This window comes from Colletotrichum chrysophilum (genome assembly GCF_026319265.1).
Source record: "Colletotrichum chrysophilum strain AFK26 chromosome Unknown scaffold_14, whole genome shotgun sequence".
NCBI classification, from domain to species: Eukaryota; Fungi; Ascomycota; class Sordariomycetes; order Glomerellales; family Glomerellaceae; genus Colletotrichum; species Colletotrichum chrysophilum.
Window position 1 is genome coordinate 216,195 of NW_026517301.1, and position 273,821 is coordinate 490,015.

The 273,821-nt window shown below is 53.9% G+C and overlaps 65 protein-coding genes and 2 non-coding genes across 67 annotated transcripts in view; 34 read left to right on the forward strand and 33 right to left on the reverse strand.

Moving 5' to 3' along the window:
• Window positions 1–13,919: 13,919 nt before the first annotated feature.
• Window positions 13,920–17,469, reverse strand: COL26b_002750 (uncharacterized protein; the record flags this gene model as incomplete). The annotated part of the gene is made up of 2 exons (XM_053175659.1): window positions 13,920–15,634; window positions 15,684–17,469. The coding sequence occupies 2 exons, from the start codon at window positions 17,467–17,469 to the stop codon at window positions 13,920–13,922; spliced, it is 3,501 nt and encodes a 1,166-aa protein (XP_053040368.1).
• Window positions 17,470–19,682: 2,213 nt separating this feature from the next.
• COL26b_002751 (uncharacterized protein) lies at window positions 19,683–20,561 on the forward strand (the record flags this gene model as incomplete). The annotated part of the gene is made up of 1 exon (XM_053175660.1): window positions 19,683–20,561. The coding sequence occupies one exon, from the start codon at window positions 19,683–19,685 to the stop codon at window positions 20,559–20,561; it is 879 nt and encodes a 292-aa protein (XP_053040369.1).
• Window positions 20,562–21,037: 476 nt separating this feature from the next.
• RPS17 (40S ribosomal protein S17) lies at window positions 21,038–21,695 on the reverse strand (the record flags this gene model as incomplete). The annotated part of the gene is made up of 3 exons (XM_053175661.1): window positions 21,038–21,136; window positions 21,228–21,428; window positions 21,549–21,695. 3 exons carry the CDS (start codon window positions 21,693–21,695, stop codon window positions 21,038–21,040), a joined length of 447 nt encoding a protein of 148 aa, XP_053040370.1.
• A 468-nt stretch (window positions 21,696–22,163) lies between these two features.
• Window positions 22,164–23,320, reverse strand: COL26b_002753 (uncharacterized protein; the record flags this gene model as incomplete). Its single annotated transcript, XM_053175662.1, has 2 exons — window positions 22,164–23,073; window positions 23,127–23,320. The coding sequence occupies 2 exons, from the start codon at window positions 23,318–23,320 to the stop codon at window positions 22,164–22,166; spliced, it is 1,104 nt and encodes a 367-aa protein (XP_053040371.1).
• A 757-nt stretch (window positions 23,321–24,077) lies between these two features.
• COL26b_002754 (uncharacterized protein) lies at window positions 24,078–25,490 on the forward strand (the record flags this gene model as incomplete). Its single annotated transcript, XM_053175663.1, has 1 exon — window positions 24,078–25,490. One exon carries the CDS (start codon window positions 24,078–24,080, stop codon window positions 25,488–25,490), a length of 1,413 nt encoding a protein of 470 aa, XP_053040372.1.
• A 276-nt stretch (window positions 25,491–25,766) lies between these two features.
• Window positions 25,767–26,458, reverse strand: COL26b_002755 (uncharacterized protein; the record flags this gene model as incomplete). Its single annotated transcript, XM_053175664.1, has 3 exons — window positions 25,767–25,916; window positions 25,978–26,277; window positions 26,354–26,458. 3 exons carry the CDS (start codon window positions 26,456–26,458, stop codon window positions 25,767–25,769), a joined length of 555 nt encoding a protein of 184 aa, XP_053040373.1.
• A 3,192-nt stretch (window positions 26,459–29,650) lies between these two features.
• On the forward strand, window positions 29,651–33,691 carry COL26b_002756 (uncharacterized protein; the record flags this gene model as incomplete). The annotated part of the gene is made up of 2 exons (XM_053175665.1): window positions 29,651–32,053; window positions 32,111–33,691. The coding sequence occupies 2 exons, from the start codon at window positions 29,651–29,653 to the stop codon at window positions 33,689–33,691; spliced, it is 3,984 nt and encodes a 1,327-aa protein (XP_053040374.1).
• A 967-nt stretch (window positions 33,692–34,658) lies between these two features.
• On the forward strand, window positions 34,659–35,651 carry COL26b_002757 (uncharacterized protein; the record flags this gene model as incomplete). The annotated part of the gene is made up of 2 exons (XM_053175666.1): window positions 34,659–35,366; window positions 35,427–35,651. 2 exons carry the CDS (start codon window positions 34,659–34,661, stop codon window positions 35,649–35,651), a joined length of 933 nt encoding a protein of 310 aa, XP_053040375.1.
• A 613-nt stretch (window positions 35,652–36,264) lies between these two features.
• On the reverse strand, window positions 36,265–36,336 carry COL26b_002758. Its single transcript has one exon. It is a non-coding gene; the product is annotated as a tRNA-Trp (tRNA).
• Window positions 36,337–37,738: 1,402 nt separating this feature from the next.
• On the forward strand, window positions 37,739–39,977 carry COL26b_002759 (uncharacterized protein; the record flags this gene model as incomplete). The annotated part of the gene is made up of 4 exons (XM_053175667.1): window positions 37,739–37,888; window positions 37,936–38,258; window positions 38,312–39,104; window positions 39,162–39,977. The coding sequence occupies 4 exons, from the start codon at window positions 37,739–37,741 to the stop codon at window positions 39,975–39,977; spliced, it is 2,082 nt and encodes a 693-aa protein (XP_053040376.1).
• Window positions 39,978–40,307: 330 nt separating this feature from the next.
• Window positions 40,308–43,570, reverse strand: COL26b_002760 (uncharacterized protein; the record flags this gene model as incomplete). The annotated part of the gene is made up of 3 exons (XM_053175668.1): window positions 40,308–40,633; window positions 40,690–43,375; window positions 43,457–43,570. 3 exons carry the CDS (start codon window positions 43,568–43,570, stop codon window positions 40,308–40,310), a joined length of 3,126 nt encoding a protein of 1,041 aa, XP_053040377.1.
• Window positions 43,571–45,556: 1,986 nt separating this feature from the next.
• Window positions 45,557–50,653, forward strand: COL26b_002761 (uncharacterized protein; the record flags this gene model as incomplete). Its single annotated transcript, XM_053175669.1, has 3 exons — window positions 45,557–46,487; window positions 46,813–50,212; window positions 50,302–50,653. 3 exons carry the CDS (start codon window positions 45,557–45,559, stop codon window positions 50,651–50,653), a joined length of 4,683 nt encoding a protein of 1,560 aa, XP_053040378.1.
• A 13,322-nt stretch (window positions 50,654–63,975) lies between these two features.
• Window positions 63,976–65,121, reverse strand: COL26b_002762 (uncharacterized protein; the record flags this gene model as incomplete). Its single annotated transcript, XM_053175670.1, has 1 exon — window positions 63,976–65,121. The coding sequence occupies one exon, from the start codon at window positions 65,119–65,121 to the stop codon at window positions 63,976–63,978; it is 1,146 nt and encodes a 381-aa protein (XP_053040379.1).
• Window positions 65,122–67,554: 2,433 nt separating this feature from the next.
• Window positions 67,555–68,524, reverse strand: COL26b_002763 (uncharacterized protein; the record flags this gene model as incomplete). The annotated part of the gene is made up of 2 exons (XM_053175671.1): window positions 67,555–68,430; window positions 68,492–68,524. The coding sequence occupies 2 exons, from the start codon at window positions 68,522–68,524 to the stop codon at window positions 67,555–67,557; spliced, it is 909 nt and encodes a 302-aa protein (XP_053040380.1).
• A 1,284-nt stretch (window positions 68,525–69,808) lies between these two features.
• Window positions 69,809–71,583, forward strand: COL26b_002764 (uncharacterized protein; the record flags this gene model as incomplete). The annotated part of the gene is made up of 3 exons (XM_053175672.1): window positions 69,809–70,959; window positions 71,026–71,299; window positions 71,380–71,583. 3 exons carry the CDS (start codon window positions 69,809–69,811, stop codon window positions 71,581–71,583), a joined length of 1,629 nt encoding a protein of 542 aa, XP_053040381.1.
• A 1,825-nt stretch (window positions 71,584–73,408) lies between these two features.
• COL26b_002765 (uncharacterized protein) lies at window positions 73,409–75,424 on the forward strand (the record flags this gene model as incomplete). Its single annotated transcript, XM_053175673.1, has 1 exon — window positions 73,409–75,424. One exon carries the CDS (start codon window positions 73,409–73,411, stop codon window positions 75,422–75,424), a length of 2,016 nt encoding a protein of 671 aa, XP_053040382.1.
• Window positions 75,425–79,783: 4,359 nt separating this feature from the next.
• Window positions 79,784–80,965, forward strand: COL26b_002766 (uncharacterized protein; the record flags this gene model as incomplete). The annotated part of the gene is made up of 1 exon (XM_053175674.1): window positions 79,784–80,965. The coding sequence occupies one exon, from the start codon at window positions 79,784–79,786 to the stop codon at window positions 80,963–80,965; it is 1,182 nt and encodes a 393-aa protein (XP_053040383.1).
• Window positions 80,966–82,977: 2,012 nt separating this feature from the next.
• On the forward strand, window positions 82,978–84,609 carry COL26b_002767 (uncharacterized protein; the record flags this gene model as incomplete). Its single annotated transcript, XM_053175675.1, has 1 exon — window positions 82,978–84,609. The coding sequence occupies one exon, from the start codon at window positions 82,978–82,980 to the stop codon at window positions 84,607–84,609; it is 1,632 nt and encodes a 543-aa protein (XP_053040384.1).
• A 1,529-nt stretch (window positions 84,610–86,138) lies between these two features.
• Window positions 86,139–87,709, forward strand: COL26b_002768 (uncharacterized protein; the record flags this gene model as incomplete). The annotated part of the gene is made up of 2 exons (XM_053175676.1): window positions 86,139–86,187; window positions 86,265–87,709. 2 exons carry the CDS (start codon window positions 86,139–86,141, stop codon window positions 87,707–87,709), a joined length of 1,494 nt encoding a protein of 497 aa, XP_053040385.1.
• A 258-nt stretch (window positions 87,710–87,967) lies between these two features.
• COL26b_002769 (uncharacterized protein) lies at window positions 87,968–88,600 on the reverse strand (the record flags this gene model as incomplete). Its single annotated transcript, XM_053175677.1, has 1 exon — window positions 87,968–88,600. One exon carries the CDS (start codon window positions 88,598–88,600, stop codon window positions 87,968–87,970), a length of 633 nt encoding a protein of 210 aa, XP_053040386.1.
• Window positions 88,601–89,549: 949 nt separating this feature from the next.
• Window positions 89,550–94,371, reverse strand: NTE1 (phosphatidylcholine and lysophosphatidylcholine phospholipase; the record flags this gene model as incomplete). The annotated part of the gene is made up of 3 exons (XM_053175678.1): window positions 89,550–90,913; window positions 91,093–94,034; window positions 94,088–94,371. 3 exons carry the CDS (start codon window positions 94,369–94,371, stop codon window positions 89,550–89,552), a joined length of 4,590 nt encoding a protein of 1,529 aa, XP_053040387.1.
• Window positions 94,372–95,000: 629 nt separating this feature from the next.
• On the forward strand, window positions 95,001–96,172 carry COL26b_002771 (uncharacterized protein; the record flags this gene model as incomplete). The annotated part of the gene is made up of 3 exons (XM_053175679.1): window positions 95,001–95,064; window positions 95,127–95,455; window positions 95,510–96,172. 3 exons carry the CDS (start codon window positions 95,001–95,003, stop codon window positions 96,170–96,172), a joined length of 1,056 nt encoding a protein of 351 aa, XP_053040388.1.
• A 6-nt stretch (window positions 96,173–96,178) lies between these two features.
• COL26b_002772 (uncharacterized protein) lies at window positions 96,179–96,790 on the reverse strand (the record flags this gene model as incomplete). Its single annotated transcript, XM_053175680.1, has 2 exons — window positions 96,179–96,528; window positions 96,577–96,790. 2 exons carry the CDS (start codon window positions 96,788–96,790, stop codon window positions 96,179–96,181), a joined length of 564 nt encoding a protein of 187 aa, XP_053040389.1.
• A 369-nt stretch (window positions 96,791–97,159) lies between these two features.
• Window positions 97,160–99,330, forward strand: COL26b_002773 (uncharacterized protein; the record flags this gene model as incomplete). The annotated part of the gene is made up of 3 exons (XM_053175681.1): window positions 97,160–97,432; window positions 97,484–97,562; window positions 97,610–99,330. 3 exons carry the CDS (start codon window positions 97,160–97,162, stop codon window positions 99,328–99,330), a joined length of 2,073 nt encoding a protein of 690 aa, XP_053040390.1.
• Window positions 99,331–99,629: 299 nt separating this feature from the next.
• Window positions 99,630–100,366, reverse strand: VMA16 (H(+)-transporting V0 sector ATPase subunit c''; the record flags this gene model as incomplete). The annotated part of the gene is made up of 4 exons (XM_053175682.1): window positions 99,630–99,738; window positions 99,799–100,107; window positions 100,189–100,315; window positions 100,354–100,366. The coding sequence occupies 4 exons, from the start codon at window positions 100,364–100,366 to the stop codon at window positions 99,630–99,632; spliced, it is 558 nt and encodes a 185-aa protein (XP_053040391.1).
• A 529-nt stretch (window positions 100,367–100,895) lies between these two features.
• Window positions 100,896–101,458, forward strand: TOA2 (Transcription initiation factor IIA small chain (TFIIA 13.5 kDa subunit); the record flags this gene model as incomplete). Its single annotated transcript, XM_053175683.1, has 3 exons — window positions 100,896–100,942; window positions 101,022–101,169; window positions 101,306–101,458. 3 exons carry the CDS (start codon window positions 100,896–100,898, stop codon window positions 101,456–101,458), a joined length of 348 nt encoding a protein of 115 aa, XP_053040392.1.
• A 4,255-nt stretch (window positions 101,459–105,713) lies between these two features.
• On the forward strand, window positions 105,714–107,467 carry COL26b_002776 (uncharacterized protein; the record flags this gene model as incomplete). Its single annotated transcript, XM_053175684.1, has 3 exons — window positions 105,714–105,716; window positions 105,789–107,306; window positions 107,411–107,467. 3 exons carry the CDS (start codon window positions 105,714–105,716, stop codon window positions 107,465–107,467), a joined length of 1,578 nt encoding a protein of 525 aa, XP_053040393.1.
• Window positions 107,468–109,200: 1,733 nt separating this feature from the next.
• Window positions 109,201–109,972, forward strand: COL26b_002777 (uncharacterized protein; the record flags this gene model as incomplete). The annotated part of the gene is made up of 2 exons (XM_053175685.1): window positions 109,201–109,566; window positions 109,640–109,972. The coding sequence occupies 2 exons, from the start codon at window positions 109,201–109,203 to the stop codon at window positions 109,970–109,972; spliced, it is 699 nt and encodes a 232-aa protein (XP_053040394.1).
• A 143-nt stretch (window positions 109,973–110,115) lies between these two features.
• On the reverse strand, window positions 110,116–110,871 carry COL26b_002778 (uncharacterized protein; the record flags this gene model as incomplete). Its single annotated transcript, XM_053175686.1, is given in 2 exon segments — window positions 110,116–110,563; window positions 110,579–110,871. The coding sequence occupies 2 exon segments, from the start codon at window positions 110,869–110,871 to the stop codon at window positions 110,116–110,118; spliced, it is 741 nt and encodes a 246-aa protein (XP_053040395.1).
• Window positions 110,872–111,714: 843 nt separating this feature from the next.
• COL26b_002779 (uncharacterized protein) lies at window positions 111,715–112,841 on the forward strand (the record flags this gene model as incomplete). The annotated part of the gene is made up of 4 exons (XM_053175687.1): window positions 111,715–112,004; window positions 112,262–112,358; window positions 112,409–112,444; window positions 112,497–112,841. 4 exons carry the CDS (start codon window positions 111,715–111,717, stop codon window positions 112,839–112,841), a joined length of 768 nt encoding a protein of 255 aa, XP_053040396.1.
• Window positions 112,842–114,060: 1,219 nt separating this feature from the next.
• On the reverse strand, window positions 114,061–116,595 carry COL26b_002780 (uncharacterized protein; the record flags this gene model as incomplete). Its single annotated transcript, XM_053175688.1, has 1 exon — window positions 114,061–116,595. One exon carries the CDS (start codon window positions 116,593–116,595, stop codon window positions 114,061–114,063), a length of 2,535 nt encoding a protein of 844 aa, XP_053040397.1.
• Window positions 116,596–117,549: 954 nt separating this feature from the next.
• On the forward strand, window positions 117,550–118,243 carry COL26b_002781 (uncharacterized protein; the record flags this gene model as incomplete). The annotated part of the gene is made up of 4 exons (XM_053175689.1): window positions 117,550–117,613; window positions 117,670–117,755; window positions 117,806–117,896; window positions 117,966–118,243. The coding sequence occupies 4 exons, from the start codon at window positions 117,550–117,552 to the stop codon at window positions 118,241–118,243; spliced, it is 519 nt and encodes a 172-aa protein (XP_053040398.1).
• Window positions 118,244–118,549: 306 nt separating this feature from the next.
• On the reverse strand, window positions 118,550–119,577 carry LEA1 (U2 snRNP complex subunit; the record flags this gene model as incomplete). The annotated part of the gene is made up of 3 exons (XM_053175690.1): window positions 118,550–118,777; window positions 118,856–119,226; window positions 119,499–119,577. 3 exons carry the CDS (start codon window positions 119,575–119,577, stop codon window positions 118,550–118,552), a joined length of 678 nt encoding a protein of 225 aa, XP_053040399.1.
• A 472-nt stretch (window positions 119,578–120,049) lies between these two features.
• Window positions 120,050–124,698, reverse strand: COL26b_002783 (uncharacterized protein; the record flags this gene model as incomplete). Its single annotated transcript, XM_053175691.1, has 2 exons — window positions 120,050–124,428; window positions 124,485–124,698. 2 exons carry the CDS (start codon window positions 124,696–124,698, stop codon window positions 120,050–120,052), a joined length of 4,593 nt encoding a protein of 1,530 aa, XP_053040400.1.
• A 2,724-nt stretch (window positions 124,699–127,422) lies between these two features.
• COL26b_002784 (uncharacterized protein) lies at window positions 127,423–129,359 on the reverse strand (the record flags this gene model as incomplete). Its single annotated transcript, XM_053175692.1, has 3 exons — window positions 127,423–128,742; window positions 128,810–128,930; window positions 129,280–129,359. 3 exons carry the CDS (start codon window positions 129,357–129,359, stop codon window positions 127,423–127,425), a joined length of 1,521 nt encoding a protein of 506 aa, XP_053040401.1.
• A 7,423-nt stretch (window positions 129,360–136,782) lies between these two features.
• Window positions 136,783–138,181, forward strand: COL26b_002785 (uncharacterized protein; the record flags this gene model as incomplete). The annotated part of the gene is made up of 2 exons (XM_053175693.1): window positions 136,783–136,809; window positions 136,877–138,181. 2 exons carry the CDS (start codon window positions 136,783–136,785, stop codon window positions 138,179–138,181), a joined length of 1,332 nt encoding a protein of 443 aa, XP_053040402.1.
• A 536-nt stretch (window positions 138,182–138,717) lies between these two features.
• PPH1 (Serine/threonine-protein phosphatase PP2A catalytic subunit) lies at window positions 138,718–140,069 on the reverse strand (the record flags this gene model as incomplete). The annotated part of the gene is made up of 6 exons (XM_053175694.1): window positions 138,718–138,790; window positions 138,844–138,916; window positions 138,968–139,501; window positions 139,563–139,668; window positions 139,724–139,765; window positions 139,923–140,069. The coding sequence occupies 6 exons, from the start codon at window positions 140,067–140,069 to the stop codon at window positions 138,718–138,720; spliced, it is 975 nt and encodes a 324-aa protein (XP_053040403.1).
• A 1,152-nt stretch (window positions 140,070–141,221) lies between these two features.
• On the reverse strand, window positions 141,222–143,493 carry EXO84 (exocyst complex component exo84; the record flags this gene model as incomplete). The annotated part of the gene is made up of 4 exons (XM_053175695.1): window positions 141,222–141,573; window positions 141,622–142,900; window positions 142,957–143,176; window positions 143,278–143,493. 4 exons carry the CDS (start codon window positions 143,491–143,493, stop codon window positions 141,222–141,224), a joined length of 2,067 nt encoding a protein of 688 aa, XP_053040404.1.
• A 656-nt stretch (window positions 143,494–144,149) lies between these two features.
• On the forward strand, window positions 144,150–144,945 carry COL26b_002788 (uncharacterized protein; the record flags this gene model as incomplete). Its single annotated transcript, XM_053175696.1, has 4 exons — window positions 144,150–144,210; window positions 144,329–144,574; window positions 144,674–144,774; window positions 144,829–144,945. 4 exons carry the CDS (start codon window positions 144,150–144,152, stop codon window positions 144,943–144,945), a joined length of 525 nt encoding a protein of 174 aa, XP_053040405.1.
• Window positions 144,946–145,511: 566 nt separating this feature from the next.
• Window positions 145,512–147,919, reverse strand: COL26b_002789 (uncharacterized protein; the record flags this gene model as incomplete). The annotated part of the gene is made up of 2 exons (XM_053175697.1): window positions 145,512–147,802; window positions 147,874–147,919. The coding sequence occupies 2 exons, from the start codon at window positions 147,917–147,919 to the stop codon at window positions 145,512–145,514; spliced, it is 2,337 nt and encodes a 778-aa protein (XP_053040406.1).
• Window positions 147,920–150,958: 3,039 nt separating this feature from the next.
• COL26b_002790 (uncharacterized protein) lies at window positions 150,959–151,715 on the forward strand (the record flags this gene model as incomplete). The annotated part of the gene is made up of 2 exons (XM_053175698.1): window positions 150,959–151,231; window positions 151,287–151,715. 2 exons carry the CDS (start codon window positions 150,959–150,961, stop codon window positions 151,713–151,715), a joined length of 702 nt encoding a protein of 233 aa, XP_053040407.1.
• A 783-nt stretch (window positions 151,716–152,498) lies between these two features.
• On the forward strand, window positions 152,499–155,589 carry COL26b_002791 (uncharacterized protein; the record flags this gene model as incomplete). Its single annotated transcript, XM_053175699.1, has 7 exons — window positions 152,499–152,793; window positions 152,848–152,933; window positions 152,982–153,074; window positions 153,122–153,550; window positions 153,613–154,196; window positions 154,247–154,519; window positions 154,722–155,589. 7 exons carry the CDS (start codon window positions 152,499–152,501, stop codon window positions 155,587–155,589), a joined length of 2,628 nt encoding a protein of 875 aa, XP_053040408.1.
• Window positions 155,590–156,104: 515 nt separating this feature from the next.
• Window positions 156,105–156,825, reverse strand: COL26b_002792 (uncharacterized protein; the record flags this gene model as incomplete). The annotated part of the gene is made up of 2 exons (XM_053175700.1): window positions 156,105–156,150; window positions 156,245–156,825. 2 exons carry the CDS (start codon window positions 156,823–156,825, stop codon window positions 156,105–156,107), a joined length of 627 nt encoding a protein of 208 aa, XP_053040409.1.
• Window positions 156,826–160,812: 3,987 nt separating this feature from the next.
• COL26b_002793 (uncharacterized protein) lies at window positions 160,813–164,528 on the reverse strand (the record flags this gene model as incomplete). Its single annotated transcript, XM_053175701.1, has 8 exons — window positions 160,813–161,059; window positions 161,088–161,652; window positions 161,702–161,758; window positions 161,813–161,848; window positions 161,905–161,952; window positions 163,052–163,395; window positions 163,490–163,502; window positions 164,204–164,528. 8 exons carry the CDS (start codon window positions 164,526–164,528, stop codon window positions 160,813–160,815), a joined length of 1,635 nt encoding a protein of 544 aa, XP_053040410.1.
• A 3,308-nt stretch (window positions 164,529–167,836) lies between these two features.
• Window positions 167,837–169,255, reverse strand: COL26b_002794 (uncharacterized protein; the record flags this gene model as incomplete). The annotated part of the gene is made up of 4 exons (XM_053175702.1): window positions 167,837–168,380; window positions 168,437–168,816; window positions 168,866–168,961; window positions 169,019–169,255. 4 exons carry the CDS (start codon window positions 169,253–169,255, stop codon window positions 167,837–167,839), a joined length of 1,257 nt encoding a protein of 418 aa, XP_053040411.1.
• Window positions 169,256–172,265: 3,010 nt separating this feature from the next.
• On the reverse strand, window positions 172,266–173,030 carry COL26b_002795 (uncharacterized protein; the record flags this gene model as incomplete). Its single annotated transcript, XM_053175703.1, has 1 exon — window positions 172,266–173,030. One exon carries the CDS (start codon window positions 173,028–173,030, stop codon window positions 172,266–172,268), a length of 765 nt encoding a protein of 254 aa, XP_053040412.1.
• A 1,598-nt stretch (window positions 173,031–174,628) lies between these two features.
• On the forward strand, window positions 174,629–175,390 carry COL26b_002796 (uncharacterized protein; the record flags this gene model as incomplete). Its single annotated transcript, XM_053175704.1, has 1 exon — window positions 174,629–175,390. One exon carries the CDS (start codon window positions 174,629–174,631, stop codon window positions 175,388–175,390), a length of 762 nt encoding a protein of 253 aa, XP_053040413.1.
• Window positions 175,391–175,893: 503 nt separating this feature from the next.
• On the forward strand, window positions 175,894–177,442 carry COL26b_002797 (uncharacterized protein; the record flags this gene model as incomplete). The annotated part of the gene is made up of 3 exons (XM_053175705.1): window positions 175,894–176,564; window positions 176,619–176,732; window positions 176,806–177,442. The coding sequence occupies 3 exons, from the start codon at window positions 175,894–175,896 to the stop codon at window positions 177,440–177,442; spliced, it is 1,422 nt and encodes a 473-aa protein (XP_053040414.1).
• Window positions 177,443–181,478: 4,036 nt separating this feature from the next.
• Window positions 181,479–182,496, reverse strand: COL26b_002798 (uncharacterized protein; the record flags this gene model as incomplete). The annotated part of the gene is given in 2 exon segments (XM_053175706.1): window positions 181,479–181,511; window positions 181,525–182,496. The coding sequence occupies 2 exon segments, from the start codon at window positions 182,494–182,496 to the stop codon at window positions 181,479–181,481; spliced, it is 1,005 nt and encodes a 334-aa protein (XP_053040415.1).
• Window positions 182,497–184,956: 2,460 nt separating this feature from the next.
• COL26b_002799 (uncharacterized protein) lies at window positions 184,957–186,781 on the forward strand (the record flags this gene model as incomplete). Its single annotated transcript, XM_053175707.1, has 2 exons — window positions 184,957–185,415; window positions 185,480–186,781. The coding sequence occupies 2 exons, from the start codon at window positions 184,957–184,959 to the stop codon at window positions 186,779–186,781; spliced, it is 1,761 nt and encodes a 586-aa protein (XP_053040416.1).
• Window positions 186,782–188,055: 1,274 nt separating this feature from the next.
• On the forward strand, window positions 188,056–189,424 carry COL26b_002800 (uncharacterized protein; the record flags this gene model as incomplete). Its single annotated transcript, XM_053175708.1, has 3 exons — window positions 188,056–188,097; window positions 188,153–188,742; window positions 188,806–189,424. The coding sequence occupies 3 exons, from the start codon at window positions 188,056–188,058 to the stop codon at window positions 189,422–189,424; spliced, it is 1,251 nt and encodes a 416-aa protein (XP_053040417.1).
• Window positions 189,425–190,399: 975 nt separating this feature from the next.
• On the reverse strand, window positions 190,400–193,314 carry COL26b_002801 (uncharacterized protein; the record flags this gene model as incomplete). Its single annotated transcript, XM_053175709.1, has 2 exons — window positions 190,400–190,786; window positions 190,837–193,314. 2 exons carry the CDS (start codon window positions 193,312–193,314, stop codon window positions 190,400–190,402), a joined length of 2,865 nt encoding a protein of 954 aa, XP_053040418.1.
• Window positions 193,315–194,647: 1,333 nt separating this feature from the next.
• COL26b_002802 (uncharacterized protein) lies at window positions 194,648–195,742 on the forward strand (the record flags this gene model as incomplete). The annotated part of the gene is made up of 1 exon (XM_053175710.1): window positions 194,648–195,742. One exon carries the CDS (start codon window positions 194,648–194,650, stop codon window positions 195,740–195,742), a length of 1,095 nt encoding a protein of 364 aa, XP_053040419.1.
• Window positions 195,743–196,938: 1,196 nt separating this feature from the next.
• DHC1 (Dynein heavy chain cytoplasmic) lies at window positions 196,939–210,099 on the reverse strand (the record flags this gene model as incomplete). Its single annotated transcript, XM_053175711.1, has 2 exons — window positions 196,939–197,388; window positions 197,440–210,099. 2 exons carry the CDS (start codon window positions 210,097–210,099, stop codon window positions 196,939–196,941), a joined length of 13,110 nt encoding a protein of 4,369 aa, XP_053040420.1.
• Window positions 210,100–216,751: 6,652 nt separating this feature from the next.
• Window positions 216,752–219,491, reverse strand: COL26b_002804 (uncharacterized protein; the record flags this gene model as incomplete). The annotated part of the gene is made up of 3 exons (XM_053175712.1): window positions 216,752–217,498; window positions 217,557–217,825; window positions 217,880–219,491. The coding sequence occupies 3 exons, from the start codon at window positions 219,489–219,491 to the stop codon at window positions 216,752–216,754; spliced, it is 2,628 nt and encodes an 875-aa protein (XP_053040421.1).
• Window positions 219,492–224,414: 4,923 nt separating this feature from the next.
• Window positions 224,415–225,337, forward strand: COL26b_002805 (uncharacterized protein; the record flags this gene model as incomplete). The annotated part of the gene is made up of 2 exons (XM_053175713.1): window positions 224,415–224,928; window positions 224,994–225,337. 2 exons carry the CDS (start codon window positions 224,415–224,417, stop codon window positions 225,335–225,337), a joined length of 858 nt encoding a protein of 285 aa, XP_053040422.1.
• A 7,222-nt stretch (window positions 225,338–232,559) lies between these two features.
• On the forward strand, window positions 232,560–234,020 carry COL26b_002806 (uncharacterized protein; the record flags this gene model as incomplete). The annotated part of the gene is made up of 2 exons (XM_053175714.1): window positions 232,560–232,653; window positions 233,122–234,020. 2 exons carry the CDS (start codon window positions 232,560–232,562, stop codon window positions 234,018–234,020), a joined length of 993 nt encoding a protein of 330 aa, XP_053040423.1.
• A 1,097-nt stretch (window positions 234,021–235,117) lies between these two features.
• Window positions 235,118–236,031, reverse strand: COL26b_002807 (uncharacterized protein; the record flags this gene model as incomplete). Its single annotated transcript, XM_053175715.1, has 6 exons — window positions 235,118–235,210; window positions 235,301–235,363; window positions 235,413–235,506; window positions 235,751–235,766; window positions 235,838–235,869; window positions 235,934–236,031. The coding sequence occupies 6 exons, from the start codon at window positions 236,029–236,031 to the stop codon at window positions 235,118–235,120; spliced, it is 396 nt and encodes a 131-aa protein (XP_053040424.1).
• Window positions 236,032–236,638: 607 nt separating this feature from the next.
• Window positions 236,639–237,983, reverse strand: SVF1 (putative cell survival pathways protein; the record flags this gene model as incomplete). Its single annotated transcript, XM_053175716.1, has 4 exons — window positions 236,639–236,743; window positions 236,795–237,596; window positions 237,677–237,892; window positions 237,961–237,983. The coding sequence occupies 4 exons, from the start codon at window positions 237,981–237,983 to the stop codon at window positions 236,639–236,641; spliced, it is 1,146 nt and encodes a 381-aa protein (XP_053040425.1).
• Window positions 237,984–238,450: 467 nt separating this feature from the next.
• On the forward strand, window positions 238,451–239,078 carry COL26b_002809 (uncharacterized protein; the record flags this gene model as incomplete). Its single annotated transcript, XM_053175717.1, has 2 exons — window positions 238,451–238,582; window positions 238,734–239,078. The coding sequence occupies 2 exons, from the start codon at window positions 238,451–238,453 to the stop codon at window positions 239,076–239,078; spliced, it is 477 nt and encodes a 158-aa protein (XP_053040426.1).
• Window positions 239,079–241,880: 2,802 nt separating this feature from the next.
• COL26b_002810 (uncharacterized protein) lies at window positions 241,881–244,959 on the forward strand (the record flags this gene model as incomplete). The annotated part of the gene is made up of 4 exons (XM_053175718.1): window positions 241,881–241,935; window positions 242,269–242,567; window positions 242,936–244,283; window positions 244,331–244,959. The coding sequence occupies 4 exons, from the start codon at window positions 241,881–241,883 to the stop codon at window positions 244,957–244,959; spliced, it is 2,331 nt and encodes a 776-aa protein (XP_053040427.1).
• Window positions 244,960–245,596: 637 nt separating this feature from the next.
• HSP10 (10 kDa heat shock protein) lies at window positions 245,597–246,293 on the forward strand (the record flags this gene model as incomplete). Its single annotated transcript, XM_053175719.1, has 4 exons — window positions 245,597–245,599; window positions 245,762–245,989; window positions 246,069–246,127; window positions 246,266–246,293. 4 exons carry the CDS (start codon window positions 245,597–245,599, stop codon window positions 246,291–246,293), a joined length of 318 nt encoding a protein of 105 aa, XP_053040428.1.
• Window positions 246,294–251,314: 5,021 nt separating this feature from the next.
• On the forward strand, window positions 251,315–252,976 carry COL26b_002812 (uncharacterized protein; the record flags this gene model as incomplete). Its single annotated transcript, XM_053175720.1, has 2 exons — window positions 251,315–251,492; window positions 251,610–252,976. 2 exons carry the CDS (start codon window positions 251,315–251,317, stop codon window positions 252,974–252,976), a joined length of 1,545 nt encoding a protein of 514 aa, XP_053040429.1.
• Window positions 252,977–257,456: 4,480 nt separating this feature from the next.
• On the reverse strand, window positions 257,457–257,561 carry COL26b_002813. Its single transcript has one exon. It is a non-coding gene; the product is annotated as a tRNA-Arg (tRNA).
• A 1,430-nt stretch (window positions 257,562–258,991) lies between these two features.
• On the reverse strand, window positions 258,992–260,027 carry COL26b_002814 (uncharacterized protein; the record flags this gene model as incomplete). The annotated part of the gene is made up of 4 exons (XM_053175721.1): window positions 258,992–259,225; window positions 259,277–259,679; window positions 259,728–259,944; window positions 259,997–260,027. 4 exons carry the CDS (start codon window positions 260,025–260,027, stop codon window positions 258,992–258,994), a joined length of 885 nt encoding a protein of 294 aa, XP_053040430.1.
• Window positions 260,028–264,546: 4,519 nt separating this feature from the next.
• On the forward strand, window positions 264,547–265,950 carry COL26b_002815 (uncharacterized protein; the record flags this gene model as incomplete). Its single annotated transcript, XM_053175722.1, has 1 exon — window positions 264,547–265,950. The coding sequence occupies one exon, from the start codon at window positions 264,547–264,549 to the stop codon at window positions 265,948–265,950; it is 1,404 nt and encodes a 467-aa protein (XP_053040431.1).
• Window positions 265,951–270,429: 4,479 nt separating this feature from the next.
• COL26b_002816 (uncharacterized protein) overlaps window positions 270,430–273,821 on the reverse strand; it is a gene marked incomplete at both ends in the record, with an annotated part of 4,829 nt that continues 1,437 nt past the window's right edge. Inside the window, 4 exons of the mRNA XM_053175723.1 lie at window positions 270,430–271,104; window positions 271,162–271,440; window positions 271,467–272,362; window positions 272,410–273,821. The exon at window positions 272,410–273,821 is cut by the window's right edge and continues 1,158 nt beyond it. Coding sequence (XP_053040432.1) covers window positions 270,430–271,104; window positions 271,162–271,440; window positions 271,467–272,362; window positions 272,410–273,821 — 3,262 coding nt within the window. The remainder of the gene's footprint in view (window positions 271,105–271,161; window positions 271,441–271,466; window positions 272,363–272,409) is intronic.

Genomic DNA, 273,821 nt, shown 5'->3' on the forward strand with positions numbered 1-273,821 from the left:
CCTCATCGGAGGCCGCATCCCTCTGGAGGGTCTCTTGCCGCTCGGGGCGCCTGTTAACAGAGGCCTCGGCTCATCGTCGTCAGGCGCGACAGAGGAATGGCTTAACCTGGACCCGGCCAAAGGTTGCCGATCCGGAGGGTCTCCTACGGCGGGGGGGACGGCTGACCCCTCCGATGGCGAAAACGTTTCTTGGAATCTCCTCTTCGGCGTGGTCTGGGTGGAAGAGACAGTCCGGGCGTCATCAGCGTTTTCGGGTGAGAGAATAGACTCGATGCGATAAATGGCGGAAATCGTGACGGTTCGGGCCTGTTATAGACCCGCGAAGCCGGTAAGGGTGGCGGACGATGGGAGAAGAGGACCGGTTAAAATGAGTCGGTGCACCAAGTACCACTGTCCCCTCCTGGTAATCCCACGCAGATCCAGGGTGACTGTGCTCGTGACAGAGTGACTTGGAGGGAAGGACGGCAGGAGATGATGAGTCGGACGACCAAGACCAAGATCTGTCGAGATGAGCTAAATAAGGCACCCCTCGAGTGTCACGGGCGCGCAGGGAGTGGCTGTTGACGACTTGCAACCTACGGGTGTTTGCTTCGGGTAACACACAAGAACCTGCAGCAAGCCGGGGAGCTGTTGGTCGGCGATAAGTAGATTGATAGAGCAAGGGCTGTCTACACCCAGTCGACGGTCGGGAGTAGCTACAGCTGGTATCCAAGAAAGTGCCGCCGTACGTCTCCGAAGCTGGGTAGTGAGCGGGCGACGAGATAGGTAGCTGAGGCTGGTGGTTGTTCGGATGAGAGATGAGGTAACGAAGCGGTTTCTGTCTGTGGTGCAGAGCGGTCTGAGTAGATGTGTTAGGCACGAAATGTGTTGGTTGCGAGATTGCGTCTCGTAGAACAGACGCTGACGAAGACGATTGGGAAACAGGCGCGCGCAAAAATAGGCGGAAGGATGCAATTCGTAAGGAATCAGGGAAGCAGGATTGCGAATTCAATCGGGGGTGGAAGGCCGGGACGAGCAATAAGCAATGAGAGGTGGTCAAAAGCTCGCGTTCCCACGGCGGCAGACAGGGAGGGTACAGCCCAATGAACCGGTGGAAATGTTGAACGGCGGCTTTGGCCGTGCTGTCGACTCAATTTGACTGTGTGCCGGGCGGCACCTACACAATGTTGGTCCGCCTCTCCCTTGCTTGTTGTCTCTCTCGGTATATTTGGCTTTGTTTCTCTGCCCCTCCCCGTCATGTGCTGTTCGCTAGCATCACCTGGATCGACAATGTCTGAAATAAGGCTGGATGCCTCGACGCTGCTCCGCCGTTCCCCAGGTCGGTGGTTTTGTTAGGGTAATCCCATCGAGACACAGTTGGAACAGCCCGACAGCACAGTCGAGTGAGCCGAGCTGCCCTCTCCCAAAAGCGGCGCGTCGTGCGGTGCGGGTGCTTGTGGTATATTTCGTAGGTATGCGCCCCCCTCGACCACTCAGGCCCCGTGTCTCTGATCAACCCCACGCGCAGAAGGAATAATGTAGCGGGCACTGGTGGGAGGGGTTGCTGCATGTGCACATAGGCAGACAGCAAGCAGCAGGAGTCTAGGTTGAACGCAAGCAAGGATGCTGGGAAGATATCCGGGTGGTGTCAACCGGAGATGTGACGAGCTTCCCCATCGACGATGGCATACCAGAGTTGGCACATGAATGTGATGCGTGTGTGTACATCGGTGGCCCTGTTCGACGGTGCACAGAACGAACCTCGCCGAATATCTCGCGTGCATTCGTGTTTGAGAGCAATCATCAGCCCCGCGTGACCAGATATACTCCCCGGCCAAAGCACTCTCTTTGAATTTTGACCAGGGCCACTTGCTCACATCTAGCCGTCATCCGCCGTTGCCTCACTCGCAGGCAGGTACGGTGCTCACACTGCTGGCCCCGACAGGCAAGATCGGCCAGACTTGGGATTCGGCCGGCCGGCCCCCGCTTGATGGATGGCTGGGAACTGCTGTGTGCGATCCTGGCATATCGATCTTTATTCAAACGGCTTTATCAGCGGGAACGGCTGCGGTGGAACACTCGGCGGAGGCAAGGCGGTGGATGCCAGAACATCGTCATTTGGTGGCGATGGGTGCGTCTGAATGCGATGCGGGAGTATCGTGAGACTAACAATTCCAATATTGGCTTGTCTGATATGGTCGCCCCGTCCGACGCCCTCTTAGGCTGCAATCGGTGTTTAGGCGTTTTCTAGACCTCTTCCATGTCGCATATTTTGGCGTCTTGTAGGAGAACCCAAAGGTCACTGACCTTGCAACCAGCGACACAACGTTTTGTTCGGTCACCCAAGTTGTTCATGCCGAGCGTACCTTATTTCCTCGGCTCGAGCTTTGCGTGTGAAAACACACAAATGCTAGTACGCCATCATACCCTGGTCGACCTTGCAGCAAGAACAGGCATGATGCCGCTGATGCTGATGCCTCAGCCCCAACGTTCTTGTAGCTGGTGTCGGTTTGGTAGTCGGGTACCGATCAGTCAGCGGTGATTTAGCGCCTGAAGACGCCTCGGGGGGCGCGGCAATGGGTCGCCAACTCAATGTCGGTTCGGATTATGGTTAGGTTATCCGTAAACGAGTGACAGGTCCGGGGCTTATTATGATAAGATGGAAATGGTGTGCAGCAGTGAACGGAACGTATTCCCTCCCTCTGGCCTTAAGCTATGAAGCCTATGCCGGTCATGGGCCGCGCCGCGTGGAACGCAGCCGAAGCATCCATGGCGGCTGGGGCTGACGTTGTGGGTGTGCGGTGGTGCAGTGCGGTACGGTAGGATGCCTGGTGCTTGATGCTGGGGCGACGGTAGTTCTCGAGACGACTGGCCGCACGTATCCATGGAACAGTGATTCTGTCTTGCTTGGCCCTGCTCTCTCACTTCGGTCCGTGTCCCAGAATGCCCTGGCTCCGGGCTGGTAATCGGCCGATCTCTGGTTGCTTGAGGGGTCGATTGGGCTTCTAGCTGCGCTATTCGCAGATGGGTAGCAAGAGACCAGGATGCGGAAGCAGGGCAGGGGCAGCAATGGCTGGCTGATTTGCAGGGTGGCATCGCCGCGTGAGCATCCAGCGCTTGAGTTGCAAAATTGCAACTGGGCTCCCGGGCTTGCTGGCAGGCCTTTTGACAAGTCGGAAAACGACAATGGCGCACCAGTTGGAGTGAAACCGAAAAGAAAGCAATGGGTAGACGCAATTCGGCACACGGTCCCCGGCAGTCCGCGCGAGCAGATTCCAGAGTACGAAGATCCAAATTTGCGAGGCATTTGTCGAGAGACGGACTGGTAAAGTTCGCACTCTGCGTGTACATTCGTATCATGTAAGGATTGGGTAGAAACTGGACTGGATCAGCCCGCAATGACAAGGTCGAGTGTAAGGGTGAACCCTGGCTGAGCTTCCATGTTTAGCTGGTGGCGGCGGATGTGCCCGCCGAGAAGAGACCAAGCTCCAAGCTGTCAGCTCCAGGGCCAGCTCCAGGTCCATCTCTATCCCATCCCCCCAGCTCCGTGCCCACTTCCTCCTCATGGCCGTCGATTCAGCGTGTCGGTTCGACGTCGGCATGATGAATCGTCGAGCTGCGGCTCAATGGTTTAGCCGATGCTTGAGCTTTCTCAGATGCTGGGGGCTTGCGGGCATCGTCCGGCGAGAAGTGGACGGGTCTTGCTGGATACGGAGCCGGAGGTGGAGGAAGTCTAGGGAGACGTCGATACCGTACGGGGTGTAGGCGAGTCGTCGGTGGCGTGGCTGGACGTCCCTTGTCTCAGTTGGCGGGCAGTGGTCAAATGACGAAGATGGCCGTGATGGGCAGCGAAAAGGCCGGGGTTTGAGTGGACGGAATGCGTCGGAGTTGCTGGCGAGCCAATCCACCTGCTGGAATTGGGGAGCTTGGGAACCTTGGGGGCCCTTGGCGGTCCAGAACAACAATGCTCCTTCTTCTCAGGATGTCTCGCGAGGAGAGACAACGAACGATGGTTACACGAAGCGAAGAGACAGAGAATGCCAACGCCCGCGGCTGACATTGGCGTGGCACTGGTAGGTGGCAGTTGGGGAGTTGGGCAGTTGGGGAGTTGGGGTGGTTGATGGAAAGTGCCTGTGGAGGTTAGCTTTCCCATTCAGTTTTCCGTGGCCATCGGACCCGACCTGAATGGAAATATCGATATTTCACCCTTCCTTCCCTCCTTCCTCCCCTCCTCTTCCTCGGCCGCCCAGGCGCCTGCGCTAACCTTTCCTCCTTATTTATGTAAGAGACCAATGACATTCCAACTGGCAGCTGCGACCAGCAGGCGGGCAATATGGCTCCTGCACTTGCCCGTGCTCAACAAGACGCACTTCAGAGGAAACAGCTTCGAGGTAATTAGACGTCGACGGTCTAGACTTCCACCCATCATCGTCATTCCTTCCTTCTCTCCACATCGACAGCCACTTCGGGCTGGCCATAGGCTCAACACCAGAGAATGTCATAACCTCCGTCCCGACCTCTGATTTACGCACCAACACATAGGTACTCAGCAAGGGCCAAGAAGCTTGTCTCTGTCCCCGGAACTGTCCGAGCACCTTTCAGACACCTTTTCGGACGAAGCCTTTGCCCTCCGGCTCGCTCGCTCGGATATCTCCCTCGCATCCCCACGGCGATACGATACTTGAACTCCCATGCCTTATCTCGAAGGACGGCCTGGGTGACTCTGGAAATTGGGCCGCCGTCGGTTATGCAGAGTACCCTTCATCATGAGCACGCACTGGATGCAGGTCATCACAAAGGCGGTGGGGATCATCATCGGACGATTTTCCGGCTCCGCGGGTGTCTCTGCTTCGACCTGACTTCCCCGTCACCGACCTTTGACTGAGGAATACAACACAACATCTGTGAAATGAGGCGAACCGCTGCGTCATGCATCGCCGCCTTTCGCGACCCGACATCGTGGGTTAGGGTGTCTGTCCCTGGGGCAAGCCTCTCCGAGGAACACTGTTATTGACAGGGAGAACCATTCGAGTCGTTCGGCCCCCAAGTCTCACGACATTCGTTTTCGTGCCTCGCAGGAATACCATTTTGTTTAGCCTACCCTGTTGTCTTGCCGCCACACTGCTGCTCGGGCAGAGCCCAGCCACTATTGTTCATAGGGAAAGACTCGCCTGGTCCTTGACCTTCCACCATCCACATATCCCATCGCACCCCGAGACACCCCGAATCGAATTCTGGCCTGCCATCTACGCAACGAAAGCTGTCTCGGCCCATGACGACATACAACTTTTCCCTGCAACCTCGACCAACTACAATCACTGTGATCGCGACATGCCGAGGCGGATTTATCGAGGCACCAAGACATGGCAACAGCCACTGGTTGTCATATTGCGGGAATCGCCCATTCATGTATTCAAACCAAAGCGCCGGTCTAATACCAGCATCAATATCCAAGGACATTCCATAGGGGAAACTCTCCCCGAGAACTTCATCGTCGCTGATAACCATCGATCACCATTCAACTTACTTCCCGCAGCTGATGACTAACATATCTGACGATTGCTATATTTCCGACTAATATCGTCTTTATCCTACAGTTTTCTGCTCGCCACAAGCCGGGAGGTATCCAGGTCGGACCGCAACAACGATGCATAACTGTATCCCAGCCTTCGAAAACTCTTTGCGAGGGAACGATCAGTGCCAAGCATTTCCGAATGGGTGGTAAAGGCGCTCTTAAGGTTAAGACATGCGGTGAGCGTTTGTCTGTCTCCTAACCTAGAAAAAGAAAAGCTGTGCTGCAGGGGGCTTCAGACTGCTGATTGCAAAGAATGGCAGCCATCTTCTTATGCGGTTATTCGTCAATGGGCACAAGACGCCCCGAACATATCGCAGCAACCCCAAATATCTCGCCTTTTCCGACAATGCTGGTGTGAATACTGATGGAGCTCGCTAAACTGTCCACATGCCAGAGACAACCCGCTTCGTCACCATCACGGGACACCCAAGTTACGCCCGTATTGCATTGCCATCTATCTGGAGACCAACAAGCAGCATGGCGAAAGGCAAGAGGCATTTTCCCCCAAACCCTGTGCTCGCGTAATTACCGTGAGGGCTGAACCCGAATTCGAAGGAATGCTCCTCATTGGAATCATTCATTGGATGGCACGACCTGAATGCAGTCTCGTAGGCTTGCTTGTTTGGGAGAAATTCTGCTCGAGCAGTAAGACTTTGTACGGCATTTGAGCCCCTTAATTGCTGGAAAGCGGCTGAATAGCCTGCGATTGTACCGACAGTGTCTCCAGAAGTGAAAGTTGCTGCTCTTGGAGGCTGGAAACAGGTGGCCCTCAAGCTGACTGGCAACACATGCCTGGATGATCGCCTATGCTCGCTCAGCCCAGATTCAGCTTGGCATAGCGTGCCATCAGGATGGACCATCTCACAACCAACGAAGCGAGCTCGCTACGAGCTAGCTTTGACTGTAGCCTCTGGGCGATTCACGCAGGTGACAGGTTGCCAAAGGTCTTCGTCTGCCTCCTGGTGCAATTTGATATCATCTCTCCAACTTCTAGACGCTTTCATAGTCTGGTCAGGTTTACCCGATTGGAACGTCCTGCGGCGCTATCCAGGGCAAAGCAGAAAGTTTCGGAAGCGTGTTATCCAGCCCCGCTCTTGTTGCTTTCATCTGGGCAACCCAAGATTGAGCCATGTCTGCGTTTTAACATTAGAATGTTCTCAGGACAGGGCAATGGGCATGGGTGCATAAGAAGCGAAATGCAGCTCCGCCCGACATCCGAAGGACTCGCACAATGCCATGCAACATCTCGAGTTGAGGGAAATCCATCCTCATCCCTCGCAAACCATCCACTTTGACGGAAGTGGGAACAAAAGTCGATACGCTAGGCGATGATCAACCTAATAGGATCGTTTCTCGATCTGATCACCGCCAAGCTTTTGCATTTCAGCAGTTGACCTTTCGGGATTTGGTCTGAGAGCTGTACAGGCCCAGCAAAATATTGTCATGAACACGATCCTTCTCGGCAGCGTTTTGAACCAAGCTGCAATGACACCAGCGTCGATGACTCCTCAGCGCTCCGGCCTTGTGTTTACTGATCTCCCTCGGCAGGGGACCTCGTACGGCGAACCCTGTGGACTTTACAGCCCTACTTCCCCGTGTCTTGCCTTGGTTTGGGCCACTGCCAACACGGCTTGAAGCTCTGATCCTTCCCTCGAGTAGATGATCAGGAGGTTACATTCACTGCCCCTTAGCTTGGGCCCGGCCGTGGCTACCCTGATGGGACTATACTCCCATGGGTAGAAGCCTATCTACGTACTTCGGTTGTGATTCCAGCTTAACTTGACCACAGATGAAGAGTCTAGGACATTGCTCTTAGACGTTACTTCAGGATGCTGGTGAGCTAGATTGCAACGATTCCCCATTATGCGGAACGGATTGCGCGGCCATGAATGAAGGCACGTCGACCTTCGCAGTTTTCTCGGTTGGTCGCTACGTAACCAGACCACTATCTGAAAGAACGGAGGTAAGATGGCTTGACCTTCGAATAAGCCATGCGGGAGATGACTCCTCGTGACTTGGGCGACGCTGGCCTTCCCAGGCTCAGTAGGCGTCGCGAACAGTCCATACCTGCTCATGTCCCGTTGTAACATCACTCCCGGGCTCCACAATAGATTCCTCAAAGATATCTGAAGCATATAACTCGCGAAAGGTTGATGGCAGTGGCTCTTCGATGCTGCTGCCTTGGAATATTTTGACCATCGGCGACCCGTGTGCCGCCTTTGGGTGGGTGATCGGCCCCCTTAGCAACAGCTGAGAGGAAGCCGCGCTGGTTCGTGTCCAAGGAAGCGGACTTTCATCCCGCCGGCATCGAGATCTTGCAAACACGGGAGGAGGAGGACCCCCTCACCGTGTCTGGATGTAGGACGATGGTCACATACATGCAGCCCTCCTGCGGCGCTTGCGTTCCCAACAAGACAGAGAAGCTTCGCCACCGACTTGAGTTTGTCCTAAATGACGGCCTATCACTCACGCAAAGCGATCCGCTTCATTTTCGTAACTTGGAGTCTCCATGGAGAAGTCCTGAATGCCGCCGCTCCTCCAACCTCCCGCAGAGCGGAGGGTCGGAAAAGGGCAAGCTAGAGAGGCACGCCAGCGCAAACATCGGGACAGCATTCAAGTAGAGAAACGAGACACGATCGGTCGTACGTTTCATGATTCATCATATCTCTGGCCTTTTAGATGCTCAGACTTGACGCTGCGCCTATCGTCGGAAGTGAGGACGGCTGGCCAAGCGTCGAGCATGCCGCTTCTCCCATGCCACTGGGAGGAAACCGGAAACAGAGAGGAATCCGGGTGATTCAAGGGCCCCAGTTACCGCTTGGTACCTTGTTTTCCCAATCACGCAACGCCCGCCGTCCGCCGTGGCGGAGCTGCGGGACAGCGGCGGCGTAGTCTACCCCCGACGGGTCCTACTTCTAGTGCCGTCACATCGCCCATGCTGTTGATACTGACGAGGACTCTGAATGCTTGTTTGAAATACCAAAGCCGGGAGAACATCATCATTCTGGTTTTTTGAATATGCTAGATTTTCGGTGGGAAACAAGTAATCTGCAAAATTGAGCGGTGCTGGCATGTCAAGCTATCAAGATCAAGACCAGCCTGCCGCGATGACAAGTGACAAGGCACCCTGAGATACGGTACACCAACCAGTTTCTGGAAATCATGTCCCCTTTCCCACGAAAAAGACACTCATTCTCGACCCAAAAGTTCCCTTGGCTACGAGTTCTCATAGCCCAGATCGTTCCGGAGACCCGCTGCCGTAGCGGGGTAAATATGTGTCCCTGTCGCCGACATCGCCGAGTTCGCCGGACACCTCATGATCCCTCTGCTGCTGAAACGAAGCTCTATGCTCGCTTATGATTCCGCTCATCTTGCATAGGGTGCTCTAGAAATGCCAATATCAGCCCTTTGTGGAGATACTGCAGATCTGTTGATATGGGCATCACCGAACATCATCTCAGGCGTATCTCCCTTGATGATAAGCTCAACTTGGAGACCGTAGTTTTCTCAGTTAGACCTCTTCATTATTTTCTGCATACTCTCCATCAAGTGCATGTCAGAACATCAGCCTGGCGTTACGAAAGATGTAGCTCAGGGGGTCGACGCAGGCAAACAGCGCTCGGTTCGACCAATCTTGACGGCCCAGCTTCTGGCAACTTCCCATAAATCCTGGCGTATTGAAAGGCTCTCTGAGTAGTTGGGGTTATTCGCTGCCTGGTATAAATCTCTAACATTATTGCTCTCCCAAAACGAAAAAGAAAAAGAAAGGGCATCTCGAATCACACGTCTGAATACTCAATGCCCAGACGTCGTGTTGTATGCGTCCAGGTCGAGACGTTTGTCGTGAGGCCGTCTATCCACAATTGAGATGCTTTCCCTCGTTCCCATCCTCAAGGGAATAGATTATCAAGGGGACGATACTGGCCTGACGCTCCATCACGAGCAAGCCTCCGCCATCCCCCCAACCCCCTCCTCCGAGCCGTGCCATAAACCAACCTTTCGCTGAGGAGAATCTGAAGATGATCCACTGGTTGAAAAAGTTTGAAAGCGCAAAAAGGAGGTCCCAATTTTGACTCGCCTGACGGAATCGAGGTTGGACCAGGCCCATTTTGGTCGCAGCTCCGCCTACGGATCTGATGTTTCCAGTGATCGCCAGACCGCACCAAGCCCTTTTCCCACATTCAATCTTGGAAGCTGGCCAGAAAATTAGCTCAGATACATGCCGACATACTGGGCAGTAGCAGTCATGATCAGGCTCGAAGCAATGAGTCTTTGCCTCAGGAGAGCAGCCGAACTGCGCCCCCTGAGTGCCGTGCCTACCGCGCCCGCGGCCACGACCGCAACGACTACGAAGTCGTATTGGCAGCAAAAACAGCCAGCCAATGGTACTCGCACAGCAAAAAGGAGGTCCTCAGCCCATTTTCGGGGTTTTCAGCCACTGACTTCGAACTGACCGCTTTGCGGCGAAGCACCGTCCCCCACTTCGGGGCATTCGCGCTGATAATCCAGACCATATGTACTTCGGAAGGATGACTTGTTGGAAGTTTTGGCAAGATAACGGCGTTAAATAGGTTACCTGAAGTTCCTCCCCTTGAAGGGGAGCAACGGGCTGTTGGCGGTAAGGGGCTAGTGGTTGATGGTTGGAAGGGAAGGCATGAAGGCCACTTTCTGCTGGACGGCCTGGCCGTGGTTCAAGACTCGGCGGGTAAGGGCCAAGGTGGCATTGCAGTCTCGTTGATGAAGATGACCAAGGTACCAGGCGAGGGAAACAAACAATTCAGCAGGATAAAGTCACTTTGACCACCGCTTTCTTTTTTTCTTTTTGGGACCATAATGGAAGCGTTTAATGCTCCTAATGTCTTGCCCGAGAGTGGCCTTCTTCACGAATTCAGAAGACTCAAAAGCCAACAAAATGAACCACTGAATGCATCAAGCAAAAAGGATGTCCTCAGATCATTTGGGGCTTTCGCTCACAGAATGGGTTTCCAGACTTCCAAAGTCCGAAATGAGCGCCTTGTGGCGAGCATAAACCCACGGAATCGGTGCCTACCAGCTAGACCATGCGGCCGTTGGACGAGATGAGTAACTCAAATCGAGCTGAATTGTTGGAAACTTGGGGAAGGTAACGGCCTTAGGTAGCCTACCTGGGGGGAGGAGCGGTTACGGATGGTGGTAAGAGGGTTTCCTGCTGGAAGGACCGACTGCGATATGAAACTCGTCAGGGAAGGAACTCAGCGGAACCTTGGACCTGCAAAGTCGATTGTGTAAAGGGGACTGGGATGAAACTGAAAACCGCAACAGAGTGCCATCAGCTCCTGCTCGGGTATGACGAGTGTGATTCCTGATCACTGGTGGCCGCAAGAGTTGTCTCCGTCGCGGCCCCAGGCAACTGCATATGAAGGCAGAATCAACCAAGCTGTTCGCTCTATTATTCGCCAAGTATTTCTCTCTGATTAAGCGAAGATGCGGGCATTACCATCAACAATAAAGCTGTAAGGGTAAGGAAGCCTGAAATACGTAGCAAATGGGCGAGCACCTCTTGTTCAGGAGTCTCCTGCGATGAACATTCATCATGCCGTCTCCAATTACAATAACATCTGAACTTTTATCTTAGAGCCTAAGCTATTGCACGATCTCCGAACAGGCCACATGTATTCGAAAGACTGAATTCATCACTTGTTCATTCTCAAGGTTTGAAAGTATAATAAGTGGTTGGCTAGCCGTAGCTTTCTCTGGATCAGGCGCAGACAGATAATCGTCAGGTCTTGCAATGTAAAGGAAAGGAGTACCAGAGTTTCCACCGATACGCCAACACCACTTCACTTCTCTTGGTTCTTCACGCGAAAGGGTCCGGTAGCACATCTGTCTCGGCGTACTCAGTCAAATCGGCGAGCATTGGCTGACGAAGACGCCATAAACTACTCGGAGCGTATTAAAAGCTCTTTAGATATAGCAAGATCTCCTTTGAATTCTGAGACTTGACTTAGCATAACTTATGCGATCACAATCCCAATTAAAAGCGAAATCTAAGAGACAGATTTGTAATGCCTTCGTTGAGGTTTCAATGACCTATGCATTTATATCTCCCATTAAAATTCGACCCAGTGCAATGAAAAGAAGCGTGGGACCAGGGCTCGTCTGCCAGAGACATCAGTGACTTGGGGGGTGCTGAAGATAGAGGCCCCGGAACCGCAATGTCCACCGCCGATATTTGGACATTCCCCGGCAAGATCTCCTTAATGAGGGTAACTACGAAGCCATGTTGGTGTCTTGCTGCCGTCTATAAAGTCCGAGATAGGCTTTAGCAACGGAAGGCAGGAAATTGGGTTGGCAGGGTGTTTTCGCAAATGGATTGGAATCTTCTTATCTTCCACCCCAGTGCCCGCAGTAATATGACAACAATTCGCCTACAATCGACGACTCGCACGCCCCATCGCTATCGTCCAGCGTGTATCATCATTCGAATATCTTGTCATGGCGAGATAACTTAGAGCCTTTTGAGCTTTGAGCTTCTGCGACTCATTTTCAACATCCAAAGAGATGGCATTCTAAACCACTAAACCAGAGAGCAGAACAAATCGAGCAAAGCCACAATATTCTTCGTTCTTTGGTTCCGAGAAAGGTTCTACCTCTCAAAGTCAGCACCAATTTAAGATCTCGGGATGCTACTCGTCGTAGTACCAAGCACGTCCGTCTAAGGTGCGCTCTCGGCAGGAATATATGTATAAGGCCACCGTTTACAAAGTACTCAACCTCAGAAAGCAAAATGTGAAAGGGTGTTCTCAACTTCACTCTTGTGGTTTTAACCAGTCGTCATTGGACTCATACTTCTACGGGAAGATGTGTTGTCACTCGAATTTCGCAAGGCTCCCTCACCAGCTCGCCAGATCTCTGCCCTTGAAAGTCTGGAGCTTAAGCACACATGAATAACCCAAAAACGGATTATAAGACCTAGGAATTGTATGGGGAATCGTTGGAATATCTAACCAAGACTTGCGCAACGAATGAAGATGAGGACAATACTGCCCGATGCGGAAATACGATCCAGAAGCTGCATTCGGCCTCCCTCCTTGGCAGCAAACAGAATTTGATCCCTATTCCACATCCCTCAGAATTACTCTTTATACTATCGGCGCACCATTTGCTTGAAGCTGTCGGAAGTCTGGCAGGTATTTCTGATTCACCCAGCGAGGTGTCGACAGCATTAGGGGCACGCTTTCTAACCTGGCTTGCGGAATATTTAAGTAGGTTCTCCGTCTATGAAGATACTCAGCAACCCGCTGCGCTAGGTGGAGACTCTTTCAAATTCGATATACCGGCGTCGCCTTTCTCTGGTACGGTTCTGTCACGGTATCTGCAGTTCCCTCTTGCGGGGTCGTGATAGGATTATGAGATCCATGTGGTTCGCGTTCATACTGTATTTTCGCCGTCCGTTAATTTTTGGTATGTATTCAGAGGCAAAATACTCCCAAACCTAATGAAGTGAAAAAGGCCCCTGGGGGAAAACCAAATAAAAGCAGCACCGGCACAATCATGATCTCGCAAAGAAGGTGTTATTGTGGACCATCCTAGTGGAACTATCACAACACCCTACAGACATTGTCTCTGACAAGGCTTATAAACACGTTACTCAAGACTTCCCCAAGCCGCCGTTGCTAAGCCTCGTGGGAAACACCATTCGAAGATGGACCAACCATCAAGCTCAGCTCTTCCAGCATTGCTGTTGCGGCAAACCAAGTCTATCTATGCACGGTTCATATAATTGCAAACCGTGGCTACGAACAAGTAAGGACTGAGGATACGAACGACTTGGACTGAGTCGCCTGACCTGCGAAACGCCGTTGATGATATCGTTGCACATGCCCCAGGGATATTGAGAGCCAGAGAAAACACGAGGACGCTGCTGAAGCATAAGACAGTTATCATGATCAAAAGTCCAATAAGCGTTTGATAATCACGCAACGTATAGCAAACTAGAAATCAATGAATCACCCGTGTGAGAGAAGAGCATGGAGTAACCACAATCAATGAGTTGCTGCTAGCTACCTAAAGCAAAGTTATGCAGCGGGCACAGAGCGAATGATCAACTAGGTAAAAAAAGAAAAACCCAAGAGATGAAGAAGGTTTTGTTTTGGGGTGTTCGCGCTCCCATTCTAATCTCTCTTCTTCTCCCTTTTGTTTAACAACGCGCGCACGAGAACAATGCATCTCACACCGATTCGTCGACCTCGTATTGACCCCTGATGAAATGCTGCTGGTGCCGCTGCTGCCTTCGCAACGACTTTCCGCTCTTCAGCGAGCTCGTGCTCGCCGTGCTCGCTGCACGTTCTCTCGCCCTTGGAGGAAGACGTGGCCTAGTCATCTCCTAAGACGCCGGGCTGTTCCATCCAACCCAGCTGCGGGGCATCACACGCCAGATCTTGACCTCGCCACTGCGCAGGTCGTCGAGCTTGAAGCTCTCCACCTTGACCTTTTTGCTCTCACGGCCCTGCTCCCAGGCGCGAACCTTCTTCTTGGTTCCGTCCCACTCGGAGACAATGGCAACGTGATCGGGCTTGCCGACCTCCATCGAATATTTGGCGTGCATTGGTCCATGCTTGCCCTGGAAGCGGGCGTTGCGGATTGAGATAATGTCTCCGGCACGAATTTGGTCATTTTGTTGCGTTGAGGCGTTGGCCATGTTGGAATAGACAAGAGCGCCGTATGCTCTGGTACCGATAGGGGCAAGAACATCGTTGAATGGCTTCAGGAGCTCGAGAATCAGGCCCTGCGGTGTTCCGTCGGCGACAACAGTCTCCTTCTTAGAGGCGACCGCGTCAGCGATCGGACGTCCAAAACGCTCGTAAGACTGCTCCAGCTCATCCTGACGAAGGGCTCTAGGAGGCGAGTCGTGTCTTTGGTCAATTATGACATCCGCGGCGTTATTTTGGTCATATTGAACCGTGATAATCGTCTGCGAGTAATCCTGGAAAAGAACGTAGACCGTACGCGTGACCTGAGAGCCCTGGGTCTGCTCGTCCGTCTCAAAGTAGAGGTCCTTTCTTCCCTGGAACACGGGCGGTACAGTCTTCTCCTGGCGCCACCATCCGCTTTGCTTCGCCAGGTCCACATCGTTAGCAATAAAGCCAGATTCGACAGAGACGGAAGGTCTGTAAGCATCCATAGATCGGCGCTGAGACATGGAAGCTCTCGAGACATCCAAGGACTGTCGAGCGCGACCTGTAGGGGGCGCCGGTGGGGGACCTCTTGACTGCGCAGGAGAAGGCAGAGGTGGTGACTCGGTTTGGAAGTAGCTCTCCTCCTCGATCTTTGGCGTGCGCTGGTACGGCAGCCTGGGTGCTGAATAGTTGTATGGGTCGTACTCATCGTCGTCCTGCTGGGGAACGGGCGGCTCCTTCCCAGGTGGCGGAGGCGGGGGAGCTCCGCGCGGAACATCCATAGATCGTCGCTTGTCGGCAGGCGGGGGTGGGGGCTGAGACGGAATAGGAGGCGGGACGGCGCGGGGAGCGGCACCAGTGGGGATTGGAGGTGGCATTGATGGTGGAGCATCAGACACGGGCGATCTGACGGATGTGTTATCCTCAATGCTCGAGTCTCGCGCATGAGCCTTGAGAGCATCCTTATGCGGAACCGACGAGGCAATGTCGGTGTCGTAGTCGCCCTCATATTCAGTAACCTCATCGTCTTCCTCTTCGCCCTGTTGGGGAGGGCGAATGGGAGGGGAAATCGGTGACGCGACATGCATGTCCTGTGTCGACTGGCGACTCAGCGACCCTCCCGGAGGAGGAGGCGGCGGCGGCCGAGACTGTGCTGGCGGAATAGCTGGCGCGGCTCCGGGAATAGGTGGTGGAGGTCTGCTCATGCGCTTGTTTGCAGCACCGGTAGGAGAAGTTGGCGAGAACTCGCTACCTGGGATAGGAGGCGGCGATCGAACCGAGGCACCTGTGGCGACCGGTGGCAGAGGAGGAGGGGCGCGTGTGCTCTCTTCGGGCCTTGGCGTATCTTGAGCACCACCCGACAGTTCGTCATCGGACACTGAACCTTCGCTGGGAGACTTAAGCCCAGCCGTGGGAGGTCGGCCTGTGATCGCGTCAGTGAAACCCAGAGTTGTAATTATCATACTACTCACCCTCAGCCGGCACTGCAGGTGGCGCAGGTCTGGATCCCGGTACAGGGGGTGCACCAGCGGGTTCGCGAGCGGGCACTGTTGGCTGGTTAAAGATGATTCTGTGAATTGTTCCTGGAAGCTCACGTGTGGGAGCAGGGCTCGTGACGGCCTCCTCCTGTGCCTCTTCGGCCGTTCGCGGAGGGGGTGGCGGAGCTCTGGAAGAAGTAGGGCGCTCGGGTTCATCGGCCTCAACAGGCTCCTCTTGTCTTTTCGGGACGCCCATTCCGGGCAATGCCATCATACCCGGCACCGGCACGCGTCCAACAGGAGACGTCGCCTCCTCACGCTCTTCCTCCGCAGGTGCCTCAGCAGGCTTCTCGACCTTCTTCTTCCTCGGCGGGGCCGGTGCACCCATTGGGATTCCGAACATGCCATGCATGCCCATGCCACCGCTCATCTTGGCCATTCTCGCACGAAGCTCCTCCTTCCTGCGGACCTCGGGGTCCATGTCGTCCTCTTCCTCTTCTTCCTCCTCCTGTGCGTCCTCTTGACGTGTCTCGGTAGGCGACGCAACTTGCGGTCGGGGGATGGGGCGCGGCGCCGCATCGCTGTCGTCCCGCTCAGTGAGGTCTTCCTGTCCTTCGGTGGTATCGCCGGCACCGCTCATATCGGCGTCGTTTCCATCGTCGGCAGCAGGGCCTCGGGAGGACTTGCGCCTGGGTGCGGGTGGTGGCATGCGAGGAGAGTCGATAGAGCTTCGTGCCGCCGCCTGATCAGCGTCCTGGCTCTCAGGCGCCGCAGCCGAAGCTCCTCCAGCTTCCTCAGTAGCCTCCTGGCTGTCGGTACGCTTCTTGGGCGGGGGTCGCTTCTTCTCCTTCTTTGCGGCGGCATCTGCGTGGCGCTGGGCCTGCTCCAACTGCTGCTTCTGAAGCAAGGCCATGCGCTCCTTCAAACTCAACGGCTTCGGGGCATCTTCGCCTTCCTCGGTCGCAGCGGCAGCCGGCGCCGCCTTCTCGGCAGTCTCTTGGTTTTCCGCCTCTCGCTCTTGTATCTCGGGGTCTTCGTCTCTCCGGTAGACCTTTGCAATTGGGGCCTGCTGGGGAGGCGGTACATATGCGTTTCGGCTAGGCGGCGGAGCAACAAAGGGCTTCTTGATGAAACCAGTTCCGCCAGGCAACCCGCTGGGCTTGAAAGGTGTGATGGGCGCAGCAGAAGCCTTGTTAAAAGCCGCAATGCGGTCCTTGAATGCATTGCTGGAAGGCTTCGGGGGCGGTCCCGGCTTCGAAGGAGCAGGAGATGCCTTGGCGATGGGGGGCGACTTTGCCGCAGGAGGCTCGCTAGGCTTCGGGGCCGGAGCAGCCGGGGTTGGCTCAGGGACAGGCTCGGGTGCCTTAACGGGCACGGGTTCGGGAGCTGCGGGAGCTTCGGGCGAGGCGGGGAGAGCAGCCGGGACGGACGGCGCAGATTGCTCTTCTTGAACCTCGGGTTCCTGGACGGGCAGGGGCTCTGGCTGAGCGGGAGGGGGAGCTGGCGCGCTCGGCTCGGAGGCGGGAGATGTGACCTCGGGCTCCTTCTTGCGCGTTCTCGTCGGGCGAGGCGGGGCCTGAGGCTCGAACTTCTCGACGAAATTGCGAGGGAAGATGCCTTCGTGCTTGAAGCCGGAGTCGTCGACGTATTCCCCGCCATACCAATCGGCATCCTCCTCATCGGTCACAGTGATGATGACGCCGGCGGGGAATTGCAAATCATCGTCGTGGGGCGAAGAGTATTCGAACAGGGCCTTGACCCTGAAGGGGACGGTCGACATGGCCGGCAATATTCAAATCGTCGTCGTCGGGGGTGTGCGGGTTGTCGTCGTTCGTGTTGGTTTGTAGGTAGTTGGAAGAGGAGTCGAGCAGGTCAGGGCGAGCTGCTGCTCTGGGGTGTGGGGCAACGGAATCGGAATCGTCGTCAGCAGCTTTGACCTGGGGCGCTGCGGTGCGCTGCACTGATGGGATGGATGGGCTGTTGGCTGCAGTAGCGGGCGGGAAACGAATAGCAGGGCGTTATTCGGGCAGCAGCGATTAGCAGCAGCCACACCTCACAAACGCGCTGGGTTGGCGATGGGTTGATGAGCAGATCGCGAGTTGTGGCCGGAGGGAGGGACGGATTTTCTCAAACCGATGGAGGGGGGTTGAGGTGACCTGGGGTTGGGAACCGACGGGGTCTTGTCGGAGGAAAGAGAGAGACAGAGAGAGGCTGTGACCTGTGACGAGGAAGACGGGGGTGGAGGGATCTACAGTTGGCGTGTCGACGTCAGCGCATGAACTTGTAACTCTCTTAGTTCAATGTGCCGGGGCAATTGGGGGCCCTTACCTGGGAGGGACACCTATGCGCACACAAGAGTCATGTATGCAACCCGGGGCGCAGAATGGAGAATTCCATGCAGTATTTTGGGCCACGGTGACAAATGATTTTTTGGTGTTCTGTCACTTGGTTGCAGCAGAGAGAGACCTGGCTGGCTGTCTGCCCAAGCTTCCGGGGGTGGGAGGTTGCGTGGTTGTGGTGCGTCTGCGTCGCTGCGCTGGGGGGGAGGATGAGAGGGACGGGAGCCGCAATACCTTATGCGAGCGGGAAGCTGGCCGATGGGAGGGGGGCGGTCTCGTCGAATATGTCAGCCTAAGGTAGGCGGGCCAGCGCCTCACTAAGGTGCGCTGTGCCTCTCAGTCAGTGTCCGTAGATAGCACCTAATTATCCGTATCTTAGGTTGGCCGGTATGTACGGTGACTGGCAGGCGGTGCTAAGAGCAGGGGTTCGTTCGTATAACGTCGTCCCAAGAATACGGGGGCAGAAAGAGTGTCACTGTCTGATATGTGGTGTTGTGTGTGTTGCCTTTTGCAAGCAGTTGGGGTTTCGGGGTGTGGAGTGGATTTTGGGTTGCTTCTCGAAGGAGGCGAAGGCGGAGGGAATATTATTAGGCGTGATGCTTCACTTCAGGATTCTCAAACAGTCTCGCCATACGCCGTCATGGACGGGAGCAACGGCAGGACTAAGATGGGCCAGCGCAGCACGAGGCACAGCCAGGCTCGACGGAGCTCGTGGTTGGCTGGCACGATGAGGTGGTGTACCTCACTTGCTCACCTATCTACTAAGGTAGGCACGGCAAGGTACTTTGCAAAGGTAGATCAACGCCAACAACTAGGTAGCAGTGGCAGATGTTGTTGGTCAGGCAGGTAGCCGGAGGTCGTCGGGCTGATGCTGCAAGGTAGGTATGCCTGTGGCCTGGCAGCTGAGGTGGCTCACGCCTTGAATTGGAGAGCGGGGGATCCTTTGGAGAGGCAACCACAGCCATCATCCCAGGTCACGACTCTGAGCATATCCATCCATCCATACAAACATTAGGTAACCGAACGGTGCTTGTGGCACAGGGCAACCCCGTCAGCGCCGGTCGAACCAGTGTTGGAGTTGAGGACCGGACGAGAACGCGCTTCCTTTCTTCAGCTACCTGCACCAATGAGATCATCCTACATGGTGGTCGAGAGACCGGACTGCGTGCCAGCCAAGCCACCCGCGAGCCCCGAGCCACCACGTCTGGTCAAATAATGCCATGTACCTAGGATTCAGCAAAGCTGTCTGGCTGTGTACCTTACCTAAGGGACCTGAATGTAGCGGCCCGGCTTGGCCCCTCATCGATACGTACCTTTTCTTACCAATTGTCATCGTCTGCACTGCTCCAGCACCACCTCGGAGCACCAGATTTGAATGTGGGGTCGCGAGCTCAAGCAGCATCGAATCTTCTCCAACGCGCCTTAACAATTTTCATTCTCACCAATCGCCGCCCTCGCTGTCGCAACTCTCGTCACACCCCTGGACCTCACTCTGTCTCACCAACCAATCTCTATAGTAACGGTCGTTGTCGGCTTTTGAACTCTCACAGCTCTCGCGTCAATCAAGTCTTGCATCTCCATAAACCAGCTCAGCCCACAACCGAACCTTCATCCACACTCCAACCTCCAATTCACCAAAACCTCGACTCCAAAAATGGCCACCGATGCCCGGCCTCTCAAGGGCATCCTCAAGAAGCCAGCTGCTCCCCCAGAACAACCCAGACCAGACCCCCGCGAGATCGCCATCCAGCACGCCCGCATCATCCACCAGCGCAAAGAGCTCGAGCTCCAGATCCTCGAATCCCTCGCCCTCCTCTCCGAGTACCCGACAGTCCGCGGCAGCCCACGCCACTCCTCCGCCAACCCTGCCCCGCGCGACGTCGCCGACTTCAAGGCCAACGTCCGCCTCTTCCAGCCCTCCGACTACGACGACCTCATCGAGGAGCGCAACGTCAACGGCCTGTGCGGCTACACCCTTTGCGCCCAGCCCAAGCCCGCCGCCTCCAAGGGCGGCCAATGGAAGCTCGTCAACGTCGGCCGCAGCGACTTTGACATTGTCAACCGCCGCGAGTCCGAGAAGTGGTGCTCCAAGGACTGCCAGCGCCGCGCGCTCTACGTCAAGGTCCAGCTTAACGAGACGGCCGCATGGGAGCGCGCGGGCATCCCGGACATTGAGATTGAGCTGCTGGGCGAGGAGAAGCCGGCGGAGAACCCGGCCGCAAAGGCAGCGCGGGACCTGGCCAATCTAAGGCTGGAGGAGGGCAGGAGGGCAGGAGACCAAACTGCGACTTTGGCCCTGGAGCGAGGAGAGGTGAAGAAGGAGGCTACGCCGGGCAAGCAGATGACGTTGGCTATCCGAGAAAGGGAGACGAAACCGCCCGTAGAGGAGGGCGTGTTTACGGCAGGACCTGACGATGCACATATGCTAGTTGAAGGTCACAGGCCGGGAGCTGGAAAGACGCAGGCTCAAGTTGAAATGGCCGAACTGGAAAAGTTGATGGATGCTCAGAAGGCCGACGCAGAAATGTCATGATGTAGCATTGCAGAAGAATTTGGGTCATTCGGAGCATGGATTTGGAGCGTGGACTGGCCCGATGGCTGGCAGCAAAACCAGTCATCGACCTTAGTAGATTTGATACCCCCCAAAAAGGCGAGCCAGCATTTTGACAGCACTTCAACCGCATTTGCACATTCTCGTGCCGTGAAGCCATGCCAGCGCCATCACATGGTACACAGGCAGAGGTTCGACAGGGCCAGAGCTTCACGGTTAGAGAGAATCGTCACAGTGAAAAGGGGGGTGGTATTGGCAATCAAGCGTCATCTCCGGAGTGCTCCAGGAGAATCGGCGACACCTTGTGTGGGAGAAGAAACTTTTTTCCAGTTTCCTAAAATGCAACTCACTACCGTCCTCGAGACGCCTGTAGCAATGTATCATGATATGCCGTTGCCGTTGCCGTGAGACCGTAAACTTTTCCACCCCGATTTTTCCTTCTTTCCTGAGCAAACAATTTAGTCGCGACGAGGGGGGCGGTCGCCGAAGCGGCGGCCACCGCGCTCCTGGACCTGGGTCTGGGCGACGGGGATGACGTTGACGGGGATGGCGTCGAACTGTGTCACGGCAAGTTAGCATCGCCATCATTATCTGTTGTCGCGGGGCTGCAGGTCCTGCGCCGTGGTGTCTGGGGGGAGAGCGACGTACGCCAAGGTGCTTCAGCAGGTCCTTGGTCTCGACATCGACGTCGAGCTGGCCGCTCTCGGAGTTCTGGGTGAAGTCGAGGGCGGAGATCTCGGGGACGTATTGGTCCTTGCGCTCACGCTCCTCCTCCTGGAGCTTGAAGGAGATACCGCGGACGGGGCCACGCTGGATACGCTTCATCAAGTGCGTGGTGTAACCAGCAATCTGCAATTCAATCCACCGTCAGCATGAAGTTCCCCCCTCTCATCATGAAATTTTTGCAGCACGCTCGCCGTGGCCCAAAAGGCGCCCCAGGAGCGCGCCTCTCTCGGATGGTATTCTGACCTTGTTGCGGAGGCGCTTGGAGGCGATGATGGCGATCTCATCGCAGATGCGCTTGTTGGTCTCGAAATCCAGGGTGAGCTTGGGGTAGTAACGCTCAATGATGACCTTGGCGGACTTCTTGACGGTCTTGGTACGAACGCGACCCATTTTGGCGGTATTGGCTCAGGTGGTTGCTGGGAACGGTGGACGGGGGTTAGTGAGTTGTCGAGATGGAGGCTGTCGTCGGTCGTCGCTGAGTTGAGAAAAAAAAGATGCGATAGTGTGCACACTCGTTAGGGCAGACCAGCCGAGAGTGGAGATAGTGGTGGTCCGTGCGCTGCAGCAGTTCACGTGAATTGATGGGGCTTCCGGGTCGGCACCCCGGTCGACTCGCCGGCATGCGGATTATGGGCACCGGACTTGGCGCCGCCGTCCTGGACAGCGCGCGCTCGCTGCAGTTGGCGCAAGTCCCTGAGATGGTACAGATTGAATTACTCTCGTACCCGGCCTTGCCGTGTCTTGATATTCTCATCGAGTTTCAGACGAGAGAAAAGCGACGGGTAAGACCATCGCAGATACTCTCTTTGGCAATTTAGCTTGCTCCAAAATCTCCTCGTGGGTATCAACATGTTTTTACTATTTTGTCAAATCTACATCAACCCCTTTTAGAGCATCTACTGCCCACTCGGGGTACTTTGCCTTGTCATCATACAAGCCACCAAAGAACTCCCTGATGTATGCAGGGAACCTATCCTCAATGATGGACTGCCTAATTTCCCTCATCAGGTTCAACTGATACCATACGTTGTGTATACTCAACAGGTGAGCAGCCACGGTCTCTTTGCCGGCGTTGTGGTTAATGAACGCCCGGGTGACATTCAAACTGCCCTCGCCCCTTCTACAGCACATGCATCCACAGCCCTCCTCGATAGGACCGTAGTCATGCTCGTACCTCCAGTTACGGATGTTCAGGACGCCAGCTTTCGTGATTGCATTACCAAAACGTGCTGTTCGCGTGGGCCAGACACAGTCGAACATGTCTGCGCCCAGCGCAACGCTCACTACCAAATCTTCCGGGTAGCCAATTCCCATTACATAGCGCGGCTTGAGATCAGGCAGCAGTTCGGTGCACGTTTCGACAACGCGACAGTAGTCGGCCTTAGCCTCACCGCCGCTTAGTCCACCAATAGCGATTCCAGGGGTATCACGGGCGAGCATCTCGCGGGTGCACTCGCGGCGCATTTCAAGGTCGAGACCACCCTGGATGATGCAGAAGAGATTCTGCGTGGTGGGGTTTTTGTGCGCAGCAATGCAGCGATCAAGCCAGCGTACGCTGCGCTCCATGGCCTCACGCATGCGGGCGGCATCCGGAGATGTTGTGACCAGGACATCGTCCAGTTGCATTATGATGTCGCTTCCAATCGAGTTCTGCAGAGACATCGAGTGCTCCGGCGTCAAAAGCATCGGCGAGCCGTCATGCGGACTAAGGAAGCGCACGCCCTCTTCCGTGATGTGGGCCAACTTGAGAAGACTGACCATCTGGAAGCTGTAGGACGTCAGTCGCAGTTCCGTTTGCACGCAGATCCTTCGTATTCTTACCCTCCGCTATCCGTCAAGATATTATGCTTCCATCCCTGGAGCTTGTGCGCCCCGCCCACGGCATCGAGAACCTCCTGTCCGGGCTTCAAGCCAAGATGGTAGGTGTTGTTCAAACATAACCGGCAACCGGTCTCTTCGAGCTGTTCGGGGGTCAAGCCTTTGAGCGAAGCCTGGGTTGCGACCGGCATGAACATGGGAAGCTGGACCGAACCATGAGGAAGCGTCAGGATGGATGCGCGAGCTCTTGTCGTCTAGCCTAGTTTGTTAGCACCGTCCAGCCAGGGCAGAGTCATGCGATGAATCGCATGGCTACCTACTGAACAGCGAGCAACGAGCTCGAAAGTGAGCGCGGGCGAGGACCCGACGGTGGTTGACGCCATCCTTTTCGCTGCCCACATGGACGATCGTGCAGTCCGCAAGCTGCCGGAGAGAGTCGAATGAGAGAGAGTCGTTGGAAAATGTCAGTTGCTAAATTCGATGCCCGCGCTAGAAGGAGCAGTTTCCTAACAAGGCACCTGTGATTCGTGGTGGGGTGTGCATGGGCTGGACGTCTTAGTGGGGGACCAACAGGTACTCGTCACTATCACTGCACTCGATTGGCGTCTCAAGGCATGTGATATATTAACCAGAAACTCTTAGTAAAACTGATGATGGCTCATTGAACCGAGTAAAAGTTTTCGTAGAAATCGTAGAGCAAGATTGACGACGTAGGAGACTTGGACCGACCCTGAGTACCCGACTTCGCAATCGTTGACCCTTCCCGTCCCGCGCCTGGACTCGACGACCCCCGGGCCCCAGCGCTTCACTGCCAGCAGGGGTGGCTGTTGTCCAATCAGACGGCTCCGGCATATTCCGGCCTACTCCAATTGAAATTTCTCCCGCAACGACGCCAGTTCTTGTGATACCTGCGATTGACGACCGAGCCTCCGACGACGTGCTCAGACTGCCGCAATGTCTGCCCGATTGACGCCCGGAGGAGCGCTTCTGCGCTCCTCGCGGATGTTCACCATTCCGAATCCGCTTCCGCAACCCGGCGGCGAGGCTGGTGCCGTCGCTCGCCGCCTCTCCCCCAGCGCGACGACCGATTATCCCACACATCAAGCCATCACTACCCCCGAGTCCTCGAGGAAACTCGGCGACTGGGGTTTCAAGCGCTCCCTTCCCATCCAGAAGACGATCAAGACCTCTACGCCAATTGTGCGAGTCAAACAGATCGATACCATCGAGGGAGTTACCGACTACAATTCCGCCGCCGACCACGCCATCACTCTCCAAAAGTTCCAGGAGATGAACCTCCCCGTCTCACTACCCACCTCGAACAGGGTTCGCCTTGGAACCCTGAATGCCGCCCCCAAATCCGTCTTCGAGGACGAGCATGACTTCACAACACTGGAGGATGGTGCCGCCGAGGACAACAGATGGAAATTCCAGGGTCCTTGGCTCGCTGGTCTGACCGAGGGCGAATTCGACCGATACCTGCGCAAGAGCGTCCGTAGCAAGCGCGAGGAGTTCCGAAACTATCTCAGGGAGGTTCTCGCTGAAGACATCAACAAAGACAGACGTCAAGCTGCTCTTGACAGAGGCAGCGAGGCCCCGGAGCCGGTCACAGCCAAGGACATCACCGAGGACCAGGTCCTTCAATACCAGCGCAAGATACGCGCCGACCGCGTACTTCTCTTCACCCACATCAGCAAATTTCTGGATCTTGCTCCTCTCCAACCACCCCCCACAGCGAAAAACTTCGTCGACGTGACCCAGAACACCCGGCCTAGCACATGGGCAGAAGTTGGCCCGCCAATGTCCCACCCTTCCGCCGGTATCTCCTACCTGCGTACTTCGGCCTTTGCCGAGAACCACCCCGTCTACGGACCGCAGGCGGAACACACGCCCGTGTTGGCGCGTATTATCGCGCCGCGACAGGGCACCCAACACGCCAAGCTTGGTGTGGCCGGTTTCGTCACCGACGTGCCCCTGGGCGACAACGCCTTTAACGAGAGGTCGTTCAGAGGCAACCACAAGAACCGCATTGCCGGCATCACCTCTTTCGATCCCGATGTGAAGGGTGGTGCAAAGGCCTACGTCAAGCCAGTGTCGGCATGGATGAGCTCTGTTGGCCGCATTCTGATTGGCCTTGATGCTGCCGAAGGGGAGTCGCAATCAGTCCTCAAGGAGATGACCGGCAAGGAGCAAATCTACAATGACAAGGACGTCTCCAAGATTCCGGTAGCTGAGCCGAGGGCGCCGTTCGCGGGGCTCAGGGGAGCCGCTGCCGCCGCCCCTACGCCGTACTTCCGCACACCTCAGCAGCCGTACAAGCCTGAGCAGACTGGAAGCAAGGAGACCTATGGCATTGACTTGTCTTGAGTCGTAGCCACGAAGGAGATGAAAAACATGCTCAGAATGATTGAAGATTAGAACCGTCTTCTCTGGCTGACGTGGGCAAGCGTGCCTTGTACTATGTATGGTTCTGTAAAATAACAAGAATAAAGCCCAAATTTCAAGACAACCAACAGCGGCGTATCCATGATCTGATGTGTCACCTAAACTCAAGTTGGCTATGAAGGATATCGTCTCTCACTAAACCTGTAAACCATGATTGCAGAACTACGCTTTTCTCCTGACCAAGTCCGGCATCTTACTTCAACTGGAATCTTCCGACTCGGAGTGGAATTCACGACTCTCCCCCGTCAAAATATAAGTAATGGCATCCAAAGCAGTCGGCAGCCACTTCTTCACCAGCCGGCACTCCATCAAGACCACATTGACACGGTCATAGGCCGCCATGACATCCTATCGGCAAAATCAGTACACTACCCCGCCAAAGAGATTGCCCAAGATCTGTCAAACATACATCGCCGCGTCTGTACGGCTTCTCCTCGAGCTCCCGGAACCGCTCCGCAAGCGCCGTGAACCTGTCAGCGAGACGGGGGATGTCGTTGATCAGAACATCGTCGCCAGGGGGTCCTCGCGCGTACGGGTCCCCCGGCGCCCGTCTCATGGACTGCGTCCACGCGGTGTAGTTGATGGTGGGCAGCTTCTTGCGCTCGGCGTCGGCGATCTCTCGGATGTAGTGGATGGTCGCCTTGATCTTTGGGATTGTACGGCTGGTTTCGGCGATGGCCCAGTCGGCGGGCCGCCACATTTCGTCTGTCTGTAGAAAGGGTGGAGCTTGTTAACAGGACTTGCTTCGAGATATCACGGGGAACACAAGAGGGGCTCGGCCTTACGACTCTGGGGTTCCTGTCTTTGTCGGCCAAAAACTTGTTGGTGCGAGCAAGGATCAGTTTGCAGGTATCCGCGATCTCGGGGACGTCGTCGAGACTGGCTGCCATTTTGCTGCTTGCGATTTTGGACCCCGGTGCTGACTGCTGCATATGTGACTCTGATTTGTGAACATGCTGTATCAGACAGCTTCCGCAACATCTTATACTACTGGTAGAAAGGGTGATCAATTCACTTAGTTGGTTAGTATGAGTGAAATGCCCACTTCATAGTCCATGAATCACAACACTGACTGGTCTTGTCGGGTGGATTGAAAGCCTTGATTCGATCCGAATGAACATTCCACCAAGAAAAAGCCTTCCACTGAGTGTTGGCGTTGCATTGTATCCAAAGTATCGTAGTAGAAGATGCTGAGACTGATGAAGTAACCTTGCTGTGTAGATTTAGTTCATGGACTGACAAGACTTGTAGGGATGACAGTAGTCTTGGAACCCCGAAGAGACAGTGAAGGAGCGAACCTGAGCTCCTGTCTTTGCGAATAATATGAGCAGCTTTCAATAAAACAATACTTCCGCGAAGCCACAAAATGTTGGTATTGCGCCCTGTTGTAACTACAATTTCCCGGAACCCCCTTTCCCCCAGACCTTCCTCAGATGGGTATGCCGTGATCATCCCGCGGACGCTTCACGCTCGACCAAATGGCAATGCCTCCCACCATCATGAACACGATTACAACTACAGCGATGACAACGACAATGCTTGTGTTCGGCTGTCCAGACGAGTTCGCGGCTTGGCTTACTACCGTGTTTGATGGTATTGCGGAGTTCATCGTAGAGGTGGGGACAGAGGGATTTGATGTCGATGGTAGGGACGTTGATGCAAAAGCGGTGCTGGATACCTCCTTAAAGGAGACAGAGCTCGTGGCCGTGGCCGAGTAAATCGTGGTGTCCAGATTCGAGTTACACCAATACGGAGCAATGGATTGCATAGCTGCGTTGCAAGCAAACAACGGGTCAGCCATAGACGCGAAGTATTCTAACCGGGATTCTGGGAACGAGGAGACTTACAGGAACCATACTCAGGGTTGTGAATCCAAGCCCAGTTGCCGCAAGCTTCGTGTGCGTTATTGAAGGCACCTGGAGCAGACGTGGGGCTTGCCATTTGTTAGTCAAGGATCTCAATGTTGCAGCCAAAGGCAATACATACCAAAGGCATTCTTCCATGCGCGAGAATGTCTCACTTGATGACATGGTCTCCGGCTTGACATGCGAAGAGCACTCCATGACCCAGTCGCTCATGCTGTGACAGGCCGCCGGAGTCGCAGTCTTTACCCGGCACTCCTCGAACCCTAGACAGTCTTCTAGGTTTTCGAGGAACTCTATATGTCTTTTGCATCAGCCCGATTGTCAGGCAAACCAAGAGGTGTTGACTCACGGTCTTTCTCTGGGCTTGCGGTCTCGATTTGCGCTGCACACGAGGACCAGACGGGCGTCAGAGGCGCCTCTTCCAGACAACAGAAACATCTGACGACGTCCACTCCGTCGTAAGTTATCACCGGGGGCGTTGTCCAGGTCGTATCAAGCCCGGTTTTAGCTCGGTCTATGCTGAATCTTGCGGTGCAAGAGTTGTCGACGGACCTCGCGATGGCACATGCGTCGCGAGTGATGGTTCTCTGGGCATCGATAAACGAGGCGAAGAAAAGGCCTAGGAGACTAAGAGAGCTAGAAGGAAAGGAAGTGATGAACATTTTGAAGTATGTTTCTCTTGATTGTTGTCGGCACGAAGAACTAATGCTAAGACAATCAATACTATTCACACATCAACGACATCCAAGATCGGCGCCGCTGCCATATATTAAAGGTATGATCGATTTTGGCTCTCGAAGACCTCGACGCCCGACTGTAATGCCACCCATTCGCTCAAGGCACCCGGGCAAAATGCACAGGTCGTATGCAATTTGGCCAAGTCATGGCAGACCAATGACTGTAAGGCAGATAATGCGGGTAGAGGCGATGCAGAAAGATGATCGGGTTGGAGTTGGTCACTCCATGACCAGAAACCTGCACGGCTAGCAGGCGGCACACCTTGAAAACCGACAGACCCAAGCGTAGAAAGAACAAGTCGTGCGATATGGGTCAGGCTTACCATCAGGTTGACCTGTACCAATGTCTCAAAGCATGGTTTTAGGAAACTGCCACGAAAGTGCAGAAATTCGACTGCGTAGAGGCAGATACCCGCGCCACCTTGGCGCATGTAAAACCATCGATGATGGGCGGCAGTGGCTATGCCGGGCGATTATGAAGGCGCAAGCAAGACTTACAGGTTGCCCAAATCTTAGGTATATGAAAAGGAGTGCGCCGCCCAGTCAACTCCTGGTCGGCCTCACCATTCCATTGCAGCTCTCAGAGTCATAAGGATCCCGCCTTGAGGTGCATGCACATCTCCGACCTTATGTAGGTTTGCACAGCTCAACCCCAGACTTATGGAAGAGCCACTCCTGTTGCATCGGTATCAACCCATGCCATTCATTGACCACAAATCGAGCCCCTTGCCGGCAACCGAGATCAAGTCGTTTTTGTCTCCCGATCGGAGCCGGAGCCATACAGGCGGCCCACACCAGCTCGTGGTCATTGCTCCAAGATGCAGTATGGTGAATCGGAACGTGCTCAGATCTTGTGTCACAAATATGGGGGCCGCGACGTGAAATGTGGGATGTTGAAGAAGTTGGGTCTCGTTGGTCTCACTTGAGTCGGTGTTGCAGAAGATCCAGAGTCGAGAGACTCCAGTGTGGGATGAGAGAAGCAGATGAAAGGAAACAGAATGAATGAAGAGAATAAAGCTGCACTGTCCCGGTGAAGATCATTCCCCCACATGGCGCCGTCGGAACTCCATCAAAATAAGTGGCTGCTCCCGGCAAGAGAGATTCGAGAAATGGGAGGGATTGCCCCGCCTCCCCTTCTGTTGTTGCTGGTGCCCCACGTGATGGATTTATGCAACGGGTTATGACGCGTGTTTGTACACAAAGTGGACGCGACTTTTTTTTGACGATGCGCTGGCGGGCTGGCGGGCGGTCAACAACCAAATGACACACCCACCTTCGCCTGACGTATTTGGACAGAGACCCTGCCACTCTACCCTGTCACTACGGTAAGCCGAAAGTCGACAATTCCAGCCCAAAACAACACCTTTCGGGTCTTCTATTCTCCCACGTCAACCCTTATTTTCACCATCTTCTTAGTCCGGCCTAGTCCTGCTGCACGACTGCGAGATTCTGCACGATCCATGGGACTCGCGCGTCAGCCATGGCCTCTCCTTACAATAGAGCGCCATCGCGGCGCCAATCGACGTTGAACACACCCCCCGATGCCGAAAAGGACTTGTCGCATTCGCTCCGGCAGCTTTCTCTTTCGACTGGCTCTCCTGTCGCCAACTCTCCCCGCACCCCGAGTGCCTTGTCGCCAATGAGACCGGCTGTCAACAGAGCCTCTCCGGCCCCGAGCCCGCGAATGCCCTCCCGGAGCCCCTCCCTCGCAAGAGAACTGTCCCGGTCCCGATCCTCCACCCCGACGCTGCCGCAGCGATCTGCGACGCCCACTCTCCAGCGCAAGTCCTCTACAAGCTCCTTGCACTCCGTGAGCGGGCGGCGGACGAGCATGGCACATGCCTCCTCGCCTGTTGCCAAATCCCCTTTACGAACGAGTCCCCCTGAGTACATCAAGCCTCCCCCTACGGCGAACACGATTGCCCGCGACTACTTCAAGACCGAACTTGCGACACGCCATTCCCCCCTTTCCACGCTTGGCACCGAGACCGTCGTCATTCTGCACGATGCCTGCTACGGACACCGCTTCTCCCGGCCCAAGACCTCCAAGGCAGCCCTGAGCACCATCGTCGAGCGACCAGAGAGAATCAAGGCCGGTGTGTTGGGAGTAGCAATGGCGTACGTGCGACTGGGTGAGCGACACTGCGACGGTTCCTACCCTCTCCATCCGAGTCTGGATCCCTCCACCATTCCGAACATTCCGTTTCGCATCTACAAAACCGAACGCAGGCTGTCTCTCAACTCACCAGCGGTGACCAACGTGCATGGGACCAAGTGGATGGAGGAGCTCAAGACGATGTGCGAGGTAGCAGAGGCCAAGCTGTCCATGGGAGGTAAAGAGCTCCAGCGACCGGAGATGAACCGAGGCGCGGATGGCCCGCCTGCCAAGTTCCACGAGGGCGATCTTTACCTCTGCGCGGAGTCCCAGGAAGCATTTGAAGGTGCGCTGGGCGCTGTATGCGAAGCCGTCGACAGGGTCTTTACTTCTGGTCCCCGAAGAGCATTCGTCGCAGTACGGCCGCCAGGGCACCATTGCTCGGCTTCTTATCCCTCGGGTTTCTGCTGGGTCAACAACGTCCATGTTGGAATCATGCATGCCATTTTGAACCACGGCTTGACGCACGCTGCCATCATCGACTTCGATCTCCACCATGGTGACGGCTCTCAAGCCATTGCCTGGGCGCACAACTCCCGAGGAGTGAACATGGCCAAGAACGCCGCTGCGTGGAAGAAGGCCTCCATCGGATACTTCAGTCTCCACGATATCAACTCGTATCCCTGTGAGATGGGCGATGAGGAGAAGGTGAAGAACGCAAGTTTGTGCATTGACAACGCTCATGGACAAAACATGTGGAACGTTCATTTGGGATCGTGGGACTCTCCGGACGAGTTCTGGGAATTGTATGAGACCAAGTACTCCGTCATTCTCGAAAAGACGCGCAAGTACTTGAAGACACAGTCTGCTCGTGTGCGTGCTCTCAACTTGCCGCCCAAGGCGGCTATTTTCTTTTCCGCAGGATTTGACGCCAGCGAGTGGGAAACCAAGGGTATGCAGCGTCATAATGTGAACGTGCCTACCGAATTCTACGCCCGTATTGCCCAAGATGTCGTCAAACTTGCTGCAGAGGAGGGGCTGAGTGTGGATGGTCGTGTCATCAGTGTCCTCGAGGGAGGTTACAGCGACCGCGCGCTGTACTCTGGCATCTTCAGCCACTTGAGCGGGCTCTCAGGGGACCAGACGGCGGGAGAGCAATCCAGGGGCCGCTCATCACTGGGCTATGAAATGGGACAGAGGATAGGGGCGATTCGTGAGGGCCAGCCCATGGCCACAGAGTCATCCTTCCCTTCGCTGCACCCTTACAACCCGTCATGGTGGGCGGCTTCAGAGCTTGACGAGCTCGAGGTGGCGATGGGAAACCGCCCAGCCAGCCCGAAGATGATACGCCAGGTTACGCCAGGAAATTACTCTACACCTACGGCGGCATCTATCGGTAAGGCCGTGGATCCCACGCGGTTGAGACGAATGGCCTCTGGTCACGGAATGGTATATTCCCGACCGCCAACGCCTCCTCCTCCCGACGTTCATTGGACCATCGCGGCTCATGAGCTGAGCAGATTGCTCATCCCCTCCGACCGCCAGGTCGATAGCTGCAAACCGGAGGACCTGAACGCGGAGGCAACGAGGGCGCGCAGAGATCGCCAGTCGATTCTCAACCCTGACCTCGTGCCGCCAGCGCCTCCCGCTCCTGTTCCTACGGAAAGCAGGCCGACTTCTCGCATGTCGCTGCGTGAGCGCAAACCCGTGACGTACGCAGAAGAGGATGATAAGGGCAAGAACAGGCGGAGGACGGTGGCCGGTTCTGCCGCAATTTCGTCGGATAAGGTATACTTTGTCACTTCTGAGATGCATCCAAGAACCCCTAGCTAACATGATTCCAAGGCCAACGCCCGAGGTATCCCCTCTGAGGCCAATGGAGCAGCCAAACGACCCGGTAGACGTCTTAGTGCTGCGTCATCTGTGGTTTCTACGGCGACTGCAGCGCCATACGAGAATAACGGAGGTCTTTACCGTCCTGACACCTCGATGAGTGTACGACCTGATACGTCAATGACCATGCGTCCCGAGACTTCTATGACGATGCGTCCTGAGACCTCGATGACGATGCGACCGGAGACGTCGATGACCATTCGCCCCGAATCCTCGATGAGTGTTAGGACCACCGCCGGGCCTTCTCTGAATGTGAAGAAAACAAGAGCTCCTGCAGCGAAGAAGGAAGCTCCCAAGACCACACGAACAGTGAAGAAGCCTGCTGTCCCAGCAAAGACCACACCTCCTCAACCCGGTCAACCGTCTCAGCCGCCTAAGCCCAAGGCAACACCAGCGGCCGCATCTGAGGACGACATGGACAAGCTCACTGCCGGTATGAAGAAGATCAAGATCAACTTGATCACCAAGACTCAAAAGGAAGAGCGGGCAAAGGCTGCTCAAGCAGCCCAGGCAGCCCAGACTGCGCAGGCGGCACGAGCAGCTGAGGCGCAGGCAACACAGCCTGGGCAGACGACGGCAGTGACGCCACCTGCTGTAGAGGTTCCTTCGATCGATGCGCCTTTCGTCGAGACTTCTGTTGAGGCTTCTTCTATCGAGACTCCCTCTGTCGAGGCTCCTTCTGCCGAGGCTCCTTTTGTCGAGGCACCATCTGTTGACGCGACTTCCTCCGAGACGCCCCCTATCACCGAAGAGCCGCTCGTTCTCAAAGAGCCACCCGTTGTTGAAGAACAGCAGCCCGTCACACCGCCACCGGTCAACACTCCCCCTTATGAGTTCCAAGAGCCCATCATTACTCCCCCTCAGGAAGAAGCTCCCGTGGTTCTTCCCGAGAACGAGCGCCTTGTTACGCCACCTGTGGGGCCGGTGCCATCGGAGCGGGATTACATGTCATCGCCGGATCCTCTGGCGCCGACTCCAAAGCCAAAGACCATCATTGAGCAGGCGTCTGCGAACATGGCGGATCCCCTTCAGGTCGAGCTGCCTGCCAGTTCGCCAGTCGTCTCGCCGGGAGTGCAGACGCCGTCGGGCTCTGATGTGTTTATCAACTACCAGCCGGAAGGTCCGGAACCAGTCACCATGACACCGCAAGAGCCACTGAAGTGGCTGCCGCCCAACACCAATACACCTGTCAAATCATCACCGGCAAAGTCACCATCAAAGGTGCCGCCGGCCAAGAAGTCGCCGACTAAGCCATCGCCCGCCAAGCTGTCACCGCCCAGAGCATCATCGTCCAAGGCACCGCTGGCTAAGATGAAGCGCGCAGACCTTCCTGTCTTCACGTCGAAGTCGACCATTCCCTTTGCGCAGCCGAAGAAGAACGGTCCTCCTGCCGCCAAATCTTCAGGTGTCAAACCTGCTGGCGTCAAACCTGGCATCAAATCTCCTGGTGTCAAGAAAGAGCCTGTTGTGAAGCCTGAGGCTGGAGAGTCTGCCAAATCCATCTGGGAAATCCCCGAGACACCGCAGAAGTAGAGCAGCGGCGAATTTCAAATGGGGATTATCCCAATTCCATTGGCGTTTAGAAAGAGGACTTTTGTCGAGAATTGATTGACTTGGATCCTCTCAAAAATTCCACACTTTGAGAACGCCTATTCGTTTTGTCTTATTTTCCCTTGATTCGATATAGAAGAGCCCTGCTTTTTGTTTTAAAGAATTTTCCTGGCCTGCGAGCCGGTCGCAGGCTTCGAGTCTGCCTGTCATGATACCCTCCCACCGTCCCGAGTTGGTCTTTTTTGTCCTGGTCTAGAGTTACCATTCTTGTACGCTACTTGTAATAAGCACCTCGACTTTTTCGCAAGGAGAGGAAATGAAATGTCACCAGATGCACCCAAGCACCTAAAGAGCCAGACAAAAGTGCCCATGCAGCAATCAGCGTGACATGCAACGATCCCCGCGGACACGCGAAGCTTGGCATGCGGGAGGGATCTGGGTGCTGGGAATTCCTGCACGTCAAACGTGGACGTGCCAGCGTCAGTGATTTGCTACGGCCACCCGTCGGGGCCCGAAAAGGTTCCAGTCCAGTGGGGAAAATATTTTCAGTGACCATGCAGCAAAGCGGCTTCGGGCTCTGGAGGGGCATGTTGCATCCCGCCGCAGTGACTCGTGGGAACGAAGGAAGTCCTGGCCTCTTGTCAACCATTGATTGGCGATTACACACGCCTTGCGCGCCACTTGTTCGACCTTTTCCAAGAGCCATCTCGGTACCTGGCAGTCGAGCTTGATAAACTTGTCCGCGGTTCTTCTCAGATGAAATCTTTCTCCCTTGAACTTCTTTTTACCCCAACTGTGTCTCGCAGACTTGCAGACGTCATACCCTTGACTCATTCACCTCGGCCGCCCTCCGGTTCATCTCATCTCACACCTACCTCAACGTCGCACCCGTCGTGGTCTTCACTTACACATAATACATAACACCAACACCCACTCCAGAGCCGACAACATGGCGTTCACGATGCATTCCCACTCGGGGCAGTTCTGCCCCGGCCACGCCAAGGACCAGCTCGAGTCCATCATCCAGCACGCCATCGGCATCGGCTACAAGACCATGGGGCTGACGGAGCACATGCCGCGCCTCGAGACGGCGGACCTCTACCCGGAGGAGCTCGAGGAGGGCGACCCGGCCGCGGCCCTCGCGGTCCTCGCCCCGCGCCACGACGCCTACCTTGCCGAGGCGCAGCGCCTGCGCGAGAAGTACGCGGGGCAGATCGACCTGCTCATCGGCTTCGAGGGCGAGTGGTACCGCCCCGCGTACGGGCCTTTTATCAGGTCGCTCGCGGCGCACCCGGCGGTGGATTATTTTATTGGCTCGCTGCACCACGTCAACGCGGTGCCGATCGACTACTCGCGCGAGATGTACGTCGACGCGATGAAGACGGCCGGCGGGTGCGAGGAGCGCATGTACGAGCGGTACTACGACCAGCAGCACGAGATGCTCACGGCGCTGGAGCCCAAGGTGGTGGGCCACTTTGACCTGATCCGCCTGATGAGCGAGGACCCCGCGCGGGATGTGAGGAAATGGAAGGGCGTGTGGGAGAGGGTCGTGAGGAACCTGGAGGTGGTGAAGGGGTATGGGGGCTTGTTGGAGTGTAACAGCAGCGCGTTGAGGAAGGGCCTTGCGGAGCCGTATCCTTGTCGGATCATTGCTGAGGTGAGTGCTGCTTATCCGGGGCGGTATCAGGGTTGAGGTTTACTGACTTGAATTTTGCAGAAATGGCTCGAGATGGGGGGTGAGTTCACGTTCTCTGACGACAGCCATGGCATCGCTCAGGTCGCGACGAATTACAAGCGCAACCTGGACTATCTCGAGAGTCTTGGTGTTAAGGAGGTGTTCACGTTTGAGAGGGGGCCGGTAGAGGGTGTCAACGGGCATGTGAAGTCGACGTTGCGAAGGAAAGCCGTGGCGTTGGGTGTGTTCCGGGAGAACTTCAACTAGGGAGGGAAAGACCAAAAGAGTGGCAAAATATGATACAGTAGACTTAAAGAGTAGACATTAGATGTTTCATGAACGAGACGTTGATGATGAATAGACGCGAGAATATCTGTAATTGCAATGGTTTCCCTGTCCTGCGGTTGCTGTTTATGGAGAAGGTCCCAAAGGCAGTGCCTTCCCCAAGTGGAAACCTGTCAGTCGACATACAACAAGACCATATCGTGCACAATTTCACCACGGTATCCGCAACAATATATCAACACACAAGAGTCCGCGAGAGCTCAGAGTGATTGTTCATGCTGGCAAGGCCATGCTTGAAAGCCTAGACCAGTGATGGCCCTTGCCACACGCAATTCACCGGCGAGGCAGCAGGCCTAACACCGCGTGATACACCAACAAGAATCAAGACTCTCGTCTCGAAAAAGAGAGCCAGCAACCTGATTTCAGACGGGTAGCATGTCTCGGTCATTATTTTACCCCGGCCGGCTTGTCCTACCACGTACTCACCCCGCACCCGCAAAAATCGCTCACCAAATCCTGTACGTCAACAACACCATCTCAACATACTTCCAGAGCAAAAAGAAACATCTACAGCCTCTGCAAAAGGCAAAAGAAATGACCCCGACCCGATTTGAACGGATAACCTTTCGATCTGGAGTCGAACGCGCTACCGTTGCGCCACGAGGCCCGAACCCTGATCTGGCAGTGACCAGGATGTGTTGTGACGATGCAGGGACGCAGAGCGTACATGAATGCGGTGGAAATGGCGTCAGTGGGGCCTTGTCATCGAAAGTGGGTCCGAAAGTACCTTGGCGGCAAAGGACGGGAAGGTGCCGTTGTTTCTGGGGTTAATTCACTCTTCCAAAGACACATGTCAAGCTACGACTCAGTACTGTTGGGGATGGACGATTTCGGGCGACAAACGAGTCGTAGGCTGGACTTTCATGTCTTGACAGGTCAATTAGACATCGGACGAAGCGGATACTAGTCATTGAGTTGCCTGTGCCACTAACACGTTCACGTTGGAGACGGACGGACATACGCAGTACACGGAACCCTGCTTCTGCATAACCACCAATGCGAACCGCGGGCCATGGTCGATTCTCAGCGAACGGAAAGCACAAATAGAAAATACAATTCTTCTCAATTTCTAGGACGGCATGGATCATTCTTGCTCGTCTGCATCAAAATAAGCCATATCAACCAGGCGCATTCCAAGAATTCAATGCGACCAAGCCACAGCAGCCATCGACGCATGCAACAGTACGCAACCCCGCAAGCATGGAAACAGAATCTCGCTGCAGCCGCAGCAACCCTCTAAAACTGCACCAAGCCACTCTTGAAAGCAATCCCCAACATAGTCGGGGTTTATGAGCTCTAGGTCCAGGAACAAGGTTCTTGTAGTGGTTGGCAGGAATGAACCGAGATCGTCGATCGGAGACTTAGTAGTAGCTCCCGGAAAGAACAGCAAGAGCTCAAAAGGCACGCTGTTGTCGAACCCAACCTGCATGTGTCAGCTTCTCCCGGTAATTCTCAGTCTTGCATGCCTTAACCTGCCAATTGCAACATCATCTCTCAGATGAAATCGACTGCAGCCGATCATCAACCAAGGTGCTTGTGATATGTTCCCAAGAAGTACCTGTCGTCCTATTCTAACAGCTACTTGCCCTGCAAAGGGTTCATGGGATTCCGTTCCAAATGACACGCGGTGGCTCTGTGCAACCTAGCTCGATCCGGCCAACGTCGACGGTCTCATTGGGCAGGCGCACTCGCGCGCTCAGCCCCAGATCTGACAGCTCGCAGGGGGCAAGCTTCAGCCCCCAAGTTCCACAAAGATCAAGGCTCCGGCGAGGGCTCCGAGAATGCGCCTCTCACCACCAGATCTCCGTCTAGCCGTCTTCGTCAGAGCTGTAGCAAGCTTCCCCGCATGCTGCTGGGCAGCGCTTCCGAGCAAGCTTTTGCAAGACACGAACGCAGCTGCAATTCTCAAGATGGAGGGATAAAACCAGAGGCCATCCCCAGAGAAGGGAGAAAAGCTGCCTCGTTCCATCTGTGTCTGTACTTTGACAGCTTGGGGAGGACTGCTCAGCATGCATCTCACATCGAACCGCTGTCTCCTCGCGAGCACCCTGCTCGGCGCAGCACTCGCCTGCGCTCAGGACGACGATTCCCAGCAGGATCCGTACGCGCCCGTCTACGGCCAATGCCCTGACGGCCTGCGAGTGAGAGCTGCTTCAGAAGTACGTTATCCGAACGTGACGGTGACACATGTTCTAATGTGGTCCAGGGACTTTCAAAGCCGGAGTCGTCATGGAAAGCGAGCCGCGGCGAAAAGGTCATCCCGGCGCTGAGCAGCTACCTGACGTTGGCCAACATCGACGGCTTCAACGTCCAGGACTACATCCAGAAGCTCAACACCACAAGTTACCCCGTTGTCGGCCTTTCCGTCTCGGGAGGAGGCACGCAGTCGGGTGTCGGCGGTCTCGGCATCTGGCAGGCCTTTGACGCTCGCAACCCAGCTGCGGTGCAGGCCAAAACGGGTGGTTTGACGCAGGTCTTGTCGTACATTACTGGTCTTAGTGGCGGAGGAGCTCTCACAGTCAGCACCCTGTGAGGCTTCCCTATCTCTCTCATTTCTGTGGTGACTGACGTATGACTACCAGTGCCGCCAACGACTTCGTTTCCATCGCAGAACTCAGAAAGGCGATCAACTTCACCGTCGACTACACCAAGGGCAAGGATGACAACCAGGACCAATACCTTCAGGACATCTTCGAGGATATGGGCGCAAAGGCGGAGCAAGGCCTCCCCGTCTCCGTTGCTGATGCCTTTGGAAAGTTCTGGGCCGTCTATCTGCCAGAGAACAAGACATACGGCAATTTCTCCGATCTCACGGCTCAGAACACCGTCTTCTCCCGCGGAGAGGCGCCAATGCCCATCCTTGCCCTCTCCGAGGTCATCCCAGGCCAGTCGCCTAGCATCCAGAACATCATGTGGCCCGGCCGCAACGCCACCAATGGCTTCAACCTCACTTCCTACGAAGTCACGCCGTTCGAGTTCGGAAGCTGGCGCGGTGGCAGAGTGCAGGCGTTCATGCCAACCATGTACCTCGGCACGTCCATGTCGAACGGGACGGCGCAGAACAGCAGCGAGTGTGTGATGGGCTTCGACAAGTACACCTTCCTGCAGGGGTCTACGGCTGATGCTTTTGATGCCTGGTTCATCGATGACTGGTATGGCGTCCCGACGTTTGCGAAGCGAGAGCTGGAGAGCAGACAGACGGCTTCGAACAACATCACAGTGCCTCCTGGAAAGGAGGGGAACGGTGAAGTTGAGCTTGTCATCAATACCGCCCAAAACTTCAACCAGTCGTTCAACGACTCGCTATGGGCTACGTACCCGAACCCCTTCGAGAACATGAACCCAGCCATGCAAAACGTTGATAACCTTCTTCTGGTATGTCAATATCAATCCCTGAGAGACTTAGCACCAGCAGCAATCTAACAACCACAGCTTGATGGAAGTATGGCGGGCGAGACCAACCCGATCCGACCCCTCATCATCCCCGAACGCCAAGTCGACCTCGTCATCGTCTACGAGGCCTCCTCCGACTCGCTCATGTACAACTGGGTCAACGGCACGAACCTCGTCAACTCCGCCCAGTCCGCCGCCCAGGGTAACATCCCCTTCCCCAAGGTCCCCGACGTCAACACCCTCATCACCATGAACATGACCAGACAGCCCACCTTCTTCGGCTGCAACGACACAGCCCCGACCCCGCTCGTCCTTTACCTGCCCAACTCCCCCTGGTCCGGCTACATCAACTACACGTACACCAAGTCCTCCTTCACGGACAACGAGTTCGACCTCACCGTCGACAACGCCTTCCAGCTCGCGACCTACGGTAACGGCACCATCGACGCCGCATGGCCCGCCTGCCTCGCCTGCGCGACCATCCGCGGCAGTCTCGCGCGGCTCGGGATGGCGCTGCCGCAGCAGTGCCAGGACTGCTTCGCGAAGCACTGCTGGAACGGGATGATGTCGACGGCGCAGGTGACGGCCGATGATACGGATCTGGTTCTGAGGCTGAACTCGAGCTTGTCTTACCAGGAGTGGAATCAGACGTACTGGTCGAGCCAGACGAGTACGGGAGGTGGGAGCGGCGGCGGCGCCAGTGGTGGAAGCGGCGGTGGTAGCGGCACTGGCACGACTGGAGCTACTCCCTCTGCCTCAGGTAACCCCAACGGAGCGTCGAGCACAGCGGAGATTAGCAGAGCTGCGTTTGCCGTCACTGTGGCTTCTCTCATTGCCTTGATAGCTTTGCTGTAGATTAGTTTGAAAGTATGGGTGAGGTAGGTGCTCAAAGTGTAACGTAATCGAAAATAGTTGGAATCGAAAAGACAATATGTTGAGCGCCCGTCAGCGTAGCCAAAGCAAATGATGCAAGGCCGAGTCAAATGTTTTGGCAAAGACAACTTTCACGAGGACGAAGACAATGCCCTTGGAACTCTCTGGGTATTCTATCAAAAAGCATGCCTATCTGCACACACGCTCTGCCCCCCCCGCGCCCCCCCCCCCCCGACTCCTCCTCTTCGATCCATTGCTGTCATGATTTCCGCCCCTCATCATCCCCCTAGCTCATATACACATCTGACCACCTCATGTCCGGGGACTCCTGAGGAAGGAAACGACACCGCTGCAGTATCCAACAAGGTCATCAAGGCGACCGGCCTCCTTCTCCTGCAGAGCCTTCCACTCGCCCAGTGCCTCGAGGAGCGCAGGGTCGGCCATGACCAAGTCGAAGTGCAGCCTCAAAAACACCGTCATCCACGCCTGCACAAGCTCGTAGTCGCGACGGGCCGCGAGGCGACTCGTCAGCGCGCGGATGAAGTTCAGGAGACCACCGTCCTCAGGGCTGAGGGAGCGGAGCTCGAGATCGGCTGTGGAAGGGGAGAGGGTCTTGAGGTGGGTGATGAAGTCGTCGACTGGGACAAAGTTAGTTGGATCCGTGTCCTGAAAGGTCAGAAAGGGGAAGTCTTACAGTCGCCTGAAGCGGCACCGTCGATCAGCTTGCTGGTAAACACTTCCTGCAGCCGGCCACGTTCCAGCTTGGTGATGCGTGATTTTGATTTCGCGCCCTCGGCGTCAGGGGCGGCGCCCTCGATCTGGTTGGCAGCCTGCTTGCCAGCGCCGACGGACGGCAAAAAGAACGGCGCCTTTTCCGGGGCCTTGGGCGCCTCTGTCGGCTTGTTGCGCTGCTTGATGAGGTCCAGATGGAGCAGGGTCTGCCAGCGGCTCTTGGGCACCAGACTGAGCGTCGTGAGGTCGGCGCTGAGCTGGTCGACGCTGGGCGCGACGACAGTCTCGTCCTCGGCGCCGGCGTCGTCCTCGAAGGCGGCCTCCAACAGGCCCTCGTTGCCTTCGCCGGACGTTGTGGGGCAGGAGAGCACCGCAGCCTCCTTGTCTGAGATCTGGCGCGTCGAGACGTGTGTGAAGAGGGACTTGTTGGTCCAGATGGCGACGCCGAGCTCGTTCTCGACCGTGGCAGCGAGGTACTCGCCGGAGGAGGACATGGCGAGCGCGGTGCAGGGTTTCTCGAGGCGGATGGCGTCGATGAGGTGGCTGGTCGGGAGGTCCCATATCCTAACGACGCAGTCCTGGGAGGCCGCGATGATCCAGCGGCCGTCGTTGGAGAAGCAGAAGTCGTTGATGGCGCCCTGGCAGCCCCAGAACTCTCTGATGGTTCTCTTGGTTTCGAGGTCAACGACGCGGACGGAGTTGTCATCACAGGCGAAGGCCATCAGATCGTTCGCGGCGTGGTACCTGCACCCCGTGATGGCGGCCATCGGGGCCCAGTTGATTTGGTGCAGCAGCTTGCCTGTGAGGAAGTCCCAGAACTTGACCTTGCCATCCAGCGAGCACGTGATGACGTTCTTGTTCAGGTTGTCGACGACGATGCCGGTTACGGCCTTCGTATGCCTGCCGGTGCCCGGGGCGAAACCGCTGTCCACCTCGGTCTGAAGCTGGACGATGTTGTCCGCCTGCTTCAGTTGCTGCAGCTTCATTTGCCTGGCCTGCGCAGGAGTGAGTTTGGAAGGGAACCGCTGGCGGTGAAGTCCGGACTGCAAGTTGTACATGTCGACACCACCCTCCACTGAACCAACCAAGGCAAAGGTACCACACGGGCTCATCGCGATAGTAGACACGTTGGAACCGTCGCCTGTGGGGAATGCCCAACGGCCAGCCTTCTTGCGACCCCAGAACCAGGTTCGCGCCCAGGCGTCGTCCTTGTGTGCGGTGACAACACTCTCCCAGCCGGTCATGCCACTGACCTCGGCATCCTGCTGCTTCTTGTTATCCCTGCGCTTCTGCCAGATCGGGTGGTTGCCGGGCAAAGCACCGATGCCACCGTCGCGGTTCAGAGAGCTGGCGATGGCCGTGATCTCGGGAGCCTTGAGGTCCTCGAGAGTCGTAGTGGGTCCTCGCGCAAGAGCCTTTGAAGACAGGATACCGGCCTTCTTCGCCTGCTTGCGGATGTTTCCTTGACTGAGCTCGGTGCTTTGACCGTCGCGACGCATACTCCATCCCCATAGACTGCGATCCTGACCACCGCTGAGAAGCCACTTGTTGCCGGCGTCGGCGCCGTCAAAGTCTGAGGGCAAGAACTGCAAACATTTGACGGGAGCGGCGTGTCCGCTGCGTTGGTGCAAGATGCGGGGGACGGCTGAGAAGGGGGTCTCATCGAAGATCCAGGTCTTCAAAGCGTTGTCGCGTCCGCTGGTGACAACGACCGGCTGGCCGGGCAGGAACTCGATCTTGCTGATGCCTCCACGAACAAGAGGTCCGTCCTCAGATGGCGGGTTGTGGGCGCTCCGCAAGACACCCATGACACGGCCTCCGTTGTTCAGATCCCAAAATGTGACGTCTCCAGTCGCGGCCGTCGCAGTAGCCATGACACCATCTTTCCTGCCGTCATGGCCTGCTCCCATGCCGTCGGTTCTGAAGGAGATTGACGTGACCGGCTCGTCTTCGTGACCAGCCTTGAGCTGAATGATGGGCTTGTCGGTCAGGATATTCTGGATGACCAACGTGCCATTGGCGTAGGCGATCGCAAGGAGAGAAAGCGCGGGAGAGGGCTCGAGGCAGGTGACGGCACCACATTCCGGGCTGGGGGGGAGAACGGTGTAGATCAGCTTGCCGGTGCTGACGTTCCAGATCTCGACCCAGCCGTCCTTTCGGCCGACGAAGACCTTGTTCAGATACGTGGGCATGTTGGTGACGCCGCCCGTGATTTCGTTGCCACCGTTGGCACTGGCCATGGTGTGGAGGGTAGTGTAGTGCTCCATGGTTTCCGACTTCCAAACCTCGAGCCTCGTCAAGGCGCATCCAACAATCCACGAGCCGAAGATCAGGATCTTCTGAATGGGCTCGTTCAGGTCGGCAGGAACCTCGAGCTCGTCGACCTTCTTGCCTCGCTTGTAGGCCCAAAGACCCTGCTTCTCACCGGTCCTTCCATCGCCCCAAGCTGCGAAAACCTTGTCCTTCCAAGCGAGCGTGGCGGTAATATCGGCGGGGGTCTGGGGGCGAGTGACGAAAATCAGGTTGAGACCTCTCTTGAGGTCGTATGTCTGCAAGGCTCGGCCGACAGAGGTAGTGATTTGGAAAGTCGTCTTTCCCATGGGGATCGATGTAAACGGCGTGTTTGTGGGAGACACCAGGCCGACGGTCTAGGACAATGAGAGTCAGCCGGAGAAGGAATTGATGGTACGGCGTTGGTCGCGACGGCGACGGCGACGAAGGGGGCTTACGCGAAAGGGAGCGAAGATGCGTGAGGACTGGCGCAAAGCCGAAGAGGCCTTGGGAGCGACATCGCGCTTTTGTCGCTTGACCAGAGGTCCTTCTGCTGGCTCCGAATGAGGCATTGCGGCTGTGGAACTACACGTTACTTGGACACGGAGCTCCAGGATGCGGTCGTCGAGCACGTCGAAAAAATCTCCAGTCGCGGCCGAGCAACTTTTTCGATCCTTATCTTATCAGATGCAAGGGGTGGTTTTGCCGACTTTCAGCCGGGCCACCCCGCCCCCGCCGGATTGCTGGGGCCGGATACCGGAGCGATTCCGCAGAACCGGGCCACTATTGCAGGATCAATTCTGATGGACTGATGCATAAGCTATCAACTTCGTTTGGTAGTCAATTATACAATTTCAAATCACCGTGTGTTATTGAGTGTTCGTCTCTTGAAAGGCTTACGAAGCATGGCTCTCAGAGTCCACGAAACTGAACACTGTGCTCTGTCGGGCCAGTCTGTATTCAGCGCCTGGCTGCAGTCAGGAGGCATTGGCAGCTTCACTGGCGGTGAAGACTCGGTGAACCTATCCTGGCACGGATTGATATTCCATGTGGTAATAGAAACGACTGCCCCTGATACTGACGACTTTCTCCAGCTCAATTGGTACTGGCCGTTGAATGCTAGCAACAATCTTCAGATGGTAACTAAGCAGCTGGGCCGTGGCCTCGACGGCATGCATTTCGCAAGGCATGGTGTCATTTCGTCCAGTCTTTGGGCAACCTTAGGCGACTAGGAGAAAGCGAATTGCAAAAAGCACCCGCACCGTCAATGGAAGTGCAGGTGTCAAACGCTGCGTTCGGCATTGCGATTCGCCGGAAAGCGTAGTTACTATGCATAAGGTACCTAGCAAGCAGTTCGTGTTGTCAGGCGCTGGCTGCCGGAAGCGCTAAGCAAGTGTCTTAGGTACAAGCGTCGTTTTGACCACACAACGTCATCCTTGGTCTTGCAGCGTGGTCTTTGCGACGTCTAGAACTTTTTGCCATTGCCCCTGCCCCTCCTTGCTGCATGTTTTTCAGTGTGCGTGTGTGCCCTCCCATCTTGGCAGCCAGCTTCTAGAATGGCCTCCACGTCTGCTGGCATTCGTGGGCGGCGGGTGCTGCCTTTTGTGTGCCGGCAATGTCTTAATCAGTGGGTGGGTGCATCACGTTCGCAGCAGGATATCGTCGTCGTCGCCTCTTGCAAAGATACCTACATGGGGTTTTACCTCGGCCTGATAATGATAAACCTGGGCAAGCTGAGCTGAGCTGAAGGACAAGGCAGGGTCCCTGTTGCAATTCCGTCTTCCCTTTGCTGCCCAATGAAAGGGGAATTCCGGGTGTCTGGTCGCTCCCTCTCCCTGCTGTCACGCTGTCACTCTGCACCTCCAACAACCTTTTTTGGTCTGGATGCGACGGCGACTGCGACTGCGACTGCAACTGCAACCGCACGCCCTCGAACCCCAATTGCTTACCTCTTTCTTCTCCAACTCCAACTTTTCCTACTGGCCAACGTCCTTGCAGGAAAACCTGCCAGTAGCCACTGACTTCATCACCCCACGAGGAACCTTCGTCGCGCTTTAAAACCTCCCCGGGTCATCGTCAGGTCAATTCGTCGCTCCAGCCCGGGTCGCCGCATTGCATCGCACTGAGCACCATTGGCCACGCGGGACAAAGAGTTCAAGCCCACGCACGCAAAATCAGCAAGGTTCTAGCGTCCAAAAATCGAGAACTCTCGAGTCAGCAACAACCCCCATCCTGCCTGTCCTGTCTGATCTTGTCGCTGCTCTTCTGGAAACATGGACCGACCAAATTTTAACACCCGGCGATCTGTAGATAGCGCTCGCTCCTTTGCTGCTCCTGCTTCTCCCGCTGCCACGCCTGCCTCTCCTCTCGGACAGCCGCCCTCTTCGCCTTCCCATTCCTCGGTAAACAACACGTCCACCTCTGCCGACCTACCTCTGCGATCCAGACCCGGCCGTTCTGTCTCCCACTCGCTCAATCTCCCCTCTTCCGCCAGCAGGAAGAGCAGACATGCTGAGCCAGGAACAAGCGACGCCCACTCCGCAACCGCCAGCCTCTCCATGCCCCCACCCTCTTCTGTTCCCTTGAAGAGTCCTCGATCCTGTCTCTGCCGCAGCCGTCGCGAATCCAATAACTCTCTCGAGGCCTGGAGCGACTCCGCTCTGCAGTTCGCCGACGCCGACGAACAAACCGATACCCCACGCCTCATGGCTGGACCCGGCCACCAGCAAGATCCCACCGCCCCATATCGTCCCCTCCCGGAGCCCGCCCTCACAACCCGCAATTCTTTTTCTTCCGAATCGGAGCCCAATAAGCGCGCTTCCGTCTCCAGCGTTTTCTCTGTATACTCGCTGGCCTCGGCTCGTGGCGTCGTTTCCTCGTCTGCACCTGGCCAAGTCCAGTCACAATCTTCGGCCGCCTCTACCAACGGCTCTGACGGCGGCGCTGCTCGTTCGGTTTCTGGAATCATGTCGTCCGGCAAGCCTGTCACGAACGCCTCTCAGCCAGGCGCCGAGGTCTCCAACGTCACCGTCACCACCTCGTCCACTGCACAGAATGGCACCACCGCAGCATCGGGCACCCACAACCTCACGGCGCGCGAAAACCACAACCACAACCACCACGAGCTGATTAAGCGTCCTCATCGTGACCACCACCGTCCCCAGCCTACCCGATCCCGTAGTAGAAACAAGCGGAGATTCAGTGGAAGCACGGGCGCCAGTAGCCACAGCCCCAGCAGCGACCGAGGACCCTATCACAACGGAAAGGAGAAAGAAGAGGGTCAGTCAAGAGAAACAAGCGCGCCACGTCAACGTGTTCCGACAAACTCTAATACACCTGCAGTCAAGCCAGCTCCCTGGGGTGTCATTGGAGTATGCGCGTTGGACGTGAAGGCTCGGAGCAAACCCAGCAGGAACATTCTTAACCGTCTTATTGCGAATCGCGAGTTCGATGTGGTGGTATTTGGCGATAAAGTCATCTTGGATGAAGGTAAGAGCAACACCCTGTGCTGGAAAATGTGTAGGTATGGGACGGAAGCAAGAAAATACACTGGACCAAAGAGAAGGGAAAACACCACCAGAAGAAATTGCGCAGAAAGGGAGACCCACGAAATTTAAACGAGGACTGTGCTGACATTGTTTTTCCTACCAGAGGTTGAAAATTGGCCCATTTGGTAAGTAATTCGTATGCCCTCCCGCACCGTAAGGCTCGGTGAGCCGAAACAGCATAGCTCCGTTCCAGACGACAACAGGCCCGTTCAAGCGGCCATGGCCATTCCGGTCGCGCCCAACCGCTTGGTAATCTTCTACGGTAGTTCTCTCACTAAACTTTCTCAGCGATTATTTGATCTCCTTCTACTCGGATGGCTTCCCACTGGATAAGGCTATCGCCTACGTCAAGACCAGAAAGCCGTTCTGCGTCAACGATGTTCCCATGCAAAAGATCCTTTGGGATCGTCGTCTCTGCCTGAACATCTTGGACCGCATCAATGTGCCAACCCCGAAGCGAATTGAGGTGAACCGCGATGGTGGGCCCGCGATTCTGACTCCAGACACGGCCAAGCACATCAAAGATATTACGGGTATCGCCTTGGACGCTGAGGAATTGGGTTACAACCGCTTGCCTCGAAAGGTTGAATTGCTGGACGACGGCGACATTCTCAGCGTCGACGGTGCTTTACTCAAGAAGCCATTTGTGGAGAAGCCTGTCAGTGGTGAGGACCACAACATCATCATCTACTTTCCCAAAGCGACAGGTGGTGGTGCGCGCAGGCTTTTCCGCAAGATTGGCAACAAGAGTTCTGAATACGACCCGGAGTTGAACGTTCCTCGTGCTATTCTAGAGCCAGAGAACAGCTACATCTACGAAAAGTTCATGCGAGTTGATAACGCCGAAGACGTCAAAGCCTACACTGTTGGGCCCAACTACTGCCACGCCGAAACGAGAAAATCCCCTGTTGTTGATGGCGTTGTGAGACGTAACACACATGGCAAGGAGCTTCGATATGTTACCGGTCTCAACGCCGAAGAGAAGGAAATCGCCAGCAAGATTTCCACCTCTTTTGGCCAGCGAGTTTGTGGGTTTGACTTCCTGAGAGCCGGAGGAAAGAGTTACGTGATCGACGTCAATGGCTGGAGTTTCGTCAAGGACAATGACGATTACTACGAACATTGTGCCAGCATTCTGAAGGAGGTCTTTGTCAAAGAGAGACTCAGAAGAGGCGGCGTCACTTCTCCTGCACCTTCCCCGTCTCCTTCGGAAATCACAGATCCATTGGCTTCGCGAGGCAAGGAGAAGGAATCGCAGCCAGCATCCGCACCGCCGACTCAGAACAAATCTCTGAGCAACATGTCGACTGCCTCCGAGAAGCCAACAGAGCCCAAACCTATACCCACGAGCACCCCTCAACCAAAAGCAGACAGTACTTTGGCATCGACAGTAACCAGCTCCTGCACCAGTCCAACACTTCCGCCTCCGCCTCCAATCGTAGACCCGGCTGTTGCAAGCGTCCCATCCGCCACAGCATGCGCAACACCCTCTGCGACACCCTCACTGCAAGGCGAGGTTCCCGCACCACCCGAGGAGGCGCCGGCTCCGCCACCGCCGAAGCACTCCTGGAAGCTTAAGGGTATTGTGTCGGTTATACGCCATGCTGACCGTACCCCGAAGCAAAAGTACAAGTTCACTTTCCACACAGAGCCTTTTATCGAGCTGCTGAAAGGACATCAGGAGGAAGTCCTTCTTATTGGCGAGGCGGCCTTGGCGAGCGTCTTGCAAGCTGTCGACGTTGCAATGAGGGCTGGTGTTGAGGATCGTCAAAAGCTAAAATCCCTCCGTAACGTTTTGGTCAAGAAGGGTGGCTGGGCGGGCACAAAAGTTCAGATCAAACCCATGTTCCGCAAGAAGAAGACTGAAGACGTCGCAGTTTCTTCTGGAGACGAGCTAAACCAGGTACTCAAAGAAGGCGTTGAGACCGACTTCGCAGAAAAGTCCGAAGTTGAGGACAGCGCTTCAAAGGCGGATAACTCTTCTCCGTCGCGGAAAGCGCCGAAAAGACATGATTCACTCTCTGGTGTTACCATGTCACGCATCACTGCGGCGGAAGAGAGTCTTGTTCTGGATAAACTCCAGCTCATCGTCAAATGGGGCGGCGAGCCGACTCACTCCGCACGGTACCAAGCACAGGAACTGGGTGAGAACATGCGCAATGACTTCAATCTGCTCAACAGAGATGTTCTCGACGAGGTTCATGTTTTCAGCAGTTCTGAGCGTCGTGTCACCACTAGTGCACAGATCTGGGCGTCTTCCTTCTTGGATCGCAAAGATCTTCCTGAGGACTTCATTACCATTCGCAAAGACCTTCTCGATGACTCCAACGCTGCCAAGGATGAGATGGACAAGGTGAAGAAGAAGCTGAAGGGTCTACTGCGCAAGGGCAACGAGAGACCGTCTCAATTTGCCTGGCCCGACAAGATGCCAGAGCCTTCAGAGGTACAGACCCGTGTGGTCCAGTTGATGAATTTCCATCGTCGGGTGATGCATCACAACTACGCAAAGCTGAACAACGGTAGCGCTGTTGCTTCGCTCAACACCCACATCACCAACCCTGGCTCTGAGAAGCACAATGGAGACGTATCGACATCCGTTAGCTCAACGTCGTCATCATTGTCCCAAGCCAATGCGATCAACACTATTCAAACGCGTTGGTGCTGTGGTGAAGACGCGGAGCTTTTCCGGGAGCGTTGGGAGAAGCTTTTCGCGGAGTTTTGTGACGGAGAAAAGGTCGATCCTAGCAAGATTTCCGAGCTTTACGATACGATGAAGTTCGATGCTCTGCATAATCGGCAGTTCCTGGAATGGGTCTTCACGCCGCCTAAGGCTATGCTAGAGGAAGAATACGGTGGCGTCAAGGACAAGGATACCAAGGCCACGGAAAAGACTTCGGAGGAAGGGAAGGCGTCCTTCGACTCCAGAGAGGACAAGCGGGAGGTTTCGGGATCTAGTGACAAGGCGGATAACAAGAGTGAGGCGAGCAAGAGCTCGACTTCCGTCAGACGCATCTTCCGCCGTCGTTCGTTCCTGAATGGCTTACGACACAACGGTGAGCAGGCCGCTCCCGAGCAATACTTTCATCTGTACAAGGGCACCACCCAGACCAAGGCCAAGACGGATGCCCGGTTCGAGCCGCTGCGGGAGCTCTATCAGCTCGCCAAAGTTCTTTTCGACTTTATCTGCCCACAGGAGTACGGCATTTCTGATAGCGAAAAGCTGGAGATTGGTCTCCTGACGTCGCTGCCGCTGCTCAAGGAGATTGTCCAGGATTTGGAGGAAATGCAGGCATCCAATGACGCAAAGTCATTCTTCTACTTCACCAAAGAGTCCCACATTTACACCCTCCTCAACTGCATTCTCGAAGGAGGCATCGAGACGAAGATCAAGCGCAGCACCATTCCCGAGCTTGACTATCTCTCGCAGATCTGCTTCGAGCTGTACGAGTCCGAGATCAAGACGCCCTCCAACGCCCCCGAAGGCGGGGAGGAGCAGACTTTTGCGTATAGCATCAGGATCACCATCAGTCCAGGATGCCACGTCTACGACCCCCTGGACGTGCAGCTCGACAGCAAGCACAGCATCAGCTGCGCGCCGCGTCGCAGCTTGACACCTCACGCAGACTGGATGCATGTGATCCGCACGCTGCGAGCCAAGTTTAACCAGTAAGTTACCACAAACTTCCCGCGGTGGCGAGCTGCTCCTATCCGCGTGCCCGCTTGAATGATCTTCCTTTGCTAACAACCGTGTGCAGAGTTAAGCTTCCCAAGACCTTCCTGGCCATCAACCTATCGGACCTCTTCTCGTTTGAAGATCATGAGAGAAGGGAAAGTGACAGCGAGGGCCTGGAAATGAAGTCACTGAGGGCCAAGCCAAAAGCTACGGATACCGCAACGGTTGCCGCGGAGGATACGGGAGCTGCACTGGCCGAAGAGATGGTTGCTGTTGGAGAGTGTCTCGGAACAGCGTCGATCCAGAAGGAGAAGCAGGAGGAGGAGGAACCCGTTAGTCCCGGAACCATAGTCGAGGTTCCGACTCCTTTGGTGGTTCCCGACACAGCATCTGAGTCGACTACGGAGGTGACTTCGCAGGAGACCACGCAGTAACGGGCGGCAAAACGTCCCGACTCTTCTTCGTGGTCCAGTATATAGACGGCATCACGCAAGATGGCAAAAGTAGATTATGACAGAACATGCCCAATACCAACAACAGCATTTGGATAACCGCTTTGACGCGCACTCTGAATTCCTTGGCAGAGAGCACGCGCGGCACGAATGAAGTTGGAAAAAAAAAGTGCAACGTCATCGGTGATTTTCGCCATCGTTACTTCGCAGGGAGTATGGCAAGGCGAGAGAGTGTGACGCGCCGAGCCGTCAAGCGTTAGTCGACCGGATGAAAGCTATCCATGGTATCATCACTTTTTCTTTCCCGGGGTGAGAGTCTAGACGAGGGTTTGGGTTGGGTTCAGCGCACATTGCACACCGCAATTCCGGGATTCAACCCTAGTGAAGTTTGGTTGAGATGGCAATGGCAACCTGGTAAACTTGGTTGTGCCGACGGTGACTAACCGCCCCGGGATCTATGTTGTTCTCGGCTCGAGAAGCCACGGTTCAGACAGGAGAAAGATGAGCCTCGGATCAGGACAGACTGCGTCGACGAAGAGCGAGTTGGTCCGAATGGGGATCGACTATGGCCTCTCGCCGACATCCGAATAAAGCCAAGCAGCGGCAAGGGTTTCAAAAGGGAGAGCGACACGGATAGGTGATGTGCCTAGGTAGTTCGCTTCGTGTCGAGCGCATGAAGAACTGTGTGTTCCCCTGGCGTTGCCGAATTTCCTGGCTCTGATTAAAGACGGGCGGCAGTTACGACGGCCATGACTTCAGACGTTTTCTCTGCTCCCCTGTGGATCCCCCATCATGCCAAAAATATTCGGTTGGATCAGGCAATGGCGAGATGTGCGCGCCGGACAGGGGGTGCGACCCGTGAGGCCACGGACAGGCTGAGGATCCCCGCAACATCGAAATTGCTGGGGGGCAAGGTGGTGGATCGGACAGTATCGTCATGGTGCACAAGTCCTTCGCCCATCGTCTCATTCAGGTCATTCAGGAGGAGTTTGCCGGATACGCCTGGTGTTCTATACCCCTTAGCTTCGCCGAGGTCATGCGGCCGTTGTCATTGTGGTTTTGTGTGTGAGCTTTGATGGTGGGGTTGGAGATGCCGTCCTCCTTATAGCGGAATAGTGCCCTTGCAGGGGCTGGCTTCGGATCCGCGAACATGGCCATGGAGGGATTTGGGATCCATTCTCGCCTGCATCTTCTCCGGCTTCGAGAAGCCTATTAACGCGAGGGCTTGGGCCTCTCTGAAGTAGGAGGCGGGTCTTGTCTGGAGCAGCCCCTGTGAAGGACAATTACCAACGGAACGGGGCCAGCCCCATCAGGGTGTTTCTCGCGCTCCGGGCGGGAACGAAGCCAGCTGAGATTCTGACGACGCCATCGTATTGTTGCTGCCAGGGTTCTCGATTTTGAAATGTCGAGCAAAAGTTGGCGTGGCAGGAAACGTGGCCTCGGCTGTCACCGGCATGATACTATGGCCATTACGCTCTGATTGTAGCGAAATAGCGTTGGTGTTTTCGGGTGACCAAAACCTATGTAGTAGTGAGTTTAGAGCCGTTCCGGTGACATCCGACAGCAACTCCGACAAGACGATTGCAAACTGCGGAGCACATGAGGAATGGTTGAGATGATTGGTCTCTCAGTATCATTCAACAAGCCGACGCTGTCATATGTGATAGTTGATGGCAGAGGCATATGTGTAGGTTTGCCGTTTGTGAAAGCCACGACCCTGTCCTTGTTGGTTGCAACTCCAATGGGAAAATTACAGGCAATATGATTGGCCCTCGTCGACTAGGTAGGTCTCATGTCGATATGAGAATCGGGAATGCTGAAAGCCAGCCTGGACGGAGCGGAGACTCCTGGTTTCGTTCGGCGTTGTACGGGTGTTCTGGAGAGCGAGTTGAATATCTCAGCAAGCCTTCGTGAGTGACGCCTTTGTTTGAGGAGGCCCGTCAGCATCAGGTGCAATATGGCGTGGTCTCGAGAATGGCTGTTGCTGTTGAGATGCTAGTGGTGGAGTCTATCTGCAAACGGGGAATGGCAGGCGGGCTTTAACACCACCAGGACTTCCTCTATGCCTATCTATGATAAGCAAGGTCCCCACAGCAGGTGTGAACTTTGGTGCGGAAGAGACCGCGTCATTGACAAGGCGGGACGGGTTGGCATCCCATTGTTGGAGAGATTGACCAAGGTGTTTGTAGAGGATTTTGCGACGTGCAAGTCGAATCCTGCGCGTGTGATGGCGCGAATGTGGAGTTTGCGAAGTGTGTTCTGGAAGAACAGCAAATGAACGTTGATCTTGGTGATGGGAGGGTCGCGAGAAGAGATTTCCACCCAGAGATGAAGGCGTTTGATTTGATGCTGCTCAATGGCGGCGGATAATTGCTTCTTGCAGCGAGGTGCAGCGTTGGAGGCTGTATCAAACGGTGAAGGTGCGTCTGCACCCGGACCAGTAAGTCACATCATCTGAAGGCCGGTCGCTGGTTGGGCAGTCAGCTGTGGTGCAGCAGGGCCTTCTGGCATTTGACCGGCACTGCTCTCGCTTGGTCAAGATGGTGTGAAGCTAATCATCCCAACTTCACCGAGTGTGGCTCTCGCCAGGGCGAACATCGAACCATGGCCAGGACCCCATGTCCGTTGTGGCCGGTAGGAAGGGAGGACCGCATCTTACCGCACTGCGGTGAGGGCAGTTGACCATCGGCGTAAAGGCATACACAACCAATCAACAGCTGTGCGTGGCCAGAAATTATTTCGTAGATGGGAGCAATTCAATCGATTCCGAGGCTCGAATGGCTAACCGGAGTGACGGATAGGGTGGGTAGCTCGGGGCATTGGGACCGAAGGGCGCCTGGAAACCGCCCGTAGAGCCAGGCGGGAGCAATTTAGCGGTTGTCCAATGATGTGCGCTCAGGGATGCTGAGGACTTTGGGTGCTGAGGTTCGAGATTAGAGGGTGTTGGATCATAATGATAGACGTAAGCTTGCTACTCTGCGAGATGAGGTCAACTGTGGCACCCGCCCATGGGATCTGCTTTGGTGTATCGGTTAAGACAGGGAATGCCGTTGTTGACAAAATGTGAGAAGCTTACTTCCACGTAGACCACCGGCGTTTTGGAGTCCGGTGAAGACGGAATTGCAAACAACGTAGTTGGTCGAATGCAAACGAGGGCGTGGATGCCCAGGGCTATCGTTGGGTGGAGAGTTCCAAGCCCGCCCGAGAGGAGGCAACAAAATGGGTTGGCGCCAGGCCAGGCCAGGCGTTGTCTCGATCCGTCGCGAGACGACGGCATGGAAGGCAGCCGCATTGCGGGCACTTAGGGCACCTACCTACCTTAGTGAGGTAGGTACTAAGCAGGTAGGTTGGGGTGGTGGAAGGGAAGGAGCGGCTCGCCCGCCCTGTATCACCCTCCATCAGCTTGTCCGGTCAACCCTGCGCTTTCCTATTCCAGACGAGATATGTAAGTCGGTACCAGGAAGGCAACTTCAAGCCGCGCCTGCCCTGCAACGACACTGACCGAGCTTACGAGAAAACAACCCAAGGCAGGCAGAGACGTCGGGCCCTCATCTCTTTCCTCTATTCGTACCTGCCTTACCTTACACATCAGACAGCCGAACAGTGTGTCTTCAAGGTTCTTTATCCGAAGGCACTGTAGGTCTTTGAGAAAGAACCAATTCCTACCATCGACGTGGACATGATGAGGCCAGCTGCCTGCCTGCCTGCCTCCTCTCTCTTCCCAGGTGCACCCCCTCGACTTCTGACGTTGAAGTAGGCGCTTTGCAGGAAGGCGGGTGGGCCTGCCGCGCTTCCAGTGTTACCTCAACCTAGGTAATGTAAGCAGACTCAGGTCCCTTTCAAACGACCTGCAGCACTCCAAGTCCCGCTCTGTCCATCCACATGACATCCACCGCACAACCGGCATCGTCAGCGGCCTCGCCAAGCCTCTTCTCCATACCCAAAACTGACCTGCCTCTTGCAACTGCATTACCGACAATTTCCTTTCTCGCTTCCATATCCAATACAAACCACGCGCTCGGGATAGATGCTACGAATCTCCCACTGCTTCTCGCCTCACTTGTCTCCTGGGGGCCGAAAAGAGACAACATCGGCAACGCCTGTGAGGTTCGAGTGCGCTTTCCGATGCCCAAGTCTCCGAAGCCCGCTTAAGGGATCCCAGATGCCAACACATCGGATGGGGATGTGCACATGGCTTGCTCCAAGGTCTCAAGCGACAACAATCAGATACCTGGCTTCCTGCAAACGCAATCGTGCCATTGCACTCTCGCACTCTGAGCACAACCACCTCCACCACCCGCCCACTTGCTTCCGTCCACAATTCCAGAAGCTCCAAGTGGGCCGTGGTGAACTGACTTTGGCATGGGCCAGGCTTTGATCCCAGTATCAAACGGCCGCCCCGGCCTTTGTTCGCCAGCTCGGAACGACAACCTATTTGTTTGCGCCAGTGCCGGATGGGGTTCCTGCAAGCCTTGACAGCTGTTTCAACAAGGGCTACCCACTGCCACCGGCTGTCTTCCCTTACGAATAGACTCCGGAGCCAGCTCCTGCTCCTGCTTCTGCTGCTGCCTGTTATCCGTACTTATCAATTCTTCGACAAAAGCAATGTGAGCTGTTGGCAAAAGCCAATCCCCCAATGACGAGACGAGGGGCTCCTACGAGGTTGATTTGAGGTTCCCACTACTACGCTCAGTATCCGAGGTTGTCGCAAAACGGAGGTTGTGCCCGCACCAGCCGTCACTGAGCTCCCGCCTATCCTCCCAGCTGTTGCAATGCCCGCGCGGCCGACCAGAAGCGCAGACAACCCCTGCTCTCCAACACCGTTCGCCCGACGGCAACTTGCCAATACCTTCCCGAGTGTTTGAATTCGCGCGCATCAACTCATCGACACATGGATCTCGACGAACGACGTGCCGGCCGTCGGCTGCGCTAAGGTCACAGATTTGCATCCATCGCAACCGTACTATCGCGTCGTCGCCTCAGACAATTGCTCACCTTGGAATATGGTGTCAATCAAATCGTCAACCAGACAACTTCCAATCAAAGCCCTCCGATCATTTCCCCGCCAAGCCTCACTCCGGGTACTGGATGCGCGCGATCTGGTCTGGCTCGTCAAGCAAAGGAGGGAGGGGAGGGATGGAGGTTGCGTAGGAAAGGGAAGGAAAAGGAAAAAGGAAAAGAGGATCTGCCACGCAATGGATGGGCGGCCCCATATCCCCTGCAAAAACCTGCGGCTTTACCTCGATGCGGTCAAGACTCAACGGCCATGCTCACGACCTCTTTTCCATGTCCTTAACTTGAGGATATTAAGTACCACCTCATGATACACATCGCACGAAGCAAGATTTTCGCTTGACAGCGATGTTGTCTTCTGGAAGAAAGTGAGCAACATGGGTAGACACGGCAAGCAGGCATCGTCGGCTGTACAGCCCTTCATCCGCTGCCTCTTTTTTTGCCAAAATATGCCAGCACTATGGCATCCTGGTACGGATACAGAAAAGTCGCTTCGCTTGCAACACACCTGTCTCTGGGTCTTGGCTGGGGTGCTCCCCGCACATGGATTGCGCAACTTGGGCGCTCTCCAGAGCGCCTTGAAGTACGAATACATGCAGCATCGCCGCATACGAGCGAGCTTCGGACTTAGAGAGCAAGATGGGAAACATACTCCATCGAGACCCCCAGGGCCGCTGGCATGAGCGGACAAGGGAATGATATTGTAGATATTCTGCCCATTTAGCGGCCTGTCGACGTTGCATCATGAGCCGCATCAGAGGTTCGCAACAGCCCAGACTCGTCGTCGGAAAGCTACACCGTTACACTGATGCTTGCGCAGCGGAAAACCAGGTTCGTTCGAGAATCCCGCGTGGACGGCCGCTTTCAGTGCCCGTTGCCCTCAGCGCACACTTGACTGGACAGACTTGGCACCATGACTGGGACGGTACATCCGGAGGCCCGGTCGTACTGTAAGGTACATGATCCACTTCCAACATCAGCGGGGCCATGGGTGATTTCTTCCATGGACAAATTACTCGAGCATCTGAGTGTTCTCTTGCCCCAGACTTTGATCAATGGTAGTTTGCGAAGGGGGAGCGTTTCGATTTACGACTCTATTTCCGTCGTTTGTTACTAAGAACTGACAGCTACCAGCAGCGTGGAGAAAAAGCATGGACTTCTGGGCCCTCTGTTACATGTCAGAACTTTGACCCGCGCCACGCAACCTTGCCGCCGGATCAGTTCCCCTTCCAAAGTCAAACAGACACTATTTGGACCAATCCCTACAACCATGGACAAATATAGCCTGGCAGGCTAGGTCTTGGGGAACGAGATGCCTGATAAACGTGGGCGTGAAGCGGGGCATGGCGATGGGCTTTGAGAGCAATCCGGATTAAAAGTTGTCCGCGTATGTCACGGCGGCATTAAAAGGCTTTCCCAAAAGTATTGCGTTGCGGCTCTCACGTAGATCGATACTGAACGACAATCAAAGCCACGAGGCCGCAAGCCAGATCACTTGCTGCTTGCAGAGAAACCTCCGGCGACCTGGGTGTTGGGATCTGGACAGAAAGCCTAGCGAGGTTGAGCCGAGCAGAAAAAACCAAGGCATGATCTGATACGAGAGTGCACTTGGTGGGCGGCAGCTGCCACGACTTGGAAGTTCACGATCTACATTGGTGCAAGAATGGAGGCAGACCCTTGCCGTGAGGGGCCAAAAGAGCGTAGCGGAAGAGGATGTGCATCCGCGAGGTGACTTACAACACGAGGGTCCATGCAACATGATGCGGTCTGTTAGCCAGCAAGAGCACATGGATGCAGGAGAGCATTATGGATCTGCCCTATCATTCGGTTTTGTCATTGAGGTCCCTTGCTGCCGCGCCGCGTGTGGACCGCGAGTTGTGGGCCGTAACACGGCATGGCATGGGAAGGGGGGCGTCGGCATTCGGCCGTCTAGCACTAGCAGGCATCATGAGCAATCTTCGTCATTACGGTTCAAGACCTTACCCAGGAGGAGGGCAAAGTAAGACAGGCGTGGACGGCGGAGTTGACCTGGGCCGTCCAAGACATGTGGCCACGAGCGAGCGGGCACCATCCATCCATCCCGTTGGCTTTCCATTTCAGGGCTGCCGGGAGATGTGGATGGAAATGGTCCAGGTACCTTGGACGACGCCAGGAACCCAACGTGCGGGCAAATTGGCTGAAGACAAGACGGACCGGGCTTGGACGGTTCGTCAAATAGGCATTGGGCATGAGATCCATGCCAGAGAAGGGCCATTGAAACGAGCGGAAGAGTGAAGTGGTGGAAGGGCCGAGATGACGGGTTTGTTGGGTCGGTTGACAGGTACATACATGTCGGCATGTTATGGCGCGGCGCAGTTGGAGAAGATCCAATGTGATAAGACGAGAAGGTGGTCTGGTCTCTCGCTGAGCACAAGCTACGATCCGAACACTGCTCACCTTTTCTTCCTATTAGCGCCCGGTACATTTGGCTTTTGTACTACGACGTCTGCCGATTGCCTCGCGGATCCTTTGAACTACCTTAGCTCACAACTGTCGACGGCAGGAACCTAGGGTGGAATCTAGAGCGGCCATCTTTTCCTGGTGTCGAATATATTTTTGTGGAGGGAGACACGGTTAGACCAAGCCACGCTTGGCTTCCGGGGGCGCCTCACACAGTTGTCCGTCCCGTCATAATTCATGGTCGACAAGCACGGTTTGACAGCCCGTCTTTTGCAGCCCTAAATCAACGAAACTGGACAATCGGCAACCCGACGTTCCCGCTCGAGGAGCTCCACAACGGGTGAAGGCAAACGGCACTACCCAGAGTCTTGAGAACAGAGTTTGAAGACCCCAGAAGCAATGCGGACGGGGACTTGTTGATACCTTGCAAACCAGATTTCGTCTGGTCTTCTGGACGAGCGAGGGCCGTCTGTTCTCGCAGACCATAAAAGGTGCTTCAGGACCATCCGAGGGAGTGTGGGCGTCGTCCGTGTTGCATTGCATCTCTCTATCTCTCTCTCACGCGCATCGTACATCGTCATTACACCTCACCTCACCTTGCCTCAGCCCATCGCACATTAAGCTCTCCCTCAACTCTGCTGCCCCCCAAATACCAATCTGCGTCTTGGTTGGTTCGGCCGTCACACCGCATCCACGACTGCCGTCCTCTTACATCCTGCACTTGTCCACCTTGCCTTGCCTTGCCTTGCATTGGTGGCTTGCAAGAAGCAAATACACCAGGGCTTGCAGTAGCAGCAACAGCAACAGTCACACCTTACATCATACTGTAACTGCGGTTCGATCTGAGGATTCGCATCTCATCACCAAGTACCTGAGCTGGCCTGAACTGGTCTGGCCTGACCTGAACTGATTTTCGGGCACATCACCGGACGACAGCTGGGAGTCTGAGGTCCATTACCTGAGGTAGGTAGAGGCTCTCTCGTTATGTGTTTTTACCCAGCCCAAACCCAACTCCCTCCTTCCCTGCCCGGCTCACCTTCCCTTGCCGTATCTGAGTTTTCGTGGTTCCTGCCTTCCTTGCCCACGTACCTACGTCCCTTCCTTCCTTCCTGTCTTCAAACCAGACATGCCTGCCTACCTTACCTAGGTACCTTGCCTTAGCCGCTCCTACCTTCTTGATACCCAGCACCTTCCATGAGTTAAGGTACCTCAACGAAGATGAAGCAAGTTCGACGGGTAACTACCCGGTTTGACACCTTCCTGCCCGTCTGAATTTTTACCGCAAGGCACGCTCGGGTTTTATGCCACCTTCACCAATGCGCAAGCTACCCAAACCTTACCTCTCCCGCAGCCAAACCCAAACTTTGCCGGTCGTCCCATACAAAGGAACTGCTGCTTCCACATCCACAATCAGCCACTTTTTCCACCTCCCTTTTTCTTTATCTCTGCAACAATTCCTCTGGAGGCCCTGTCAATAACTCGACCGTGTTCTTTCCAGACACTCGCGTGTGCTTTGAGCTCTTCCTTTCAACCTCGGTAAGTTGGGCTTGCAAGGTCCATAAACTTTATATACCCGCACCACCTATAATATCAGGAGATGCTTGACCGGGGCTGACTCGCTTTCCAGAACACGAAGGGGGAAACCACCACCTTTTCGAGACACTGCACTGCTGCTTTCCCATCGGCTTTTGCCATCGAGAAACCCATAGCTCCAGTAGCTCAGCTCCCCCGACAGCTGAAAACCGCCAACGGCCAACTGCACTGCCCGTCTCCAAACAAACGGCTTTCCAGACACCAACGCCGCCTACCACCTTCCGTTTCCCTCCTGCCGCACAGGACACCCTCGCCAACCGCACAGGGCACCGGCATCCACTACCATCAGCGCACGTCCAGTCTAGCCAGCACAAGCGCACCACTTTGAGAATCTCTCCGCCGTCCCAAGCACCGCACATCACCTCACTTCGGCTCAGTCTGCAGTACATCTGTACCACCTTACACCACCTCACCTCACCGAGTTCCGTCAACACACTCTCCTTCACCATGGCCGTTGCTAGCGCCTGCGCGCATTCTTTCAAGATGATCAAGTCCGACAGCACTCTGATCCAATGGACTTGCAACCTCTGCCACTCCGGTCCGCATTGGTGGATCTTCGAGTGTCGCTACTGCAAAATCCACACCTGTCGTGCGTGTACGCAGAGCGCTTGAGAATGCACGCTGCGCCAGTGCATCGACTGCCGGTGCAGCCACCGAACCGAGCCCCAAACCATACCAACACCGAATTCGAGGGCGCTCACCGTGAGGGGCAGATGCACGATGGCGACGTGGGGGTTTTGCATTAGATGCTCCAGAGGTATGTTCAAAGACATGCGCCCACCATGAAGCTCCCAGTCTCAGATGGAAGAGATTTTGGCTGCTTCTGATGACGCACACTCCCTCCCATCACCGTCCACCAGAGACAGGTCTCGCCCTACCCGATCCCGATCACAATCCCATCGCTCAGAAACAGACAGAATGCTTGTGGCTGGCTGGTTTTCTACTTTACACAGAAGCTGCCATTCCCGCCGCCCTCTGCTCTGATCTGCCTGCCCTCTCCTATCCTCCCTCCAGGTCGGCCCTGTCTGTGCCTCTGCTTTCCGCCTCCTCTCCTTTCCCTTCCATCTATCCGTCGACGTCCCTGTCGTTTCAAGGCCGAAGTCGAGCCGCTGGGATACAAACGGGATGCAGTGACGGCATTTGCTGGATACCACCTGCTAACACAGTCTAAGGTAGCAGCCCCGTTGATACGACTACTCATTTTCCTCATGACGGCGGTGCTATGCCCTCAAACAGGGCATGGCAATACGCATGCAACTAAGAAGCGCCCTGGATGGCGATCGATACCAATCAATGGCATGCAATGACAGGACCGCTTGGATCGGACGATATCGGCTGCTTCTTTCAAGTTTCTCCCCCTTTCACCACAGGGCGCCCGCGACGCCTTCCAGGAGGATGCAACTCTTTCCCTTTTCGAATTTTGACTTTTTTCGACCTCTCCGTTTGCAACCCTCCCCGGACCGTCTAGAAGCTCCCGTCAACTTGGATGTCCGTTGACCTCCGCCACCCCTGCCCCTTTGGCTCCCCTGGCAGGGTGTTCAGGGTGTTCTATCCTGGCGTGGTTTAGCGCAATGGTGCCAAATTTCGGTGCTGCATAGCGCACGTGGGACACTCTGGCTCAGGCACCTTTGCAGCTGGCTGCAGGCACAGGGCTCCGGCGGGGAGCGCATCCCGCCCACAGGGACCGCCTGTCAACGCCACGCCCCTGTGCCATGATGCCCTCGAATTCTGTGCCTGACTGGGCCGCCTCCACGGGATACGCATCAGTATTCCCCGATGCGACAACGCCGGACGGAGCCTAGAACCGACAGGCACAGATCAACAGGGAGTAGACCTCGTCCACAGCTCTCGTCTTTTCCCTCGGTCTTCTTACCGTCGCCGCCGCCGAATTCCTCTCGGCCAAGCGTCTTCTTTTTTTCCTTACGGAGTTTTATTCGGCCACGTAATACCCAATACCCCTTTTTTCTCTACGGCGCACAGTCGTTTGCCGGCAAGTTTTCATCAGTGGTTGGCGGGGTTAGGAGCGAGGAGGCGAGCGAAGGCGGGAAGGGTTTCTTCCTCTAACAATAGACTTTGGGTTTACAGGGAACGGTTTCACGGAGCATGGCAAACAGAAAAAATTGGGCTTTAGAACAAGTCACAACAGCACGCAAGGCTGATGGGCTGGAAGGGCGGTTACCTGTCAATTTTGAGCTTTCTTTTTCCCTCTCCCTCATTGCAGTATTCTTACCGTTCACCGTTTTGCGCGCGCATGTTGTCCTGGGTCATTTGTCACGTTGTCCGCCCCCCTTTCCACTGAAGGAAGCGTTCATATCACGGGCCCCTTCTCCTCGCGCCTCGGTTTGACGTTGAATCCGCGGTGACGAGGGCAGCACGGCATGGCGTCCGGTTGGTTGAGCATTTGTAGCATCGTGGGTCTGGACGGAACAGCGGTCCAAAATGAAACAGCGCAAAGGGCCAAACAATTTCCAATGCGCGATATCTTATGATTACTCACGTTCAACTATGCCATCCCGAGGCGCGGATGGCATCGCCGGTGAAGTTCGGTGTTACTCCTATCCCATGTCCCGGCGCCGGTGTCGCGTCGTTGACGTCCGGCGGTGTGCAACTGACCCGGGGGGCCTCGGCCCTTTTGCGAAACCGAACAGTTACTTTTGACAGGTGTAAAGGCCGGTCAAGGTGGACGTCGAGGGTCTATTTGAGGCTGCAAATGAACGAATTCTTTCTGTGCGTGTTTCTGTGTGTGTGTTCCGTGACACGAAGATCCGGGGTTTGGGTAGCACAAGAGCGTGGCATGACATCTGGCAGCGGCGGGAAGGAGCACCTCCCCGTTTTTCTTCTTCGATTCTCTCCGAGCGAGGATTTACGCGAGGGCGATGCCGTGTAACTCACGCCGTGTCTCGGTCTATTTTTCCCCTTCACTCCCTTCGCTGTCAGGTCCCGCGGAGGCGGTTTGGTGGTGGTGGTGGTGGTGGGCGTCTGTCTCTCAGCACGATCCGGCACAGAGGGGGGCGTCCGTTGCAGCTCGCCACGATCATGCGCCTCCTCTTGCTGCGGGCTGGCGAGAGGCTGGCGAATGGAAGAACGGAGCGGGAAGATGAGGCTTACACCGGGAGAGAGGCGTGTTGTATTCTGTGTGTCCAGACCGTTGGGAGAGAAGGCACAGAGAGGTCTTTGGCATCATGGAAAATAATGTGTGGCTTTTTTTTTTTTGCCCTTTCCTTTCGTTTGTGTCGCCTCGGGGAAGTAGTCATGGACGGGCCGCTGCATGAGAGAGTGTATGTACGCCCCCTCCCCGGCCGCCTATCACGCATCCGACGATCAGGGAAATCTGTTTGGTCGGGGAACATGGGTGGTCTGTTACGCGGCGCGACGTGGATGATGTACATGTTCCAGACGGTCTCACGGAGGAGCCTCTTTCTTGCTTCTTTTGGGGCTGCTTTTTTTTTTTTGGCTTTGGTGTTGGGAAATGAGGCAGAGAGATGTGTGTTTGATCTGTGTGCGTGGTTATGACGCGCACGGGGCCACACGTGAGATCTCGGAGGAGGATGTGCTGTGATGGGATGATGATGGTGATGCTGCAGGAGGTGGCGGGCGTAAGCTGCATCGTGGTTGTTGTTTCTTCTCAGCCAGTGGTACATCGTTTTCTTTCTAATGGGTCTTTCTCATGAAGAACGGGATTTGGAATGGCTCCACTTTTGAGAGTTGATGGAGGGTGTTGGTGAAGGGTGAAGGACTGGCAAGTATAATGGGTGGACCATGGCGATTGGGGGCGATGGAGCAGCCGGTGAAGAGAGCAGCGGCTGATGATGATCGCGGGAAGTGGTGGCGGACGGACTTTAGTCATCATGCGGCTGAAATGTGCATGTTCTTGGTCCTGCACTGCGTGGAATGATGATGGTGGTGGCTTCACCATGATCATGTAAATCAGGAGATGACACCATAGACACATGCTCGTGCCGTGGTTACACAAGAGAAAAACGACCGCTATATGCAATGGCAGAAAGGTTCTTTTTTCTTAGTCTGTTTTCATTTGCTAACTTTTTCTCATTGAAAGAAGCATACCCCCCCTCTAGGATGCTACTCTGTTCTGCATGGAGAGGAAGGAAATCTACCTATCATGTTCCGGCGATACAACGGCATCAAAGTGAAGGGTCTACTGAGAGCTTCTGAGTGACACACACGTACATGTGAAATGCAGCAAAGACGCATCGAGTGTGGGTGAGAAAGGGAAGAGGTACACAGCTACTTCTTTGATATCACGCAACCGCCACGGTGTTGTTGGCCTTCTTCGGCGCGGCGGAGCCAAGCGGCCAGTCGAAGACGGTGCGCTCGGCGTTGCGGCGGGTCACCGCGACTTCATCCCCGACCCGGACGCGGATCCCGGTGGCGGGCCCTGCGTCTGCTCCGCCGACGTCTAGGAAGGCATACCGGCCAAAGACGGGCGCGTACTTGTGGCCCGGGTCGACGCGGCGCTCCTTCATGAGCGCGTTGAGGAGCTTGCCCTCGGGCCCGGCGGCGGGGCTGCCGGTGGCGTAGTCGACGTTGAGGGAGGCGCAGCGGCCGCAGTTCGCGGTCAGGAGGAGCTTTGCGCCGCCGGAGGAGGGGAGGGAGAGCTCGGCCCAGAAGTCTTCGGCGAAGGGGGGCTCGGAGGGGTCGTGGACGACGATGTTGGGGCGCATTTTTGGCATTATTGACGGGGTGGTGGTGTTGGTGGTGGAGGAGAATGATGTGAGGGAGGGGTGGGTTAGAGAGGAGGAGGATGTGATTAGGTATGGGGCGCAGTCGGTGAATGTCAGCCACGGCTTTTGGGCGTTGGACGGGGAGGAGAAGGAGGGGAGGTACGATGTGATGGACGAGAAGAGGGACGACGACGGTGATGATGTTTGAGGAGAGGAGGCAGAGCCAGGGGCGAGGGTGCCGAGGACGGGGCGGCGTCCGGAGCCGATGTGGACCAGGATTGTGGGGAAGCCGAGACAGGCGGAGAAGAAGACGTCGTAGGGATCGCCCATGCGGAGGGCGTCGGCGGGGGAGCCGTGGAGGTCGATTTGGATCGGGGCGAGGGCCGCGGTGTCTGGGACGAGGGGCACGGAGAGGGTTGTTTCTTGGAGGGGGTCGTGGGGGACGAGGGGCGGCGAGGGGATGTGGTACTTCACGAGGATTGTGTCGCCGGTGCCGTCGTCGGTGTCTGAGGAGGCCTCGGCGCTGGACACGATCTCCTGGGAGAAGAGAGCTGTTTGGGGACAGGATGATAATTGGAGCTTCCGCAGAGAGGAGTCTTCGTTTACTTTGAAGAGCATATAGGTCCTGTCGTGGAGGATGCCTTGAGGGGTGAGGATCGCGGAGGTGAGGGGGACCGGGCGGAGGGCTTTGATTGGGTAGACGTTTAGGGCCTTGATCTCCATTGTGTAGACAGTATTGAGGAGGAGAGTGCCGCTGGCGTTAGGAGTTACAATTGAATTGATACGGAATGGTGTGTCATATGCGATTGGCAGCTAGTCACAGACAGATGGCACTTTGGGCGGTGATGTCGGTGTGAGGTTGGTTGAGAGTTTGGAGGGGCAGCATATGTCGTCAGTCGTCGATCGGGGTTTGGTTCACGCAGCGGGCAAAGCTTATCCAATGCCTGGGGTTTGGCTTTTTTGACGTGAGCAATGTGGAGCAGGGATGATCCTGAAGGTTCTCATGTTGGCTGGAGGAGGGGATCGGATACGGAACCCGATGATCAGCTACGGGAGGGCTTGATATGCTTTCTCTGCCAAATCATACACTGCACGTTAAAAATGTTGCATCCTGGAGGAATTCTGCCTCTGACGGATTGGTTTCCTGAGTTATATTCTGCCCGGGTAGAATATTCGGTTAAATCAAGCGATAGATGTGATTTCAGTTTTTGGTCGTCTTTTTCCCTCAAGGCGGGTTTAACGGGAACGCATCCCGGGAATAATGCATCGCAGGACGGGCAATCGGTATTTGAATACTGCAAGATAGGCTAGATAGCGAGCTGCAATTGCGTGACGGTGACGGCGATTGCGCCGGGCTTCGGGAGAGAAGACCCCGCATCGGGATCGGAGGTGCCGATTGCGGAGAATGGTGCTTGGTGGGCTGGTTTGCTGGCGTTGTCTGTTGATGGTAGCTGAGGATCAGAGGGCTGGTGGCGGGTCGTCCCGCGGCTAGCCGGCGACACGAGAAGCGAAGAAACGAGATTTGAAACCATTTTACCTGCGGCACGAGATAGATGCAGGTGCAGGTGTGTCTTGAAGGTTTGCGAAAGGAACGGTAAATGAGGACCGGCGCGGCCCCGCCTGCTCCGCCCCGAATAAACGCCCGTACCAGACACCCCCGGTCTGGCGGGTACCCCGGAGGAGCGAGCTGTTCCGAGAAGGGAAACTAGGTGGGATCCGATTGGTTCGCTCTCGCTGTCGCAAGCTGCTGCTGATCTCTAGCCCCTGAACGAGGGAGATGGTGTTGGTGCCTAACGGCCATGGATTCTTTATTTTTTTCTGATAGCTGTGGGAAATAATTGAAAAAGAATTGCGGATAAAATCACGAAAAACAGAGAGGCAAGTAAAACTCAAGATCCTCATGCAAAACGTGCTTGCATCATGGTCATGTTCGAGTTCCCCTGACTAGTGAACTGGTTACCTAAAATGGCAACTGTGCAGGTGCTCTAGCTTGGGATTCCGAATCTTGCTTTTCCTTCAAGATGTTAGCGCAGCTGTCAGGAGGAGACAAAGTGGTTCCTCGAGAGGGGTCTCGCGCGTTAGCTGGGCTCTCAGGAGGAGTCCAGGCCTGGTTGGATGCCATCGGTGACGCGTAGATCTTGAGGGGTTGGGTGTGATAAGACGCATCGGAAGGGCGTCCGCGATGCTGAAGATGAGTTGCCGAGGTAAACATGCCCGTCGCCGTCCTTGAAAGGGAGTATTCTTTTTCCATGCGTACGATTCTTCCCTTCCAACGGATGGTTCCTCCATGGGGATCCGCGCAGGGTGTGTATAGATTTGGCCGTGTCGGAGATGTGACGAGATGCGCCTGGAGCAGGAGGGGGACTCGGAGCGGGCGTTGGGGCCGGAGGAGGATGCTATAATGGGAATCATCTTCAAGTCTTGGATCGGTGAAATGCTCGGGGGCGAAAAAAACGGCATGGAGCGGTTGATGTTCTTGTATGTCAGGGCTAGCTTTCCTGATTCAGAGTCGTTCTGCAGGTGAACAGGGTGTCTTCGTGTATATCCAGATTACGCGGCTTGGTGCATCTCGTCATGGCCTTGGCATTCCCGTGGGAAGTGGAGGGTGTGATTCCGCATGTTCGTGAAACTTGCGGTCTAGACTTCCGCGCATGGGGTGGTGTTAGTGCACTCGGCATGCCGACGGGATCCTTGAGTTGCCGGTGCGGCCAGCGGGTGGTTTAGGCTGTTGGAGCGTCCTCGTGGACTGTGATGGATGGGCAGATGGCAATTTAGCAGTCTTGGCCTGTATGGGGTTAAAGCCAGGACCAGTCTGGCCTGGATTTGGACTTTGTTAGACGAGACATGAGGCCGGATGCGTTGCTCCGTGGTGTTCTCAAGTTATCGTGGCTCGCCCCCTATCTGCCCCTGGATGCGTCCGCAGAAGTGTAAACGGTGCTTTGGATCGGAAGGTAGTACTGCTTCTGTCGTTTAGCCGCAATGATCTGACTACCAAGAGTATTGTAAACGGTCAGAGACCTTGATACGGACAGGACCGGTTAATTGGTTTTTCAATAATATTCCTTGTCGAAGCACGTTGTTAACAGCATGCTAAAGTCTAACCCCGTGCCCTTTGAGCGCTACATAACCAAGAATAGGCCAATATCCAACGCCGGTTCAGGACTTGTAAACCGTTGCGAACCTGGCCTCCAGATCCGCCTCAGTCAGGACAGGCACGCCCACGAGTTCGTTGTCGACTTGCTCATACGCAGATTCGTAGCGGCCACTCAAGACCCCAGCCTTGATGGCACCCATGATTTTGCCCTCGTTGTAGGGGTCCTCCTTCACACCATTCAGGGCCTCAGCGAACGCGGCCTCTCCTTCCAGCTCAATCTCCTTCCACTCAGTGCCCGGCGGCGAGTACTTCTTGGCCAGTTCGTACAGCCGCCTCTGGGTCACCACCAGCTCGTGGACCTTGATGTTGCGGTTCCTGGTCGCCTTGGGGTTCTTCAGGGCACCCGCCACCGCCTTGCCGATGGAGGAGACGCTGGTGGTGCTCAGACGGTGGCGGCCGCCGTCCCAGAGCTCGACGGTCTTGTTCGCATAGTCGAACGCGACGGGGACCGTGGTCAGGAAGTCGAGGAACGCCCCGACGGAGAAGATGGTGTGCTCGATCTCACCGGTGCGGGCCTTGTCGGTGAGGTACCTCTGGACGTCGAGCATGGGGCCCAGTACGGGGACGAGCTCGCGCTGGGCCTTGGGGTCGGTGGTGAAGGTGCCCCAATCCGAGGGGATGTAGCGCTTCACGCCGGCCTTGATGCTGGCGTCGATGACTGTGTTCTGCGTGAGGAGACCGCCTTTGCTGACGGTGGAGACGACCGCGTCTTGGCCGCGGAGGGCGGCGGCGAGGTCGTCGACGGAAGAGTAGTCTACCGTCGCGAATTTGACGCCCGAGGGAAGACCTTCCTTGGCGGACTCGGAGCGGCCGAGAACGGTGACTGTGAGTCCGGCATTGGCGAGCTCTGTCAGAATGGCGGATCCAAGAAATCCTTTCTGTGTAGAGATGCATGTTAGGCGATTTGGGTGTACTTAGTTTTAGACCATGTGGACTTACACCGAGGAGGGCAACGTTCTGGTAGGTGCTCATCTTGACGGTTGACGATCACTGAAGTGATGAAAGTGTAGTTTGATGTTAGCTGCTGTGATGATGAACTGAGTGATGGCGATGATCCATTCGTTGTTGCCTGGGTTGACAGTCCCGTATTATACCATCCGAGTGATTCTGTAAGTACGCCTCCCACTCACGGAGTGGGACTTTGAGGGTTTCGACATTCTGGGATATTATTCAGCCCAGCTTCTACAAGTTCATGCTCAACCGTGGTGTTTAGTGCCATCCCAGGAAAGAGTTCGACTGACTTTTGCTCCCGCCCATCGCGCCATCGCAGCAAACCCGAGGAGGAGACATTCCTGCGCTGGAGGAGACAAGGGGGCCCATGTGAAGCTGGCGGGGATTTGATTCCGCCCGCCTGGCTTTTGATCCCGCCAACCAATGAACGTCAGAGATCTAAGCCGTTTCCGGCGTTGACATGGGCGGGACGGCGGGTTGGGGTAAGCTGAGCGGATGCAGATTGCTTACTAAATTTGCTCCCGCTCACCACTTACATAGCCGCTTGCCTTCCACGACTGACCTCAGCGGACTCTTTTCATCTAAACTCGCGGATCCTTTGCTGCAATCTTTGCGTCTGTGTCGATTCCACTGGCCGAACGAATATGGCTAGTGCCGCGGATGATGCCGCCGCCGTTGAGGATGCGGAGGAGCCCCCCAAGAAGCGGATCTACAGTGTAAGTGTAAGCCCGGGCGGATGCATTTGTTGGAGAGTCTCTAAACGCGGCCACAGGCATGCCTACACTGTCAATCACGCAAGAGAAGATGCGATGGCGGCGAGCCGACGTGCGGGCTCTGCACCAGGCTTGGTGTACAGTGTGTCTACACGCAACGAAGACGCCGTGGTCCTGGGAAGCAGTCCGTCACCATACCCTGCGTAAAGAGTCAGACGCTAACTTTCTGTGGAGAAATAAACCCGCTGTTGATGCGGAAGCAAAGCTGAGAGCCATAGAGACATCGCTGGAGCGGATGGCGCAACTGCACGTCACCGATGGAGGAGCATCAAGCAGTGGTCCCGGCCGGACTCAACTTCCTTCAGAAGGTTGGTCCACTTACACACGGGCTGGTCAGAAACATTCTGCTAATCCCCATGAAGCCACTCTGCCACCTGTGACAGCAAGTGTCGACGATACAGCCAAGGACGTAGACAGACCTGCCCATGATGACCTTGCCAACTCGTCCCGGGACCCTCTCCCGACGAGTAGCCTGCCTTCTCGCTTCCCGCCATTGCGAGATCTCTTCTCGGGACCCCAGCTGATATCCACGATGCGCGCCATCAGAAGCGACATGGAATCACGCATGGACCACTCCCCTTTCAAGAGGAGAGCGTTCACGAGCTTCCCTCCTCCAGAGTATCTCCTCGACCTGGAACAGGCCGTCATCGAGGACATCCAACTGTTCTGTCCGACCATCACCCGCAAGCAATTCCTGGAGCTCGCCGAACAGCAGTACACAGGCGGCGCCCGCGAGAAGACGGCCATCGACGATCCCGCCCGGTGGGCCATCATCAACGCCCTCTTCGCGACGGCGGTCCAGTGGAGGACGGCGAACGATTCCTTCGAGGACATGTCGCCCATGAGCTGGGGCTACTTCAAGAACGCCTTCTCCGTATTCCCGGAGCTGCTCATTTCCGGAGGGGGCGTATCGACGGTTGAAGCAATGCTAACTATGGCCACGTTCCTTTTGGGGACGACAGACGCCAGAACAACGTTGCAGGTGGCCTCTTCCGCTGCTAGGACGGCGCAGATGATGGGCCTGCATAGGAGGGAGGCGTATACCAAGCTAGACGCTGCACAGTCGAGGCAACATCGGCGCGCGTGCTGGGTCGCGTTCATCGTCGACACGGAAATGGCAGTCCGGTTCGGCATCTCGCCGTCCTTCAACCTGTCTCAGATGAACGCAGACCTCCCAGACGAGGGTCTGGCCTCTTTCAACCATGCAATAGGCATAACCTGCGCAGAGAAAACGCAGTGCTACGTCAGGAAGCTGGCAGAGCTGTCGCGAATAAGGTACAAGATCCACGATCAGCTTTCCATCGACAGTATCAAAACCCAGGCTGGACCACACCACCAGGCGGCCGTCCTGGCTTTAAGTGCCGAGCTGGAAGCGTGGAGGAACACGTTCCCGGAACACTTGAGACCTAAACTCACGGCAGTCGTGCATGACAGGGAACTCGAGACTCATGTTGTGCTCCTCCACGTTTACTATTTCGACGCCTTGATCAAGATCCACACGAACCTGGCCCGCCTCAAGAGCGTTTCAAGCCACAGCCTGACGCTCTGCCAGAACCCCAGCTGGGAGGCCAGCCAGAGTTCGTATCCCAATGTGCAAGACGCGTATGAAAAGTGCACAGCGGCTGCCCGTGCTACGGTTGAGATTCTACGGGTGACGCCTCCGCATTCATTCGTACATCTATGGTAAGTGTTGTTCTGGTCCATGACGGCCATTCTTTTATGCTGGTCAACTAACATCAATACCTCAAGGGCCATGATTTGCTACCCGGTTGCATCGTGCCTGATTCTCCTCTGGTCCGCCCTCGAAGACTCCACAGGCGCGGAAGCGCACGTCAACGTCAGGGTCCTCGGCCAATTTGTGCAGTTCCTCGCAGGGCTCCGGGAAGAAGGCTGCGACGTCCGGAACCTGTTGGACGGCTGCTCCAAGTTCTTCAAGATTGCAAAGTACGTCGTGCACACGCAACGCACGATCAGGCTCACGAGGCCTCTGGACGAAGACGAGAACGTGAGGGAGCAGCTTGAGGTGAGTTCCCCAAAGTTCTGTCTTGTAATTTGGGGTTTCTGTGTGTTTATAGCTGCTGACCTGGTTAACTGTTCTGGCAGACTCTGCGGCTCAAGCTCTCGGGTGTCGCGGATTGGACACATCTGGCCCAGGGGCTGTTGAGCAACATGCCATCATTGTGTGCCCAGGCGCGAGATGTTTTCTCGGATATTCTGGAGAGTGAGAAGCCGGGATCAGACGGGTATGGGCCGTTGGCGGCAGACATGTTGAAGCCGCATAATCACAATTTCTGCTTCGGTCCTTGACCTCGGCCTGCAAAACATATGCCAGTTCATGCGATGGGTCGTTTAATAGAAGATTCAACTTCCATGCTCTTTGACACTTTGCACCTCAGTCTTAGGACTCTTGAAGGCCGGAGTGAAGTGGTTTATGGAAGGAGTTGAGGATATATCTGCGTCCGTTGCCAGGCCAATTGACCTATTCTTTTCACCCGGCGCCGGCGCCGACCCCTCACAAACCGTCAGACGCATCTATAACTTCTCGTCTAGACAATGTGATGGGAAATATCTAGCATCGCTGTGTTCAACCTTGGGCATGTAATATTACTCCCACTGGGCTACACGCAGCGACTTAGATAGTTTGAAACGACAGAAGCTTCTTGGACGTGGATGAGCCTTAACTGCGATAACTCAGCCGATACAGCGTAGACGGAGGCTGAGATAGAAATTATGGATCAAATCTATTCACGTGCACAAACTTTTGCTCTCGCGATTCGGTTCAGGCACAGAACATCAGCTGAAGTTTCCATATTTTGGGGAAAGTGACATAAGGAAACGCCACCAACGACATTTGTTTACAATCGTATCGACGGGAAGATATACACACGTGTGGGACTACGTGTTTGGGTTTCATCTGACGGCTATGTCTTCGAATACCCAGTTTCTGTTTCCAGAATCGTGAAATTGGTCAACCGGTCAATCGGTCAACCATGTCAAAACCCATCTCTCGTAAACTTACCGAGCTTGCAACATTGTCGAGATACCCGCCTGGCAACAGCACTTATCCTCAAATTGTCTCAAGAGTAAGACGCAACTAAGAGGCCCTGCCTGCTCTTGCGCTCTTTTTCAATGTCATGGTCCACCACACCAAAACTTTCATCCCTCCACTCCCAATACCCGCTCACATCATCTAATGACATCAACAGCATCCCCGGCAATACAGTCAACCAAACCAACGCGTCATTACCAACGGAACCCCCCGGTCCCCATACGTGGGAAATTCTCCCGCAGCCCTTCGATACTATGTTACACCGACGCAACGCCAAAAGCCCAAAGACTCGGGCAAGACGGCAACGCACTGCAACGTACGTAGGTAGGTCACATTACGGATGCCCCCACACCGCAAAAAAAGATGCATGTCCCCCAAGAGACCGCTCTCTATCTGGCTTTTTTCCTTTACTCGCTAGCGCTTGGCTAAACGAGGAAAACCAAATGGCGGTGCCTGGATGGTGTGGCAGGCTCGGTGCGTGATGCCCCGAAGTGGCCCGGGGAAACCCCAGCTGCCCCCAAAACAAACAGCTCGTGTGCGTGCGGAGAAGCAGGTGTTCCCCGGACGCTCATCTCCAAAGAGGCGGGGTCCCCGCTTCGACAGTCCAAGAGATGGACCAACCCATGCCCCAATTGGCGAATGACCACCGTTGAATTTTCACAATCTGCCCGCCGTTCCGCGGGAGAGCAGAGCTCATTTCTCCACGCAGGCATGGCCGTCCCTGTCTGTCAACCCACGAGGACAACAAGCGGTGGTAGGTAGGTAGACCAGACGAACACCCCCCCATGTTTCTAACGCTTTCCCCAACCTCTCCCTCTCTCTGGGGTGCGGGGGAAATCTCTCCCCTGGGTCCCAGGAAATGACAACACGGAGATGAGTCGCCCGAGAGCCAAGAGACTTGTTGAACCCTCTCCCCAGACGCGGGTGATCTTCAGTATATAAACGAAACCCTCACGCTCGCCGCTCCCACCGGCTCTCGAAGTTCTGGTAGACACCCGACGTCCGACGAGTCGAGCCGTCCCCTTCCTTCTCTACCACCAGATCGTTGTGTGAACCCGGGAGAGAGATACACACTCTCACACAATGCGGCCTTCCACCTTCCGCCGCGCAGGCCTCGGCCTCGCCCTGTCCGCCCTCTCGGCGACGACGAACGCCCTCCTCAACGCAACCGAGACCTCCAACCGGCTCATCATCGCCAACGACCGCCTCCGCGCCGCCATCGCCAAGCCCGGCGGCTCCATCGTCGAGCTCACCCTCGACGGCGTCAACCTCCTCGGCACCCCCTCCGGCGCCACCGGCCAGGGGCCCTACCTCGACTGCTACTGCACCCCCGAGGGCTTCTGGACCCCCGGCTCCGTCGCCCCCGTCTTCGAGCTCTACAACGGCACCGACTCCGCCGGCGTCCCCTACGGCGGCGTCCGCATGTCCGACACCTACGCCTCCACCGGCCAGCTGCTCGAGCAGTACTGGTTCCTCCGCGAGGGCGAGACCGGCCTGCACATGTTCTCCCGCGTCGCCTACCACAACGAGACCGCCCCCTTCCTGCGCAACCTGCAGGAGCTGCGCACCCTCTTCCGCCCCAACGACCCCATGTGGACGCACCTCCTGACCAACCGCGAGCACTACGCGCCCCTGCCGTCCAAGGACGCCGTCGCCAAGCAGGTCGTCGTCCAGGACGCCACCTGGTACCTCGGCAACACCCCCAACGACCCCTACGTCCAGCAGGAGGCCGACTGGTTCACAAAGTACACCTTCCAGGACACCTGGCGCGACATCGACGCCTACGGCATGTTCGCCGACGGCTCCAAGACGGCCGACAACTCCACCTTCGGCGCCTGGATGGTCTTCAACACGCGCGACACCTACTTCGGCGGGCCCCTGCACTCGGACCTGACCGTCGACGGCATCGTCTACAACTACATCTCCTCCAACCACCACGGCGACCAGACCCCCAACATCACAAACGGCTTTGACCGCACCTTCGGCCCCCAGTACTACCACTTCAACCGCGCCCCCGCCGGCACCGACATCCTCGAGCTGCACGCCGAGGCCGCCAAGCTCGCCGACCCCGAGTGGAACGCCGCCTTCTACGACGACATCGCCCACCTCGTGCCCAACTACGTCCCCTCCGCCGGCCGCACCACCTGGAAGCTGCACGTCGACCTCCCGCAGGGCGCGTTCAAGCCCATCGCCGTGCTCGCGCAGAACGGCGTCGACTTCCAGGACAACGTCTTCGACACCAAGGCGTACCAGTACTGGGCCGACGTCGACGCCGACGGCTACGCGACGATCCCGCGCGTCAAGGAGGGCACCTACCGCCTGACCATCTACGCCGACGGCGTCTTCGGGCAGTACGTCAAGGACGACGTCGCCGTTGTCGCGGGCGAGGTGCACACCACGCACGCGCGCTGGCGCGAGGAGACGGCCGGCACGGAGGTCTTCCGCATCGGCACGCCGGACAAGAGCTCCGGCGAGTACCGTCATGGCTACGCACGCGACGCCACGAAGCCGCTGCACCCGGAGGAGTACCGCATCTACTGGGCGCGGTACGACTTCCCGACCGAGTTCCCCGAGGGCGTGCGGTTCAAGGTGGGCGAGGACGACGTCGCCACGGACCTCAACTACGTGCACTGGGCGGTGTTCGGCGGCAAGGGCAACTCGCTCCGGCCGGAGATGTATCTCGGCGACGGCAACGTGAACAACTGGACGCTCGCGTTCGACCTCGAGCAGGCGCAGGTGGAGCGCAAGCGGTACGCGACCTTCACGGTGCAGCTCGCGGGCGCAAAGACGGCGGCGGGCAACACGGACGTCTTCAACGCCAGCGAGCCGCACTCGAACCTCAAGTACACGGTCAACGTCAACGGCAAGGACCTGGAGCCGTGGGTGATCCCGTACTACCGGAGCAGCTCGTGCGCCGTGCGGTCGGCCGTCATCTGCTACAACGTCGCCAACAAGTTCGTCTTCGACTCGAAGCTGCTCAAGGCCGGCGAGAACGAGATCGTCCTGAGCCTGCCCTACGGCGCCACGGACTACGAGAGCGCCGTTCTCACGGAGGCCATCTACGTGCAGTACGATGCGCTGCGTCTCGAGATCATGTAAGGACTAAGCTAGGCATGGGAACGCGGGAGATCTATTAATTGTTAATGAAAAAAAAAAAAAAGTTCAATCAGAGAGGCATTTGCTTTTTCCGGGAAACGTTGTATGTGATGATGTTTCGCGCGTGCCGGGGACCCGGGACTTCTCCGGAGGTGTGACTAAGGTAAGAGACAAAATGACTTTTGATGTGCGATCGGATCGACGTCTGTTTCACGATTGTCAAAGACAATGAGTGATACGGCCAAGCCGCGTTACGCTGCGAGCTGCGTCTGCGATAAGCCCGACCGGAACACCAAAGACGCGTGGATGTGTTTCCAGGAGGTCCGGCCCAGGGGTCTGTTTTGGCTTGTGATCTGGTTCATACTTTGGCTGTCGCATACAAGTGGGATTTTTGCACATGGTGCTGATCGCATACCCAGAAAAAAAAAAGGAATCCAATGTTTCAACTTATCGACATTTCAATATGGATCTTTTCTGGGCGGTGGCGGTGGCTGCAATATTCGACATTGAAGCAATATTGCACGACGCCTCGCAAGCTATTGCGCGTTGGTATGGAGTAAATGTGGACGGGATGCGGCGTGTCACCTCGATTGACTTTTTTTTGCCAACAGTCTCTATGGTTTCGAGGTGTTTTGCTGGCGTCGGAATCACACAGAGACTGACTCTCGCTCGTCTCGGCCGGGTAAGAGGGCCGGCCTTGGGGGAGAGACCGTACGGTCGGTCACACTCGGAAACCCGGCTGAGTCCTTGAACGGCGATTGTTGCGCAAACCCGCCTCAGAAATGCGAGCCCGAACGTCAAAGAAGGTTTCGTCATATGGTTTAGCCGCTGCGTTGACAAGCAAGAGCTGAGGCTTGCGGTCGGAAGATTTTGTCTTGGCTGGGCGTATGGGAGCCACGCATTTTGCAGCGTCGAGCACCGCCCGTATGCATGTAAGTTGCTAGGTGCATGAGGACAGCAGGCAGTCGTAGGATTTACCGTGCTGTGTAGTCGTTTGCTGCTGCGTCTGCTCTGCCGTTGCTGCTGTGCCGCGACATGACATGCCGTGCTTTGCTGAGCTGGCTAGACATGCAGTTGCCAAGGTTTAGTGAGCAGTCAGCAGCAGCTAGGCCGCTCCCGGCAACGGATCGGCGTCCACGTCTGTCCCGGAAAGCCCAAGATGACGGCCAGTGTTCTGTAGGGCTGCCCCATCTGCAGACGATTGGATACGTGCCTGGCCCTGATGGACAAAAGATCAACGGCAACGACGGGTGAGGCTGGTGCGGCGCATCAATGTCTCTGTGCCTTGCTTGATCAATAGTGCTGGCCCGTGGAACCATCCCCGCGAAATCCTTCGCTCCGTGATGTAAGTATGTGTGCTGACCAGAATAGCATCAGATATCGTCATGGCGGACCAGCGGTGAACAAGGTTGGGCTGTTTGCTTCCTGGGACGCCTGGAGGAAGCTGAGCGGCAAATCCATCGAATAGATTCAATTTTTGCAGCCGTGGGAACCCAGATGAAGCCGAGTAGATGGTGGGTTTCCCCTTTGGAGTGGAGGTGCCATTGTCGCTTGAGATCGCCGGCCACAAGACAGGGTCACGGTTCCATTGAGGCTAATTCGTGATCTTCGACGCCGTAACATCGCATCGCCCGCCGTCCTTGTTGGGGTCACCAGGCTGCCTGTCTGTGCTGCAACCCCGCCACGTCCAGGCCGATGATTCGGAAAATAAGCTGAGCAGCTGCGATGCTGAGATGGACTGGAGTCGCCTGCGATGCAGTGACGATCAGGAGCGCAGACGAGCAAAAAAGCGCAGTCCTTTTTGAGATGACATGCTCACGGTGCGAGGAGATGCCGGGCAAGGCAAGGAGCGGCCCCTCCACCCCGCCGAGAGAGAGGGGAAAGACTGTCAGCCACCTCCCGGCGCCGGGATGGCACTGATGCTCCTGGTGTCTTTGCGGGCAGTATTTTGGCGTTCCGCATGTAGAGGTAATTTTGTTCTGCTACTCGAAACAAAGCGAGCCCTGGCAGTGTCTCGACCCCGACATTCAGGAGAAGAAGAAAGGAAAAATTCTTTCCTTCCCGAGCTCCAGAGGCTCCAGAGGCAGCTCCATCCAGCAAGGGAGGGGTCCACCGCATTGAGAACAGCCGCCTGCGCCGCTGCCGTGGGAAATAAGCTGCTGTCAAGCGTCGAATCGGAGACATGGACGCCGGGGCCATGGTTCTTGGAATGTTCTTGTGTTCTTGGTGTGTTCTTGGGGTAATGGCCTCGTCCTTGTCCTTGAGTGTTTGCCGAGTTTGCCCTGCAACATGGTATCGAGTGACTGGTATTGGTATGCATGTCAAAGGGACTTTGTTGAGTGACAGTGCAGTACAGTAGTCAGTCAGGTCGACGAGTCAAGCTGGCGGTCTGTTGAATCACGAACGTCATGCCCGATGCCAATAGTCGGTCTGCGGCTTGGGTTCAGCAACCAGTCGCTGGCCACAAGGTTGATGATCCCAGGACGATGCTACGTCAGGAACACGTCCATTAGGTGATGAGAGACGTGGGCGAGGCTGCGATGCTGTACGATGGCGGGAATAATGACCAGAAGGCCTGGATCATGGGAAGGGATCACGGCAGTCGGATTTGAGAGTGTGTGACCAGGCGCCCTCTTCCTAGGTAGTTTTGAAGGCATCTTGTCAGCCAGAGGCAAGGAAGGTTGCGAGTGTAACATTGGGGAAAAGAAGCAGAAGCAAAGATACGTCCCTTCTAACGAGAGCAGCCTCAGATGGCTGGACCAGATGAGGGACGAAGGACGGACCCGCACGTGGCAGTGCGTGCACTAAGGTACTTAGGTGCCTAGGTACACTAGGTAGGTGAGGTGCCTAGGTACCTCCTTGAGGAAGGCAGCCCCCCCTGTTAGGGGCTGGCCGCGGCACTCGTAGTGGACCCTCAGCCCAGAGCCCTTTAAGCCCCTGGCCATAGCATCCATATCCCGTGGATAAGCTCCGGATACCGATCTTTGGGTTCGTTCGGTTCGTCAGACCTCCTGGGGCACCCACCTCAGCTTATCGCCCCGATAAGCGGTCCACGGGTACGTATTCTTGGGGCAGGTACATACTAAGCACACCTCGGGCCAACACACAGCATAACGTACAATCTTGTCTGAAACACCATTCAACGCCCCAGGCCCAGCTTTCCAAGAACCCAAGCTCCTCTCCTCGCCAACCCTCGTCTCGTCGTCTTGTCTCCTTTGCTTGCCTCCTGTCTTCTGAGTCCTAGTCCTCCCAATGAACGACGGCGCTTACCGGAGCAGAGACCAGGACCAGCATCTCTCTCTCTCTCTTCTCTTGGTATCTGTGTTCCGTCGTATTCAGTGCTGACATTGTCACTGGTCCTGTTACACGCCCCTCTCTCTCCCTTCTACTGCTCTCTCGCAGCTCAGCTCTGACTGTCACTTGAGACTAAGGAACCCTTCTTGCCGCACAGAAGAGACGTTCCCGCCTTCGCGCTTTACCCTTCTCGCCATGATCTCATCCCATCCTCCTCTGGCTGCTCCAAGGACCCATGACCCAGACCCAGAACCAGGCCCAGGGACACCACCTTGACCAACCCCTGACTGTGATCTTCGGCCTGGCTCTCCAGGTGGCCCCTGTCAGGGCGCAGCCAGCGCCATGCGATGCGCTGGCTCGACGAGAAGCCAGCTCCTGATGCCGACTTCAGATGAAGCCTTGTTTTGTTTTGTGCTTGTTTCTAGGCTGCGAGAAAAGGCACCGCCAAAGACGACCATGGCGCTGTTGTCACCACAGCAGGACCTGGAGGATTCACAACCTGCCATGAGCTGCTGCGCCTGCGCCTGCTCCTGCTTATCCTCTGCCCTTCCCCATGCTCCTCATCCTCAACTCGACCTTGCTCCTGCTGACCTCTACTCTGCTTCTTCCTGCTGTCACTCCAACCAATCTTCCTGCTCCATCATCACTTCCAAATCCGGCTTCAGCTCCACGGCGTCCAGCTCTGCCCTCCCACCTCCTCGACCGACACCCTGCACCCAAAAGATTGGCGTCAAGGATCAGCATCGCTCGCCCTCCCCATCCTCGTCTTGTCCGTACCCGCCATCCTACCCGCACCCTCGTCCGCTCCATTGTTGCTGTGCCGGTCCACCTGTTCGGAGGGAAGCTGGACAAGGGGCACATGGACCGAAGACCTCGCCCGCTCCTGATATATTTAACATCCCGGCCATCCTCCCCCGGTGTTGGCGTCTCATTGTTCTCGCCATTGCAGCTAATACTTATATCCTCCTCCTCCTCCGCTCGCACTCTTCAAACACCAGACGAGAAGGAGAAATATCACAACACGGCTTCGACTCAGTGCTCGCTTCTATATACTTAATAATCGCCAACATGGTCGCCAACATCGGCAGCTTGGCTGCTCGCGTAGTCTTCCTCATGTCTACCCGCCCCATCGCCGAGAGGGCAGACGCCGCCTCTTACACCAGCAACGCCGTCTCCTCTATCAACGTCCTCCAGAATACATGGTACAGCGTCAGCACCGGTCTTTGGGATAATGCCTGGTGGAACAGCGCCAACGCCTTCACAACCCTGGCCGACTTCGCAGACCTCAACCGCGACGCTGCCAACCAGCTCAACATCGGCGGCATCCTCAGAAACACCTTCAACCAGGCCCAAAAGACCACGGCCTCCGTCTCCAAGTCCATGAACGCAGCCGGCCTCGTCACGTCCTCCTACGCCATCACCAAGCGTGACTACCCAACCATCAAGGGTCGCCAGATGAGCGCCCAGGGCTTCCCAAACTTCATCAACGACTTCTACGACGACGAGGGCTGGTGGGCGCTCGGCCTCATCCGAGCGTACGACATCACGACCGATCAGGACTACCTCGACATGGCCAAGCGCATCTTTGCCGATATGCAGGGCGGCGGAAACACCAACTGCAACGGCGGCATCTATTGGAGCAAGGACCGCAAGTACGTCAACGCCATCGCCAACGAGCTCTACCTCGCCGTCGCGGCCTCCCTCGCCAACCGCGTCCCCAGCAATGCCGACTACCTCAACATCGCAAAGTCCCAGTGGACGTGGTTCAAGGCCAGCGGCATGATCAACAGCGCGGGTACCATCAACGACGGCCTCGACGGCAACTGCAAGAACAACGGCGCCAACGTCTGGTCCTACAACCAGGGTGTCGTCCTTGGCGGCCTCGTCGAGCTCAGCCGCGCTACCGGCGACAAGTCCGTCTTGACAGATGCCACCAACATCGCCAAGGCCGCCATCAAGGCGCTGACCGACAGCAACGGCATCCTCCACGACACGTGCGAGCCCAACTGCGGTTCCGACGGAAACCAGTTCAAGGGCATCTTCAACCGCAACCTGCGGTACCTGCAGGCCGTCGCGCCCTCTGACGACTTCAAGACGTTCCTCATCAAGAACGCCGACAGCAACTGGTCCAAGAACCGCGACACCGCGGGCAAGCTCGGCGTCGTCTGGTCGGGCCCCGTCCAGGGAGTCTCCGGCCCGACTCACAGCTCGGCGTTGGACTCCATTGTTGCCGCTATTGCCGTCGTATAATCCCTTTTAGACGCTCTCGGACCGCGGATCATAGGACAGGAGTTTTAACCATTTTTTCTACTTTTATCTATTTGGGTTGTACAGGATCGCCAATGGGGTATTGGGATACACTCCTTTTTCTTTCAACGGCGCACGCAGGGACAGGGAAACGGCTTAGACTCGATCGAGATGGGATACCCTCTGACAGGACACTCCTTTTGGAGCCCGGGGAAACAAAAGACACACAAGAAGCCCGGGCGGCGCATGGGGGTTTATTGTTAATGACTCTAATGAGTAATGATACCATAGTTTAGCTGAGCGGTCGTTGGAAACGCGGGGTGGGACGCAAATAACATCTCAATAGTATTGAATACAGACACACTCACACACACACACACACACACACACACACACACAAACACAACATGATCGCCAACACCACCACGATGGCCACTCACACTGGGTCACAACCTGTGTGATACACTCCAAACTGTCAAAGTCCCGCCGCCACACCCTCCAAAACGTCAAATGAGCCCCACGGATTCAGGGGAACAATCGACGGTTGGCGCCATGGACGGCGTTGGCGGTCGAAGCGGCGCGCGCAAGGGTGTGGCTGGATTAGCTCGGCGTGGCTTCACAAAGCCCATATTGAGATTTTCCACGATGCACTGAGCCAAAAGGGAGATCTCCCGTGCCCCCCGATCAGGTTCCCTCCCTCGGGGGGGTTGAACCGGACGAACCTATTTCTGGCTCAATGCTGATCGCTGCCGCTTTAAATTGCCCGACCAAGATCCCTTAAGATTGGCGTGTGTTATGCGGGGGTGGGTGGGCAGAAAGAAGCATGCAGCAGTGCAGTGAAGACGGGAAATGAAATTTGGAGACTATGCATCATCGCCGGATGTTCCTCCCCATGCGAATACTATCAAGGAAAAGGGGCATGTCATGCTTAGAAGCAACAACAACCTTTTGGATCCCGCATGAAAGATGGGAGGACGGTTACGGTCATCGGTGAACCATGGCTTGGCGTGGGGTTCGGATCGAACTTTCAGAGGGGCTTGGGTTCACTCAATGTTCCCTGCAGTAAGTGAGTACATACCCGCCCCGACCTATTCTTCCCCAACTTCTTGCAAATATCAGCTTGCCTGAACCCCCTCACGAGCATCCATCTAATTATTGTGTCTAGCTGCATGTCCGATTTCGTGCAGGCGGAGAGAAGGAAAAGGCCGTTTGTCGGTCATACGCTACCTTGCCTACCACACCCGTATTCGCCTCACCACTAACACCCTCGCTCTCTTCGCGTTTCATTCAATCAAAATCGAAAGAAAACGAAAAAGCCTCTTGTCACCGCATCTCCAAATACCGAGAGAGAACAAAAGAACCCAGTCGTTTCGTATGCCAAACGCAGTGAGACCTTTCGTTTACGCGCCTCCCTTGAGTTGCACAGGAGGCATGCCGCGAGCTGAAGTCCATGACGTATACCTTTTCTGCCAATTCACCCAACCCAAGTGGGCTGGACGGAAATGTACCTCACCTTGTCTCGGGATCCTCGGGATGAACCCTCGCGGCGCGGTGAACATGCAATGATGAAATAGAGTGCGCGCCCATCGCGCCCGCGCAGCGCGCGTGTCTCTCTACCTTTGCACATTCCTCTCACACACCCTCAAAACACAGAGCGAGAGACGTTGTGTTTCCTGAGACGAAGCAGCTAGAAAAAGGTTGTTTCATCCCAACCCGCGCCCACACGTCTGTTGTCCAACCTCGAACTCCTATCATCCCTCCCACGGTGTGCGCCCCATGCTTTCGTAAACGACAAGCCACCCCAAATCCCGCGCGCGCCCATCTTTCCTCCGCACCCCCGTCTCATCTTCAGCTTCAGTTGAACTACCAACTTTGGTTCGAACATCGGCGTCTCGCCTGGTGAGACGTGTCGCGGGGCGGGCCTTGAGAGAGAAGAGAGAGCGGGTGCTCGAGCCTTTCACGGCACACACACATCCACATCCACACAAAACAACACAAGACACCACACTTCCACAATGACAGCCGCCGCATCCTCAGACCCCTTCGGCCAAGTCCTCAAGAACCTGTCCCTGATCGCCCTCAGCCTCATCTTCCTCCCGCTCGACACAGCCATCCTCCTCGCGTGCTATGCGTACCAGCGTCTCCTGGGGCGTCCCGCCCGGGACACCCTCCCTCCTCCTCCCACCGGAGACCAACACCAGCACACCCCACCACCCCGGCCCGCGCGGACGATCCTCGTCACAGGCGTCGGTATGACAAAAGGCCTCGCCCTGGCCCGTCTGTTCCACCGCCAAGGCCACCGCGTTCTGGGCGCCGACTTCTCCCCCCTCGCGGCGGGCAGCAGGTCCCGCGCCCTCGCCTCCTACCACGTCCTCGCCCGCCCGTCCGCCCGCCCCGGCGGCGCCGACCCGTACCTCGACTCCGTCCTGCGCATCGTCCGCTCCCAGAACGTGGACCTCTGGGTGAGCTGCTCCGGCGTCGGGTCCGCGGTCGAGGACGGCGTCGTCAAGGAGGTCGTCGAGGCCCGCACGGCGTGCCGGGCCGTGCAGTTCGACGTCGCCGCCACGCGCACCCTCCACGAGAAGGACGCCTTCATGAACCACACGCGCGACGTCGCCGGGCTGCCCGTGCCCGAGTCGTACCTCGTCACGAGCCGCAACGAGATGATTGCTGCGCTCGAGGACGCCGCGGGGCTGTCCCTGTCCCTGTCGTCGTCGTCCGTCCCGTCATCCGACGAAAACGACAAGACGATGACGTCGCAGAAGCCTAGCGACATCAGCAAGAAAAAGAAGAAGCGTTTCATCGCCAAGGCCGTGGGCCTCAACGACAGGGGCCGCGCCGACATGACCCTCCTCCCGCTGCCCACGGAGAAGCAGACGTACGACTTCGTCTACCGCCTCGAGTGGCTCGGCATGTCGGACAAGCAGCCCTGGCTGCTGCAGGAGTTCATCGACGGCGACGAGTTCTGCACGCAATCCCTCGTCGTGCGCGGGCAAGTGCGCGCCTTCGTGGCGTGCCGCTCCGCCGAGCTGCTGATGCACTACGCCGCGCTGCCGGCAGACTCGGCGCTGTCGCGGGCCATGCTGGAGTTCACGCGCGCGCAGGCCGCCAGCTTCGGGGACCGGTTCACGGGGCATCTGAGCTTTGATTTCATGGTTGATCGGGTTGATGTGAAGGCGGAGACGCCGGAGCAGATCACGCTGTATCCGATCGAGTGCAACCCGCGCGCACACACTGCTGTCGCGCTGTTCGGGGACACGCCGGAGCTGGTGGGGCAGTATCTTGCCGTGTTAGACGGAGGCGGGGACGGGGCCGGAGATGGGGCGGCGGACCCGGCGGTTGTGACCCCGCAGGAGCCGGGTAAAAAGTACTACTGGATTGGGCACGATTTGGTCACGCTCTTCCTCCTTCCCACCCTGCGTCTGCTGCTGCTCCGCACGTCTTTTAGAGAATACGTGCGCTCGGTTTGGGCGTTTGCGGAGCATGTGCTGTTCTGGAAGGATGGCACTTTTGAGGTGTGGGATCCTCTGCCGGCGTGGTGGTTGTACCACGTCTACTGGCCAATGACGTTCTGGGACTGCTTGGTCAACAGGAGGAGCTGGAGCAGGATGAACGTCAGCACGACCAAGATGTTTGAGTGTGACTGAGCAAATCCGCTGAAAACAACCTCTCGTGTAAGCCTAAGAGCCTTGTTGTAAGTAGATGGTTAGATGACGACAAGTTCAATGTTTTGTGGACCAACCCCCAACCACACGAACTTGCCTCTGAACGCAGCAAGAAAATCACCAACCCACATCTCGAAATTCTGGCAGTATTCCCTCGCCCACGCCTGCACGGTCCCCGATATTGATTTCATAACCTACCTGGCCCTCTCTTCCCGTAGAATAAGCGGAAGCTGACAGTCGGGGACATGTCACCAATGACCGCCTCCGGTCTTTCCTGTACAGCGAGACAACGCTGAGGTGTCCGTGCTTTGTGAGGAAGTCGCCAGTTTCCAATTGTCTAACCGTAGGTGGTTTGTACGGTGAAACAGACTGTCTTTGACCTTGTCCCATTCTTTCTTATAAGGTGCTAAGTTGTAGCAAACTCAGTCACTCGCCAAAGTTCTCTCGTTGCCCCTACTCGCACAGGCTCCACGTCAACGTTGACACCCATGATCATTCTCTAAGATGAGATATTGTCCCATTCTTCTTGAACGATATTGCAAGGCCCCAAAATATCAGGATGTGGCCGACTCCCTTCTTTTCTAGAATGGAATACAAATTTCAAACCAAAGGGCTGCGTCTGCTAACACCGTCCCAATCATCTGGACACTGGTGGTGTTATGCCACCTCTTGTTGCCATACGAGTTGCCCAACTGGGTAATTCTCACCACCCAAACCGAATGCCACGTGGAGAACGTGAGATGGACGAGGATAACAAATAAAGCACTCTGAATGGCGAATGAGAAGCTGATCGGTGAGTTGTTCCTTTCACGTAGACCTGGCGACATCGATACCCAGCTTGCATGTCGGTCACGACCGTGGTGGCTTGATGCGTGGACAGCTCGGAATTCTTGACGACAAATCCCGATGCATCGGAAAGCCTAGCTCGTCAAACAAGGGCGCAAAATTGATTTAAAGTCGACAATCCCACCAGGTTTTGATCTCCTTGTACGCCCTGCAACAGTCCACATACTCGATCTCCCGCACCCAATGGCGGGGCAGTCCGTCGACGTCGAAACCAACAACACCGATTCCGAGCCCCCTTCCGCGCATTCCGAAGGGTCTTCCGAGTCCACGCCAACACCACCTTGACGTCCTCCCGCGCGGCACTTTACCGTCTACCTATGGGAAAGCACATCTGATACCCACCATGTCGAACTTTTGGGGACCGTAAAGACTGGAAAGAGTGGGGTCGTGAGCAGAAGGATGGGAAACATGCAACTTGGCTAATCCCGGCCGTTTGGACTTTTGGAGGGGTAGAGGGGCACGCAACCAGGGGCAGCACAGAGCACAATTGACTTCATCTCATGTGAGCTTTTCTCTCACACTGGGGAAGAAAAAAAGGTGTCATTCACATAAATACCTTCATCCGCAAACTTCAACTTCAACTTCAACTGCGGTGTCCGCGCATTCCGGTCAACCAACTCGCGCAACTCATACACCAGCATCACCAAGAAGGCAAACTCCCCAAAATGGACTCATCTGAATTCCGCTCCGCGGCCCAGGAGGTCGTGGAAGACAGTAAGATCCTCACATACTTACGCCCCTCTCCCATCACCTCAAACACTCAAAACAGCACAACTAACACAGGACCGCAGTCACGAAATACTATGACACAATCACGTCCCAGCCCAAGGTGCTCCCGTCCGTAACGCCGGGCTACCTCCGCCCCCTCCTCCCGGCGTCCGCCCCCGAGGCCCCGGAGCCGTGGTCCGCCATCCACGCCGACCTCCAAGCCCACATCGTGCCGGGCATCACCCACTGGCAGTCCCCCTCCTTCCACGCCTTCTTCCCCTGCTCCTCCTCCTACCCAGCCATGCTCGCGGAGCTCTACTCCAACGCCTTCAACGGCGCCCACTTCAACTGGATCTGCTCCCCGGCCGTCACCGAGCTCGAGACCATCGTCCTCGACTGGCTCGCCCAGCTGCTCGCCCTGCCCCCCGCCTACCTCTCCACCGCGCCCACCCGCGGCGGCGGCGTCCTCCACGGCACCGCCTCCGAGGCCATCCTCACCGTCATGGTCGCCGCTCGCGACAAGTTCCTCCGCCAGGCCACCGCCCACCTGCCCGAGGACTCGGAGGAGAAGGAGGAGGAGACCTGGCGCCTGCGCTCCAAACTCGTCGCCCTCGGCTCCGAGGCCGCCCACTCTTCCACCAAGAAGGCCGCCCAGATCCTCGGCGTCCGCTTCGCCACCGTGCCCGCCCCCGCATCCGCCGGCTACGCCATGTCCGGCCCCGCCCTCCAATCCACCGTCGCCGCCCTCCGCGCAAAGGGCCTCGAGCCCTTCTACCTCACCGCCACCCTCGGCACCACCGACACCTGCGCCATCGACGACTTCCCCGGCATCAGCGAGGCCCTCTCCTCCGACAGCGACAAGATCTGGGTCCACGTCGACGCCGCCTACGCCGGCTCCGCCCTCATCCTGCCCGAGCACCAGCACCTCACCCCACCCCTGGCCTCCTTCCACTCCTTCAACATCAACCCGCACAAGTGGATGCTCACAAACTTTGACTGCTCCGCCCTCTGGGTCCGCGACCGCGCCTGGCTCGTCGAGAGCCTGAGCATCAAGCCCGCCTACCTGCGCAACCAGTTCTCCGAGGCCGGCCTCGTCACCGACTACCGTGACTGGCAGATCCCCCTCGGCCGCCGCTTCCGCTCCCTCAAGCTGTGGTTCGTCCTGCGCGCCTACGGCGCCAGCGGCATCCGCGCCCACCTGACGCGCGGCATCTCCATGGGCGAGCGCTTCGCCGAGATGCTCAAGGCCCGCGCCGACCTGTTCGAGATCGTCACCGGCCCGCGGTTCGCGCTGGTCGTGTTCACATGCGGCAAGCAGGGCGCGAGCACTGAAGAGAGAAACAAGGTCACCGAGGCGGTGCTGGAGGGCATCAACGGCAAGGGCGAGATTTACCTCACGCCCACGGTGCTGCACGGCACGTACGCTATCAGGATGTGCACCGGCAGCAGCCAGGTCATCGAGGAGGAGCATGTGAAGAAGGCGTTTGACATTTTGGTCGCTGCGACCGAGGCTGAGTTGGCAAAATAGATGATAAAATATTTTGGACATGTTTATATTCATAGATATGCTAGACCGTAATGATGCGGTAAAAAAAATCGACACCTTTCTACATCTAGCTTCCAATGCCTCTCTGTTCCTGTCTTTTGTTTCTGTAAATATCCAATTTCGTAATTTAAAAAAATGTGCTATGCTCCGTTGATGCTTCCCGTAATGTATTGGTCGTAATTTCGTGTAATGATATTGTGTGTTGTGACATCTCTGTGTCGAGCGTTTCTCCCGTCGTAATCACCAGTTCGAATAACCTCTCGACCTCGAACCGGGGTTGCTTCTGCTGCGTGTTTGATCATCGTACCGTCTGCCGTACCCATAATCGCGATCAAACTGATCGACCGCTCGCACATACTCCCTCTCATCCCTCATAACATTCAGCCCCTTGATCGACTCGGGCGCTCGGGCCGGTTCACGGCTGTAATCCCTCGCAGCCCGAATGGCCTCCCGCTCTTCATAGTACCGGTCCCAGTACTCGTCCTCGTCTTCGTCGCGGCGACTCCTGTCGTCCCTCCTCTCATCTCGATCATACCTCGAACCCCGCGTGGAGCCTCGAGCGGACTCCCTTGCAGATTCCCTCGCAGACCCAGCGACGCTCTGCGTGGCCCTCCTGGGCCTTGACCTCGACTCCCTGTCTCTCCGCCTCTCCTCGCGACGGCCCTCCTCCTCATGCCTTTCCTCGCACTTCTTCAGCGACTTGTCAATACCAAACATGACCGTGGCTCCAATCATGCCGAGAGCAATCGCCTGGCCCCAGTCGAAGCCAGGGCTCTCCTTTTCCATGGTCTTCCGCATCTTGCGATGCTCCGGGTCGGCGGTCCATGGTCGCGGATCGGGAGGTAGAAGCTTGCCCGGCTTGACCTTGACCATTTTCGTAATATTACTTTTTCAACGGTGTAGAGAAGGTTTTGTTTGATATGGGGTGGGCTTGGGTCGGGTCCGGTTTATGCTCTGCGTCTTAGCAAGACCATCAAGCTCAAACGGCGTCGATATCGGTTGGTTCTTAGTGCAAGAGACAAGTGCAGATCCGCTGTGACGCCGGAGCTGTACCTGTCATATATAAGAATCTGAAGGATTGCAGGTGGCTTGCTTTCGCCCAGGAACGGATCAAGACAAAATATGCAGGAGAAGCAAGTTGGTGTTGTCGATGGATGAAGGGGTGGGTTGCACTTTTGTTGCACTTTGGCCCCAACAACAATCCGAAGAATGAGGACAGCACCGGAAATTTATTTCTCAGTGACAGTTCACCGCTGGCATTCCCCCGCACCCTTAGCTGACATCCAATATGGCGACTGCCGGGGACTCGGGAGCTTCCCCATTGGGCTCCGGGCAGAAGCTTGTCGTCATGTTAGCTGCATGATGTCATGGGGTCGACCCAGAAGAATGCGCTCGCCCGCCCGCCCTTCGAAACCCGCCAAGCCGTTGACGTCAGGGCGTTGCTACATCTGGCCAAAGCTCCCGGGACGGTACCCACACTGCCCCCCGCTGCCTTTGAGCCGCCAGTAGTCTTTGCAGCTGCTTAGCACACAGCTCCAAAGCCAATTGTAAAAGATCATAAGACCAGCTGCTGCTACCAACACCACCGTTGGGCATCGCCTATTGTCTTAGCCACGCGGAACAGGGCAAGGATTCCCCTGATTCTCGATTGGACCCTGAAGCTGCCGGTCTGGCCCGACGACGGCAAATGCGGGAACAAATGAGGCCCTTCCGATGCCAGTCACGTATGTTAGGGCGAGACAATGTTGAGACAATTTCGAAAATGCAGAGGTGGTATCATTTCATGAACTTCGTGTCGGCGTCTAGGGTCTGTTCTGCTGATCTAAATGCTTGCTCTTCGCGGCGCCATCGTCCTCCGCATCGCCTTCTTGGCCTCCGTCTCCTCCATCAGAGGCAGAACGCCGTCTTCTCTAAGCTTCTGCAAAAAGTCTTGTCCGTACTTGTATCCCATCTGGTACAGCTCGTCGAACTTGCCAAAGTCGAGCGTCCCATAGTCATCAATCGGAGGCCGCATGTAAAAGCAGCCAGGCATCGTTTTGGCCCGTTCCAGAGCATCGACGCTAGACACGTAGGCCAGTCTAGCCTGGATCTCGGCCAACGTTGGCGGGTTGGGTGTACCCGAAAACGGGTTCCACCTGTTCCAAAACGCCCACACTCCCGACAGCGAATCACCGTACGCCTGTGGCGTGTCGTCGTCAAGGGCGCCTACGTCCACTGCAAAGATGGTGTCTACCCCCAGCCTCTTCATGTGCGAGACCGTCAGATTGTCAATGTAGCCACCGTCGAGAAGCATGCTCCCCTCGTCACACAGCGGTGGAAGCAGGCCAGCCAATGACATGGACGCACGGACGTACCTCCATGCGTAGCCGCTGGTGTGGTACTCTATTCTGCTCTTGCTAATGTTCGTGGTGTTGCAGTAGTATTCGAGCCAGAAGTCTTCGATCTGGGTCTTGCCGAATGTCTTGAAGATACCACGATTGAACTCGTGTCCTGTCGTGTACGACGCCGTGGGGTATGTCAGATCCAGCGCGAAACGCCACATACTGGCCATGCGGCCCGAGAACTTTTTGGCAAGGCCGAAGATGGGCACAACGTCGGCGTGGCGGGCATATAGGGCGCCGATGAAAGAGCCGATTGACGTGCCGCCGACAACGTCGATGGGAATGCCTGCTTCTTCCATAGCCTGGATGATGCCAATATGCGTGATGCCTCTGGCTCCGCCGCCTCCTAGGACGAGACCAACAGACTTTCCACACAGGCGCCTTGCCAGACGATGGAAGTCGCCCTTGTATGGCGCGTCTGGAGAGTAGAAGGGACTATTGCGGACCTTTCTGGACGTGTACTTTTGAATCTCTGCTTGGATGATCTGGACCCTCTCCTTCAAGGTGGTGCTCGTACGCTTGGAAGGTGGGTGCACCGGCATAATGTTCGCACCCAGTGGCATCTGGACGTGGTAGTGGCCACCATTGATCCACATGCGATTCCTCAACCACGCTCTGGTGAGACCTGAAGGAGAGTAGCGTTCGCCGTGGAGGAGAACGAGAAGCTTTCTCGCGGTGGACTTCATTCCCAACATGAACCGTTCGTACTCCCCGATTTCGGGTGAGCCATCGCCAAGGCCAACCAGTAGAATGCAATCGGCCTGAGTGATGCAGGTCTGGGTCCATGGGGAGTTGACGTTGGTATCTGAACATTGGTTAGCGACGTGTCCAGGTAGTCATCGCAACAAAATGGTAAATAGTGATTGTCCAATCAGGAAAAAATTAGAGTTAATGTTTGGCCTTCAGCGGTCTTGCCTCGGGAAACAGAGTTGTTCATCATAAAGGACGCGGAACGAAATGGGAGAGGGAAAGAAAAATGCCTACCTGCGACATAGACCACCAGGCCATGCTTCTCCTCCAGATCGGCCAGGTACTGAGAGAGCTTGAGTTTGCCCATCTTGTTGAAGGCATGCTTGCCTAGGTGGTTCAAGATAGCAGACTGGTTGAGAGAGGTCGCCCCATTTGCGGGGCCGACCTGAGCCAGAGCATTCATCAATCGGTTGCCGAACTCAACGACGGGGACGCCGTAAGTCACCGGTAAGACAGCAACGGTCCTCAAGTTGAGGGATGAGGAACCTTTGCTGATTGAGTTGACGCCACCTGCCTCCTTAGACAACAGTTGGGAGGGGTCATCAACAAGATTGCGCATGCGCGATGCGATAATCTTCGAGATCTTGATGGTGATGTTGGGATGCTCCTGAGCCAGACTGTTGAAGAGCGTGCGGGGAAACTTGACGAGCTCAGTCTGACGGATGGCATGCAGAGTTCCGGGCCGTACAGACTCTGTGAGGACCTCCAACTCTCCGACACTCTCGCCCTGACCGAACTCTGCCCGAACACTGACACCGCCATCCTTCTTCTCCTGAACAAGCCGAAGTCGTCCGTTGAGAACGATGTGGATGGCCTCGCTCTCGTCTCCCTCGTGGAAGATGACTTGACCGGCATCGACTTGTTCCCAGTCGAGAGCAAAGTCGATGTGCATGATCAGGCGAGGAAGAAGGCTCGTGAGTCGCTTGGCCATCGTAAGCAAAACGATAGGGTAGCGGTCGGCGATTCTCTCAATGGTTGACCGTGGCAGAAAGCCAACGTAGACATCAGTCTTCGCAACAACATCGATGAATGATCGATATGACGACACTGTACCCACGTAACCAGCGAGTCCACCGGGCTTGATCAGGGACACGCTGCGGCGAACAGGTTGCTTCTTCTTCGTGTCTCCAGCCTTTCCTGCCCCGAGCAGGTTGACAGAAGAGTAAGCTGGAGATCCATCCATGGCCAGGTAGTCAGCATGGAGAGAAGTCCTGCTGGATGAATGCAAAATGTCGGCGGACGAGTCTTCATTCGTGGTGCAAATGTCAAGGAATCCGTCAATGACATAGTACAGCCCAGGGTTACGCTCGCCCTGCTCAACCAGAACGGATCCCTTGGGGAAGAAAACGATCTCGACATCGTCCTTCATGTCATTAGCCAGCAGGTGCGCGTTCGGTGGAGTGTTTAAAGTGAACCCCCCGGAAGTCAACGATTCCGTGTCACCGTCTCCAGAGGATTCGAAAGGGCCCATCAGACCAAACGCGTTGTTGCCGAGGCCAACTCTCTGACGACGCTGGTCGTAGGAGAACAGTCTGGGAGATCCTTCGACCGACTCGGCCTCGCGCGAGACACTGCCACCGCTGCCTAAGCCGATCGCCTTGAACATGCACTCCAGTATTGACTGACGGAAAAGGTTGTCCTCGTCAAGTGAGTCGCGACCGTCGATCGAGATCCGCGGATGCTTCTGAGCATGGAACGGGTTGAAAGACCGTTGAGCAAGAGGACTTGTCCCCTCGTGACGAAGAGCGTCAGCAACCTGGTCGATGTCGGCAGTGGTGGAAGTGCCGGGCCTGTGACCACCCGTGCGAGCAAATTGGATGTTTGCCAGCAAATCGCCAGGGCTCGGAGTGTGCGTGGAGGAGCGCTCTCTGGGAGGCGCGATTGTCGTAGCAACTTGGGAGAACGACCTCTCCTTGGTGCTCATGGAATGGATCATTGCATCCTTCCGCAGAGTCGACGTTGACTTACGACGACGATGAGCGTTCGCGTTGTGTAGAGCAATGCCCTTGCTCTCAAGCTCACCACCAACGCGCTCACGCTCACGATTGAACTTTTCTTTCAGGCGCTCAAGCGCATCACCCCGAAGCATGTTGGGCAACTGGCAGGTGGTGAAGGAGAGCATGTTCTTCTCCGTCTGGAGCACCTCCCCGGTGAGTCCGAGATAGTTGTACGCAGTCGCGAGTGTTACTCTCTGAAAACGAGAAAGGATGACCTGGACGATGTGGGAAGTCGCCTTAGGGTAGACCTTGGTCAAGCGTCGGAAAGCGCTGGCCGGGATAATTGCAATGGTCGTGTCGACAGTCGCCCTCGCAATGATATCTGGATGGGCCGAGCCAGAAGTTGCGCGGCTCTGGAGCGGTGGGCGTTTTGGTGCACGCGCGCTGCCAGGAGCGCTACCGCTGCTTGGGTTGTCGAGAGAAATGGGAGGGATTCTCGCGCTGGCTGGCGTCGGGGTGACAGATCGCTTCGGCGGCTCCTCAATCCTCACGCCAGGCTTCTCATCGGCGGATTCCGCGAATTGAGGTGTCATCTGATACGGGCTTGCAGGGTCAGATGGCATACGCCGGAAACCAGCGTTGCGTGGAAACGGAGAAGTTCTCAGTCCAGCGCTCCCAGCACTAGGCTCAGGAGTATCGTCTTCCGTTGTTCGAAGCTTGACATCCTCAGTGAACAGAGACATAATGGAGAACAAGGACGACATGGGAGCGCCGTTGCGGACTTCAGTGAGCAGCTGGTATCGCTGATGTCCTGCAGGAGAGATGTCTTCCTCAGCAGGATAGCCAGACTCGAAGCTCTCGCAAGGATCAGGCTCCATGGTTCTGGCATTTCGGCCAGATTTGACAAAAATCTCCACGAGCCCGTCGACGACGATGCAAAAGCCCTTCTCGTCTTCCAGGTTGAAGGTCTCGCCGGCAATGAGCTTGCGAGTCTGCATGCTGCGGGTCAACTCATGGAAGACCTGTCGCTCCAAGTACCCGAAGATTTTGATAGCGCTCAAGAACTCATCCAGATAGCTGGATAAGCCGGCCTTTTTGCCCTCTTCGTGGGTGTCGGGGAATAGGTCAACGTCTGGCTCCTTCCTCTGAGGCTCCGGGGGAAGCCGAGAGTACATGTTCAGGATGCGATAGCGCACTACCCAACTGACTGCGGATATGATGGCGACCATGATAACCATTCTGCGGGGAGTCAGCAACAGGCTCCCATATAGCAAGGCAAGCAGGACGCGTACAATGTGGTGGCGTTCATCGTCACGGTCCAACTCGTCGAGAACAAAGTAAAGAGCAGAGTAGGTATCGTGATGGTCACGATGCGAATAGCCCAATACAGGATCGAGGAGATCAAGGACAGAATGGCGAGGATCAACCGCCCCAGGAGCCCCAACCAGCTGGACGATCCCTGGGCGGCGACGACCTCCTGCGCGCGCGTGAAGGCGGACGGGAGCACCTCCGGAGAGGTGCTCATTGTGGCCGACACGGCGTCAGAGATGGCGCTCGATATGTCGGCGGACGACATGACTGCTGCTGCGATTGGTGACTGCGGCTGCGGTTTTGCGACGAAACAACGACAAGAGGATGTTGTTGTTCAGCATAGCGCGCGCGAGAAAAGACCAGATCACATGGTTGAGCGCGTCCCTCGGGGCTAGCAGAGCCGGGCCGCGTGGGCAAGGGAGGCGAATGATTTTTAAGGGCCGGTTGTTGGTGGCTGAGACGAGACTCGAGCCAAAGAGGTGGTTGGAGAAAAAGTAGATGAGGGAAGAAAAAAAGCAGCTTATGGGGTGGGAGCTTTGAAGATGGAAGCTTGGAAAGCTGGGTCGGGTACGGGCGGTCAGGCGAATTGTGCCGCCCCACGCCCGCTGGAAGCTCAGCGCGGTTGGTGGTGCAGCATGTGACGCTAGGCCTCCCGGGAATGGACGGGCGTCAGTGTAGTGGAGTTGCCTGGCAGCTGCAGAACGCTGTGGATGTGCTGTGTAATGCTGCATGGAGGGGCACTGGTGGTAAGGCAGATAGCCTGAGAAACTTCACCCTCGAAAGAATTCGAGATCCCGTCCGGTGTGGCAGGCAATCTTCAACACTGCAAATTCCTCACAACAAACACCTTCTCCTGGCACGAATTCAAGGAACTCAGCCTCAGAATCAACCAGGATGCCTTTTGCGCAGCTCGTCCTTGGCAGTCCGGGCTCTGGAAAGAGTACCTACTGCGATGGCAGTAAGCTCCCCGACCCGACGATGCGTCCTCGACAGTCTCAAGAGCTAACACGCCACGTCAAGTGCACCAGTTCATGGGCGCCATAGGTCGCGCCTGCTCCGTCGTGAATCTTGATCCCGCAAACGACCACACAAACTACCCGAAAGCCCTCGACATTCGCGACCTCGTCAAGCTCGAGGATATCATGGCCGGTGACAGGCTAGGACCAAACGGCGGCATTCTGTACGCTTTGGAGGAGTTGGAGCACAACTTTGAATGGCTTGAAGAGGGACTCAAAGAGATTGGCGACGACGAATACTTTCTGTTTGACTGCCCAGGGCAAGTTGAGCTTTACACCCATCACAACTCGCTACGGAACATCTTCTTCAAGCTACAGAAGCTTGGGTTCAGGGTTGGTCCTCCTGGCTCTTCATCATAGAACCAACTCCCGCTAACTCCTTAATAGCTCGTCGTCGTGCACCTGTCCGACTCCTTCTGCCTAACGCAACCCTCACTCTACATCTCCAACCTTCTCCTCTCCCTCCGCGCCATGCTCCAGATGGACATGCCACACATCAATGTCCTTACCAAAATCGACAAGGTCGCTTCGTACGACTCTCTGCCTTTCAATCTCGATTACTACACCGATGTTGACGATCTTTCATATCTCATCCCCTACTTGGAGGAAGAGTCTCCCGTGATGCGCAACGAGAAGTTCGGCAGGCTGAACGAGGCGGTCGCAAACATGATTGAGAGTTACGGATTGGTCCGGTTCGAGGTGCTAGCGGTCGAAGACAAGAAGAGCATGATGCATCTGCTCAGGGTAATTGATAGAGCTGGAGGATACATCTTCGGCAGCGCAGAGGGCGCGAACGACACCGTGTGGCAGGTCGCCATGCGTAACGAGTCGTCCATGTTGGAGGTTCATGATATCCAGGAGCGTTGGGTCGACCGCAAGGCCGAGTATGACGAGCTCGAGAGGAAAGAGTGGGAGGAGCAGGCGAAGATGCAAGAGGAGGACCCCAGTGGCGGTCAGGCGGATCAGGCGATGGCAGACTCTGATCCGGACTTTGGCGACATGACAGTGCCGGCAGACAGCGGCGTAAAAGTAGTGCGCAAAAACAAATGATACCCTTCAGCCGTCTTCTTCATCCATTCCCTCTGCTTCTGAGACATCTGATGCGTCGACCATGATGGCGTCGCCGGCTTGTGCCTTGCTTTGAGCGAACATTGGCACGGTGCCGCTGGCTGCTGCTGCGACGGAGTCTTTGGCGGCGAGTACGAGTTGTCTTGCCTGTTTGATGGCTTCCTCCTCAGCCTTACGAATAGTGCCACTCACTCGGACTACTTTGAACAAGCAGCGTTTTCCGTCTCCGTGCTTAAGCGGGACGCGGTCCATGAAGGTAAGTGCGGCCCACACAAGACGGTAGTGCTCTCTCTTGATTTTGAGGATGAAAGTTGAAGTTGCTTGAGAGAGATATTTGACTAGGCTCGATTAGCGGGCGTCCGTGACAATGGTCTTTCTTTACTGACTTGATAGGTTTCCTTCAATGGCACCAGAGCCGTAATCGCCAAACAGCGTAGCAACTTCAGCTCGGAGCGCCTTCAGCAGTGACTGGGGAGTAAGCTGCCCCGTCGTGGGCTGATGCATGACTACGACATCCGGAACATTGGTCGCCTGTTGCTTTGACGCGTCAGGTGGGTAAAGAATGTTGACGAGGATATACCTCTCTTTGATTCGGACCATTTTGCTGTGCCGTTGCGCGCTCTTGGGGAAGTGAGTGACTGCTTGTCGAAGTCGATACTGAAAAAGTTCATGTCGCGGTACGTACTCGAGTCAAAGCTGGAAGTGCAGGAGAGGACATCGAGGAACAGCGGCTCGAAGTGGGGTCCATTGTCCATGCGGGAGGTCGCTGACTAAGGCGGGGGAGCTTCCCTCGAGCTCCGGTCCTCTGGAAGCTCCCGACGTCACCAGGCATGTTGTCAAGCTATTTGATGATTTGGGCGATTATTAGAGATTTCTCGGCTTGACAGGAAATACCGGAGTTTTTTCTCTCTACATTGGTGTTCTGGACACCATTATCTGTGACCAGGTCTCAGATCCGCCTCGTTCACCATGGATACCCCTCTGAAAGTGGCCATCTTGATCGTCTCGACGACCGCATCCAAGGATCCCTCGACGGATAAGTCAGAGCTCGTCTTGAAAGATGTTATAGAACAGGAGGGCGGTGGGAAATGGGTGGTCACCGACAGCAAAATCGTCCCGGATCTTGTTCCCCAGATTCAACGCCAGATCATGTTGTGGGCAGATGTTGGGCTTGAAGACGGTGCCAACCTGATTCTCACCACAGGAGGCACTGGATTTGCGGTATCGGATAGCACCCCCGAGGTATTTAATCTAACTCACTCCCCAGAATAACTATGCTAAAGTACGGTACAGGCTGTCAGTGCTCTCATTCACAGGCCAGCTCCCGGTCTGGTTCATGGAATGATTGCTGCGTCCTTGGCAGTGACCCCGTGTAAGTCACTATATCTTAGCAAGGGCTTAAATCACTAATGATTCCAGTTGCCATGATGTCCAGGCCCGTGGCAGGAGTCAGAAACAAGACTGTCATCATCACCCTCCCTGGATCCCCGAAGGGTGCCAAGGAAAACCTTCAGGCCGTTCTTAAGACGCTTCCCCATGCCTGTGTGCAAGCCGCCGGAGCTGATTCCAGAATCTTGCATCAAGGTGGTGTCAAGAAGCTCGAGGCAGAAGCCGGAATCGGCTCCCAAGATGCGGCGGCGCCAAAGGTCCAAAAAGATCACTCACATTCACACTCACATACCCACGACCATGGCCACAGCCACGGCCATAGCCACGGCCATGATCACAAACACGGCCATTCCCATGGTCATGGACACGGGAGCCTGGTCAGGCATACCAAACCAGGTGACAACCCACTGTCCAACGATCCAAGTCTTGGCCCGTCCCGGAGATACAGAGAATCGCCTTATCCAATGCTTGAAGTTGATGATGCCCTCCGCCTCATTCAAGACTTCACGCCTGAGGCGGAGATCGTCACATCACTCGTCGACGTCAATATCGTCAACTCAGTCCTGGCAGAGGATGTCACGGCTAGAGAGAACGTGCCTGCCTTCCGTGCAAGCATCGTAGATGGCTACGCCGTGGTTGTTCCCAAAGACGGCAATATGAAGGGCGTGTTCCCCGTCACATCAGTATCCCACGCGGCTCCCGGGGAAGCAAAGACACTGAAAGAGGGCGAGATTGCCAGAATCACCACAGGAGCGCCGCTGCCCCCTGGAGCTACCTCAGTGATCATGGTCGAGGACACCATCCTCAAGTCCAAGACCTCTGACGACAAGGAAGAGAAGGAGGTCGAGATCCTGGCGGAGGGCGTCAAGCCCGGCGAGAACATCCGGGAAATCGGCAGCGACGTCAAGGAAGGCGACCTCATCCTGAAGAAGGGCGAGCAAATCTCCGGCGTCGGCGGCGAGATCGGTCTACTGGCATCTGTCGGCGTCGCCGAGGCGAAGACCTACAAACGACCCGTCGTTGGCATCCTCTCCACCGGCGATGAGATCATCGAGCCCGACCGCCCGGGTGGCCTTCGCCTAGGTGAGGTCAGAGACACCAACCGCATCACCCTCATGTCCGCAGCACGGCAGTGGGGCTTCGATGTCGTCGATCTGGGCATCGCACGCGACAAGCCGGGATCCCTGGAGGAAAACCTACGTGAAGGCCTCCGCAGGTTCGACTTACTGATCACCACAGGCGGTGTCTCGATGGGCGAGCTAGATCTCTTGAAGCCGACCATCGAGCGCTCTCTTGGGGGAACCATTCATTTCGGTCGCGTCGCCATGAAACCCGGTAAGCCGACTACCTTCGCCACAGTTCCGGTCAAGAACAACGCCGGAGAGCGTGTCACCAAGACCATCTTCTCCCTGCCTGGCAACCCTGCCTCGGCACTGGTGACGTTCCACCTCTTCGTCATACCGGCTCTGCACAAGCTCTCCGGTATTGTGCCCACTGGTCTGCCCAAGGTCCCGGTGACGCTTTCTCATGACTTCACTCTGGATAAGCAGCGAGCAGAGTACCATCGGGCTGTTGTAACGGTCGGCAAGGATGGACTTCTATCGGCAAGTAGCACCGGTGGTCAGAGGAGCTCTAAAGTTGGAAGTCTGCGGTCTGCAAATGCCTTGCTCGCCTTGCCGAAGGGAACAGAGCTGAAGAAGGGCACCAAGGTGGGGGCTCTTTTGATGGGCGAAATTCGCGTGGAGTTGTGAGCACATCGCTATGCTTTCATGTGCAGTACACGATAAGGTAATGCAGCGACTTGATTTGACTTCCATAATCATCCTTAAAAAATACCACGCTCGCGCAGAAATCACTTCGATGAGGAGCTATAATACGTTGGTAGTATACAATACAAGATGTTCCTCGCCCTGCCTTTATGCCATTAACGCCAGCCCAAGTAGCCTTGGTGTAATGCAGTGCTCCACTGTACATCATTCAAGTTCGACGTTCATAATGCCGTCTGTGGTAGTCTCCCCTTATTTTACTTCCGTGCCGTTTGGAACATCCCTTACTCCGACTTGAATCCGTTCGTCTTGCCAGCCACCAGGAGGCCGACGATGAGACCGAAAAGACCGAGGACGGAGGAGAAAATCTCGACGACGAGGATCTTGACGAAGCTATGACACGGCGCGTTAGCAAGACTTGATTTCATTTGATGATGGAGGCTAAAGACGTACAGCGTAGGGTCCGCGGCATCAGCCAGCGCGGCTCCACTACCGTTGATGCCGACAGCGACACCGCAGATCAGGTTGCACATTCCGACGGTGATGCCGGACCAGAAGAGGGCGTATCCGGTGTAGTAGCTGTTGGCGTCGTGCAGGGTCTTGCCCTCGGCCGGCTCGAGCTGGGCCGAGAAGACGATGGCCATGATGACGCCGTAAATGGCGACGACTTCGCAGAAGATGATGGAGATCAAGTTCTTGGTTCTAACGCGCGGCGCCTTGACGCCCGCGCCGAGAATGGAGGAGCCGGTGATGAAAATACCCCTAGATATCAAAACCTGTTAGACACCGTGACCCCGCCTAGATGCGATGCGATGCTTCGCGAAAGCGTGTTGTTGTTCGTACCATGCTGCGCCGACGACGGAAAGACCAATGCACATGCCGATGCCCATGTCGGCCCATGTGTAAGGTGAGATCGATTCGAGGAATTCGCCAACGTTGAAGGCCTCTCCCGAACCGGTGAAGAGCATGTCTGTTGGGGAAACATTATGTTAGCTTCGCTTGATTGACTGTCGCGGGCCATCGTGTCGAAGGGGCATCATCGGGATCGGGGGTTCGTACAAGCTCCCACCACGGTAAGGGCGCCTCCAATGCCTCCCAGGCCATATGTGAGACTCATCGTGCTCGTTTCGGCGTTTGTGTCGTTCCCCGGGGGTCGGTCGTGGATGTTGGATTTGACGGCGGATGTCTGGGGGGTTGCAGCTACGTCGAGCTCTCGAGGCCAAGCAGTGAGGTAACTGAGGTAAGGCAAGGTAAGAGCCGACGAACCAGATTCGGTAAGGTCACATGACGCGTCTGTTGGACGCCGTTGCTCATTGGAAGTGTGCTTAGGTAATGCACCTCCCCTAGCTGCAGCCACTGGCTGGAAGTTGACGGCAACCTGGAACAGCAGGCAGCTGCACCGAGTACGTACCCACTTTCCAAAGCGTTAGTCAGCCGGATCCAAGGACATCCTCAAACAAGGCCACTATAAATATAACCTCGCCTCTTTCACACTCGCAACCACCCAGACCGCCGCCCGCCCCCAGGAGATCAGGAACCAAATCTCCACGATGGCAGCCGCACCTCAATCTTTCTACGAGCTTTACCGCCGTAGCAGGTACATGCGCCATCCATAAGTCTAGTAATACTAGCTGTTCCAATGCTACAAAGACTAACCCGTGTACCTCCTTCCTTAGCATCGGCCTTGCGCTGACGGACATGCTCGATGATCTGATCAGTGAAGAGCGCATTCACCCGCAGCTCGCGATGAAGATCCTCGCCAACTTTGATCAGGCGATCACCGAGGCTCTTCAGAAGAGCGTGAAGGCGCGCCTCACCTTCAAGGTACGCACCACCAACGCCTTCCTCGGCAGCTCTCCCCATAGACTGCGAATATTCCCAAGCAACATCATTGATACATACAGAGTGACTGCGCGACTGCTTTACAACAGATCAAATCACTGACACTCGCACACCACAGGGCTCCCTCAGCACCTACCGTTTCTGCGACGAAGTGTGGACCTTTCTTATCAAGAATGTCCAGTTCAAGCTCGATAGTGGCGGCCAGATGGTGTCTGCGGACAAGGTCAAGATCGTCAGCTGCAACTCGAAGAAGCCAGGAGAAGGCCCTTAGGAGACGACAAAATGAGCGCATTTCGAGTGTATACGAACGAAGACGTACGCATTGCTTGGGGAATGGACAGCGCCCAAGGAGGCCTGCATACAACGGCGTTTAGGTATTACATGGTTCCATTGATTCTTTTCACTAAACGAGGGATGGCAAACGGAACGGGGGACGAGGGCGTTCACCCAAATTGCGAACATTTGATACCACCCAAGGTTTTGCGCGCACCATCATAGACTTTTGATAAGCTCGGCTTGCCAATAGATTGGATGCCTACACTATGATACTCGTACTTTGTTCTTCGGGTTGGTTGTGTTATTCTCGTCATAAATTGCATTGATTCCTTACAATCTTCCCAATGGCTAAGGGGGATCATCAAGTCTTTGTGCGTCGAGTGCAGTCGAAATGTTATCGAAGTGTCTGAACAGGTGAACTTGTGCCACTGTCACCTGTAATTACCACAAAAAGTGAAATGATACGACGAAGATTGGAAGACCGGGGACAGAAATGCATTGAAAGTTACGCTACGGCACCATACGTCATGCCCGTCCCCACAACTCAATTGGCACAACTTCCGCCGAAGTTTAGCTGCCATTCTGCAATCTTGATCCTCCAACTGCTAATTCCTAAGTAATAAGGCAAGATCGCATCAAGATCACACATCAGAGTCGCATGCCAGCTTCCTGTCTCCCTGACGGACAATGCTGCGTCTCCAGCCATCTGAAAGAGGGGAGGCCGATGCCGGGTACCTGCAGAGCCGGGGCTAGCCACAACTGCCCCATCCGCCGGAAACAGGAAAGGCGTCCGAGTTGTTACATGGTTATCAATGAGTGGGAACTGAGGTGCATCAAAAGGCACCACACACCAAAAGAGAATGCCCCGATTGTTACCTAGCGCCAAGGGTCTCTGTCTCAACTGTCTGGGGTTTTATTCCATCAACACCAACGTCTCGACATCTCTGCACATCTTAACTGATAAAAACCTTTTGGCACTCGTCGTCGAACCCAACTTACTTACTGAGGCGCGGTTCACTTTCGATCAATTTCTACAGAATTACCGACGGTAAACTTTCAGACAGGTCTCATTTCAACAATGCTTGAAGTCTGGCTCTGCTGGTGTGAACCTGGCCAGGACAGTGTTACATTAAGACACCGCTGACCAATTTTCCTACCCAGGCGAATGACTACTTATATTGGGCCTACAGGCTATTAGTGAATTTCATTTAAATAAGAGACCGCCTAATTTTCCTGTGTCTGCGCGGCCAAATTTCCTGTGTATCTAAGTACTCCTGTCGGAGACGATAATAGTGACGACGACGACGACGACGACGATAGAACAGACAATTATTGAAGTGACGACGGTAAGGTAGAGTATAGTCAGAGGATAATCAGTCGGTATACCACAGGAGAAATAGGTGGTCTCTTAAATAGTGTTACTATTACTGTCGTCCCTACTGTCCCTATCATCCCCGTCGTCTCTATCCCGATCCCTCTCCCTATCCCGATCCCCCCCTGTGGCTATCGTCGTCGTCTATGCCCACTAGCCGCCCGGATAGCAAGACGCCCGTTAATATACCCAGAATCATACAATCAGTCCAGCTAGGCAGGCCAGTCTGGTGCGTTGCGCGGATGACCCGTTGCCCTAGTCATCTGCAACGACCATGGTTGGGATTGTGCTTTCAGGAGAGTCCCTCAATTCTGTCGTCGTTGATGACAAAACTGTATCAGTCGCCTCCTCATTCTGTACCATGCCAGTCAAGGTACGACTAGATGATTCTGAAGCAGAAGACTGAATAGATGGCGTGATTGACGCCGTCTGTAGCCGGTCACTTGTCTCAGCCGATGAGAGAGTCGTGACGTGGAATGTAGCGTTGGCTCTGAGCGTGGAGTTCGTGGGTACCTTGAACGACTTGCCCGACAGGACGGGAGGCCTTTCGAGAACACCACTTATATTAGCAAGCTGAAAGCGAAAGATTCCGAATTCTTGAGGTACTACTCACCCTACGCAGATGAAGCCAGATATGGTTTTGTTGAAGCCATCGCACTGGATGTATATCTTCGGATTCCACTCGGACAGGTTGTCTATGCTGACGCCATACTTAGCCGTGACAGAGTCACACGAATCATCCGGAGTTACCAGATGCAGATTGCACTGAGCCGGCAAGCACAGGTCTTGACCTACTTGGATTCCGCCGCACCAGTTGTCGAGGTGGTCGTTGGCTTCCAAGAGTTCTCTGCTCGGAACGCTGTGCGCCTCTGCGATGCTATCGCAAGTGTCGCCATCCTGGACGTGATAGGTCGCGGCGCATTCTGAGGACATGCGCTGTGCAGACCAGCTTTGTGCCACCGCCGTTGGTGACACAACTTCAGAAGAAGGGGCTGCTGGACTGAGGATGTACGGTGATGGGCTGGTGTAAGAATAGCCGGTCACGCCGCAGCTGGAGACGACCAACTCAAATTCGGCGGCGCGCGATTCACTGTGACCAATGGGCGAGTTAACCTCGATTTGCATGGGTCCGAGAACGCAGTCGTCGCATTCGCGAGGAGCTTCGTCAGTCTCATTACGCCACTCGCCTAGGATATAGTCATACGAGCTTCCCGTTTCCCTGCCGTACGTTAGACCTAGGTCATTGAACCAAAGCAGTTGATTCTACTTCCCTATGCTTGTAGCATGATATCTCATAAACATAGATATAACGATCCACGATGTACGTAGCTGAGATTTATATAAGCAACATGCGCAACCAAGAAAAACATTACAAATTGTTCAGACCTGGGTAGAGCGCCAGGTCATGATCAAAGACGTCTGTCGCTGGGTCGCAGTCGTTTTGAATCTTGGTGCGCAAATCTATCAAAGATTCCTTGCAGCTTGCCGTGCAGATCGCTTCGATGCCGTCCGCATCGAGGACGTCGACTCTGGGAGATCTATACAGAATGATCAGCATACAAAAACAATCATGGATAGGCCGTTTAAGCATACTCAGACTTAATGTGGCTAGCCAGTCGATGAGAGCAGCTCAAAGTGGTGTTCAGTGCCTCAAAGCAGCGCTGAGAAAGCCCGAAAGACTCGTAAGAAGTCGCTCGAAGTGGGAATTGTTGGGCTAGGGCGGGTGACAGCCAAGCCAGGCCGCCTACGCAAGCAAATATCTTCAACATTGTTCTCAATCGTAGCAGAGAAATACGAGAGAGTATGGAAGATTTGTTTCGACTCAAAGAGAGGTTGAAGGGGAGATTTCGGATGTTGTGAACAGTGACTGGGTAGAAGAAACAAGAACATCAGGATATCATGGCTCGGGGGGCTTGTCTCCTTTGCGAGTGAATGTCATCTACTTGACAAAACTGTCTTCCCCTTTCATCCAATACTTCACACCCGACGATTGATTCCGGGTACGCACCACGATGAAGTGTGGGCACAAATGTCACATCCGACCTGGCTGCGCGTGACTCGTCAAAATGTTGCGGACGGCATGCTGCCAAGTCGCCGAACTCAGGCCTGGAATATTTTGAGATCGTCAAATGCAGTCTGTTGGCGCTAGTGTTGGTGAAGAACTGCTGCGCCGCTCGTATTTACTTGCATATGCAAATCTGTCTATGGCAGTCTTCCGCGAGTGTGAAATCAAACTCCATCAACAACCCATGGCTCTGCGTCGTGGCGAGCCAGGCACCGGCCTGGCCCGGACGGCGTGGCGTCTTCGCGGAGAAACGATGTCCGCCTGCGGCACAAAGCCTACTCTCGCCTCGCACATGACAACCGTCTCTCGATTAGCGTAGTTGTCTTGAGGGTACCATGGTCTATACTCGAAGATTCTGTCACAGCAATACTGGCCCATGGATAGATCAACCAGACAGATCCTTCAAACAGTGATTAAGAAAGATACACCCAAGGAATTGTGGTGCGTTGAGGTTATCCGACCAAGTTAAAACATCGAAAGCGTGTTGGAAGTCCATGCGGATCCAGGGCTCATGTTCGCCCGGTCAAGGCAGGGATACTTGATGAAGAATATGAAGGAGAGAACCAAGAGATACTGATGTGGTAAAGTTAGGCAGAAGGGTGGATAGGATATGAAAATGAATATGAGTCTCGACATCTGCCGGCTTTTGATGAGTAGACTATGTCTTGCTTGTTGTATTACTGAAGTCACTGCTTTCTCTTGAGTTCTCTTCTGTCTCTGTTCCAACTGGCCGCAATGAGACTACTACTTTTCTTTCTTACGTCCTTGTCATGGGTGAATGAAGTCTTAGGACGGGCTGTGTTTGCTCACTTCATGGTAAGTAAAGCCCTGACTCATTTGCAGAAGTTGTTAACCTCACTGAGAAGCTAACAAATCTGTTTCTTACAGGTTGGCAATACGGAACACTACACGGCATCTGATTGGGTCGATGACATCAAACTGGCTCAAGAGGCTCATATCGACGCCTTTGCCCTGAATATGGCCAAGGGAGAGCCTATGAACACCAAGGCCATAGCCGATGCTTTCTCAAATGCGGAGGCTCTAGGATTCAAGCTGTTCTTCTCTTTCGATTATGCCGGCCGGGGTCCCTTTTCTAAGGACGAAGTGATCTCCTGGATTAATAAGTACGCTCCTAGTAGTGCCTACTTTAGACACCAAGGAAAGCCTTTCGTCTCGACATTCGAAGGACCCGACCAAGCTGAGGATTGGGTCGATATCAAAGCTACTACTGGATGCTTCTTTGTGCCTGACTGGTCCTCTTTGGGGGCCGGTCCTGCTGTTGAGAAAGCAGGTGGTGTTGTTGATGGGCTCTTCAGTTGGGCTGGCTGGCCATGGGGCGATCAGGACATGGACACTTACGTCGATGCCTCCTATAGGAGAGCTTTGGACGGCAAAGCCTACATGATGCCTGTCTCCCCATGGTTCTACACCAATCTCCCTGGGTATAGCAAAAATTGGCTGTGGCGCGGGGATCATCTTTGGTTCGATCGGTGGATCCAAGTCAATACTTTGATGCCCGAGTTCGTTCAGATCATTTCGTGGAACGACTACGGCGAGAGCCATCACATTGGGCCGATCCGAGATCACGCCCTTGTGGCTTTCGATACTGGGAAAGCACCTTACCGATACTCCCTCGACCACCATGGCTGGCGGGTGCTTCTCCCGTTCGCTATAGATCGATACAAGAACAATAAGGCAACAATCACTTCTGAGGGCGTCTCATTCTGGTATCGTACGACCCCAAAAGATGCTTACGGCACGGGGGGTACCACGGGCAACACAGTCTCACAGCTCCAGATGGAGTTTCAGCCCAATGACATTATCCAAGACTCGGTCTTCTTCACCGTTCTTTCGACTGATACCGTTTCTGTCACCGTCTCTATTGGGAGCATGTCCTCCAAGGGAATCTTGAGAGATTTGCCTGATGGTGGGGCCGGCCTCTATCATGGCAGCGCACCATTCAATGGGCGCACAGGAGACGTACGGATCACCGTCACGCGAAAGAGTGTGACCATCGCCGACGAGACTGGCCCCGCGATCAAGAACGACTGTCACAACAGCATAACAGGATTCGACGCCTGGGCTGGTGGCGGCCTTACCTCGAGAGCCCCTAGTGCCGTCGACACGCCTTCTTTGGAGAACGAAGTGTGTATTCGCGGCACTGGCGCGAACGACTTCGATGTCTTGTGTCGGACCACATGCTACTGGGGCTACTGTCCTGAGAGTGCTTGTGTTTGCAGAGCCACGGGCGCTCAGATTAAGCTGCCTCCAGAGACTCCCGGAGAGGTCCACCCGGCCGAGGGGTTGAACTCGAATTACATCGGTCTTTGCAACTATGCTTGCCTCTACGGAGCCTGCTTCTCAACCTACTGCGGCAAGGATGAGTACCCCCTGATCGAACCGACTGTATCTCCTTTCAACCCCCCATCCTGTACCTCGGGGACTGGTGACGGGGACTGGGCGGCGCTTTGTAGCTTCACCTGCCGCCATGGCTTTTGCCCCATTGCTAGGTGCAAGTGTACAGGGCAAGGTTCTCTCAACCTGATGAACCCGTCTCAGGCGACTAAAGCTATAAGCCGAATCGGTGAAGACCACGGCCTTTGCGCGTTCGCCTGCGCCAGAGGTCTCTGTCCTAAGGATACCTGTGACTCAAGTGGTGGCGACTCACAAGAGCAGACTGACCCTCCAGTGAACCAGGTTGAAATGCCTCACCTGGACCGGGACTGCTACAGATTCACCGAGTGCGTAGATCTGGACAATACCCAAGCATCTAGCTGTCGCGATGGCTACACACGCATGTCGTTTGATCGGGCTAGCTGCTCGGGTAATTCGGTAGGTTGGCCGGCCATACACATATTCCTAGCTAATTTGTCCTTCACAGGGGCTCCCTATTTGTTGTAAGAACAGCGCTCTTCCTATGGAGTGTACGTGGAGGGGAAGCGGCGGAGATTGCAACGGCCAGTGCCACAAGGGAGAGGTCACCCTTTTCGAGTCGGCGAAAGGAGGTGACCCTGGAGAGAGTGGCGATAGCAAATGCAGTCGTGGACACAAGGTCTTCTGCTGTGGACTTAGGACTTTCAGCGCCATGACCAGCCAATGTCGTTGGACAGAATGGTGAGTTTTCCATATTTCCTTCACGACCCGAGGGACTGCGCTCTTGTCCGTCTTATGTAGCGAGTGTGGTTGGAAACCATTTGATGTCACAGATGAGAACGTCCGATGTCGAAACCAGATCTTAACTTGACGCTGACATCTCAATAGCTCTGAGAAGTGTGCGGGAGATGAAACACAAGTAGCCCAGGCTTCGGAGCTAGAGGGCAAGTGTGGTCTGGGAACTTTGACTAATAGGTATTGTTGCAAGAACAATCCTCCTCCCTTTTCCAACTGCCATTGGGTTGGACAAGGTGACTGCGCAGACAACACCTGCAACAACAAGGAAGTCACCCTGATATTGGATCAGGGTGGCGGAGACGGCAACCTTTGCTCCTGTGAGTGTGCGGTCCAAAAACTGCTGTGTACCGAAGCTGACAATAAACGAGGGTGGAGGAAGAAGTCGCTCTGTTGCACACCGGAGGAGGCCGTATTTGGTAATGGAGTATGCCCCAACCCGTATTGCACTATACTCATCGGCGACTGTGCTCTGGATGAGTGGGCCGAGGATGATGATACCGACGAAGACACGTGCGGTGATCACGATGAACTTCGCCGAGACGAAGGAGCCTTGGCTGAGTATGATGCCTTGTCTCTTCTAACGCTCGAAGACGGATCCCTTCTCGAAAAGAGAGCGAAACGGAGAAGAACCTACCAAGCGGTTATCGAAGATATCATTCAAAATCTCATTGAGATCATCATCATAGCCAGGGCATATCCTGGGTCGGGCACACTCCATTCGAACACACGAGGCGACCCGGCGTCAGACGACATATTTGAGTAAGTGAACTTTCCGATTGGTCCATATTTGATTTCACAGGTCTTGTATTTTTGTTCTGATCTGATGGTCTACTCGGGTCTTTGGCATCGTTCTTGACTTTGCCTGCAACATCAATAGACATCAAAGCATGGCGCCATCAGAATGATTCAGATGCACTTTGGCACTATGAGCAAAACTGACATACGTAACTTCACAGGTTGGCACCTGGGTGTGGAAATGTGGATGTTATAGTAAAGGACCGAAAGACTTTCACAAAAAAAACAGATTTCGGCAGCATATGACACTGAACATAATCCCGATGTAAGTTGCTTCAATCTCGCAATGCTCTTTGTCAAAGAAAGTTGCTGACAGATGTTCCAGCTGCAATTCATGGCGGACTTTCTGCACACACTGGGCACTGGTGAGCTCCCAGACCTCTCGAGGACAGTCAACGGCTTCATCGACCCCAACGATATCGAGTATTGGTGGGACGCGCCGTTCCCTTTCGGAACTTTCCCTACTCAGGGTACTAGTAGATGCATAAACTCTATCAACGACTTCATCATGGACTTTTTCGGCTCGCAAGGGAACAGGAAGCCTCTACTCCTCTGCGAACGCCGACTGAACCAGATGAAAGGCAGAATCTTCAATAGAGAAATGAGGCCGGTCAACGACGTTGTAATGGCAGGACTGCGAGATGATGCGTTGAGTGGGGATACGCAGGCGGAAGAGACGATGTTCGACAACATTGCGAGAGTAAGTCAAATCGCGCCCAAGGCCCCCCAAACAAGTTTGGAGTGTGACACTAACGGTTACTTTCCCATTCAAGGCGATTGGAGTATGGAACTATTTGAACCATCCTGATGCGCTCCCAACTGTCAGCACCAACCGTAACAACTTGATCGACGGAAGCGGTCTCATCGGGCGACTCGTCCCAGCTTTTGCCAGAATGCGTGATATTCTCATGGAGTTTGACGAAAACTGGTACAACGATGCGGCAGAAAGAACTAGGGGCTGGGTGGACGAAATGCTGGACCTCATATTGCAAGACCTTGACGCTCTAAGTCAAGCCGGGAGAGCGCCTCCGAATGAGTTTTCTATCAGGGCTAGAGTGGCGCGCTTGCTGAACCGGAGAGGCGATATCAAGCCGCCGAAAAGGTGAAGTAATATTGCACGGCATTGAAAGAGCTTCACCCTCCTTCCCAAGACAGACATAGAATACATAGAGAAGCCTGGCTTGACTCAAACCTAATATGTTGGCCTCCAAACGGCTCCTTCCCATACTTCCCGACTGAGTGCCGTAGCTCAACTGGGCATCGACTTCTTGCCGAGAGGGTAGATGGCTGGCGGCCGCTGATAAGATTCATAGTCATCCAGCTCTCCATGCAGGTCGTTGTACACTGATGCGACGAATACTGTGTTGAAGTATTCCCATCCAACGTACTTGCGATCGCAACCGTCAATGGCGGGGTAGCCACCATCGTTCATAGTGACATTGCCCTGAGTGCGGTCCGAAGTCCAGCAGCGATCGATGACGGTGATGACCATGGGTGGTAGGCGACTTCTGAAAAACCGGTCGCCAGTGTCTGCCTCTTGGAACTGAATCACAGTTTCGAGGCACTGCCTGTCAACGTAGAGACAAAAGCGAAAGCCGGGAAGTCTGGTAACATCTGGCTGCTCAATAACACGAGGCGGGGGCTTAACAAGATCCTGTTCGGAGACCCAGCCATCAAAAAGGCGTCTGACGTCTGATCTCGAGGCATTCTACAATTTGTCGCGGTCTTCGATGATGACCCAGTCGAGGTACTTCTCCAGCAACTCAGCTCGACGGCCCTTGACAAGCTCCTCATGGCAGGACTGCTTGAGCTGCGCCAGATAGCGGTTCCAAAGCTCGCCATCGTCGTATGTGCAGCGGTAGATCACAAATCCCCACTTGTGATAGCCGGTTCTGATCATGTTGAGGCAGATTCGGGAAAAGATATCTCTTTGGTAGCCGCCCGGTTGACTTGGCAGCTCTTCGAGCGTCCGGGCGTCGAAGTTGTCACGGTTGCCTCGTGACATGGTGACTCAGGCGATTGAGAAGTTTAGAAATGTCTTTTTGGTCACGCTTTCGACGAACAGTTGAACAGATCCAGAATGAAGTTGGTTCTGCTGCAGGTCCAAGGTGATGTAGGTGCCTTAGTTCGAGGGACTGTGTTGGTTAAATAAGTGTGTAAGAGGTACGTACCTTGCGGTGGTGACAAGGGTATTTTCTAATCCCGGCTATTGGCATAAATCGAACCAGAGACGCAGTTGCCATTTCCTCGCAGCGGAAGCGAGAGCAGGGCGAGTAGTAGCGTAGTCGAAAGCAAGCCGGCGGTTAGCAGTCTTGTCATCACAAATACTCAAAGTCATTCACGAGGATGGATCATTTGGGCGTGGACATCGATGCTGACTAACCACAAACACCCATCGCACGTTTTCTCTTCAACGGGGATTCCCCTAGTCCGGAAGCTGGAGGCCACCAGAAGCAAGATCTCACCCCTATCTGCCACCACCACCGCCACCCATTGAGACACGCCGCGCCGCCTGTCACAGACTTCCCAAGCGCCCGCCCGCCGCCAGCTCTGTCCATCTCATCTCCATCTTACCGTCGGACTCTCTCACACACGGCTTGAAGTGCGCCGTTCACTCACTCGTCCTCGCTCACACAGTACCTCAGCTAGCGCACCTGCACCTCCGCAACACTGACCGCAGCACAGCCCGGCGCTCTGCTGTCCTTGCCTTACCTCATCCTTCTCCCACACACGGCACCGCCAAGCGCACCACCACCACCACCACCACCACCACCACGGCCACCACCCCAGCAACATCAGCAGGGGTCATCACCACCCAAACTTCCCTCCTTCCTTTCCTCTCCACATAATGCTCCGCCAAAGACAACCCGCCGCAGCATCCGCCGACCCCGACCGCGCTCAAAAGGACCAGATACCCACCATGGCCGCCGCAAAGACGACGTCCCTGGACAACGAGCGCCGCCCGCTGCTCCCGCGCCACGAGGACGACGAGCACAGCCAGCCGCCGACCGACGCAGAAGACGACGACAACGACCCAGGCGACGAGAGCAAGATGGCCTGGGCACGCCGGAACCAGTGGATCGTGCTCGCCGTTGCGAGCGGTGCTTGCGCGGCCTTCAACGGCGTCTTTGCGAAGCTGTGAGTTGCTCACCTTGTCATTTGCGCAACCCCTCCACGGCTCAATCGGGAATGTCATGCTAAGAATCCACGACACTCATTCTCATTCACGGGTTATCAATGATAATTGTTGTGGTCGCAAAAGTTCTTCATCAAATTTTGTCTTTACTTGTTTTCTCAAATTTTCGTCATGTCTGCATTGTTTCAATTAGCGTTTGAGCGTTTCAAAGAACAGGAACAAGCCTCTTTGTTGAATGTCTCACTCACAATCAAACTAGGACCACAACGGAACTCACAACGACAATTTCGCAAGCCATCTCCAACTTCCTCCACCTCTCGGATATCGAAGGTGCATTTGAGGTTGTCCTGCGAGCCGTACGACTGATCCCTAAATTCGTCTCATCGCAAGTACTGATTCGTCTCAGGTCTTCTTCGGCCTCAACCTCGTCTTCAATGGCATCGTGAGTCTCTCAACCCTCTCCAGCACGTAAGCAAGGGCCTAAATCGTCGCAGATGTGGACTCTCTTCACAAAGGCCCTCGCCAAGGGCAGCTCCACCACTCAGGTGTCCATCATGAACACCTCGTCAAACTTCGTCATCACCGCCCTCCTCGGCCTCGCCATCTTCTCCGAGTCCCTGCCACCGCTCTGGTGGCTCGGCGCGGCCCTCCTGGTCGCCGGAAACGTCATCATCGGCCGCAAGGACGAGACTGCCGCGGACAAGTCCGCCGACTACGCCCCTGTGCCCCAGCAGCCCGGTCTCGCCCCGGCAGACGGCGCCGAGGAGGATAAAGATGAGTCCGAGGACGAGGACATTGTTGATCTCGGAGACCTTTCGGCTCATGAACATCGCGCTTGACGGCCGTGTAAAGACAAAGAAGGGAGAGAAGTGCATTTGGAAAGTGTTCATGTTGGATGATATGTACAAGAAAACATCATATAGACGATACCCTTGAATATACAGGTCGATGCAAGGTAGCATCCCGTAAGATGTAACTTCAGCACTGGTCGGTGATCATGCTAGGCTAAAGTAGCATCAGTAAAAAGACCCTTGGCAGCCCAAGGTCACAATGCTCAATTCAAGGCCTATGATGTCGCTGCAAGAGCGGATAGTACTCAACCAATTTCACCACACGCAAGAGCAGGAAATGACGGCCCATACCCGAACTAACGTACTAGTTAGTCAGTGAGGTGGCATGTTAGAATTGTGCTTGCGCAGAAGAGATAACTGAACTAAGAGTTGTACTCAACCGAAAAGGGGTAGTATATATCTTGCCTCCCTTCTCCGTGGTGTATCGTGATACTAAACTGGGTCACCAGAAGAACACTACAATCGCTCGATCGGAAAAGAGAGGGCAGCATACTCTTAAAAATCCCTAAGCCATGGGTGGATGGATGTGTGCTAAATATCAATGGAGAACCAGATCCTGACAAAAAAGAAAACCAAAAAAGGGTCAAAAAGTTCAGATCGAACCCAGGGCCCTGGGTTTCGATCCTATGAAAATCCGAGGATTTTGCACTCCGAGTTTAACGTGTTCAGCCATGCACGCCCCAGAGGCACTGCGTGCTAGTTGTCTCTGGGGAACCGAAAGTGCGGGCGGCTCTGACGTCTATAACACTTTGTCTCGTGGGCGAGCCAGACAGGTATCATGGATGGGCAGGAGGTAGGTAGCAAAGGTGGGTGTGCTCCTTCCATTGTTCGGGACCGGAGGGGTCCACAAGGTGAAGTAGATAGAGTACCTACCTTCCTTCCTTCTACCACGATATTAGCAGTACGAAATCACACAAGTGACATCCACACCCGACCGCTGAGAGCATGTCTTGCCCTCTCCTAGGTGAGACTACAACGCCATCACCACAGAGGCTGCGGACAACGGAGCTGCGAATGTTAACATATCACATTCCAAGATATCCCTCGCAAGATATAACGATCAAAAAGTAAGAAAACACGTGACATTCGCAGCCGCCTGCCGCAATCTATCTATTCGTCTTAAGCCCGAAGCCGACCTTGTAAATGCCCATAACGCCATCCGTACATATTTCCCCATAACCCATCAACATCGTACATAACCACAAAATCACCGGTTCTCAAGCTCCAACGCGCCGTCATCAGCATCGTCTTCGTCCCCGTCGAGAATCTGCGCTCCGAGCGGCCGGGCCCCTGGTGACCTCCGCTCGTCAAACGACGACAACCTCACCCTGCCTCCCGAGGCCAGCGCCACCTTATCCGACACCCATCCGGCAGCGCGGCGCATCGCGCTCCACAGCTTCTCATGGCTCTCGGCGAGCGCCGAGTCGTCACGCGGGTTCTCGGCATGCTCGGCCGTGAACTGGTACTTGAGGCAGTCCTTGACCGTCACAAGGCCCGACAGGCGGCCGTGGTACTCGATGAGCACGACGCGCGGGCCGATCTTGCGGAAGAGCTCCATCACCGTCTCGAGAGGGAGGCGGGGGTGCGCCGTGACGGGCGTGGTGTCGATGTAGCGGCTGAAGTCGACGGACGAGGTGGACATGTAGCTGGGGAAGACGGCGACGGTTGGTGTTACCGGGGTCATTGACGCTGGAGGGGGCGAAAAGCTGCACATTGCGTCTTGGCTGATGGATCTCTCACGTCTGATACGATCGATGGCGTAGCGCAGCTCGGTGCGGCCAATGTAGCCGACCAGAATCTTGGAGGTTTCGTCCTCGACGATGGGGAAGCCTTGATATTTGTCGTCTTTCAGCAGACGTTCAAGCTGTGCGAAGGACATGCCATTGACCGGTAGAGACGTGACTTCGGTGCGCATGACCTCTGATACGGGGACGCCAAAGTTGTGTTCTTCCTTGTTGTCTAAAAAGGGGAAACCACTGAACCAGATCATCCTGTCGGCGATGCCGCCTTTGCCGAAGAGCTCGCTGACGATCTTTGTCACGCCGACAACGATCATGGTCGGGAGAATGTAGGTCAGGGCTCCTGTGAGCTCGAACATGATGACCACGACGGACACATATATGTGCATGATGCCACTGAGCGCTGCAGCTGCGCCGAGGAAAGCGTACGTGCCAGGGGTAATGCAAGGCTCGTCTGGCTTGCAAGCTGCGAAGAAGGCGCTCGTGGGGTTCGCTTCGTGGATCGCCTGGACAATAATGCCCACTGTTCGTCCAAATGAAGCGCCGACGGCCATTGACGGAACGAAAATTCCAGCAGGCACTTTGCAGCCATATGAGATGATGACGAGGAGAACCCTCAGAATCGTTGCCAGAGCCAGCGACAGGATGTTGGAAAGCTTCTTGTCCGGCTCGCATAAGCCGTGGTAGTCTTCGCCGCCTTCGCACTCTAGGAACAAGATCTCCATGCTTTCCGTCATGTCGATCCTGAGAAACACATTGGGGTAGCAAATAATTGCCGTCGCGGCAGCCAGAATCGTCGCCTCGGCGATGGCGTATTTGGTGAGGTACTTCTTTCTGAAAGCCTGAGCCCGCAGATTCCACTTGATGACAAAAGCGCCGTAGAGACCACCAAATATTCCCAAAATGATGTAGAACACCACCTCGAAGAAGTGCCAAGAGCGGTCATAGTGAACCTGGAACATGACAAGCTGTCCCGTCCTAAAAGGGTTCATGGCCGCAAGGACAGCTGTCGCTACCAAGGCACAAAAGTAACTGCGCCAGAGCGTCTTCAATGGAAAGTAGCTCGACATCTCCTCCAGAGAGAAGAGCACTCCACCAATGGGACTGCCGAATGCGACGGCGACACCCGCCGCGGCGCAAGCACTCAGGATCTCCCGGGTCTTGGCGGCGTTGCGGCGGTATTTGTCAAACAACCGCGAGATGACGTTTCCGGTGCACACGGCGTAGTGCACGCTGGGCCCTTCCTTTCCAACTGACAGCCCAGACGCAATGGCCAGGGGCAGACAGACAGACTTGATCAGGAGGGTCCAGAACCCCAAGAACCCCTTCATGACGAAGCCTGCGATGATGCACTTGATCTCCGATATACCCGATCCTGCCGCATACGGAGCAAATGACTTGACGAGTGTCGCCGACGTGAACGCAAAAACCGTGCCGAAGATGATGTAAAGAAGGTAGTTGACAGGGCCGAAGCCCGTCCACTTGTGCCACTCAGCGCAACCGTTGTCCTCGCCCCAGCAGCAGAAGTTCTCGTTCAGGTAGAAGGCCGTCGTGCAGTAGCCCATCTTGATATCGGAGAGCCACTCGGTGATGATGTTGAGGAAGGCAGCGTTGAGGCCGATCGTGATGCCTATCAGAGTAACCACGAGCCAGCCCTGCGCAGCGTCGTAGCTCTCGCGCAGCCGGTACCTCCACCCAGCCTGGCCGGTGTCGAGCATGCCGGCGCGCCGCCGACGTCGCAGTTTCCTCCTCGCCTGCTCTCGGGCGGCGTCCTGGACCCAATCTATGGTGGTGAAGTCCTCGTAGCGCTTGATCTCGGCGATCTCCTCCTCGATCTGCTGCTGCTGCTGCCGCGGGCCGGGGGCGGCCTCGCCTGCCTCGTTCTGCTCTTCGTCATCGTCGCTCTGCTCCGCGTTCGACACGGCAAACGAGAGCCTCGATGTGATGGAAGGGCGCGGGAGCCGGTGCGGGCTGTGGGAGAAGGATGTGGTTCGTGAAGTCATTGTCGGCTGGGCAGCGGCGGCGGCGCACTGCTCATGTTCGCGACAGCGAGGCAAATTGGGCGCAAGGTGGTGATTCTTCTGGGCGACCTGTGCCCTCGTTCGAACGTCGCCCGTGGGAATGCTTCTTCGGTTCGGTAATGATTCGACAGGGAAGGGGGTCTGGTGTAGGTAGTTTGCGATCGGTATCTGTAGTCTGTCCTGAGCTTGCTGATCTCTGGGGAATCCCCAATGCAGGTTGCGGGCGATGCTGCTGGTGGTTGCGCTGGAACCGGCGCCGGGGATGGGGGGGGGTTCCAATGATGGTATGCTGGGGTCGACTGGGTCGACTGGGTCCCCCCTGCAATTGGTGCTTAAGCTTTGCGGCTTGGCTGCGGGCAGCGGTTCAAACCAGCGCGTTGTCAGTGGTCGCGTCTCACTGGCCTTTTTTTGGCGCGACTCTATCAAAAGTGAGCCTCTCCTTGACGACCACCTTGGCGAAGACATCTCACTCAACAACGAACTCGACGACTCTACCACAACGGCTACCTCGAACACAGAGAAATCGGACACTTGAGGGTACAATATCATCATTGATTGACTGCTCAAGAGATCTCAAGCCCGATCAAGCCCCCTTTTGCCTTCGCCATCCTCGGCAGGCATAGACACCGAGTCTTGGAACAGGTTGGTAATTTCTATTCAATTTCTCCCCATCCGGCCTCTGCAGCTCCGAAAATACCAATGTTGAGCCGATGCCCTCACGAGCAACTTTTTTGAGGCGTTTTCACTTAAAACAGCCGTCTGGGGTCTACTTATAAAAGCTTCGGGAAGTGTGGCTTGAGATCTCACTTCCAGCTTGAGGCATTGTCACTCAGATCATCGCTTCTATACCACGGCTAAGAGTCTCTCACTGACTCTCATACAGACTCAAGTCTTTCAACCTCTCACCCAATCAGTCTCCCCACCCAACTATCAAAGATGCCTTACAACACCAACGCCATTCCTCCAAGGAAGGAGGTAACAGGCCAGCCGGCTCTGCCTCGTATGCTGCCCTCTCACGACGCTCTCCTCGAACCAGTCCACCTGACAATCTCACAGTGGCCCGCGTGAAGAAGATCATCGCCACAGACCCAGACATTGGCATCTGCTCTAACAATGCTGCATTCGTCATCACACTCGCAACAGTAAATTCCCCCTTTTCTCCAGAGCGAACCCTCACTCACAAGTCTCACAGGAGATGTTCATCCAATACCTCGCCAACGAGGGCCAGAACATGGCCAAGATGGACCGCAAACCCCGCCGCAACGTCCAGTACAAGGATCTCGGTAAGCTTCTTCTCTTCCTGTCCCCTTTTCTCACGGAGAAAGACGAAACTAAAACCGCCGCCCCTGTAGCAAACGCCGTCAACCATCACGACAACCTCGAATTCCTCGAGGACGTCATCCCAAAGACTATCCCCTACAAGAAGATCAAAGACCAAGCCGCAATCTCCCGCGCGAACCCCAGAAAGGCCGACTCGGAACCTAAGAAGCGCCAGTCCACCACCAACGGCGTCAACGGCACCGCTGCTGGCCCCGCTGCCGCTGCCGCTGCTATGCAGGATGACGACCCCAACGCCCAGCTTGAGGCAGAGGCTCGCCAGGCTGACGGCGACGTCGATATGACGGGTTGAAACCGTTTCTTACCTGCCTCAAAGACATGGACCCCCTGATCATCCGCCGAACTAATGGCCAACGGGGTTTTTAGGATTAATCAGACCAAAATCACACATAACCACACATCCCCAGCACCATCAAATTAGGTAGCACATAGCCTCTTAACGAAGTGTACGAATACCAAATCGAACCTTTTTTCTCTTTTTCTGCATCCATAGCACGGATCCGCATCAAGGTGAAACTGAAACCTCTCTTTTTGTTCGTAATAACGCCAGTCCATGAGAAAAAAAAAGCATCATCTCGCCTGTGACCTTTCCTCCAGCTCAACCCTCCATGGTAGCATCTCCGTCGAGGTGTACTCCCGCAGGGATGGTCCCCTCCGTCAACATCTTCTCCAGACGGATAATCTCCTGCAAACTGTCCGCCTTCTTGATCATCTCCTTCAGCCGCTCCTTCTCCTTGTCCGTGAGCTTTATCCTTGAGAGCTTCGACGGGGCCGCAGCGCCGTTCGCCGCGGAAACCTCGAGCGTCTTGGACTTGATGCCCATGATCTGCCGCATAGTGAATCGCACCATTAGCCTTCCTGTGCTTTGAATGTTCGAGAGACAGAGATAGAAGAAGAAACATACCTTGGAAGCCAAAGCAGAAGGCTCCTCTGCCGTGCCAAACAGCTCCCTCGCCTTCTCCCTCTCCGCCTCCTTGACCTTGCCGTAGTCCAGGAACCGCACCGTCGGACACCGCCACACGACCCAGTACCGGTAGTTCTCCCTCTTCGTGACCGGGTTGTCCGCCAGCACCAGGTGCGTCAGCCGCTTGAAGCCGGCCAGCGCGTCCAGGTCCGCAAGCTCCGCCAGGTTGTTCGCCGCGAGCACCAGCTGCTGCAGGTTCGGGATCGCGTTGGGCAGCGTCGGCTGTATGCTCGACACGCGGTTGCGCGCCAGCAGCAGCGTAGAGATGCGCGGCGACAGCGGGAAGTTGCCCAGCACCTGGATGTCGTTGTCTGTGAAGTCGATGGAGTCGTGGGGCTGTTTTCCGCAAAAGTCAGCGAGACAGATCCGCCAGTCGTCGGGTTGCAGCCTCCGTAGACAGGAAACGCACCCGCCCTTTGGGAAGGGAGGAGGGAAAAGGAAAGAACTCACGCCAGCAACACCCAAATTCTCAATCGCCGGGATTCGATGTCCTACACAAACCCTCATCCGGGCCCCGCTATCAATTCTGTTCCTCTATAGCTCATTTATCATGAGTAGTGTAGCATCTGCTCTTTTCACGCACCTCGGAGATCTAGCTCACGCTCCTTGAGCGGGTTCAGGTAGGAAAGCGAGTCCCTGATGAGCTCCGCCGTGAGCCTCATCTTGGGCTGTTGTTACCTCGGGGTTATGATGGGTGGTTTTTGGAGTGGGTGGCGCTGTTGCGAAAGATTCGGTTTGGGTACGGTGCAATAATTTGTCGTCGTATACAGAGGAATCGCCGTCGTGTGTTCGAGATGCGCAGGTGTTTTTGCGCCGTCGCAATTGGGTTGTCGCGTGGGTGTCGTGACGAACAGGCAAGGCTGAAAAGTTGGCGGTCGACGAGGCGGCTATCCACAAAATTTGGCCGGCCGTCTGATAAGAGCTCTCATCCCCGCCTGGGCATACAGTGTTCATCCGGAGTACGTACACAGTAAGACCCCGCCAAACAGCCGTTGTCGCACAGTGCCTGTAATAACATGCTTTCCTGTCCTCTGAAGGTACCAAAGATGTGAAGAAAACATTCTATCTCATATTCATTATGTATTTTAAGGTATCTATGCCAATGATTCCAAGTTAACGCCCTCGCGTGTACCATCACGAAAAAACAAAAATCACCCCAGACCTGTCCACTGACAGGGTCATGCTGTAAGGCAACTCCAGCAGCGCCACATCCATAATCGAATCCAAGTGAGATCGCAGCAGCTGCTGATGTTGAAGAGATATAACTGTAGAGCGCGTTGGTCGTCCGCCGGTGGCCTTCCCCTTCGTTCCGCCCGCCGCGTTGGATGCTGTCGCATTCTGCCTCGGAATCCTTTCCGTGTTCAGAGTCATGGATGTTGTCGGGTGAGAGGCCGCAAACGTAGGCCTTGGGTCGTCAACTTGCAACCCGCTGTACACCGCAGAGCTTTCAATGCGGGAAAGATCCCAGAACCTGAGCTTCTTGTCTGATCCGCCGGTGACGATGAAGGCATGTCGCACATCTCGCGAGTCGTCGGTGGCGCCTGTGCCTGCGATCATGGCACGAACACCGCGGTCCGCGTTTCCACTTCCGCTCGTCTCGATATTGGTCGCAAACCGGCCCAGCATGCCCTCAGGCTTGTCTTCGTCCACTTCCCATGGCTCGTATCCCTTTGGCCCTTCCTTGTTGCCACCGACCCGATAGATCTCTCTGCAAATTGTGCGTTCAAGATCCCAAACTGTAACTTCACCCTGACCCGTCCCGCCAGCGACACAGACCCATTTACCTCGTCCCTTGCTAGGATGTATACACAACCGGTAGATCGAACTCTTGCCGGGTACACCCCAGCCCTTGAGCCTCATGCGGAATCTCAAGTCCCAAAGGTCGAGAACGCCATGTGTAGTTCCTACGCACAGCCAGTTTCTCTTGCGATCCACGCAGAAGCACGTAGGAGTCCCATGATGAACGGGGTTCTCTAGCGTGTACAGCAAAGTCATCGTTCGAAGGTCAATGCCTAGTATGCGCGACCGGTTTGTCGCCAGCAGCAGAACTGAGGTACTGTCGATCTTAAAGTGCTCACACCATACGGCGTGTTCATCCTTGGGAAGCTGATACTCTCGGAGAAGACGTAATTTCCCGTACCGCAGTACTCCGCTGGCCGATACAGTCTCGACCTTGACAATGTGTACACTGCCGTCGCTTGCACAGCTGATGAAGCAATGCGTGTTCTCGATGAAGCACAACGCAAGAACTCTAGCTCCTTCCGCGTGCTTATGTGTTTGTCTGGACCGGTGCGTGATGTTCTTCTCAAGCCGGGCACTATCCCAGACCTTGACATTACCATCATCGCCACCGGTAACGAAGAATACATGGTCTGGAGACGCCACGATGCGGTTGATCGCACCGGTGTGCTCTGCAAAAGTAGCAACCATGCGGCCAGTTGGTCGCCAGGGGTCATCACCAGACTGGCCAACAGACCGGTTTGGCTTGCGACGAGTAATGGGAGTGACCATAGGCCCAAATTCGGCGATGTCGTGGGGGTAGTTGTCTTGGTACATCGAATCTAGCATCTTGAGAATGCTAGGGTCAGATCCCTCATACGAGTGATTCGGCCTCAACTTCGTTACGACGCTAGTAGTACTGGTCCGGCGATCCTGCATGTCGGGCCGGACAAGTGGCGCTTGGGCAAAAGGTCCCTCCACTTCCCCGAAAGCGTTGGTGCCAGACATGCCAGTCTCAGGTATGCTTTTGTTGCCGTCTTTGCGATCCAATAAGCTCAAGGCGCTGGACTGATGTCGGATTGCCCTCCGGATTGCGTAAGGCTGATCGTGAACCGAAGCGCTGTCATCCGTCGGGCTTCCTACTGTGAGCTTGCCTTGGCCGGTTGACGAGCGTCTCGATGGGTCAATTGATCTGACGCGCGATACGTCCCGTGATGAAGAGCCTTGGTCTTCCACCACGCGCGTACGCAGACTATTGAGGGCTGCAAACTTCCGTTTGCCTGTGGAATCGTCGATAGTCATAGAAGCGTCCAATAGAGCGTCGGCAATTGTGTAAGGGCCCTTTTGATCTACATCGGGTTGGAATGTAGACTGCTGCAGCGGCTCCTCGTCGAAAAAGACTGTCTGCGGTGTGAGGCCGAGGCTCTTGAGGGAGATTACCTCGTTCAACTTGGCTGGGTCTCGATCGACGCCGTCTCTTGATTTCATCTTGCTAACGCGGTAGATGAACTCCCGTAACGCAAGGAGCTTGAACTCATCATCTGGTCCGAGCCCGAGGTTTCGCAGTCGGTCAAGCCACTGCTCGTCCTCATCATTTCTCGAAACCTTGCTCAGCGTGTCCTTAGACGCTCGACCAGTGATGGTCTTCGGGAGGGACCCATAAGAGAACGATCGAATCTGCTGCGATAATTTCCAGAAAACGCCCTTGTCCGTTTTGAGCGCCCACATCAAGGCCTGGTCGAATACAGCTCTCGACATGGGACGCTTCAGAGCGTCCAGGAGTGCGAGCTCGGCAAACTCGGGCACCATTCCCGTTTTGAGGTATTGCTTTACCATGGGAAAGACGATACACCTGACATCTGCCCGAGACAGAAAGCGCGTGGCTTCAGATAGAAACTCTGTGGCGGATTCTCGGATCCAGACGTTCGGGTGCATCGTAAAGCGTACGACCACATCAATAAGCTCCCACATCTTCGTCTTTGAAAGCAGGCCCAGCCTCGCCAATTGTGCTAGAGAATGGAGAGCCGCCTGGACGACGAATTCTTCTGGATCAGTCAGAGCCTGGACCATGAGAGGTAGCATGAACTCCTCCAGACTGACGCTGCCCACCAGACTAGCGATGCTGACTATAGTCTCGAAGAAGGCGCACTTCAGCATCCAGTCGCGGTCGTTCAGGTAGGTGTTGAGATGTGTGAGAAGAATATCATTTGCCTCCGCTGGGCCGAAAAACAGGCACAGATTGGGCACTGAGGTCAAAAATGCTCTGCGAACAGACACATCTGGGTCCTCAACCAGGGCTTTTGTGTGTAGCTCGAACATCTCATAGAGCTCCCTCTGCGCATCGTCGAAGAGGCCATCAAAGGCAGCCTCAGCCTCGATTCCAGGTTCAAGCTCGGGGTCGGCGACAGTCAGGGTGCCATCCGCCTTCAATGTCGCTGCCAACTCCAGGAATCGTGCGGCAGTGTTTGCAAGACTCCCCAAACATGATGCATAGGTGGCTCTCACTAACGGGCTTGGTATGTTTGCATTTGCGACGATGGCGCCCTGCAACCTAGGCAGGATGTACTCGACGAAAATGTGTGAGTTGACAGGAGAGACGACCCGCACGAGTTGCAGAAGCTGGGTGACGGAGCGGAGACCCGCGATGACCACAAGATCGGACTTATCATTAAGAAGCGTCATGAGGTATGGCAGTACTCGATCCAGCTTTGCTTCGTCCGTAATTCTCTCGGAAAAGGCAAGCAAAACATCGCAGGCTCTGATCTTTGACGCCGCCCTCGCCGTGTTTCGGAGAGATGATACGATCAGCGTCAAGAATATGAGCGTCCCGTCGTCTTCTGGAGGATCTGATGCCCCCGTGATGTAATTTTCGTGGTTGGGTATGTTGAGGCGTATCGGGAAATGGCCCAGTCCAAGTTTCCCGGCTAAGGGCTCAATCTGCGTTGAGCGCTTTTCGTTCTGGTAGCCAAGGAAGTAGGAGATCTTATCAAAGTCGAGGAAGACACGGTCGATGCGGTCGTCGGCCTCGCCCAAATTCCTTGTCGCACCAGAGATGGGGTTGTTTCCAGAGGACGGGTCTGTGATGAGCTCCATGTATTGATGGAGAAAGTTGTAAAAGTACTCGGGGAACACCTTCTTCTTCCAGAAATCCAAGTACTGCTCTGCCGAGTATCGCCGCTCCGGATCTAGTTGAATCATGTGCGAGATCATGTCGCGCAAGTCCTTGTCTGGAATGCGACTGATCTGGGAGATGACCGGATCGTACTCGCCCTTGCGATACTTATACAGCTGGCTGAGCGTGAAGATCGGCGACTCAAGAAACATTTCTGCAATGACGCAGCCGGCGCTGAAGACATCCATGGCCCACGTGAGCTTTGCGTCCTTGCTGTCAACCTCGTCGGCCGGGACGAATCGTTCCGGGGCGACGTAGCACGTTCGCCTTCCAGAGGTATCAAAGTAGTATGAGAAATCCCCGGGATTATCATCCGGAAGCATGATAGGTTTGAAGGGGGAGGAGAAGTCGGACAAGTAGAGCCAGTTCCACGACGTCACCAGCGTGTTCTCGGTCTTGATATCGCCATGGTAGATGTCTCGTGCGTGGCAGTCGCGCAAGGCGCAAAGCAGCTGGAAGGCCAGCCATTTCTTCTCGATGTCTTCCAGAAACGGTCGGGTGCTCATTCGATCGTATAGGGAGTTGTAAAGGAACTGTCGGACGAGGTAACCGTTCGTCTCGGTTTCGACGATGCGTTGGAAGCCCAAGGCGTTGGGCACATCGGCCAGAGCAGTGCGCTGCTCTGTATCAGGTCAGCCATGAAGCTTAACGTCGAGCGAACGGCGATCGGTCACTCACTCTCAATATCGCGCTTGTACTTCTCCAGAGGCATCGGGGTGTATGGTTTCACCAAGACCTTGACCAGGGCGACCCCATCATGGTGCCTGGCGCGGATGCTCTTCATGAAGCGCGCATTGCCGATGCTCTTCTCATACACGAGATCGGAGAGCTCGGGAATGTCGATGCCGGCCGAGCCCGCGGAGGGCGTTGCGAGAGAGAAGCCTTGACCCATCTCGGGTCAGCAGTAGCTCCAGAGCTACGATACCTATTCGACTGCTTGTTCGTCGCTGCGGGAGCTTGTCATGTTGGAACAGCCAGATGGGTAATGCGTGTTGGCATTAGACTCCCGGGGTTGGTTCGTTGGTTTCGTTCAGGTCTCGGTCGGAACTGCAGTCGAAGGTTGCGCGGTGAAGTTGCTTCGTAGCTGCGAAGCAATCACGGGTGCGATTAGGTCACCATCCAAGGTTCAGCAAGGTAAGGTAAGGTACCACGCGGTGGGATGCACGCCGTCCAGTTAAACAATCAGTGGGGACGTCGGTGTCCCGCTGTCTAAACCTCCGACAGGGGGAGGACCGCGGGGGCAGTTGAGGTTCTGGTCCGTGCGCTGCTGGCCCTTCCCCGATTCGGCCGAGCTCCATCAGTCTCTGTGTGTGGTAGGTGGTTCTACAAGTTGCAGTCACGAGCGTGACGTTGAACGAGAAGCATATCACGCGGAGCTCGTTTTCATCTTACAGATTTTCAATCTGCAGAGCTTCTGCATTGATTCCGATCCTATATCAATTCTTTCCTGCGGCCACGTGTAATTTGCGCAGGGACAATTTGATTGGAAAGCAACCAACCCGTCTCGATCTAATGTCAACCTCGCTAACAAGCTCAGATCCAGAGAGACTAAGGGAGTAAGAAAAACGGACTTGATTTGAATACTTTGATATTCGTGAGCAAAGTGACGTCAAAAAGCCTCGAATAAAATCCAGACGCAGGCCAGGTTCATCATATCGATAGCAAGGTCGAAGATGCCATCATGAGACGTTATTCTAGGAACACTGTGCACATTTATTGTTCTGATCCCGTATGTAATACGAAAACGGACCAATTTGTCAAGCAACTCGCCTGCACACGAAGGATACGTGGGCTCATACCTAAGCAACCTTCATTTCACCTGACAAAACGTAGTCAACAAATAGTCACACACACCACCCTACCTTACCGTATGCTACCGTCACATCGATCGCATCGCACTCACACAAAACCACCACACGCCTCAGGTACTCACCAAACCAACACCCACCGCACATATAATTGGGCCGCATCCAAAGCACGATCACCACAGCCCAAGTAAACCTGTGACCCCCGCCCGTCAAGCAATATAGATGGCACATGTCAGATCTGCCCGCCAATGTTCAAAAGAACAACCCCCACGCAAAGTGCTGCCCACCTCGCGGAGAAAACCAAAAACACACACAACACGCAGAGCGGAGACAGCAGCACGACAAAACAGGGCCCCCGACATCACTGGGAGGCCGCCGTACCGTGGTCTCGGCGTTTGATCCTAAATCCATCCATCCCCAACCAACCAGCCCAGCCGCGCAAACGGCAACGAAACCACGAAATCTACCTCAGCTCCGCGCACAATACTTCAACATCAGGAAGATTACTCCGGCCGTGATATTGGCCGTTCCCCAGAATAAGCGTAACCCTTCCGCGAGGCTGCAGCAAGATCACGAAACACAGCTCCCTCGCTTACGTAGCTATCTGACATCTTTGAATCCATTCAGCCCCCCCTGTGCTGGGGTCGGTCAATCTGTACAACTCTAAGCGCGATACGATTCATGGCAGGTTTGTTGGTGTTGCCCAATCTGGATGGTGGTAGTGGTTCGTCCGAAGAATACCGCATTGCCCACGATGCCCATGTCGAGAACGTCGAGATCTGAGTCTCTCAAGTCTCACATCCAAACTCATCCCGGAGCTCGCTTCACCGCTGGCAGGCTGCTGTATCAAACATGGTCAATAGTGATCCGACACTTTTATATCACCTGGTTCGAGCACTATCACGACGGACTAAGAGCTGAAAGAAGCTGCCCATGCGCGCGTGACTTCATCGGTTTCAGCCCCTCGATGCGGATGAAACCACTCAGGGTAGTATCGGCGGCACAGACTTTGCAGACGAAGATCTGCATGCTCTTCAACAACCCCGCAGCGGGAAACAAGATAGCTTAGAGAATCCTCTTTGATATTTGAGCTAAGTAAATGGGCTGGCCATCTGGTAGGACACAGGATTAAGCCTTAGTGATGTTGTGATGCTAAGTGTCGCAGGATAGGTTTCGCGCCTCAAAGGCGGGCGGCGAAAACATGTTTGTGGTCGCTAAGATCTGTTCCACCACCCGTTCCATCTGCACTTGCCCAAAGAGGTCACCATTAGATCGCAGAGGCCCTCCCCGACCCCTGTCTCAACAAACCCCATTCTTCGTCGGCTCCCCTGGGTATACTTGAAAACTTGGTCGAAGCGAAAGGGGAGGGCGTGCGTGGTCGTCGTAAGTGATTAGGATCGCGTATCTTCATCTCGTCAGAACTCCTCGCATTCGGTGTTGGCGTAGTGTCGCCAAGCTTCCGTGCTGCCGTGATCGTCTGAGGCGGATCCGCGTCGAAGAGAAATAAGTCGCTCGTCTAGGACTGAAGACATTAGGCGTGTCGTTACGAAAATGCAGTTTTCTCGTGTCTATGTTGCGAAAAGAGGCACCGAGGGATCGAGGTGGCTGCTACTCGTGATATCGTAATGTACGATTCATTAAGAGCTGCGCCTGTAAGATTCGCCTCGAGGTTTTCTCCGATGTCTGGGCCTCGGGTATTGTGCTGAAATACGTCGAAGTCAATGCTGGAAGAGAGTCCGAACGCCGTAGCCAATGCCGAAATTACAGCCGTCGCGTGGATGTATACAAAAGTTGTGTATATTCACATCTCAGGAAAAGGCGGAATGTCCTTGATGGGCGCTGGAGCCTTCAGTCGACACATCGCCTTCGATGGTCTTCCTCCAGTGCTCCGGCAGGCACACGCAAACAAGGGGGAACGCCTTGATCTCACCGCTGACTGGTGGTGATGAGTCACGACGACCCGATGTGTTTGATACACCACTGTCGCGTTGTGCCTGTCTTCGGGCTTCCCATTCGTTGGCGTGTTCATCCAGTAAGATTCCGGTAGCCCAGCCGTCGTCCCAGATACCAACGACCTTGAGCATGTCGCCACGCTCAAGAGTGAACTCATCTGGAGCACGAGGTGAGTAAGCCCATAGCGTGGCGACTCTATCGCCTGGGTGGATGTCGTCTTGTGAATAGTAATCCTTGAAGAATGGCAGCTGCTCTGACTGCTGGCTAGCCATGCCTTGTGGTGACGACATGCCAGCACTGGTCGGTGATTGAGGGTCGTTCATACCAGTGAGGACCGAGCTGCTCGACAACGATCCCGTTCTCCTGATGTTAGTAGGAGGGGGTCGCAAGACACCAGCTCTAACCTCTGACTCAGGACTATCCCCGAACTCAGAGGAAGACGGATCGTCGCCTCTCCTTCTGCCAGCCATGTAGGCAGCTCCGCCGGCAGCGGCTGCTGCCATGGGGGCGTTGCCACGGCTAACAGGTGGTGCAGGATCCGAAGCACTCTCCAAGGCTGACATGCGTGCGATGCGACCTCCGGGGAGGACTTCGTATCCAGTCGTGGTCTGCGTCGGCGGGATCTTAACGGTCGACGGCCCTTGCCTAGATGGTGCCGGCTGATTAAAGATGCTTCCCTTCTGGCTTCCCCGTCTGCGTCTCCTAGCAAGCAGAATACAGGCGTAGATGAGTCCAGCGAGCAAAAGCGCACCAGCTACGCTACCAATAACAATGCCGGCAATGGCGCCGCCCGACAAACCGCCTCCTGCTGCAGGAGTACTCGTGGAGGTTGGTGATGCCGTTGCCGTCGGGGGAGTAAAAGTCATGGTGGGAAAGATGGACGGGAGGACGACGCCCTTGCAGCGCTCATCGACATTCGAGTTGTAGCAGCACGTGTCGGTCGAGTTAATACCGCCAGATGCGCAATACGAGCAAAGCCCGACGGTGCTGTTGCCGTAACCACAGTTCTCCTTCTCATTAGCGATGCCTTGAATACAATTAGACGACGACAACGAGCCGGCGGGGAGAGCGCAGTTGGTGAAGTCCGCACGAATCTGGCTGACCAGGTTGCTGCCCGGGTTGCTGCAGAGACTGCTATCGGAGGTGAGGAGTGCTTCGCTTTGCGCGTATTCAGCCTGTAGGATCGTGAGCAATTGTCTTTTCTGCCAGATTCAAATGACGCACGCATGTGTCGGCGCAAACCGGTCTAGAGTTGGCTGCAGTGAGGTTGCAGGCATCTATTGAGTTTTGAACGATGGCGTTGCAGATGACTGTTGTCGTGAAGCGGGCATACAGCTCGGTTGAGTTGGTGAGATTAACATTGCTGCAACCAAGTAATGTCTGGTATCTGTCATAGTGTAAGCCAATCGTTGCCCAGCCGTGTCGCATTCACCGACATGAACCTACTTTTCCCGGACGTATGATGTCTGGACATACGACTGCAACTGGCTGTCGAATGTTTCTCTGCTGGAAACATATTGAAGGAAAGGGCTGCCAGAACCAATGAGCACAAATCATACGGGTATCCTTTGGAGTTGACGTACAAAATTCCCTGTACGAAGCCTGTTGTCGAAACGGAGGCTGATTGGAAGGCGGAGCATTGTGTTGAACCCTCCAACGAGACACAACTACTGGACTGCGCCGAGACTAATGTCGCGGTGGACAGTACCGACATAAGCGCCTTTGCTACGGGGCCCATGGCTCGTCCTCGTCGACTCGTGTGGACTTCCTTTCCGTGCTTTGATGAAGTCATGGTCGCGTCGTTGCTGGCCACCGAGCGAGGTGGCTGGAAAACAGTGATAGGTTGGAACTGCGCCTATTTCATGACTGTCTTCCTGGGTCCTAATGGTTGCGGTCCATGCAGTTTGAGGTTGTCGCGAATGATCGGCAATTAAAGTAAAGATTGCTTGTCGCTGAGAGATGCTTGGCGAGTGATAGTCGTAACCAAAAAAGCTCTCGAGCTGTGAATTGGAGCGATGAGAATGGCGGATCGTATTCGCGAGCTGTTGTCGAGGAGAAGACGGGGGCTACAGCGGAGGTGGACGGCGAGCATCAATTGACGGGTGGGACGAGCGGAGGCCGAGGAAGGTGAGGGTCCGGGTCGTGGTTGAGGGACTGATTCGAGGCCGAAGAAAAAGTCGTCGCTGTCGGTTCCCAATTCGTTCGTTCGTGAGGAAGGAGGTTGGGTGATTGAGGGGGTGGTGGAGTTTTTGTTGTTTTTTGGGCAAGTAGATACGGTAGGTAGGCAGGTACTCGGGGAACCGCACCAACAGGTTGAGGCAGGTAAGGTAGGTGGTAAATAGACTGAACGAGGGTGAGTGAACGGAAAATAGGGAAAAAATAACAAGCTGTTTAGGTAGGTCTACTATTAGGGGCGGGATGCAGTTAAGCTCCGAGGTAAGGCAAGCCGACGTGTCGATGTCACGGTCGGGCTCGTTCGAGACGAGTGAAGAAGCGAAAAAGGCGACGATGTTGTTTTGGGGGGGCGAGCAGCGGCGACAACGGCTACGGATAGAGACGCAGACGACGCAGCACACGCAACACACAGCACACACGCGCGAAGGAGGGAAAGGGAAGGGGACAAGAGAGCAGAGCAGAGGCAGGTACGGCGCGGGAGGTGCTTAGGAAAATAGGGAAAATTGGAGGCGGCGGCCAACGTGGGAGGACAAGGCAAGGGGACGTGGACATGGGACAGAGAGACATGGGCACAGCCTATCACTGCAGTTGAGGGTACATGGATGGGACTACCCTGAACCTGGACCTCGACCTGGACCTGGACCTTGACCCGGCCGGGTCTGACTGGCGACGGCGCGCGACGGGAAGGTGCAACTGAGAGGAAGAGGGTGTGTGGTGTGGGCTTCTTTCTTTTCTCAGGTGCACCGATACCACGACGCCTTCAGGATGGGACGCTGGCGGGAGAGAGGTGTTTTTTTTTTTTTTTTGGTCTTGTCTCTAAGGCAAGGCAAGGTAGGTAGGCGCGAAGGGGGGTGCGGCTGCTTGGGGCCTGCCCTCTTCTAGCTCGATAGGGAAAAGGAAAGGTTGGAAAGAGCAAGGTGCAATTGGATTGCGAGTGCGATCTGATGCAGCAGCTAGCAAGCAGAGCGCCATCAACAGAAGGAAGGAAGCGCCTGCTGCAGCCTGCCCACCTCACCTCCAGGTCGCGTCTGGAAAGGAAGGTCTTCCTTCCGTCCAGTGTCCCTCGTGGACGGGACTGGAGCAGTCCAGTCCCAGGTTGGAACTGCAAGAGCAGGAGCCACACCCACACCCGCGCGACTTTTCTCTCAATGGGACGGAGGGTTGGCCTTGGGAAGTTGGGGACTTGGAGCCTGCCTTCCCTGTCACCTGCGACCGCTCTGACTGGCTGCGCCATGTGGGAAGCCAGTGAAGCCACCTCAGTCCGCCCCACGTCTGCGTGGACGGTCGCCCAGAAACTAGAGAAAGTTGATGGTACGTACCGCTGTACCTGACGGCGTACTGGCTACCCCGGTTCACACGAGGAGCAACGGCCACCGGAATTGTCAGAAACAGGCAACGCGCCTGGACCATTCAAAATTGGTGGAGCAGGGGAGATGGCAGGGGTCCAGGGTCCCCCTCCCTCACTCCCCAGTGGTTCCCCCTCGACAGCCAAAACTCTCTCTCGCACCGCTTTCGCTTGTCGTGTCGTCGTTTGGAGCTGTTGTTGTTTACGGTTTGGCTGCTTCGACCGCAGGAGCTCTCCTCTCTGGCTCCTCTGCATTGAGCCGTGGAGATTGTTTCCCCTAGCCATATCCGCACCCACGACCTCCTTTGACTGCATGAACCAGTCCCACGGCTCCTTCACCGTCGTAGGGCTGTCATTCAATGCTTCAATGCTTGACGATGGATCGAATGCCCGGGCATTTACTCCTGAGCCCGTCCCGAGCGTCTGGATCCCGAGCGCCGTAGCGCGTCGAGGAAAACTCGTCTTTTCCACTTGCCGTCTTTACCAAGTTGCAGCCCGTCTTTCTGAGTTCTCGCTTTCATCTCGCTCATCTCGGATGCTATTTTCATCTGCAAACATACGGCTTCTTGTCTCTCCCGGCTTATTGACGTCCCATTTCCTGCGTCACAACGCACAAGACAGAGGCCAATGGTGAACGACATAACAGACACAATTTCAGCGATGCTTAGGTCTAGTGCGAGCCAACACCCGTGGCGTTCTTTCGAGGAGGGAGCATGCCTGTTCGCAATGTCAGTGCAATAATGGACAAAACCGGCCCCAATGCCACAAGTCAGCATTCAGGATGAATCAATCGGCAGCCGTCTGTGTATCTACCGACTACAGTACTATCCGTACAGCGGATGAGCACCCGGTAGACGCTCTGTTGATGCTTTTTCGACGCTTACTGGAGCCAGCGTCAACCGAGATCAATGTCTTAAGGAGCTGTTCCCTTCGCCCTCATCGACAGTACCACATGTCTCACATTTGTTCGTCTCGCGTTGCAACATCTAGCCTGAACACACGCGCCTGCGCCTGCGTGGAGTCCGAACGAATCGCGACGGCAAGCACCCATTCCAGGACCACGAGCAGCAGCCTGCTGTTCGTCTGTTTCTTTGGCTTGTCTCGCAGGATTGCAACATGCAGAGCCACTTCGTCCACGGTTCACATTGCGGTCGAGCAAAGCCATACCGGCGGCTCGCTCACGGGCCGGTGATTGTCGCCCGCGAAGCCGGTCCAACGCCGGCAAACAGGGAATCGCATCCGCAAGGGAGACAACACGGCACATGCAGCAGCAGCCTCTGCGTCTGCGTCTGCGTCTGCGTCTGCGACGGTGTGGATGTGTGACGAGCGCCTCGCTATGAACTTGCGCAGGTACTAAAGTTGCACTGCAGTTGCAGCAGCGCAGACGCAGACGCAGATGGAGTGACACGAGACAGCTTTCAGCGTGTGCAGCATCGTCATCGACCCCAGAGGCAAGCAGTCAAGTTGTCAGAAACCCTTGAGATCCAGCAAAGAAACATTCTTAAACTGCCGATTGACTTGAGGGGCCAACTGCACACTTGGCAAACGGAAGCAATTGGCGAAATTAAAACTCCTTCTAGGTTGTCTCAGCTTGACGGCAACGAGCTGTGATTGGCGAGACCCAGCATCGCTTCATGATTGCAACAGGGATGACAGGAGAGTGGGGAAGTGAGCTCTCTGACCCCAAAAAGTCCGCTCCTGGCACCTCTGCCAGGCTCGCCTGCACTGGCGACTGGCCCAGAAGACGACGACGGTGTTTGCGAGATGAAGAGAGGCCCCAGCGCTCTTCCGCCCTGCATGGCACGGACAAGATATGACCAAGATATGCCCGTTGCGCCGGATTATCTATCATGGATGAACACGCCGTTTGGATGACCCGCCCAATGACAGCTCGCGTCATTTTGTGGCCCATCATATCTCACAAGACCCGTCTGTCAAGGGAGCACCGCCGAGTCCTTCGTGAGCTGCGTGGGTAATCGGTCTCAAGTGCTGCAGTTGTGCCGCTCATCATTCGAGCCGGATGCCGCTGCCTTCGGCAAAGAGACCGGTCGCGGCCGGACACAACACGGCCAGGAGAAAGCTCTGCCTGCCCAGCCAGTGGGATTCAACTCTAACCAGGGCTTAGGTGCGAGAGCGGTGGACACAAATAGAACGCATTGAAGTTTGCCTTACCACGACAGGGAACGACTGCAGTGGTGATTGAACCTTCGATCCTTCCGGCTTCCATCTGGTTTCCAGTCCAATCAGCTATTCGCAAATTGACTTCGTGGACAAGTGTATCTCACGTCAGCCTCTCGGAGCTTAAGATCTCAACTTCGATCCAGCCGTCATTAGATGTGTTTCTAACGAAAATCCGAGGCCAAATAAAGGCACCGAATTCGCCTCCCGTTGGCGACGTTGAGCGACAGCATCGCATCAAAGGTGCTACAGCTTCGACCTCCTTTGTGGTCTTGAGACACTGGTGGCATGCTGCTCGAGTTGTGGAGGGCTGAAGCATCTGAGCGTGCATGCCGCCGTTGAGCGGCTGGCTGCCATCAAGACTCGTCCGCCACCACCCGCAAGTTTTCAATCCGAGTGATTTCAAGCAATTGCTTTCTTATTCTTCAACAACAACAACGTGGCAAGCCTCCACTGGCTTGAGCAAGTTCGCCTTCTTCTACTTCACCATGGAGTCGCACTATCTAAACAAAGACGATAACAAAGAACTTCTCACTTGAGACCGTTGCCCACCCCACTACCACGCTCAACGGCCGCCGGAGCCGCTGCTTGTATCCCAAATGTACTCGCTACTCGGCCCCACTACACTCAGTCACGAGAAACAGATATCCACCAAGAGAACGGGGTTGAAAAACGGCCGGAGGTCTTCGGTAGTTGTGAGTGGAGCGGCCTTTTCAGAAACAGCGGCGGGAAGAGATGGAGGCGGCGTCGCCGTTGAATTGCCATTCATGCAGCGGCTCGGTAGTGCAGTACGTTCCATCAAGAGGTTGCGTATACAGAATGTGGGCGAAAAATTACGGGCTCGTAACTTTATGCGAATTGAAAACGCGCATGATTCAGCCTCCAGTTTGTTTCCGGGGGTAGTTGCCCTCGGCTGGGTGCGGTCCTCATGCCTGCGCCTGATTGGCTCTCCTTTTCAACGTTACTCCTTTGTCGCCATCTTCAACGGTAACTTCAAGACTTGCTGCTGGACAACCAAAATAAAGGTTTGATAGCGAGAAGTTTCATCTCCTTTGCACTGTCGTTGGATATTGCTAAGCTGATATCCAACAGCCCTTAGCGAGGATAGCACGTCAGACTAAGTGCTTGCAAGGGCAAAACCGGAAACTCCAGGCTTGACATGAGGGTGGAAGATTGGCCATGGCGACAAGAGGCCTTCGTGTCAAGCCTAGTGGCAACGTCGATCGAAAGAAATTCGCACCACATCCAGATCGTGGTGTCGGTTGCGCCTGCTGGTGGCGGCGCTTCTGGCTAACCGTCAGCTCCAGCAGAGTTCCCTGTACAATATTTCTCTCTCTCGATCGCCACGTTTGAAAGCCTTCGATCGGGGCCTGAATCTCGAACAGAAGTCTAGAACGAGGACCATCGCACTATTGATGCTGGGTACAATGTTGAAATCGAAAGCCAGGCTACACCTGACTTACCGCCAGCAGTTCACGTTGCGCAGGCATGTAACCGACTTTCTGCGCTACTGGCTAGTCGCCGCTGTTCCATAACACACGGAATGTCCGGACCGGTGCGTTCACCACGGTCTAGGAAATAGTGCTTTCTTCGGCATCTATCAAAGCCGCGAGCTCGTTGCTCGCGAATTGCCTGGAAACCTATTTCAATCTTTTCTTTACATGCACAAGATGAGCTTTGCATCAAAAACCTACATGAGAAGAAGCTTCATAGGCTACAGAGGGTGCGCAAGGGTTGCTATGCTAAACAATTAGCCTCGCCGTAGGGACTTTCAAAGAACGGCCAAAAGGCTCGCCCGTTTTGTTTCCGTTCAACGCAGCCAGTCATGTTGGATATACCTTTGGCATTCGATGAATGATGCCCATCGTTGCCCGCTCATTGGCCGTGTATCGACCTGCCTAATGCGAGATGTTTTTGCCGTCTTGATCTGCTGGCTTGCGCCTTCTCAGAATTTGAAATGCTTCGGGCCCGAACCTAGCGGCAAGGGCACGAGGAAATGGAGCGCGATACGCGTCCTGTCGAGCTAAGCATGCAAGAGCTGGAGGTTGAGTTGCTGCTCAACAGTGGCTCTAGTTTCGCCATCCTAAGCGAGCATGGAAGAGCAGGAACGAGTCTTCTTACACGCTTAGAGCACCGTCCGAGAACCTGGCCTTAGGCCCGGAGAGATGATTGGCCCCGGACCTAGAACCGTGTTCATGATCGACAGCCGGATCGTCGGCGACGGACTTCGGATCTTCAAGCGGACCCTCTTACCCTGGCGCCTTCCTCCCGGCTCAACGGCCGAACTTCGACGACTTCTGGGTCTCAGAAATCGACGCAATATCAATCTTTCGCCTCACGATTTCTTGTTCTCCCAATTTTGTATGGTTGGATGCCCTACAGAATGACTACTCGTCACAATGGAATCCCCTTCTGCCCCAACCACCGAGGTCCGTGACCTGGACAACCCCGCCATCGACATCTTTGCATGTCCGTCAGCAGCGCACGTCCAGCGGACCTCGACCGTTGAATGTCCCAGATGACGAAGACGGGAAACAAGTTTCTACCAGCGCGCAGCTCCATTGTGGCGGTGCGTTTCCAGACCTGGAGACAGGGTTGGGGAAACAGAGAGGCTTAAACCCCGGCGATGGGATGTCTGCCCATGCCTTTGCCTCCCGCCGTTTGGGGGAGTGTCTCGCAACCACAGAGCGCGAAGCTTTGCGTCCCCGTTCAGAGCGATCCGAGGCTATGGGCAGGAAATCTCCCAGAGCCTGCACAAGATCATGACTAGTAGTTTCCTCCGTCTCAGAGGCGTGAGTTGTCGTCATGCGTTTCGTCCATCAACCCTGACATAAACCTGCTTGTAACTCCATTCAAATGAGTAGATACACACCATTGTAAAGAAACTCAACACAATTCAATAAAAGCCAATCAGGTATTTGTGAGGGGCAAAAATATGCCATCTCGTGTATCTTATCATGCCATTCCATCTATGAGACGCACACCTCCATACAAAGCCCATCGCTCATTGTTCTCGAAGAACCAAGATTCCAAAAAGAATGCCCAGTCATCAAAACTCCCAACTTTCGCCTCTTCACCCGCCTCCAGCTGAAACTTCCTCGCGTGCTTCTCTCTCGTTCCCCCCCGTCTCTCAAGTCCGTGCCGTCTATCCAGAGCCAACGCATCCTACGCCGACGCTAGTAAACATCAAAACACCAGACGAACCTCTCCAACTGTCTGCCCTCTCGGCACAAACCCCTGGTCAATCACCCTTGCGAATGATAACTTGTCAACCCCCCCGGCGCTCCCTCGCTCAAAAGCCAACCTCCAGAATGCTGCCTTCACTCTAGTCAAGGTCAACCGGAAGGCTGCTCCAGCTCCTCTGCCTGCCATCTTCCCCAGAGTGAGCACAGTCTCTGAAGCCAAGAGCCAAGCCCAGCCTTACCAACTTTGTCACTTATAACTTCGAAAGCCTCATCTTCAAAGGACACACCATTTCCTTGCAGGAGGGTTTCCTCCTCACATCAAATCCGACATCATGTCGGATTTCGACCCGATCATCCAAGTCCGTAACCCGTGTTCGCGTCTTCCTCCTCCGTCCTCTCTCAACTAACATCCAACACCCTTCCTAGAACCCCCTCGGCCCTCCGTACCAGCCGCAGGTCGCGATCCTCGGCCTGATCCCAACGGTACGTGTCGACGTGCCGATCTGCATCATCCTCATCATCTTCTTCCTCGCCGCCGCGGCCCTCAACGGCTTCATCTTCATCCGCAACAAGGCCGCCGGCCACAAGTTCTTCCCCTCCACCGTCCTCGTCGGCTTCTGCACCACCCGCATCATCGCCCTCTCCCTCCGCATCGCCTGGGCCACCCAGCCCTGGAACGTCAAGCTCGACATCGCCGCCACCATCTTCGCCGCCGCCGGCGTCGTCCTCCTCTTCGCCCTCAACATCCTCTTCGCCCACCGCCTCCTCCGCGGCCTCCACCCCAACCTCGGCTGGAACCCCTTCGTCGGCTACTTCTTCCTCTTCCTCTACTTCTACATCGCCGTCTGCCTCCTCTGCGCCGTCGTCGCCACCGTCGTCTCCTTCTACACCCTCGACCTCGTCTACCTCAACAGGTGCCACCTCGTCCAGCTCTTCTCCTCGACCTCCCTCGCCGTCCTCGCCTTCGCCCCGTTCCTCATCGTCGCCGGCGCCCTCCTCTACCCGGGCCTCCGCCGCCCCGAGCCCTTCGGCTACGGCTCCCTCTCCACGAAAGCCCTCCTCGTCCTCGCCACCGCCTTCCTCCTCACCATCGGCGCCGCCTACCGCTGCGCCGTCAACTTCGCCGTCCGCCCCGCCCTCTTCCCGGGCTGGTGGCACCACAAGGCCTGCTACTACGTCTTCAACTACGACCTCGAGCTCATCGTCGTCTTCACCTACGCCCTCATGCGCTTCGACATGCGCTTCCACGTCCCCGACGGCGCCTGCAAGCCCGGCGACTATCGCAAGGGCCAGTACAAGTACCACCGCGTGAGCAACCTCACCGTCACCCGCCGCCACGGCCGCCACGGGCGCAACCGCATCAGCATCGAGGAGGTCGAGGAGGCGCGGTACACCACCTACACCTCCCGTCGCAGCGAGCGCTCCGGCGTCATCCGCGGGCTTAGTGAGATCGACGACTGCCGGGACTCGTCGTATCTGAGCGCGTACTTCCGAAGCTCCCACGGCAGCTCGTATGACTCTCACGGGAGCAGTTCGTACGATAGCAGCTCGCAGTCGTACACAAATACGAGGAGCGGCGAGAGCGAAGAGATCATGGCGGAGAGGATCAGGGAGTGGGAGAGGAGGTCCCTGGGGCGGAGCAGGAGAAAGAGGGACGGGCATCATCATCGCCATCACCACCACCATCATGGACGAAAGCACAGCCACCACCGCAAGAATCGGAAAAAGTGAGAAGAGCAGTCGCGAGGAAGGAAAAAGAAAGAGTGAAGTTTGTTATACCCCTTTATTAGTTGACGCATAGTTGTAATGATTGGATGGCACCTGCGGGCGTTGGTAATTCCCATTGCACATAACGATAATGACCAAGACATACCTCGGAAACGGTTCATGAGCATAGAATGAGTTCGGACAGAAAGAATAGAACATCAAACTTCATTAGCATCGACACCTTCTTATTGCCGGCGGTCTATGAGTATCTAACGCGTTGACAGAGTGAGAGTCCAAGGGGAAGCCTCCTCGGTTGAGAGGAGCCGCGCTCGCGCTCGTTCCCATAGAACCCTCGCTCCATCTAATGCTCAACGCAGAATCTCTCTCTTGGGAATACATTGGTCTTTTGGCTTTTGTTTGTAATCTTACAAGATTAGACTCCCCCCAAGCACCAATGCAAGTTGAGCATGCACACGCCCTCTCTTTCGAATCTCTTCCACGTATAGCACCCGGATAATGATGATTCCGGGTGATGAGTAGTAAGGGTATCGGATGCGTGATCAGAGGAAGTAGTCGGGTGTGCGTCTCGAGACCATCGGTTCACCGGCTCTCGGGCAAGGATCGAATTGGAGGCTTTACGTGGTCAGCTTGCATCCTACTAAAATCCTGGCACCATTGGTACTTACAAAGTGTACTTGAGATGTTCATCAATCTCCATGATCGCGGCCTGATTGCCGCATCTGTAGCAGTAGTTGGGTGCTGCGCGCGCGTCAGTTGCCGTGCCTCAAAACAAGATCTGGCGAAGCTTACCCGAGAAGATAGTCACCACGTTCCTATCCTGCGACCAGTTGTAACCCTCCATAACAAGCTGATGAGCACGGGCAATAAGCGTGAGGCCGTTGTTGTGGTTGAAGGCCTCGGAAATGTCTTGGCCAAAGGTGTAGCCAGCGCCACGGGGAGAGATTCCCCAGCCGCAGCGGTCATCGGGGTCGGACCAAAGCAAGTCGCACATGGGACCCTCGTGGGGAACCTCCTGAATTCTGTCAAGAGCTCTGATGTTGTCCAGGGTGTCGATACTGGGCGACAGACCACCGTGAAGGCAGAAGATTTGGTTGTCGATGAGGGCAGTAAGGGGGAGGTAGTCGAAGAGGTCGGTAAAGTACTTCCACACGTTGGCATTGCCGTATTTCCGAAGGCACTCATCGTAGAAGCCGTAGACTTGGGTGATCTGGCGGGACTCGTGGTTGCCACGGAGGATGGTGATGCGCTGAGGGTATCGGATCTTGAGGGCGACGAGCAGAGTCACGGTCTCGACAGAGTAGTAGCCTCGGTCGACGTAGTCACCTATCGAATAGCGTAAGCAACTGCTCGCGGCATGACGAGCGTCTTGTCAGGCCCAACGCACCCATGAAAAGGTAGTTAGTGTCGGGGTTAGGACCGCCAATCTTGAACAACTCCATAAGATCGTGAAATTGGCCGTGGATATCACCGCACACTGTGACTGGGCATTTCTGAAGGATGGGTCAGTTCGAATCGCCCATGTCCAAGGGGGCGAGGGGGACGTACGACTGGTTGCACGTTGGACTCGTCCTGCAAGACTTCCCGCGCCTGTTGATGAATGTCAGAAATTTGTCGCTGCGAGGTCACGCGAGGGGCGATTCGGAGATGAGGGGAGGGCACAAAGGCTTAGTCGCAGGCAGCTATGACGACAGCTGGTGCAGAGGCGCATTGCGGCTGTCCATCATCAGCGAGGATAGTGACTGACCTTCTCGCAAAGCCTCTGAACGTCGGCCTCGACGAGCTGCTTGCAGTTCATGAGGCTCTCAATCCAGCCATCTAGGGTCGGGATCGTGGTGGGCTCGAGGTTCTGGGTAGAGGGCAGATCGGCGGGGACACGCCCAACATCCTCCATGTTCGTATCCATGCTGAAAGTCGTCTAAGGTATAGCAAAAGTCGTCACTAAATTGTTTTGATCGGTCGCGAGAAGCAGAATGGCGGGCAAAGCGAGGGCGGTCGGGTCGTGGTCGTTCGTGTCGAGGGGAGAATGACGTTGTTTTCAGCAACAGGTCGCGGTCTTTCAGATTAGCACAGCACCTCAATCCAGTAGCGTGGGGCTGGCGGCGGCGAATCGTCGAAGGCGGTCAGAGCTTCGTCTGAGGCCAGATAGGGAGGGCCAAAATGGAGTTCGGCGCAGGGGAGGAGGGACGGGGGATGTTGTCGCGCAGGGCGGGGCGGGAGCGGGATTCTAATTCTCTGATGGGAGTTTGATGAGGAGGGCGTCGATGTTGGGTTGGGCGGCGCCTGGGGATTTTTGCGAGGTGGGAGACGGGCTGGGAAGTGGTGCTGCTCCTGCTTGTGCTCGTGCTGGTGCAGGTGCAGACGAGGAAGGCAGGCGGGAGCGGGTACGGTACGGATGCTGGTGCGTGGGCTTGGGATCTGTTATTGGGGGGTACGCAGCATCGGATGTACCTTACCTAGGACGTTGCGCGTAGGTGTACCTTACCTACGAATACTGTGTCGTGCTGCGCTGCGCTGTCACGGCTGCTGGTTACAGCATGAGGAAATTGCCTGCCTCTTCGCTTAAATCCGATGCAGAGGCAAGTAAGCCTCAAGCCATTTGACGGCTATTTTTCTTGAGCCTCCGCGAGAGGCCTCATGCGATAATCACACACAGTATATACCCATGGTCGATTATTGCTTAAATTGTAATGCGAATACTTGCCAACCTTGCGATCCTTGACGGTTCAATTCACTTTTACAAGTTATCCATCCCGAAAGTCGCAAACGCCGTCGCAGGTAAACACAGCGACCCGAGCCAGGGGATCCGAGTCAGCCCCAAGCTTGGTCTGGAACCTTGACATATGCCAGTGATTGCGGCATCTTCGTCATAGTCCGTAACTCCAATGTCTTGCACTCATTTACATGCTTCCTCCATAAACAAACACCCGTCTCAATTTCCACTGTGAGGCAATCGCCATAAATCAAGGCAATGCCAGCCATCACCAGGCTCAACGGCACGCTTTGCCGTCACTTCGACCAGGGCGCTCATTGTCAAATTAGGTACTTAGGACAAACCGAGCCCGACGGGACTAGCCACCCCAGACGCGTGGTCTACCAAATCTTTGCCAACCAGGTTGCGGAAGTCGAGCTGCACTTCGCTGAGCATCTTGGCATGCTCCTGTGCTCGTTCCATGCACTGGTTCCACGCCTCCCCGCCCCGCTCTGTGCTGCTGAGTTGCCTTCCGAGGATGGCGTTGAACGACTCAACCTCTTCCTTGGCCCACTTGACACAGGCACTCATCATAGGCGGTGGGAAGCATGAGTGGAAGCAGCTCACCGTATTGCGGATGAGCGAAAAGTAGACGAACGAGACCTCCCAAATGTATTGATGCAAGTCTCCTTGGAATATCGTTTGTCTGTCAAGGGTCAGATTGTGTTTGGAAACCGTTGATATTCCTGCTTACCTGATTCGTTTCTGGATGGTCTCGTGCCTGGCTACCAGATAGGCCTCACGAGCGCGGTCCTCGTACCCTAGCCTGGCCAGCCAGGTAACGTTGCGCTTGTTCTTCGTCGGAGCATTGTGCGTTGTTTCCAGTTCGCGAATGATCATGCCCGCCAGCTTGGAGCATCGCTCTTCAACCTTGAAGCTGATGAAGTCCTGCGCCACCGTGTTGTTCTTCAGGCTTCGAGCGAGGCTCTTGAGCTTCTCGACACGGCTTACAGCAGGCTCAAAGTTCTGCAGTGCAATATCGATATCCAGCTCGTCCATTTGGCTTTCAACCCACCGGAGGTTTTGCTGCTTTCCGTCCACGTCGATGAGCATGTCCTTGATATCGGAGAGTGTCTCCAACAGCTCCGTCTTCTGGAGCAAACCGGGGTCTCGAGATGCGAAATAGTTGATCGTCTCCTTGGCTTTGTTGTTGGCCTCCAATTCTGATTGTCGCTCCTTTCGCAGGTTCTCCACTGCCTTGCGGATGTTCAGGAGTAGACCGTTCTTCTCCGTGTCCTCAGGCTTCTCTGTCCGGTAAATGACCGACTCTTGACCAACACCCCTGACCATGATGGCATCTGCTAGCTTGTTGCGAGTGGTCGAAGAATCACTCGAACCCGCCATGTCCACCACTTCAACGTCTAGCAGGGGCCAACACCTATCGGCCACGAGCTTCACAAGTGGGCCAGTTGCCTCACGAGGAGGCACATCTGCCTTTCTCTTCTTGCGACTAGCAATCAGCAGGTGGTCGTTGAGGAGGAAAATCTGCATCGCGCGACGAGACTTGTAGGTTGCGTTGTCCAGCTCGATCCAAGCTCCAGCATTCTGGATGACGTGACGAGTGGAAGAGTTGGGCAAAAACTTTTGCGATCCCTCAACGTTCTTGTAAAGCGCCTGCATCTGTGAGTTCCAAAGCGCACTTCGGTCTGCGACAGAGCTGCGTTTGTCTCTCTTGCTCAAACCCGTGGAAAGCTCGCCGTTGAGGCCCGACGACTCGTTATTACTATTATTATTGTTGCTGGATGCTTGGCGCAGCGCTGTTGTGTTAACCTTGAGGTCTGTCATGAGGTTCTTCAGCGCTCGCATCTCGCCCTTGAGCTTTTCGGCTTCCTTGCTGATTTTGATGAACTGGGTGCGATTTTGCATGACATTTTGTTGGAGGTCTGCGCCGGCTCGACTCTTGAGACCTCGGAGGTTGTCTTCGAACTCGCGGATTTGGTCCTCGGAGGCTTCGCTGAGCAACCTGGCGACATCTACAGGATACCAAGTCAGCAACCTCGAGTGGAATACACCGAACACGAAGACATACATTGATCGGGAGCCAGATTAGGGTCACGTAGGGCCTTGACGTCGACAATAGGAGCGGGAGCCGTATCGCCCCCTCGGCTGGGGGGTGGTCGCGCCATTCGCTGGCGGGTTTCGTACTTGTCTAGGGATGGCATCGCCGGCACCGGGGGGTTATGCACGTCGAAGTCATTCGGGAGGTTGTTAAATCTCGTAGAGTATCGTCGCTTCACCAAGTCGGAGGTCTGGACATCCTCGAGTTAGCTCCTACATCTTGCTATCGAGTCGCATCGCATGCTTCCACCTGACCGTGGAAGACAGCTCGGCGCTTGGCTGTCTTGCTTACCTTTGAGCCGCCAGCCTGCGGCGGGGGACGAGGTCGCGGCTGCGCCGGAGGAGGACCAGCGTCGGCCATCGGCCTCGAGCCGGGCTGCCGCACCGGACCAGATCCATCTTGCAGAATGGGTTCCGAGATCTGACGCGGAGCACTAATCTGGGGGCGGCCTTTCCTCTTGTTGCCGCTTCTCAGCGAGATCTTGCTCCTCTCCCGATCTTCCGACATGTTGGGTGACTGCTTTGTTCAGTTTCGTACGGGCAGCAGCCGATTCCAGCGACGTCTGCCGTGCGTCGAAGAATTGTAGGTGTTCAAGGGCACAGAAGCCCCCCTCGTGAGGATGAAGGTCGGGTCGTTGTTGTTTCATGCACCTCTCAAGGAATGGGTAGCTGCCGTGCCGGTACTGTGGCCGTTTGAGAGGCGGCACCCCTGCTCATTTGGATGGACGGGATAGTGGACTTGGGCCGCTGGCAGCACCCATCCCGCTACGTAACCACTCAGCAGCCCCAGCACCATTGGATCTCTCAGTGGAAGTGCGGGCAAGCTGTCGTCTTGATACGTACACCTGGTCCGTGCCTCCCTACCCACCACCCACAGCGGCTCTTGGCAAGGAACGCGACCTCTGGCAAACGATGGCGCAGAGGCTAAAAAAATTGGTAGCGGAAGCTCCATCGATTCCCGGTAGAGCTTCTCTCTTTCGATATTCACTCCGCCAACGAAAGGAACCCTCGCCAACCTCTCCGGTCCTGCGAATCATCCAACAAAACCGCTGAGCGCAGCATCGACTTTCGAGCCGCCTCTCGCATACACTCTACCCCTCTTCGGCACCCGCCCGCTGCATCACCCTGCCTTCTTTGTTTGTCCCGCCTTCGGAGTATCCCAAAATGTCCCAGACGTCGACGATAGTGACGGCATCGGTCGCCGCCGCGGTTACCGGCCTGTTTGGTGAGTTGGCCTCCAGCTCCGCGCGCCAGCCAGACTACCATTATTGGATATCTTGATGGCATACGAGGGGTCGTGGATAGACGAGGACCAAGCTGTTGTGCTGACTGTTGCCAAACAGCCTACGCCGTTTACTTCGACTACAACCGCCGCAACAAGGCCGAATTCCGCAGAGAGCTGCGCCGAAACGAGCGCAGACAGCACAAGGCCGAGAAGGAGGAGGCCCAGCTGGAGACCGTCCGCCAGCGTCAAGCGATCAAGCAATCCGTCGATGACGCCAAGGCCGAGGGCTTCCCCGACGACGTTGAGTCCAGAGAAGCATTTTTCTTGCAGCAGGTTTCCGAGGGAGAGACCCTTTCCGCAGACCGTTAGTTCACCCCTCCACAGATCTCCCGTCTTCGAGGAAGAGCGCAAACCCTCTAGAGTATTTCAAATGGACTTGGGTGCTGACATGTTAAATCAATAGCCACCCGCGCCGTTGAGGCTGCGCTGGCGTTCTACAAGGGCCTGAAGGTCTACCCCACGCCTGGTGACCTGATTGGTATCTACGACAAGACCGTCCCCAAGGTAAGGAAACACGCCGACTTTCAAAGACTTGACATGGAACTAACCCATTGACAGCCTGTTCTGGACGTACTTGCCGAGATGATCGCCTACGACTCGACCCTCAACATCGGCCAGTACACCGGTGGTGTCAACGCCAACCTCTCTGACATGCCCGCCGTTGGCCTGGACTAAAGAGGTTCCGTCCTTTACGGCACCCAGATTAATCCCCTCCACTCTCTCACTCCTCCCGGCTACCGACGGGCACACCTCATAACCCACCAAAAGGACAGCAAGATCACTCTGCGCATGGCGTGATACTGTCCAATCATTCCCCGAATCTCACTCCTAATCCCCCGACTACCATCATATCGCAAAGAGAAAAAGAGGATTCACGACTTTTTCAATGTACAATACTCTGGCCGGCTGGGCTGTTTTGATAGAAGGTTTTGTAAGAGGAAACCACATGTATATTGATGACGACCCTGGCAGGAAGAACAAGCAAGAAGTTAACGAATTTCGCAATCTCGTAATGCTTGTCAATCCGCTGCTGTCGATGGGCAGAAAAGCCATTTGACCGTTGTTTTAAACGTTCATGTACGTTGGACTGGGGCTTTCACCACTGTCATGACCATGGCTATGACGCAATGGCGCCCGGTTCACAAAATTTCTCCAAGTTCAAGACGGCCCACAACTGGGTTTGTGAAGATAATGTTGTGCCCTTGCGGATGCAGTCGTCTTTTTCATTACTACTAAGAACCCTACGCCTCGATTTTCCTGCCCTTCCTGTCAACTCTCTCATCTCGGGGATCAAATCCGCCATTGCCCCAAGTCGCCCACTCTGGCGTCGCCTCACCCATGTAATCTTCTGGCTTCCAGTCCCCATCGGCCCCGCGCTCCTCAAGCAGCTCAAAGAACCTCTGGTAGTCAATCCTCGGGTGCCACTTGCCGTCTTTGTAGAATCTGTCGCTCGCAAGCAGCACGCAGCAGCTGTGCGCATGCTCCGCCGCGATGCCATACTTAAGCCCCTTCTCATTGAGCCTCTTCTCCAGGGCCGTCACGAATTCCGCAACTTCCCAGTAGAACGGCACGTTGGACATGCTCAGGCCGGCGTTGGATGCCGTGGAGGTGCCGCAGTACGTGACGCCCTTGATCTCCACGAAGCACGGCAGCCCCTTCTCGACGAGCTGCGCGTACCCCTCAACCTCGTCGTCGACGTTGAAGCCCTTGACGAGCGTAAGGCGGAAGACGGTGCGATGCTTGAAGCGCTTCTCGCGTAAGATGTCCAGACACCGCTGGAACCGCTCCCAGAAGTCGCGGTGCAGCGGGCGGTCGATCTTCCGCAGCGACTCCTTGTTCGAGGCATCGATGGAAACGTACAGCTGCGTGACGGCCTTGAGGGCGGCGAGCTGGTCCGGGTGCTGGGCGTTGCAGACGAGGAAGGACGAGATGCGCTCGGCGTGGAGCATGCCAAGGAACTCGTTGATGTATGGGTAGAAGATGGGCTCGCCGACGAGGGAGAGGGCGCAGTGGCGGATGCGCATGGCCTCGGCGAACCTCTCGGCCCGGACGCCGGGAACGCCGCGGAGCATCTTGATCTTGTTGTAGTGGTTGGCCTTGACGCCGTCAAAGATGAGCTCGGGCGGGTCGACGACCCAGCGCCACGTAGTGCCGACGGGGTTCGTGCCGTGGCGCCAGCAAAAGACGCACTTGTTGGAGCAAGACAGGGAGGGCGTCGTCTCCATGCACTGATGAGAGTTGATACCGTAGAAGGAGTACTTGTAGCAGGAGCCGCGACCGCGCAGGGCGGACTTTGTCCAGCGGCAGATCTTGACGCCCGAGTGGGAGCCGACGATGGAATAGCCCTGTTTTGTGAGCGAGGCGTAGGTGGGGGAGTTCTTGGGGACCATCTCCTTTGCGGCATTGGTCGGGGTCTTCTTGGGGGCAGAGGCGGACTTTCCGTAGGTCGTGAAGTCAACGGCAATAGGGGCAGCGGCGGGTTTCGTGTCGGCGTCGGGGTTGGAGCTCTTCATGATGCGACCAAGATCCTCGACATCGTCAATGTTCTTGCGGCTCTTGAGCTTCTCAGGCTTTGCGTCTTCCTCGATGAGAACCTCGTCATCATCTTCCGCCGCGGACTCGTCATCGCTTTCTTCGGGTGCGCCGCTTCCCGGCAGACCTTCACCTAGGCTACCAGTCTTGGCTAGCATACCGAGAACATCCACGACACCCTCAGACCATTCAGATAACCTCTCGACGTAGTCCCGCTTCGTATCGCCCATGCCCACAGGGAAAGCTCTCTTGCGGCCGGTAAGCTTAGCCATCCACTTGTCGACCTCCTTGGCCTGGAAGCAGAAGCCTTCGTCTTCCGTAGGCCAGCCTTCGCGGTCGCCAAAACCAAAGACGGAGTAACCAAGTAGCGGGGACAAAGGGGCGGTGTCGATGCGGAAATCATGGTGCGTCTCTTGCAGGTGCTCCAAGAAGGTGTCGTTGATCGTGTCAATGTTGTAACTTGGCAGGAGGAACATGTAGAACAGCTCGACGGGGTCCTCGGACTTGGGCGGGGTGATGAAGTAGTCGTCAAAGTCGATTTCAGCCAGATCCAGAACCTCGGGGGTATTAAATGAGCAGTCAGTATCCGCGGTAACCTTTTCCAGCTGCTTTTCCAAGCGCTCGGCATAGTCCTTCGCAATCTTGGGGGTGTTCGCGGTGATGCTCGAAAAGAAGATCAGAGGTCGCACCGTCCTTGTCGAAGCCTCTCCATTCTTGAGCTCCTCAGAGGGCCGCTTGACGAGACCACCCTTTATCCTCTTCGGGCCGTTCGACTTGGGCGCCTTCGTCTCGACAACCGGAGTCGGCTTCGCATCCTTCTTCTCGTCGACGGGCTTCGGCAGCGGCTTCGACTCAGGCTTTTCCCTGTTCAAGGCTTTGGGGAATGCTTTCAATTCGTCCTTCTCCTCGACACTGTGAAGATAGAACCGGAGTACAAGCAGGCCGAAAGCAGTAAACAGAATGACGGGTATGCGGATTTCTTGCCATACATCGTGGAAGTCTACGCACAAAGAATCAGAAAAGTTAGCGCAAATGCGCACGGGTAGCGACGCGACTGCGACCGATGCTTACTGTTCAACACGGACAAGATGCCCGGCCGGTCAAGAGGGGAAGCCATCTTGACCCTTGAGAATCGTCGAAGAGCAGCGGTGCTCAAGTTTGAGCCTTGAAACTGCTGCTGCCGTCACAATTCTTGGGCGGTGCGAGGGTTGCAGTGGCGGGGTGTGGGTTTGGCGAGGGGACCATGCAGCCAGTGGGCGCAACCGCAATGGCAATTCTTATTCAGAGTTTCGGCGCCTGGACTTTTGGACCTGAGTGTGGTTGGTGCCCCCGCAAGAGAATTTTGGCGGGTGCTGCACCTCATCAACCCCGCCATTAGCGTTTTTTTTTTTTGGAGAAACCCCTGCCATCTGCCAACCCCAAATGGGCTGTCAGAAAGCTTCTTCCTCAGAAACACAGGATGGAGCTGAGCTTTGAGAGCTTGACGTATTGCTTTAACGAAGTCCAAATAAAGTTTATGAAACAGTCTCGAATCCGATTCCATGCATCTATGCTTGAACTTTTATCTAGACATTATTTGTCAGTGAGTCTACTATCGTTGTCTCTACCTCGTCGCGGGCCCCGTCTCTATCCACGTCTACATCTATGAACGGCGCTCTGTCTTTCACGTTCACGTTGCAATTCATACTCTGCGGTCTGATCCTGCCTGGGCCTGTTTGTCTCTCAGGTCTTTCAAGCAGGGAGCGAAGAAGATCTCCCCAGATATGGCTTGGTGCAGCGTTCTGACTGCTACTAACAGCCATAGGAGACAGACGGAAAGTGAGAAAATCTAGACACGTTGTTGTTAGTAACTTCACTTCTTGGGATTGAGAAACGGTGCATACCATGGTCATGACTCTGAAGAACGTGCTATCCAAGTCCTGCGCCAGCATGCCGGTACAGGTTGCCATCACACCCAACGGAAACGTGAAACCCCACCAGCCCATGTTGAACGGGAACTTTTGCATCGTCACGATGCTGATGAGAGCAAAAGATAACCAGACCAGCGCGAAGCCCCACATAATCAAGGCGAGGAAAATGCCCAGGAAGTAGAGAATCTCCCCGCCGTGTACGGCACCGGGCGCCGCAGTGGTAAAAGCTGTTGACTGGGGAAGGAGTTTGAGGGACACTTTGCCCAGTTGCTGGATGCCAAAGCCGCCTTGGCCCAATGGACCGATTGGCAGAAACACCGAGACGATGGCTTCTTTGGGAGGAAGACTATGAATAGTCAAGCGATGGAAGTAAAGTGCCAACACCATGCTGGAGAAGCAGATCCCTATCCCCCATAGGATGTAAGAGGCGATAAGTGTGATAAATGCATGATCTGGGTTGGACAAAGCCTCAGCTACGATACCACCCGTTGAAGACGCAACTACTACTGGAACGATTGGCAAAAGACTGGCTGCTGTGACTGCTTGTAGCCCCGGACGGTGTTGATGGATCCTAGGGTTCGGCTATTAGAATAGGCCAAAGAAGGTGAGGCAAGTTTGAAAGGCCTCCAGTCACACCCGACCCTGAGCAATGATTACCGAGGGTGGTTAGGATTGTGACCTGCCCCAAATTTGGACTTACATGACGAACGGTACAGTGATGCAAGTTGCCAGGGATAGAGCAGCGTCAAGCCACCAGAAGCCCCAAGCCCATGAAACAACCCACTTGCCCCAGGCTGGAGCGCAGACGAATATCATCATGTTGATGATAGCTAAGTGCAGGCGTTAGTGGCTAGTGTTTCCCCGATTTTATGTAAAGGTCATTTACTTGCAAATCCCATCGGGAAACAGCCAAGGAACATTGACTGGGCTGGATGGATAACCATCGCCTTCCAAATTTCGGGATAAAGTGCATAACGCAAGACGGTAATGCCCGTAAATATTGTGAAAAGACCAACGTTGAGAATAAAGAACGCGACAGCGAGGCCGTGAGAAATCCAAGTTGCGTTGTAAGGCAGGTTATGGAGGAGGATTGACACGATGCCCGTGCCCATTGTAACCGCGAACCATCTGTACCAGTGTCAGACACTCTTGCCGGAAATGCTTCCGCTGTGACGTACGATGGGGTGAAGTTTCTGACTATCTTTCGCCAGCCAACATCCTCCTTGCAGGGCGTGCAGGGAGTCGTATCGCCCGCTGTCGTACCGTCTGTTCCCGATTTCGGGCAGGCCTGCTGAGGTTTCGACTGAATAGTCGCAGTTGTGCTGATAGTTGCCATTCTGGGTAGTGAAGTTCGGAAGGGGCGCAATACTACAATGAAACCGCACGCAACTTTGAATTTTAAATTGAGTCAACATTAGATGAATACTACCTTCTGAACGAAAGAAAGAAACTCTATGAGAAAATCTTGAGATCAGTAGCGGTCGTCTGGAAAGTACCTAGGTATGCTCGCTGAGCAATCCTAGTGTGAGTAATACGGGCGAGCCCGTTATGGTCAGGCGCCCCACCACGCCCAGCTCAGTCGGCGATTGAGAGCGTAGCGGCTGTCGGTCAGCACCCTGAACACCGGTACCGAACACAGAACCCCATTGGCATTGAGTAAACATAACGCAACCCCATAGTTGTCAATCAGCTCCAAAGCAGCACGCGCGTATTAGATACGTCGTCTCTACGGTTTGCAATTGACTAGACCTGACCGCCGCGAAACTCTAACCAGACCCATTTCGTCTTATGTGAGGCCATCTGACCACCATGTACATTGGGGGCCGCCCACCGCCTATCGCCGGCTTTGCAAGGATCCCACGACAAAGCCTCCTTTGGTTATCTCAACCAACCAGAAACCTCCATTTTTGGGGGAATTCGTCTACCCAACGACATAGCATTCGCCGACCAAACTGTGCACGCAGCGCCGGCAACGTGTTCAGACTACCCTGTCTCTGTCTCAGAGAAGAGATAGGGTCTGATGGGCGTCCCGACCCACCGTCCGAGGTCGGAATAACCAGTCGCTCCGCGAGTTTCGCCCATTTCCATCAGGTAATGAGGTGCGAGCCTGTCCCGGTGACCGACCGGTGCAATCGTATCACCAGAGAGCGACAAGACTCAAAACCCCGCACGTTGAGCATACCGAAAGACAATCGTCCATCCCAAACATCGACCAGTACCATAGACCAGCCATCCCATTCGTAGCCATGGCCCTCGAAATCCTGACCAAGATCACCTCTGCCTTCGGGCACGAACTGAAGGGCGACAGCAACCGGTTCGATGAGCTCGTGTTGGCGTTGAAGGAGGCCCTGGGCCCGTCGTCGGGGTTGGACTCGGCTGACGTCGACGTCAAGGAGTTGATGGAGCTGATGGAACAATACAACTCAAGGGAGAGCGAATGGATCCAATTTGCATTCGCCGAGAAGAGCATGGGATACACAAGAAACCTCGTCGACGAGGGTAATGGCAAGAGCAATCTCGTGAGTGGACATCGCCACAGCTTTGTGGTTGACGTCGATGCTAATGCAAACACAGCTTGTGCTTGTCTGGTCTCCGGGCAAGGGCAGTCCAATCCACGACCACGGCAACGCCCATTGCCTCATGAAAATCCTCAAGGGCAACCTGACTGAGATCCGATATGCCTTCCCCGAGGGCGAGGAAGAACAACCGATGAAAGTGATGTCTGAGAGAACACATAAGGAGAATGCGGTGGCATACATGGCAGACGAACTTGGCGTCCACCGGGTCTGCAACAGGGGCAGCGACTTCGCCGTATCCCTTCACCGTGGGTTTTGCTTCACCGTCTTCGCCGAAACAACTTTGCTGACCGGCTCCGTAGTGTACACCCCGCCCAATGTCGCTAAGGGAGGATGCAACATCTTCAATGAGAAGACTAGTAAGAGCAGTCATGTAGCCAAGTGCGGCTACTACTCGGCGTACGGCCGCCGACTGCCGAAGCAGTAAGAGGAGGAGCCCGGATAATGTTCGAATTCGTGTTTGGCGTTTGCGTATTATTTCTTTCATGCATTCCGATGATGGCTCGGGCCTCGGGTCGTCCTGTTTGATATAGAAGCGAGCATGCCGACAGCCGAAAGGCGCTTGTCGGTAGACTGATGACTGATGATGGCATGAAGGGCTCTATCCACCTGATAGTGGATAGACACCGACGAGGAGTTCAACCTGCCGCGTTTCCCTTTGGTTTTTGGGTACCAGAAGATTGCAAATTCAACAGGAGACTGCCTGAAACGAGAAAAATGAAGTCGACTGAGGTTGTGAAGGGTGTAAGAGCCGCAAGAGGTCGCCGTTGGCCAGAGACCACCCATAACGGGCCCCCGAGGCGGGTCACGTGAAATGTCGTGATTTTGCACTCGGTGGTGATTGGCTCGGTTCTTCCTCCCCCACGATGGCGTGCTTGATGTTCCAGCCACAGACCGGGGCCCGTTTTCTGGCTGACTTCCATGACTTGCGCACGAGCCGTGCTCGGGCAAGAGCAAACGGATCCCTGCGTCGATCCTGCAGTGGGTGGACGCCCAGCGAGATACGCGAGACGCGTCGGCCGCGTTGGGAGCTTCGCCGTGAAAGGTTCCGTCATTCTGGGATTCCTGATTTGGTCCTTTTGGAGTTTTCGGTACCGACCGTTGAATCTGACCACATCTGACGACTTTCCCGTTTCGGTCCATCGTTGCACGAACCAAGTCCAATCAGGTCGCCCATCAATAGGTACCGGGCCGCACGCGGACAGCAAAGATGCCGCCCAAGAAGCGTGGCCTCGATGTCATCGACCTCATTAGCAGCGAGGGCGAGAACTCATCAGCGCCGCCACCAAGCAAAAGGCCGGCCGTAAACCGGGGCCCGTCTTTGGGACAATCCTCCGGGGCCCGTGTTGCGGGCAGCCAGCCGTATAACACCCAACGCACGGCTAGCTCTAGTTCTTTCGCCGGCCCTTCTTCACAGAATGTGTATTACAACCGGGACGATGCTGACCTAATCGACCTCACACAAGCTCCCGATGGTCCAGCCCGAGAGCTTTATGGAAATCTCGGTAGGGATTTTGGCCCCTGTTTAGTGTATTATGTGATCTAACGCCGTGTTTTAGATACCAAGATCGTCGGAGTGCGGTACTACAACGGCTACGCCTCGCAGGGAGAGGTTGTCGTCTGTCTGCGGGAACCCACCAACCCAGTATGGTGTTTCTTATTCGTGGCCTTGCAATCATACTAACGTGCACAGTACGATTCCAATGCCATTCGGGTCTGCAATGTCATGGGCATCCAGATTGGCCACATCCCGCGCAAGGTGGCCGAGAAGCTGGCGCCGTACGTTGTAAGTGGCCCATTCCACTGACTCAGTGCCATGCTCATCCTTCTTAGGACAATGATGATGTTGCTTTGGAAGGAACACTCACAGGCGAGAAGGGCGTGTTCGACTGCCCCGTTCGCCTGCACCTTTTCGGAACCGGCGATCGTGAGCAGCGTCTGCAATTGGAAGACAGGCTAAAGAAGGATAAGCTCATCAAAGCCACCGAGCTCAAGAAGACCAGGGCTGAGGCTGAAGCCCAGAGAAAGGCACTCGGCATCAAGAATTCACAGTCGACGATCGGCTTGGGCGGCAGTGCCTCAGCGGCCCCAGAACCGGAAGTGTCACTGGAGCAGCTCACGCAAGCCAGTCAAGCTTTGCAAACCCACAGTCGCGGTGATGCAGTCAAATCCCTTATTATCGACGAAGATACTCTGGCCGCCATGCCCATGGCGGAGCAGCCGGCAGTACTAGAAGCTCAGCTTTTGCCGTATCAGTTGCAGGTACGACGCGTTTTCCTGCATCGACATATCGACATGGCAATGCTGACTTTGCTTGTGCACAGGGTCTGGCCTGGATGACGTCTAAGGAGAGCCCCCAGTTTCCACCGAAGGGCACCACAGAAAGTATTCAGCTTTGGCAACGGATCCCAAAGAATGACAAGGTAATGAGCAACATGGCGACCAATTTCGTGATGAACGAACCCAAACTGCTCTCTGGCGGCATTCTTGCTGATGACATGGGTCTTGGCAAAACTCTCCAAGTTATCAGTCTCATTTTGACGGGCGGTCCCGGCACTACCCTTATCGTCGCTCCATTGAGTGTCATGAGCAATTGGGAGCAGCAAATGCGCAGACATGTCAAGAAGGAACACCTTCCATCCATTTACACGTACCATGGATCCAACAAGGTGGGTAAGGATGAGCTGACAAAGTACCAAGTTGTCATCACCAGCTACAATACGCTTGCCATGGAGGGACCAAAGAAGTCTGAAGATTCCGTTCCCAAAACATCGCCCCTGATGCAGATGAAATGGAGGCGAGTCGTGCTTGACGAGGGCCATACCATCCGCAACGCCAAAACCAAAGCAGCCATCGCCGCAACCAAGCTCACTGCTCAATCCAGATGGGCGCTTACCGGAACTCCAATGTAAGCACGCTAAAGCCTCTTGCAGTTGACCATAGCTAATCATCGGAAAGCATCAACAACATCAAGGATTTTCAGTCCCTACTCCAGTTCCTCCATATCACTGGTGGTGTCGAACAACCAGTCATTTTCAACACAGTTATCGCCCGGCCACTCGCTCAAGGGCATCAACGAGCCGAGACACTCTTGCAGCTTCTTATGAGAGACCTTTGCTTGAGGCGCAAGAAGGACATGAAGTTTGTCGATTTGAAGTTACCGCCCAAGACGGAGTACGTACATCGCATCCAGTTTAGACCGGATGAGAAGAACAAGTACGAGGCTTTGTTGTGAGTAGCCCAGGTCGAATGACGATTTGCCTGTCTGACTCTTAAACTCAGGAACGAAGCCAAGGGGGCACTCGAAGATTATCGTAATCAAACCAAAGCAGGAAAGGGCCAGTTTCAGAGCGTCCTGGAACGACTTCTGCGTTTACGACAAGTGTAAGAACACCTGCTGCGAACCATAAAGGAGATGCTGATGTTTCACCAGTTGCAATCACTGGACGCTCTGTCGCAAGAGAATCGACGATCTCTTGAAGGTCCTCGAAGGCCAATCTGTGGTCTCCCTTAACCCTGAGAACGTGAAGATCCTCCAAGAAGCCCTCCGCCTTTACATTGAAACGCAAGAGGACTGTGCGGTCTGTCTCGATACCCTGGATAGCCCAGTCATCACCCACTGCAAGCACGTTTTCTGCCGTGGCTGCATTACCAAGGTCATCCAGACGCAGCATAAATGCCCAATGTGTCGCAACCAGCTCGAAGAAGATTCTCTTCTCGAACCAGCCCCCGAAGGTGGTGAGGAGGCCGCAGACGATGGCTTCGATTCGGATGGAAAGAGCTCCAAGACGGAGGCCCTCGTTAAGATTGTCCAGGCCACGACGAAGGACCCAAAGTCCAAGATTGTCATCTTCTCACAATGGACTTCGTTCCTTAACATTATCCAAGCCCAAATCGCGGAGGCAGGAATCAAGTTCTGCCGCATCGACGGCTCAATGACAGCTGCGAAACGTGACGCAGCCATTGATGCTCTCGACCACGACCCCAATACGCGGGTGATGCTCGCTAGTTTGGCCGTCTGCAGTGTAGGTCTCAACCTCGTATCGGCAGACACGGTCATTCTCGCGGACAGCTGGTGGGCGCCGGCCATTGAAGACCAGGCCGTCGATCGTGTGCATCGTCTGGGCCAGAAGCGGCCCACTACCGTCTGGCGACTTGCCATGGAGGGCACCGTCGAGGAGCGCGTGCTGGATATTCAACATGAGAAACGAACGCTTGTTGGCAAAGCTTTCCAGGAAAAGAACAAGGGCAAGAAGACCCAGGAGACCCGGATGGCAGATATCCAGAAGCTGCTTGGATGAATACAATTAAAAATTGGAGCAAATCCTTGCAGTTATTGGAAGGGCAGAGAAAAGTTTCGATTAAGGGGTTAGATGTGCCAGACGCATGCCCTGCATTTCTTGTTTCGCCCGTGTTTGATAGATAGCATGTACAAATAGAGGGTTAAAGGGCTCATTTCATATCGCGAAACAGCATGTTCGTTCGCTCTGTGGCCGTGATGCTTGACCGCCTCTCCCACGGGGTAGTATTCATTCTTTTGAAACTATGCTATCCATGCTTTAATTTTCCAATGTCTCAGCCCAAAGGTCAGTTGATAGATACTTCAGACCTGAATCACAGATCATGATTGCAATCGTCTTCCCTTTCATTGACCCCTTCAGCAATTCGATGGCTGCGCTTACGTTTGCGCCACTGGAGAAACCCCCGAAAATCCCCTCCTTTTTCGCTAAAAGCCGGGCGCCTTGCTTTGCTTGATCGCCAGTGACCTGGATGTAGCTATCAACAGGTACATCCTTCAAGTAGACCAGATCAGGCATCACGTAGCCTCCTCCCTGAATGGGATGTTCTGCTTGTGAGACCGGCTGCTTAGCCAAGACAGCTGCCCCCTGAGGCTCGACGATGAAGCATTTGCTTGATGGGTTTAATGCCTTTAGCCGTTTTGTCACACCAGCATACGTGCCTCCCGAGCCGACGTAGTCAACGAATCCATCAAGATTGCCGTTGGTCTGTTCCCATAGCTCCGTGCCAGTCCCGTCGTAGTGGGTCAGCCAGTTTCCATCGCGTGTGAACTGGTCAGCACGGAAGGCCCCGAGCTCGTTTTCGATCTGCTTCGCTTTCTCTTCGACAAGTCTTAGGTCCGGGCCTGAAACCTGTCCCGGTATCGAACCAGGCATTTGGTCAACGAGAACGACCTCAGCGCCCAAAGCCGCCATCATGCGAGCACGTTCGATGGAGTTCCCCTTAGACATGACGGCGATGAATCTGTAGCCTTTGATTGCGCAGACGATCGAGAGGCCAGTTCCTGTGTTGCCACTCGTGAGCTCGACGACCGCTTGCTCGGGCTTGAGTGTGCCCAGTCTCTCTGCTTCTTCGATGATGCCGAACGCGACACGGTCTTTTTTCGATCCTCCGGGATTTAGGTAGTCGAGCTTGGCAACGATAGTTCCGTCGAGTCCGAGAGAGGACGTGATGCGATCTAGACGCACGAGAGGTGTGCAGCCGATGGCATCTGCCGCTGAGTTGAGAAGTGGCCGCATCGCAGGTTGCAATCGTGGCGAAGAGTAATTCAAAGACAAGTCGCTCGAAAAAAGGGTATGTAGCGTAAATGCTCTGATGCAAGCAGCTACATTGCAAGGGCATGTACTTCGAGTGAGCTTTAAGTGTATATAAGCAAGTTGTTTTACCAAGAAGCTTTGACGTGGAGCATTCAGTTCATAGACTGTCGTACGAAGGGCGTAGCTGACAGCCAAGATCTCATTAATCCTGGGCTGCAGTACATCCACACCTAGTTTTCTCCAAAGTCCATTAGCCATAAGGTTTCTCGTTAGCCAGTCAAGCGCATAGATGTTTTTCTGATTGGCTATAACTCCCCATGTTACGCACTTGCTGTAGTCCACTCGCACATCCGGTGCATGGGATACAGTCATCGTTTTGTTAGTCATGAAACCCACAGGGCGCAGGTCGACCTTGTTGTAGCGAAGCTAGCTCAAGTTCCTCTCATACGCACATTCGGGACCCCGCATCACCGAAGTAAAGTATGCCTATGCTAAAATGATGAAGGTCCCACGTATTCATAAATGTGACGCCATAGATCGATTAATACTTGCGCTGATTTTTCCTTGAGCAAGGTATCCTTGATAGACTCCTCGATCCTCTGATCATTAACACACTGAGCTCTTCGTTTTGAGTCAAATTAGGTCTTTGGAATATCGATTTTCGTCTTCTATCAATTGAACTGTTAACCATGGGACGAAAATGTTTGCCGTCCGGGGCAATGGATAACTCTGACTACACGAGCGGATACAAAAGACATAGATAACCAATATAACAGAAATCATAACGAGGACAACAACCAGGCCAAAAGCAGGGAAGATGGCTAGGTTCAATGGGCAGAGGCTATTCATAGACGGATAAGTTGGAGACTAGTAGAGCGGCATTCAAAAAGTAAAGGCGGCAGGTGTCCAAAGCCAAAGATCAAGACACATCATCAAACGTTTCAAGGTCGATCGTATTGCTGCCGAAACATCCTACAAGTGAAGAAGTATCTCGGTGGTATTGATACGTGCTATAAAATGGTAATCTCTCCCCATGGAACATCAATGTCATCAAACCAAGACCCCAGCGTAGGCTCATAAACATCGTACCGGAGTTTGCCGATTCTTTTGTAACTGTTCCCAGACTTTTCAAGAACCAAACCATAGTAATTTCCGCGAATACGACTTTCATCAGCCCTATTCTCCTTGTCTTCTTCGACTTGAATAGGCACGAACAGAACCGGACTGCAACGCTCGTCCTCAACGGTGTCGAACCTCATCAAGTACCCAGCCCATTTCTCCCGCTGGTGATGAATTCTAATTCCTTCAATAGTCTCGAGCTTTTCAGCACCAATTTGTCCCTCTCGAGGCTCCTTAGCAAGTATAGCTCTGAGCAACCGGCATTTGAGGGTTAAGCTACCGCCTTGTAGTTGGCCGGTATCGTCCGATGTCAGAGGAGTCGTTGTAGCCTCAATGACAGACACCAATACCCTATGACGCTTTGGGAACCACGAATAACCCTCATGGGACGTGAACCAAGATGCATTATCAACGGACGCCCAGGACCAAGACGGTGCTCGATACCGATCCGGTCGTTTTGCCGGATTGGAAACCTGCCAAAGCAAGTTGCGCGGCATCCTCGATCTCCAGAGACCGCCGAGATAGACTGATGACTCGCCTAGATGGCTAAGATGCTTTTTCATGTCTTTTGCAATAGCCGATATTGCCACAAGCTTGTCGTCACTCTTAGTGAGATGACAGTCGTTATAATAATCAAGAATGTGGTACCATTCGATGAAGATGCAGTCGATTGGGTTCTCGAAGCTCGGCGGCTCGTATCCAATAGTGGTCTTCCACACAGTCCGGCGCTTGTAATTGGGTCTGATATCGGGATGAGCGAGAAGAACATGAACACTCTTCCACTTGTCAAACTTTGGCTGAGCCTCAGAGGAGACGGACGTATTGCACTCCCACAACACCTGGCTCTTCCCAAAGTGAAGAACTCGAGGTGCCAGTATCCTTTCTTGAAGAACCCAACCACGCGTAGACAGCACAGCAGATTGAGAGTCTGTGTTTCTGATGTAGGACATGGCCATCTCTCCAGCATGAGGCACGGGCTTGTTTGACTCGCCGATAGGTATATTGACCACTGGAATCCTGAAGGCGAGCGGATCACGAGAGAAGAACAGCCCCCCGTCATCATCTTCCGCGCCCAATGCTGAGATACAAATGATGCAGCTTGTATAGACGTTATGCATTTCTGATGCCTCTGCAAGCCAGTCCTCCTCAGAGTCTTGGAAGATGCAGAAGCGGTCGATCCAGAGGTACTCGAGCTGAAGCCTCTCCAGTACGACAAAGGCCTCTCGAAACGTCTTTGGTAGATTGGTTATGGGTTGTGAGGTCGACAAGGTCGTTAGATTGGCTTGATTCAATATCAGGTTCCTATCCCAGGGCTTAGTTCCCCAGCAATGACTGAGCGTCGCATAGCTGGCTCGCGTCGCAATCTCTTGCCTTGTAACCAAGCGAAAAGTTCTTTGTTGGCCGACCATTTCGAGCTTTAGGAGTCGAGAAGGTAGTTCTCGTCGATGCGTTTCCAAAGTATCTCTTGAAGACTCTGTTGCGAACTCTTGCTGGACTATTCCGTCTGGCAACGACCTAGAGTTGCAGTTGGGGTGATTTTCAACACAATTCCTGATCCAATCTTCAACAACGCGCCAAGTTGCTTCGTCGTTTGTGGACTGTCCAATCAAATCATTGAAGGGACTAGCCTGGTGCTCTATCGGCTCAAACGTCAACATCAATATAATGCTGCCGATTGTTCAGTCTTACCGTCTACACAAGATTTCCAGCGGGTTGAACTCGATTGTGCGCCTTGCCATACTACCATGATAAAAGTGTCCCCTTCATCATGTCTTGCTCTTTCCAATTTGACGACGAAGGTAGTAAAGAAGTCAGGCTTTGAGAAAGTTGAACCGTGGTCGTCATCATCAGCAGTATCTCCAACCTGCTCATCGCAGTCGATCTTCCTGCAAATCTCACAATCTTCAGACTTTGCTTGTAACCATGACGTCTTAGTAGGATGATGCGCGAACGCGTACATCTCGATTTCAGAGCTCAAGTGATACAGCTTCATTCCGTTATACGTAGATCTTGTCACGTTGACCCGGGGAGAGGCAACTGCTTTCGCTATCTCATCTTGGTCTGACGTGAGCACAGGAGTTTCATTTTCGTCGCTGTATCCGACTCTTTTGACCTTTGAAGGGTCTCGAAAGCCTTCAAGGCCATTTAAACAGACTTGGCATAACATAGTCTCAGTACCTATAGTTAGAAGAGGATCCGGTGCGTGATCAGTATTGAACAGAAGATGTTTGCTCGGCTGATTTCTTTGCTGACGTAGTATACAGAAAGGTCGTTTCCAGGCAGGCAAGTCCTCGAAAAATAACGCATCTCTGTGCCGCACGACTGCAACCAATGAGCACAGAGCTGCACGCGCTGATGGTACTACCGTTCATGATACTTGCATAACCAATCAAATGAATTCACAGATGTGCATCAGACTTTGGGCTAACCCGTCTGTCCGCTAGCGCAAGTCATGACTTTAGCCGAGGAATCTAAAAGTTCAAGCATGAACCGCGTGATGAGCATTCTGTATGGCTGTATCTACATAGAAAATCATCTCCTGGGTACTCTACTGCCCTCCTCGTGGGACCCTGTCGAAGCTAGCTGACATACCAGGGTCAACACCGGAGCTCCCCTGCCTCCAATTCTGATCAGATGAAGCCATCTCCGCCAAACCACCTCGGCTTGGAGTCAAATGACCCGCGGGCCCCCGACGAAGATCAGGTTGGTTCGACATCACGTACATGTCTTTAATGTCCTGTTCAAACCTCTGAGAGTCTTCCCCTTGCTGCTGGGAAAACCTCTGATTTCGTTGATTGTCGAATTGACTCTACGCCTCAGAACCTTGAAATGAGTTGCCCGGACTTCTTCCTAGACCACTGGTGACTTGACCTCCCTGCGCTGGCATTTGAGTCTGGCTAGGCGGAGTGCTGGGATACTGAGAAGGGTGCCCTTGTGTTGACGTTCTGTAAGGATCAGGCTGTGGAGGCCCTTGATGTTGGGGCTGCGAGTAGCCTTGAGGCGGCCCTTGATAGATAGGCTGGACGTGATAGCTTGACTGAGGATAGCCTTGCGAATGCTGATTGCTCGGGCTCTCTGGCTGGCGGCGACCGCCCATCTGAAACGGGCTTTGAGATTGACGGTACGCTTCCTTCCTATCAACTCGGCCGCCTGCACGCGTATCGCTGACGACATTGTCATTCTCATCAATCAAGATGGCTCGTAGTTTGCCCTCTTTGGCTTTCCTAGCAGCATTGGTTCCGTAAATCTTATTCATGTACTCAGCGAATTTGAGATACGCGTCGCGCACTGTCTCAAAGTGTTCGACAGCCAGATTTATGACGGCATCCGGCTTCATAATGGCATCGTGTCTGCCTCCTTGTGCCTGGTATTCGGCCAATGCCAATGCAGTTTGGCAGGCATTCCGGATCTGGCGACCGTTCCAGCGTGCGCTAGGGTGATTGATGTAATGCTGAGTGGCAAAAGCACCAATGTCCATTTCCTTGATGATGATTTGTCGCTTCTTCAACGCGAAGCGCTCCCGGATCAAATCCATATTGATCTTGAACACCCTGCGAGTTTTCTCTTCGCTCAGTTCAGGGTAGTAGAGACTCATGTGGATGCGTGACGTGAAAGCCTCGTCAAAGTCACCAACTCTGTTTGTCGTCAAGAAAAGAATGCCGGAATAATACTCAAGCACTCGAAGGAAGACTGAGAGGGTTGTCAGAATAGAAGTGTCAGACAGAATACTCGAACGTACCAGCCACAAGTCCGTTTCTTACGAAGTCCTCCTTTGTCCTCTCGGCAAGGAAAACGTCTGCCTCGTCCAAAAGTAAAATGCATCCCCATCTGTTAGCCAAAGCAAAGTTACTTTCAAGAGTCTTTTCAACCTCCTTTGCCGTAGTTCCTAAGTCACCTGTCACAGTAAGTAACGTCGTCGGCGCTGAATCTTAGAAAACATACCACACGTTATTTGAAAAAGTGGTTTTCCAAACATCTCTGCGACACCCTCTGTGAAATGGTTAGAATAAATCTGGCTTAGAAGGACATCTATGGACCCACCCGCAGTTGATGTTTTTCCTACCCCAGGAGCTCCGTGAAGTAGCAGGATCAGTCCCTTCCCTTTGCGTAACATATAGTTAGTAACGGATGCAAGATAATCCGGTTGGGGACTTCTCACCTTTCCCTTTCACAACATCAACTTGGTCTTGAGGGCCTCCTTTAGACTCCTTGTCCCGAAAGTGTTGAGATATCAAAGATTCGATCATGGACTTATGCCCATCTTCCAGCACGAGTCGGTCGAAAGCCGTTCTTCTGTTGTTGCTTCTATTGCTTCCGATGACCGGAAGACTTTCTCCACACTTTGCAGTTTCTTCCGTAGAAGCCATGCTAGACAAGGAAATGACGTCCAGTTGAGCTTGGCTCAAATCGATAAAGGTGTCATCTACCACCCGATCATCCAGGCAGCAAGTTGCCTCGCAATTTTCGACATAAGCGTAATCGTCGAGGTTCATGCTAGGCAGTGCTTCGATTTGAGGCCTCTCGGAAGCCAAAGTCTCTTCAGTGAACGCTGCCTCAAAGTCTACAACAACCTGCCCTTCGATGTCTTCGTGGGTATCCAATGTTGAACCTGCGTAGAACATGTGCTTGGTTGCTATAGCATCGAGAAACTTTCTTCCGCGTAGAATGAGCTCTCGTCGGAGCAGAGACGTTTCTGGATTGTATGAAGTATCCTTTCGCTCCACTTCATTGAAGTTATCTCGACGTTCTGAGTAGAGTCGCAATGGGAATACCTCAAAAGATGTAATTTCTTTTTCCCCCTCGTAAGGTTTGAATTCGAAGGTTCGAGCAACCGGTCCGATTTTCTTTCCGTCGAAGTCGAGATAGATACACGTGAGACCGAAGTCTGGCCGTGGTTTCTTGTCCTCCTCGCCTTGAGCTTTTGTCCACTTCTGGAAGGTCGAGATCGTACGGTGTTTGGCGGTGGTGACGTGAATGACTCGATAGGCTTGTTTTCCATTATTGTGAATGACTTCAAGACCAGGCCGGAAAAGATGCCAAAGATCTGAGAAGAAAACCTTATGGCATTGATCCCCATTCAGATACTCACGCCTGATCAATATTTGAGACTTTGCGACTTGAAGGAAGAAGCGGAGCTCTTCAAGAGAACTCGAAGACTTTGCAATGTCTTCGAAGTCCCCCATATCCGGGTGAGTCTCTTCGTCATCTTCTTCTTTAGAGTCGTCCAAGTCCGCTTGCGTTATTGTCTTATCGATGTTGCTGACACGCCCTTGAGAAGTGTCTCTCTTTTCTGGAGAGTGAATACTGGCGGAAATCTGAACAGGTGATCGCATCTCATTGTCAGCGACTGCTTTTGTCGTAGCAACTTCGCCTACTGGGGCAGAATCCGTCGCATCAGCCACCTCCAAAGCCTGAGAATCCTGCTCATCGATACTATGAGGTATATCAGCATGCTCATTCAACTTTATCGACTGCCATCTAGCTCTTTTCTCCATCGCAAGCAACCAACTGTCGAGACCTGGCTTACAGTGGCTGAGCGTCTTGAATGGGCGAGTGAATACGATGGGCTTTTCCGATTCTGCCATTTTGTTATCTCCATCAAATTTTAGAATTTTGTCGAGAACGCTGAGAACAAGAGTTGAATGCACTCGAATTCTTTCTGGTAGCTGGGTTTGGTTGGAAAGACTTGGTGCATGTTTGCCTTTCTTGTCGGCGCGCTGACCAGGCCTCCGTGATCGGAACCAATCCCCTGCAAACGCCCAGTCGTCGAATACCACTGGGTCGCCGATGAGAATGTCCACGGCACAAAAGTTCATCTCTTGGGGGGCATTTCCCAATTGTTTGAACGCGTGCCAATCCACCGATCTCACCGCATGCTGGTTCGCAGCATCAGCGTTCATGGCACTATCCCCCGAACTGCCCCCGGCATTCCTGCGTTTCGAGGCTTGCTTCTCGGCCTCTTCCAGTCTTTTTCGTCTGCGTATTTCGGTTTCTTCGGATAACCAAAGCCGGTCCAGTTCCCACTCATACACCTTCCGTAAACGATTGCGACGCACGCCATAGTCTACAACATGGTCATGTTCGTCCATTGTGTCGTCTGTTCTGTCTGCTTGAGTTGCCTCTGGGCATTTATGTGAAGGATTGAAGGGATCTGGTCGCTTATATTCATTCCGTCTGTAGCTTGGGCGCCATTCGAATCTCCAAGGGCCATACATCGAGTGTCGTCCCTCGTCCCACAAACTGCTAGGGAGTTCTTCAATACCGCAATCATCCGCTTGAATAGTGGCTTCCCATTCCTTTCTGTGACTATATAAGCACTTGGTCATTCGTTGGTATTGTCTCATTTCCTCAATTTGTTGGGGCGAATGCTGCGACTCCGTGATATTCGTGGATTCCTTCTGGCCCAGGGTTTCCAACTCTAGAATCTTTGCTTTCAGAGCACGGAGCTCTTCGACAATGCCAGATCCAGAGGGGACAGCATCGTTTCCACCTTCAGGCGCAACACCGGCCAGCTTTGGGGTGGGTTGACTAGCGTTGTTCTCCTCACCCAAGTCAGGTTCAGCCATCGTCGGCTCTGGTAGATGGTCGTCATTGTAGACTGCACCGGGGAGGTGTCCCCATAGCTCCCGATCGTCTCTATAAGACTGCTAGCGAAGTAACGTATCGACAAATATAGATCATTCAAAAAGAGGTCTTAATGGCTCTAGAATGATACCATGGTGCGTAGACGTTCAGAGGTCGGAAACGAAGTCGTAGAAGAGAGAGACAGAGAGGACAGAAACTTGGGGGCAAGGTTCCCCCAAGAAATCCGTATTAAGACCGGTTCCAAATCAGGCTGTCACTGGGGACTCGAGCAATGACACACTGCCTAAACGCTGTTTAATCATTCGCTGGCCTTCTCCTCCCACACTGGTTTAAATTCCCTCATATCCTGCACATCCTGATGGCCAAGCTCCAACATGAGAGGCTAGGCTGGTCGCATATGTCGGTGCAGGGCGCAACTGCATGTAAGCTGCACCGCTTACAAGACCATCGCTTATCGTAAGACAGACTTGCATGGGCTGGAGCCAGCTGTCAGCTTCACTGTGATTGGTTATTCATACAGAATTGATTTGCTAATAGTTTGACGCATTTCTGCGTTCGCACAGATCCTGTTCATTTCATCAAAGCCGAATCTGGAGCGAGTAGCAACTAAAGTCGCTTATGTGAAGACATGTTTGTCCTCCCTCTTGGGCCTCTTGTTCCTATGAAGTTCTATATCAGACAATCTCTTATACTCCAATCGGACGCAATTTTCTTTTCAACCATTAATCATGTCAATTAACGCCCCCCACATACCTCAGTCAGCAAAAAAGCCAGCCTCTGTCTACTTCATTGACCGCGAGATGCAACATCATCATCAGGCCTTTTCCAACACTCAGATCCATTACGATTCTAGACTAGGTTGCTATGAGCCCAACACTAAAATCTCATTACCCCATTCGGGGAACGCATCTACTTTGCCTGAAGATTTACCTTCTACAGAAAGCCTTGAGTCTCGTCATCAGGCTATAACGGCCAGGCCAGAATGGACAGAAATCAAGGCAATGGAGCGGTGGAACGAGTTGTTTCTCGAGGCAATGACTACATTCAAACACACTTTCCCTGCGCCGAAGGGGCGCTCGGAGGTATACAGCATCCGAACTGAGCCCGACTGGGAAGCAATTTACGAAAAGCTTGAGAAGGCGCAAGAGAAGTACCAGAGTGATGGGGGACGAGTCGGCTGGTTCCGCAAGAAGCGCAGAAGCGCAGCAGACAACGCTTCGGTGGTGTCAGAAGTCGTGGGGAATGTATCGGCACTAGTACCAGATACGGTGTTCTCGACTCCGGTTTTTGGAGTTGTGCAACTTCTTCTAGACGTAAGACATCAGTGTGAGTCAAAGAGCAAATACCATTACTAACTTACGGAGGCTGTCATTAAAGGAGCAGAAGTTCGCGCCCAGGCCTCCGAGGGTCTTGATGGCCTCATTCCCATCCTATCCGATGTTGAATTGCTTCTGGCGGTCTATCCGGGTGATAAGAACATACAGAAAGCTTCTTTGAACCTCGCAATTTCGACATTGGAAGCCATCGAGCGATTGATTGGGTTCTTTCTCAGCAAATCAAGCAAGTTACCTCACTGAAGAACCTGATAAATGTCTTGAATGTTAATTTTCACTTGCTAACCTTACTTATGTTCTATCATGAATAGTTGTGCGATTCGGCAAGACCTTAGGCCAAGGAAGCTACTATGGATCAGAACTAGTACAAAGTCTGCAAACCATCAACCAAAAAGCGGAAAAGGTCGTAGCCGAAGCTACGAAGTCTTACCAATTTGAGACGCGCCTCTGTAAGAATCTTTTGCCAATTTTGTGTTCGGGATAAGATCGGGAACTAGGTTTTGCTCTCAGGGCAAAGGAAAAGTCCCTCTTGTTCCTTTAGTGTTTATGGCCCATTCTACCTCATACTGCTGCTATCCGTTTCGGCAGTCCTGTGATTCTTATTAGCCGAGACTAACAGCTCAAAGATTCCCAAGAGACGATGAGATTAGTACAGAAGGTCCATTACGACATCCAGAAAACAAACTTCGAAGTGCAAACAAAGATGGCTTCGATGTATACAAACGTTATGGTTCTTCTTGATGGCCATACACAGAAGAGAGACAGTATGTGAACGCTCGTTTGGTTGTCATAATTGAGATTAGTCAATTACCCTGCCTTGTATATCAAGTGGAACTCATCTAACACGATGGAATATCTAGGAGAGCTAGAGGAGGAAAGAGAAAGAGGTAGACGTAAGTTAGTTCAGACTTGATAAAGAACGCGACTTTTTTGACATTGTGAAACCAGGTCTTGCTGTAGAAGTGGCTTCTCTGCGTGTGGAAAACACGTTTCTGCGAAGTACCTCACCAGGGCTGCAGCACACCTGGGGGCCATACACGCCTCCGCGGCCACAAAATCAACCAGCCTTGGAATGGGTTGTCACCAAGGAAATGCTCCTAGAAACGCTACGAGGCCACAATGCCGACATTGATGAATGTTTCGCGTTGAGCAAGGCGTCAGACTTCCCGTCTCGGGAGCGCGCTCATGCACAGCAAATTGTCGGCAACCGATTGTTCCAGGATTGGATAGCCTCACCGCATTCAACCAAGCTTCTGGTACATTGGGATGGGCGACCCCCGAGAACGATCGCTGATCTGTCACCCCTGTCTCTGTTCTGTACATCCATGTCACAGATGTTACGTGGCCATCCACGCTTCATACCTCTCATCTGGCTTTGTGGCCTTCATCTTGATCCAGACGAGAGCTCAGGGGGTGGTAACTCCATGCTCTGTAGCCTCATTGACCAGCTTTTGCGTCGACATGAATTTGACTTGAGTTCGATGACAACAACTGGAGCAGTCGATCTCAATCTCTTGCAGTCTGGCGACGACAAAGAGTTGTTGCGCTTACTGTATTTCCTGGTTCTTCAGATTCCGGCCACTATCACCCTCGTTCTTCTCATAGACAACGTTGTGCTTTACGAACGAGAGGAGATGTATGCTTTCGATGCTTTGGTTGGTCTATTAGGACTGGTCAGTGAAAGGTTGCCAGCAGCTGTTAAGCTTCTCTTCACCAGCACACCAGGGACCACTGAACTGAGGGGAGCATTTGAAGATGAGGGTCTGATTTTGAATGTTGATACGTTGCCGTCCCTTGTTTGGGCTCCCAGCGATGAACGCGTTGCGAGAGAGCTGGAAGATGCGGTTCAAGATTGATGGCCTGCGTACTCCCAATTTTCTCCTTCAGAGTGTTTTTTGATAGTTATCATTACTCTCATTAGCTTTTACTTCAATATCTGACCGCACAATGCACCGCTATTCCATACGGATTTCCTGAACTTCCCACGTCCTCTCAACCACAATTCCAAACTCCCCAAGGAAATTTGCAGCACCCTCGGACATTGGCATCTCCTTCTTTCTCCGAAATGACGTGATGTTGACTTTTGTCGAGCCCTTATTGTTCAGCGTCAAGTCCGTCTGGTCGTCCTGAGCACCCAAAGCCGACGGCGGCAGCCCCTTCTTCTTGCCAAATAATTTGAAATTGCTGTCCAGAGAACCGCTCGTTCCCGTCCGATTAACCCCAATCAGATCCACCTCGCTTCCGGATCGTTGATGGGAGAACTGTTGTGCGGGGTTCTGTGACATGACTCCTTCCGTAAAAGAATCTCGTCGGTTTGTTGGCAGACTTCGCGACAATAAGGAGTTTACTCGGCGGTCTCGGAGATGACGAATCGTTGCAAGAGATGCCGTGGTGACGCCGATGCCAATCTCTGCGATAGTCCAGCACGATGTGCTCATGTAGCCTTTCGGGGGCGCGTGTCCCAGACTCCAGATACGGCCGGCAGAAATAATGGGAACGCTGGCGACATGTCAGTCGTGACAAGGCAGGAGAGTTGGAACTCGAATGAAACTTACATTGCGCCAATCCCGAAGACGCCGAACACAGCCCAAATCTGGCGTCCGCGAAGTTTTAAACTCCAGAGAGTCGGAAAGGGCAGGAACAGCACGATGACATCCGTCACCATAGTTCCTGTAGCGTTGATATACGTCGAAACGAACGTTGGTAGACACACGACTCCCTCGACGTCCAGACTCCAGTTGGCCTGGATAGGAACGCAGACCAACACGGCCAGGAGGATCTGGGTGATGCTCCAAGCTCCAACAACGAAGATCGCCACCATGTAGACGATTCTCATGACACGAACGTTCCTGAAGATCTGATAGAATTGGAACAAGAACGTCATCTTGAGCGAGGCCATGGCCAAGTTGTAAGCAATTGCGGTTGCGTATGGGATCTATTGATTAGGTTAGGCCATGGCTCGGTCATGGAGAGATAATCCATACCCTGGAGCCTGCATTATTCGAAATCATGGATGTCATCTCAGGCAGATAACGCATGGTGAAGACACTTTGCATGACGTTGACGGCAATGACACACAGCTGAAATCTTGTCAATAAACCTGGTGCGACCCATCGAGAGATCAATAGTCATCGTACCAATGCAAGCAATGCCCAAGCGTCGTCTACCCGAACCCTTCGAATAACGAATTTGTGTGTGTAAAGTCGGGCGATGACGGATACCGTGGTGATGATTGTCACAATAGCGCCAAATGCGACGGTTGCGCGGGCTTGGCTTGCGCTGTAGACGAAGTCTTCCTGAACGGGAGGCCCGCCGTTCGGCGGTGGTGACGCCGACGGCCCAGCCGCAGCGGAGGATGATAGAGGCTCGGCCATCTTGTCATGAAGAGACAAGACGGTTGCCGCTCAACGGACCCAGAGGCGAACCCATGGAGTTTTTGAGCAAAGACTCTCGCACTCTGCAGACCAACGAGAGTGGAGGAAACAAGCTTGTCTTAAGGAGGCAGGTGAAGACTGGGGCAACACTTTAGTGAAACAAGGGGCCGGCACAGGTAACATGCTTGCAAAGGATTCGCTTTAAACGGATCTGACGAGCCGTGCAATATAGACTATATTGCGGGTCATACGGAAATCTTTCCTCATTTGGGCTCTGAATATCCGTTGGGCAAACCAATTTGCGAAGTACGAAAAGCGGTTCCATCACCCCGTATCCTCACGTTCGTCTTTTGTCGAGGGTCCCCCCCACTCTCAATGGGACCAGCACTGACAAGTGACACCACGTTTAACCAATCCCACGCCGATCTTCCGAAGTTCGGTTGGGCATGTTCTTCAACTCCTGGTTGCAACGGTTGCAATCGGAGTTGGTGCGCTTCCCATGACACACGAAGGTGGGCGGGCTATCATCCACCCTGCCTGGCCTGCCATCCAAAACATCGTCGAAAATCGAAGCCATCAAAAAGATCAAAAACATACAACAACAGGCATTCGCCGGTCGTCACCGACCCGACTACTACTCTGTCCCTCACCGGCTTATCTATGGGAGAGCGGACGGGATCCCGAGTTCTCCGGTGGGTATGGTCGTATGTGATGGATATGCGATCATGAGTTGCTTATATCGCAAAGCCCTCCACACCACACCACGAAATCAGCAACTTTGGTCCTTGATCTGCAACGCAACGAAACATTGAAAGAGGCATGCTGACGCAAGCTGATCATGTTTCTCTTGGTTGAAGTGGACTGAAGTTTCTCTGGGCATTGTTGGCTTGGCTTCTTGTCAGGTTTGAAGTCCCTCGAGCGACTCAGTCTTAGCCCCCCGCACGTCACCAGCCTGACTGGAATTCACAATCTTCATTGCCGCATTTGCCTCCCAAAACCCGAGTCATGCTGCATCAGCAGTCTGCCCACCAATTGTAACCTGTCCAAACATTTAGCAACCTCCATTTAATTGCCTCAGATCTTCGAAATGGGGGCTTTGCCCGAACGTTCAATCGCACCAATTCTGCAATGGAACCGTGCCTTGAACCATCGTCAGCCCTGGAGAATTGTGTCACCGCAAATCAAGGTCACAATCGCTTCGATCTCCATGGCAGCGGGATTGTGGGGGGCCACGCGAGTTGAGGAGCTTTCGCCTGCCCGCTTTCCGCCACACCCATCCATTTTGCATACCCAGTCAAGATTTTGGGGGCAAGTCCACAATTCATTCGCACATCCTCGAGGAAGACTCGTACGTTGATTTCTCTTAGTACACGCTAAGTTTCCCGCCCATCTTAGACTGTCTCGGGACTTGGGGTGGAAACAGCTAGTTCAACCGTCCCCCGATGCTGGAGCAGAACCACACGGGCCCATGGAGATCGGCATGGTAATACACAGACTCTTCATCTGCGATATATCCGAAGCCGCCGCGCAGCCTGATCGTTGCTCCGCAGAGCAATCCGATTATCTGATTCTGAAAAGACTGGGTATTTGACATCGGTATCCGCCTCGTCGATCTTCGAAGACTTCGATCTCCTTTCTCATGCCGAGGCATCGCAATACACGAACGCAATGGAGCAAATGAAAACTGGACTGCAGACGTCAAGTGGTGCTAATATTATACAAGCTTTAAGGCTGATCGGTGTCAATTAAACCATCCCAAATTGACGGACTGTCTAACCGGATTTTCTCCTTCTCCATCCGGCATAACCCCGAAACAACGACAGCGGGATTCCCAAACGAGAAGGACAGCAATTACGTTCTGAATCAAGAAAATCATCAGAATTCATGCCTTTTGGCAAGCCAGACAACAGGTGGGAACGCGGCACCCGATGCGTTCGGAATCGTCATCGCTAGTGTCGGTTTCTGGGATGAATGCTGCATTAGCCTCAATGTGAAGTAGGTGCGTTTCCACATCGCTCGCGTGGCCCGTCTGGTTATTGAAGGGTTGGTGGAAACTGGGTATCTGACTTGGTCTAGAACCCGTCGGGTAATGCCATGGAGTCCAAAAGTTAAAACACCTAGGGTACTTGACGGTCCTTGCCCCTGAGCCATCGAGGACCAATGCCTCACACCAAAGTGTTGAAGTTCAACCGCCCTCTGCATCGCGGTCGACGGATTCACTCTCGCACAGATCGCTTCTCGAGGTTGACCTCATTGGACGACGCATGTGTTGAGTCACGCTCCCAATGCCGACCCCTCTCCAAATGGGATTGCCGACGCAGAGCTGATCACACTGGTGGACTACGACGATGATTGATACGAAAAAGTGTGACGAGATGTTATCCCTATCGAGCACGGTCGGACTTCAAACTCAAGGTGTGACGCGCGGGGGCTCCAGTCAATCAACAAAGATCGACGCTTTTTTAGCCCTTTTGGATTCATGTAGTTGAGAGAATTCGGGAAAAAAGCGGAAAATTGTGTGCAGATCTCTTATCCTGCAGTCCACCTACATGCAATGGGATAAGGCTGCGACTGAGGGATTAAGTTTCAAGCTGGTCGAATGACGAATCTGGACCAAAGTCTGCGTGAAGATGGTTCACCGTCCAAATTTGGCAGATGACCTACAGAATCTCCGGTGGGATCTCAAGAAATGTCACTCATAGATTCCTTCTGATTGGCCATGTTGACTCGAAATTGCAACAAAGCGTCAAGATCCCCTGGGACAATGAAGATCACGGAGAGTAAACAACAACCCGAGTGAGATTGTTCACTAGGTGTCCCTGCCCCGTTGCATGAAGAGATCGATCATGTTTTAGACGCATCGTGCCCTCGGGTTTCTAGGTCCCCATTTAGCTAATTGAAACATGCCAAAACTACAACAGAAGAGTCTGAACGGAAGCCTTCGCTGCAAATTACATTCAACATTCCTGAAGTACTCAACCAAATCACTCTCCCACGTGGCCTGAGACGTTCAGCCCTGTGTCTTTTCACCAACTCCGTCATCTCGATGAGCCCGGATGACAAAGAATTCCATGTTTGAGTCAAACGCAGCTCCTTCTCGGACAACCTTGAACCCCTTTTGCCGTAGCAAATCTTCGATCTTCTGTCTATCCCCAGAACTCTCCGTGGTCTCTAGCACAACATTCCGTATCAATTTCCAGTGCTCGTCATCCACACCCTGTAATACCCCGAGTTCAGAACCCTCAACATCCACCTTCAACAAGTCAATCCTCTCAACCCCGTCCAAGAACCGAGAGAGCCTTTCAATTTTGATGTCTACAAAATGCGGGTTTCCGAAGTTTGTGTCCACAAACTCCTGTCCAAATCTCTCAGTAATAGCTTCGTAAGTCGACTTCTTTGTTTCAGGCCTGAGAGTCGAGTTACCGGGAAAGGTGGGATAGAACGTCAACTTCTCTGCGCTGGCTGTCGGGCCGAGACCGCACTGATGAGCCTCAACTCCTGAGATGGCATTCAGCTCAAAATTGCGGTGTAAGGTTGCGAAGGATTCGGGCGCTGGCTCGAAGGCGATGATCTTTGCGGTAGGGTATTTCTTCTTCATGTAGATGGAGAAGAGCCCGATGTTGGCACCGGCGTCTACGATGACGGGATTCTCGGACAACTCCGGCCCATCGTAGCAATGTTCTTCCCAAATCTCGTTATAGATGAAGCGGGCTTCCGTCTCCCCACTAGTGTAACAGGATAATCCGTTGGCCAAGTTGATGAGTTCCGCCGTCATGCCTGATGTGACAGCGCTTCTATCGCAAATGGTAATCAGAAGTTGTAGCGTATCAATGAGACGTGAAGTCTATTGTCATTGACCTAGCAGAGAATGTGAGAATGCTTTGGCAAAAAAGCCGGAAATACGGCTGTGCTTGGGTATTTAATACCAAACCAAACGACCACGGGTCTTCCGGAAATATCATAGAGAAAACACGTTGCAATCAACGCCCGATAATGGGCTGACATGAGGAGCCTGAGTATGCACCAACAGGCGAGGAACGAGATCCATGCTAACCCCTCAATACTACAGGGAAAAGGAGAACTCTGCGTACTTATCAAATCATAACCAACGGCATAAATGGTGCATTAGTGCTGACAACGGATCATAGACCCCGCGCCATTGACGGAAAACACGACTTCGGGTCATTGCATCGGCTTGAAGGTCTTCACTTTCCCACGCGATGCTTTCAAGCTTTTTGGCATCTTGCGCGATGGTTCTGAGCACGTGTCGTGTTCCATATCTAATTGACCTCCTGAAATCAACAAGTGCGAAGAAGCTTTTTCAATACATATATCAAATGAAATGTCGTATCGTGTGAAAGAATGTCAGATTACTTATTGACTATGACGCTAATGAAGTTATCCATTGTGGAGGATATGTGCGGATACGGATGTCACGACAAGAACGACAGACGACAGCCGAAATGACAAGGACGAATGAGGTAACGGAATGGAGTTTTAATAAACATGAGTAGATTTGCAATATATCGCCCGGTTAGCTAGAAGCATCTGCCCAGATAAGAACGAAAATGACTCCAAAACTTCAATCAGAGAGAGCCAATTTGAGACTGGACTGTTTCTATCCCAACTTAGGTAGATGGCCGTTCTGTACGCGTCGACACAGCTTTCAATTGGTTGACGATGAGCAACAGGACATTCTACCTCCTAGCGGGTCTCTGGGTGTTCGATTTCTAGCGTCTTTCATTTTCCCACATGAACCTTGCCGAGGCGACATGGACGACAATGTCCTAGGCATAGACAGCCGAGAAGGTCCGATAAGCAGTCAGCGGTTCTGTCTTTGCGAAGTAAGTTTCCAGTTCAAGTGTTGCGATCATATCCTAAATCGAAAATCGTACCACAATTCCTTTTGAAATTGGCCACACCCAGAAGCGTTCCAATAGGCACCATGCGGTTCACAACCGTATGCAGGCACTATAAAAGATTTACAAATTGAGTGACGCTTTGATTGCGACACCTAAACTACATGCGTCTCGAGATATGCCATCAATTGTATCAAAACGAAATGGTTAACATTCATTCGCCAGTTGTTCGAGCCGTATTGACGGCGAGCTGCCACAGTTTCTTAATGGCGATGAACCACGAACTCGGCAATTATGCAAATACTCATGAACGGTGCATCCGCGCCAACCATTTGTTGCTTTAAGCGACCACATCTCTCGGTAGCCCAGTCTATGTTAATCATTATGGGAGTTCCGTGTGGTCACACGAATATGAGTTGACCCTGTTCCCTCTTGACAGAACCAATCTTAAACACTCTTTGCACAACGACAAGCGTTCACCTTCGACCCAATCCCAATCATCGTTACCGCAACCATGAGGATTCCAATTTTGCACCTATCCTTATGGCTTCCGCTAAGCACTTTCATCGGCACCATTCTTGGACAGGATGACCTCGGCACCAACAATGGTTTCGGGGATATCGAGACATCCAACTTCAAGGCTCGAATTGTGCGAGACGCTCAAATTTTAGCGTCTCTGAAACCCAAGGGGGATGATTTCGACTTCCTCCCTTTCGACATCTTAGGAAACCGTTCTCGTAACGGACAATACCACTGGGGAGATGTTACCTACAGATATCGAACTGAAGGCGACAACAGCTGGATCGACGGAAATTCTGCCCAGACCCGCAAGCCTGTCGTTACTCTATCCCCAAATGATGGGGTTCTTGCGGCCGCAGACCTTTCCTCTACGCTTCCCTCCGGGCCGCTCAATGTGACTCGAGAATGGCTAAGTGTCGACGGCGATCTGGCCCTGCGCTTCATCTTCAGCAACACTGGGAACTCCAGCATTGAGATCGGTAGTCTTGGCTTTCCCGCTGAGTTCAACAGCATTTTTACACACCACCACCCGGCAGACGCAACAGCGGCCTGTTCTCTTTCCGAACCGTATATCGGCATGGACGCTGGTCAAATTCGCGTTACCCCTATCAAAGGCACAGGACCCGCACTCGTTGTCACGGCCCTCCAAGGAACCAAATCACCCCTGGAAGCCTACCGAAACCTATGGGAAATGGGCTACGAAGGACTTCCTATTCAAGCCAGACGTTCGAGGGTTTCTACGAATGGCAAGTGCTGACAAAAGCATGGGCGGAGAACGAATGGGCCGTCCAGGGGGCACACGCTTGGAATCCTCCTTCTTCCCGAAAACTGGAGCCTGGATCAAACCTTCAATTTGGAGTGAGATTCACAATCGCCCCTGAGGGCGTCCGAGGATATGACAAGGCGGTCCGAAAAGTTGGCCAGCCGACCGCGCTCAGCGTCCCAGGCTACATTCTTCCACGAGATCTACCGGGAAAGCTGTTCCTGCAGTCCAATGCTCCCGTGACTAGCATCACCATTAACCCCCAGGGATCGCTCTCCGTGGACCAGACCGGCGATTCTGCTTATTCAGTCACACCTACAGATCACGCTTTCGGATGAGCGAGGCTCACTATTACGTATGACGATGGGAAGATTCAGACAATTCACTATTACATCACCAAACCTGCCACCGAAGCTCTTCAGGACATGGGCCATTTTCTCACGACGAAAGCATACTTTACGAATGCGTCCGATCCTTTTGGTCGTGCACCGTCTGTCATGACCTACGATTGCGAGAGCGATTCGGTAGTGACGCAAGATCTTAGGACCTGGGTAGCCGGGCTGAGTGACGAGGGTGGAGCTGGAGCTTACATTGCGGCTGTCGTCAAGCAAGCTGTGCATCCCGATGCGGACGAAGTTGCAAAACTCGACACGTTTGTGAACAAGGTGGTTTGGGGTAACATCCAACAAGAAGATTACGCCGTACGGAACTCCTTCTTCTTCTACGAGCCAGCTGAGGTGCCCGGGTTTGTGTACGAGAACTATGACTGGAGCTCTTGGATGTCTTGGAACAAAGGCCGGGCGCTTGCCACCGACAGAGGCTACAACTACGTCCATCCCTCTGCAGCATACTGGTCCCTCTATAGAGTCGCAAGAGCCTACCCAGAGCTTGTCAGTCAGGACTGGAGCTGGTATCTTGACAAGGCTTATCGAACGGCTCTCCGCATCTCGGGTGGTGGTGTTGCTTGGGTGGAGATGGGACTTATGGGCGAAACTGTTTGGGGTATGATCATAACTGATCTCGTGCGTGAAGGTTTCGAAAGCGAGGCCGCCACTCTTGCGGCACTTATGAAATCTCGCGCCGAACACTGGAATTCCATCGATGCCCCTTTTGGGAGTGAGATGGCATGGGACTCTACTGGGCAGGAAGGCGTCTTCTATTGGGCTAGGTGAGTGCGATGATAATCCCCGAGGAATCTCACCGACTCACCGTTATTTCTCAGGCACTTCGGCTTCACGGACTTGGCTAAACGAGCAGTTGATACCGTACTTGGTTTCACGCCTAATGTGCCGCACTGGGGCTGGAACGGCAATTCGCATCGATACTGGGACTTTGAGTAAGTAATGCCAACCTCACATCGGTCCATTTGAACGTTTAAGAAACGAGACATTCTAACTAATATACGCCAGTCTCGCTGGGAAGCTACGACGACTTGAGCGCCAGATTCACCACTACGGATCCGCTCTGAACTCCCAAGTCCTACTCTCGGCTTTCCGCGACGATCCCTCCGACACTTATCTCCTGCGTACCGGTCACGGGGGAAGCTTTGCACCACTTTCGAACATCAACGAGGCCGGTTGCCCGAGCGCTGGGTTTCATTCGTTCCCCGAGACCTTGAAGTGGGATGGCTTTACCGGCGACTACGGCCCGGGCTTTCTCGGCATGGTCTTGAACACGGGAACATACGTAGCTGAGGATGAGCAAATCGGCCTTGTGGCCTACGGCGGGGAAATTTCGACCGATGGTAATAAGGTGACGGTTGTTCCGCGTGATCCTGTCAGAAAGAGGGTATTCACCGGTCCTCTGGCAGTCATGATCACTGTGGATGTGGGCGTCATTGAGCAATTTTCTTATGACGTCGAAGCCAGGATCATCTCCATGACCTTGTCGCAGCTTGCGGGCGTCCCGAAGGCCATGAATGCAACTGTGTGGACGGAGTCAATGCAATCGCCTTGGGAAGTCACTGGTGATCAGGTCGAGACGGCCCGCGGCGGATGGAGAGTTCCTCTAGTCGAAGATAAGGTTACCGTTACCTTGTCCTTATAATCGACTTGAGGGGCCAGGCATTTGGTGTGAATTGTCGTTCTTAAGGGGAGTTTGTTCGTATTAGTCTGCTTGTGGTTTGAAGTAAATACTCAATACAAACGGACTGATTGAAGTCGCCTGAATGCGTTATCCCGATAACCTCAGTGCTCCCTCTGCCTGCACATCTGTTTGGCACTCATCCAGAGCGTCCAGCTGAGGTCCTGGTGATACGCACATAGAACTGAGGAGATCAACTGAGCTATTAAACTTTTATTGAAATAAATCCTTAACATAAACATTAACCCTAAGATGCTCGCTGATGTGCGCAATGTCTAAGTCTAAATGCGCCAAGTGATGACTGAATTATTCCTTTGAAATCCAAACCCCATTCCTTGCCATGCCGTTATATTGCTCCGACATCATGATTACTGTGCAATAATGCGACGTATGTCTTCGTGGACATCTCACTGCATGTCTGTAACACCCAGTCGCCTGTTCGTAGTGAAGCTTTCAAATCAGCACTTGTGACGTCCCAACCACTGGAACTCGGTAATGCACTTCGAGCGCACGAGACCACCACCCAGGCTGTTCTTGTTGTCGGCGCATCCACAGCCCAATTGCGGGCACCACTTTGCGCAGCGCCCATTAGGATCTTTCGAAAGTTAGCAGAGACTTCGGATGTCAGCCGGGAGGTTAACGTACAGTAGCATTGAATCGCGCTGGCAGGGCAGGTACGGGCAAGGACCGGCGGCGCAGCCAGCAAAAGGGCAAAAAAGGCGGCAGCGTTGATTTGCATCGTGACGATTGACGTTGATATTGGATGTCAGTGAAGTTGTTTTCTGACGCCGTTGATGAGTGATTGGGGCTGAAGATAAAGAAAACGGGATCAGAAACGGAAGACCCTCTTATAAGATTCGAGTTATTGATGTTCCCACAATTTGGGAAATAGTGCTTTATGGCACTATATATCTAGCTTTGATGGTGTTGTGTAGCGCGGGATGGGCTGCCGAGATATGGGTCACTCGCGGTCAAAACATTTCCTCTCGTCGCCATCGTCGCCATGAGAGACATCACGATCTAGTGAACTTCGGGACGCGTCGACGTCTTTCTCCACGTCAATCATCATCCACATACCGCGCGTAGTTCTATTCGCAGTAATGCCACGAAATTGCCGGGCAGAATTTCGACGCGCTTCAGCAAAACAGTCCACCACACGTGCAGTATATTGATATGATAGACGAATACTTGACCAAAACCATTTAGAGTATTGAGATCCCGAGGCTGCCGTTTAATGGCGAGATGGTGATGATCTTCGATAGATGGACCCGGACGGGAGATCCACACTCACGACATTCACGAGTCAGCATGTTGGTGTTTACGCCACCAAGTGGTACCGGCAAGCCCGTGGGATTCGGGAAACCATTCTTTCTCCTTATTAAGTGACAAAGGGTAGTCCTGTCAGACGTTGAGCGCAGTGCGCGGTCCCCGATGGGAAGTTGGGGAATAGCAACGTGTTCCCTGTCTGGGAAACGGACTGAGCGAAGCCGGCGTTGACGACAAAAATATCCCAATGGGAAATGTGCGCGGCCAACTTCTGTGCCGCTTTGTATGGGAGATTTCCTCAAGGGGCAAAAGTTCTCCATCGGCGGGCAATTCTCCCATCTTTGCCTACAATATCAGAAAGATTATCACGCTGATGGAGAGCCGATTCGCTTGAAACCGGTGTGATGTTTCATCTCCCCGCTATTTGCTTGTCTTGTAATCAGAGTCTCTGTCGAAAACAGATCCTGAATTGGCTTTGCGTAAGATTGTGAGCAGGTCAGTTGCGTACCTAATGTTGAACTCGCCATAAATATATCTGCATCCATTATTTAAGACAAGGTTAGTATTCGCACCTGCCAAACCCTCCATTTAGTAGGCAAATAATAAGAAGCTCGAGATCGTGTTCCTCCGCAACGTGCTCTGGGCACATGCACAGACTAATCTCATAAAGTGTGATGAGGTCGAGACTGCTCTTGAGTCTATGGTCGCACTTTTTCTTAGACGCCGAGACCGAGACTCTCCATTTACCAATTTCGCGTATATATTGGCTGGACCGAGCTTTCCTCAGTTGATCGGTTTTGCTCCATAGGCCCTTTCAAGGTTGATTAATGTTGTGCCAATGGCCGCCTTGCCGGGAACGAACCTTGGTGGGGACGTTGGTCAGTGCTATGTTCTTGACTCGACGTCCATCCTCCATGACATGTAACTATTCAACACGGATAGCCCGGAACAGAGTAATTTAAAGCAGTCTCATGGCAAAAATCACCAAACCTTGCTCCCTTCACGCACTACAAGTCCTGCGCCTCAGCCCTATAAAAAGGCCACAAAGACAGGATCGTCCCATCTGTTGGGACAAGCCGACGTAGCACGAGCATGTTCGACGTAACCTTGCCTGTGTGCCTGGACCTCTCTGTCTGAAAGCTGACTCGGTTACTTGACTGTCCGACAGTGTCGGATGAACGCCAACTGGCAACTGCACATGGCCCTGGCTGAGCATGAGACGATCGCCTTAGGAACATTCCGTTGTGTGATTTATCTGCAACTAGTTAACACTCACCCGGCATTGGGTTGATTAAACCCACTCTCGCATGAACTTTAAATCCTTACACAGAGCAACTATTCGTGTATTTCTTGCCCAGAACTGAATATATAAACCCTACATGCCGGTGGGATGCGCGGTAAAGAAGGGACTTGTGCAAGTTAAGCCATTCCAACCCCATTCGTCACTTCCGATCTAGATCAATTACACTTCGAAATAAGCTTAGCACCATGCATTTCACATCGACAACCTTCTTCCTCGCCGCAGCCGTCATCCTGCAAGGCGCTACAGCTCAATTTTGCACGGGACCCCCTGCAGATTGCAACTTCGAGGATGTGAGGATTACATTGGTTGTTTCACTACTTTCGTACTACAGAAATGCTGACTACTTTACTTTTAGTGCCGAATCAACTACGCTGATCCGTGGGCAGCCTGCAAAACAAAGGTATGAGATCGCTCAACTCTTAATAAACTACAAAATGTGAGTCCAAATCGGATGCTAACCCAGGGTTTTCAAGTGCACCCCCAACTCGGGCAGAGATGCTGCTGTATCCTGCTGCTCTGGGGCTCTGTACTGTCCCGCTTAGTTTTATGGAGAGCCAATCACGTTCAACAACAGAGAGTTGCGACTGAGGACACTCTACTTCATAGACTGTTCATATCTATTTAAATTATTGATTTTCTAAATCCGAAATGTTCAATTCTGTGACGTGGTTTCTCACCGCCCAAATGACTGTCGAGTGTTGACTCTGTCAATGTCATATGGATTACCATCATAAGACTTGCGGCGTGAAGACACGGCTGTACCACCACTCATAGTCCGAGGCCGATTTGTGTTCAAAGCTGTGTATGTGGGCCCATCCGATGTCTCTTCGGTGTCAACCGCAACCTCCGCTGAACTCGTTTGCTCGGGTTCCTTTTCCTCCGAGCCAGATGAGTCTTCTTGGCGAAGCCGCGCCATGAAAGCTTCGGACTCCGCAGCAAACTTGCAGCGAGATCTAATCGCAGCTCCGTACTTATAAAATAGGAATGGAAACGGCACACACGCAAGTGCCAGGAAAGCTGGGATCGAGGACGCCCAGTTGGTACCAAGGTCCGCGTACATGTATGACGTAAAGAGAGGAAACGCAGCGCCAAAACAGCTACGAATGACTGAGTTGGCGGCAAGAACGGACGCCGCAAAGATCGTGTAGGCGTCGATGAGGTAGTTCATGATACTCAAGAAGAGTAGAACCATTCCGAAACCAAATGGAATGCCGGCTGCGATGCTAACGGCCCAGTGAATCGAGGTTTGGTTTGTCCAAGCAAACCAGAATAAACCAATAGGGACAGCGACGCATCCGACCATCGCTGGTGGAAGTCGGGCTTCCGGTGGCGCATAACCATTGTTCTCTTCTTGAACTCGGTTATAGCGACCATTTGCCGGGATAGTATAGATGATGGCGAAAATCATACCCACCATTACGCCTAAAAATGCTAAGCCGCCGATTCCTTGAGACCAACCCCGTTCTTGTTGATATACAATAGGGAAGGCGGCGAAAAGCATGTAGAGCGTTCCGTAGATGATGGCCATGTAAAGACTGAGCAGGAAGACAATGGGCTCCCGGAACAGCAAAATCCAAGGACGCAGCAACGCGTTTCTGAAAGACTCTGCAAGCTTGACTTTGCCCTGATCGTGCTCCATCTTGCTCATATAACACTTTCCTGTCATCTTGGACAGTTTCGCCGCCCTTTGTCGAAGCAAGTACGGAGCATACGTCTCAGGCACAAGAGCAGTCCCTACAAGCCAAAGAGTCCCAGAGAAGGCCGCCAAGAACCCGAGAACCCAGCGCCAGCCAGCGGCAGCTCCGAGAAAACCACCTGCAATAGGACCGATGACGGGACCGAGGAAGGGCGCGGCTGCAAAGAGCGCCATCGCCAGACCTCTCTCGGCTGCCGGAAACATGTCTGCGATGACGCCGCCCGAGTTCGCGAGAGGTGATGAGCCGAAAGCCCCGGCGAAGAAGCGTAGAATGATCAAAGTCCTAGCGCTATCCGCTCCGGCACAGCCAGCGTTGAACGCTGTCAACACCATATAAGTGCCGAAGAAAAGATATTGTCTGCCGAACAGTTCACTCAACGGAGCCCACATCAGGGGTCCGATAGCAAAACCGAGCACGAAGAGTGAGACGCCAAGGGTAGCGACGATTTGCGATATTCCGAACTCTTCAATAATCTCGCGGATGCCTCCAGTATATGCCGAGGAAAGCAACGCCACTGCCAGTGTTGTAAGCGATACCATCATTGTGATGAACCACTTTTTTGGTTTGCTCCAGCCCATGGGGTTTCGAGGGTCGTTGGGGATCCATTGGACCAGATATGGGTCTTGTTCGGTGCCAGAGCCGGCATACTGGTGGTTGAGGACCTCTGGTGTGATTCCAGCTTGGTCGGCAACCAAGCGCCAATAGGGAATTCTTGTCGGGGCAACGACCTCGCCGCCATCTTTATCCTTCATCCTGGGGTTGTTCTCGAGTCGTCGGTCAGGTTGGGGAGCAGATGCGCGGGGCAGGCAGCTGTAGGCTCGAGTCGTGATGTTGCCAAGGAGTGGCGGAAGAGGTAAGATGTTGCTCAGAAAATCTTGCAGATGCTTGCATTCATGGGAGGGATGCTGTACTTGAAGGGTCCAACGTTATGACCAGGGGGAGCAGCCCGATACGGCGACTGCATGTAAATCGGCATACGGATGGGAAAGAGCGCCGGAATCCCGCATTGAGCAGAGCGTCATATAGCACGAGACTTGCTCATAGCCTCTTCATAATTACTCAAGCGAAATCATATCTAAGTCGCCTGCACGGAAGGGAGCGGACAAGATCGGTCTTAAATCCGGGCGTGGTGCCCTCGGATCGTGCATACCTAGCACTCGCCTGAGTTATTACCTGATGCAGGTTTTAGATCCCCCATCTGCAGCGCCTTAGGTGACGACACCATTCCGCTGACTCTGTTTTTGTCATTTGTTGCCGGTCAAGGTGGTGTTGGTGGAGCCCGGCAGACAATGATTCACCTCCGCCGGTCTTAAGTCCGGACCCTAGCGCCCTTCTAGGTGGTCCGGAAGGATAACTCCCGATTATCGTGCATAATGTGCTTATCCAGTGCATTATTCGACACATTCCCCAGTTTTCTCACTAATGTTGGCAATGGAACTTGGCTCTTCCGGTGCATAACCATTCATAAAATACCGCCGGCTTTCATTAGCTCCCATGCTTGCCGTCATTCTCAACATTCTCTCCTTCTATTATAAATGCGAACCGGCTTTCTGGAATCATTTGAGATCTGAAGCCCGCTCTACATCATGAGATCTCTAGTGCGACCCTAAGGTTCACCAATAAAGCTTGACCATGTTGCCCAGGTCCCACGTGTCGTAGAGAAATGTCCGCACCACCACTCGGAGCCGATGTTTGTGGTCGTTCATCCGGTCACTTGCCTGTTCCCATCTCATCTCACACTTGTCTCCGTAAACTTTCCTTCCTCGTCATACAGATCCCTACTGTCGGAGACATCGTTACGCTGTTCTGGACTTAGACTGATGCTGCAAGACGGAGTTCGGCAACCGTCTGGTCAAGTGTAGTGTCGGGGCAATTAACCAAATCACTGCTCTTGTTTGTCCAAACAGCTGTTTGTGCTCCGCCACGTATACTTCATTTCCGTCGTGCCGCCCCCTATTTTCATATTGTTGATATGTTGCCCCACTTCTGTTATTGCAAAGTCTTTGAGACTCCTTTTCTGGCCATCCTGAACAGCGCCCCCCGCAAGGCAAGTAAACTTGTCAAGTTCAATCAATCAATCAATCAGTTATGAAGCCATCGCGATGTGGCAATCAAGTCAAGTTTGGGCCTCAAACTTGATTGATTGCCTTGCAGGGGGCGCTGATCCTGAAATGAGTCTTAAGACAACATCCGATGATTATGGTTTATCTTTTAGAAGCTGGCTCTCGGTATAGACTTGGATGTGCAGCACTGCAGTTTGGCATTAGCAATAGACTCAATAAGGCAGCTTGCTGTACTCGATCCACAACGTCGTCCATCGTTAGGCTAAGATTCAAATAGGTGCCATTTCGAGAATCATCGTCCATGTCCCAACAATATCCTGCTAGGGTGAGGTCTAATAAGTTTTCTCTGGTTTTAATAGTAGCTGACTCTCGTGCGAATGACAGCTAGAATAAGATGAGTGCGCACCATGGCATCAAAGCTACCAGACACTCAATATTCGATTCACTTATCAACTTCGAATCCATTGACATCCCTCATTGCTAAGGAACCATTTCCAGGGGGCTTTTACTGGGTCTTAATCAATGGCTTGAGCCTCATCGAATATTATTATTCTAAGTATTCACGACAGTACTCCCGCATTTCAAACTGATTCGGACCAAATGGACGTCGCTAGGCCATTCGATCTGTTGCTGTCGTCGCTGTTGTGAGTTTACTCGTGCATCGAACGACTTCATTTTGTTTGCAGTCTGTTTATGGACTATCACATGACTATCGCATGATAAACCACAGAACATTATATCAGCAGTCTCACTGGCAGAACTTGGCTAAGCATCAAAGGGACTTTGGAATGGGACTTTGGGTTTTCTGACATTCTGTTTCCTTTCGCGGCCGTCGACAGGAGCCGATGAAACCGTAAGTGGATCCGGCACGCCCCGAGACCGAATCGGGTGCCGCGGCACGCGCTGTGCCTCTCTTGTGCATTGTTAGTGCTCACCAAAGACCAACCTTCATACGAATACGTAGGCGAGTCTTGCCGGCAGGAAAGTTCATCCGAACGCTGTCAGATATCCTCCTGGCGGCCATATATCCGTCACTCGTGAAATCCAACATGTTTGAAAGTGCCCTTCTCTAGTGATCTGTAGATTCAAACCCAGTCCAGCAAGACCTTGCCCGCGGCTACAGATCGACAAAAGCGAATTGTCAAGGAGATGGCAGGATTCGCCACAGTCGCAGCGGTCCTAGCAGCGGTCGCTGTGTTCATTCGCATCATCTATCTTCGACTCTTGCCCAAACCGATACCCGGTCTGCCATGCCATCAAGACTCCACGAATCGAATCCTCGGCGATGCTCCCTATTTCATTGAGATTGATAATGCGGGCGGGTTCTGGCTCAAGTTCTTCACTGATTTGCTTTCAAAAACCAAGACGCCAATCGCACAATTCTTTCCTGGTCCCTTCGACAGGACGCATGTCGTGATTGCCGATTACCGAGAAGCCCGGGACCTGCTCTCGAAGAGGAGCAAGGATCTCAGTCGGGGGTACACGAACAACATGATTTGGCAGGGTGTCATACCAGAGCACTTCATCGCGATGGAAGATGCTCATCCGTCTTTCAAAGATGCCAAGTTCCTTACCAAAGATTTGATGACGCCGAGCTTCTTACACGGGGTAGGGCATCCTGGTCTTTTGGGTCTTAATCACGTTCCATGAAGCAGTTCTGACATACCTATAGGTATCAGCGCCGGCTTCGTATAAGACGGTCCGGAAATTCATCGAACTGTGGAAAAGCAAAGCTGCTGCTACTGACGGCTTGCCTTTTGAGGCAGACGAAGATTTGGAGGCCTTTACTTACGACATCATGAACACTGCCGCCTTTGGTGTACCAGTGGAAGAAAGCTATATCGCGGAACGGCTGCGATCTATGAAACGGGGTCCATCTCTTGAGATACCCAGAGAAGCTGGTTCTGATGAGAAGGTTAAGAAAGAACCCCTCAAAGTCGCCACGTTTCTCCCTGTTGAACGGCCAGAACTTCTCTTCGCTCTTGATACCCTGAACAAGAGAGTCACGGGTGCCTTCCGAGCAATGATACCGAGCATCTTCTTCATTTTCGACAACCTGCGACCAACTATACAACGGGCCTTCCGCTTGAAGAGGTCCATTCTTCAGTCGCATATCGACCTTTCAGTAGAGAAGCTCTCACGAAGCGATGGAGAAGAGAACTTCGCCTCGGCTGTAGACTACGTCGTTTCTCGCGAGAAGTTGGCTGCGGAGAACTCAGGGCGAAAGCCTGCTTTCGACTCGCTTCGGATGAGCGACATGCTTTGGGGATACCTAGTGGGCGGGCAAGACTCGACTCATAGCACGCTATGTTTCACGGCCAAGTACCTCGGATCAAACCAGGACGTTCAGTCCAAGCTGCGCGAGAATCTACGGGCTGCCTACCTCGAAGCGGTAGCCGAGAAACGTGAGCCGACCATTGACGAAATCGTCAAAACCCACGTTCCGTACCTGGACGCGTTCATCGAAGAGACTCTACGCCTGAGCAGTCCTGCTGGAGCTATCATGAAAGATACGCTTCGAGATATGGATATTGTCGGTTACCACGTTCCTAAGGGAACCCCGATAATGTTTCTGTTGACTGGACCTACAATCGCAGAAGCTGGGGCAGTCGTCGAGGAAAAGAAACGAAGTGAGACTTCACAGAAGCTCAACAACGAAGGCGTGGAAGACTGGGGCCGGAGCCGCTTTCCTGCGGAGTCATTTCTCCCAGAACGATGGTTACAGCCTGGCGAGAATGGTGAAGTCAAATTCAATGGTCAAGCTGGTCCATTCATGAGTTTCAGCCTTGGTCCAAGGGGTTGCTGGGGGAAGAGATTGGCCTATCTTGAGTTGAAGTTGATCATAACTTTATTGGTCTGGAACTTGGACTTTGACAGGTTGCCCACCGAGATGGAAGATGATGGTCTGGTGGAGGGATTGTTCACGAAACCCAAATCATGTCTGGTTAAGTTGAAGGCTGTAAAGATTACGTAGTGAATTTGCTCCCAGAGAAGGAACATCTCCCAGTCTATGTACCTATTAGTGTTTTTAGTGGTCCTGAAACATACCTCCGCCATTCCGCCCGGCGGGATACCGATGAAATCCCACAACGGTCGGAGAGAAAGAGCGCATGGTAGTACTTTTTCAGTTCTCAGATCTTCACATGTCTGCAACGTATGTTCTAGTACGGCCTCAAAAGTAGTCCGTCCGGAGCCGAGCGACGAGCGGATAAGAGTTTTGCAGATCTGGGGTTCAATCCCTGACGCAGAACCCGGATACGACAGACAGGGAAAAAATCGTCCAATACTTGGCACTCGACGCACACACCAGTTCTTGGGAGGTTCGGGTGACATTCATGACGGCCGCCGATCTAGCTCCGTGGCCGCACCGGTTTGCCGGTGGGATCGTGCATCTTAGTGATGTTCGGGCCAAGGATTCGCACGACGCGACCCAAAAGAACTTGGTGACGTGACTAAAAGAATCGAATTTTGAGATGTTCATCGATCAGGGAATTCGCCAATCGGATCTTGATCATTTCCCGTTCGCCGAAGCTCACCCCTCAGATCTCTGGGGTTGGCGAGGACGTGGCTTTGCATCTCGTGTGCCGGGCCTTTCAATAACTTCACGGACACCATTTTCCGATTTACCAGCCCATTTATCAGCTATGGTGACTGAAGTATCCTGGCAAGTGGAAAATGGACCGCTGAATCAGCGGCATCGATCAGATAGCTCGCCATACATATGTCGTTCCCTTCGAAGCTCAAAGCCACATGTTCCAAGCATCAGACGCTGCCCACAATATTTGCACTTCTTGCATCCAATCTTCACTTCAAAGGTTTTAGAGGGTAGATCTTCCGATAATCAATCATGAGTTCGTCCGACGCCGCGTTGCCCCTGAACGCTGTCGTCGGAACTCTGCTCGCGACTTCTCTTCTTACTATCACCTTTGCGTTCCTGTCTTCAAGTAGCAGTCTGTCGAGTTTCCCGCTAGTGGGAAAGGAAGCTGGCGGTTATGAGAAGCGACGTAAGATGTACTTTGCAATGGCCACTAAACTTTATGAAGAAGGCTATCAGAAGGTTTCTATCCACGCAAGAGTCTTTAGAAATCATTCGACTAACCTCAATCTCTGAAGTTCAAGTCGTCAATCTGGCGTATTACAGGTGCTGATGGTAAGAAGCAAGCAACTTCTCGACGGCCAACACCAGCTGACACCATTACAGGCGACATCGTCATGATCCCGCTTCACCATTGCGACGATCTCCGAAAAATGCCCGACGACACCGTCAACAACGTTCCTCTTTTGGAAGCCGTTAGTAGAGCCGCCCGGACATTCTGTTGCACAACTGGTGCTGATTCTTCTCCAGCTTTGCGAGACGAGATGGACAGACTATCACCCAATCAACCCCCTTTTACTCAACGTCATCAAGTCGAACCTCACTCCAAGCCTGGCCAAAGTCGCCGTCACACTATCAGGTCACATCCAACGTACGGTCTTGGACTCGCTCGGTTTTTGCACCGAATGGACGGAAGTGGTGCTGTACGACAAACTGCTGAACATGGTAGCCATCATCTCCGGCCGCATCTTCATCGGCCCCGAGCTTTGCCACAAGGAAGAGTACCTAGAGGCCAGTACAATGTTTGTCATCGACCTCTTCACGGCAGCAGCCAAAATCAAGAGATGGCCAAAGTTCTTGCGCTTTATCGGCAAGCATTATGTCCCCGAGATCAAGAAACTGGCCGAACACAGACATCGTGCAGCTCAAGTCCTGGTCCCAGTCATTGAAGAACGCAAGAGGCTGAACACCGAAGGTACCGAGGCACCGGAGGATATGCTGCAATGGTTCATCGCCAAATCTAGCAAGTTCGGCATGGACAGCAATGAGCAACTCGCCGAGACGCAGCTTAGCTTGAACGTCGTCGCCATTCATACCACGACAATGGCAGCCACGCACACGTAAGACTCTTCACTAGCACCGTCAAGAACGTAACATATATCATGAGACTGACTGGATCAAAGCTTGTATGACATCGCAGCACGCTGTCCTGATATTATCCCCGTCCTCCGGAACGAGATCAAGTCCGTACTCGCCGCGAATGAAAACGAATGGACAACCAGCGCCCTCTTCCAGATGAAGCTCCTTGATTCCGTCATGCGAGAGTCCCAAAGATTCAATCCCGCCAGCTTAATCAGCTTCCTACGAACCATCACGAAACCAGTGACCCTCAAAGACGGCACTACCCTCCCCACCGGCACCAACATCGCGGTGCCCATGGTCGGTCCTCTACAGGATGATTCTCACTACACCGATCCAAACCTATTCGACCCCTACCGCTTCGTATCGATCCGCGACGAGATGCGCAGCGATCCGTTGCAGTACGCCAATAAGGAACAGTATCAATTCGTGTCTTCGACCAAGGAAAACATGGCCTTTGGCTTCGGTCGCCACGCGTGTCCTGGACGATTCTTTGCTGCCACCGAGATCAAGATGCTCCTCGCGAGACTTCTACTCGAGTACGATATCCGAATGCCAGACGGGGTACAACACCGCTACGAGAATATTGTAAGAGGTGATATGATTGAACCGGATCATACGAAGACAATGTTGGTGAGGAAAGCCACTGTACTGAAAGAGTGAGGTAAGCTCCTCGGGGACGGGTCTGCGTGGTGCATGGCAGGGCTTTTTTTGGGGGTGAGCATCAGGTCGTGTGGTCATGGCGACAAGGTCACATCGCGCGGGCGTCTAGGACATGGCACACATTATTTAAACTTCTTGCCGGTGATGTTGTGGCTGTACTAAGCGACGATGGGCAGTTAGCTATCTTTGAGTAACGGACCAGTGTCTACGACGACCAGGTACTATTGAAGACCACCGTGCCTCACATGATTCCTCGCAATAAAATGGGATATACCGTCATGACAGCGACAGATTCAAAGCTGTGATCCCATGAACTGCCACAGAGCAGGGTTCTGACTTGGCGGAATACCCATCTGTCTTAAGTCGACAAGAACCGGATCATCCTTCCGAGTGTCTGGATGCAGCTGAATTCCGGCGTTGACCTCAGCTGTGCCGTACCTCAAAGCTTCAACGATCCCTTCAAGATCCAATTGCTGTTCGGCTAGGTCGCCTGATTTGCCAGGGTCCTCATTGGGTGCACCAGCATTCTGTTGGATGGTTTGAACAGCGTCTTCTCCTTCCGTTTGCTTTCGAGTGCCCAAGCATCTGTTGAAGAGTCCCATCACTGGAACGAGACTGTGTGTAGCTGTCGCTGGCTCCGTACGACGTGACGTAAATGATTTCCATGGGAGAGCGAACATCTTCCAAGTTGTGGTCAGGAGCCAATCAGGTATGAGACGGACTAGCATGCCGACAGGAATGGTGAGAACACCAAACATAAGAGACCAGCCCCACTGAGCTCCCGTGAGGAGCAACTTGGAATGCTTCTCCACCCAGAAAGATGATTATGACTTGTCCAGCAAGCGTCACAGCCTGCACAAACATAAACCAAGGATTCTGAAGGATACCCTCCAAAATGTTGAATTGGTTGTCGATCCGTCGGGAACTAAAAACCCATTAGTCAAAGAGATACCAAGTTTCTCCGCCAAGGTTGACTCACTTGATTTGATTGAAGAACTGCATCCACACATAAATGTTAAAGGTCATGGTTTGTAGTTGTCGCTGCTGTTGCTCCGTGTGGTATTGGAAGATGCTCTCCCCTGCGTAGTGGAACGTGAAGATGACCGCAAGCTGGTAGATGGACTGCCCTAGAATCATCTTCCACATCGTAACGTTGAGGACTGCAACTCCTCTCGGCTCGGGCTTCCGCTTCAGCAGATCGGGAGTTGGGAAGTCGGTACCGAGAGCCAGCGCAGCGAACGTATCCATGATCAGGTTGATCCACAACAATTGGACAACACTGAAGACAGATGCGCCCGTGCCACCAACGAGTGCAGATATGACAGTAAGAAGGCCGGCCGTAACGTTGATGGTAAACTGAAACTGTTTCGATTTGTTAATGTCAGAAACACCAGGAAGACTATGTCACCAACCTGCAGAAACTTTTTGGCGGCATCGTTGACGGCTCTGCCCCAGGAGATTGCCTTGGCAATCGATGCAAAGTTGTCGTCCATTAGAACAATTGCGGATGCTTCCTTGGCGACTTCGGTTCCAGATATGCCCATGGAGAAACCCACATCTGCAGCCTTCAATGCGAGGGCATCGTTCGTGCCGTCTCCGGTCACAGCCACGACCTCGTCAAGACTCTTCAAATGAGTTACTAGGCGTACTTTATCGTCGGGGCTGGATCGAGTGAGGACTTGGAGACGTGGAGCTACGAGATCGAGCTGTCTCGACGTCAACCTCCGGAAGGTCGGTCCATCCATGGCTATTCCGCCAGCCGTGTAAATTCCGCATTCTTCGGCGATAGCTGTGCCCGTGAAGAAGTTATCACCCGTTACCATTCGAACAAAAACACCAGCGGACTGGCATTGTCGGACAGCCTCAATAACCTCAGGCCGTAGGGGGTCGCGGATGCCAAAAGCACCGATGAAAACCAAGTCGGAGAGACTGATCGTTGTATTTGAAGCCGCCGGGGGCCACTGATCAAAGTCCCTGTATGCCACGGAAACGACTCGCAGAGACCGCTGGGCGAAGCCAAGAATGATGGCCTTCAGTCTTTGTATGCTGTTAGGAGTCATCTTCATAACGTCGGAGCCAGAGGCGGGATCGCTCAAAATGTCGACGCATCTGTCCAGAATGACTTCTGCAGCACCCTTGACCAGCATTCGGTAGCGACCATCGCCCAGCCTTATAACAACAGCCATCCACTTCTTTGAGGCATCGAAGGGAATAACCTGCACAATGTTTCCGTTGGTCCTCTCTTCACTGACACTTCCCATGCCGAGATGCTCAACAGAAAACTTGAGAAGTGCAGTTTCGGTGCTCGAACCAACGAAATTGTTGCAGTCAGTCGTTTCGATTGCGGTCGAGTTGAGGGAAAAGCTCGTCTTAATCAGTTCCCGGATAGTGTTTGGCAGGGATGCGATGAATTCGTTGGTTAAAGGGATGTCGTGGTCGTGCCCGTATGGAAAACCAACGTCTCGAAACAATGCTGCCGGTCCGAGAATACCTGCAACGACGCTCATCTTATTCTGGGTTAGGGTACCCGTCTTGTCGGAACAGACCGTTGTGGCGTTGCCCATGATTTCGCAAGATCGAAGGAGCCGTACGAGGTTGTTGTCCTTGAGCATTCTTGTTGTAGCAAAAGCCAAAGCCAGGGTGACAGTCAGTGGGAGACCCTCGGGTACGGCAATGACGATAATCGTGATGGACAAAATCAGAACGTCCAAAAAGGCATGCCCCTTCTCTTTGGGCCCACCTTGGATGTGTTTCAGATCGACGAGGAACCGGATGAACATGATTGCAAAGAAAATACCACCCGCCATCAAACCGAATCTGATGATGTACTTAGCCAACACTCCAAGCTTCTGTTGCAGAGGAGTCTCTTCAACGTCGTCGTGGAGCGACATCATGATTCTGCCGTACGACGAGTCGGCACCAACAGCCAATACGAGATATGTTCCGACTCCAGTGGTTGCTTTTGTCCCGCCGAGGATGAAAGGATCGTTGTCGTTCTCGATTGATGCGGAGGCTGGAGTCTTGACCAGCAAATCTGACTCGCCAGTCAAAGCGGACTCGTCGCATTGGATGTCAAATCCTTGAATCAAAATGCTGTCAGCAGGAACAACGTCGCCGGCCTCGATGTGCAATACATCGCCGACGAGTACGTCAAAGATGGAGATAGACTGATGTTTGCCAGACCGAACAACGGTAACCATGCGTTCTTCCTTCTTCTGGTTCAACTTCTGAAACTTGTAGTTCTTCTGATAGTCGTTGACGGCAGTCGCAACCACAATGACCACGACAGCAACCAAGATACTCACCCCCTCAACCCATTCAATCCTTGCTCCTTGTTCGTCGCTTCCGACGGATTGGTAAATGCCGAGGGCTAGAGAGATGACTGCAGAGGCGGTAAGAAGGAACATGAGCTTGTCGTTGAAGGCCATCCAAAGAAGTTGCAGAAATGTCTTGGGCTTTCTCCTGGGTACACGATTCTCGCCGTATGTTGCACGGCGATCGGTGAAGTTGCCAGGAGTTTGCCCTGGGGCTTCTGTTCCCTTTTGGTCTGCCTTCGTTTGTGCACCGGCGCTCTTGGAATTTGCAATCGTTTCTGCGCTGATGGAGTGTTCATCGAGGATATCTTCGTCGACTCCAAGGCCTGCGTTGACATCGGTTCGCAAGCCCAATGCAAGACCCTGCAAGCCACCAAAGGCGAGTGGAGATTTCGGATTGCGGTTCTCGATCAACCGGTGGAGTTGCGATGGGGAGAAGGCGAACTTGCTTCCAGGAGCATTATCCTCGTCGTCGAGGTTCTCGATGGCCGCCGATGCCGCGATGGTGGTCTTTCGACCATCAGGCATCGAGCCGATAGGGGGCAATGAGGTAATTTCGTCCTCCATAGCCGTCATTGTATCAGGATGGGATAGAGACAAAAGTTTGCAGATGGTTGGATTTTGGACAATTGGCAACAAAGGAGCGTTTGAGGCTGTAAAAGACGGACTGATGGCTCTTGGAGATATCTCTCCGGTTGAGCAACTGACGTGCGTTACATATCAACAAATGTCTCTTAGCAATAATATGAGGCAGGAGATAGCCTAGGAAAGAGGCTCTCTGGTCGGACTTGCCAAGCAGTCGTGTGTGGAATGGCTTGCCAAGACCAGACGGCGGAGTGTGCCGTGATGTACATAGAAATGTAAAAAGCCAAGATAATAATCAGCAAGTGGGTAGCCGCCGAATAAAGAAAAGGGTACGTATGCACCACAACAAGACTTTGTTTCCGTTTACCCCTGCTACTGCTGGGATGGACACCTTAATCAGTGTATCGCATTTGCTACATTCACCGCACACCTCTCCACACCCAATCGCTACGTTGTGTACAAACATTGGCCATCAGTCTCCAGACCCCAATAGTGCGCCGTACTGCCACTCGCTTGCTTCGAAGCGGACCCTTGCTGCAAACGCGACAGGCACGTACAGTCCTTAAAGCCAGCCCGCTGCACTGCCCTGGTGGATCGCAAAGCTCTGGGAACCAACCACCACCACCACCTCACCACTTACACCGACGAAAACAACGCAAACTGCGAGACGCCCGCAGCAAGACTAAGAGAGCCATCGCACGCCCATGGCTAGACGCTACCCTCTCCCGAGGCATTGGAGGGTAAGATCCGGGATCGATCACCTTTTGCAAGCTGGCTTCAACTTATTGCGAGATTGCAGGCTCGCATGCCCAACGGCCAGCCCCCTCCTCGTGTCATTGTCGTGAAACAGGAACACCCAGGCGCGGATTCATCTTCATCCCAGCACAATTCCCGAAAGAAGGGTAACCGCGATGAATCTGCCAATTCAGGCTGGAAAGAAACTTTCTTCAAGGTTGTCGAAGGAAGTGCGACTGCGTTTGGCTCAATCGCTGTGCTTGGTTTGGCAGGATATTCCTACCATACCTACTACAAGTATCTCGTGCTACAAAAGATGGAGAACGCATTTAGTGCAGGATTCTCTACTCCTGAGCTCATCGCGCTTGCGCGACATGCAGTCCCTTCCAAACTCCAATTGGAAGCAGCTTTACACGAAAATGAACTGGGCCACCACGAATGGATTCCGAGAACCGAACAGCCTCTCGTCGATGCAATCTTAGATGGCAGTCTCCAGGGGCGGTACCACCTCATCACCGGGGAAAGGGGCTCTGGAAAAACATCCATGATACTAAAAGCAATGAGGCGAGTTCACGGCGACGGGATCGCCATGCTCGAAGCCCACGGTGATCCAGAAATCTTCCGTCTCCGCCTCGGCAAAGCCCTCGACTATGAATTCCACGAGGACTACGTCGGAAGCCTGTTCAACTTCAAGGGCCCCCGTGACTCAACAGCCACTCTTGATATTGAAAGAGCGTTCAACAAAATGGAAAAAGTCGCTTTGACCCGGCGAGCGCGTACCGGCAAGCCTCTCATCCTCGTCATCAACCGCGTTCATTTGTTGCGGGAAGACGACCACGGCCGCAATTTGCTCGAGCTTATCCAGCAGCGAGCTGAGCTCTGGGCCGCCAGCCGCCTCGTGACAGTGGTACTTACGAGCGATGATCACAGCATTACAGAGCGCCTCAGGTGGCAAGCAACGCGCTTGAGCGTAGCAGACATCCACGACATCCCCCGCGGACCCGCCCTGGCCTCCCTCAAAGACTTCCGAGCAAAGGTCTTCAAGGAGGCTGTGCCGCAGAACATCCTAGACCATGTCTACAACAAAATCGGCGGGCGTGTCGGTTTCCTCGACCATGTGGCCCGGTCCGAGGACATGCTCCACGCCTGCGACCTAATCTGCGAGCGGGAAAAGCGCTGGCTCCTCGGGCAGTGCTGGATCCTGGGCGGTGACATTGACGACAACGCCGAGGACCAGCAGGACTTTTCGGCCGCTGCGATGGTGCTGGCCAAAGCTCTTGTCGAGAAGGAGAAGAACATGGTCCGGGAGGGCATCACCGACGGCCGGCTGCCAGAGATACCCCTCCATGAGGTGAGACAGATCATGACCAGGCCGGACCTGATTCAGCGGCACGATCATGTCAACATCTTCTCCATTGACTCCAACTCAATCGTCCGGGCCGACTCGGTGCCCATGCAAAATGCATTCCGTGAGATCTGCGCGCAAGAGGGCTTTGAGGAGCACCTTCAAGCAACTTTGGACCGGTTGGATGAATTGGAGAGTTTAGGAAGGACGAGGGAGATTAAGATGAAAGACCTTGTCAATGACGGAGAGTTTCAAGCACTAGTTCGCTCGGCTAGGGGCAACGGGGAGCCTCTGATGGTCACTGTAAAGGCAACGTCTGCAGAAAAGGGCGGCGAGTGATTACTATCGAGGATCGTCTCTAAATATGATAAGCCGAGGCACGACATTTAAAACCCATGTATGCATGTTTCAACGATCAGAGTGGCGGAGCAAGCTTGGCCCAACGGGTGTGGATGTCTGCTCGATGATAATTTGACGATCCCCTCTCAACATTACGACTTCTTCTTTCCAGCACCCCCTTTCAGCCCCCACCCTAGTAGCACAAACAAAGTTGATAGGCCGTTTAGAGAGAACTCGGTTTCGCTTTTCATCCCTTATTCTTTACTGCTCAGCCCTACGCCCTGTACTCCCTTTCCCACTATTGTCGTCTCCGCGGGCACCGGACGATCCGTGTAACTCCGCCGTGTAAAGCCTGATGATGATGGTGCCTACCTTCGGACAGCGTCGGAAAGCGAGACGCTCAACCAATGGAAACTAAGTCTCAAAGCCTCTTTTCGTTGTAACACATAGCGAACGAGACACGGACAGTTTCGCAACTCCCTCGTACGTCCTGTCCTAAAGCGTAGTTCTGGAGTTTGATATGGCAATGTTCCCTCAAGCACGGACGTAAAACCAACATGAGGGTAACGGCGTCAAAGTGTGTTTTTCTCCGTATCCTCTAAAACAGAACTTTACCAAGACCACTACCACCTTCTACTGCTAAAAGTCGAGTTCTCGGCGTCAAGTGGATGAACGAGCCAGCTTCTAACTTCTAAATCCCCATGGCAACGAACCTCAAATCCCTTGAGGCTTTACTTTGGACACCAACATCAGGTGTCATTCTCCGAAACCGCAAAGAATCACCAACTGAACCGTCATGCGCAAGAAGAGATCTAATGACCAATGTGACTTCACAGAAGCTAGGACACAACGTTGCACAAAGATTATAAATTGCGATCATTCTATCTTGTAAACACCTCTAAATCCGCGCGATAAAAGCGACCGCAAACAGGGGGAATCAATCTGAGTTTTGGGGTATCAGTGCGACAAACGGACGACGCAACCCATCCTGTGCCCCCGATTCAACCTTTAGCCGCATTCCGGTGATACGCCAATAATGATGTAGTGGTAGTAGTTTGATAATGTCCCCCGACAGTCTAGACGATTAAACAAGTAAAGGACGGCGCTGCGCGCTCTAGAGTCTTTACAAAAGGAAATACGGCCCTGTCTCAGGCGGGGCCAGACCATGTCCATACTCGACGATCTGCTGAAGCTTACTAAGCTTCAACCATCAACTGCTCACCCTCCTCCAACAACTCCGTCACCTTCCTCAAGTTGCCAATGAGACTCTTTCCGAGACCGACCAGGAGCAGCTTCTCGGCATTGGCTGGCAGGCCGAGATACGTAGGTGGCTCGCGCTCAGGCAACTTGTGGATCCACGCCATAAAGTCCGGCAGAGACGTGCCCGATGGAACCTCAAGACTGGTTTCCTGGCCCTCTGCACTTTCGACAAGCTTATGTCCAACATCGTAGGCGGACGGCGTCAGGAACGAGTGGACGAGCTGGTTCAATTGCTTGAAGTCGCCCTCATTGTCAATCTTGCCACCGTAGGTTTCCGTGACGAGGTACCGGATCATCTCCCAGGGAATGCTCTGAGGGGCAATGTTTGTGCGGTTGCCAGCAGCGTTCTCGATCCAGGTGTCAATGATGAATGCGGAGCATTCGTACTGAGGCATGTTAGCATTATCCTAGAAAATTCAGTGTTCAACAAAACTTACGTCACTGTCATTGAACTCCCAGAAACCCTTCCAACCCAAATTAGGTGCGTAACGAAGACGCTCCTGAACAACTGCGTGCAAGAAGGCGAGCAGCAGGTAGAGCCTGGTGCGTTCGACGGGGGCCTTGGCAGACCTGGTTGAGAGAGAGGACATGGAGTCCTTCATGTTGGCACGGACACCAGCAGGTTGCTCGTACATGAGAACTCTCGACGCGCGAAGCAGATTGACGGGAATCTTGGGACTCGACTCCATGGAAAGGAAGAGACGGAAGTCGGAGTGAGGGTTGAGTGATTCCATGCGCTTCTCGAGACTCTGCAGCCAAGTAGGTGCAAGATGGACGTTCTTGACCAAGACCCAGTTGCCGAGCTGTGCGGCATTGTTGACGGCCTTGTCGGCGGTTGCCAGACCTTCGTTGGAACCCATGGCAATGTTGGTGCACTTGACTCGCATCCTCTCAACGAGGTTGTCGACCTTGTAACTGGCGTCGAAACCAGGGCTGGAGACCAAAGAAATAGGTCGGGTTGCAGGCACCTGGGTGACAGTTTCCTTGAGATCTTCGACAATATCGAAGATATCGGCACCAAAGACAAGGGCGGCAAAGCGCTCTGCAGCAGGCACGAACCTGTCGAGGCGGAAGAGCTTGACAAGAAGCAGAGACTGCAAGGCCTGATCGAAAGGCTCGACATTGTCGTCCCAGATCTTGGGTACGAAGTTCTCGGCCAGTTCCTCAGAAAAGAACTTCTCCCACTGCTCGTTTGTGATGTGCTCTAGCTTATCCTTGAGCACGCTCATGCGGCCAGCTCGGGCACAAGCTTCCTCTCTCGCCTCCTTGTCGGTTGAGAGATCCTTGCCCTCCACGCGATCATCAAGGATGACGTCAATTAAGGTCTTGTCCATCTTGTAAGGCGACGCCTGGGCAAGCAGCATGGCCAGCGTGATTCGGTCCTTCTGAAGCAGGCCGAGCGCAGTCCGCTTGAACGTGGTGACGAAAAGATCCTTGACGATGATGTCTCGCCGAATGTTGTGGTTGGTCTCGTTGGCGAGGTTCTTGTTACCATGAAGAACGGAGTGGAAAATGTCGAGGAAGTACTGGAGCGAGAACTGGTAAAAGTGGTTGAGGTAGTGCAGCTGCTCCAGCACGGCGAACACAGTACTGCAGGACCTGGCAATGATGCCGTACTGCTGAGTGATTTCCTCAACCTCGGCCATGACACCCTCGGTATTGCTCATCTTGTCGGAAATCTCTGCTGCTTCTGTCTTCAGAGTCTCCAAGGTCTCAATGACGTTGTCGTCGTCGAGAATGTTGCCGCGAGACTCGTTGAGGGCTTGCAGAAGACGCTTCTCCAACTGCCTGAGATGAATCTTGAACTCACCCTGCAGTTTGATGAGGTTAGATCGGCGCTCATCGACATCAGGTCTCTCCGACTTGAGCACATCGTTAAGTGACTGGGTCTGGAGAGAGCTCTGCGTGACGGTAAAGTTGACGAAGGTGGTACGAGAGCAAATGTCAGGAGGGAAGGTGGCGGAGGGGTCGCGAGTCGACAGGTAGATCTTGAACGAAGGCGAGAAATCAATTTGCTGCTTGCCAAGCTGGATAAGAACACGCCCGCCAGTCTTTTGGTACTCCTTGTTCAAGACCTGGTTGAGGATGGGATCCAGGTATTCAGCATCTTGAATGAGAATTGGGTTGCCGAAACGCAGCGAACTCTCCAGTTGCTTGGTGAAGGAATCATCCAGGAAACTGGTGACAGTGAGGCGGCGGTCCTTGCTCTCCTTCTGCAGGAACTCGGTGACTCGGCCAGAAGGATCGATGATGAGAGGGTAACGGTTGAACCTCTTAAGAATGATGGCATTCTCCGTACACAAATCGTCCACAGGCAAGCTGTTCTCCTGCCAGGTCAAGCGCTCATCAGCGGTCGATAGGTACTCAGTGACCGGATTGTGCGGCTTGAACTGAACGCCTGAGAGTTGAAGCTGGTGAAGCCAGTCATCCATCATCGACTTGCGGAAAGTCTGGTCGTAGAGACCGCTGTAAGCCAAGAAGGCGGCGGCAACAAGGACATCGCCAACGAGGGTGCTGATTTGAGTCTCGAAAGACTTGCTTCCCTCCTCCCAACGAACTCTTTCCGAAGACAGACTGTCGAGCAACTTGACACTTCTGTCGACCTTGAACTGAACCTTGGACATCTCCGACTTGATGGCCTGCGTCTCGCTAATGAGTGCGGCGTACTCCGTCTTATACTGGGCGATACTGGACTCGAGGGTGTTGATGGTGTTCTCAACAGCCTTGGCCTCTGCCTTGGTTTGCAGAGCCTGCTCCTCAAGCTGATCGACCTCTTCTCTGAGAGGGCCGACACGGTCCAAAATGTCGGAGTACGAAACCTGTGCTTCAACCCACTGCACGAGGGGACCGCAGGCCTTGGAGGCACGGTTGACTTTGTCGAAAGTGAACTCGGGGTTGGACAAGAAATCCTTGCGCATCTTGAGACGAAGAGGCTTCGTCATGTTCTTCTCGTTGTCAAAGTTGACGATGCTGGCAATGAAATCGTCGCGACGGATAACACCCTGAATCATTTTCCAGTCGTTGACCTTGTGACCAAGCAGGGCACAGACAGACTCCAGTGCGAGTCTGACACCCTGAGGAGGGTTGCCCATGGATCGAACTTCGGTAAGGTGCTGACGCTTGATGTTGCTAACACTAGCTCTTGCCTCCTCGACAGCGGGTTCGGCTCTTGCGAGATCGTCCAAGACGACCTTCTTGCGCGTTGCAACCTCGGCCTCTTGCTTCTCCAAAGCGACCTGAATCTCCAAGGAAGTGTTCTTCCTCTGCTCGGCCTCTCTCTGATCGGCAACCATGCGCTGCAGCTTCTCGTTCGCCTCAGCGTCCTTCTTCTCGAGTTGAGTCTTCTTCTCGGCAAGGCTGACCCTGAGGTCGCGAACCTTGTCGACAGTGTCTCTGAGCTTCTCGAGACCGACGTTGAGATGGCGCTGCTGCTCTTCCAAGTCCTCACGCTTCTCATTGTACAGCTTGACGTACTGGGCGACGAAGTCCAGGAAATGTCTGGGCGTGAGGAAAGTGACCTTGCCTTGCTGCTTGAGTAACTTGGCGTTGAAGCGTTGGAGGGAGTAATGGATGTAGACCATGGAGTTGACAATGGTCTCGCGGTGCGTAGGAGGCAGCTGAAGGGCGCGGTAGGCCACCGGAATGGTGTCCGGCGCCTGGAAGTTGGGACGGTCCAGATCCATGGAGGTGGTGAGCTCATGGCCGACCTGGAAGAGGGCCTGGTCTGACCAGTCACCGAACCAGTTGAGCACACAACGGTTGAACAAGGCAGGACTGGTTGCGGCCTTGGAGCCGAGGCCACCCTCTGGCGGGTTCATGGTGAACACAACGTGCAAGTTCTTGACAATCTGTTGAGTGAACCACTTGTAGAGTTCTTCGGGCGAGTCAAGGTGCAGGTTCTGTCGCTGAGCGCCCTCCTTGCAAGCTGTCATTAGGGCAGCGAACTCGTCGCCCTCAAAGAGACCAGGAACCTCGGCGTTGGCAAGCAAGGTGTTCATTCTCTCAAGGAAACCGGAGTCAAGAACGTTGGCTTCGTCCATGATGAAGCAAATCTTTTCGCCCTTGCAACCGCAACGTCGGAGAACATCACGGAGGTCGTCGTCGAAGTCCTCACCAGAGTACTTGCCATGCACCTTGATCTGGAAGACCTTCAGACCATTCATCCAAGCCACGAAACGAGAAAGAGTAGTCTTTCCACTTCCACTGACACCGATGAGGATAAGATGACCCTGGGGCTGTCTGAAGACACGATCGATGCGGAGGACGTGCTCCAAAACGTCGTTGAACAGGATAAGAGGCACGTCAACCTCTTCTTCGCAGAAGGTCTTGAGTCTGGCCTTGACAAAGTCACGAAGTTGCTCTCGGTCAACAGGGACGTAGTTCTTCGAGAGCCAGTTGGAGAAGAGGATGGGCCCACCAAGAGCCTTCTGGTCGTCAACGGTAGGGAACAGATCAAGAGCGATACGTCGCACAGCGTCGTCGGTCCACTGGCGCTCGTCCTCGGCAACGAGACGATCCTGGAACAGGCGAAGAGCCTCGTGTGCCCAGATGCGGACGAGACCTTCGATGGACAGTGTCTCCAAAGGCCGAATTGCCTCGTAAATACCTCTGACCCATCTTGTCAACTCACGAGGACTGTACACGTAGTGAGGTTGGATCTTTGGTGTAAAGCGTTTCTGAGATTCCAGGTAGAATTTGACCATGGCTTGCGTGAGTGGCTCAGAGTAGCCGCGAAGCGCCGGGATGATCTTGAGGACGGCAGAATTGAAAGTGCCGTAGATTTGAAGCAGTGAAAGCTCTCCGGGATAGTCGACCATGATAAGAGGGGCGTGGCGGAGGAATCTGGCGCCAAGGGGAGTACGACCGGCGTCGGTGGGAGGGTTACAGGCACCGACGAACTGGATGCGGTCAAGCGTGACCCAGGACTTGTCCGATGTCCTCCAAAAGCCGTTGTGCTCAACGAGCTGGCGGAGGAAGGAGATGGCCCTCTGAGTTCCGTACTTGTCGGCAGCGGGCAAGTTGATTTCATCGCAGAAGATGACGAGCCATCTGCCAATTTGAGTGGGCGAGAGCATAACTCCGTTCAAGGTCTTCTTGTACTCGCAGTATTGCTCGAAGGTCTTGATCAAGAGATCGGGGGTGGTGGCGCTGGAGAAGTTGAGGCCGACAACCTCCATGTTGGGAAGCTTGCGAAGAGCGCTGAACAGCGTCATAGTCTTACCCGAACCGGGAGGACCGCAAAGCAGTAACGGCTTGTGCTCAGCCAGCCAAGAGTAGAGGACATCCTCGTGACGAACTGTGTCGAGCGTGGGAATGACGACGTCAGTCTGGGTGATGGAGTGGGTGTTGACCTCAATAGTCGGCACTTGGTTCTGCCAAGGGGACCATTCCGCTTGAGGCAGGGTGACGTCGAAGTCGATGAGCGAGCTGGAGCCATCCAGAGGAGGGTTGCCGAAGTTGGCGAGACCACCGACAACATCTCCAAATGACTTCCTGTCGTTAAGAGGGCAGTCACCAGTCAGAGCCCAGACGAGGGCAAGAAGAAGCTTCTTGGCGATGAAGGCCTCGACCTGCTCGGGGTCCAAGGGGAAGTCGGAGTGTTGCGCGTTGTACTCAATCATGTCACGAACAGCCTTGTTCAACAGAGAGAACAGCGTGTTCAGAACACGAGCAACAGTGAAGTCCATAATGTGGTTGAAACTCTCGGCTTCCTTGAGCGCCTGGACGAGGAAGTCCTCCCCGCCGAGGTAAGCCTTGAGTAGATCGGCAACCTGTTCTTGGACAGCCAGAGCCTTTGCGGGGCTTTGCCCGGCGCCGACACTGTCTTCGTCGAGGTCCTCGAAAGGCTTGGAGCGCAATGTCTCGAGGTAATGGTCGAGCATCATGACGGGCGACACGGTATCCTCGCTGAACCAAACCATACCGCAACGAGAGACAGTGGCAAGAGTGGCGTACTTGAGAGTCTCGACCTCGAACATGATGCGGACGTTGGCAGGCAGGTTGAGACGTTCACCATTGGGAAGCGTAAGAAGCTTGTTGTCGTCCAGAACACTGTTCAAGTTCTCAACCCACTCGGGGTCGACGTCACCGTCAAAGACAATCCAGTGACGCTTGGAGTCCTCGCCTCTGAGGTTGTCGACGATCTTTCGGAGGATACTGGTGAAGAGACCGTCTGTCCACTCGCGCGTGGTAGAGTCGAGGTTACCGTACAGAGCCTCCTTGGACATGACCTTGGAATCAATGACATGCTGCACGCCCTCAACACCCTCGACCTTCTGGAGCGCGTCGAGCAGAAGAGTCCAGGCAGCAGATTTACCCGTACCAGAGTTGCCCACCATCATTACACCGTGGTGGATCTTCTGGATCTGGTAGAGTTGAAGGACCTTGGTCATCCAGGTATCGTTGACAACCAGCTGTCTCTCGGCAGCGAGAGTTCGGATGGCCTCCTCCAGTTTCTCCAAGTTGGCGGGAACATACTTGACGCCAGGGAAACAAGTCTCCTCAACCTCGGTGAGGATCTCGACATCACTCTTGATCAACTTTGGAGCAATGGTTTCCCGAATACTCTGTACGATGATCTCTGGTTCAACAACCTCTTCAGCGCCGATGCTGCCGTCACTAGCTGCCAGTCGCGCACGCTTCAAGCCACCAGAGCTAACGAGAACACTCTTCAAGGCACGGAGACCGAAATCGTAATGAGCCTGCTTCGACAGTCTAGCAGAGCACTGGTCGAAGAACGGCACAGTCTGCTTGGACAGCTGCTTAGCCTGGTTGAAACCCTGAGAGTACAGCATGACTTCGGAAATGAGTTCTTTGTCGGGCTTGGACATGGCGACGCTGCGGAAGAGCTTCTTCAAGTTGTCGGGGAGGTTGGAACGACCGGCGTAGCCAGGGTTCATGGTGATGAAGATACCAGTGTTGGCGTTGACGTGGAGCTGACGTCCGACCAGCTCGATCTGAGCCTTGTCGTCTTCGGCGCCCTGCTTCAGACCAAGCTGAATGTTCTGGATCTGCTGCGAAACAGCGGACAAGATTCTCTCCTCAAGACGGTTAAACTCGTCGAAACAACCCCAGGCACCGACTTGGCAAATACCGAGGAAAATACGACCCATGGCCTGGAAATCAAAGGTGTCGTCACAGCAGAAGACCAATGTGAAGCGACCCAGTTGAAGACCGAGAGCCTTGACTGATTCCGTTTTACCGGTACCGGCAGGTCCGTAGGGAGATCCACCGAGACGTTGGCAGAGAGCTTGGGTGAGGGTGAGGAAGCAGCGGTCGGTGAGGGGTGTTCTGACCAGGCGATCGGGAACTCCAAGATATTCGAAACCGTAGCTGAGCTTGGCGTTGGCCATCTTGATCTGCAGACGCTGCTGGAAGTCACCATCAGGAGAGTAGTGGTAACGCATCTGGAGCAGCCAGAAGTAATGAGTCGGCGCCGTTGCGTTGAGGTTGATGAGCTTCTCAATGGCGTCACGCTGGTGAACGCACTCAGTGATAAGCTGCTCACACTTCTTGCGCTGGATGACGTCAAGATCGCCGAGGACTGTGTCGGCCAGCAGACGAAGCACTTGTACTTCACGCTCATAGAGTGACTGCAGCGTTTTGCCGCCGTCTGCGAGTGATTTCTCCACAACGGTGGTCCAGACGGCTTGGGTGGCCAAAACAACGATTTGACTGGGGAAAGCCTCCATGAATTCGTTCATCGCAGACATCTCGATCTTCTCAGATTCGAAAATAGGAGTGTAGTGCTCGACAGCTTCCGCCAGGAGCTCTGCGAGAGTGTTCTTCATACCGCTTTCCAGGAGAGCCAGCCAGTCGTTGATCTTGGGCGTTTTGGCCAGAGAGATCTCCTTCTTGAGCCGCACCGCCTCGCCCTCCTTGGACGTGAAGCCAGAGATGATAGTCTCGTCGTCCATGATCAGTCCCGAGAGACCAGCGAACATCTTCTTGAAATGCTTAGCAATACGGAGAGTGTCATTGCTGTTACCAATCATTTCCAAGAGGTCCTCGTCACCAACGAAGTAGAATCTGGGGAAGGAGACACGCTCCTTCTCGAGATACTCACCAAGAGCCTTCTGGATCTTGTTGAGCAACTCTGCAAGTCTCTCAAGAGACTTCTGGACGTTGGGGATTTGAAGGACGTCGAGGACGTACGGCTGCTTGTAGACCTTCTTCATAACGGCAGAGAATTCGCTGTTGATGTTCTGGAATCTGGAAGACTCCACAGGCAACAGGTGCTTGATATCGGCGTTGCCAGTGAAGACTCCCTCCAGGTACACCCACTGTCTTTGAACGTCAATCCAAACGTCAAAGAGGACGTGGACTCTGTTGAGCTTGTCTTCCCAGGAGCTTGCCTCCTCCTCGAATTCCTTGTAGTAGGGAGAGTGCTTCATAGCCTGGAGCGAGTTCAAGTTCTCACTGCACTTTGCGAACAGATCATCCCAGCCACGGATGAGACGGCACTTGTTCTGGTAGTTGACAAGCTCCAGTCCATAGTTGGACCATGTCTCGCGAACTTGCTTCAGGAACTCCTCCAACGCCATTTCACCCTGAGCCTGGGTAATGATGTCCCTGACAATAACCTCTGTGGCGACCAGGTTGAGGTCCCAGACATCACCGAGGGTCATAGAAACGGGCGAGTATCGCTTGCCAGGCTTGATTTGCTTGTAAATCTTCGTCCAATGGCGGTCCCGGATAGCTTCAGACTTGAGATCTGAAAGCAGAGAGTTGACCTTGAGGAGGCCGCGAAGGATGGTCTGAACGTGTTCGAAGGCAGCGTACTGACGCATGCGACTGGGCATCTCCTTGGTGCTCTTAATGAGGTCGTCGATCTTGGAGCGAATCTTTCTGGGCTGGACAGCCGTCCATAAGATCTCTCTCGTCTCATTCAGACTGGCCCAAATAGTGGACAGGTTAGACCAGACGGACTGGAAATCCTGGACCTCCTCCAGGATGGTACCTAAAGAGGTATCGGCGCTGGCAGGGATGTCGAGAGCCTCCTTAGCCTTAGCAACCATCTCGAAGTCGGTCTGCAACTTGGAGATCTTGCTCTCGAAAGTGGTGAGGGTGGCAGACGCAATGTCAGGCTGGATGGTTCCAGACACTGGCTTCTCGTCGTTCCATTGCACGGCGATCTCGGCAATCCTGTCGTTCACAATCTTGTCCTCCGCAATGATCTTGGATCTGAGGGCATCGGTCTGGTCCTGGACAATCTTGGACTTCTTGTCCAAGATCTCAGTCAAGGATTCCCAAGAACTATCAATCTGCTCGATGTGGAGCCAGTCATTGGGGAACTGGTAGCGTTGTCGCACAAGTGTCGACTGTCCTTGCCTGAACATATCAATCTCGGGTGCCCAGAGCTTAACATTGCGCCTGCAGGCCTGCACGACAGTGATGAATTGGACGGCTGTAGCCGTGGATGAGGCATCAAGACCCTGGCCCTCGAGGTCGCGGCGGGCCTTCTCGATATCAGCGTGGACCTCACGCATGCGATTGCCGAGCCTGCTGGCGAACTTCATCAAGATCTCGTGCTGCCACTGATCGTACTTGGCGTTGACCTTGGTTTGCACCTGGTCGTAGTCAATCGTCGTGTGGCCAAACTGCCTGCTGACCTCTTGGGTGTCGAAAGTCTGGCGGGTCTTGCGAATTTCCTGAAGGAGTTGCAGCCATCGAGCGAGCTGGTCGCCAAGGGCCTCGTACACCTGCTCAGATTGAAGATCCCATAGGGACTGGAACTGAAGCCACTTGTCGACATATGTGCTGATTTCTTGAATCTTCTTCTCCACAGAAACGTAGACGCGGCTGAGCAAATCGGTGCACTCGCCAGGCAGGTCATCGAAACGAGGCTCGTCCAGTGTTGTAGTGGTAAGGGTCATCTGGTAACGCGTAGCCTTGATCTTCTTCAGGTTGCAAACAATTCCCAGCCATTCGTGCAACTGTACGAACCAGCTCGAGCGGGCATACTCCAGCGGAGGATCCAAGTAGATCACCTGGTTCCGCATGGACAACTCATGAACCAGGCGCTTGATCGTTGGACCTTGGGGAGGTGGCGCCTCGCCATTGTCCATGACCTGCTTCCGGCGGCCGTCGTCAAGATACTCGTCCTCGAAGGCTTGGATCCAGGTAAGAATGGCGTCTTGAAGACGAGCCAGGAGCACATCCTTGAGCTTCTGGTTCATGTTCTCAACCCAGTAGGGGAGGTTGACATATTGCTCCAGGTTCAGCTGGTCAACAGCTGTCTGAATGGTCTCCAGGCGCGAGGTAAAGGCGTCCGCTTCGTAGGGGCAGGTGTTGAGTTCAAGAAGAGCCTTCTCCACGGTGGCGTGAATCGAGGCCAGAGAGGCAGTCTTAGCCTGGAGCAAAGACACGGCCGCAGCAAACTCGCGGATGAACAGACTGTGCTTGCTTTCTGATGGCTTTGACAAACCGAACTCAGAGACAGACGGCAGATTGGCATTATTCTTGGTAGAGAAGAAAATCTCATGCGAGTTGACGAAGGACTCCCATCTGAGGGGAACACCCCGGGCCACCAGGGCGTAGACGTCGTTCCTGTATCCAAAGACGAGAACCGCTTCCTCGCCCATCTCGGAAATCTGACGCATAGTTTGCGAGAAGGTGCGAACACTCTCCATAAGGCTGACGGCGAAGGGGTATACGCGCTTGGCATCTTTGGACACATTGTTGATGGAGTGAGGCACAGCATAGTTCTGCCACATTAGGTTTCGCGTCTCCTTGAACAGAGTGATGACCTGGGGATCGAAGTTGACAAGAAGCTCATAGTTGCCACCGTTCGCTCTCATGCGGCGAATGTCGAAGAGAAAGCCGGAGATGGAGATTTGCCGGCGCTGGACGTCGTCAAGCCATGCCTTGTAAATGGTCTGAGTGTCGAGCTTCTTGCGGAACAAGTTGCTCTCGCTCTGAAGCTTCTGACCTTCGGCGTGGATGGCCCATTCAACACCAAGAACGTCTTCGACCTTCTTCATGTAGTTGTCCAGCTGGTGCTCGATCTGTCGAGCCCAAATGATAGCTCCAGAAACAGGTGGCAGATCACGCAATTGAGCCATGGCGTGGGCTTCGGAGTGGCCATACTGCTGCTTGAAGCGCTCGTGAAGACCATGAATGGCTTGCTTGACGTGCTCCATGAGCTGGTTCTGGTACTCAGCAATGGCACCACGAATCTTGGGTCGCACGAAAAGAGCGTTGAACTTGGAGAAGACGCGAAACATTTCGTTGGCGTTTTTCGCAGTCGCCAGACGGTCTCGGAGACGCGCAATGATGGAGTTCTCGACGCGAGAAGTCCGTTCATTGTACATGTTCTCGGCCTTGGCCCATCTCTCCGTACCCTCGGCGGAGACGTCCAGAAGGTCGACGTTCTTCAACGCTTCCCACGCCTGTTTCACTTCCTCGACGGCATCCACGTCGCCCATCTCCTCCACGACAACGACGCCATTAGTGCCGGTCGTTTCGGTCAGGCCGCTCACGGTGGCCTTGGGGCCGAGCACATTGACAATGGTGCGCTGCAGTTGCTCATGGTTGTCACGGAAAGTGCTGACGTACTTGAGACGTCCTTGAAGCTCGCCATGCTTGGGGTTGACCTTAATGGGGATGAACTTCTCGTTTCTGCGACGCGTAACTTCACGGGCGACGTTGGTAAACTCTTTGATGCTCTCATCCCAGGTAGTAAAGATGTCGTCGCAAGACTTCATGATACCCTTGAACTCGGAGTAATCAAGGTTGACGAGCTCGGTCCCCGGTAGCAATCGATGGAGAACCTCGTCCAAATCGCCAGAGATGGCCTCCACCAAAGGCAATGCCCTACGAATGGGGTAAGGGCAGATTCTCAGCTTCCTGTTCAGGTGGCCAAAGATTTGCACGATAGCGTCCTTCACCTTGGACATGGATGTGGCAGAAAGCAGCTCATCAAGCGGGAAATCTCTCATGAGCTGGTTGTACTTCTGGACCTTTTCCATAGCTTCCTTCAGACCCGTGTCGGCCGTGAAACTGACAGTCGCCTGGAAACGCTTCGCGTGCTTGAGAATCTCCAACGTCAGAAGAACTCCCTCGCTGCGAAGCTGTCCTTCGATTCCCTCCAGAGCGGACTCCATCGACAACCAAAAGTTGACCTCTTGGCTAGCAGTGAACTTGAAATCCTTGGCGCTGTCGGCGGGGTCCCTGGTCATTCTCGTAATGACCTGGATCGACTTGATCCAGCTGTTCACGTTGTTCTGGAGACTGTTGAGAAAGGTGCTGTCGGAGAGGACGGCGCCCGGGATGAGATCGAGGGTTGGCTTAGAGTGTCGAGATTCGGCCTCCTCCAGCGCGTTCTGCACCATCGTGTGGAACATGAGGGAGACCTCAGGGATCTCGACATTCTGCTGCAGATGCAACAAGCTCAGCTCGAGATCGTTCCACCTCTTCTTCGTGACGGGAATTCCAGTCTTGGAGTCGACGTCAGCCCTTCCCCTGGTGCCATTGGTGATTTGGCTCCGGGTGTTGGCATCGAAATACGGCGCCAGCGCATTGTGAACGTAAGAGTGGAGAATCTCGAAAGGCGAGGTCGAAGGACCCTGCTCGCCGGCGGTGGCGTTCAGAGTAGCAGGACCTGGGAGATTAGTGAGGAGAATCTGGGAGGTAAGAGGGAGCACGGGATCGATGGGGCCAGGCCGTTGCTTGAGCAGGACGAGGACAGACGCGGTTGTCGGGGACGAGGAGATCTCGGTGGTCAGAGAGTACGTGTAGGACGGAGGCTCTGCGTGAACTCGGTTAGCAACATTGGCCACGACGGATGAGCTCGTGGCAGCGGGCGACGAACTTGAGTCCTCTCCATTCTGTATCGCAGAGGCCGGCAGGATATCCTTCTGAATGTACAAGGTGTTGGGGGTATCGGTTGCGAAGCGGGCGCAGCGCTGGAGGGTGTCGGAGTAGCGATGCTTGTGAAGCAAGCTGCCGGGACTCTCGAGGTCCTCCTGGTTTGCGCCGAGAGCTATCTGGCATGCGAGAGCTATGTGGTCGACGACGCGGACGGGATCGATCGAGGGGTCGGACGTGGGCGAGGCGACGCCGTTCGCGCCAGGGATCGAGGGAGAAGCCACCTCCATGGCGGCAGACGTGTATTCGGACGGAAGAAGACGGTATTTACAGAGACGAGGTCGGCATCATCGTAGGTGTGACGGTTGGGCGAGAGGTTGTGGTGGACAGCTAGGTCTGTCGAGTCAGAGGCAACCTCAGGGGCGAGAGCGTTGCCAGCCGCAGTGTTAAACGCGGTGTAGATAGAAGGAAAGAAGAGAAACGAAGACAAGATGCTAAAGGAGCGTGCTTGTTGTTATGAATCCTCGTGGATTCTCAGGGTATCGTCTAGTCGAGAGAGCTTCGCGATGTTCTTTTGGTGGTGGTGGGTGGTTGTTAGTAAGTTGGGTCAATTATTCGCGGCTCGGTCGATGCTGCGCCAAAAGTTGTCTCCGGGAAGGTCCACGTCTTCCCGCCTGCAGCAGTGTTGACTTTCTACTCTAAACCGTCGCAGTAAACCTCTGGAGCCCCGGAAAGTCGACCTGTCCCCCGGCCCACTTTCACGTTGCCTTTAGTTTATTACAGAACCCTTCGGTCCAAAAAGTCAGGGGCATGGAAGGCACGCAAAGCTGCACCTCAGTGATTCATGTACCTCATGGGTGTTTTGCAGCGACTCCAGCGTGGGAGACTGCGAAAACGGTACCTTCTCTTTTTTCCTTCCCAATGGACGCGACCAGGACGGATCCTTGTCGCGACAGCATGTGTCAGGAGGCGTTGGCCACTAAAGGCGTGTGGTGTCCCACTGAGGATTGCGGGGCTTATTTGATTGGCTGCCTTGCATCCGTTTTTTTTCTGAATGCTTGTGGAGGAAGCTCAGACACGCTGTCCTTGGCCCCTCACATGGCGCGGCCAGGCATAAATAATTCTGCATCAAGCCCGGTCTCTAGTGCAAGCCTATATGCACGCCTTAGGTAGTCTCTGTGGTTTCGCTGCCGACTGTGCCAAAATGTGCCAACGCAGAGCAGAGGGCCCTTGACGACTTAGGTAATAATCGACAACAACATCCCTCTCATCTCAACAATGCCCACGGCGCATTCGCTCCTCGTGCTTCTCGGTCCTCATCGTAGCGTTACGATCAGACGCAAAGATCGGTGGGAAATGCACCGTCTGCGGTCGCAACGCGATGTCCAATCTGCTACCAACGCCCACTCCCGCTATCCTTGAGCCCCAAAATTACTATTAATCGTCTTTCTATTAGCAGCGGCCCCTGGTAAGGTAAGGTAGCTTGAGCTGCAGCATCCCGCCAGCCCGCGCGCCCTCGCCCCACTAATCGACTTGGACTGGCCCGGACACCTGCTAGGAACCTACCGGTTTGGCAGTCCATCTTGCCTGACATCACCTCACTTTCCGTAGCCTCGTCTAGCCTCACCTTACATATCAAATGTCAGTCAGCTGTGCAGACCGCAGTATCTCACTGTTGCTTAGTCAATATCACAGAGTTGACAGCTCGAAACCCAAAGTTCAATGCTTCAGTCATGTTCGCAATGTTTGCTGCTGTTTTAAAACCCGCCCAATGCATCCCTTCTCTTTCCGTAGACAGTGACACATCAAAGAACCATGTAGTCCCCAAAACTCTAAGGGACCCAAGAACGCACGACCAAACGACTCCGCCCAAATCAAACACCTGATCCGTTCCCGCCTGGCTCTCCGAACGACCAAAGGCCATGCTTCCGTGACGCGACAAAGAAAGCTTCGTACAGCCTTACACTATCCCAATACCCATTCCCGATCCGCCATGCTAGGATACCTTCTGAACATATAGCGCCTTGCGGTCTGCGTTCAACAACTAGTTGCCACCGTTGGCCGCCCCGGACGCATCCCCGAGCCTCTCCCGTTGAACCATGACGCGCTGATTGCAAATGTCGATAAACATCTCGAATCGCCCAATGATCTGCTCCTTCTCCTCCAGCGTCTTCTTCAGCTCATCAATCTCCTTTTGTTTGTCCTCCTTGTACTTGTCGAAGTCTTCCTTCGTCTTGGCGAGCTCCTTTCGTAGGTCTGCCCGGATGCGCTCCTCCGCCGTTGGGTGAGGCTTGCTGTAGATGGCTGGTCGGTTCTCAGCTAGCCCCGTCGCCACCTTTTGAGGATTCCTATTGATCGCCGCTCGTGCGTTGTAGATATCGCGAGGAAGTAGAGGAACGTGTGGGTTTTCGTTTTGCAATATTTCCAGTGTCTCGTTAACACTAACCCCTGTCGAAGAGTCAGCGACTGCTCTTTCGCGCGTTGTTGACTTCGCCGGCTCACCATTTTCCTTGAGCGCTTTGACGGCGGCAACCATCTTGCTGTCCAGCTTGCGAGCGGCCGGGTGGAGGAGGGGGCTTTCGCTCGGACCATGGTTGTGCTGCAGATGCTGAGGATCTGGACGGTATCGGATCGTCCACTGAGTTCGCTGCTCAATGGCAAAGAAGCCAAATTGGCAGTCGCATTTTCGGGAAGACGTCTTGCGCTTGCGGAACTCGGGGCTGACGCGACTGGGGGGTTTACCCGCCCTGTCGCATACGAACAACACCTTCTTTAGACCAGGAACCGTCTTCTTTGAACGACCAATAACAATCGCGTACCCAACAGAGGTGCAGTACGCAAGCACACTCTTGTGGACCGCCTCCAACGTCGGGTAGCTACCTCCCTCTGGGGGAGCAGACATCATCTCGCCCATTGGCTGTCTAGGCACGAACGGGGCGCCATCAATCATCTTAGGCTCAAGCGAGTCACCATCTTCAGCGAGGGTTTCCACCTCCATGCTGTCTCCATGGTGTTCGCTGGCCTGAGCCGGGGTCTCAGGCCGGGGTTGGGCAGGCTGTTGCACCTGCTGCACCTGTTGGACCTGAGGAACTTGCGGCACTTGCTGAGCCTGCTGCTGGACCTGCTGCGGAACCTGTTGCTGTATCTGCTGAGCCTGCGGGACTTGCTGCACGGCAGGCTTTGGCGTCGGTTGCTGAGGCTGCTGTTGCTGTTGGGGTATGATCGGCTCGCTCTTAATTTGCTGCTGGTTCAGGTTTTGCTGCTGCTGGTTGAGGCTATGTTGTTGGCTCAACTTTTGCTGCTGGCTCAGACTCTGCTGCTGTTGTTGATGTTGCTGCTGCTGCTGGGCAAGGCTCTGCTGTTGTTGTTGGCTCAACGTCTGTTGCTGGTTGAGGCTCTGTTGGCCGAGGCTTTGCTGGGCGAGACTCTGTTGGCTCAACCCTTGCTGGCTCAACCCTTGCTGGCTCAAGCTCTGCTGGCCAAGGCTCTGCTGACCCAGGCTTTGCTGCTGGTGCTGCTGCTGCTGTTGATGGTGTTGCTGTTGGTGTTGCTGATGTTGTTGGTGCTGCTGGTGCTGTTGAGGTTGCTGGTGCTGTTGGTGCTGCTGCTGATGCTGCTGCTGGTGCTGCTGGTGTTGTTGGTGCTGCTGTTGCTGCTGCTGACCAAGCCCTTGCTGCTGGCCGAGTCCTTGATGCTGCCCCAGGCCTTGTTGTTGTCCCAGACCTTGCTGTTGACCGAGGCCATGTTGACCGAGGCCTTGCTGATGGCCCAGGCCCTGCTGCTGGCCAAGTCCTTGTTGTTGACCGAGTCCTTGTTGTCCCCCTAGGCCCTGCTGCTGCCCCAAGACGTGTTGTTGGCTCAGGCTCTGCTGGTGGCCGAGGTTTTGTTGTCCTCCCAAGGGAAGGAACATGGAGGGCGCGCTCTGTTGAGGCATCTGCTGCCGCGAGGGAGGACCCCTCTGGCGTCCGAGGGTGGCGGCATTGGGGACGTGGCTCGGGGGACGCGAGGTACCGTTAACGTTGCCATTGACGGGCGTCTGGGTCTGGAAGAGATGATGAGGGTATTGAGCCTGGGTAGGCTGCTGAGGCGTGTAAGCCTGTTGTTGATAAGGAGACGCGTTGTGAGGGCCGGGTGATGGTTTGTTTGCTGGGTTCGCGTGTAGAGGAGGGAAGCCTCCAGGACCGCCGTGACTGCGTCGAATGCCTGGCTGAGGAAAGGCGAGGCCCGGATGGCTGTTGGGACCCGACTGCCCCAGGCTCGACATTCTGTCGAGAGGAGCGTCTCCGGTTCAGAGAGAGGATCGGAGGGCTCGAGAAGGGCAAAAAAAAAGGAAGGAAGAGGAGGATGAAGCGTTTTTTTGTGTGTGAGGGTGAAGGCGAGGCGAGGCGAGGGCGAGGGCGAGGGCGAGAGGAGCGAGTCGCCCGCCTTGGGCCTTGCAAGAAGAAGCGTTCAGACGTCGGGCTCGGTGGTGAGAATCGACTCGAAGTCGAGGACGGGATCGGTGTGGACGTCGGCGAGGATCCTCTCAGAATGACAGAGCCTCCGCTATCGTAACCCGAATCCCAGAGATGCGAGAAAGGATGCAACAAACGAACCCTTGAATGTGGTCTGGGGGTGTCGATAATGGGGGGAGGGAGAGGCGTGGAGTGTGTGTGGGTTCTGGGAGGTGTGCACAGAAAAGAAGGGGGAGAGCAAACATGCGAGGTGAAGGGTGGTGTGCGAGAAAGAGACGGCGGACATGGAAGAGACCTGGGCGGGAGGGGGGGAAGGGAGACTGGGACGTGGACGTGGACGTGGACGTGGACGTGGGCGAGGACCAGCAGAGAGGGCGAGAAAGAGACGGATAGTCAGGGCGAGGGCTACGGCAAGGTAGAGACGAGCGAGACTCGAGCCGGGTCACTTCAGACTTTCACAGAGAGGGGGGAGGGGGACACTAGCCCAATACACCCAATACACGACCGCCTAGCCTGCTGAGCCAGCCGGGAAAGGGAGAGTGCACGGGGGATTGGCAAGTGCCAGACGCTGCCAAACGTGCCAGAAGGGGGGAAAGGCAAGCCTAAGGCTGCCTGTCGTCGACGAAAGCTCAAAGGGAGAATTTTTCTGTGGCGCGGGCCTTTTCTTCCCTTGGGCCCGTCCGAGGTTACTGGGCTGCTGCCACCTACGCTTGCGCTGGCCGGCTTCCTCTCTTATTTTTTTTTTCCCACGCAAAAAGGGGCGGGGACACTGCACGGTGCTGACCGGGACTGTGACAGTGTGACTGGAGGATGGGACTCGAACGAAACTCCACCTTTTCATCCTCAGAGGTCCTCCAGCCAATGAGAAGACTGGTCGGGACAGCCAGCTGGCGTATTGAGACTGGAAACCGCACGTGATCTTGGTTTCTGGAGCGAAAGTGATGTCACCGGCCCCATTGTTGACCGCCCCAGCCCGGTCAGGTCGAGGTCCAGTCGTGCTGCTTGTGTTCTATCTTTAAACCGCGTCCCCCGATTAGTCCGGTCACGCGAGAGAGCGGGAAAAATAAATAAATAAAAACACAACACAGAGAAGCAACGTGTTTCGCTTGCGACGAGTACGAGGCAGAATTTCTCATCCGACCGGGCGGACGATTGCCCGTGGGAAATGCAGTCATCACGAGAGGACAGAAGAAAAAAAAAAAGTGCATGTCGTTGGGACCTGGACACCCTCAATTTAATTGACAGCAGCAGCTAACAATGTGATTGATTGATTTGACTGATGTCGCCCACCTCCCGGACAGAGGCGTGTACGTTGAAAAAGAATCAAAGATTAATCACGGTCGAAGCCGACGGGAGTCGCTGCACGGCTTTTTGGTGGTGCCGTGTGGTGGTGCTGCTGCCATGCTAGGTAGGTGATGCCGCTGAAAGTCTGGAGCGCAGGAGTGAGAATAGAAAAAAAGAAGGCAGGGCACCAGTATGCAAAATCGACGGGAGGTGTCCCGCCCACAAGAGAGAACCAGCAGCACCCAGCACGCCGTTCGTTCAGTTCGGGGGAGGTGATGGGAGGTGAGGTGAGCTTAGGTTGCGCTTGTACCACCTCTTGCAGGTACCAGCCCAGGCACCCAGGGCCCCTTCTCGAGGGAACACGCCCCCTCCAACACCTCGGTGCTGGCTCTCTCTTCCCGTCCACCTTGCTGTCTGCTCAACCTTCAGGTCCCTTTAAACCCTGAATGGCACGCGCAGGATAGACTGCAAGAATAAAAAGGATGAAAAAAACGAGTCAATTCGTTGGAGATCTGTGTATCCTCTCCACAAGACGCGCAGCGCAGTTCGACTGCAGCCAGAACCACCATCCCAAAGACGATCTGCACCCACCTACCTTACCAAGGTTGGTATCTCACAGCTCTCAAGGCGCCTCCTGAGTTCGCAGGACTTCCACATCTTCTCAGTGCCAACGACACCGTCCGGGCAGCGAAGCGTCGGCTCGCTACAGCACCAAGCTCCCCCTGGAAGCCCGCAAATCAGCCCTACATTTGCCCCCGGGCCCTGCAAAACCGAACCAGCCGGCTGAGGTGGTTTGTCTGTGCTTCACGGGTGCTTTTTTAGTGGAGCTTCCGCTACAGGGTCCCATCCCTGCCCCCTCACCCGTCTTCACCGAGCACACCGAAATCTTGGCTAAATTTCAACCTTTTTTTTTTTTTATATGATATTCATGTCATAGATGTTCTCATTAGATTGTGTGCAGCACGGCTGCTTCATACAGCCCGGCCGCCTCGTATTACGGCATATCATCAGTCATCTGTCTCAAGGGTATATAGTACAATAGGCCAGCCTGTTGGTCTGACCCAGGTAGAATAAGTTTTGCTGTTTCTTCTCGGTGGCTTCGAACGCCCCGGTAGCCAAAATGGTATCTTTGTGCGCCATAATCCGATCCCGTCATCTTTCGAAAAACTCAAAAAATCTGTCAAATCCGTAAGTGTTGTGACGTTCAGTCACTTGTCTTCTTCCTCTTGCTAGGTCTCCGCACGCTGGTGTCTCCTTCGACAAAGTGACCTTTATCCTGCTGGTGCTGCTTCAAGTTGTCCGGACGATTCTTGTACTGGCTCGTGCAGCCCGGGTACGGACAGCGGTAGATCTTCGGTGGTGCCGCCGAGTGTTGCAGCTTCTTGTGCTTCGCCATACTGCCTTTAAACCACTGCGGGTCACCCTTGGGCCGATACCCGCAGATCTCGCAGCAGTCATTCGCCTGCACTTCACCTTTTGAGCTTGAGCTGGCCTTTGCAGTCTGGGCAGACCCAGGCGAGTTATCTGCTGTCTTGTTCCCAATCGTTGTGAGTGGTTGCAGAATGTCCAGCGCTGGGTCCTCGCCGCTGTCGTAGAAAGCCGTCAACGGGTCCGACAGTGTGGCGGCGTCCATCGAAACTTGAACATTGGGGATTCCGAAGTCATCGGGAACCATGAAGTCACCCAAGGATCCATCCAGGTCATTCGTCATGTTCCTGATGAACTCATCAAGGTTACCATCTGTTGCTGCCTGAGAGGAATCATGCACAGGTTTCGTAGACGCCTGCTTCTCGCAAAGACCACAGATGATGCTCCTCATTAGTTCGATGCCGTGAGCGTGATATTCCGACCGTGTTGCGTATCCCGGGATCGGCTGTGAGTAAAGAGCACCGAAGCGCTCTCTAACTTCAGGAACGTAGTTGTCGAAGTATTCTTGCACCGACATGCAACCCTAAGAAGGGAGTCAGCAAAGTTCTTCACGCATTAGGATCTCCTTGGCAATAACTCACTTTTCCAACCTGCATGAGCTCCAACTCCGCTCTCCTGACGGTTCGAACGCTTCCTCCACTAATGCGCTTCTGAAGACGCTGCATCTTCGACTCAAGCCTGCGTGCATGGGGGAATTCTTGGCAAAGCATGCGAGCAACGGCGTTGACCGTAATCGTGAAGGCCGGGTTTGCTGGTGTGGCGTCATCCTCGAGGTGCTTGCTCCATAGTGTCGAGGCCAGCACCTCCTTGGATTCTGGAACGTTACTCGGCAAAGCTGTAACCTCCAGTTCTAGAGTCGACATTAGCATCAGCAAGACCTCGCAAGGGAATAAAAGTCACCTACCGTCAAGGAAGAATTGCGCTATCTCGAGGAAACTGTCTTGCCCAAACTGGAATCTGTGGGGAGATACTCGGCCTTTGCCCTTGAGACTCGACGACCTGGACACTGATCCTTGGTAACGCTCCAGTAGCAGCTCGTCCAGTTCAGTGGTCGATAAGTCCAGGGGATGCCATATCTCCGTCGCTACCTCGAGGTATGCCTCACGGTCTCCTGGGCGGAATATGTTGCTATAGAGATGTGCTTGCACGAATAGCTGTTTTGACCTATTCTGAGCGTCGTCTTCATGAACAATGAGAGAAAGCGAATATGTGACGTGAACAAAACACAAGGCTTCGATCGTCGATGCAGGTTGCCCGCCCTCGAGGATTCTCTTTAGACATGTGAGCCCGATATCGGCAACCCTTTGTGGCGAAAGCCATTGCAAGTCTCTCACGAGGTGGTTGTGTGAGAGACACTGCAGTTTCTCCATCGATGAACTGACGTGAGCCTTGAGGAGCTCCCAAGTAGATCCGACAAGCGAGTTGGCATCTACAGAGTAGGCACGGCCGAGGACTTCTGCTTCCATCTCGGTGGCCAGCATCTCTTCTGCCTGTTCAACAGCGGCGGGGATGCTACTCTCCGTCTCCGGTGCCGACGCATTCGGTGCCTCGGTAAGGGGGAACTGCTGGTTGTAGGCGATGTCGTCTGGGAGCGTCTGAGGGAGCATGATATCCTCCGCTGGTAACTCCTGGATAAGCGTATGGAGCTGCAGGTCGTAGTTGGTGTAGCGAGATGCGTTGGAGTATTGGCTTGCATTGGAGCAACCTCGGGAGAGATTTCCACCAGGGCTTATGCTGTCCGACGTGGGCGACGTGAGGCTGGTTTCGGCATGTGTCCAAGCTCCGCTGAAGGCAGAAGCAGGAGAGACAAGGTAGCTGGCAGTACTATCGGTGCTTGCATTCGATCTGAGTGAAGCACTGGGAGATAGATTCTTCGTCCGCGTGGTCGGCTTGTGCTGCTTTCGATATTGCGATAGGCCATGAGTATGTACCGACAATGATGGCCTGTCAACCCGGCCCATGTCAGTCATGTCAACGCCATTCTGCAGACCCCATTCAAAATTAAGGTCTGGCAGAGCAGGCATTGACTGTTGCGTTGGAACAGAGCCTGTCGCGAACGGGTTGGAAGGCTTTTGATCGAAGGTGCTGCCTGGAGCGAAGGCGGTAGAGGGCATGGGCAGCGGTATCTCCGTCGAGTCGATCTCCAAGATCTCTGATGAGGAAGACAGCTCGACCTCTTGGGGCTGAACAAGAATCGAGTCGTAGCTAGGCGGAGGTAGGATGACAACGTCATCCATATCGAGGTCCGGGACATCCTGTTGCGGTCTCGACTTCTGACCCAACGAGGAGAAGAAGTTCTTAGCTACGGACATGATGCGGCGCCTCTTGCCCGGGTGGCCTAGACAGCGTTTGCATTTACCGTCGGTGAACTTCTCGGTCCTGTCGCATTCATAGCACCAATACTCGCCGGTGGAGAGCTGCTCGCATGTGTACAGGTGCCTAAGCATGAGCTCGTGGTTCGGGAAGCGCTTCCGGCAACGCAAGAGAGGACATTCGAGGCGGTCAGCCTGCGTCATTTTCTGGCATGTGTTGCGCTGGACGGCAGCCCAGACGATGAAGCGATGAAGAGCACATTGATCTGGAGACACGGTACGGGTCCTGTGAGGATGTTCAGCTCAAGGCCGGCATGGTCAAGATGAAAAGGGCGACGTGGGAGATGAGATAGGTCCGGACCAAACAGACAAACAAGCAAAAAGGAAGCAGCCAGCAAACTTACACACACGATGGAGCTGCAGTGGAATCAATGGACGAACGAGTGGACGAGGACGAGGACGAAGTCAAACTCGTGGAGCATGAGTCTCGTCTTGATCGGCCGCGGGTGAGAGATAGGCGGGAGGTGGTGAGGGCGCGTAGGGCTGAAGGACTGTGGTTCAGCGAACGGCGGTCATCCCCGAAGGGCAGCAGAGACGTCTTGGACTCCATGGCTTCCCGCTGTCCTCCAACAGACCTGCGAACTCAATCCCAGAGTACAACGGGGAGGGGCGTTATGGATGAGCGGGAGAGTGACGGTCAGCGATGGGACGGCCAGGTGAAGAGCAATCCGCCACCCATTTTTGATTTATTTTGACCTTGAGGGTTGGGTGGATTGAAGCGTGTAAGAGCGAGGTGACAATGGAAACAAGAGGCGGACGGTCCTAGAATTCACCTAGGACTTGGGTTGGTAGCATCCCTAGGACTTGCGCTGCGGGTCGGGACTGGACGACGACTGGCTGGAAAGGGTGGCCTCCCGTGCCTTCCTTCTCCGGCAGATGCTCTGTGCTGTGCGTGGGGAGGGGTTTTGTGGTTGGAGGTCACTGGATAGCAGGAACGTGTGGAGAAGGTACCTGCCCTGAAGTGAGTGCACCTCAGTCGCTGTAAGGTAGTCCTCCAAGGTGGGAGGTATGTAAGCAGCAGGGATGGCCGCCTTCGTCCGCCGCGACTGACTGCACTTTCTACGCAAAAACAAGGCGCAGTCATCCACGGAGGACTGGACGGCAACGACAACGGGTGGACGTTCCGAGGACTCACTCAGTCAGCCCACGTCCAAGTGAGATTTGGGTGGTCTCTGCTAGCGAGATACCTCTGGCTTTTGGTGTCGGCTGCGTCTGAAGCATTGTCTTTCATGAAGGGCAATCAACCGCCGACCTTACCTCGGCAGCCCTCGACAATCAATGCTCTGATTTTCAACAACCACAAAAGAGCAATCGAAAAGCAATCAAGACGCAAGTCATCGTCGAAACCGCAATCAACAATAACGCTCGCTGCACAGCGCGACCGCTCGGTCCAGTCAGGTAGGACTGGCTGCCTCTTCAGCAGTCCGAGACGCAAGTCTCGCAATACCCCGGGCAGCTTGCAGACTCCTGCGCAGCCACGCATCCAATCACGCCAACGCCTGCCGAGGCAGCAAGGCACACAGCCAATCCGCCTGACCCCGTTCAGCTGGCATCTGAGAGTTTCTGATGGATGACTGGACGGCGAGCCGCCACTTGGGCGGAATGCAGAGAGAGCCTCAAGAAACCTGCCGCCATGCGGACGGACGTTGAGCTGTTTGACGCGAAAAGACTCGACCAAGAGAGACGCACAGCAGAGCATCATACATTATTGGCGAGGAACCGACCGAATTCCAAGAGGCGCATCCCTAGGACCCCCGGCGCAATGGGAGCAGCCGAGGGCTAACCCAACGTTCCGACTCCGACGCTCAGCGAAGCGGAAAGTCCTGGGCTAAGGACGTACCATGATATAATGTGGCAGCTTGTCTGTGGCTTTGCACAATCTCACGCCGCCCAGCCCTGGCTGAATACGAGCTTCACCGATGCTCAAGTGGTCGCCGATGACGATGCGAGAAGTCCTGCAGCCTGCGCCAAAGTGCAACCCAGATTCTCCCCATACTAATCTATGGCTGTCTTCAATCTTGGAAGCAGAACGCTCAACGATGCCGAATCGAGTGATCTACTGTCGGATTAGCAAGATGAATCCCCAAGATCGTCACACTGGTGCCTGTTCTACTTAGATGAAATGCAAGGTTCAGCCTCATTCTCTTTTTCTTTTGTGTTTCTTTTTTTCACAAAAGACGACATGAAAGAAACTTGGCCCAGAGAAGTTGCCCCTCGTCTTAAAACAGAAAGATGGCCGGCGAGTGGGAAGGTACGAGTGGTGAGCTTGGAAAGAAGGAGCTCATCAGCATCACACACAGTGTGTCGCTGACGAATGGAGTATGCGCACTGTCGTGAGATGGTCATCGAAAGTGCTCCTCTCTCACGCAACATCTTTTTCAACGTCAGACGATAAGCACTGGAGTAGCCGATCCTTTACCACGGCGAACGTCCAGATATATTGCAGTCGTCAATGAATTCGTCGTTGACTAAACGGGAACTCACTAGCCAGCAACTCCAGGGCAGACCCCTGGGATGATGACCGACATGATGCCGCCTGTCTTCCGATGACATCAGAAGGGACGAGGAATCCAGACGAATGGTTGACGGACTCAATCTTCCGACCTCTACCGAGCGTCTGGGAAGCTATTTGCTAGCGTCATGAAGCCATCACGAGTTCCCGCCGACGGAGCTTCCATTAAATCACGCATTCCAACATTCTACGACGCGGCAGTTGATAACATTCGCTTTCGAGCACACACATTCGTGCGTTCTAGACCATCGCGTTGGACTCACCGCTCGCTCGACACCAACCAGCGTGCATCATTCGCTCCGTCTTAACACTCACCGGCTCCATGTGGTAACACATGGTCATGCGATCGACGCCATCCGAAGCTGCATTCTGTCTGGGCTGTCTCCCGAAATCCCCATCAGGCCGACAGAGTGCTTGGGTTAGAGACCATGTGGAAATTCAACTTGTCCTCAGTCTGTTCCGCATCAACTTTCGGGAGAGCAGCAACTCCCGGCCGGCATGCCCGACCAGTCTTGACCCCGCGAATGCGTGCTTCCCATGCCAGCATCAGCCGGCGTCATTGCTCCGTTTCGGATGGGGCCATGGTGGGCATTTCGACGATCTGGTATGGGACCGCGGCTCAGTCGGGACGATGTCGTGTCTTGGAATCCATCCTTCGACATGCATTTTACTTCGTACAAGCAGCGCCGAGAGGACGCCGTTCGGGCTGACAGCCAAAGACGACCGTTGGACGGCGAGCCGATCTCGAGGGGCACGGCGTGCTTGCTGCAACCTCCTTACCCGCTGTTTCAGATATCGGGCGTGTGGGCGGATCGCCGGGGACAACGCCTTTGTGCGCCCATTCATCGCACGTCTAAAGGATTACTCCTGCAGTCTGACACGACCCAATGAGGCGCCTTGAAAGACAACAAAGACGAGACTGGGCGAAGACGCATTGTCGAGTCAAGATGCAACCCTGAAGAGACATCCAACTGCCCGTCCGCGTCAACCAATTGCGGCTATGGCGGCCATGTCAATCAATCTATCGGTCGCCGGCCTGCCTTAGTGCTCGCTTGCTATGCCATATTTGCATGTCGCGAACCAGCTGCTTGGGGCGAATAGAAGCAAACCCAAGGGCACCCAAAACAATCTTGGCTTGGGCTAGGCTGTCTATCAGGGGCTCTTCCGATGCGGGGGTCATGTTTTAGCGGCTTCCAGCATGCAGAAGTCAGTTACAGATTCGCCCACTCGCTGGGTCGCCGTCGGAGGGAGTACGTCAGCAACCTAGATGCCAAAACGACATCAACCTCGCACAACCAGCTTAGGCTAAAGCCGACGCAGTTTCAACGACTGGGTCATGATACAACGATATTCAGATAGAAGGCTTGATATGTTTATATTGAGTTTCTAGAGCAGGGGGCTCGCATAGTATGGGCAGACCGCTGTCCAAGGAGTGCTAGGAGGCTCTGATGTATTCATACAGCGTGAATTCCACATCATCGACAACGATGTCCAAGAGTGCTCCAAAGCCAGCCTCTATTGCGCCACACGCCTCAGAACGAGAACTGCGACACAGCTGAAGATTTTCATGTCAGTTGGGTTCCACCGCTATGAGAAGCAAGACCCCAATTTTCCGGTAGTCTGGTAAAGCAAATGTGGCATCACGACCTCCATTCATCTGGCAACATCTAAGTTTGGCAGACGCTCCAGTTTGTGAGACTCCAGGGGCAGCATTGACGGCCTCGCCTAACCGTTTGGCGGTTCCCTAGCCTCTTCACGCAACTTGGAACCACCATCGGCCGAGAGGTGACGGACAACAGAACAAAATGGGTCTCATCAATGCTCACTCCCTGTATTCGCTTGGTGATTCACGGGGCATGCCATGCCTCTTCGGGCCGGGGCGACGTCAAGTCGGTGATCCCGACAGAATACTCTAGGCGCTCTTTGCCTGTTGGACGAGTCTTTGAACTGGCATGCCCAGCTCTTGGAGCTCAAATTTTACTGCATGCCTGCGTGCCTCCCTAGAAACCGCAGCGTGTGTCTTGGAAAGTCTCGCAGTAATTCTTGTCAACGGGCTGGGCACGCTTGCATCGGTCTTTTGTGTCTCAGGCATCACATCACAACTTACTTATTTTCCCTAGATCCGACTAAGAACTCTATCAGACTGATGGTCGTATCAAATAATGATATCAGAATTGTCAGTCTCCAGTCTTGAAACCAACGAGGTTCACTTGTCCGACGAGAAGCCCAAAGCTCTTGCGAACATCACAAGCTGTTGGTCATGATCTTTGATGTAGCTGTAAGGAATGTGACTCGCCAAGGTCATTTCTCCAGCTAGCTTCATTTGCAACATTCCAGCTTTGCAAGATGTTGGGTAATAGACAACAGTAAATCTAAGACAATGCCGGGCTACAGCTTTATAGGCGGCCTCTCCCGTCTTTGAGATAGCTCGATCTATCAAGCCTGATGTATTAATCCTTGTACACACAAGCTTCACTCAACGGGTCGATTACGATACCCTCGTCGCTCTTTAAGTTGTCTCTCGCGTGTGTCAACGATTTTCAGCAAACCGCAAGATGGTTTGGCCCAAGCAAGCCGCCACCCTGGCCATGGTCGCCCTCCCAGTCGTCGCCCATGCCGCAATCCTCAGGGACATATCCGGCCTCGCAGAACACGGCGACCTGGCCGGCAACGGCGCGCCTCTACCGTCAGTCCCGGCCGCGGGCAACCGCAAGCGACAGGCCTCCGGCGGCTTCCTGGACTCGACCCCGGGCTCCAGCACCACCCCCGCGTGCGAAGAGGCAAGCACTTTCAGCCTCAACAACTTTGGCCAGCTCGAGGTCAGCGGCCAGGTCATTTCGATGAACCCCGGGACACCATACATCGCTCTCCGACCCATCAGCCCGCAGGGGTCCATCACAATCACTTTCAGCCTCAACAACGGTGCCCTGACGTGGACCAACGACGCCTTCTTTGGCGGACAGGCCGGCTTCTGTCAGGATACCACCGGCCAGGTGTTCGCTACGTTTGTCGACCCGGCCGTGGCGTATCCCCCCAATTGCGCGGCCGTCGCACTCGGCCCGATCGTAGGTATGTAATCACATCGCGGCGAAATGATCGTCACGCAAACAGTATTGCTAACACGCACACTTTAGCATCAACCTGCGGGGCCGGCGGCTCTACAACAGGCGGCACGACCGCAAGCCCCATCGTAACCTCCCTCGGCAGCACCATCGTCAGCACCGGCACCGACGGCAGCGTCTTCAGCTCAGTCAGCACCTTCGCATCGACGATCTCGGGGCCCATCACGTCGGCCCCGACGGACGCCCCGGCCGTCCCGACGCCGGTGGTCAACGGCACGCTCACGCTCCGCCCAGGCCTGTACGCCGAGGGCAACTTTGTCAACCCCGCTGGCCAGACGTGCAGCGTCGTCACCGAGTCGTGGATATTCGGCGACACGACGCTGCTCCCCCACACGGCCACTACCACAGTCGTCTAGAGCTTGAGTCGGGTCGGATATCGGCCAACTTTATTATAGTGTAAAGATCCATCGGGAAGGGCCTTGGTTAATCCAACAATGACGTGTAGGGGGCGGGTAAGGAGTTGTCGAAACGCATGGTTAATCAACATCGTTAGGAATAAACAGCAACGGTCAAACCGAAAACGTCCTTCCCATGCGGTCCGCTATACCGAGAGGAAAAAACTCACGTGCCCAAGCCGAAGTTGAGATGGGCCAGCTCTTCGCCCGCCGGAAACCCCGTGACATGTGTGTGTCGTCGTCGTGCAGCCCCAACGGCATGCAAGAGAAAAAAGCCTCCCCGTCCCTTCCCTGCCTTTTTTTGATATCATCACGTTGCTCTGCATAGCGTGGCGTTGCATCTCGAATAGATAAGAGCCGGCACTTTAGACGCACATATTCACTTAGTGGGGTATCCCGACCTCCTCTCCCATCCCCCCCAACGGACAGAGCGGGCAGTAGAACGTGCAGTTCGCTCTCTCCGCCTCCCTCCCGCCCTACAGCGTCCCCTTCACACATCATAGCTGCAAGGATGGTGCCGGCGAAGCTTCCTTCTGATCCGTACGGGATAGATGCGAGAACGTTTGCCCCGTCATCAGTCTGGTCTTTTTAGACTCCTTACCGGGAACAGTCTGTCGTCGTCTTAATTACGGTGAACTCTGTCCCCGCTACCATCCCCGAAGACTCCGTTATACTTCATTACTTTGACACTCACGCGACTCGGCGGGAAGGATGTCATACCGAGGCAGAATGGACGTTTCCAGAGACGGAAACCATTTCGAAATCGTCGGCGGTGGTGTTGGCCTCCCCAATCGGCGGATACGAAGGGGTCGGACGACATCAGGGCCCAAGCGAGTCGATAGACGGCGGTGATGAATCCCTCTCGCCAAAGAAGACGCAGAACCTTTTTTTCCGATTTAAAATTTCTTCCCGCATCGCCCAGCCCGCCCGCTGCACCTTGCCTCACTCGCATCATTGCCCCATGTCGATATCAGATGTGCGTTTTCTTCATCCCCGTCTCCCGCCGCCGTTGGTGAGTGAGTTGCACCTACGGATTACACAAAACGGCGGTCCGGCCGTAGCAGCCGTGCCAGCCTACCGGGCAGCGTTATTTCGCTATCAGTTCCAAGACATTGCGCCGCCAGCGCCAGGTCCAGCGCCCGTCCCATTATCTCTGCTTCCATCCCACCCTTTTCCCTCTCCCCCAACGGCCGGCGGCGGCGGCGGCGTAGTGCAACCCAACCACCACCGAGACGTTTTGTCCCCAGGAAAAAGTGACGCCAGAGACACAGCATCTTGCAGAATCGACAATCGCGAATAAGCCTTCCCGGCCGATGTCACCCCCGTTTGGCCCATCCTCATCCTCTTCCATCCCCTATCGCCCTGTCCGGGAACTCTGATACCAACGATACCACCCTGTCCGTGAGCCAAGGGAAAATAAAACCTGTGTGCATGTGTGCCACCAAGTAGCCCGTCTCCGTATTTGGATATGCATCGTGTATATTGATACCGCGATATTTCGTTTAACCTCGGGTCCGGGGCAGGCAAGACGATGGACGATTACTCCACGAAACCGTCGGCCGTCAAGCACCCTTTACGGAATGGACAAAGGGCCAAAAGGGACCCCATCCCAGTGATCATCAGTCTAAAAGAGACGTCGTCCGCAGGCAGCCAGGGGGGGGAGGGGGGTGGTGGTGCAAGGACCAGCAGAACAGACGGACAGAGAGAGACAGAGAAAGAGGCCTGGGCTGGGCCGAGAGTTGCAACTATTTACTTCCTCACCCCATCGGGGGGAGGGGAGCTAACGAGTCACATCCATGATGCATTGGGATCACGTCGCGTTGGATTGGATCCTGACACCGACTGACACTGGACTTTGACAAGGACCCCTCCTCCAGCAACAACACTAGCTCCATCAGAAGAGAGTGTGAGTGAGTGAGAGCAGTAGAGCTCTCTGAGAAAGAACTTGGATGTGGGACCCCACCACACCTCCCATCAACCCCCTTGGCTTTTTCATCCCTTCGGTTCTCCCCCCACCACCCTTCAATCCTGCCAAGACCAACTGGACCCCCGTCGTTGGTTCCCAGACGCCGCCAGAGACGCTCGTCTTGTTTGGGCTTGACAAGCCATGGCGGCGTGGGGACCCACTCACCTGGGAAAATCCCATCAAACATGAAGATGATTGGCACAGGAGAATACCACCCCCAAGTTCCAACCTGACAACCACGACGACGACGACGAGACGACGACGCGGATGGCCCGCCTTATCGGAGCTGAGGAACGTCCTCCTGCTGCCATGGAGGGGACCCTTATCAGAAACCTGCAAGACGGCGGGTGCGGATTTCGCGGTCGTGGCCTTGGTGACCGACTGGTCCAGCTCTCTCTCTCACCCGGCAACCAACGAGCTCGCGCCAGTTCGTTCGAGACTACTCTGTACTATGTATGTACCCTCTGGAGGAGGATGAAGACGTAATATGCCGTGCGTGAAACTATGCGAGTGAGTGTATGTGTGTGCATCTCCATGTATCTCTTGCAAATCCGCCCAACCAGTGGCGTCAACAACAGCAAGAGATAGACAGGAGAATGAGGTCAATCCCGAGGTCACGTCGAACCAGTCGATCTGATTATAAATGATAGTAGGGCGTCTTAAACCACACCCACCCTCCACACCCCCTAAGCTATAGATTAGGGCTAAAATAGTACTAGAAGCTAGTAACTAGAGGGTAATAGATCTTTTAATAGCTAGCTTACTTAATAATTACTTCTATATAGTAAAAGCCCCTAAAACTAGTTTTTTAGATTTAGCTAATTAGAAGCTAAAGATTAGAGTTATATAACTTTTATAATTTAGATTTTTATTATAGTAATTAATATAACTTAATAAAAGCTCTTTTTTTATAATTTTAATTAAAAAAAGTTAATAAAAGAAAGAAAAACTATTAATCTAAGCTTTCTAAAGTTTCTAATAAGCTTAATCTAATAACTTAATAATATTAATATTACTACTAGTTATTTTTATTTTTATTATTACTTATTACTATATAACTTTATATAACTTATTTTTATATTATAATATTATTAAATATTAACTTTTTTAGTAATCTTATTTAGTATTAATAGCTTATATATTAATAGCTTTAATTTTAACTATAAGCTTTTTATTATTATTAAGTAAAATGTTTACTTCCTCTTTAATTTTATATCAATCTTTGAATAATAAGTTATTATATTACTAATAAGTTTATAAAGCTTTTATATTAAGTTTATAAAAGTTAAAACTATAAGTTTTAAAATACTATAAGCTATACTTTATAGTTAAAATACTTATTAACGCTATTAGTATAGTTAATACTAATAATAATAATAATAAAGCTTTAATTATTAGAGTAACTATAAACTTAGGTTTAATAAACTTTATAAAAGTAATGATATAATAAATAATAACTTAAATAATAGCTAAACTAATAATATTTTAGTACTTAATAAATTTACTTACTTCTACTATAATAAGGATTTAATAAGTATTATTAACTTTATAGCCCTTTTTATAGTTAAGTATATTATAAGAGTAGTTTTTACTTTTTATAATATTAAGTTTGAATAGAGGTAAGCTATTAATTAAGGTCTCTACTTCCAAGTTAAAATAATATTATACTTATTAGTAGTAATAAATTTAAGTAATTTTAAAAGAGTTTTACTTTATATATAGTAATAGGAAAAGTATTAATAAAGTAATCTATAAGTTTTTTAAAGTAAATAAAGTAAGTAAAGTAGAAAGTTAGCTAATAGAAGCTATAATAAGCTATTTAATTAGTTATTATATTTAAGTATATTATTTTAAAACTACTTTTTTATAAAATTAAATACTTCTAGCAATACAAAAGACTTAATATAGCTAAAAATTATAGCTTTAAACTTAATAAAGTTAAGTAACTAGTTAATATTTTAAAACTGCTTTAAAGTAATCTTAGAACTTTAATTAGTTTAAGCTTATTTAAAACCTAAAAAAACTTTATTAAAAGTAAAATTACTTATAGGCAGTTATAACTTAATAACCTTATTTTTAGCTTTTTATAATAGTAGATATTATATAGCTAAAGTAAAATACTTAATTAGTTTAATAAATAATAATATTTTAACATTTATAGCTTAATCTATATACTAATAATATATATAACTAACTTATAAAACTAATAACTATCTTTAAACTAAACTAACTTCTTAATATACTAAATAGTAGTTAATAAAGTATAAAGTTCTTTTTAAGTATTAATAAAAACTAAATAATATTTATTAACTTTATAATAATAACAGTTAACTTTAACTAGCTTTGAAAGGATAACTTAGCTTTAAGTTTAATATTCTTAGTAATATACTATATATGAAATAAATATAAAACTTTACTAAAAATACTAATACTAATACTTTTAATAAGGGTAAGTTTATAATCAATTATAATATTACTAAAATATAAGAAGTCCTCTTTAGTATAAGCCTCTATAAAGTAAGCTTTAGCTTACTTATAATTAAAGATCTATTTAGTAGAGAGGAAAGTAATAATAGTATTAAAAATACTATTATAAGAGGTAATATTTATAATATTAAAGAGAAGTATACTAAAATAGTTAGTTATATATATATATAATTTATTAATAATTTATTAAAATAAGAATAAAATAAGACTAAATAAGAATAAAGCTATATAAAAAAGTAAGTAATATTACTTATTAGACTTTACTTATATTAAAAGAAGAACTTTAATATATATAATTATATAAATAGCTACTTAATAGAGGTTTTCTACTTAAAGTAGTTATAATAAGTATAAGTTAAAGCGTTATTAATATTATATTAAGTTATAATAATCTTAGAACTACTTTCTCTCTAATAGAAATAAGCTATAATCTAAGAGAGTAGAAAACTATTATTTTATAATAAGATAACCTTTTTAGTTATACTTTATATCTAAAATAATAGCTAAAAATAAAGCTAGTGGTATTAATCTATAAGTAGTTATATATAAAAATAATAAGGTTCTCACTTAAGTAAGTAGTATATAACTTATTAAGCACTTTAATAATAGTAAATTAAAATACATAGTTAGTTAACTACAAAGAGGTTTTATATTAATACTTTTTATAAGTTTTAGCTTTACTAATAAATAAATAAGCTTCATTATAAAAGAAAATTACTTTAGAGTAGTAATACTTAATATTATTAAAGCTATAATATTACTTTAGTTTTAATATATAGCTATTACTTAATATATAAACTTAAAAAGTATTAAAGAAACTATTAAAAGTATAGTAATATATTATAATAAGTAAGTAAAAGCTATAAAGTTTTTTAGTAAGTATAAAATCTATCTTAAGAGGTAAATAAGTAAGTAAATAAATAAAAAAAGAGGAGTAATAATAAAGTTTATATTATTAGAGATTATTATTACTACTACTACTACTATAGTATATATATACTATAAATTATTTAGCTAATAGTATTATATATTTTATAAGATATATAAGAATTTTAGTAATAACTAGTAGTATATATAATTATAGTAATATTAGCTAAAGTAATCACTAATATTACTGTTTTTTACTGACTATAGAAGTTGTACTATATATATAGGTGTGGGAGGGTGTAGAGGGTAGGTGTAGTTTAAGACGTCCTATAACAGTAGGGTCCTGATATGAGGGGTGGCCTAGAAACACTTTCTCGCCTTAGCCCACACCACATGCATCAAGCCACCGACAACCATCACAGGCAGAACAGAAGAGAAGGCACGAAGCATCCCGTCCGTCTCTTCCTTCTCTTCTTATCCATCGCTCACATGGCGTTGGCATGGGGCTCGTCCGTCGTCGTCTCCTTAAAGGCAAGACAATCCCATCCCCGGTCCTCCCCCCAACCCCAAGCACAGGCAGGTCCAGAAAAAGAGAAAAAGAAGAGAGGGCCCCCGTCCCAAAAAGAGTCTTAGTCTCCGTTTCGACGTTGGTTTGAAGGAGGTTCCCATTCGCACCACCACCACTACCACCACCGGTCGACCGCCTTGCTCATCTTTTTTTTCCTTTCCCACCCTCACTCCCCCATCTTCTGGTCGTTCCCTGGCCTGGCCTGGCCTTGACCCTTCCCGTCCCAATCCAGAACGTCCCATCCCATCAACCACCCCCATCCCTCATCCACATCTGCTGCTTCCTCTCTTCCCCCGGACATTTCCAGCCCTGCCTGACCTTGAACCTTGACCTTGCAACTGCTGCCGTCACTGCCAGTGGGAAGGAAAGGTACTTAACCAAAAGTCCACCCACCCTTCAAAAAATTTGCTTTCTTCTGCAGATTTTAGGTCCAACAAAGCCTTATTTCGTTTTATTACACCTTTTTTTTCACTTCTTTTTTTTCTTACCTTTCCCACTCCCCCCGGAAAGCAACCTGGGCTGGTTCGAGAGAAGACTGAAAAAACGGCAAACACGTTATTTAATCTTCTTCGGTTCCCACTTTGCTTCTTCTTTTCCCCAAGCAAGCCTTCTTGTTTAGACTATCCATCCATCTGCCTGCCTCCCTCCCTCCATCACCCCGGTCCAGCCACTTGAGACGGGTGTCCCGACGACGGCGTGCGCTGGCGATAAGATTTTCTGTCCGTGCAAGTCAGTTCCCAGCAGAAATACCAACCACACACACCACAAAACTCCCCGAGCGAGTCGAGAAAAAAAAAAGAACGAGGGAGCCCCCCAACGGACCCCTACCTCACCATACCTTACCTGGTGATAATTAATACCAACCGCATGAACCGCAATACACGAACCAACACCCTTTTTCTTAACCGCCAGCCACCCCCTCAACCAACGAACCAAAGGAATCCAGGAAAGGGGCCTTTTCTTCTTTTCCAACGGCGCAGACGCACATAGGGCTATTTAGACGGGACAGTTTCCCTTCTCCTACCCCATTTCTCGATCCATAATCCGGCCCCTCCTACCGTAAACGAAAAGACAAACTACGAGGCCCTCGTCTCAATTCGTCGTCAACGCCGTCCAGAACGCCCACGTCACGAGACCAGCATCCGTCTTTGGATTGGGTTGAATGTTCCGCTCTGCTTAGAACCCAGACGCCGCGCTTACCGTCTGCCGCCAGCTGTCCGCCACCCCGAAGCCCAGCGCGGCATTCCCTTGCACACTGAAGAGCGTCGACCAATAAGATGGAGTCCCCTCACCACATGGGCATCCGGGAGCTCAATGTGAGCAACTGGCACGCTCACAACGGCCTGAACACCTTCAACCACGCTGTCCCGGCCATCAAAACAAGCGCAGGTAAGAGACAGGGGTTCTTTCTTTTTCCCCCTTCTTGTCTGCCTCGTTGCAATTTTTGAGGCTCTTTTCCAGTTCTTGGGTTTCTTTTGTCTTGGCTACTCTTCTTCAACGACATCTCTCCCCCTCCGTCTTGGCACTTCATCGCTTCGCCCGCATCTCATCAACACCTCGAATTCACCAACCCTGGCAAATCGTCAACTCGTATTGTAAGCAACCGCATGCAACACTTGCTTGACTACTGCTCGTGTGTGGGGTCAATATTTGCAAGCACCTAGTAGACGGATCCAAAAGGCCACGGATCCTCGGCTCGCGAGATCCAGACCAGTCTACAAAAACCAATCTCATCTGAAATCTCAACAACCTTTTCCATCTTGTCTCTCACTTCTCACTCAAAACCTCACCTCACACTGCTTTGCGCAACACCACACAACCTCGCGCAACCACATAAAGACTAACAAATACCACCAGCCTTCTTCACCTTCCTCCGCGCAAACCTGGTCCTCAACCCCTCAGCAATGTCTTCAAACACGAGCACCCCCGTGCTCCAGCCAACAACCAGCGGCGTCTCCCACCACCGCCCTGCCGCCCCCTCCCCCCTCGCAAACTCCCAAACCCTCGACCCCCTCGACGACATCCCGCCCCTCTCGCTCGAGGTCCTCTCCTCCCGCGACGACAAGGCCGCCGCCCTGCACCTCATCGCAGACTCGATCGCCCAGCAGCGCCAACAGGCCTCCTTCGCCCTCGTCTTCCACCCCGTGCCCCTCGTCGGTCTCTCTCTTGCCCTCGGCGTCGCCTACCAGTACGCCAAGCAGGACCTCGGCACCACTCTCACCCTCCTCTCCGGCGTCCTCATGACCTACCTCCTCGCCATCCGCTACGTCACGTCCGGCTACATCCCCCTCGCCGAGGCCGTCTCCTGGTCCTTCATCCGCCCCGTCCCGGACGCCACCTCCCCCACCGAGGAGGACCTCGTCCTCGGCACCCGCTTCGGCTCCGAGATCGTCGGCGCCCTCGTCCTGCGCCTCGAGCCCGCCGTCCCCATCGCCGTCCCCGCCGGCAGCGGCGGCGGCCGGCGCCGCAACAAGGCCAGCAGCTTCCGCGGCGGCAAGGGCCTCATCCGCGCGTGGACGACCAAGCTGCGCTACCGCGGCAAGGGCGTCGGCACCGACCTGCTCCACGAGGCCGTGCGCATCACCCGCGAGCGCTGCGGCAAGGACGCCGAGGTCGGTTTCGCCATGGAGCACGCCAACAGCCAGATGGTCCTGCCCGAGTTCTTCAACGGCACCTTCCGCAAGCGCGAGCGCTGGGCGGCCAAGACGCTCGACGGCGTGCTGGCCGAGAGGGAGATGCTCAAGAAGAAGAGGTGAAACAGCTTTACCTCTGCCGACTTTGCTTCAGATCTAGCTCGTATGGGGCTCTGATCTAACGTTACCTCTTAAAACCCTTTTATTGGACACAAAAAAAGAAGAAAGAATGTTGATGTGTGTCTATTGAGACGAAGTGAAGCGCGCGGGATAGCGTGGGGGCGGTGGGTGGTACTGGATTGAAATCGGACTTAGGTCATCTTATACCCTCAAGAAACTGCGAGGCACATCGCACAGACGAACGATGATAGCTGCAGGGTCTTCATTGTTTTTTTCCCTTCTTTTTCTTTTTTTTCAAAATACTTTTACTTTCTGGATACCCCTCGTTTTGATTTCACAGTCGTTGGCGGTTTACATATAACGAGAGACAAGTAAGGTTGAGTCTCTGGTGGACCTTCACTATGAGACCGGCTCAGAGGTGCGGGACCAGCAAAGACATCAAAAATGTCTGATCCTTGCATCTCTGCCTAATCAAAATCCCTTCGTTTGGCATGCCACTTGAAAGCTTCTTGATTCACTGTTTTGTGTGTGATGGCGACATGTTCATTTTGGTGTTTATGCTAATCTTCTCGACGCGGCTTCCCCTGCGGCAGTCTAGCAACTTGCTCGTCATCATCGCCTCTGATGTCCGATGAACGCCGAACGCAGCCAATAGGCACTCTGGCGAGTAGTGGACTTATTGTGAGGTGAGCCCATGTCGATCCAACCCATGATGTTCATACGCCCTCAGCTGGTCCCTCAGCAATCCGTTGACTGGGAGCTTCCGGAGACCAAAGTCATCCCGAACAGCGTCTGTCCGCGTATCCCCCTCGACACAAGTGTATCCTATGACAAATGTGTGCTATAGCAGCCGTGTTAGAACAGGCTTGAAAAACAGTAGTGGCAGTCTCTTGTCCCATAATGCCGGCGCCTATTTCCATTCTCAACGGATGACCAAACGCGTCTCGAGAAGCTAAAGATTCGCTCTCTCTATTCGTCAACTAGACAGTAGACGCGGATGTCGATCATTCCCACGGAAAAGCTTTACGCGTTCATGGTGATGTGCCGTAACCCAGTAGGTATATCTCAGTAGTAGTTAAAAGGACAACATGTTGGTTGCCTTACTGGCCGGCGCCCTTGCGCTTTCTAGGGTCATACGTCTCCGGATCGAAGCCGTAGATTGGTGCCCCGAGACGTCGGAGGGAGTGGATGACCTGGAAACGTTTTAGCATGAGTTTGCGATAGGCCCACAAGGGGTGCATCTGGCAAGAAGCGCAGGCGGAGGCCAGGAAGTCGGAACTTACGTCGTGGATGGTGATAGTCTTGGCACCGCGGTACTCGACGTATGTAATGCAATCACGGATGATCTGAAATTGCATTAGTCTGGATGGCCTTGGAGAATGTTCGTGGTTCGACACGTATGCCCGTCAATCGATCCTTCAGAGCGGAGCGTGCATCGTCGTATATCATAGCCGAGATACGCTTGACACCACCGCGGCGAGCGAGACGACTGGAGGATAAAGGTTAGCTTTTGATTCCGCTTTGAAGAAGTAGGTAGGCTATCGAGAGCATGCGCTGAGGGAGAGATGTGGGAAGAAGGAAGCGCGCACAACGCAGGAGCGTCCTAAGGCCCACTCTCGCTCCTTCCTGATCCTCAACACCATGTGCAGAAGCTCCTATACTCAGACCTAAGAGATCAGAGAACACAGGCATGAACTCGAACCCTCAAAAATAAAAAGAGAAGTCAAACTCACCGGATAGCGGGCTTGGCTATGTGAAAAGATAGTGTTAGCCATTGTACCCACACGTCTGTAAGACCTTGGGCGATCCAGCACACGTACTAATGCCGCGAATTGTGTCCTTCATAATTTTCCTGCTCACTAGGTCAGTATCTTGATCTCAACTGAACACTCGTGTAGACCTGGAGAATCACATACCGGTGGCGCTTCGCACCTTGTCCTGGGAGAACCTTTCCTCCCGAGACCTTTCCCGTACCCTTTTTTCCACCGCCAGGGCCCCTGCGGGACGCCGGCATCGGCGGCATTGTCGCGAAGTGATCTTCAAGACGTAGCTAACGAGGGTCGTCGATGGATTGTGGTCTGGATAGGATTGAGAGTAGGAAGCCTGTGAGGTGTTGTTTGTGAGTTTGGTAACAAGAAAGGGCGACGACAAGGAAGTTGGTTGTTTAGATATGCCCCCCGGCCGTCGCGACTGCTGTGGCTTGCACCTGCTAGCGCGGGGTGCCCAGGCCCCCAGCAGCTGCAGGCGCGTTCTAGTGTCTTATCAACCTTATCGGCGACTGAACCCCCTGCTTGAAAACAGTGTATATATGCAGGGTATCGACTGCACACTGTGTATCCAAGACAAGCAGTTGCGTTGCGTCATGTTTCATCAGAACCTAGAGCTCCAGGCAGGTGCCACGGGTCTTGGTCTTGGCAGGAGTAATGACGAGGAGGAAGCAGCATCGTATCGAGTGTGTCACTTATTGAGCCAAGCGTACAAGGCGAAGAATGTATTGTATTAGAACAGTCTTATGAATAATAACCAAGCAGGAACGGGTGACCTGAGCCCCATCTGAACGCCAAACCGCACCGGGCTATATTTACCCAAGGAGCCCCCATTAGTCAAGGTCTATGGTATTCTCATTCAGAAATGAAGGTGGACTCGCAGTAGCAAAGTCCTTCCTCGGAGATCTCTTGGTCTCCGATCTTAAGCTTCAAGGAAAGCTTATTCTTTGTCGGGCAGAACTGGCAGGCCGTTAGCTAGTGAATCGACTGCTTGAGTCTACGTGAACTTACTTGGTAGATATATGGCTTGGTGCCCGCCGTTCCAGCTACTATCTTCTTCACGAAGCCAGGAACCTCAGCCAGAACGTCCACCCTGTCGAGTCTCTCCTCCAAGGCGCCCACGATGGAGCCATCGACTGCCTTGCCATCCTTGTCCTTGCCGGACCAGGTGAACTTGATCTCCTCGGGCTCGGGCCACTCGTTGACGCTATCACTCTTGGACTTGGTGTGTGTGGCAGTCTGCGTGACGCCGCCGTAGATCAGCTCGCCGTCCTTGGCGATGCCACCAACGCTAACCACCGTTGAGCCGTAAGAGGGCGGCGTGGTGTACTCCATCATGACGGCCGAGTAGTTGGGGCCCTGGAAGTCGACAAAGTTCCACTTGGCGGCGGCGTGGTGAGGCTTCATACCCTGCAGCGCGTACACGTAGAAACCCCTGCCCGTGAAGTTGACGGGGCCCGCCTTGGTGGTGATGGTGCCTTCGACGGCGCAACGGGGCCAGAAGGCATGGCGCATGGTGCCCCAGGGCTTAGACAGGTCGGTGCCAAACAGCGTCTTGCCAGTCTTGCCGGCGTGGAAACCGGGCGAGGTGCGGGTAACCTTGAGGTTGACGAGAGCGTTGTCCGAGTTCATGCTCTTGATGGTGTAGAAGGTGCCGTCCGCGGACAGCTCGACGGCGCAGTCGTCGGCGAAGAAGGAGTACCGATCTTCGCTAATCTCGTAATGGTTGAGGGGGGTGGCCTCCCAGAGCATGGGCTTCGAGTTGTTGGGATACCAGATCTTGACGTTGAACTGGCAGGTCGTGCGGATGCCGCTGTTCAGACGGGTGAGGTTAGCAGATAGTCGAGGCGACGATGGGCGTGCGCACTCGCGCGCGACGGCGCGCCAACATACCCAACGTTGCTGTAAATGACCTGGGCCATTCCAATGTGCCCCTCATCACCCATCAGGTAGAAGCTCTGGGTCTCGACCGAGGTGGAGTCGGCGGCAATCCATTTGAGATGGTCCTTGGTGAGCTCGGTGAAGGTGATCTCCTTGGCCTCCTCGGCGACGGACTTGATGGCTGAGGGTCCGTAGATGGGCTCTTGGGTACCCGCCACATCGGCGAGCCTGTAAGAATTGCAGGTTAGCAGGGGCAGTTTGGGACGGGCAAGAGTTGGGGGCGGCTTGGTATGTACTTTTGTTGCGCCCACTTGAACATGTTGACGGTGTCGGACCGGAGAAGTCGGGTTAACGGATGGATAAGAGTGTAAGGTGCGATTCGGAATAGGTGACTTGGGTGAGACAGCAAAGACTTGATCTCCAAAACTTAGCTGCTCGTTGAGTTGTTAAGAAGGAGAAAATGGAAACCAGGCGCTTCAGAAAGGTAGAAGTTGGAGCTGACCGCCCCAAACAATAACTGGCGGAGGGGCCGAGGGGTCATCCCACCACCCAATGACGGTGAAACTGTGGCTAGGGGAGCCTGGGTGGAGCTTTCCTTCCCCGAGCATCCCGGTCGCTTGGACGTTTAGCGGTGGCTAGTGCACAAGGCTTCTAAATTTTCCATCTCCGAACACATTCAGCATCGGATTTGATTGAGTGAGGCTGTTTTGCAAGGCGCATACGGTACTTTAGCTGCCACCTCCCCCTCTAACCGGACTGTCAGAACACCTGCAACACCCGCCCATCATGTCAAAGAGAGGAGCCGCCGTGGCCGACCAGGTCGTGAAGCTCATCGTCGGCGCCGGCCAGGCGAGTCCCAGTCCCCCCGTCGGTCCTGCGCTGGGTAGCAAGGGTGTGAAGTCGATGGACTTTTGCAAGGTGAGGCTGCCCGCCCTCGATCCCTCGATCCCAATGCTGCGACGAACACATGGCCACCTGCTGCCCAACAACCGTGCTCTGTTCTTTCTAGGGTGGCATCGGTTCGACCATGCCTTGGAAGACATCAATGCTAACGGGGCTTTCGATATAGGAGTTCAATGCAAGGACGGCAAACTTCATCGTCGGCACGCCGATGCCCTGCCGAGTCACGGTTCGCGGCGACCGCTCATTCCACTTCGACATCCGAACGCCGCAGACATCGTGGCTGTTGCTGAACGCCGCCGAGGTGCCGATTGTGCCAGTTGGCAACAAGAAGAAGAGGAAGGGCGCATCGAACCCCGGCAAGGAGACAGTCGGCACCCTCAGCTTGAAGCACGTGTACGAGATCGCCAAGATCAAGCAATCCGAGACGCGCCTGTCAGGCCTCAGCCTCGAATCCCACTGCAGGTCCATCATCTACCAGTGCAGGACGATTGGCCTCAATGTCGTGCCATAGGGTGATCACTCTCGGCCACAACCTCGACAAATCGATTTTCTACGTTACATACCCTCATCAAAAACGGAGTCAGGCGTGGAAACCATCCAATTGTATACCATCTCCCTCATCAAGAAAAGAGCGCCTGTGTTGTTGTATTATATCAGAGAGAGACGGGGTAGAATAGTAACAGGGAAGATTGTATGTTGTACGATGCAATGAGAAATTTCAACAGCCAAATTGTGGCAAATGGCTGCCACGCTTCTTACGTTGGTCGCGTGGTTTAGCGGCAATTGCGACAGGAAGCGGCTGCGTTTCTAGTGTGTGCGTGCAGGCACTGACTTCGACCATGTGTCTCGTCTTGGGAGAGCTGAAGTCTGTTCTCGCGTTCTTGCATGTCTCCAATGACTCTGGGCTGGTTAGCTGTCCGTGGGCAATCGAAACGACTAGCGGAGTGTCCGATGGTTCGGAATAAGCTTGACAGAAGGTCGAATAGACTATGACGAAATACAAGCTGCAACAATACGGTCTGTGAGCTGTGTAGGTCGGATTGGCCAGAGTCTAATACGGGGCGAGAGGGGAGAACTCTCCATGAGCCGAGCTCCTGGAAGTGTGAGAAGGTCGATCAGAGGTCCAGAACGAGAATACAAGCGGATTGCCAGCGCATCAGTGGGGAATCTTGGGTTTAAGTGCCAGAAGCTTCGTGCAAATCGAGATCACATTTGGGGAGTTGGTTCAGATGCAGATGTGCGAGGTAAAGCCAAGTCATGTGCTGCAAGGTACTGGCTGCGGAGCTGCGTAGTGCTGACGTTACCTACGATGAGTGTGTGAGGGAGTTCCCACGCTTTTGGTTATGTATGGCGAGTAAGAGCCTAAGTTACCTTGAGGAACGAACGGTGCAGCGCCGGCGCTTCGAAGCAGGCAACCAGCTTTGCATTGAGTTCCATCCTCAGCTTCCCCGCTGGGTGCGACGAGGAGAGAGGTCCAGGCCCAGGCAATCGTCCAGGTTCAGCGTCGATTGCCTGCTGGCTTGCTTGCATCGAAGCCCACCTTGCCCCTGGAAAGCGGCGCTGTACCTGGACAAACGGTTCCATCGCATCGCATCGACCTGTCAGCTGCACAAGAGGGCTTCCAAGGCTTCGCCAGGGTGGAACCGATTCGATGCCGGACACATGTGACGGAACAATGGCTGTTTTCATGCTGCAGTTAGCTGCAACATATCAGCACCTACGCCACAGTGCTGGGCTCGTCGCCGGGTCGGGCTGGAACCGGAGTTGCGGCGGTACTGCGGTACGTCTCGGTATGTAAGTACTGGTGAAGTGAGTGAGTGATTGACCGGGCCTGTGGAGGTCTTGGTCCGTCCATTCCTGTCAATCATTTCATCAGAACCCCGTCTGTTAGCCGAGAGCTGACAGAGAGCTGCTTCGTCGCGGCTCGTGTAAGCCGAAGGATGACGGGATAATGGTGGGAAGACGGGACGTGCATCTAGCATCCACGGTCTTTCGTTTGTTGTGAGGGAGGGCGACGACGGGTTTGGATTGGTCTGGGTTGTTTGCTGTTGAGCTTGACTCGTTCATCCCGGTCCAAAGGAGTGGTTTGCATTGCCAAATAAGACGGCGGGCAATACCTAATAGGTGTTTACGCGGGAGGGAGGGAGTGATTCATGGATGCCAGGAGGAAGGAAGCTGGAGGCGAGGAAAGAGAAAATTCTTTCCATCCATTGTAGTCATTGATGGGGTGGGACGGACCGAACAGCAAACAGCCAAGACCCGGCTGTCAATATCGATTTTGTCTTGGGGTCCTGTGAGATTCGTAAAATTGGTCAAGTACCTTGCTGCATGTGTCACGGCTGCAAAGCCGAGAAAAAGGACAAGCCCTCTGGAAAAAAAAAATAGAACATCGAACATTCCGATCACCACAGGGACAGGAAGGCTTCCAAACAGGCAGGGCAAGACAGGGCAGCAGGGCAGAACAGCAGGGCCTTGCGGCTGGGTCCTGATGCAGATACGCGCAATGCATCCATGATTTGGGGGGCTGCCAAGTATTGCTCCCGTTTCCTAGGCAGTTTCCAAGCGGCCCCAAGCCGACTCCCGACCTGCCCCCAGTGGTCTTCAGCGGTTCCACGACCCAGAAGCCCAGAAGAAGGCCGAAAAGGCTCCATTCCGGTGTCTTATCCAGCCCACCGCCTCCCCCGATAAGGGACGCCGGCCCCGACCAGTCAGCTTGTATCTTTTTCCTTCTCATCAGCCTGTGATGGGACTGGGAGTACCGGGTACCTCCTCCCGTCGCCCTCTGACTGGCGGCGCGGGTTGACGGGCAACTAGAAGGACCCGTACCTTTTGAGAATCTGATGCAGCAGAAAAGGTCCAGTCACGATGCCGACCTGTTCCATACCTCCGACCTACCTACCTACCTAAGGTAAGTAGGTACTTTCGCACACGCTTACTTAGCCTTTGGGCAGGCAAGCACGGCAGAGTAAGTACTTACACACAAGTACTCGCTCACCTTCACAAGGCTTGTTATTACACAGCGACTGCGATGCGGATGCGACTGCGACCACAACTGCTACAAGTCACAAGTGACCCATGCGGTGCATTTTAGCTGTAGTCAGAGCCCCACCATCCGCAATTGGCAGCATCCACACACACTCTCTCGCTGCCCGTTGTGTCCCTGGGTATCCGTACTTTTCTCTTTCCCAAGCCCGACTTTGTGTGTGAATTTGTTTGATTTCTTCCCACTTGCCTCAACTCTCCCCGCCTCAAACACCAGCCTTTACCAAACGACACTCCCGAGTAGACCATCGTTATCCTTTCAGTCGGGGTCATGGCCGCCCCGTCTCCCCCTCGCGATCCTCAGAAGGAGGAAATCAAAGTCCCAGGTACAAACGCCCTATCCTTCCGTCTGTTCCGGAGCGCAACCCCGCCCTCGGTTCATCTGTTGCGCATGTCACAGTCACACAGCACCAGCACCAGCACCAGCACCAGCACCCGTACCAGCGCAGCAAGCAAAGCACAGCATAGCAGCACCATGGAGGAGCGCGCCCAGGCAGTCTACCTCAGTCCGGCCGATCCTCCTCTCACCCTTCACCCAACAGACAGACAGACAGACAGACAGACAGACAGATGCCCATGCCCACCCTCGCTCAAAGCCAAAGCCCAAGCTCATGCCCAAGAAATCTCGTGCTGACCGCTGCGCTTGTCGCAATGCCCAGAAATCACACCCAACGCGCTCAATACCTCCTCCGATGCCGACAAAGACGACAAGATGCCCCCTCAGGATGCGCCCGCCGTCCGCTTCGCTTCTTCCGTCCAGGAGATTACGCCTACCGTCACCACGACATCACCAACCGACACCCAGTCGCCCATCGATGCCGCTCTCGGAGACGCTTCTCTCTCAGAGGTCACCCCCGATCAGCTGAGAGCTCTTTCCAAGTCCCTCCAAGGAGCACCGTTGCAGCAGCGCCGGATGAACGTCTTTGGCTTTGAGCCATACTCGCTGCCCGCATCACGCGTATGTACATCTCATGCCCATTTCGTCTTCTCACATCCTTAGCTTGGAGTATCTTGACGTCGTCTGCTTTTTGCTTGGGCTTTCGCCCCGGATGCTCTACGTTTCAAAGCACATACCTCCCGTCCTTCCTGCCTTACCCCTCCACCTCTACCACCAACACCGCCTCAATGTTTAGGCCCCTCTTCCCCGGACACATCGTATGCTGCACAACCACCAAGGACTGGTCTCAATGGCGCCTCTGAGCAGAGGCATCCTTGAAAAGTCTCTTGCCTTGCCTCAAGCCAGCTATTCCAACCTGCCATGTCCACTGCGTCGCACACGCCAGCCTGCACCACCGGCTCTTACTGACATCTCTCCCCTTCGACCAGGTCTGCTCGCGCGAAGAAGAGTCCGACAACAGCAGGCTCCCGACCCCGAATTCCAGTGGTCCGAAATCGCCGCGTTTTGGTCCGGTGCACCCGATGCAGTCACCTCCCCTGACCCCGGCGGGTACCGACCCCCAAGATCCGACCAAGAAGAGCGTTAGCCATGACGATGCCCGGAAGACCACCTCGAGTGAGCCTCAGGTTATTACCCCACAGGCTTCTTCTTCTCATGACACCTCGCCCCCGTCGTCAACAAGAAAGAGCATGCCGGTCCGCGCAAAGTCGACCGAGCAAGTTGCTCAACGATCAGCATCCGCAGAAGACAGAGACCCCGACGCGAGATCGCACAGGAAAGGCATGTTCTCTATCGGCCCCGGCGGATCCGTGCCTGTCTCCCGAGAATCTAGTCCATCTCGGGCTTCAATGTACTACTCCAAGCCGATGACGCCCGGCGGAGATGCCAATGACCCGTATGCCGCCCACAAGCGCCAACCCCAAGCTCCAAATCCTCAACGTGGGACTATCGACTCGAGATTCGTCTTCTCCAGGAGAAAGAACAAGCATGGGTCCCCTTCTGGCTCAACGTCAAGCCTTGGTCGTACTACCGACAAGCGTCACTCCGGGATATTGGGCAATCTGAAGGGTCACGGTGATGAGCTGCAGGTCCCTCACGACGATGCGGCTAGCATCTCTAGCCGACAAGGGTCATTTGCAGACTTGAAGAGATTTTTCAAGGTCGGCGGTCACCACAAGATGAAGAGGGAAGCTTCACCCTCTTCGATTCGCTCTGGCGCCAAGACTCCACCTACAAGGTCTTCTGCTCATCAGCTGCCCTTTGGTGACGATCATGGATTGACCTCGAAGTACGGCAAGCTCGGCAGGGTCCTTGGATCTGGCGCTGGCGGATCTGTGAGGTTGATGAAGAGGAGCGAGGACGGCGTGGTTTTTGCGGTCAAGGAGTTCCGTCCCAGACATTCTTACGAGACCGAGAAGGAGTATGTGAAGAAGTTGACCGCCGAGTTCTGCGTTGGTTCCACTCTACACCACGGCAACGTCATCGAAACCCTTGATATACTCCAGGAGAAGGGCAAATGGTACGAGGTGATGGAATACGCACCTTACGATCTCTTTGCCTGTGTCATGACTGGTAGGATGACACGGGAGGAGGTCGGCTGCTGTTTCCTGCAGATCCTCAACGGCGTGACATATCTACACAGCATGGGTCTGGCTCATCGGGATTTGAAGCTTGACAACGTCGTGGTTAGTGAGCACGGTATCATGAAGATCATCGACTTTGGCAGTGCCCATGTCTTCAAGTATCCGTTTGAGAACGATATTGTTCTTGCCTCAGGTTAGTAGCTACGCTTGCTTACCGTGACTAAAAGCTAACTTTAGCAGGCATCGTGGGTTCGGACCCGTATTTGGCCCCTGAAGTCTACGACGAGCGAAAGTACGACCCTCAGGCCGTTGACATCTGGTCCCTCGCAATCATCTACTGTTGTATGAGTCTGCGCAGGTTTCCCTGGAAGGTTCCTCGTATGACCGATAACTCATTCAAGCTGTTTGCGGCTGAGCCGACTCCGGGTCACGATCCGAAAAAGCTGATCATGCCGTCCAAGTCAACCAACGACCTCTCAAATACACCGCAACGGGATATGTTTGAGGATGGCAAACACGAACACAAGCATCATCACAAGTCGGAGCACAAAGAAAAGGAAAGCGAGGCCCAGCCCGCTCAGGGCACCACCACCACGACCGTTTCCTCGGGCAAATCCGACGGGCAGCAGCCAGAGAAGAAGGAGGTCATCAGGGGCCCATGGAGAATTCTGCGCCTACTTCCCCGCGAAAGCCGACACATTATCGGACGCATGCTTGAGATCAAGGTCAAGCAGCGAGCGACGATGCAGGACATCATGGAGGAGCCTTGGGTTGCGAATACAGTCATTTGCCAACAGCCCGAGCCGGGTCGTGTCATTCACGCTGAAGACCACGTTCACACTCTGGAGCCGCCGGCGCCCCAGAAATAGAAGACGAGACATGGGCCGAATGAAGTTGAAATTGCATGTTGATCCCGGCGTTTAGGATATCAGGGAAGGAGAGCGGAACTGGGATTGGGCGCGGGTGAGAATTGGCATGGCATGAGCGCCCCGAGGGTGACGATACAGCGATGAGTCTCTTATTTAGAGCGGGTGATTTGGGTGTTGCGTTCAGAACAGTGTAGATGGCAGCGGTAGCTCACGGGCTTGTATCATTTCAATGACATTAGATAGGTAGATAATACTAGTTGGTGTGAGACGACAGTGTAGTGACCTTCTGCTTATGATCGTGTGAGAGCGACTTGCCTAATCTAGCAAACAAGGTGTGATGCGGCTTATCTGCTTATCGTTGACATGATGTCGCGATTCCGCCATCTGATTTGCGAAGTCGGAATGAGCCGCCGTCCTTCCTCGGCCCGACGAGGGGTTACTGGACGGTGGTGGTGGGGCACCGGGAAAATCTTTCGGCCGATCGACCCAAAAAATTGTCGACTTTCTGGAAGCTCTTGGAATAGCTTCAAGACATAAAGTTCGTTCCCCGTACCCGCCTCCCAAACTCGTTGTCCATCCACTTTTCCTCCTCACGTTGCAGTTGCGCTTCAGTCACTGATCAATTTCAACCGTCACAATGGTACGTTGCGTCCCTCCGTCTTGCGATTTCGCAGTCATACAGCGAGGTGTTTCTGTTTTTTTTGCGCCCAATGCGATTTGGAAGGACGCCAATTGACGGCGCAGCTGCGCTGTCCTAAACATGGAAGAACTGAGAATGTAGTCTAACGCACCATGAATACAGGCCACCTCCGTCCGCTCCATCCGCGCCCTCGTGCCCCTCCTGGACCGCGTCCTCGTCCAGCGCGTCAAGGCCGAGACCAAGACCGCCAGCGGCATCTTCCTGCCCGAGTCCAGCGTCAAGGAGCTCAACGAGGCCAAGGTCCTCGCCGTCGGCCCCGGCGCCCTCGACAAGAAGGGCAACAGACTACCCATGGGCGTCGCCCAGGGTGACCGTGTTCTGATTCCTCAGGTGAGTTTTCCTCTCTGTCTTGGAAACATGGCGATGTGTGACGGGATGTGGACAAGTATGCTGACGAGGTTCAATACAGTTCGGCGGTTCCCCCGTCAAGGTCGGCGAGGAGGAGTACCAGCTCTTCCGCGACAGCGAGTAAGTTTACCGTTCCCTTCTCTCTAGGTGTCATCATGCACCTGTACATACCAGCGGCAGTAGTCTGCTGTCCATTTGCTCTCGGGGAGCGATCAAGTTTCGAAGACCAAACGATAGCTGACTGGGTGTGCGCTTCAGGATTCTGGCCAAGATCAACGAGTCGTAAGGAAATGTAATTGTAAGGATATGATAATGTAAAACAAACAAAAATCAACTCCCCCGGATCAAAAAAAAAAGAGGATACCCCACGATTTCAACGATTTCTTGGCGTGTACAATACTGTGTATCAAAAGGAAACAAAACTTCTTAACTCTCCCCCCTAAAAGCGTGCAGCATGAGTACGCAAGAGAACAAGGGACGATTTGCTATTGTGTTGGCATTTTTGGCATAGACCTGGTGTTATGTTTGGGTATACTTGTAGCCTCCGTGGGCGTTTAGACGAAAGAAGATGAGGTGGCATCGGAGGAGCTGACGACGGTTGAGCTTCAACTGAACCAAGTCGGCTTTCATGCGCCTCTGACCCGGTCTACCTGCTCTCTTTTGGAGAACCCCGCGCGGTTTGACTCATGACAAAACCTTCTCCCCTCTCCAAGATAGTCGCCATTCTCGCCTAAACAGTGCATTGTGTGTGTGAGTTCAAAAAACAATAGTGTCTCGAACACCTCCCAATGACATTTCCACGACATGGCGTACGTCATCTACTCGCTACACTGACGGCTTGTCCCCTTTTTGCCAAGACCGAAGGGGTTGGACGAAGGACGGTCTCTGAGGCAGAGGAGCTGCGCTAGAGGAGCAAAGTCGCTCGCATATTGTCTGTTCTTTTGGACCGGTGTGCAACAATGCGTTTCTTCCGTGCATTTGTCCCATTCCACGGCCCGTATTGTTGTTCGTAAAGAAAGGGAAAAGGTGAATCAAGTGGCTTGCGCGTTGTTTCTTCTACTCTCCCCAGGTCTGCACATACACGAGCTCGGACCGGGCGAGGATCTACTTTGCATACGAATCGGCGTCATTGGAGAGGCATGGGAGTTGGCGATTCAGTGAGAGTGACACAGCCGCTGCGGCTGCGGCTGCGCTGTGCTGCGGTCCGCGAATGATATGGGGAGGGACGGGGGCTCGGCGAGTGCCCGAGTCAATTAATTCCACCAGACTGTTCTGTTTGTGTGTTTGTGTACGTAGTGCGGAAACGAAAGCGCTGCGGCGGGTTCACCTTCGGATAGTAGGTAGTCAGAGTGACGAATCATTGGCAAACAGATGAATATACGCATATTGAATGCCCATGTGGATGGTATGGATTCATGGGTTAGTTAATTAGACGGGGATTGAGAATTCGGCCAAACAAAGCAACGAGACCACTGAGCGATAAACAAAACACACAGGAACAAGGGTGATGAGATATGGATAATGGGCAACGGGAACGAGTGAATGAACGAGCGAATCGGAGCAGGGAAACGAGAAGTGGGAGTCCGAGATGTGGACGGAGTTGCGCCCACGGGAGACCCGGAGTTCCCACCTCCTATTTTCACACGCAGTAAAAAAAAACGAACCATGGCCCATGGGTCGAAGACTCGAACTGGGCCAGGCATTGTGCAGAGAGATTTGAGGTTCGCGACCTGCTTGATGGTTTTTTTTTTCTTCCTTTCTGCCCTTCTCCTCCCTGCTGTGCGTGTGTATGTACTCCTTGCTGGGTCTAGACAAGCGCCGGCGTCTCGGCATCGGAACGACGGAGATCGAATCGCAGCTTGTTTCTCATCGGCTTCTGAAATCTGATTCAGGGAGGCAGGGCGGCTGATGGTGCTCGATGTGGGGGAGGAAAGGAGCGCAGTAGTTGAATTCGGCAAGGTCACGAAGGTGGCGGCGGCGGCTGCTGCTGCTGCTGCTGCTGCTGCTAGAATAGACTGGCGGCTGCGTGGCTCCAGCTGCCAATCGGGAGGCGTTTGCATGTCTCCTCTGGCGCGCGATCTGGGAAACGGAGCAGCCTCAAACATCGGACGGGGCCCGGGGGATGGAGAGTGTGCATTGGGTGTTTGCTGTTCAGTGCAGCCGGCAGCAGTTTGCGCACTCTCCCGTCTCCCGTCTGCCGTTGCAATGTTGCGGTGCCATCAATCAAGAAATCTCGCGGAGACAGGGAAAGCCGCTGATGACGGCGCTGGCGCGTGCGAGTCTTCGGTTCCACCGTCCACGAGTCCAGTTCCCAGAACCAAGGTTCCAGCTTGTAAAGCCGTCTCCGTCGACAACGTGTACCGTCACCACTGTCCCAGTGTTTTGTGTGGTTTCGTCACGTTGTGTTTCCTTGGTCCGTTCGTTCTGGCCGCCTCTGTGTTTGCTTGTTCGGGTCGCAGGCCCAGTTTTAGGGTGTCAAGCTTAAGGGCTTAAGTTGCTTAAGTGCGTTTGAGGAGGAGGAGAAATATAGGGGAGGTACCCAGTGCAGCAGCCATCAACCCACGGCAAATGTTTCCCAACGGCCCTCGTCCGTTTACCTCCCCTCCCCCCTAACGTTAAGCTTACTGTTTACACTACTGCAAGGCACGCACACTGGACGAACCTATAGCGCGTGTCTTTGGGAGGCTTGAGGCTCGCCGGGAAGACAGATCAGCCATAATCCGTCAACGAGCCCGTCACCCAACCTCGGGCATCAGCCGACGGGGGTACGGACACTGATAGTCAGGAGTTGATTGGAATGTCTCGCTCGCTTCCTTCGTTTGTTCGTCGCTTTTTTTCCTTCTAGATCACTTTCAGACGAACCGTCTAATAATGACCCCCTTCCCGCCACCCTGTCAGATGGCAGAGCAAGTACCAGCAGGATTAGGTAAACCGCCAACCAACAATGCCGTAGGTTACATTCACAGTCTGAAGTCAGCCTGGCCCCCTTCACGTCAGGCTTTCGCGACGTCGTCGTCGTCGTCGTCGAAAACCACCCCCAAAAACCGCCAAGATGGCTAAGCTGTCACCTCCTCAGTCTTCCCCCTGCCCCTGGGTTCCGGGTTTCCCCTCCGACGAGGAAATCAGCGCTGGCGCGTTGCTCCAGTGTGAACTGTTTGATTCCTTGGAAAACCGAGGGTCGAGAGGGACCCGCTCCGAATCTGTCATTTCGGCTTCCGATATTGCTGGAGCCTGCTGTCGACAAGCTTCAGGGGATCGACGCCCGGCTGGAGGACGCGGCGCAATGCGATGGAAATCAGCACGCCGCTTCAGCCTCCTCGGGAGACCCTCCACCATCACATTTTATCGGGGAGAATCAAGGGAAAAAAAAAAATTCGTTCTAGTGCGGACCATCTCATCTGCATCCTTCAGAGTCTAGACGGTCTGTCTGCCCTGGTCCCATCCCGTCTCCCGAGATCGAATGTGAGAGAAACCACGAGACAGATGAGAACATAATTGGGAGGAAGAGGGGAGGGCCAGAGTCCAACAAGACTGTGCAAAGGCCGGCGGATCCTCAAGGCTGAGGGTGAGGGAATTCACCCCATGGTAGGTACGGATATGGATATCTGTACTGTGTTGCTATCCCTGGATGCTGTTATCTGTACCTGCCAGGGGTGGAAGGTAAGGCAGGGTAAGATAGGATGAGATGCATCATACCCAAGGTCCCAAAACGCAACCCTAAAAAAGAGCTGCAAACCAGCGCGCGTCTATTCGCCCGGCCTCGGGCTGTTTATCATGTCGATCATGTTTGTCGTTTCTTGTCTGAAGCTGCCGCTGCAACTGCAGTCTGCACCATCACCACACCACTGCAACCCACAGCAGCGCATGCGTACCGCCCGTACCTGGTGCCTGACAGACAGCCGGAGCGACTCAGGGCCCCTAGGTCTTCTGCTTTAATTCCCCGAGCAGAAGACTTACGCCGTAGGGAGCCCTGCCCTGGAGAGAGAGAGAGAGAGAGAGAGAGACGCTAAGAGAAGGCGCCCCGCTCCGGCGCCGCCCCTCCTCCGTTTCATCTTTCCCTCCCCGTTTGCGCGCTAGCGCACGCCACGGCACCCTGCAATATGAAATCGAAGGCAACCCGTAGGCTTGTTTTGCCCAACACCTGGCCCGGGACTGCCATCGGCTTCTCTTGGCATGGGCCAGCGTTGCAGCAGTCCTGGGTTCCCGGACGCCGTGGCCATGATCTGACCCTCTCTGCTGGGTACCGTACGCCGTCCGTACCTTACCTGACCGTCTCATTGAGCAGCACCAGCTTTCTTTCTCTGTTTCTCTCCCGCCCGCGGCAATTTGCTGCTGTTTGCTGATGAGCTCCTCCTCCTCCTTCCCAGTTCCTCCTCGGCAGAACTGCGCGCTAGCGCCACTGCATGTAACCTGCAAGGCGGGAACATGGGGGCCTCTGCACCGAGCATGGGGGCGGGCTGAAAGCACACTGGACAGAGACGAGATGAGATGGAGACTTGGGCTATTCCCAAGGCCCTACCCTGGGACCATGCAGGAGCGGACCTGCAGGTCCAAAGGGGGTGCAAGCGGGTTGATTGAGTGAATCTGAGTGAGTGAGTGAGCGAATAGCTACACGAGTACAGTCTTTCTCCCTGACCTGAGTCCCTCGCTCACCCTCTCCCAGTCCAGTCCCAACTCCCGAGACCACCCAAACGCTCCTAGCCCTCCCGTGGACCAGGCACCATGACTCCATCCAACAAGATGACGAGGGCGGCTGCAAAGCCCTGGCTCCCCTACTTTTTTAAAATCGGGCCTAGTTTTTGGCTGACTTGTCATGGAAGGCTGGGGTTGTGGTCTGTTGGTTGGATGATATAAACCCATCGAGGCATCTCGCCCTCGATAACGGGCCTCCCTTCTTGCCCTCCTGGCTCCATCGACTTTCTGTACATCACAGCTGGCCGCTGATACCACACTCCCTTCTTGTTCGTCTCTGCTCAGTCTGAACGAACGTTCCATTCCTTATACAGAAAACATATCTCGGGCCAAGTCCTTTTTTTGCACTTGCCCTTCATTCACTCCACTTCTTCTCATCGAGAAAAGTTGCTGTTGAACAGTCCGCTCCTTGCACACACACATCGTCTAAGCCAAGCGCTTGAACGACCCATTCACGGTCCTTCCCTCTAGACCTTCGAACCCTTTTCGACCTCGACCAAACTTCGATCTCGGAAACTTCGACTCTCAGCAGGCCTGCTACAGAAATATCGCATTCGATCAGCATCACTTCTTGCACAAAAGTCAACAACAGGATACCCACCTTTTTTGCCCACCATGCAGTTCCTCACCGTGGCCCTGGCCATGGCCTCCGTCGCCAACGCCCACACCATGCTCTCCAAGCTCTACATCAACGGCGAGTCTGAGGGAGATGCCACCTGTATCCGTACCCCCATGGAGGGAGACATCGCCACCTCTCCCGTCGCCGGCCTGACCAGCGACGACATGGCTTGCGGTAAGTTCTTTTCCTGATCCATCGTGCTTCTAGCGTCTCCACCAAAATCCCAGACGACGCTCAGACTTACACGCATCCAAAAACAACATCATGAGATTGATACTGACGCACTCGCAGGCAAGGATGGTGCCAACGCCGTCGCCTACGTCTGCCCCGCCGCCGGCAGCTCCAAGCTCACCTTCGAGTTCCGCCAGTGGCCCGACGCCCGCCAGTCCGGCTCCATTGACCCCTCCCACAGGGGTCCCGTCTCCGTCTACCTCAAGAAGGTCGACGACATGTTCACCTCCGCCGCCGCCGGCTCCGGCTGGTTCAAGATTTGGGACGACGGTCTCGACAGCGAGGGCAAGTGGGGTGTCGACAGGCTCATCGCCAACAACGGTCTCCTGACCGTCGAGCTCCCCTCTGGACTCCCCGCCGGTTACTACCTCGCCCGTCCCGAGATTCTCGCTCTCCACCAGGCCGTCTCCCTCAAGGACCCCCAGTACTACGTCGGCTGCGCCCAGATCTACATCGAGGACGGCCCCTCCGGATCCCTCGACATCCCCTCCGAGTACGCCGTCAGCATCCCCGGCTACGTTGACGGCTCCGAGCCCGGCAACAACTGGAACCTCTACGACAGCTCCCAGAACCCCTCCACCACCTACACCGTCCCCGGCCCCAAGGTCTACAGCCCCAGCGGCTCCTCCTCCGGCGTCATGGCCCTCGCCGCCAAGGACATTGAGGGCGCCGTCCCTGCCAACTGCCTCCTGAAGGTTGGCAACTGGTGCGGTGTTCCCCTCGAGACCTACAGCACGCAGGTGGGCTGCTGGGACCAGGTCGACGCCTGCTACGCCCAGGGTGAGAAGTGTTTCTCCTCCGCTCCCCCCACCGGCTCCAAGAACTGCGACGCCTGGAACTCGGGCATGTGCAAGGTCATCTCCGACCAGTGCACCGCCGGCAACTGGAACGGCCCCCCGGAGAACCAGATCTCTGCCACCACCGTCCCCGCCCCTGGCGCCATCCCCGAAGCCGTGAACCTCGCCCTCCTCGGCTCCTCCGCCTCTTCCAACACCGGTTCCTCCGCCGCCTCCTCCGCTGCCCCCGTCTCTTCCACCCCCATCGCTTCCTCCACCCCCATCGCCGCCGCGTCTACCCCTGCCGCCTCCGCCGAGTACGCCGCCGAGGACCCCGTCGCCACCTCCGCCCCCGCCGTCAAGCCCACCGCCGTCGCCTCCTCCGCCGCCCCCGCCGCGCCCAGCGCCACCGGCGGCGCTTCCAACGTCTCCACCGACGGCAAGTGCGGCACCGCCGCCAACGGCCAGACCTGCTCCGGCAGCGGCTTCGGATACTGCTGCTCGCCCATGGGCACCTGCGGCAGCAGCATGCGCCACTGCGGCTGCGGCTGCGACTCCGCCTTCGGCCTCTGCCTCGACAAGTACCAGAACAAGGGCGGCAACAGCAAGCGCCACGTCGCTGCTCACGCCAAGGCTCACCACCGCCACTAAGCGGTTCGCTGCCCTTCAACGCCTTTTTTACACTCGCATCACGTTTTCATCGACGTTATGTGGCATTATGACGATATGAAAGATTCATTGCAAAAAGAGACACCACCGACTTTCGCTTCGACAAACTCTGTACTTTAGGGACCAAACTGGGCTTTTTGGGGAGATGGGAAGAAGTTTTTTTTTTTTTTTTCAACGGGCATACCATTCACACAATGGCCGGGTAGCATTCAAATTCTTTTTTATCTTTTGAGAAGAGCAATGTGTAAAACACGGGAACGGAACGAGACAAAAGGGTGACACACGTCGTATCTCTTGCATTGGGTTTCTGGTGTTTTGTATTCCTTGTTTCTTCGTGCCATTCTTGTACATACTCTGTATCCATTCAAAACCAAAACATTTCTATGGGAAACTTGATACGCTTGTTGAGCCAAGTTGACGTAATCATGCCGCGCATAATGTTGTAGACTGATGGCATATTCCTTGGTTCATTGCAAGGATTAAGAACACGCTTATCATCTCTACGTACGTGACAAGCGGTCTCCTACTCCACGACGTATCTTTGATTAGGAGAAGTTCTGGTTTTAAGTCTCGTAACCGTCGTTCATGTAACATCATCTCGTTCTTATAGCCGCTGGTTCGGCACCAGCTAAGCAACTCATGCTTCTCGGCCTCCGGAAGAGGATCCATACCGCCGTGCCCGCGACGGCTGAGTGCGGTATAAGCCGGGCTGTAAAGGTCAGGCAGCTAAGCGTGAAAAAGCTGCCATCGTCTCCCTTTCCCTGACTGTGGCTGAAGGTGGAACTGAGGGTGCAGGATGAGGTGCGTCGTCTGTTTATCACACTGATACTTTAAGGCTTAGGTTTGATCCCTCTATCTGCGGATATCTTCATCGTAGGCTTAGAGGTTATAATGAGATAGAATGGCCAGTCGACAATCTTTACTTACATACATTCATTCAATTATATGTGAAGTCCTGCAGTGGATCGTGAGGACAGAGCTTGTGCTTCTTCTAGCTGTGTCTCGGTATGTTGAGCGGTATCTCGAAGGTGCCTACTCCTTTGATACACAATGTTACTGTGATTTGATTCGTTCGAGGCCTGGCATCGTTTGTCATTTATCCATTCGTCCGTTGTTTTGTGAGAATACACGCAAGATGAGTAGATGTATCTGACGGATACGTGAGATCGGCTGAGACTCGGGTCTTTGGGTGAACAATTTAGTCGCTTCACTAAGCTCAAACATTGACATGCTCCTGGTTCTAGGTCCCATTTGCCCTGTGGCTTTGTTTGATGAGCTTTGTCTTTGTTATATATATATATATATATATAACTTCGATTAGCGTAGGATCTTACAGTTGGTTTTTGGGAGTAGACGTCCTTTGACAGTGACAGGCGATTGGCATCTTCTGTGGGAGCTATAAAACAGCAACTTCTATGTTGCTAATTCACAACGTATCGAATCTATTTTCTCTAAAGCTTGTCTTTATCCAGATAGAGACATCACACAATGAGAAGTGCCTATGTTGATAGCACTCCAATAGGCCAATGGTGATTTGACCTTCAGGGAAAAGACTGCAGCTATGAATAAAGCTTTGCCCCTGAGAGACCCCATGAATAATCACGAAATACACCAGTGAGGTTGATGAATGATAGAGGTGTTAGATGACACATGGGAGTCTGGACCAAAGTTGGTATGAGAGAAAGTCCAGCCATTCGTCTGATGAGACAGACGTTGGGGAACGCGGCAGAAAAGCATGAATGCGTCCCTTTTATACCCCCGTATCAACGTCCTTTCCATGACTGACAGGACTTATCAGTTGCTCCGGGTAGTAATTTGGTAAGGGTCTGTCTAATTCATATAAATGAATACCCGCGATACCATAATGGCAATATCAACAACCATGTACTCTATCCAGTGCCTCGCGGTTCTAGAATGGTTGAAACCATCTTGAAACCTCCCTATCCACAGTCAAGACACCCGCCGGGTGTTAGTTGCGTATCACTGTTCCAGAGACCGTGAAGGCTGTCGTCTTTGATATATACATCTCGACTCACTGCATACGAGCAAAATCAGCGCCCAAACAGCCTGAAGAGCCAAGACCTTCTTCAAATGGTGCCTCTATCACGAGCACACATAGATCTCGGCGTCCTGGTCACGGCAGCAGCCGGCCGCTTCTGAAGCGGTGTATCTGTGGCATTCAGAGCTACGCAGATGTGACCTTCTTATTCTCGTATTTTCCCTCATGATATCGATGCCCTAAAGATGTCCCAAAGTCCTTAGTTGCTGTGTTGATGTTAAAGACGAGAAATGCCAAATGTGTTTCAATGTACCATGGCACATAGCGGGTGTCTATTTAATACACCATTCGGACAACTCGATTGACTCGAACAAGCCAATGACTTCGCCTTTGTAGATGTTCTACAGAAGATTGACTCGTACTCGATACCCCATAACTAAGGGCGCAAACCAACGGGTGAATTCATGCTCATTTCATCGACTCTGTCGCTCGCCAGTCTCTCGCGCTTATAGCCAGGAAATACCCCTACAACACAGTGGCTTCGCTCAAAGATCACAAGAAGGGAACCTCATAAGAAGAAAACTTCGGGGTTGCGACTTGAGCTTCCTTTAATCCACGGCAAACATGACTCTCATCTGGTTTGTTCGTTCATGGGAAAGGCAGCTTGGACGCGCGGCTTTATGCGATGTCCCTCGCCTACCGCAAATTCAAGGGCGGAGCCGGTTGGGCTGGATTTGCTTCATCGAATGCTGCAGTAGGAAACCGTCCTTAGGGAACCTTACTCGGAATGTTGCGAGAGAGAACTACATATATGCAAGCCATCACAATCCACATCTTTCTTCAGCGACAAATATTTCTAGGGTACACCGTGTGCTCTCTTGGTCATTCGAAGGCCCATTATCCCGCCACGTCTGTAATGTTCCGGTATGAAACGCTCGAAAGATTCTTGCCGGCCCAATTCGTACTCGTATACAACGGCGAGCATGAAGGAAGACGAGGATGGCTGCCGTCACGCCTGCTTAGAGCGATGTTTCCTCGTCTGCACGAACACAAAGAGCTTGTATACTAGGTACTTTGGGAATCTGAGGAGCGACCACGACATCCCCGATGATTGCTGGGAAGTTTCCCAACGAGTCCGCCAACAAGTCTCGACCACTGCGAGCTCGATCCTCCTCCACAATTGTGTGAGTACTTAAAAGCGGACGTGGATCCTGAAGTCTCTCATCGGAGACCCCGCCAATGTATTGTCTAAGTTCCGGTGCAGCATTTTGGAGATAAAGACTCTGAGAGGGAGGCCAATATTTCGCAACAGGCCTGCATAGCTGTGGGCAAGCTAAGGGGGTTTGAGGATGACTGCGTTATTCCTTGACGAGTCTCGTAATAGATGGCAAGCGACGAAAGTGACGGAAAGCGACGTACATAGATATCTCAACTTCATCGGGGTCAAGTACAGAGTACGGGATCGGAGCTTTTTGCTGATGGTTGAGGAGATGGAGATCTGCTTCTAGTTAGGACACGAACATTGCGAACGTGCCTTGGGTTGCCCAAAACGAATACACCACACGCAGCTGATGGCAATTTTGTTCTATGCAGTTGGTTGCGCCAGATGGTACTTGCCTAGCCACCCGGGATAGAGGACTTATGGTACGATAGGTAATGAACCCCGAAGACCTAGATTGAGAGTAGGGAAGTCTTGAAGTAGATGCGATCAATAACAACTAGACGTTATAAATAAATCCGAGTATGGGACTGTGAGAAAAAACAGCAGCGACAAATGTTTTGCTACCATCCGTCAGGGTCTTGGATCCGAGATTGTGCCTGCGTAATAGCATAGTATTGAGTTAAGATGGCATGGTGGAAATGTACACGAATTTTGACCCTCTCTTTACACCATGTATATCTCCGTCGAATAAGGCGACGGCAGAAATGAAGGTACACAGCGCTTATCAGCAAGACTTTGGCCAGGACTTCACGTAGCCTCGATCAAAATGTTGGTAAGCCACATCCGTGGATCCATGGAAGAGCAAAGAGGCGATCACAAAGTGACATTACCACTACGATTTTTGCGGCCATAGTCAAAGTCATGAAGATCATAGTCAAGTGCTTTATGCAGTCTCCACAGGCGTCGGAATGCAGAGGGCGCCTGCCTGATTAGTTCGTGAGTTCCCTCGGTTCGACGATTGGAACAGGTGGTCAATGTTGTCAGAGCGGTGCGATTCATGGGGTCCGCTCACTCAGAGTGCGAGGTGTTCGTGGACCAAACAGCGGCCATTCTGTCTTCGACCCGGAAACGATGTACTCATTCATGTGTAGCTAAGTATCTGATCACATATTTCCAAAGAGAGACAGGACAGCCCAGAATAGGGTTGTCCCTTGTGAAACTCTTCTAAGCCTTTAAAAAAAAAAAAGGTTCAATGCCGTGCATCTGCTCAACATACAGAAAATGGCAACAGTTATCGAGACCGACCAACGTGGGACTCGAACCCACAACCTTCAGCTATCAACCCTGAGACCCCGTGAGGGGGCTCTAGGTAGGAGGCTGACGCGCTACCATTGCGCCAGCCGGCCAAGTGAAGCGAGTTGACTCGCTGTTGACGTCAGTCGAGCAGAGCCTGCTTATGTAGTCCTGCAGTGGGTAGCTGCGTGGGGTCGTGCGTGCGCGCCGTCACAGCTTGAGCTTGTGGAGCTTGCGTGAGAAGTTTCGAGCCGTGGTTTTTCAAGTTGGAATTGATGCCATGATGGCCCGTGGCCCAGATTGTTTTCCGCGGGAAGGCGATTCGTTTCTGTCTTCCCCGGTGCACCTGTTAAACAGATGGCAGACGCATGACCGAAAAAGCTCTCACTGTTCGTTTCTGTGAGGCATCTCGCCAGGCAGACAAGGTACTAACTCTACCATGCCTTCGCGAATTCGACTATTCTAACTCAGCGCATCCTCATTCATTTCCTCCCTTTTCGACAGGTGGCTCATAAGCTATACACACAGCAGTGGCATAGTCCCCATCATGGCTAATCGTAATCTTGGCCTCCTGCGCCCGCTCGCCCTCCTTCGCACCCTTAATCACAGCCACAGGCGGCCCGCTCCCGTTCGCGTTCGCCTGCCCCTCGACCAGTGTCTTCCTCAAGATGGTAATGTCGTGGAAGGTCAGGCGTCTCTGAATGTGTGCCTTGATCGTGGCCTCTTTCGCGGCGAATCTGCATGAGACGGGCAGAGACCTGTTGTTAGCTCAACGAGCCCTGCTGGACAGGTAGAGGTGGATGGTACGGAGTGCGATGCGCGTACCTTCCAGCCACGAATGAGGCCTTCTTCCACAAATGCTTTTGCGCCTTCAAGTCTTCGATGCCGTTTTCTTGGGATTTATGGGGGTTTGGCGGGGCGTTGTTCTCTGATCCGCTTGGAATCAGGTGCAATTCATCTTTGGTGAATATACGCTCGATAAATCTTGACCCGCGGGGGGTTGCCAAAATTCGGGCAATGCGGGAGATCTGGCAAATATCATTCCCAACATTGAAAGGAAAGGGAAATGCCCTCGGGCTCATGGTAACCCTGCACTGCACGACACCCGAGTGAGGCAGCAACTCAGGTCGTGAACAGACAGAAGTACACACAAGATGATTGACAGGTGAGCACGGGGACAATCAGCTATTCCTTATCAAGACTAGTGCATTACGATAACAAGCTATCGGGCGATAGCGATAGCGATAAGAACGACAGCTACGTCATCCTCTGCGTTTCGCACCCTTTGCCTGGTCAACCAAATGGGATATTACCGTCTCTCCTCGCATGCGTGACCAAAAGAACGCTATTTACATGCCATCCCTCCAATGATCCAGTCGTCATAGCAATTTTGAAAGCAATTTTTCGATGCCCACGCCCTTCCGTGGGTCCTTCTTTTCCTCTGAACACGTCGTTTGTACCTGTTCTTGACTCTATCGGTGCTTCTGTGAACAACACCCAGGTCAGAGTTGCTTGTCTGGTTGGTTGTTGCAGAATTCTGAATCTACTGGTCGTCGGCCAAAAGAGGGGCACGCTCCTGGTCGGCCGGAGCGGAGCGGCGGGGCCAGGAGTACTCCTTGCCAGACCAAGCAGGGTAGGCAATGACGAGGGTTGAGACGAAGAGGACGGCCATGATGGTGAAGGCAAAGATCCACTGGAAGGCAATAACCTTATCGTAGAACTGAGCAACACCGATGGCGGCAGACAAAACGCTCAGAGAGAAGCCCATGGTGTAATCCTGCGACGTGTTAGTTGAGTGGACTGAGAAGCTGCCTCTTGCCAGACTTACCTTGTAGATGGTGATGAAGAAGCCACCGTAGACAAGGATGGACCAAATGAAGATGTTGCCGAAGATGCGGGCAACGAGGTTGTCGGGGTCGTGGACCATGATCGCACCGTTCCAGTAGATGGCAACAAAAGTCCATGCCAAGGGAGCAGACACGACGGGCCAGTGGATGAAACGAGGATATGTGTTGTGGCGGAAGTACAGCGAAGATAGGTTGGCGAAGTTGATGATCAAGATGAGCTCGGCCCAGACGAAGTGGGAGCGCACGAATAGCATGACGAAGGCGAAGTGGAGTAGGTTGTGGAAGATGAAGTGAGAACCGACGCTGGCAGCAGCGTTAACGTAGTCGGTGTTGCTGGAGAAGAGGTGGGCGACATAGCCGATCTGGAGGATGAAAAGAACAATCCTAGGATAGTCAATACCAGACGTCATCTTGCCATTCTTCCATACTTACCAGTAAATATCAACAATGGTCGCGTTCAGAGTGAAGGCGGTGCGGTACAGGTAGTTCTGATCCCATATTCTCCTGCGAATCGTGAAGCCATCGTGAGGCTCGTTGGTGACGTAGTACAGGGTAACGACCAGGGCGAGAAGCCAAGACAAGATGGTCAGGACTTTGTATGTCGTGATGGAACCAGCGCTATGAGACTCCTTCTTGGAGAAGGGGTTCACTGGGGGCAGATTAGCAAGCTGTAGCAAGCGAAGGACAAGACGACGACATACATGCGTTGATACGCTCCGAGGCGGTAGGCATCGTGACGCGAGCTCGTATATCGCAAGGTGGTGAAATAAGTCGGGTTTCTTCCCAGCGGTCCTCAATCCACAGTCAGCTTTCAATGAAGCTATTGATGGTTGTGCAGCGAGGTCGTGTTGGAAACAGGAGAAATGGCATACGTTAGATGGGCGGCAGGCGGGTAGCATTTAAACGAGCAGGTAAAGAAACATGGATGGTAGCTGGGATGCGAAATCTGCGGGGAAGCAACTCGCCACAGGCACATTAGCGTGTAACGCAGATGCAAGAGACGTACCTTCCCTGGTGCAGGCCGGAAAGGAAGGTAGGTGCTGAGGGCGTGGGCTGCATGTACATCGGCTTCTCTTTCTCTTTCACTTTCATATCGACGTGCGTGGGCCGCCTGCCTTACAACTCCACGTCCGCGAGAGCCACGCCCCCCACGACAACACTACGCTTTCCCATTGCGGGAACTGGCAACTACTGCGTGAGTTGGTCCCCAACAAGAGTGCCGCCCTGGCCACATGCTGCTCATGATCCAAGGTTGACAGTGTCAGGAGCATAACCCAATCCTGAGGTGCACGAGAAAAGCTTGGAAAGGGACGGGCAGGGACAGCGAGCAAATGAGATGGATGGGGCTTGTGTGTGCTTGTTTGGACGCCTCGCTTGGCTGGGTAGGCTATGGGTTGGCTGCTTGCTGACACCTGAGGCCAAGGACCATCCTACTACCGATTGGATACGGTCTGCAGCACGTAAGGCAGGTGTATGGGTGACCTGCTCTGCTCGGTCGGTGGATGGATCTTTTGAGGCCTTGAATCGAGGCATTCATCGGTGTTGTAGCTGGTATACGTGCCTACGTACAGTACACATGGGCGACGGGCAAGCGCTTTGAATCGGGATCGGCCCTGCGTTTGGCGGTTTAACAACATGATACAAGGAGTCCGCTGGCCGGAGCCAATGCATTGGCGGTCGACTGGCCGATCTAGCCCCAGCTAACCCTGTTTGTTGCTCTTCCCTGTCCGTTTAGCAGCCACAATTTAAGGTCAGTAGTCGCGAAGGTCAAGATGGCGAGCTGTCGTCAGAGCTGACGATGCGTGGATGCCTTCAAGCACTGAACGGTTCCCCAGGCCAGCCACCCGGCCTGCTGCGCAGTAGCTGGTCTCGTCCCGTTCATGTAGACACCCATCACAGTCACTGTACCCGTACCTTGATGGGGTGATACAACAGCCACTCGCACCTTGCCTAGCACTGAAGAGGTGGAACAGCTCCAGGATTCGAAGGCCGTGGCATGGGGGTGCCAAGACGACGAAAGATGGAGCGCAAGCCACAGACAGACCTGCGACACAAGCTAAGAAAAGCAAGAGGCTGCATTGGGCCCTTCCAAGTACACTCACTTCCTGGTGATTTTCGGTTACGAGTACTGTAGGATGAGACCAAACGGCTCGACCTTGAACAGTGAGGAAATGAGGTGAAGCTGGAGCACACGCCAGGCGTTGCGCAGCAGGTGTGGAGCGCATTGCAGCTGCAGTCCGATGGCTGACAGGGGGCAAGTCGCCGCGGAGTGCCATCCGTGATTGGGTCATCCTTGCACAAGTATGACGACTTTCCGCAACCTCGCCAGTGGCCCCCCCCTCCATCCCGATCCCCATGCTTCAGGGCCACTTTTTCCCGCTCCAAAACTTCTCCATCGCCTCTCTCCGAGGTGCACTGACATTCGTCCCTGCAACCGCCGAGCCCGTCGTCGTCTCCAGCGTCGCTATTGTTGTCATTGAGAAGCGTTGGAGGCGACACCGTCAGTCTCTGGGCATTACACCGGACCGTCTTGCTAGCGGAACATCGTGTTCTCCTCGTGGCCGCTCATTCCAATGGACTGGCAAACTACTTCGTCCATCAGCCACCACCACCTCGCTCCTAACTTCGCAATGCCTCGTTTTCTACACTGTCACAGCTGACAGCAGGCCCAAGGGACACCCGTGTGTCAATTCTTCGGCATACCTTGCTTGGAACCTTGGAGGAAACGGGACCCTTGCTTGCCATCTGCCGACACCATCATCATCACCTCATAGCTTCCCCTCCTGGGCTGACGTCCAGCAATGCTTACCAGACGGCGGGTCTGCCCTGCACCTGTGAGGGTGTCGTTGCCTCTTCCTCCAAAGTCGACTTCCGCGAATGCAGCATCGGCGCAACCATCGCATCTGGATAGACTCCAGTCACTGCTGCACACCCGTCGTCCAATTCTCCAATGGAACGGGACGCCGTTCGAGAGGGGGGCGGAAGCTATGGTAGCGCCGCACACCAACACCACCACTGAACCCAGCCAACCTAGCTAACTCTACCGACTCCCTCTCACACCGCTCTATGATGTTCTTTCTCCCTCAGTCAGAAATTGTCACAAATTGACCATCAGCAGAACTTTGACCGAGCCCCATTTCGCCTGATTTCGGCATGTTACCTATGCTTCTGCTTCTTTCAACGGTCGTGCCTCGCCTCCAGCTGCGGTTTGCAAGAGAAAAGAAACATCCATCGGCCCACTGCACGTCTCATGCCACTCGCTCTGTTCTTGGCAAACCAGCCGGTCTGGTCTCGACCCAGAGCTCGTCCTCCTGCAGCTACCTACCTGAACACGGTGCGCGGCTGGCTTCGAAGCCAACGAAACCGCGTCGCTACACGAGGTACTTCTACCATGTCGATACCTCCCCACGTCACCGCACCTTTTTCTCCGGCTTCTGGGCTAAATTGCGGGGCAACGCCAGCCACGGTCACCTGGCCCATCCTCGACACACCCGACCTTGCCTGCCCCTCACGTCCCGATTGTCATTACAGCATTCGCGATCCAACCGCCCGAGCATTGAGAGACAACTGGCGCTGTAACTACCGACTGCCTGCCGCAAATCACAGCTCACTTTTCTACGTTAGCGAAGGAATTACATCTCGATTTCGGCGCCTCTTGCACTCTTTCCGAGATGTGGCGGTTGAGCGAATGCTCGAATTATTGTAGGGTATCTTGTTTGGCTCGATGTACGGCTATTTTCTCTATCCCCGGCTCTCTTTTTCCCAAGCGCATGCGCGTTGCAGTTCTCCAAGAGTTGATGGGAAGTTTCCCCAGCTATCTCATACCAGTTTTGGACCACCCTTGGACCCTCGATCTTGTTTGCACATCCTCGAGTGGGATAATTGCTACCGAAGGCGTCAGCCCGGGTCTTGGATTTTCTACCTGGGGCCATATTCTTACCCTGAAATACCGATCTCCAGCATCGTTTAACCTAGCCAAACTCCTTGCTACTCTTCGAGATGATGGTGAACCATCCAGGCTTTGTTGAGAACCCCAACTCGATCTTGATACTAGATCCAAAATACCCGTCTCTCTTGTAAGGCTGTCGTACCTCTTGACTTGCTCGTCTTCTCCTATTCTGGTACCCTTTTCGGCGACAATCGATGAAATTGCCTCGTCGGCAGCCGTCTGCAACCCTCGGCGAGGCTTCGGTCTCCGACCACGCGGCGCCGGTGATTCGCTTGGGGCAATCGGGCCCGCGAACTCTGACGTTTTTGTGTAAGGTATCCTGTCGAAGCCGGCTATGGACTCTGTCTCGCGTTGTTCTGTGTAACGACCTCCGCTTTCTAGCGACCAGCCGTTTGGACGATGAGGACTCATTTTGCGTCTTGTGGGGTTTTGATGGGTCGTTCTTCTTGCGTTGCCCGTGGATTCATCTTCGTCTTGAGAGCCTGCGTTGGCAGCCATCTTTATGCGAGTATGCTGGAACCGCTTTGCCCGAGGCAGGCAGTTCATCTCTATTGGAATTTCAGCAGATGGAATTGCCAAATCGAACGCGGCCGCGCAACCCAATGGAGGCGACCCCACTAGGTTTTGTATCTTGTGAGTGGTGGTTTGGGCGCGAAGACCATTTCCATTCGTGCCCGACGACGTTCAGTGGCCGGCTGTGCATGCAGCTGCAACTTACAAAGTATGAAATCCGCTGCTTCCCGCTGATTGGTCTTGAAAGTACTACACTTATGGACGTAACACTGTGAAATTCCAATTCCCAATTTTCTAGGTCGCGTCCCATGAGGCAGACTCAAACGGAAGCCTTGCCAATAAAGTCTTCGAAAATGAGCCTCAACAGTGACAATGCCACCCCTAGGCAGTTTGCCCTTGGGCTCTGCGGCCTTTTTCTGGGAGGAGATTTCGCCTGACAGCCCTTTGTGCTGTCTTCATATGGTGGCTACAGCAGCCAGCTTGAAGTCACAATCGCGGTGCTCTTCATCATTCACCTTTCGATGACAGGGAAGTCGAGAAACCCACGAAAAGCACGATTGATGAATAACAAAACGAGAGCCCGACGAAAGCCGCAGGGGGAATGGGAAAGGTTGAAGTCTACCATCTGTGAGCTGTACGCAATCAAAACCCTCGCGGAGGTGAAGGAGACCCTTAAAAACGATTACAATGTTCAAGTCACGTAGGTTATACCCCATTTTACGAGACTGAATTCAAGCTGATTCTCTTCCCAGCAAGCGACAACTGGTTTACAGGCTAGAGAAATGGGGAATGAGAAAATACAACATTGGAGAACCCGAGAGCTCAGCCAGCCCAGAAAGCCAAGGTGACAGCGAATACAGCCCTCTCGAAGACCAGGACTGCGAGGCCAAGTGTGCCATCGAGCATGACATTCCGCCTGGGGACTTTGAGTATCAGCATCAAGTACCTTTGGGTATTCAGGCTGCAGAGGTTCTGCTCGCCGTTTGCGACACCGAGGGCGCGTGGACCGAGTACTACAAAGCAGGTACAGGTGCGAATGGACGACTAGACCTGACAGCTCTTGCTCGGTCTGCTGAGACAGAGGAACAGCGCAAAGCTACCTTGCGCCTGTTGGAGGAACACATCCCCCCTTCCTGGAGCGGAAAAGATTTAGCACAGCACCGCCTTTTGCATGCTCTTGTTGGCGACCCCATGAAGGACAAAGTGGGAAACATGACACAGCCTGCCGCCAACTTTATTTCGAGCATCACGGCGGCTGTCGACAACTTCTTGTCCCCAGTCGGAGGGTCGGTCAACTTGATCCCCTACATTCTCCTCGACAACTTCATCGTGACGCATCGGGAAATCCTCACAGAGGTAGACAGGTTGCGGCTGGGATCAGTTATCAATAATGTTGACTCCCAGGTCTTGAATGGCGGCATCGACAACCAGGTGCAGGCTGGCAGCTTTTCCAACCAAGCCCCTTCGTCACCGACCATGCATGTTATTCGGCAATGCCTCGCATGGTGCCACACAAAGCTTTACGGCATATCTAGCAACACTATCAACGTAGCGCTGCTTACTCTTAAAATCCAACCTGACCAACATCAAGAGGCATGGAAGAGCCTCTTCGAGCTATACGGCACGCTATGGGGCACACTAAGAGAGCAGTGCACGATCGAAGGCGACTGGCCGGAGTGGGCGAGCCTGTCCATCGAGGTCATGCATCTGTCTCATGCAGAGGTTTTGGCGAGTGTCTGTTGGCTTTTGGTCTATCCCAAAGACTTTGATGACCCCGATTTCTCTGTTCCCAGCGAAGATGAGGGCGGCCTATTCATGAGATCCAGACTGACGTCTCATGCGGCTCTCCATCATGCAGACAACGTCTTGTGGATGGGTTTCCGTAATGCGCTCGTGCGGTTCAACAGACCTACCGTCGCGGATACTGAAGAGAACAAGGCATTCAAAGACGCTGCCATGGACTCGTTGAGGGCTTTCGTCAAGGCCACACTCACACTCAATGGACCGGATAGGGGCGATGAACTGGGTGAGAACGATGACCCTAGCGCTACACTGATGCCAAGCCTGCCCTTGGGCGGAGAGCTGATGATGGTGCAGAACGACAGCTGGTCCTCCGCCCTTTCTGTTGATACCTCCACGGGGGGGTTCATCCCAGCTTCGTCCTTTGCTGTTTCGCCTCAGATGGCTGCGTAGCGCTCGTGTTGCTTCTTGTTGTCTTTTTTGGTCTTTCGTTAGCGTTCTCTCGTTACTATTTAGTGCTGTCAATAATTTTCAGGAAGAATTTCCATAACAATTTTCCATCTTTCAGCGTTCCGTTCCTATTTGTGAAAGTGAAGCATGATGTGCAGCCATTTGTACCCAGTGATTCGATGGCGTTATTGCTAGATTCGAAATAGGCGGTCACCTCTTCCACTCTCCTTCATCGTGACCGTATATCGCTGCGATACTTCTGAACCAATGAGGGAAGCCGCCAGACATAGGAATCGGCGAGGAAGCCACTCGGAGTTCCACGACTTTCTTTCTCGAACGGAGGTTATCATGACGAACTGCGTATGCGTGTTATTACACAAACGGGGTCACTTTCGCCAAATTCGATCATCGGAATCCAGTCCGTGTCTCGATCACTTTTACGTCAAACCGGATTATTTAAGTAGGTTAGTTGCGGGTTCCCTGGGGGCCAATTCAGCTAAGTAATCAAGCCTATAAATGAAGCATAACAATTTTGACATATGAATCTCCTCTGAAAGCACAATGCAACCTCTTCCTCAACACGATAGTCTCCTCGCTCACGCTTCCTCCAATCGACCTGTTTTGAAGGTGAATGTTGGAAGTTACAATCCACGTGGTTCCATAGCTTCAGAGGCTTGAGCTCTCCTCGGCATACATGACCGAATAGCAGGCCATAGAAGATGAAGGGCGGCAAGGCAAGACAGCGGACTTGGGCTTGCGGGGATGGACTGTGGCAAAGCAGCAGCGCTCGCCAACATCGGATTCATCGACCGTTCGTGGAGGCCATTCAAAATAATGACTACTCAAGCGCCAAAACATCTCGTACCCCCATTTCGTGTTTCGAAACACCCATTTCCATAATAGTCACGGCCTTATATAGTATTCTCGCATCAGAACCATGCACCAAATCCTTGATGTTTCATCGTGAAGCCTGGTCGATGAGGCACCTGAGTTCATCCAGCGCAATGAACGCGTGACCCCTTCCATATGGATATTGTTATGTATTCGGAATACCAGAACCTCTTAGATTCTTCCAAACATGGCCCTAATCAGCGACTGCGATAGCTTGTAATCGTAATTATGAGCTTGCCCCCTTGCTGTCGACTGAAGAGACGTAGAAATATGAGTTTACGGGTATCTCACACGTTGTCACTCTGCGCTGCTTCTTTCCTAATATTCAACGCACGTACAGGGGACGCAGAAGGTATCTTCATGGTATCTCGAGGTAGCTTCGCTACGGTCACTTCATTCAATGGGACACGGCTTATCCACGGACCAGCGTCACAACCATCCTCAACCGGACAAGTCGAGCGTACCGTGCAACTGGTGAAGCATCTCATGATGCAATGGGTGGCCATTACACTGAAGGTTAGGCAATTGCAGTATTCGTGTTTGTAGGAGTTGGAAGTTTCGCCTAATGCTCTTGAACACGCCTGAGTTATATCGAGTCCCGTATTGGTTAATAGGTTCTACTCCTGCTTTTGACGAGAATGCTATGACGGAGGAATCTTCGCAAAATCGGAAAAAGCAGTGACACTGCAATACGCAGCTATTCAGACATCGCATGAAGAAGCCAAGCCAGGATTTAGTCCCGTGCCATGGAATGACGTGTTGGCATGTCTACTTAACTGCCGCTTCAAAGCCCAACGGTGATGGGAACACTGCAGAATGACTTGGTTGAGTCAAGGAGTCCTTGGATCCTACTCGTTGCTCATTTCCATAGGGACGCTCAACTTGATCTTTCAAAGTGAACCTGCAAAGCCAGATCAGTGTCGCAGCCTTTGAGTGGCCAAGCGGCTAAGTGCAGAGCAGGTGGACGTATACCATCGAACGAGACGTTGAATAAACATCAAGAAATGGCGACGGAGAGAAAGTGATGAACATGGACCCACCAGGCTCAGTCGACTCGAACTTGTCGCAGCTGACTTGTCCCGATGTTTCAAAACGCAACAAAAGATATGATGGATAACGCGGCCGAATTTGACCGTCGAGGAAAAAGTAGACGCTAAGCACCATCTTAAATACGTGCTAGTTCACACATTCAGGATATCCAAGGTTAGCAGGTGGAAGCGTCAGCAAAAGGGTACCTGCGCTTTATATACACCTGATCTTCAAAGAACAAATGATGTAACACAGCGACAAATAAGATGTGATGTTGTTGAATGGATGTCCCTCTGCAGACCGGAGATTGATGATCTCGGACTGCTGACCGTTGCGACCGAACGATGCCGTAGACTCCGTGATACATGACTATCGTCCATCATCGTCTCAAGGATACAGAATCAGTCAGAAAAGACACAGCCAGAGTCAATGCGAAACTTTAGAGCACCGATGAACAGTGTCATGGATAGAGTACGGGCAGAGAACTATGCATTTGGGGTAGCCGGCAGCCTCCATCATGCAGGACATGATCAACCATAGAATTGCCTGCCTCCCTATAATCATGACTCCGGATACCGGCACACTATTTAAAGGAAAGCTGGAGAAGAGACATCATCAATAGTTGCGCCGAGGCTGAAAAGTTTGGCTAAGTGCCCTGTCATTCATGCGTGCGCAAGTGTCTCTCGAGACGTCGTTGACGAGTCCAAGGGCTGCTACGGTGAGATGACTATAAATGCGATAGGAAATCCTAGAAAACTACTCCTTCAGAATATTTGTTCTTCCGATCCACAGCTGATCGACCGCAGCTGGTATAGTGCCAGAATACAGGCATTGACCGTCATAGACGAGTGTTTCATAGAAGGGTCATTTGTCGCATGTTGGGCCGCCGGTGGCTTGAATGTGTTCTATCTTGTCAAGACGAATCATCTAACCCGAAGAGTGAAAAGGGGATCTGAAGGTAGACATATGGATTAACGGGGATTTGACTCTAAATCTAGTCAAAATCTGAAAACTAGCATCGGATCCCCATCTTTAATTGGGGCTGTTCTGGCCAAGTTCATGACACTGAGCCACAATTTATATTGCTTTGATCCTACTTTTGGATAGAACCATAGCAGACGCCTCATGGTACCAAAACTAGTACCGATTTGGGGTATTTAAATCGCAGCTAGGACTCGGATTTTCAGATCTGCAAATCGACAAAGCGGTTGAAGTTGTTGACCTTCGACATTACCAAATACTTTGGTATACATCACTAGGGGTCCTCCGTTGTGAGAGTCATAGACTACAATTGTCACAAGGTGCATAACTCAAATTACCATAATCAAACTCAGCACAGGACTACACCCACGACAAAGAAGAAGAGGGACGTGTCGATGAGTTGGCAGCAACGGTAGACGTCGAGGAGAAGTCTAGGTCAACTACGCGCGACTTCCGCTCTATCACCACGCAAAAGACTCATGTGAAATCGAGGTGTTTCTGAGATAGATGATGCAAGAAGCTTTCTGAGAGATTAAGGACGCCTGGCGGAGGAATCAGACTCAGGGCAGCTTAAAACCTCGGGCAGCTGAAGTCTGCCGATCTTAAAAGAGGCAACTTTGGTAATGATATTGAAGCTTTGTAGAAATGGATTCGGTTGTGCGTGTAGTTTCTACTTTAATTACCACAAAGGACTGACCATGCAGATCCTGTCCTGGGCCTTAAGAGTCCCACATGCCACTAGCAACTCAAATAATGTTACCGTCTCTGTCCCTCATTGCTTGTCCGAATACACAAAGGCCACAGAACAACAGACGACAAGAGTGCCTTTCGTGAGAGACCGGCGAGCGCAATGCCGGGAACCACTGCAGAGCTCAGATGGTTTGACCGGAGAATGGCCTGGTATCACAAACCATGCTCGCCCAGATCAGACCCCAGAGTGAAGGCCGACATTGTCTGGCCCAGAAAACGATCTCTGCATTGAGTCTCTTTATACTTGAGCCAACGATCGTCATCAACCGGCACCTGTTCAACCCGCGTAAGTATGTATAAAATAGCGTGGCTGGCTTCAGAGAAGGCAGAAAGCCAGGCACAAATGATGACATCACTTTTCAGCGGGAGATGAACTTAATCAATCGAGTCTTACGGAGTCTGTGACACTTGAAGTTTTGATTCATCATACCGTACGCACTCGCCATAACACACTCACGCAGCTGAATACGTGGGGACTAACATGTAAAAATGAAGGACAGGGAGAATTCCCAGTGCGGCTTCAATTCGACGGCGACGAATTTCGCTGAAGTTGTGGTTATTTTGAGGGAAGCTGCTCCCAGATCCAGCCGAAGTGGGATGATACTGAACTGATTGTCTTGTCAACGCTACAGGTTGACCTCGACCAGACTTTTATAACCCAATCCTTGCTCCCAAATGACGGTCAACAGGGGAGTTTTCATGACTGGAAGCATTACGTCTCAATTCTCGCTCAATTAACATGCCCGTTACAGGCCAGGGGCGCCGTCTACTTCTATCAGCGCCCTCTATATCGCTTCAAGACTCTATCGACATCAAATCTCGCTCAAATTTTCACTCCTTCGCAACCCCCCACATCGTCTCCAAGTCTTCCCTCTCACCACTGTGATACACCATATCATAAAACACACCCTTTCGTTTATACAACTCCGACGGGCGTCCCGCTTCCACAACCCTGCCGGCACCCATGACAACAACGGTATCATAATCCGCAATCGTCCTAAGTCTGTGTGCGATCGTGACCAGCGTCCGGTCGCTGTCCACCTCCCTCCTCAGTACCGCCTGGATCCCGCGGTCCGTCTCGTAGTCCATGCTCGCGGTCGCCTCATCGAGCAACATCAGCCTGCTGCCCCTCACCAGCGCACGGCACAGCGACAGGACCTGTCTCTGGCCGTGGGAAAAGTTCTCGCCCTTGGCGTTGACGGTCGTCGAGAGCGCGAGGCCGGGCGCCTCGGTCGAGGGGTCGGCGTCGGCGTCGTCCGAGTCGGAGTGGTACTGGAATGAGGCGATGCCCTGGCACGACTCGAGGGCTCTCTCGAGGGTCGGGGGCGCGATTGTGCCGGTGGGATCGAGGTTGGAGCGCAGAGTGCCGTTGAAGAGGACTGCTTCCTGGGGGATGATGGTCAGGGCTTCGCGGAGGCGGCGGCGGGGGATCTTGGTGATATCGATTCCGTCGTAGAGGATCTGGCCTGAGACGATGTGGGTGAAGCGCAAGAGGGAGAGAACAAGCTGCAATGCGATGTTAGTTGGGTCTCATCATACACACAAATGGCCGTTGATACGTACTGTGGACTTGCCGCTACCGGTGCGACCGATGATGGCGACTCTCTCTCCAGCCTTGAACTTGAGGTTGACGTCCGTGAGGATGTTGGGCCCGTTTTCGTCATATCGGATGGTGACGTTGCGGAACTCGATCTCGCCTGTCGCAGGCCAGTCCTTCGGGATGGCATGCGCCGGGTCGTCGGTGTACTCGCCCTCCTCTGGGTACGACTCATCCGACTTTTCCTCGGGCTCGAGACCGGCATACTCTTTGATGCGACCAAACTGCTTCTTGTCAGTGACATACTAGATTTCGAACCAGGGCAACTCACGCTCTGCAGCTCGATCTCGAGATCGTTCATGCTGCGAACCAACATTAGAATAGTCTGACTCAACCCCGTGGCATTGGTGAGCGAGAAGCCCACGAGTCCGGCAGCGATGATGCCGGCCTTTGACACGGCAATGATACCAGCGCTCAATCCCACTAAAGCCGTGACTACATCCACACGCATGGCCACCCATCGGTTGCAGTTGAAGTTGGCCTCAGCCGCGCGGGACCACACGCGAAGCTTATCAGCCAGGTTATTGCCAAATTGCTCAGACATGCCGCTCCGGGCGCGGATAACCGCCAACCCAGCCAAGGTGTCCGCGAATTGCGTGAAGATGGGGGACTGTGCCGACGCCACAAGACGCTTGATCGTTACCGCAGTGCGTGTGTACAGCTCGCCGATAATGATACCCAGGAAGCAGGTCACTGCGGCGGGGACCATGAAAACCGGCAAGATGGAGCTGATTGCGAAAATGCGAATAATCAACGCCATACTGCTCTCCAAGAACGCGCGGAGCTGCGGGCTGACGGTCAAGTCCAAAGACGACATGTCGCTCGAGAAACGGTTGATGATGCGGCCGACGGGGGTCTTCTTGTACCATGAGAGCGACACGCGCATGACTGCACGGATGAAGTCGTTGTGGAGCTTGCGGGCGGCGTGCCAGGCGCCGTTTTCAAAGACAAGAAAGACGCCGGCGTAGATGACGGATTCGGCCACGGTGATGGCGGCGTAGATGCCGAGGTAGAAGGCAATGTCGACGGCGACTTGGCTGCTGTAGGCTTCGACCCAGACGGAGAGCCAGAGGGATCCAGCCATGACTGCGACCTGCGAGAGGAGCATCATGACCAGGCAGAACATGGCGTACCACGGCCCACCAAAGTAAACCATGTACTTGAAGACTGTACCATTGTCAGCTCATTCGTCAAGGGAAAAGGGTATTACTCACACATAAGGCGTCCACTCCTTCCGCCAGTCTTCATCTCCTGAGCCACCGCGTCCTTAGTTCCCTTATCATCAGCGACCTTATTGTTATCGTTGATAGGATCCGTCTGTGTCTCGACCTCGGTATCTGAAGAGTCAGAGTTGTCCGCCTCGCCCTCGATATCCTTTGCCACGGCAACGGGTTGCCTGACGACGCCGATGTTCTGTTCAATGTTCTTGATCTCGCCATCTTCGAGGGTGATGGCGATGTCAGCCTGCGCGGCAACCCAGGGTTGCTGGGCCACCAGCACAACAGTACGTCCCTTGAGAAGGTCAGAGCAGAAGCAACGCTCCCAAAGCAAAGCAGACGTCTTGGCGTCCAGTGCTGAGAATACATCATCAAGAAGAAGCAGCGGTGCCTTCGAGTAGAGGGCCCTAGCCAGAGCGACGCGGGCCTTTTGGCCTCCCGATAGTGACGATCCGTTCTCGCCGACGACGGTCTGTTCACCGTGCTCCATTTCCCGCAGGTCTACCGGCAAGCAGCAGGCGTTGATAACGTTGTCGTAGCGAACCTTCTCATAAGCGCTGTTGAAGAGAATGTTCTCCTTGATAGTGTCATTCTGCAACCAAGAAGACTGAGACGCGAATGCGACATCCTTGGGCCGCGTGATCGAACCGCTCTCCTTGACGGTCTCTCCCAGGATTGCCAGAAGGAGGGTAGTCTTGCCACTTCCGCTGACACCCGATACAACATTGAGACCGCCTTCTACAAAGTCGATGGAGAGATCCTTGAGCAGAAAGCTCGCGGTCTTGTGTCTTCTGAATGTCGCACCCTGAATTTGAAGCGTTCCCTCGGGGTACTTTTCCAAAGGAGTAGCGGTATCGAAGTACTTATCAAGGCGGCCGATAGCAATCATAGCGTTAGTAATGTTCCTCGACATGAAACCCATCTGCGTGATGTTGCGGCGAATAGTCTTGACGAGATAAGTAGTAGTAAACGCAGTTGCCGCCGTCAGGGGCTGTCCAAGCACTCCAACGTAGAGCGTGAACATCGAGATCATGGCAATGTACGGCATCAAAGCAGTGATCTGGTTGAGAGTAACGTAAATGAGTGAGACACGCCATAGATCACGCTGCTCGTTCGCACGCGTGTCCTCGATGGTCTTGACGATGGCATCTTCCCAAGCGAAATACTTGACCGCGCGGATTGACGCTAGATATTCCGATACCAGGGAAATACGGGAATCCTGGGCTCTTCTGGCTTTCCTGGTCGCCAAGGCCATCAATCGTGCGACCAAAACCGTCATGGGGGCGGCGAAGAGTAGGATAGCCATGCCGACAAGAGCAGGCCAGCCCAACATCTGGTACAGTCCGACAAAGCCAATCACGGTTCCGGTGGAGACACCCATAGAAACCATGATGATATCCCGCGCTCCA